This window comes from Phyllostomus hastatus, unplaced genomic scaffold (assembly GCF_019186645.2).
Source record: "Phyllostomus hastatus isolate PE091 unplaced genomic scaffold, TTU_PhHast_1.1 phas_contig_210, whole genome shotgun sequence".
Classification (NCBI taxonomy): domain Eukaryota; kingdom Metazoa; phylum Chordata; class Mammalia; order Chiroptera; family Phyllostomidae; genus Phyllostomus; species Phyllostomus hastatus.
The window spans coordinates 38,807,498-39,079,042 of NW_025333737.1; the positions used below are offsets into that span (position 1 = coordinate 38,807,498).

General features: G+C 62.4%; 8 protein-coding genes across 24 annotated transcripts in view; 4 read left to right on the top strand and 4 right to left on the bottom strand.

The window, feature by feature from the left end:
• Positions 1 to 5,643, bottom strand: part of WDR45B (WD repeat domain 45B) — an 18,345-nt gene extending 12,702 nt beyond the window's left edge. The window contains exons 1-2 of the mRNA XM_045837479.1: positions 5,450 to 5,643; positions 125 to 199 (exon numbers count right to left, since the gene is read on the bottom strand). Coding sequence (XP_045693435.1) covers positions 125 to 199; positions 5,450 to 5,516 — 142 coding nt within the window. The 5' untranslated portion in view covers positions 5,517 to 5,643. The remainder of the gene's footprint in view (positions 1 to 124; positions 200 to 5,449) is intronic.
• A 1,987-nt stretch (positions 5,644 to 7,630) lies between these two features.
• On the bottom strand, positions 7,631 to 30,526 carry RAB40B (RAB40B, member RAS oncogene family). 2 transcript variants are annotated; one of them, XM_045835628.1, is made up of 6 exons: positions 30,306 to 30,526; positions 14,589 to 14,649; positions 13,282 to 13,342; positions 12,505 to 12,582; positions 11,565 to 11,787; positions 7,631 to 10,251 (listed from the first exon to the last, which is right to left on the bottom strand). In XM_045835628.1, the coding sequence occupies exons 1-6, from the start codon at positions 30,466 to 30,468 to the stop codon at positions 9,980 to 9,982; spliced, it is 858 nt and encodes a 285-aa protein (XP_045691584.1). In that variant the 5' UTR covers positions 30,469 to 30,526; the 3' UTR covers positions 7,631 to 9,979. The 2 variants fall into 2 exon arrangements, with proteins under 2 accessions (XP_045691584.1, XP_045691585.1); XM_045835629.1 differs by lacking the exon at positions 30,306 to 30,526 and adding an exon at positions 17,529 to 17,627.
• A 6,725-nt stretch (positions 30,527 to 37,251) lies between these two features.
• Positions 37,252 to 45,937, top strand: LOC123817571 (fructosamine 3 kinase related protein). 4 transcript variants are annotated; one of them, XM_045837306.1, is made up of 7 exons: positions 41,467 to 41,605; positions 42,058 to 42,149; positions 42,405 to 42,468; positions 42,588 to 42,680; positions 43,075 to 43,157; positions 44,337 to 44,459; positions 44,726 to 45,937. In XM_045837306.1, exons 2-7 carry the CDS (start codon positions 42,060 to 42,062, stop codon positions 45,062 to 45,064), a joined length of 792 nt encoding a protein of 263 aa, XP_045693262.1. In that variant the 5' UTR covers positions 41,467 to 41,605; positions 42,058 to 42,059; the 3' UTR covers positions 45,065 to 45,937. The 4 variants fall into 4 exon arrangements, with proteins under 4 accessions (XP_045693261.1, XP_045693264.1, XP_045693262.1 ...); XM_045837307.1 differs by having other exon boundaries at positions 42,591 to 42,680; XM_045837305.1 differs by lacking the exons at positions 42,405 to 42,468; positions 42,588 to 42,680 and adding an exon at positions 37,252 to 37,474 and having other exon boundaries at positions 41,454 to 41,605.
• Positions 45,938 to 49,440: 3,503 nt separating this feature from the next.
• Positions 49,441 to 58,154, top strand: FN3K (fructosamine 3 kinase). Its single transcript, XM_045836722.1, has 6 exons — positions 49,441 to 49,618; positions 51,948 to 52,099; positions 52,871 to 52,962; positions 53,341 to 53,423; positions 56,745 to 56,867; positions 57,698 to 58,154. The coding sequence occupies exons 1-6, from the start codon at positions 49,478 to 49,480 to the stop codon at positions 58,034 to 58,036; spliced, it is 930 nt and encodes a 309-aa protein (XP_045692678.1). The 5' UTR covers positions 49,441 to 49,477; the 3' UTR covers positions 58,037 to 58,154.
• Positions 58,155 to 59,532: 1,378 nt separating this feature from the next.
• Positions 59,533 to 171,046, top strand: TBCD (tubulin folding cofactor D). Its single transcript, XM_045836285.1, has 39 exons — positions 59,533 to 59,803; positions 60,858 to 60,908; positions 63,127 to 63,224; positions 64,161 to 64,262; positions 66,725 to 66,871; positions 68,835 to 68,890; positions 74,679 to 74,811; positions 88,653 to 88,698; positions 90,296 to 90,428; positions 94,043 to 94,179; positions 95,308 to 95,368; positions 96,567 to 96,641; positions 99,022 to 99,116; positions 128,457 to 128,613; positions 137,847 to 137,904; positions 139,177 to 139,206; positions 140,455 to 140,540; positions 141,819 to 141,899; positions 143,569 to 143,642; positions 144,627 to 144,744; positions 146,210 to 146,270; positions 147,385 to 147,407; positions 151,778 to 151,809; positions 152,524 to 152,586; positions 153,478 to 153,554; positions 154,839 to 154,920; positions 156,657 to 156,775; positions 157,999 to 158,090; positions 158,794 to 158,934; positions 160,532 to 160,615; positions 161,107 to 161,274; positions 161,353 to 161,491; positions 163,232 to 163,353; positions 165,171 to 165,248; positions 167,087 to 167,176; positions 167,449 to 167,536; positions 168,340 to 168,449; positions 170,322 to 170,406; positions 170,772 to 171,046. The coding sequence occupies exons 1-39, from the start codon at positions 59,608 to 59,610 to the stop codon at positions 170,784 to 170,786; spliced, it is 3,603 nt and encodes a 1,200-aa protein (XP_045692241.1). The 5' UTR covers positions 59,533 to 59,607; the 3' UTR covers positions 170,787 to 171,046.
• Positions 100,792 to 109,508, bottom strand: ZNF750 (zinc finger protein 750). The gene is made up of 3 exons (XM_045836293.1): positions 108,970 to 109,508; positions 102,447 to 104,061; positions 100,792 to 102,305 (listed from the first exon to the last, which is right to left on the bottom strand). Exons 2-3 carry the CDS (start codon positions 103,886 to 103,888, stop codon positions 101,606 to 101,608), a joined length of 2,142 nt encoding a protein of 713 aa, XP_045692249.1. The 5' UTR covers positions 103,889 to 104,061; positions 108,970 to 109,508; the 3' UTR covers positions 100,792 to 101,605.
• B3GNTL1 (UDP-GlcNAc:betaGal beta-1,3-N-acetylglucosaminyltransferase like 1) lies at positions 170,784 to 201,111 on the bottom strand. Of its 13 annotated transcripts, none has more exons than XR_006785363.1 (13): positions 199,774 to 201,111; positions 198,599 to 198,715; positions 198,416 to 198,515; positions 191,683 to 191,748; positions 185,177 to 185,272; positions 179,028 to 179,123; positions 177,961 to 178,085; positions 174,574 to 174,709; positions 174,421 to 174,489; positions 173,999 to 174,073; positions 173,098 to 173,208; positions 171,393 to 172,599; positions 170,784 to 170,909 (listed from the first exon to the last, which is right to left on the bottom strand). XR_006785363.1 is itself a non-coding variant. In XM_045836288.1 (13 exons), the coding sequence occupies exons 1-12, from the start codon at positions 200,224 to 200,226 to the stop codon at positions 173,128 to 173,130; spliced, it is 1,479 nt and encodes a 492-aa protein (XP_045692244.1). In that variant the 5' UTR covers positions 200,227 to 201,111; the 3' UTR covers positions 172,250 to 172,311; positions 173,098 to 173,127. The 13 variants fall into 13 exon arrangements, 7 of the variants coding, with proteins under 7 accessions (XP_045692244.1, XP_045692243.1, XP_045692242.1 ...); XR_006785367.1 differs by having other exon boundaries at positions 170,827 to 170,964; positions 171,393 to 172,311; XR_006785362.1 differs by having other exon boundaries at positions 170,827 to 170,964.
• A 14,107-nt stretch (positions 201,112 to 215,218) lies between these two features.
• METRNL (meteorin like, glial cell differentiation regulator) lies at positions 215,219 to 228,546 on the top strand. Its single transcript, XM_045837557.1, has 4 exons — positions 215,219 to 215,616; positions 220,183 to 220,568; positions 227,209 to 227,268; positions 228,068 to 228,546. The coding sequence occupies exons 1-4, from the start codon at positions 215,444 to 215,446 to the stop codon at positions 228,379 to 228,381; spliced, it is 933 nt and encodes a 310-aa protein (XP_045693513.1). The 5' UTR covers positions 215,219 to 215,443; the 3' UTR covers positions 228,382 to 228,546.
• Positions 228,547 to 271,545: the final 42,999 nt, after the last annotated feature.

The following is a 271,545-nucleotide window of genomic DNA, read 5'->3' on the forward strand; positions in this document are numbered from 1 at the left end:
GGCGACCGGGGACCCTGTTTACTTCTCGAACCAGCTGCCCCTGCCTCCACCTGCAGACAGAGCTCAGACTCTGAGGGCTGGGAAAGGAGAGGAGAGGAACCCTGAAATGCCGGTTACTTCTTACCTTGCTTCTCTTTTTCTTTCAGCGGATCGGTGTTGTAGACTCGGAATCCATTTTCCATCCCGCACGCAAAGCACCCTGGAGCGAGAGAAACACGTGAATCAGATCGCCGGGGCCTCTGCTCAGGACCCCAGGCCTGGAGTGGCAGAGCAAGCAGTGGGTCCAGAGAAAGGCCCCCCCCCCGCCCCCAGCCCGGAGCACATGGACGCGGCGCGCGCGCCACACGGCCCTCCTGCCCCGGCAAGGCCGTCTGACGTGCGGAGGGGCCTCTGGAGCCGCTCGCTCCAGCCCCCACCCCCCACGGCAGGGCCCTTCTGGGGGCCACGGGGTGAGGCTCCACCCCAAACACTTCATTCCCGAGAGAGGGGCTCGCCGCCGACCTGCACGGGCCCCTGTGCGTCTCCGTCAGCGCCGGTCTCTGACATTCACATCCACGCTGGCTTTCTGGCCCCAAACACACCCGAGCACCGAGTCGGGGCCGAGCCCCAGAGAGGCAGCAGCAGCACACAGGGACGCGTGCAGGCGTCTCCTGCAGGGGCATCCCAGCGGGGCGGACAGAGCAGGCTGGGAGCGGAGCAAAGGGCTGCCGGAGCAGGGGCTCCCAGAAGGCGGACGCAAGGACTCCCGTGACCTCACTCCCCCCGGCGAAGAATCCCCGTTCCTTAAATCCCCGCTGGGGTCACCAGGAGAGGCCTGGGGCGCCGTCTCCAAGTCACACGCCAGGTTGTTACCAATTAAAAGCACCGTGCCCTGGCTGGTGTGGCTCGATGGACTGAGCGCCAGCCTGCTAACTGAAAGGTTACTGGTTAGATTCCCAGGCAGGGCACACGCCTGTGATGCAGGCCAGGTCCCCAGTTGGGGGTGCAGGAGAGGCAACCACACACGGATGTGTCTCTCCCTTCCCTTTCTTTCTCCCTCCCTTCCCCTCTCTCTAAAAGGAAATAAATAAAAATTAGGAAAAAAGCACTATTTAGGAACTCAAGGAAGCACCCCAGTTTCAAGACACGCCTGTAACCTGTACTTCGTCTGCTGCAAGGGCGACCACCCCCCGCGCTGGTTCCCACGCAGCTGCTGGCTGGGAGGGGGCACTGAGCCTGGGCCACTGGCTCATAAGCCCGAGCCCGCGCAGAGCCTCCCAGCGGCACACGCACGGCTGGCGGCAGGGCCGATGCCGGTGCCGACGCCGGGCCTCTCCCACGCTCGTCTGCTGGCTCCCGGCTCTGCAGCCGCGTCACCCCATGCTGGCTGCCGCCCTCCCAAGAGTGGAACTCCTGCTCACGTTTTTTTGTGCAAGTTACTTATAAACCTGCAGAACCTGCGACTCAAGCACCAGGACAGCAACCTGTGGACCATGCTGTGCGGTGAACACTGCGGCTCTGAAATGCACCTCGTCGGGGCCTGGAGTCGGGGACTCACTCAGAGGCGCCAGGTTATTTATTATTATCTCTTAACACGTTCTGAGTTACGACCCCGCTTTGGGTCACTGAAGCCCCGTCACCTGGGCAGAGACAGCAGAGCTCTGCTCCCTGGAAAATGCGGGACAGAGTCCAATCTTTTCCCGTTCCTCACAGTTACTGCAGCTTCCCCGAGTTTTAAGCCTGCATCTATCTCATTTGCCTCACCAGAAAACATACATTTCTTGCAAGACTTGTATAAAAATACACAAATAACTGCTACAAACCCAGAAGAAAAAGGCAGACAACGCAAGAGAAAAACGAGCAAAGGAGTTGGACAATTCACCAAAGAGAACATCCAAATGGTCAGTGAACATGCAGAATCAGGGAACGTGGAAACGATCTCGAACGCACCACAACACGGGCCGCTGCACACCCACCCGCCACAGGGAGGACCCCGAGAGCGTGAGGCGGGCGGGCGTGGAGCCAGGGGACTCAGCCGCTGCGGGGGGCCGTGGACCGCACAGCCACTTGGGGCACCGGCGGCACCGTCTCCTGCAGGACTGACAACACCTGTTCGCCAAAGGACACGTGTCAGGGCCTCGCAGCAGCACTCAGAGCAGCCGCAGACTGGAGCTGCCCGAATGCCCACAGGCCTCAGAGCGAGTGGATGGCGACACAGTCACACAGAGAGACACTGCGCTCCAAGAACGACCTACGACTACACCCAACAACACGGGGTGGGGGCGGGCGTCGCGCAGACGGGGAGCCAAACCACGAAGGCAGACGCAGAAACCAAGCACTCTCGCGGCAGAACCGCCCCGTGCCCCTGAGGTCGCAGCGAGCGGAGGGCGCGCAGGGGGCTGGGGGTGCCCCGTGTCTCGGCCCGCGCGCGCACGCGGGTGCGTTCAGTCCGCAGAGCGTCTCCAGCCGGACACCTGGGCGACGCGCACCCTCCCGCAAGGGCGGTGGACGGCGGTACACAGCGGAAAGGAAGGCACCAGACACCGAAAGGCCGGAAACCACTTTCTGAGGAGGCTAGGCACCGTCCTTGCTGCGTTTCTTTATTACTGATTTTGCTTGGTTATTATGTGAAACATGGCATTCGCCTTCACATCTTTGCTATCTTAACATTTTCCAGAAAAACACGGAGCCCCTCAGCGGGCGGCCGTGCAGGAGCAGAGGACGCAGGAACCACAGAGGGCGCTCTGCCCCGCCCCGAGGACCGGCCGCGCACGCACAGCGCCCCCGCACGCGCAGGGGAGAACTGCGGCGAAGGAGCCCGGGGTCAGGGCGTGGCTTCAGGGCTCAGTCCCGCGCAGGCCAGTCCCGGGAAGGTGCAGGCAGAAGCGCCGCAGCCAGGCCCCAGACCGCACCCACCGACTCTCGGGGTCCTGACGGCTACAGCGAAGGTTGCCTCTGGGAAAAGACCAGTCAAAGGCTTAAACAATTTAAAATCGTGAGCACAGCCCTTTTAAAAATCGCCCTGGCTGGGGTGGTTCAGTGGACTGAGCGCCGGCCTGCAAATCAAAGGGTCACGGGTTCAATTCCCAGCCAGGGCACGAGCCTGGGTTGCAGTCAGGTCCCTGGTGGGGGGGGGGTGTGAGAGGCAACCACACAGGGATGTTTCTCTCCCTGTCTTTCCCCCTCCTCTCCCTTCTCTCTAAAAGTAAATAAATAAATAAAATTATTTCTAAGCCTAAAATTGCAATTAGTAAAAACGCTGAGTGAAAATTAAAAATGGAAAAAGAAAAATTAAAAGTCAGTGTAAGTAAAAACAGCAATCACGTGGCAGACAATTACAAGGAAGTAACCTAAGGGTAACCTCAAACTTAAGTATAAAACCACATTTCTTGTGTTTTTCAAAAACACTGTGAGCTTTACTTATGATTTCTTACAATGAAGTGAGCCGGTTTTACAAAAGACTATTTTTCAGACAACTGAAACATGTCTAGTTAAAAGCCAAAGCTGTATTTTTAAAAGTCTTTAATAAGATGTTATAAAAATATGAACTTCGCTGGTTTCTTAAGTCATTAGCATCATTTGAGTCACAATTATTACACTGAAACTTAGTACAAAAATGCCTCCTTTGGTGCTCAGGCAGGCAGGTATGTAAGAATGATTTTCTTGCATTAAATGACTGCAAGTCACTAAGCTTTTCCCTTTTGGGTGCTTTTCCTTTTTAATTTTTTTCTTTTATTGATTCTAGAGAGGGGGCAACGGAGAAAGAGGGAGAGACACAGAAGTATCGACGGGTTGCCTCTTGCACGCATCCCAACTGGGGAATAAACCTGCAACCCAGGCAGCTGCCCTGACCAGGGATTGAACCCGCGGCTTTTCCGTTTGCAGGACGTCACCCCAGCCACTGAGCCGCACGGCCACGGCCCTAGTGTTTTCCTGGTTACTTATGGGGCCCTTGCGGTCGGCCAGACACCTCTTCTCACTGAACGCGTGCCTCTTAAGGAGTTGTTGTATCACTGTTAATGAGTTCTCAATTATTATAAAATCTTATTTAAAAACCCACTGGCCTACTCCCGGTTATCTAAGCCCAAAACGTTCAGCCACAAATTACTGCCCAATGTCCAACATCTGGACCCAAGCGCGGCCGCACTCGCTATCGCCTTCTTCCCCACCCCCCTCCCCCTTGCCACCGCCCGGTCTCACCGCGGCCTCCTCCGGGAGGCCAAGGGCCAGGAGCGAACCTGCCTCGACCTCGCAGCCCGCACACCTCCGCCCCCAGCTCGCTGGTCCCCGATGCCCGCGAGCTCTCCCCCGACACGGGCGCAGCGCACGCGCCCAGCGCCAGGCAATCACGGCGCCGTCCTACAGCGCCGCTCTGATTCTCCCCGAAACGAAGCTGCCGAAGCCAGCCCGGAAGAGCACCTTATCCCGGACCCGCAGCTGCCAGCCCTGGTCTTCCCGACGTGAATCCCGGTCGGTCCGCAGCGGAGACACGACTCCAGAGCCCAGCCCCCGCCGGCACCCCTGGGCACCCGCGGGCCTCGCCAGAGCAGTTTAAATCAAAATGCAAGGGAAAAAAAATACGATTTTCCTCTCTGGCACTCAGCTGTCAAATTCTAAACAAACACACACACCCTGGGAGGAGGTGTTCCTTCAGTGACACTTTCTGATCGGAACCGACAAAAAGACGCCCAGTCGGGCCCGCGAGAACGCTCAATGTAAAGCGTAAGGAGGGGCCGGGGCCCGCGCGGCTCCGCAGGCGCGAGCGTCCTCCCGCGACCGCAAGGTGGCGGCGCGATCCCAGCCGGGGCCCGCGCCCGGGCCGCGGCTCGGCGTCCTGCCCGCGCACGTTCGGGCGGCCGCCAAACAACTGCGCTCGGGGGACCCCGAGATCTCCCCCAGGCGTCTGCGGTCAGCCGGGCTCCCACAAACTCTCGGAGAAGTTCAAACAGAAGTGGGAGCGGGCCGCCGGCTACAAAGGGCAGCGGCTTTCAACAACACGCAGCTAATCTGGCGAAGTTCCCGAACGAGCACGGGGGAAAGACCAGCTCCGAGGGAGACCCGGAGACGAGCAGTGTCAAGAGCCCGATCACGGTCGAGCCCGGGCGGCAGTCCGCGGGCCCGGAAGGCCGACGCGCGGCCCAGAGCGGGGTCCGGCCTGACTCGCGCGGGCAGCCCCAAGCAGGGACGCGGAGCAGAGCGCGGCCGGGAGGGGGCGGCCGGACAGGCAGCGGCCGCGGCCCCGAGGGTCACGAAAAGGCCCGGAAACAGGGATCCGCCGCGGCCCAGACACCGGCTGGGAGCGGGAGCGGCGGCGTAAGGGCGGGGCGCGGAGCCAGGCCGGGCAGACCCCGGGGAGGCCCGGGCGTGTGGGGGACCCCGGGAGCAGAGGCCCCCTGGCCGGGGGCTCCGGGGACTCCGGGGGCTCCGGGGGCTCCGGGGGCGGGGCCGGGCGCGCGCAGGGCGCGCTCACCGTGGTCCTGGTTGAAGCCGGCGTAGAGCAGCCCGTTGCCGTGCGGGTTGCACGGCAGGAGGTTCATGGCGCCGCCGCGGAGGGTCCCGCTCGTCAGCGCCGCATACCGCTCCGGGAGGCCGGGCGCGGGTCCCGTCAGGCCGCCTCCGAGGCCGCCGCGGCAGGAAGCGAGCGGCGGACGTGCTGCGTGCGTGCGTGCGCGCGCGCGTGCGTGCGCGTAGCCTAGGAGCTGCGGAGCGCCGAAGACATCCACCCGACAGGCCTGGGCGGGGAGGGGGCGGGGAAAGCGTCACGTGCGTGGGGCGGGGCCTGAGCGGAGGGGCGGGGCCTGGGCGGATGGGGTACACCTGCCAGGTGAGAGGAGACGCTGAGGGCAGCCGATCCGTGGAGCCAAGGGGAGCAAAGGAGGGGGATTCCAAGCGGCGACGGTGCCCCTGGCCCTCCCGAGCAGGCAGGGGCCAGAGCCCTCCGGAATTCACACGCCCCATGGTAACCCTGTCTTCTGGAAAAAGACGGAAAACATGACTCACCTGACCCCCATTCCTGACGGCCCACTTTCCCCTCTGGAGGGCACACTAGGGTTTGAGCCAGTGTGTCGGTATGGCATACATATTTCCATATTCAAACCCAACGCTCTTTTTTGTAGGAGAAAAAAAACACCATCTACTGCTTTAGCAATACAGGTCACCGAAAGTAGGCTCCACAGACCCCTCTGGCACATCCCCAGGGTCTCTGTGAGCCTGGGGTCTCCCCTAGACACAGGGGTACTCAGTGAGACGTGTGTGTGTATTATGGGGTACTTAAAGAGTTAAGAGAAAGAAAGGTGTTGTGTGCAAGGCGAGGGGAGTGTATATCGCCCCCAGTGGGTAAGCCAGAACACTCCACCCGCACAGCCAAGACCCTAGTCACCTCACGTTCCCAGGTCCTTTCCAGCACCCTCCTACGGAGATGCCACCCCCCTCACAGGTTTCATGAAGGTGGGAAGTGTCCCTCATTGCAGTGAGTCAGCTGGCCCTAGTGGTCTCTGATGGCACCTCTGGGCTGCCTTACCTAGGAGGGGTGAGGGCTGGAGCAACAGCAACTGCTCTGGGGCAGGGTGGACTTTGGAGCTCTTCCTTTGTGCCTCGGACTTCCTCTCCACTAAGACTCAGAGGCCTTCAGGTCCAGGCAGGCTCCACCACTGCCACGGGAAAGCAGAGCACAAGCAGCCGTACTCTGCTCTTGAGTTCTACGGGGAGGTAGGGAAAGGGTGGTAGTATGACTGTGAAAGCCAAGACTTTGATTGGCAGGAACCAGCCTTCTTTGAGAAGACAGGCAAGTATATGAGAATCCAAGGATCTAGAGAAAGAGGGCCCAGATCTCAACCCGAGACTGAGATTACGCTTGTGGGAAGGAGGGTCCTAAGTGAGGAGGGAGGCAGGGCCAGCAGGGGACACAGCTTCCCAGGGTGCCCGACCCTCACCAGGGTAGGGGACAGGGCAACCACCTGCCTGCTGCACAGAGAAGCTGCTGGAGGTGCTCACCTGCCCACCACACAGCTCCTTCATCCAAGTTGCCGTTTGGCGGCGGTCTGTGATAGTTCTGCATCCTGAGAACAGGGCCATGGGGGAAGGGAAGGCCCCCGGAACCCACACGCACATAGTTGGGGGAGTGACCTGAGTAGCCTGGGTTCCACCCCGGTCCCCGCCCACCATCCTCCTGGGAATGGGTCTCCCCAGTTCCCCAGTACGTGCAGCTTCTGTTCCTTCTTACATTCCCTTTTCTTCTCTTTTCCCCATTTTATGGAATTTATTGGGGTGACACTGATGAACAAAATTATACAGGTTTCCCTTGGATGAAGCTGTTCTCCTGCAAATCGAAGCATCTCTATCTCTGTCTTTAGGGAAACACAAATATTATCAAGCGTGTAATTGACATTTTCCCCAGATTCAATATTGGCTGAGATGATTCCTCAACACTTCAGGCTCTCAGTCCGGGAAATCACCGGCATTGCAGTAATTTTCACAAGGCCATTGAAGACATGATTGCACATGTTTTGAATCTGGACCCTGGAAACGAGAACCACAAACATCTGGGACGTGATGGCACATGTGTCTGCAGTTGGGGTGCGTTTTGCCGGCAGCGAGGGTCGTGGGACGCAGTGACAAATGACGAGTTTGGAGAGCTGTTTGCTTCAGGGCTCAGTTTACATTTTAATGATATTTTCTGTATATTTACCACCAAAACATGCATGCTTCTACTTAGCACATCCTGTGTTAGGGGTGTATTGTTTTTATTTCACACAAATGCCACTTTGATCTGCTGAGGCACTTTCTCCCGTGTCATATGAGTGTCCTAACTTTGTCATCTCCCAACTCTGCAGGCCAGCGTCCGAAATCCAGGTGTGGGCAGGGCCTTGCTCCCTCCAGAGTTGCCGGGGTGGAGGGAGTTCCCTCCCGCCTCTCCCAGCCCTGGTGACCCCCGGTGGCCTTGTCTGCGGAAGACTGGGGCCTCTAGGCAGCCGGCGTGCTCTGTGAGATTGCCTGCCACAGAGGCCACGGGAACTTCATTATGGTCCTGCTAGGACACCAGGGGTCATCCCGGGTCACCTTCAATTAAGAAAACAAGAAGGACACGGAAGGGGGGAAAGAACGCCGTTTGGCCCAGTTCGACCTTGCAGCCGGGGGACCGTCCCCAGTAGCTGCTGCCATCTGTGGGTTCCACACCCCGCTTCCCTGCGGTTCTGAGACTCGGGCTCTTCAGAGCGGGGAGAGGCTCCTTCCGCCCGGACCTCGCCCTGCCTCTCCTGGTTGCAGGTGGGGCAGAGACGCCCCCCTCGCCTGTCCCAGCGTTCGTGGTCGGTGGGTCAGCCCTTCTCTCTCTCCGCCCACTGCCCAGCACAGAAGGGTGGCACGGCCCCAGCAGGGTGTCCTCACAGGCCAGCAGCTCCCTGAGGGGCATTGTCCCCTGCTGTCCACTCGCCCGCTCCCCTGTGGACATTTGTCCCGTCCTGTCTGGCTTCAGGCCTTCAGTGGCCGTGGGTGGCCATGCTCATTGCCCCTTTCTGGGCCTGAATGAAGGTGTGTTGCTGCTTCCCATTCTAGGGTCCCTTAAATTCCTAAAAATCTATAAACTATTAACAGAAACTGAGGACATCCGGGCATTTTCTCATCTCAAGTTATTCTCTGAGTCCTTCCTTCCCACCTCCAGCTGCCGCAGAGAGACAGCAAGCAGGTACGCCAGGCGCGAGAGACCCTGCGGGGTTCTTCCCATCACTTGCGGTCGCAGATAGGGACCCGTCTGTTGGGGGCGTGGCCGCCACCGTCTGCCAGGCACCAGGGGGCTGCAGGGCACCTGTCGGCGTTTCTCAGACCGGCGACCTCGGCACACGGCGGCCCTGGGACTCGGCGGGCTCCAGCGGCACGGGTCACGTGCTGCGTCCCGTGGACCAGTCGCTCACGGGCCCCCGTGGTGGGGACCCACGTGTGCATCGGGCTGGCTGCGGTTATACGGGGTTTTCGACTGCACAGGAGGCCGGCCCCGCTGACCCCGCGCTGCTCAAGGGTTAACCGTACTCCCCGCTGCCTGCCTCTACGTTTCTTTCCGGGAAAAGGAACCTTTTTCAACAGATGACACCGCTCAGGAGTGAGGCCAGTCGCCAGCGCAGCGGACCAGCGCTGACGCGGGGCGCCAGGGACAGGCGAGGGGGAGAATGAAGGGAAGGGCTGTGAAGCACACACAGTCGGAGAGGACCCGCCAGCGACCCCGCCGCGAACCGGGCACACGCGCCCCGGCCGAGCGGCATCCTCTGCCGCGAGGGGGCGCGCTCTGCCTGCACCGCCGGCCGCCCTGGCTCCGACCTCCGCCGCCCTGGCTCTGGCCTGCGCCGCCCTGGCTCTGGCCTGCGCCGCCCTGGCTCGGTCCGGTGGAACTCGAGGTATCTTTGGCATTTTCGTTTCTTAGCTTCATAACTCGTGGGGTATTTTATACAAAAAATGTAGATTTACAGAAAAATATGCATATAAATCACTTATTAATCCCCAAACGTAGTAAATAACATAGCAAAAAGTTTTATCAAACCCTTTTGTAAGGAGCTGGGCGGGGCGCTGGGCGTGGGCGGCGTGTACACGTCAGGGCTCGGACAAGAGTGGAGAGCAGGGTCGGGGAGAGGCCCCTCCCCCGGCGCGGACTCGGACTCCCCCGGCGCTGCTGTCCGAGGCCCCTGGCGGTGCACGCCGCGCCCGCACCCCGCCCTTCGCGTAGGAGCAGTTATCTCGAGGGAAAAGCTGCACCGCAATCGTGGGGTAGGTAACACTCGGAGGACCGACGCCCCCGTGGTAGACACACGACTAACACGACAGCTTCATGCACACCCACGTGGAAACGGCGGAGGCGAACCGTGGGCCGGGCGTTCGCCGCGCAGAGCGGCACGGTCGCCGTGCGGGGTGGGCCGGCGCCTCTCGGACCTGGAACGGCCTCCCAGCCCCGGGGCGCCCTCTCCCGGGGGGTCCGGGGGTCCGGCAGGCGCCCCTCCTGAGCCTTCCTCCTTCCTTAGGAGACTTTGCAGCTGTTCCTGCTGCCGCGCTTGGGCGGGCTCTGGGGCGGCCGGGCGGCCTTGCCTTTGCGGAGGCTGCTCCTCTTGTGGGCGGGGCCGGCGGCCACCGAGTAGGACCGGCCGTGCATCATCCTGGCGTTCAGGCCGCTGGCCATGGAGAAGGACTTGAGGTGGCTCCTCAGGGCCAAGGGCAGCGGGAGCTTGTCCACCAGGTGCACGGGCGTGCAGGACACCACCGCGCGGCAGCACAGGTCCTGCAGGCTCAGCACTTGGGAGAGACGATAAAACGGGCTGAGTTTCCGCCGTCCCTGACGCGGCCACCGCAGAGCAGCCTGCCCACGCGCCCTCCCCCGGGCTCTGGGGCGGGTGGGCCCGAGAACCAGGGCTGCTGCTCCCAGCACGCCCACAAACAGCCTCTGGCAGGGCCTGCGGGGTCTCATCGCCTTAAACTCAGTTTACCCCCGAATCTGAGAGCCCATGTCCCTCCCCATCCGCCTGAGAGGTGAGCAGACCTGGAGGGAGGGGAGTGTCGTGGGAAGTCACCTCAGGACTCACAGGATCCTGGCTGGGGGTCAGAGACCACAGGCTACAACTTCGAAAGAGGTCTCCTCTCAACTGCACAGCTGGCATCGACCCCCCATGTTGTCATGGGAGGTGTGTTTGAGAACACATTGGGAAGAAAATGTTGCCATTTCTATCTCAGCTACGTCACTCGTGGTGTGAGCCAGGTTCCCGCCCACGCGGGGGCCTGCTGGATGGGGGGGGGGCAGAAATGGCAGTGCACCCCTCTGTGGTCACAACAACTCCTGGCCCCTGAAGGACTCGGGGAAGAAACACGACCTGGGGTTGGGCTCATTTCTAAAGTCCTTCCGAGAGTGGTTCTCAGCTGGGGGCGACTGTGAATCGCTGGACATCTGGCGGCATCTGGACACACTGTGGGTTTCACTACTGGAGGGCGGGGGCCCGGGGTGATGCTCACCCCCACCCCCCCCAGGGGCGCAGAGGACTGTCCTGCCCGATGGGAGGGATTCTGGGGCAGGGCCTGACTTAGAAGAAGACTGTCGCTCAATCGGCATCCTGCTGCCAAGTCAATGAACATGCATTTCGTCATCTTTGTCTTGTAAAAGTAAAATGCTGACAAGTTACTCAGAGGGAAACTGACAATAGGTCTCCGCACTTCAACACTGAGGAGTTTGGATATTACGTTCCAACTGCCGGTTACATTCTGCTAAAAATATCCTGCTACTTCTGTTTCCCGAGTTCCTCTCTCTGTGAACAGAGTGAGTGGAAAGGGAGTTTGTTCCTGGGGCGATGAGCTCCCCCTGAAGCCGTGGGCGTGGAGGTCTCTCGGCCACCTCGCGCCCCACGTGCGCTGCCCTCGGGGTCCGTCTGTACGGGCTCGGGGTCCTGCCTCCGGTGGAGGCCGGCGGCCACCTGGTTATGAATGCCCCCCCCACCCGCCCGTGTGCAGAGTTTGGAAGCCTCTCGTGGACCCGCGGCAGGGCCGTGGGTGCGGTTTCCCCGAAGAGCACACATGCGTACTCCGGGGGAACGGAGGCGGCGGGACCGCCCGGCACCTACCCTTGCTCGGCCGCCAGAGCCGGTCCATCCCGTGCCGCAGCAGCACGGTCCTGGCCAGCTCCGTGAAGGACTCGGTGACGTTGAAGTTGCACAGAGGGCTGACCTCGAAGAAGGTCACGCCCAGCCGCTCCGCGTAGGCCTGCGCCTGCTCCGTGGGCACCTGCCGCCTGAAGGCCAGGTGCAGGCGGTTCCCCACCAGGATCTTAGGGACGCCGGGGGCGTGCTGAGGGTCGGTCGGGAGACAGGCAAGGCAGAGGGTCGCTTGTGCGAGCTTCTGCTGCTGGCACCGAGGGCGCGTGGGGTGGATGGCACGCCCCCGAACCCACACCGACCCGGAACTTGGGGACGCGTCCTTGTCTGGAAACAGGGTCTTTACGGATGTAGCCGGGGTGAGCCACAGAGCCGGCCACTGGCGTCCTCGCAAGAAGAGGACACAGAGAAGACACAAGTGACCACAGACAGGGGCAGAGACAGGGATGTGTCTGCGTTCCCAAGGACCCTCCTCCGGAACTTTGGGAGGGAGTGGCAGCCCTGCCGACACCTCGATCTTGGACTCGGGGCCCCCAAAATGTGAGGAAGTAAATGTGCTGTGGAAGCCGCCTGGTTTGTGGTGACTTGTCTCGGCAGCTGCGGGAAACTGATGCGGTGGGTTCGGTCCCGGCCACTCCATGGCCCCACTGGCTGTTGCGCTGGTCAGGGCGCCCGCAGCCAGCAGCCTGGCTGCCGCCCGTCCACCCACCCGACCACAGCAGGGCAGACTGAGGCTCCAGACCACGCGCAGGGCCCTGACGCCCCGGCTGGGCGGTGCCCCCACCGGGGCCGATGCCGTGCTGGCAGCCGACCCGCCCTCCCTGTGGTTGGAGCCTCGTGCCCAGGCCCGCCGGCCCGGCCCCACGCCCTCCCGCCCACGCTGAGGGAGCTCTCGCGCCCCGAGCCGCACCTCGTCGATCTCCTTGATCCAGCGGTCGATGCCGTCGAAGGACCAGCGGTTCGCGATGTCGTAGACCAGGATCACGCCCTGGGGAGAGGGGCCAGCTGACCGCACGGCAGGGGCCGGCGCAGGGCGGGGCCTCTCGCAGCCGCAGACTCGCAGCCGGCTGAGGCACCGTTGTGCACCTTCCAGCACACGCCTCCATCTGCCCGGGTGGCAGCCCCCGGGCATCCCCATTATTTCACAGGCTCGTTGGCTGATAAGCCCGCCAATGCCACAGTGAGCCGGGGACTAGAGCTCAGTTCCCACGTCCACGAGGTGCTCCAGGGACACACAGCCTGGGGCGCCGGGGTCAGCAGCTCAGGAGGGGCAGCGCCCACCCACCTGGACGGGGTGCTCGGGTGCACACGCACAGACATGCACGGGATCATGGACCCCGGTGGCACATGTGCATGTGCGCGCACACGTATGCCGACCCAGGTGCATGTCTATACACACAGGCATGAACACACATGCATAGCACAATGCCCCCCACACAAACATGCATGTGTGCACACTCATGCTTCACACGCCTGCACGCGCCTGCACCAGCGCAGCTCGCAGAGACAGGCATGCATGCACACATGTGCACACGCGGCCCCGGTGCTGGCAAAGGCTGTGAGCCGCCAGCACTCTGCGGCACGCTTCCAGACTCGGCCTCAGGTCACGCGCAGGGCACAGCCGCCTTCTCCCCGGTCCCCTCGGGAGCCCCCCGCCGCAGTGTGAGCACCCACTCAGGGCTGTTACCTGTGCGCCCCGCGAGTAGGAGCGGAAGATGGTGCAGAACCTCCCCTGCCCGGACGTGTCCCTGGAAGGGAAGGTGGCAGAGACGGGTGAGACTTCGCTGCCTCTCCCCGGGGGCGGGGCTGCTGAGCCTGGGACACCTGTCCACGGGCGGCCCTGCCACCGAACATCCCGGACCCCAACGCAACGGCCACGCTGTCCGTCCCCTGGAGTGGCCCGGACATCAGGGTGTCTTTCTGGGCCCATTCCCTTGTCTGATTGTCATCATGTGAGTTAAACTAGAAAAAATCGTGGTGGGTTTCAACATGGTCATTCTGACATTTACGTAAATCCAGTGTAAGTTTCTAAAGTGGTGTGGAATTTAAGAGAGAGCTGGGTGGCAACGGATGTCGGTCCACATGGTGGGGTCCCTCGACGTCCATGACCCCTGAAGGGTCTTGGCGAGCCCACAGACATGCCCCTGCGCATGTCCACACGAGGGGCTGACCCCGGGCCCCGAAAGCCAGAGCGGAGGAACTTCAGGAAGCAGAAGTCCCGGCAGGGAACAGTGGCACCCAGTGCTCTCGGGACCAGCGGACACCATGGCCGGCTCTCTGCTCAGAGCAACGTGGACACACATCTGTGTGTGCAACTAACACACCCATTTCCACGGGAGATGCCTCAAGACATGAAGTCCCCCGTGTGCCAGGCGAGTCCTCACGTATGACAGCATACACGAGGACACATGTGCTATTTTCTCCCCATCCCCTGTGGGTGACCCGCCCCCCGAGACTCAGAAGAGCAGGGCCTGGGGCTCGGGAGAGGCTGGAGGCCGGAGAAGCGCCTTGAGCGTGGAGGAGGCCGAGCAGAACCTCGGGAGCTGAGGCCTTGCCCGCAGGCGGAAGCTGCTAGAAAGCCGTGGGCAAGAAGCGCAGCCCTGGAGACGGGTGTGCAGCTTTGTTTGCAGTGAGGGCCTGTGGGGCTGCTGTGAGAGGGGGGCACTGTCCCGCCGGCCGGGACGGCTGCACGGCTGACCTGGCTGCCCGTGCCAGGCCCTGCTCTCTGCGCCGCTGGGGGTGCGCCCCACGTGGGCACCCAGGGGGGAGCCCAGGGTCCGGCCGGAGCCACTGGGGCCATGGAGGCGTTTACCAAGACCAACTGCCCAGGTGAGACACAGATTCGGATGCCGAGAGAGCCCGGGGTTGGATGGTGGGTTCCCCTCCGGACGGGGGCGGAAGCCGGACCACAGCACCGCCCGCTCCTCCAGGCCAGGCCAGGCCAGGACGGAGAGGTCGGGGCCAGCTCAGGGCTGGGGTGGGGCCCTCACTCACCAGAGCTGCAGCTTCACGCGCCGCCCGTCCAGCAGGATGGTGGTGGTCTTGTAGTCGATGCCTGCGGAAGGGGGCAGGGCTTGAATGCAGCCGGGCGGCGGAGTGAGTGTCCCCCACCCTGCAGACACGTGGTTTCCCAGGTGAGGTGGGGGTGGGGCTGGGCCCTGCTGGCGGGTCTCCCCAGGCTGCTCACCCCCCCGCCCCCCTCCCCGGCTCACTGGCGCCCAACCCCGCTCTCCTCTGTCATCACCAGAGGCCTCCAGGCCAGCGCCTGGCCCCCGACGGGCCCTGCCCGAGGGGGGTCCAGTAGGAGCCGGGGCCTCAGACTCGCCTCCCGCCCCGTGGACTGTCCTGCAGCGTGTGGGCAGCCCCGCCTCGGGCCCCTTGTCACTGCCGACCCTCCTCCGCCCTCCCCCTGCCTCCCCGGGACTGCGCCCCGTGAGGGGCTAAAACACGGAGACGCCCCGCCCCCCACACACACACAGTGTCCCACTGAGCGCAGGGAGTGAAATGGGTGGGACAGGAGGTCTGGCGCGAACGTCATCTCGGTGGTGCCAGACACGCGTGGGCGGGGTGCGCGCACACGCACAGGAGCCTGAGGACCGGCCCCGGCCGGCACTGGAGATCTCCGGGTTGCGGGTTTGGGTGGGTTTTCCTTTACTTTCTCTATTTATAGCCTTTCTCTGTTTTCACGTTCTCCTCAATGAGCACCGATGTCTTCCAGAGCAGGAAAAAAGCAATAATCTCTCTTTTAAAGGAGAAACACTCCTCCCCGTTCGACCAGAAACCCATTTTCTGCCTCCGAGAACTGGGTCCTGGGCTCCAGGGCGGGTCGCGGTCGGCGGGGGAGAACGGGCACCCCGTGGGCGGGCGAGGACCACGGCGGGGGGGGGGGGCAGGGCGCTGGAGGACGGCGTTCCCACGGACGCCGGCACACGGCCAGGGAGGGGAGCCCTCCCCAAAACAGACGCAGCACCCGCCGGGCCCCCGAGTTCCCGCCCGCGAGGCTGGGTGTGCTGGAGCGGCCTCACCGACAGACACAGTGCGGGGGCCCTCAGAGCGCTCGGACCCTGAGGGCGGGGCCCGGGGGGCCCTCCGGGACGCGCCCCGGCTTTGAATGCTCACACACAGGAGTGCAAGTGCGGCCAACGCGGAGGGTCGGGGAGAGAAGAGAGAGGCCCTGCCTGGGGGGAGTGCTGCTGGGGGGGCAACAACAGGCGGCTCCCACGAGCAGCGAGGGGGACGGTGTCGCTCCCGAGTGCTGGCCTCCTGCTCCTGGGAGGGTCAAGAATGTCAGACTACCCCCCCCCCCCACACACACACCGAAAAAAAAGCCACAAGAAACAGAGTGTCACATCCAGGAAGTCTCCCGGCATTAAAGCAGGTCGAGGGCAGAACAGTGGGCCTGGCAGGGCAACACCAGATCCCCACTCGCGTTCTGGGCTCGGCGCCCGGCTGTTCAGGGCAGAGCACAGGTTTGGCAGAGAGTTTAGGTCAGTGGCCTCGCGCCCGTGGAGTGGCTCCTCAGAGCCACTGACCACCATGACCTCGCCTCTCCTTTAAGGTCCCACCACTGTCCCTTCGAGGGCCAGCGTCCCCTTTCCCGGCGGCCGGCCGGCCTGCCTGGGCGTGGGTCCCGTGAGACACACGTGCACACGGTAAATAGAACATATGGCTGCATGTAGTATATAAACACAACGCATACATGCACACCGCTAATACACGGAACACTAACTCTACAGTCAGTCAATTAACTTGGAAGTTGCTAAAAGTTACCGTATTTTTGGACTGTAAAATTTTATCATATTTTACTGCTTCACCTTTTACCATATTTTTTGCTTCAAAATTTTTTTTCCTATTTTCCTCCTCTAAACCTAGGTGCATCTTATGATGTGGACCCCAGATGCACCTAGGTTTTAGAGGAGGAAAATAGGGGGGAAATTTTGAAGCAAAAAATGTGGTTAAAAAAAAAGTGTGTCTTATAGTCTGAAAAATGCAGTCGATATTCTAACGACTTCAAAGTTATTTGGGGAAACATCTAGCTTTTCCTCCATCTCCGTGAAGCAGCCAGGACACTTGGGGGTCTGGTCTTGAATCTGGGGGTAACTTGGGGCTGCTGGCAGCCAGTGAGGGGCCCCCCCACCGCCGCCGCCGAGGCCCCCTGCGCTGGGCCGGCTTCTTGGATTCAGAAAGCCCGAGGTACTTATGGTTTAGGCCTGAACAATTCTTTAAAACTTCTCATAATGGTCTTTTTCAGTACCCTGTGAGTTTAAAAAGCTGTATTTCATTTTTCTTTTTGTCAAAGTCGTGGACACGCGCAGCTCCCAACGTCCCACCGTTCGGGGGCTCGGTCTGCAGAGCGGCAGCTGCCCCTGCAGCCCCCCGGGCCCATCTCTGCTGCTCGTCTGTCCTGCCGCGGGTCTTCAGACTGTCGGCGGTAGGTGTGCCCCTGCGTCCTGCCGCTCCACTGTCTGTCGGCCTCGGTCGACTGCCGCCGTGGAGGGGACATGCGGGCCTGTCTCGCTGACACCCCACCGGCCTCCCCCTCTCTCTGTCTATTTGTCTCTGTATCTCTGACGGTCTCTCCCTCTCCCACACACACAGAGTATAATTATGCTGCGATTTGGGCTACGTCAATGTTCAGTCTAACATCACTTCGACCAAGGAAACCACCCACAGGGGAGCCCCGCGGGGCACTGTGCTCACTCTTCCTCCGCTACAGCCTCCGTTCTCCCTGGAGTTAGAAAGCGCCTGCTCATCTGCTCGGTCGTCCCCCCCCCCACCCCCCCTGCGTTTGCCACCAGTCCATCCCTGCGACCTCCCCCGTCTTCCCGGTCTCCTCTGGGCACTTCCCACGTCCGCGCGGCACCTTTGCAGAGTCCTTGCCTGCTTCCCTCTGCTCCAGAGCCCGGCGTCCTGGGCCCTCCCCTCCCGCCTCACCTGCACCCAGGTCCCCCGTCCGGATGCAGTCCTTCTCCTGTCTCCCTGGAAGGGGCACTGGAAGGCAGTGTTGGGGACCTTGCATGCCTGAAATGTCTGCGGTCGGCCCTCCCTCTTCGCTGAGTTCGGACGGGCAGACAACCGAGGCAGGAAATAGCTTTCCTTCGGAACCAGCAAACATTGTCTCATCACGGTCTGCCTCGCTGCTGCTGAGACGGCAGACCTCAAGCCGATTTTCTCTTTTAAAGATGGCTTTTTAAACGATGACTTTTAGAGAGAGGGGAGGGAGGGAGGAAGGGAGGGAGAGAAACATCAGTGTGTGAGCGATACATCGACCGGTTGCCTCTTGCACACCCCCAGCGGGTGGGCCCGGCCCGCAACCCAGGCACGTGCCCTGGTCGGGAACCGAACCGGGGACCTTTCGGTTCAGAGGCGGGCACTCAGTCCCCGGAGCCACGCCAGCCGGGACTCAAACCAACGCCAGATCCTTTGACCACAAGCGAGCCTTTCCTCCCGGAAGGCACGGACGGAGCGGGTCTGGGGACAAAGAACAGTGCAGAGGGAACCCCGGATGTCAGGCCCCTGCGGCTCAGCGGCCTGACAGCAGCCCTGCCCCCGGCGGGCGGGGTCCACGCGGCAGCGAGCCCCTCTGTGCTGCGCCCCGTTGGCCGGCTCCTTGTTCGCACCAAACGTGCCCTGTCGGACAGGAAGCCCCGGGCCCCAGCGACTGCAGGACGGGACCGCGAGGGTCCGACGCACGGGCGCTGCGGAAGGTGCACCCGCACGTCTTCCCAGAGCAGCGGCAACGGCCTCCCCATCCCAGAGCCTCCCTCCCCGTGACCCAGCATCTGAACGATGGTCTGACCAACAGAAATGGCTTGCTTATTAACCGTCGCCACTCAGCTCGAACTCGGTGACTCCTGCGGGTGGCCACTCCCTAGAGCAGCCGTGCTGAGCCGCTGCCCTTCAGCGGACGCCTCTGGCCCAGGGGCCGAGGGGCGCTCTCCCAGAGCGGCGCGGGGTGTGGGCCGACCCGGGCCTCGTGGTGGCCACCGCGCCAGCTGCCTTTAGGGTGGTGACTGGAGGCCTCCTTCCACGCCCCTCCGGCCAGCTGTGCGGCCCAGCCCCAGAGACCTGGATTTCTGCCCCTGAGAATTTGGGACCAACCGGGCGGGGCAGGGGAGGCGGGAGAGGTGGGGCCAGAGGCAGACTGAACTTGCTGGGGTTGCCCACAAGCTCCCCAGGGCTGCAAAGGTGCCCCAAGGAGCAGCTCTGTGTGCCTGGGATCAAACCCCAGTGCTGACAACCAGCCGCTTCCTCCTGCTCCCCATGCCTCAGTTTCCCCCACCGCCTGGCAGAACACGCTTGCCTCAACCACTCGGCCCTGTGGCCCCCGCCAGCAGCCTCAGCTCAGCCAGAGCCCCACCCTGCCCCGGACCTCTGGCCCCAGAAGATGGACCCTCCCACCCAGGGGTGCCGGCGCTGGAAAATTCCCCAGTCATTCCCTTCACGTCCAGGTTTGAAGTCGCACTGTGAGAAGAATCTCTTTTTTCTCATAAACGTATTTACTGAGCCAGACTTTTATTCTCCGCTGTGTTTTCCTGTTTGTCATTTCCTCTTCTCAACTGCATGTTTGTCCCATGTCGGCTCACGAGGAGCTCACATTTTTGACAGACAGCAGTAACATCAGTGTCAGGAACAGTCACATTCCCGGCCCTGAGCTCACTCTCCCCGAGCTCCGTCCCTCGGAAATAAAGTAAAAATACACAGGACTTCCAGAACAGGACCTGTCGGCATGTTCGAGGGAGTCGGAACAGGAGACAAGAAGAGAGATAATTTTAGCCTTTTTAAAAAATAGGAAGCGTCCAGTGCTGAGCCAGTCGCTACACTTTTAGCTCCGCAGGAAGAATAAATAATTCAGTCTCCTATTTCAAGGCCCCCGCCACCTGCTTCGCGCTATTTCGGTGAGGCGGCCGGCCGACATGGCGCGATCTGTCACCTAAGAGGATTTGCTTACGGCGTAAATGTTGGTTAAACCCCGTCCACAAACACACTCGTCTTTGAGAACCTGACTTTCGTCGGGAAATGTGTCTTATGTTGAGTTAAAATACCAGACGGAAGCCTGGCAGTGCCCAGGGGCGGGCCAGGAAGTGTTCTGGAACCAGACTGGGGATGTCGATGAGAGCGGGACTGCACCGACTGCCGCTGCACTGCTCACTGGCACCCCACTCCGGACAGCCGGGCCGGCGGACAGCCCCGGGTCGGGGCCTCGCTGCCGCGAGAGCACCTCCACGCCCCGCCACGCCACTGGGGCGGCCCCGAGGCCTGCACGGGTGCACTTCTCTGTGTGAGCGGCACCCACCGCCGGGTGCAGGCACGGGCTGCCCGGCGTGCCGTGGGCCTGGGGCCTCTGCCTCCACCCCTCTGCTGCGGCCACTTGGCGGTCAGTCCATCCGCCTGCTGGGTCAGCAAAACCGGTCTTTTTTAGCCGCCTCTCCGTGCTCTGTGCACCCAGGTACCTGTCTCTGGGCGGCGTCCACCCCGGCTGACTTGTCTCTGACTCGTCACCTCTCTGGAGCAGAAGCTCAGACGCTGGGACGTGTCGGGGGATGAAGGGAACCGCAGTGAGGCTCTCGTCACTCGTCACGGTCACACTTGTCCCAGCGACTGTCCCAGGGCCCCACCGCACCCGGGTCGCCTGTCAGAGCTCCGGAAAGCGGTGCAGGACAAACCACCCAGGGCTCCGGGCGTCACCTGGACTTTACCATCTTCCCCCTTCGCCTGCACGATGCCAAGGACCTTATTTTATCTTAAGTGACTGTGGTCTCAGGACACTAGACGTCCGAGAGGGCGCGGCAGGCCGCGAGAGAGGCCAGGCTGGGTCCCAGGCTGGGACGCCCCCCACACCCTGCCCTCCGAGGACAGGACGACAGGGGGACAGAGCCTGGAGTCAGCCGCTGCCGCCCGGGGGGAAGGGGTGGGCAGTGTCCACGGAGGGCCGGGAGCGTCTGGGTCGCTGGGGCTGCTCCACGTCCTGACTGTGGTGGTGGTTACCCCAGCCTGGGTCAGTCTCGGAAAGGGCTGGGTTTCCCTGTGTGAGCTGCACGTCAGCGCATCTGACTACGAAGAAGAAGGGAAAGCACTGGGAAAGGCAACCAGCACAGCCGTTCTGAGCCCCTCCCTGCCCATCACCTGCAGTCAGGTGGGCCCTGGGTTGGGGACTGCAGGGGTCAGAGGTCAGACTAGAGGGGCACTCCCACTGCAGAGAGGAGACCCCCCAGGACAGACAGAGGAGATAGGCTGTTAGAGAGAAAATCTGACCCTATTGTAATGTTATTATGTTCTGTTACATAGAAGCATTTATGACTTAATTTTAAAGCCCCAGCCAAGTGGCTCAGCTGGTTAGAGCGTCGTCCTGATGCGCCGAGGTTGCGGGTCGGATCCCCGGTCAGGCCACGAACAAGAGTCAACAACTGAGTGCGTGAAGAAGTAGAACAACAAGTCGACGTTTCTCTCTCTCTCTCCCCTCTTGCTTCCTTTCCATCTAAAATCAATAAACATGTGCTCAGGTGAGGATTAAAAAAAAACGCAACACATTAAAAAAAATCTGTGTTCACACATGGCCCTGTCAGGGGTCGGGAGTGGAAGGCTGGGAGGCGTCACACCGCAGAGCAGAGGGTGAGACACGATGCAACTCTCAGGTCAAACCTGAGGAAAAACCAGGCTTTCCATCTCCGGTGGTTGTCAGGGAAACTGCAGCGTAGCCGTGACACCGGCAGAGGCACGGCTGCCTGCGGAGCTGGTGCCTGCGACACCCACACCGTAGCAGCAGTGCCTCCCCGCGGGGGCGGGTGTTTGTCAAAGGAAGGAGAAAACCCTGACCCTGGGGTCACTGTAGGAAAAGGTGTTTCGATGCTGCTCCTCGCGGGAAGGAAAGCCGCCGCTCTGAGCCTCTTCCGAAGCAGATGGGCGGTCGAGAGCACGGCCCACGGCCAGCCACCACGTCCCACTCGGCTCTCTCACGCACACACACCGTGTGACCTCGAGGGAGTTACTCACCCTCTCTGGGCTATTGATGCGCCCTGTCTCATGAGATGACTCTCCTACACCCTCGGCAAGTGGGAGGCACTATTATTAGCTCTTAGCAAAAAACGAAACTGAGAAAGAAAGGTGGGATGTTCCCACTGGGAAAGGAAGCTGGAGAAAGAGCCGGAAGACAGTAGTGAGGGAAAATAGTCTCCTGCCGGGGAAAAAATTGGGAGGCAAGACACGGTAGCACTGAGTGCCAGTTTCATCTGTTTGCCGCTCCCGTCCTCAGTGAGGTGAGCGCCGTGTGGAAGGAGGATGAGCAGACAGGCCGCCCCGCTGGGCCCTGACTCCCCCCTGCTCCCCCGAGGGGAGACAGAGTGAGGCTCCAGGGCCAGCAGGGGCCAGGGCAGGACCAGGAGTGCGAGGTGTCAGGGAGGGCATGGAAGACCCGCACCCCCCACCCGCCGGGCAGTGGGCCCCTCAGCAGGGGCGTCCAGAGGCCCCTGGGACAGGCCCAGAGCAGAGGCTCCTGCCCTCCGGCTGTGGGTGCGGGACGGAGAAGCCAGGCCTGGCCAGACGGCCTGTGAGCAGAGAGCAGGTCAGGCGCAGCACCAGCAGGGCACGGGGACAGTGCGGCCTCACGGTGTGGGGCCGGGCCGCCCCAGCAGCCTCGGTCTCTGCACAGGGTGGGGAGGCCGCGGCCCACGGCCAGAGCCAGAGCAGGGCCGTGACCCAGGGGGGAGTGTGTGCAGGGAAAGGGGTCTCCCCAGCTGGACATCCAGTTGGAAAAAAGTCTGTCCTGACCGCAGCCCGAAACGTCATCCCAGCTGGAAAGCAGCCACCGACGCCACAGGTAGAACGAGGGCGTTTGGAGGATTCCTTCATCGTCTCCATCGTCCAGGAGCCGGCCAGGACGCCGGCTCAGGACCCCAGTCCGAACCGGGAAGCAGTGGGCGTTGGGATAACGTGGGCATGAGGGGCTCTCGGTCACCCGGAAATGTTATCACAGGAGCAGAAAGGCGGCGCAGGTGAGAGTGGGCATCCACAGTACATATTTCTGACGAAGGGCTCACAGCCAGAATGTACTTTTAAAACACTCCCAGGAGCCACTGAAAGAATTTCAAACACATAGGAAAAATGGGCTGACAAAAGAACATTTCACAAAAGAGGAAACCCAGGCAAACATGCGAAAAGCAGTTCGGCCTCATTAGTCATCAGAGACATGCAAGTTCAAGCGCGCGCTCTCCGAAATGCGGCGGCGGCGGAGACCGGGCGCACCCAGCGCCGGCGCGTAAGTGCGCAGCCAGGACCCCCGCGCCGCCGGGGAAAGTGGGAACGGGCGAGTATCCGGGGGATCCCCGGACCCCGAACACACGCACACGCAGGTTCATCGAACGCTCAGCCGTTCGGGGTTCAGGCCTGGTCCGACGGCAGCGCGCCTCGTGGGCACCCGAAGGCGCGCAGCAGGCACGTCCACAGCAGAGCCACGTCGGCAGGTCAGACACTGGACGCCACCGGGCGGCCCGGCCCGGGCGGGCGGGCTGGGTAAGTAGACCGCGGTAGGTTCGCACGGGAGGACCGACCGCACACCGGAAACGAAGGGGACTGTCGCACGGGATGGGGCCAGAGGAGCGGCCACCAGAGAGCCCGCACTCGGCGCAACTCCGCTTCCGCGCGGAACAGACACGGGCAGAGCCGCACCGGTCCCGGCCAGGCCCACGGTTCCGCTGAGGGGCACGTGGGGGCTGGGAGAGCGCGGGGCTCCAGACAGCATCCGACCCTCGGTCTGGGTGCCGGTTGCACGTGCGTGAGAGGTTGGGGGGGGCTCACTGAGCCGCGCGGCCAGGGCAGGTGCACTGCTCTACCTGTATCTCCCACCCCGAGGGAGCGCGTTGTGAGGGAGAGGCCGAGGACGAGGAGGCAAGGAACCCTCCTTAGACTGGAGCACGAGCCAAGGAACAGGAGGAAATCCGTCCCAATTACCTCATGCAATAGAGCTACAATTTTTTTTACTTTTTTTTAAAAGTGTATGTTATTGATTATGCTATTACAGATGTCCCAACTTTTTCCCTCCCCTTTACCTCCCTCCTCCCTGTGCCGGCCCCCTCCCCCTGGAGCACTCCCCCGGCCCCACGGTTCATGTCCATGGGTCGTGTGTACAAGTTCTCTGGCTTCTCCACTTCCTGTGCCGTCCTTGCCCTCCCCCGTCAGTTTTGTACCCACCTATTCTGCTTCTTGTTCCCTGTGCCTTTCCCCCTGCATTGTCCCCTTCTCCTTCTCCACTGGTAACCCTCCAGGTGATCTCCATGTCTGTGATTCTGTTCCTGGGCCAGTTGTTTGCTTAGTTTTTGGGTTTTTTTTTCAGGTTTGGTTGTTGATAGTTGTGAGTTTGATATCATTTTACTGTTCATGGTTTTTATCTTCTTCATTTTCTTAGATGAGTCCCTTTAACATTTCATATAACAAGGGCCTGGTGATGGTGAACTCCTGTAACTTGACCTTATCTGGGAAGCACTTTATCTGCCCTTCTGTTCTAAATGAGAGCTTTGCTGGATGGAGTCATCTTGGATGTAGGTCCTTGCCTTTCATGACTTCAAGTACTTCTTTCCAGCCCTTTCTTGCCTGCAAGGTTTCTTTTGAGAAATCAGCTGACAGTCTTATGGGAACTCCTTTGTAGGTAACTGTCTCCTTTTCTCTTGCTGCTTTTAAGATTCTCTCTGTATCTTTAATCTTGGCTAATGTAATGATGATGTGCCTTGGTGTGTGCTTCCTGGGGTCCAACTTCTTTGGGACTCTCTGGGCTTCCTGGATTTCCTGGGAGTCTGTTTCCTTCACCAGATTGGGGAAGTTTTCCTTCATTATTTGTTCAAATAAGTTTTCAATTTCTTGCTCTTCCTCTTCCTCTTTTGACACCCCTATGATTTGGATGTTGGAACTTTTAAATTTGTCCCAGAGGTTCCTAAGTCTCTCCTCACTTTTTTTCTGCATTCTTGTTCCTTCATTCTGATCTGGTTGGATGCTTATTTTTCCTTTTGTTCCAAACCGTTGATCTGAGTCCCAGTTTTCTTCCTGTCACTGTTGGTTCCCTGTACATTTTCCTTCATTTCGCTTTGTATAGCCTTCATTTCTTCCTTCATGTTGCAACGGAGCTCAACCGATTCTGTGAGCGTCCTGATCACCAGTGTCTGGAGCTCTGCCTCTGATCGGTTGTCTGTCTCCTCGTCACTTAGCTCTTCTTCTGGAGCTTGGGTCTGTTCTCTCATTTGGGCCATGCTGCTTTGTGTCTGTGCACCTGTCCACGTGAGCGGCCGGGCCCTAGGTATTCCCTGGGGCAGGCACCCTCTGTGCTGCCTTGGGGTGCTGTCTGTGAGGGAGGGATCTGAGGGGGAACAAAGCCACTTCCTCTGCTCTCCTCCCACTTCCCATCACTTCCCTGCTTCCCACAAGCGGTTCGTGCCCATTCGGTGCTAATTTGCAGGTGGGTGTGTTTGTGCTCAGTTCAGGGCCCTGCGGGTCTCTCCAACAGACTCTCCTGTGAGGCTGGGAGTTTCTCCCGCAGCCACAATCCCCCCGGGTTTTCCCTCAAACTGTGGTTTTGAGTCCTTAGTTTCTGGCGTGGCAGCCCGGGTTTTCCCAGTCCGTCTCGCTCCCCCCCTTTCCCCCAGGCTTGTCTGCGCGAATGTGGGTTGTGTGTGCGGCCCTCCAGCCCGCCTTGCAGCGACCTCTCCACCCCTCCTGCCAAGTGTTTCTTCAAGTCCTTGGTTGTGGGACTTCTGTGCACATGCTTTTCCGGCAGTTCTGGTTGCTCTTTGTTTTTAAATTGCTTGTTTTCCTTCTTTTGGTTGTGCAAGTAAGAAGCGTTTCTGCCTGGGCCTCCATCTCGGTCCCCTCTCAGAACTACTTAATAAAAACATTAAGTTAGTAAAGTAAGTGTTCAAAGGGTTTTAACTGAAATATTTAAGAGATTTTTTAAATGGAAAAAAAGTAAAATTGTAAAAGTGAGGAAGAAATTAGAGACCGAAGCAACATCATTACTGAACTAACATAATGTATTAGAAACAGAGACATTTCACTAAAATCAGAATTACCAAGAAGTGGGAAAGGTTTGAGATAATCGCAGAAATGAAGGGGAGGAAGGTGAACAGACCAAAGCAGCAACTGGAGAGAAGTGAGTGGACACAGAAGGCAGACGAAAATGGCCCGACCCAAGGGGAACTGGTGCAGCAGGCAGGATGATGCCCGCCCCCCAGAGACCCCCGTCCTGATCCCCAGGTCTCGTGAACACGTTAGGTTATACGGCAAAGGGGCATGAAGGTTGCAGAGAGAATAAAGTGTGCTAATTAGCTGACCCTACAGCAGGGAGATTACCCTGGATCGTCAAAGTGGGCCCCACGTCATCATGAGAGTTTTTAAAAGACAAGACAGAAGCAGAGTCGGCCCCAGAGTGATGAGAAGTGAGGAGGACTCCCCAGGCCAGTGCTGGGGAGGAAGGGCCACAGGGTACAGACGCGAGCGGATTCCAGCAACTAGAAAAGGAAAGGAGACAGATCCCCCAGCAGCTCCGAAAGGAACCCAGCCCTCCCACACGGTGATTTCAGCTCAGTGAGGCTGCGTGGACTTCTGAGCCCCAGACCGTAAGATAATACAGTTACGCCGTTTGTAGCCACCAAGTCTGTGGGGAGTTACCCAGCAGCAAGAGGAAACTAATGTAATGGGTGTCCTTGAAGTAGCAACACCAACAAATGTAACAGAAGGACATTAAAACAAATCTTCCTGAGCCCTGGCCATTGTGGCTCAGGTGGTTGGAGTGCCGTCCTGTAACCAAAAGGTTGCAGGTTCGATCCCTGTTTGGGTGTGTGTGATTCCTGGTCTGGGTGCATATGGGAGGCAACCGATTGATGTTTCTCTCTCACATAGATGTTTCTCCCTCCTTTGCTTTCTCTCTAAAAAAAAATGAAAAAATGTCCTTGGGTGAGGATTGAAAAAATTAAAATAAATTTCCCTGAAACTAAAAAACAATTCTGTAAATTCAAATAATGCAGAGCATACTAGAAGTTCAATACCAATCATTCAGCTCTGAGATGTGATCTCGTTAAACTAATGGAGCATGAAGCAAAAAGAAAGAATTCTTCCAAAATTCAGAAGAAAAAGCAAACCACCCACGTGGGGGGAAAATTAGCTGACCTCAGGCTTCATCGCAGCATGTCCAATGCCAAGGTGTAGCGGGACAATAGTTACAAAGTGTTGAGGGAAAAAATGTATAACCTAAGGATATTATACCCAGCCAAGATACCGTTCAGAGATAAAGGCAATGGGCTAGATGTTCCCAAACATGAAAGTGTTCAGGAAATACTCACGAGCCCATCCTGGAAAATGATGGAAAGTGAAATCTAGCTAATTAGAGGGACAGCAGAATGAGGAATGGACCGCCACAGAGGGGTGACCAGGACCGGCGGTGAACCCCGAGTCCTTAAAGGGCGAGCCACTGCTGAGCGGTCACGGTCACGGTCACGGTGACGGCAGCTACAGCACCAGCGAGCGACACGGGCCTGGGCAGTGGGGAAACAAGGACCCGGGCTGTGAAACCCGGGTGGAGGAGAGCGGAGATGGAGGCTGGAAATGCCCTGGCCTTTCGACGGCAGGAGCACCCATAGTTTCAAAGTGAAACATGTCTTTGAAAAAAAGATTCCGACTTTTTACAATTTTTTATAATCTCTCTCTTTTTAAAAAGATTTTATTTATTTATTTTTAGAGAGGGAAAGGGAGGGAGAAAGAAAGAGAATCAATGTGTGGTTGCCTCTCACATGGCCCCCACTGGGGACATGGCCTGCAACCCAGGCATGTGCCCTGACTGGGAATCGAACCTGCGATGCCTTGGTTCGCAGCCCGAACTCAATTCACTGAGCTATGCCAGCCAGGGCAATAATCTCTTTTTTAAGTTTTTGAAATTAGAGAGAGAGAGAAATGTTGATTTTTTGGTCCCACTTACTTATGCATTTATTGATTGATTCTTGCATGAGCCCTGACCAGGGATGGAACCTGCAACCCTGGTGTATCAGGACAATGCAGTAACCAACTGAGCTAAACAGCCAGAGCCCATAATTTCATTTCTTAACCGTAGAAAAGTCTTTCAGCAAATCAAAAACCCACGAGGGGCACATGCATGACATCAGTTCTTTTCTGCAGCATCTCAAGCCAAGGTGACAACAAAAGCTTTTGTGGAAAGTGTCCTTTAGCCTAAATCCTCCCCTCTGTGTAAGGAAAAAACTTCAGAAGAAAGCATTTACTCTAGAAAAAGACATTGTCTTTAGAAATCCTGGGTTCGTTGCCTAACACAAAGGAAATAATGCAACAGAATCTTAGCCAAGCGCTTGTTCAGACTGGGCAGGAGTTTTACAAGCTTATGTCCTCCTCACTTACCTACTGCATGACTCGGAGCACTCTCCAGCTTGCTCTCCTCAGACCCATGCAGTTCGACAAGCACCGGGCTTTACCTGCTGAGTGTTTTATTCCTTCACCTCCGCTGCGGCTCCCCCACTCACCGCGGGGCCCTGAGGACCCAGCTGTGCAGCAAGCAGCCTCTGCCTCCCCGGAGCTCAAACTCCAGGGCTGCTCTGTCTGGAACGCTGCCACCTCCGTGTTGTCACTAACCAGATGCTCCTGTTGAGCACTGGAAATGTGGCTGATGCCAAAGTGTTTTCTTAAATTTTTTACTGAATTGATTGTGGCGACATTTGTTAACAAAGGCACACAGGTTTCAAGTGTGCGATTCTCTGACACACCACCTGCACACTGCGTTGTGGGTTCACCACTCAAAGGAAAGTCTCTTCCTGTCGTCATTCATCCCCTCTTTGCCCTCTTCCGCCTCCCCCCACCCTCTTTCCCCCTGCCAATCACCCTAAAATTGTCTGTGTCTTTGTGCTTTTTCCCCTTATTCCCTTTACCATTTTTACCCAGTCCCCAACCTCTCCCCTCTCCCCTCTGACAGCTGGCAGTCTGTTCCATGTATTTATAATTCTGTCTCTATTTTGTCTGTTACTTTACTTTGCTCATTAGATTCCACATGTAAGTGAAATTACATGGTATCTGTCTTTCTCTAACTGGCTCATTTCACTTAACATGCTCTCCAGGTCCACCCATGCTGTCGCAGAAGGCAAGATTTCCTTCTTTTCTGCCGCTGAGCACTGTTCCACCGTGTGCATGGACCACAGCTTTGTTTACCCACTCATGTACTGATGGGCACTTGGGCTGCTTCCAGGTCTTGGCGACGGTAAATAACACTGCAGTGAACATGGGGTGCATATATTCTTTTGAAATAGTGTTTCGGGATTCTTTAGATATATTCTTAGTAGTGGAATCGCTGGGTAGTGAGGGCTAATGCAAACTTTTAACTGTACCATTATAACTGCTTTGAATTTAGAGAGCCGCCCAGACTGGTGTGGCTCAGGTGGTTGGGCATCGTCCTGTAACCTGAAAGGCTGCTGACTGGATTCCCCGTCTGGGCACATGCCTGGGGTGTGGGCTCGGCCCCTGACAGGGCGCGTAGGAGGGCACCCAACCCATGCTTGTCTGTCCCATCAGCGTTTCTCCCTCTCCCTTCCTTCCCTTCTCTCCAATAATAAATCGATCCATAAAACCTTTAAACATTTTTAAAAAGCCACCCTGGCTGGCGTAGCTCAGTGGATTGAGCGTGGGCTGTGAACCAAGGTGTCGCAGGTTCGATTCCCAGTCAGGGCACATGCCTGGGTTTCAGGCCACGGCCCACAGCAACCGCACATTGATGTTTCTCTCTCTCTCTCTCTTTCTGCCTCCCTTCCCTCTCTAAAAATAAATAAATAAAATCTTTAAAAAAAGAGAAAAAATTTTTTTAAAAAGCCTTGGGTAGCTAATAGCATCATCTCGGACAACACTGTTCTAGCATCTATCAGAATCAACACGAGACCACCAGGTGGACTCTCCTCCCCCTCCTGGCCCAAGTCCATGCCCAGTGCACTCTCCTCTCCTCTCCTGCTGTCCCTCCTTCCCTCCTAATGTCCACCCCCTCTTGGGGCTGCGACTGCCAAACCGCACACCTTGGGCTCTCCCCTTGCCCCTCCAGCTCTGGGTGCTCGAGCCTCCCCTGGTCCTGGAACCCACTCTCCTGCGTTTCCTCAAGCCCAGGCCACACTCTGGAGGGTCACTTGGGTTCCTTGCCCTTCCAGGCCTGTCCACCAGGGACAAGGACACCAGGAACCCCTGAACAGCCTCCGGACTAGGCCTCTTGCATCTTCTCTCCCTCCTCTTCCGACCGACCCACGTGCAGAGCCGCCACCTGGGAGCCTGAGCTCGAATCCCACGCTTGGAGCCACTCCCGCTGTCTCCACATCCCACGCATTCTTTCCAAACGCGTCGCGCGCACGTGGGCCTCCCTGTAGGGCCCCATTCCCAACCTCTGGCTGAGTTGTCCCCCTGCTCTCCTCCTCGAAGTCACCCCCAGGTCGGGAGGACCCTGTGGCCTGTCCAGCCACTCACTCGCGCCGACATGCAAAGTGTAGCGAAAGGATGGAGGACGTGCCACTGTGTCGTCCCCAAGCCCCCCACTAGCTGCCTGCGACCCCCACGTGCGGAACAGGGGTGCAACCGGGGCCACCCACGTAGTGTGGGCCGATCCAGGCAGAGACCTGCCGGCCTTGTGCCCCGCGCTCCCGGCACCCAGCTGCGCTCCTCCTCCCGGGCCCCAGCCCAGCTCCTCCCCGGACCCGCGCTCACCCGCCGGGTGGCCGTATGGGGACTCGGCCGCGCCGTCTTGCAGACTCGCCAGGATCTCGCCTTTGCCCACGTCGCTATCGCCCACCAACAGGAATTTGAGCAGAAAGTCGTAGGCGCGGACAGGGCTGCCCAGGACACTCATGGTGCCGGCGCCGGCGCCCATGCCCGGCCCGCGGGACGGCGTAGAGGCGGCGGCCAGGCACCCAGACGCCGCGCAAACCCGCAGTCCGCGGAAAGCTGCAGCTCGGCGCCCCCGCCGCTTGACAGCATGCGGCCCCGCCCCGCCGCGCCATTGGCTGGCCGCAGTTGCTAGGGTGGCTGCGCATGTCTATTGGCTACCTTGCCTGTCTATCTTGCTGTCGTCTCCGCCTCCAGGGTGACGCCCACCCCCTCCAAAGCCTGTGGCGTGTGGGAGGCGGGTCCACGGGGGCGTCTAGAGACGGGGTAGGGCGGGGCCAGGGTTGACAGAGGGCGGGGACATTGCTCCAGTAGCCAATACGGGGCTGGACCAGCAGGGGGCGGGGCCGGGCGTTTACTCAGCCGCGTGGGCCGGCGCGGGGCGCGGTGGGCAGGTTACCTACTCTGACGCGTGGCCTGGACGCCCGGGACCGGTCTCCTGGCGCCAGGGGCCCCTGTCTGGGACAAGCTTGCGGTGTTTCCCCACAGCTGCTCCAGGGCCTTGTCCTTGTTCCAGAGCCACTCAGAGTCCGTGGGTGTGCGTGCTTGTGTGCGTTCTTGTGCGCCTGTGTATGTGTGCACGTGCTAGTGTGTGTGCGCCTGTGTGCGCGTCTGTGTGTGAGTCCGAACACGTGTTCGCACAAGTGTTGGGGGCGAGGACAAGGCGTGGACCCTCCAGCCTCCCGCTTCCCTCCTGGTCTAGGCAGTCCCCGACTTAGCCCCTAGACCGCCTTCAGCTCCGGGGGTCTAATCTTTCGCTCGAATGCCCACTTTCTCTTCCGTATCATCACATTTTCCTTCCCTGTTGGGTCAAAATACAACAGGAATCATTTGGTTAAAAACCAAAAGAATGATTTGCTTTGAGAATCGTGCCATGTATGAACTGTTTTATTTTACCTGCTGCTGGTTGTGATTCATCAGCTTTGTGGGACGATGACGGGTGTGGGAAGACCTCGGTCCCACAGGAACACGGGGTGGGTGAGGTCAGAACACCCACAGAGGGTTGTGCCCCATCGGGGCTCACACCTACCTTGCTGTATGTTGGACACCTCTGCAGCTACTTACATTTTCAGGACTATTGAGACTGCCTCGGACACCTGGGCTCAGCCTTGCTGGGGACCTCACAGAGCAGGGGGGCGGCGATGTGGAGGACATATTGGGTTTCCCCACCCCAGGGTGGCAAGGGGTCCATCAGGGACAGAGGTCTGCCCACCCCAGAGTGCCCCACTGCTGTCCCCAGGCATAGGGTACCTGGTGCCCGCAGTAGATACTGTCCCCCACACACCTAAGGCAACAACTGAGTCTGCAATGTCTGTTTTAACTTTTTGTTTTGCATAATCTGTGGCCAGTGTGCTGTGATAATCGATTGAGGAGAAGAGAGATTTTTGTCCTGCTGTGTTGTCTGGAACCACCAGGTCCCCAGACGAGGCTCAGTGGTCCGAGATGTGGGAACAGATGTGCGCTTTACAAACCCAGGCTTTCTGATAAGGCCTGAGGCACGTGATTTGAGACATTCAGTGTTTGTAACTGGGTGCAGGTTAGCAAGTATCCCTGATGGACAAGAGTGTCCCACTCTCTCGGAGCCAAAGGAAGCCAAGTCCTCCCGAACCTTAGCCACGTGGTGATAAGAGTTATTCCCTAGGTGTGCAAGACCTGTTTCCCCTCCACCCTCCAGAGACCAGCCTCCTGGGAACGCCTGTCAGAGGGCCCTGGCCCTGCATCCTCTGTTTCCCCGGCAGGTTCCACATGGTGGTGGTGGAGTTCCTGAAGCCAGGTCAGAACTGGTGGTGACTCCCTGGACCCAGAAGTGACTGAGAACAACATAATCATTTCCCATGAAAACCAACTCCGACCTCAGGGGAAGATTCCCTAAACGCTTTACTATTCCCTGGAATGAGGAACAGGGAATAGGACAGATAGCACAGCAGAAAGCTGTGGTGCTCTTAGCCAGTTGTGGGTAAATATGTGACTTGTGCAAACTCCACGAACATATACGACCATGAGAAGCCCCTACCAGGGCCACTGCTTTAGAGAAGGGGCCTGTCTTCATCAGCTCAGGCTGCCATGCCACCACGCCATGGGCATTCTGACCTCTGATGCAAAGCATTCTCTGTCGTGGGGCTGTTCTGTTCATCACCTGATGCTCAACAGCTTCCCTAACTCCTATCTATGAGCTGCCAGTAGCATCCCTCCCCCTGGTTGTAATCATTAAAATGTCTCCAGATGCCCCAACTGGTGTGGCTCAGTGGACTGAGTGCTGGCCTGTGAACCAAAGGGTCACTAGTTGGATTCCCAGTCAGGGCACATGTCTGGGTTACGGGCCAGGTCCTCAACAGGGGGAACACAAGAGGCAACCACACATTGCGGTTTCTCTCCCTCTCTCCCTCCCTCCCTTCCCCTGTTGCTGAGAGGTGGGGACTGTGATTCCGGCCGCTACTGCAACAAAGGAGGGCTCGGAGAAAACATGATGGCCAGAGGTCTGGCCAGTGGCTTCCACTGCAGGTGATCGTCAGCACAGCATGGCAGGCTCAGTTCAGCATAGCATGGCAGACTCAGTTTTGTCTTGTTTTCATTTGTAAATTATGGTAAAATATACATAACATATGATTTACCATCTTACCCATTTTAAATGTACAATTCAGTGCCATTGAGCGCATTCTCATTGTTGTGCAGCTGTCCATCTCCACAACTTTGTCGTCTTCACCCAGCTGAACTCTGTCCCCATTAAGAACTGTGAACACCCCATCCCCTCTCCCCAGCCTCTGGCTTTCTCCGTTCTACTTCCTGTCTCTGAGTGTGACCACTGTAGGTACTCTGTATGAAATCATGCAGTATTTATCTGTTTGTGCCTGGTTTATTTCAGTTAACATGTTGTCAGTAGAATTACCTTCTTTCTAAAGGAAGGGAATATTTAATTATATGTATTTCAGTATGTGTACAGACCCCGTTACATGTACATATATTTCATTATATATACAGAACCTACTTTGCTTATCATTCATCTGTAAATGGACATTTGGGTTGTTTGCACCTTTGGGCTGTTATGAGCATCCGTGTACAAGTGTCTGTGTGGACACGTTTTTATTTTCTGGGCATATACAATATATATATAGGGGTGGAATTGCTGGTTTGCACAGTAGCCGCTTAACCGTTGGCGGGTTTGTTCCTGGTTCGAGCTGCAGCTGGTTTCTGTGGCCTCTGGCCTGCAGCACAGTCGGGGCACCTACTGTGAACGGTGGGGAGAAAGGAATGCCTGCCATCTCTGGCGACACGCAAGGGATGTCTTTACATAATGTAAAGTTTGTGTCCCACTTGACGATGAAAAAACACTTCTTGAGTTTCTTTCTCTGGTGCTCGAATAAAAATAGACTGAAGAACTAAAACGGGGCCGACCATATTTTCTCCAAAGCCCCTGGCACTTGCACACACCAATTAACTCTTCTTATTTCTCTCCCCTGCTGTCAAGAAGTAAATAGGAACTAACAGCTGGTCAGACTCTCACGCTGGTGTATATTTGCTGATGACTCACCAAGAATTCACAGTCAAGGTGCCAGTTGTTCTTCTGACAAAGAAAGAAAAACTATTTTAAGCAAAGCTGTAACCTCATGGATGCTCAGAAAGTGCTGCACGAAATCCCTGTAATGTAGATTTCGCCCCGCCCACCGCTCTGTCGAGCCGGACCCAAGCCCCGCCCACCAGATGCTTCACCCAGTGCCCACCCACAGCCTCTCCTGTTCTGCCCCAACCCGCCCACCCAAGGCTCTGCCCCGCCCCGCCCCTCCACGTCCCTCCACTCAGCTCCGCCCCCTACCGGAGCCTTTGTCTCAGGCCACCTCCTGGCAGCCTGCGGCTGCTGCGCTGTCCCTCCTCAGCCCCCACGGACAACTGTCCATCAGGACAGGTCACACCAGGCCAGCCCGAGTGGAGAAGGTGGGAGGGAGAACTGAGCTTTTAGCCAGTTCTGCTCGCACAGCCCCAGTGGAGACCTGACTCCAGCTGCCCACACCCTCGAAGCTCCCACACTCAAACTCGGTGTTTGGAGAACTGTAAACCCCGCTCTGTGGCCAAGGAGAGAGACTTCCGATAAGAATAAATGTTGAGCCAATGTGGTAGCTCTTGAAGTCAAGTGGAAGGCTAGTTCCTGGTGCTGGGAAGGAAGCCCGCACACGACACACGATGAGCTAGGCCTGCGGGAGGCGGCAGGGGATCCCCCTGACCTCCCTCCCCCCCGGCCTCCCGCCCCTCACCTTCTCACATGTGTTCTACTTGTCCCACATGGTCCATCCTTATTGGTTATTTTTATTTTTTCTCCCCTTTGGGACTAATTTTTCCTTCTATTAAAAGGAACGTTATAAATGAGCTTTCCGATTTTTAGTGCTTACCTTAGAAATTACAAAATCCATACTCAATTTATCAAAGACTTTTTTCCCTTTGAGGACACAAAGGCCTTATAACAATTTACCCCTTTAAATTAAAATACAAAAATAATTGTTAAAATAGTCATTTTAAAAATCAAACGTGAGGCTTATTGTTGTGTAGAATCGATGCTATTGAATTTTCTCACATACACGTGGCTTTGTTCTTTACTCCTTGTACTTTGGCTTTACATCTATGATCACTTTCCTTTGGGATGAAAACGTCCTTTAGGGTCTGCTGCTTGAAAACAACATCACCAGAAATACAAGCAAATGGTACTCAGTCTGAAAAACGTCTTTATTTCATTTTCATCCTTCAAAACATACTCTCCCTGAGCAGTATTAGGGTTGGGACGCCAGAGGTCAATCTTTCCAAAATAGTCTGACTTTTGCTGGGTACATTAGAGATTTCCTGGGTTTTTCGGTCTTGTGCAGTTTCACTGTTATTTGTCTGGGTGTGAATTTCTTTTAATTTATCCAGATTGTTATTTTTGGCCAGACCCTAGGTCTGAGGATTGGTGTATTTCATCAGTTCTAGAAAATTCTCAGCTATTTTTATGCTTAATTACAGCCTCTGTCCTTCTTCCCCTTCTCTGGAACACCAGTTATATTTCGACTAGGACTTCTCACTATTTCCATGTCTCTTGATCTCATCTGTATTTTCCTTTTTAGTCTTTGCCACATTCCGCCTAATTTCTCTGACATCTTCCAGTTCACCAATTCTCTCATTTGTGTCTAATCTGCTAGATCTGTCCATTTGGCTTTTAAAATGTATTTATTAAGTTTTTTATTTCTAAAAGCTTGTTTTTTGTTTCTTTATAGAATCTGCTGAGTCACTTTTTTAAGGACTCAGCTTATTTTATTTATTTACTTTTATTTACTTTTAGAGGGAGGGGAAGTGAGTACAGAAGAGTAGGAGAGAAACATCAATGTGCGATAGATACATTAATCGATTGCCTTTCGCACGCCCCCAACTGAGGGCCTGGCTCAAAATGCAGGCATGTGCCCTGACTGGGAATCCAACTGGCAACTTTCTGGTTCACAGTCTGGCGCTCAATCCACTGAGCCACCCCAGCCTGGGCAACATTTGCTTGCTTTTGACTGTAGGATGCTGATCGTCTTTGGAAAATAATTCAAGAGACTTTTGTGATATCCGGTAAGAAGATATACTCCTCAGGGAAGGTTCTGTGTCTGTCTCCCAGTCCTGGGGCAGCTGCATTCCCTATTTGCTTTAAATAAAATTACGCGTATCCCAGATAATCAAGTGATATGAATTTGGGCTGCAAAACCATGCAAAAGCAGACTCTGGGGTGGTTCACATTCAGACTCATTTGCAGTTCACCCTTTTGTTGTGAGTGTATCCCTGTCGGGTCCCAGATTTACAGGGACATGCACCAAGCGTTGTGAAACAATGGTGAACGTGGGGCACTGTGTCCAGGTATTGGGCTAAACATTATTCTGGCTGATTCGGTGAAGGTGTGCGTTGAATGAGACTAACGTTTAAATCAGTGGGCTTTGGGTAAAGCCAATACCCTCTGCAGTGTGGGTAGGGCCTTGTCCGCTTAGTGAAGGCCCGAGTAGAAGCAATACTAACTCTCCATAACGGAGAGTAAATTCTGCCGGCAGATCTCCCCTGCGTCTCCAGCTGCTGGTCTACCCTTCGGGTTTTGGTCTTGCACCTCCACAGTTGTGTGTGAGCTGATTCCTTAAATAAATCACTCGATTTGTATACACACCCTGTTGGTCCGGTTTCTCTGGAGAACCCCGACTAATAAAGGGAGCAAAGCAGACTTTATTCTGCCCTCAAATCACTAAAGTCTAGCTGGGAAAACAGATGCTGATTGAGTAATCATGTACCAAAAAAAAAAAGAGAAAAAAAGGTGAGATGCCACCCATAAGGGTGTTACAGGAGTTGTCCAGGTCAGGGAAAGCCCTGAGGTGTCACCATCTGACCTCGAGCTTAAGATCAAACAAGGGGACAATGGCAGCCGGGGCCAAAGAAGAGCAAGACCAGGGTCAGAGAAGACAAGGGTGTGGGAAAGGCAAAGTCCACACGGGGTCAAGGGCAGGTCAAAGGCACCGTCAGGGGCAGATTCAGAGCGAACAGAATGCAGGAAATGCCACCGGAGCCTCCAGGGGCCTACGGAGCTGCAGCGCCGGCTTCTTCCCGCCGCGGAGTCTTCCCGCCACTCACCCAATCCCTGGGCGTCAACCCGGCCTCGCCCATACAGACCTAACCACGCCTCTCCCAGCCCTGAATCTTCCACCCGGCCACGCCCCTACATGACGTAAACGCGCCTCTCCCAACGCCGGAGCGTCAGTCAGGCCCCACCCCCACATGACGCAAACGCGCCTCTTCCAATCCCGGGCGCCTCCGCGCCGTCGCTGGCGTCTCCGAGCCTCCCGAGGAGGGTCTGCAGTCTGGGCGCCGGGAGCATGGAGCAGCTGCTGAAGCGGGAGTTGGGCTGCAGCTCCGTCAAGGCCACGGGCCACTCGGGGGGCGGGTGCATTAGCCAGGGCCAGAGTTACGACACGGACAAAGGGCGAGTGTTCGTGAAAGTGAACTCCAAGTCGGAGGTCAGGGCCGCGGGGAGTCGGGCGGGCGCAGAGGGCTGAGCGCGGGGGCGGGGCCGCTGTGCGGGTCCCGGGTCCGGGGTCCGGGGTCCGGGGTCCGGCGTCCGAGGTCCGGCGTCCGAGGTCCGGGGTGGGAGCCTGAGGGCCCGGCCCTGCTCTGGGGCCCGGGCGGCCGGCGCCGTCTCCACCCGCGGCCGCGCGCGGCGAGCCTTGCGGTGCCCCTGCTCACGGCGAAGGCCTGGCTGTGTCTTCGGGATCGGCGAGGCCGCTGCTGGGAGCGAGTGCCCACGTTGGGCGGGTTTTGAACAGGGGCGGGAGCGGCGGTTCCCTGGCCTGGGGTTTGTCCGAACCTGCAGGGGTCAGAGCCGTTTCCGAGTAACCGCTGCCTCGGGCTGTTTGGGCTGCTGGGCCGCAGCACGGGCCGGCTGCCTCGGCCAGCCGGGCGCGCTTCTCTCCGGGCCGGCGTCGGGGGAGCGGGTCCGCGCTGCGGGCAGGAGGGAGGGCGCTGATCCCGGCGTGACCTCATTACCCCCAACATCACGGCGTGGGGTTGGGTTTCCACTCGGGAATTGGGGGGGCGGGGCGGGGGGTAAGCATTGAGTTTATTGCGGGCCCCACTGCAGGGGAGAGCGGGCCCCGGGTGGTGGGCAGGTCACCCCGGTCCCCGGCGGCTGGAGGCCCTGCGCCCCGCGGCAGTGCTGCCGTCCTTTCCTGGACGTCCTTCTCCCGGTCTTTCCTCCCCCCCGCCCCCCCAAACGAACCCCCTCCTGCCCAGCGCAGGGTCGGCCTCTGCGGTGCTGCTGTTCTCTCAAGGCCCGCTTTCCCGGCTCGGCCCCCGCCCTGCGCACACTCCTGAGTGCGAGCTGGCCCGCGGGTGAAGCTGTCCTTTCACACCGCTGTGCCCCCGGCAGGGCTCAGGCGGCAGCCGCCCTTCCAGCTTATTTCCTACGCTGGGGCTGGCTTCCCTGGAGTTCCTCCTCCTGGGCGGCCCCGTCCTTCTCACGACGGTGCTTCCACCTGCACCGGCATTTGTTCAGAACGTGGCATCGACTCCGTTTTGTGTCTACGAAGAGGAAACCACTTAGCGGAGTTTTTAAGCGTTGTTCTGCTGCTATTCCTTCGGGTTCTTACTTTTCATTTTGTCGTCAAAGCCCGTTTTCTCGGCACTTTGCTAATTCCTCCTTATCTAGTGAGCTCCTCACAGGCATTTAGCAGACTGTTCCAGCGTGCCCTCGCCCAGCTGCACACCCACCGAGTCCTGCGCACGCACGTGCTGTGGGCGCACAGCCTCTGCTGCTTGTGTGGAAAAGGGGGACTCGGCGGGGACCTCTGAGGAGGTGGAACCCTCTTCTTCCAGGTGTCTTGGCTACCCTCCTCGCTCCTGCTTGAATGGACCTTGTCCAAGTTCTTTTACCTCTCGAGCATTCTTTTAAAAAGATTTTTTTAGAATTTTAGAGAGATGGGGGTGGCGGGGGAGAAACCTCCATTTGTTGTTTCACTGATTTGTGCACTCACTGGCTGATTCTTGCATGTGCCCTCACCAGGGACTGAACCCACAACCTTGGTGCATCCGGGTGACACTCTCATCAACTGAGCTGCTGGCCAGGGCTTGATTATTCTTATCAGCCGTTAGCAAACCTGTGTAATCGGTTTTCTCTGTACTCCTCCCTTAATGGAGGTTTTGTAGCACTGGTCTCAGCTGATGTTTCCTTTTACCTGGGTTCAGCTCTAGAGTAGCAGTGTTTTTAAAATTTTATGTATTTATTTTTAGAGAGAAGGTAAGGGAGAAAGAGGGAGAGAAACATCAGTGTACCATTGCCTCCTATGTGTCCCCTACTGGGGACTTGCCTGCAACCCAGGCATGTGCCCTGACTGGGAATCGAACCAGCGACCCTTTGCTTCGCAGGCCGGCGCTCAACCCCCTGAGCCACACCAGCCAGGGCGAGAGTGACAGTGTTCTTAGGGCCAGTTAGACACTTAGGACCACACAGCAGTCGATATTTCTGTGTGGAGCCTGGGCTCACAGGTCCTCCTAAACCTCTCCCTGTGTTTGAAAAAAAAATTCTACCCATTACATTACCCTTCAAATCCAGACCTCTGGTACAAAATACAGCTGGTGTCCAGGGGTTTTTCTTTATCTCTGAAGAGAATGCTCTGAAAATCCTCCTTAAGACACAGTTCTTTCTCCTCAGTGACTGTGGCTCTTGAAGGTGGTGTAATAATGATACTTACAAAGTGTTTGGAATGGGTTATGTGTTAGCTGCTAACTTCATTAGCCATGGCAGCAAGCCCATGATATTGTTACTATTGTGACCCCGTTTTACAGATGAGGAAACTGAGGCACAAGAGCTTAAGTAATTTGCTCGAGGTCACAGAATTAGCAACCATGAGAACGTGTAGAGGAATGGCCTTGTTCATAGTAGCCCCAAACAGAAGCCCAGCTGTCCATCAACAGTAGCCTGGATGAACACGCTCTGGAACATTCCACAGCAGAGCTCTGGACAGCAGTGGGGATGAACTCTGGACTGCTGATACATGCGGCGGGAACAAGAAGCCAGGGCACGTGCCTCTGTGTGTAGAATGACAAAGCAGACAAAAGAGCTCTGTGGGGTGGGGACGGCAGTGGCTGGGGAGGAGAGGGGCCGGTCAGCATGTCCGGTGTCTTTGTGCTGCAGCCACGCGGACCTGTCGACCGTGTGAGAATTAGGGTTGGACGTTTCTGAGCTGTGCACGTACCGCGTCTCCCTCTGTAGCAGTTTCACTCACGTGGTACCTGAAGGGGGAGGAGTAGTTCAGTCTGGGAAGTTAGGGGAGATTTCTCAGAAGTCAGCCTGGTATTGTTGAAGTCTGAAGCGTGACGGGAAGGTGCTGACTTGGTCAAAGCTGGGGGGCTGTGCCCAGGCAGAGGGGGTGCGGTGTGTGGAGGCCTCAAGCCTGGAGGAAGCAGCGGATCTTTGAGAAACAAAGAAGGCTATATGTAATCCAGGAGCACGGTGTGTGTGTGTGTGTGTGTGTGTGTGTGTGTGTGTGTAGGTGTGAGGGGTGGAGCCCGGGCCGGGGCCTGGGTGAGGGGGGCAGAGGTCTGGGTCAGCCCGTGGGATGACATGCAGGGTGTGTTCCCCGGGGGGCACTGGCCTTCTGTAAGGATGACTACAGTGTGCTGAGCAGGGGAACCAGTTGGAGGGTGGTCCCTGCAGTCCAGGGGACAGGGACTTGTGGACTGCGACGGCCATGGTGTTCAAGTCGGTACGGTTTCCAGCGCTGGGTAGGAGATGTCGTAGCACTGGTGGTCCACTCAGGTGAAAAGCGGCCACGGGTTCCTGGCACGTGCCCACGGGGCCACCTGCACCTGAGGAGCCCCTGCAGTGACATTGGCTTTTGAGGAGAGAAAAGGTTTTATCGCAAAGTCAGTTGACAAGGAGACAGGACTGAGCTCTTGTCTCCTTGATGGTGGGTTTGGGTGAAATTTGAGGCGTTAGGGACCAGCGAGTGAGCTTTTTGGTTCTGGGTATTGAAGGTCAAAAATCTCTCCCCTGTGCATGCTTAAGTATGACACACAGTTCTGTTTTGTCGTCCCCGGAAAACAACTCAGTGTCTCGCTAGAAGCAGGATAAGGCCAGTGTGAGCTGGGCCTGTGCGGACAGGCCTGGGACAGGACGGTAGTTGTGCTCTGAGGGTGACCGTAAGCAGCCCAGCTCTGCACCTGGCGTTGGGTGCAGTCGCAGTAGCTGTCTCCCTCCCTCCCTCCCTCCCTCCGGAGAGAGCTCGGGTTCAACGAAGACGGCAGAGAAACAGGGCCCAGCGCTGGGAAGCATGGTCCCTGACCCTGTTCTGCGGGGCCGAAGAAGCTGGCTGTGCCTGTCGGCTCCGCACTCAGGGCAGCCTTGCTGTAGCGCCGCGGTGCCTGAGAAGGCATGTCCACACGGGACCTTCCCAGAAGTGACCACGCTCTCTCCTCTCCCCACCCCCCCCCCCCCGACAGGCCAAAAGGATGTTCGAAGGTGAGATGGCAAGTTTAACTGCCATCCTGGAAACGCACACAGTGAAAGCGCCCAGACCTCTCAAGGTTCTCGATGCCCCGGGAGGGGGCAGCATGCTGGTGATGGAGCACTTGGACATGAAGTATCTGGGCAGGTATGTCCTGGCACTTCCCCTCTGGTTGGCCTTGTTTTTCCACCTGTGGGTGGTTCCTTCGTCCCTGGGGCATGTGTTTGGGGTCTAATTTTGGGGGCTGTGATACAAGGAGCCCGTGGCCCTGCGCATTGTGGGTCCAGCAGGATGAGCAGCATGGACCCTGCGAGCCAGAGGCGGGCAGGGGAGGCAGCTCTCGAGGTGTGGTGCTGAGCAAGGCCTTGGCTGCCGCGAGGCTGGGAGAGACCGAGGCTGGGAGAGACCGAGGCTGGGAGAGACCGAGGCTGGGAGAGACCGTCAGGTGCTGAGGGCCTCTTCCCTCCCTCTTGCCTCGCCACCGAGACAGACTTGATATCCTCAGAACGTCTGACCCGCTGTACGTGGCCTGAGCCCTTTCAGGTGGATGTGTGTCTGCATCTGGGTGTGCATTTAGCTGCTGCCTTTTGGATTCACAGTCATGCCGCAAAGCTTGGGGCCCAGCTGGCAGATATGCACCTGCAGAACAAGAAGCTTGGAGAGACGCTGCAGAAGGAGGCTGGCACTGTGGGTGAGAGCCTTGGTGGCCCAGGGGGGGCTCTGCCCGGAGGAGGACATTCGGATCTTATGGGTGTCTGGGTGGGGTCCTGCCCCAGACATCTGTGTTGATGCCTCGGGAAGGGAATGCCAACCCCAAGGTGCACGCTTGGGGCGCGGTGAACGCAGTGAGTGCGGTTAGTGTGCGTAGCACAGGTGTGCTGCGAAGATAGGGGACAGCCCCTGGACCCAGCCCCGTCATGTCACGGTTCCTTCACCTGCTCTGCAGCAGGAGGTCTGCCGGAGTTTCCCTGGCCTTCCGTGCAGTGCCCTTCTCCTCAGACAAGTCTCAGGTGAGGCTCACAGGGACGGCAGTCACGTCCGACCTTTTCGGAGCCCAGTGCTGGCAGCACTGAGTGTCTTCCAGCACTTCCATCCTCTGACGTGTGGCCCGTGTGGTGCCTCTGCTCAGCAGGGTGGCGGGCGGCTGAGAACCCACCGTGCCGGGTAAACAGACCCGACGGACTCCTGTCCTCCCGTCCGAGGCCGTGTGGGAGACAGACAGGTCGGTCTGTCAGCCTGTTCTGTGCCTCCCAGAGCACAGGCGCTGGTCAGAGCTGGCTGTGAGCCTGGGGAGCTGCAGGGGAGGAGGCCCTTTTGAAGCAGAGCAGTTTGTGTCTCACGAGTGGCAGGTGCCGAGCTGGCCCCTGCAAGCCATTCCGTGCTGGGCGTCCTCTGGGCGTCTCTCCTAGAAAGTAGTGGGTGTCCTCGGTGGTTAAGGGTGACGAGCAGGCCCCAGTCTCGGGCCCCGGGGTCTGTGGAGACCAGGGCCCTTGTCTGTCTCTGGGTGGGGCACAGGCGGGGAAGGGCATGCTGACCTCAGTCAGGTCTCAGGGCGCTCGGAGCCCCGAGGGAGCAAGGCAGCGAGTTGCCCACCTCGTTTCCCTTTGGCTTTCCAGGCAGAGGCGGCGGGCAGGCGGACCGGCCTTTCGTGGACCAGTTCGGGTTTGACGTGGTGACGTGCTGCGGATATCTCCCCCAGGTGAGCCACACCTGCGCTCTGCCTCGGTTTCCCAGTCAGGACAGCCGCTCAGAAACAGCTGGGGAAAGCGCACCTCCTCCCTTTTGGTGAAATTCCGTGAGTCTCAGCTCCCTGTCTTTTTCTGCTGGTTTTTAAGAGATTGACAGGAGGCTGCCCCCGACAGGCTGCGTGAGCTCAGAGAAACGGAGAAGGCCAGTGGGTTCGGAGCATCGGCTTTCAGGGTGGGCAAGAATTAGAGATTTTAAACATGTTTTATTTTAAATAGTAAGCTCTCAAAGATCACATGATGAAAAGGGATCGAAACTTTCAGTTTTATGATTTTACGGTTGGCTCCCCTGGCAATTTCAGCTGCGGGGAGCGGGGGTTCTTCTTGCCTGCCAGCAAGTGCAGAGTGGCTGGGGTGCTGGCTTCTTGGGAGGGGCTGCCGCGTGCTGGAGAAGACTTGCGGTGATTTCACAGGGGGCAGCGGGGGCAGCAGGCACGCGTCAGAGTCTGACACGTTGGGGAGGCCGTCTGGCGGACTGGCCGGTGGCTGGCAGCTACGCCTCCTGCTCCGTGCTTTCCCGGGGGTGTTTCAGCTGGTTCTGCTCCTTTCTGTCCCCCCTGTGCCTTTCTGGTTGTGTGAGTCCGTGCATTTGTGTGAGAGTGCACATATTTGCACAATCTTCCGTCACTTGGTGTCACACGCTGCCCCCTGTGCCCCCTGCTCTTCTGTGCACCTGTCTTGCTTCCCTCCTGGGTGGCCGCACCTGTGGCCGGGGCGTCCCCTCACCGGTCTTTCGGAACAGGGCTCCACATGACTTCCCACCTTACCGCTCGGGAGGGGGGGCAGTGCTAGCTGCTTGGGAGGAGCCCAGGAGGGGTCCTCTGTGGCCAGGTGGGCAGACAGAAGTGAGCCACAGGCCAGAGAAGGCCGGCCAGCTCTGGCTGCTGTGGTCCTGTGTGAGTACAGGTGGGAGGGAAACACCCTAGAGCCCTTCTGATCAGACCCTGCTGCTCTGTCCTGGGGAGGTCCCCCAGGTCCACGAGGCCCCGTGCTGTCCCGTCGGCTCCCACCCCTTCCCCACCCGTCGCTGCAGCGGTGCCTCTCCGGACGAGCCCTTCCCACTTCCGGGTACCCCTTTGAGCTTCGGCGTGTCCCTCTGACCTCTGCTCTCCCCTTGGCTGTTGCCCGCGCAGGTGAATGACTGGCAGAGGGACTGGGTCACGTTCTATGCCCAGCAGCGCATTCAGCCCCAGATGGACATGGTGGAGAAGGGTTCTGGGGACAGAGAGGCCCTCGAGCTCTGGTCTGCTCTGCAGGTGAGTGGAGCCCGCTGCACCCGGTGCCCCCCATCGCTGCAGCCCCCACAGGCGTGAGGCCAGGGCAGGCGCAGCCACTGTGGGTGTGGGTAGGAGGCGGGCGGGGCCGGCCAGGAGACGTCCCTGCACCCCACGTGAGCCGTGCTGGGCCGTGCGCATCTGCGTGCCTTGCTGTGCTCGGGCGTGCAGGACGGCGCCCGGAAGGGCGTCTGCATCCCTCCCGCGTGCCTTGCTCACCCGGCTGAGGCTGCGTCTCCCTCCTGCAGCTGAAGATCCCTGACCTGTTCCTGGACCTGGACGTCGTGCCGGCCCTGCTCCACGGAGACCTCTGGGGGGGGAACGTGGCAGAGGATTCCTCGGGGCCCGTCATCTTCGACCCGGCGTCTTTCTACGGCCACTCGGAGTACGAGCTGGCCATCGCCGGTATGTTCGGGGGCTTCAGTGGCTCCTTCTACTCGGCCTACCACAGCAAGATCCCCAAGACGCCCGGGTTTGAGAAGCGCCAGAAGCTGTACCAGCTCTTCCACTATCTGAACCACTGGAACCACTTCGGGTCCGGGTACAGAGGGTCCTCCCTCAACATCATGAGGAACCTCGTCAAGTGAGCTTGCTCTCCTCTGGAGGGAGGCCGGTTTGCGGAGCTTGCCGGGGCCTCAAGGTCGGGTGCACCGGACCCTAGCCCGGTGCCTGCGGCCGGCCCCTCCCGCTCCTCCACGGCCCTCTTCACACACCTGGGGCAGCTTCAGGCCGGCCCCGCGAGCCTCGGGAAGTATGTAGTGTCTCGGAGGAAAGGCCACCCTAAAGCTGCACGTTTGTTAGTCTTCATCGCTGGGTAAGCCACACCAGCAACGTGATGTGAACAGAGGGACCTGTGGAGCGTGGGCCACGTCGAGCCACACAGCTGCCCCGGAGGCAGAGAGGGGCAGTGGCCGGTGCCCCCTGCACTGCTGCTGCGGGCACCTGCCACCAGCCCCTCCCGTCTCCTTTCCAGGAAGTTCCGGGTGTAGCTACTCAGTGGCTGAGGTGTGGGTTTGGGCACAAAACCGTCTTTCCAGGAGCATCTGATAGGACCAGCGCCCGCACTGAGCACATTCCCTGTGCTTCCTGAGAGACCTCGGGACCAGCCACAGGCTGGGTGAGTCTGAAAATGATTCGGGGAGCCACCAAACTGCCGGCCTCAGGGTGTCCCCAGTACACGTGGGAGCCGCATTGTGTCGCTCCTCTCAGCGCCGCATCTTGTCCGCCTCTCCCTGTGCGTCAGGGCAGCCAGCGCGAAGCTGGTGTCCCCCCTTCTGCAGCTGTGCAGATCGAGGAGCATCCGTGAGGGCCCTGATGCTGCTGAATCCTTCCGCGTAAACTTCAGTGGTTCCAGTGGTGCCAGAGATTGTTTTCTTCCTCTGAATTGTTCGGTGTTTTTCCTAGCTGTTTGCCAAGAAACCTTTGTAATGTATCATCATAATAAATTGTTTCTTAAAAGAGTGGTTTTTCCTTGACTTGGTTGAATAAGAGGATGGCTTCAAAATAAGGGCAGGCACAGCCTGAGGACTTTGTAACGTTTGACCCGGATGCAGTTTATTGCTGTTCCCAGAGCAGTGAAGGGAGGTCGAAAGCAACGGTCAAATCCCATTTCGGGAAGAAGCCCATCGGTGGCCCCAGCAGGTCTGGGGTCGAGCGGGCAGCACCCAGTGTCAGGGCGCCCCTGGTCTGCCTGCGGTGGGCTGGACAGGCGGGCCCCTCGGTGTGATCCAGAAGCAGAACAATGCTTCAGAGGTTTCTGTGGGAAGGGAAAGAGGACTGGGAGGGGTTTTTTTCTTTTTCTTCTTTTTCTTTTTTTTTTTAATTTTGGGGAGGAAGGAAAATGGGGAGAGAAAGATGTGTTGTTCCACTTACTGATGCATTCGTTGGTCGATTCCTGTAAGTGCCCCGACCAGGGACGGAACCTACAACCTTGGCCTTTCGGTGAGCTCTCACCCTCTGAGCGCCCAGCGGGGCCAGACTGGGACTTGTAACAACAGCCTGTGGCTGTGGGACTTGCGCACGCCGTGACTCCTAGGCTGCCACGGGCCAAGGTTTCCGCTGATTTTTTCTGGCGCTGGGGAAAGACCGATACCTGTCTCTGAGGGGGAGGGCGCCCCAAGCCAGCTTCATCGCAACGACATGCGTGCTGTGGCACCGCTAGTGCGAACCTGCTCCTCCGCTGAGACGGTTTTGGGGTGCAGCTCAGGGCTGCCCTTCCTCTCCGTGGCTGGTCAAGCAGGAGCAGACCGGTCAGCAGGCAGACACTGCATGGAATGCGTATTTGTTCCAACCGCAGATCTTAAAGGAAGTGTCTTCATTTCACGTTCCTGCAATTTGTGGGAACCGCTGAGTAGGCGAATGCCCAGATGGGCGTTTGGGAACCTAGAGTCCATGGTAAGAGGAAGGGACGCCTTCTGGCTCCCGGCGGGGGCCCTGGCCCTGGCAGGCCCTTCTGGGCTCAGAGACCCTGAGACAGGGAGGCAGCCTCCCTGGTGTCTGGTCGCCCCAGGAGGTGACAGGCCGCTGGGCTGTCAGCCTAGAAGAGCGTCCCAGGTCCTGCCCCAGGCCCCATCTCTTGGGTGCTGGGCCAGGTGCAGGGAATGGCTGGTTCTGCTCCACAGCGGCTTCCTGGGTCCCGACCTCACGCAGAGGCAGCACGGCGGCGTCACCCGGAAGGAGCGGAGGCCGGAGCTTTCCCGGACCACCGCCGCCAAGAACACGTCCGTCTTCCAGGGAGACCGCGGCAGCGCTGCGCCTGGGTCCGGAGGGTCACTGACCATGGCTTCGTGATGGTGCAGGGTCTGCCAGCTTTTTCACCTTCTCGGTTTGTTGCCCTGGCTCGTTCTAAAACACTTACTTTTGTACCCAGTTTTACATTCATAACCAAACCAACAGCCTCAGGCCGAAGGCCCCTGGACCCACCCAGAGCCTCTCTCCGTGAATGAAATCCCCCTGCAGGCCCCTGGCCCCTGGGGGGCCAGCTTCTGTTTTCTGGGTTCCCGGCCTGGCTGAGCTGGGGGTGGGGGTGGCAGGAGATGAGGTTTTGGTCGAGGGGAATAGTTTCGGGGGACAGTTGTGTGATGGTGTCCGTGCAGAGCCGCCTGCTGCGTCTGGATGGGTGGGGAGACGGCTCCACCTGCGGGCTGGTGGCGGTTCGGGACGGGCCAGGAGCGGTCCCTGCCCTTCGGGTGGCCGTGAGCACCGCAGGGAGATGGCCGCTGTCCCCAGGCCTCATCACTGGGACAGTTGTACTCAGTTCTCACTGAAAATGGGACTGTTGTATCAAAACACCTCATCGTCTGCGCTGACGCACGCGGCTCAGTGGGTTGGGCGTCGCCCCACAATTGGAAGGGTCGAGAGTTCTGTTCCCCGTCAGGGCACACACCTGGGTTGTGGGCCGGTCCCCTCCCATCCCCATGTGCCAGAGGCGACTGATCAACGTTGCTCTCCCTCTTTTTCTCCCTCCCTTCTCTCTGTAAAGATAAAATCTTTAAAAAAAATCCACCTTGGTATCTGCTGCTGTCCGGGTAGCAGCCTTCCCACAGACACGTGTGTTCAGGTAACTGAGGTTCACTTCCCACGACCCTGGAAGGAACGGGCGCTTTTCTGCCTTAGCCAGAGGGCGCCACTGCACTGGGCCCCCTGGGGTCAGAGTCAGTGCACCGGTCACTGTCCCCGCTGTCCGCCCGAGCGCCCTTCGGGCAGCCGTGTGCAGCCGGCCCAGGGGTCCCTCTCCTCGGTGTACGGGGGTCACGGGGACCCGTCCTTCTGCCGTATTTATTCGTTTCCCTTTGTGCCCAAGCCCTTCAGGAACCATCCCGGCCTCTGACCGGACGAGGGCTCGGCCCGAGGGCTCTCCAGGCTCGTGACACCCACGGCTGAGACACGGACGGGGCCCTCTGGAGCCCGGCGCTGCCCTGAATGCAGAAAGCCGAGGTTCCGCGGGCCGTGGGCGGCTGCGTCAGCCCCAAGCTGGGTGCAGGCCGCTGTGCGGGCCTCGCGGGGGCGCTGCTGTGCGGCCGCGGTCCGCCGGCCAGTGTGGGAGGGCCGCCTGGAAGCGCGCTCCGCTTCACCAGAGGGAGCACATGATGCACTGGAAGGGTGGCGCCACCTGACGGAGACTAGCTGGCAGGACGCCGACCTGGAGGGCTCTCCCTGCAGGTGGCTGCACCGTCTCCCCTCCCACCTGCTCTGACCTCAAGCACGCGTGTGCATAGGCGTGTGCATGCCTCTGTGCACACACGTGTGCATAGGCGTGTGTATGGAGAGTTCCCAGGGCGGCGGCCCCTGTAATCAGGAGTCCCATTCGCAGGGTGGGGTCGGCCTGGTGGTATCAGGAGCCCCAGAGCTGCCTCTGTGGCTGTGGGCACCGGGCGCCCCGAGGAGCCGACTCAATGCAGCGGTGGGTGTCCTCGGGCAGAGCCTGGGCCTGGCGGCACGAACTTGAGACTGACCCCAGACCCACCCCCCCACCTGGCCGGGTCAGTGTGAGACCTAGCCAGGGGGATAGCCTGCAGCCCAGGGCAGCCATCTCCCCTGGGCCTTGTCCTGGTCTGCTGATGGGGAGGGTTCCGAGTCCTGTGCGGGCTCACGAAACCTCTGTGTGGGGAGGTCGGGCCCTGCGGACCCCAGGGGGTGGAAACTGCACCCCGCTATCCAGGCACACTGACTACGCAGACACTTGGGGAGTGCCCCACTTCTGTGCCCCTATCGGAGCCTTCCCCTCTTTTTCTTCCCTCTCCTCCTCCTCCTGCTCCCTCCTCCTCCCTGAGAGGAGGGGCCAGGAGGCGGGGCCTGGAAGGCAGACTCCCGGGCTGGTGCTGAGATACCGCTGGCTTGCGCACTTGTCCCCTCCCCCGCAGACAGCGGCCTGGGCAGTGGCGAGCTTGCGTCCCAGGCTGGGCAGACGGCGCTATCCCCAGGTCCCTCTTCGCGTCCCCCGGCCGCCTCCCCCCCCCCACCCCGCCCCAGTCCCTGAGTTCCGTGTGTCCCCCGCCTCCATGGAGCAGCTGCTGCGCGCAGAGCTGCGCACCGCGACCCTGCGCGCCTTTGCAAGCCCGGGTGGGGGCTGCATCAGCGAGGGGCGCGCCTATGACACAGACGCGGGGCCCGTGTTTGTCAAGGTCAACCACAGGGCGCAGGTGCGGGTACTGGAGAGGGGGAAGAGGTTGGGGTGCAAAGAAGGTGGAAAGAGGGGGAGGGTGGGAAATGGGGGAAGGGTGGACAACGTGTGCTGGGTCGTGGGGAGGGGGTGGGGCACGGGACGCTGGGCAGGAGCACTGGACGAGGGTGGCCCCTTCCTGGGTCAGGCCTAGCGTTGCTGCCCCGGGGTCAGCCTGTGGCCTTGGAGCGGAGCTCTGCGGGCGAGCAGGGCTCCAGCATTCCCTGTGGGTCCTGGGGTTTCATCCGCTGCAGGGTTAGTAATTCTCGACCTTTCTTCACCAGTGTGCACCCGTTTTCGGTTGTTTGATTTAATTTCTACGGGAGGTGGGGCTTGGAGTCCTGGGCTGCTTTTGCCACTCTCCGGCCCCAGCTCCTGTCCCCCTTTCCCTGCCTCCCGCCATCAGCAGGTGTGAAAGAGGCTGAAAGGCCACCAGGACCCCCAGGGACCCCAAGGACCAGGCTCCCAATTCCCTCTACTCACAGGCCCTGCTGGTGTTCGCACCTGGTTCCATCTCCTGCTTACACTGGTTTTGTTAAACACTCGCGTGTATGAGAGTACAGCCCTTTACGCATGGAGAGAGTTGGCCACGCAGGTGCACCCAGGCCCTGAGAGCCGGCCTGGCCCGTTCGGGGTCTGGCAGTGGGGTGGGGGGAGGGGTGGCTGTGGGCTGGAGGGGAATCAGACAGGCCACCCCAGTGCCCCGCAGCACTGTCCAGATCTGGGAGGGGCTGGGGTGGGGGCTGGCCCAGCATCCCTGCTCCGTGGGCCCAGGAACTGCTGCGGAGTTTGAGTTCAGAAGAAATCCCTCTGAAGGAGAAGCCCTGTTCATGGGAAAGTGGTTTGGGGTTCGGGGTTCAGGCTGGCTCTGGAATCTGCACAGCTGGACCCCAGGAACTCTGCCAGGCTGGGCCCTCGCTGTTTACGCTTGAAACCCTCGATGCCAGCACGTAGCAGGGGCTCAGTGAGCGCAGGAGAGCAGGTGACAAGTGCAGCACTTGGGGCGCTGGCCACCGCTCTGCAGGGCTCCAGGCGTGGGGGACGCTGCTAGGAGGGCACTTTGCCTAGTTTCCCCTGCTGGCATTTCGAATTAAAGGATGGATCCTTTTGCCATGTGGACGTAGATGCTCTGGTCTCACCCACGAGGTTTGATTCTACAGCCAGAGTTGCTCACACACCACAATAATAAACACATTTTTAAAACTTTTATTTATTTCAGTCCTGGCTGGCGTAGCTCAGTGGATTGAGCGCAGGCTGGGAACCAAAGTGTCCCAGGTTCGATTCCCAGCCAGGGTAAATTCCTGGGTTGCAGGCCATAACCCCCAGCAACCGCACATTGATGTTTCTCTCTCTCTCTCTATCTCCCTCCCTTCCCTCTCTCTAAAAATTAAAAAAAACACACACACACACAAAAAAACCTTTTTTTATTTCGAGAGAGGGGAAGGGAAGGAGAAAGAGAGGGAGAGAAACATCCGTGTGTGGTTGCCTCTCACATGCTCTGTACTGAGGACCTGGCCTGCAACCCAGGCATGTGCCCTGACCGGGAATCGAACCGGCGACCCTTTAAAGGTTTGGAGGCTGGTGCTCAATCCACTGGGCCACACCAGCCAGAGCAGTAAGCACATTTTTAACTGGGTCAGAGTGTACCTATGGTGAGAGTTCCTCAGCTTTGTGGGGTGGCCTGTCTTTCTCCAGAGTGGGGTGCCTGGCGCCTTCCCAGCCCCTGGCCCTGCTGGGCGTTGATCTCTGTGGAGCCCTGGACCCTTCCCTGACCTCCCCCTGGCCCAGTCACTGCGGCATGCCACCCCAAGCCACCCTAGGCCCTCTTCCCTTTCCTGCGATTGCTCCAGGCAGTGAGGGGGTGGGCGACCTGGAAGGGAGCCCAGGGTCAGCACCAGATCCCCCACTAACCCACACTGTGAGGCATCCCCCCTGCCGGCACCCCCCGACACCCCCCAACACCCCGTGGAAGCCTGCAGCACCCTGTGGGCCCCCATCCCCACTGGAACCTGCCCTGTGGCCTGTGCTTCCTCCGTCCCTCTCAGAGCCAGTGCTCCCTGCAGGGCTGTCTTCCTCCTGCCCACCCCAAGCCCCAGCTCAGCCTCCCCCGTAGCTCCTCCCACCCTAAGGGAGCCACATTGCACTTGCTTCTGAGGGGCTGATGCCCTGCTCCCTAGCCAGTTTTCAGTAACTGACAGTTCTGGGTGCTTGTGACCCCTCTCGCTGGCTTCTGTCCAGGGCGTTGAGCCACAGCCAGGCTGCAGAGGCCTCTTTTGGAGTGGGGGCTCATGGCCGTGTTCTGGACGCAGGCCCGGCAGATGTTTGAGGGGGAGATGGCCAGCCTGGAGGCCCTCCGGAGCACTGGCCTGGTGCGGGCACCTCGGCCCATCAAGGTCGTCGACCTGCCTGGGGGTGGTGCCGCCTTTGTGATGGAGTACCTGAAGATGAGGAGCTTGAACAGGTGAGAGAGAGCGCCAGCTGCCCAGGTAACTCAGTCCGGTTGCCATGGCAGTGGTCCCGCCCACCCACCGTTCCTGACGCTAACAGGAGCTCCCGCTCCGTGGAGGGGGATGGGTGGTGCGGGTGAGGCTGCGTCAGAGACGTGCGTCGGCGCGTCCCTCGCCCGCGCTGCAGAGCGAGGCCTGGCCCAGTGATATCTGAGGTCTTTACATTTTCTAAAACTATTAAAGTTATATATACTCGCCTTAGAAAAAGAAAGGTGGAAAATGCACACTCACGTAAAGAATCCATAAGGCCGCCCGTGATTCCGCCAGCAGGCAGCAGCCGCCACTCACATCTTGGGGCGCCCCCACCCGCTCCGCTGCGCGCTCCCTGCCCAGAGCCTAGCCCGCGCCCTTGGGTCCCCTCGTGGCTGACCCCCTCTGCCCTCGCTGTCCGCCCCTCCACCCCCAGTCTGGCCTTTTTCTTGTGTGTGACTCATGTTTGTTTTACAAAAATTGGGATGTGGTTTTTAACTTGACGTTGCTTTTTGAGCGTTTGCCCCATCATTCTCAGTACTTCCCACGGCTCCCGTGGACAGCCACCTGCTTCCCACCGCGTGGCGATTTGACACGATTTCCTGCAAAGGGTCACCACCGCCTGCCATTCTTTTTTCACTTTTTATAGCACGGGGAGTGGTTTTTGAGGTGTTTAAAATATTTCTAAGTGTGGAACAGGCTAGCTGGTGGTTGACATTTCCTCCTTTAATGGGCCGCATTCCTCCTTTCTTCAGCCAGGCGTCGAAACTCGGAGACCAGGTGGCGGACTTGCACCTTCACAACCGGAAGCTCCGGGACAAGTCGAGGGAGGTGGAGAACACAGTGGGTGCGTTCAGACCACCCCCGCCCCGCCCCGCTGCGTGCTTGGCCCAGGTGCACCCACCCTGGGCTGGCGCTCAGGGCGACGTTTCAGTAGCGGGTCCTCGCCTCCGCGCTCAGTGCGGGAGTGAGGTCGTGGCGTAGGAGTGTCGATGGCGCCGATGAGCACGCGGAGTGGGCTCCTCACCCCTTTCACACCCAGCCCCGCCGTCCAGGGGGCCGCGGCCCAGGGTCCTGGCCGACTCACGTGCTGCGCAGTTGCCAGCCTGGGTGGTGCGCCCTCGGACCACCCGCGTTCCAGCAGGGCAGCCAGGCCTGTCCTGACGCGGGGCCGGGGCCGGGGCCCGGGGTTTGGGGGAAAGACGGCGTCTCTTCCTGTTGGTAGGCCGGAGGGCGGAGGGCGCGGAGCCCCAGCCTGTGAGCAGGTTCGGCTTCCACACCGTGACGTGCTGCGGCTTCATCCCGCAGGTGAGTGCCGGGTTAGCACGTGCCCGCTGAGCTGACGGCCGCCTCCGGCACCCTCACGTCGGGCACCCCACCCCTTGCGCGTGGCAGCGTGCTGGTCCCCGGCCACCGGGAACACTGACCACCCGATTTCTGAAAGCAGAGAGGGTGGGCGGTGATGCCTGGGATGGGGGAGTTGGGCCTGGGGGTGGGAAGCCGTGGGGCAGGTGGGAGAGCGGTCCAGGCAGAGGGAACAGCAGGCTGGGGCGTATTTCAGGAAGGCACGTGGCGCATGGGGGGCTGGGTGGGGACAGAAGCGGCACGTGAGGTCGGGGGATAAGTCCTGGTCTCTCAGCGCCTTTCCTGGGGCTTTAAAAAACCAACGACACTGTTAAGATGCGACCCACGTGGCGCCAACACTGCTTTAAAGGGCACAGTCCGGTGGTTTCCAGTGGATTCAGGATGCTGTGCCACCAGCCCCGCCCACTTCCAGGAGACGCGCCTCCCACTGCCCCACCCCGAACTCTGGCAGCCACGAATCTCTTGCTCTTTCTGGGTTTCTCATTGTGGACGTTTCACGGACGTGCCGTCGCCCAGTGGCCAGCCTGTTGTGTCTCTGCGCAGTGTGGGCGGCGGGTGGTGCTCCAGGCTGAGGTCACTACGGCGAGTCTGAGGCAGACTTGGAGATCCCAGCCCAGGAGCAGGCCTCACATGTGGGGCTTGCTAGGACCCCTTAAATCTCATGGCAGAAGCCAGCTTCCTGGGGGGGGGTGCGCACCTGCCTGGAGCTAGTGACCAGCACAGTCATGCGATCCCCAGCAAGTACGGCTGAATGGGGCTCATTGTCCTGCTTCAGATGTCAACCTCACACAGTGGCTTTTCGAGAACCAAGGGATGAACTCAGACGCAGGTGTGAAGCAGGTGAGAAGGGCTGGGCCGTCAGGGGCACAGGCAGCTCTTGAGTGGCCCTTCAGAGTCCAGATCAACAAGCCAACTCAGGTCGGCTGCAGTGCGGCCAGGAAGGGGCGAGGGATGGGAGGACACCCTGGAGACTGGTGGAGTGACCCTGAGCGGTGGCGGAGGGCTCGTCAGAGGGCTCGTCAGAGGCCTGGCGCGCTGAGTCCCCGTGGGACCAGGGGCTCAGCTGTGTGACGGACATGCTGTGCCCTGAGCACTCTTCTAGGTGCTTTATCCTGCTCAACCTGCCCTGTTGCTGCAGCAACCTGATAAGATGGGTCACACGGACCCAGCAGGTGGATGAGGAAGCTCATGCGCAGAAAAGCCAAGCAATGATCCTGAGGTCGTGTGGCTAGTCAGTGGAGGCTCCAGGATTTGACCCACAGCCTGGCTGCTAACTGCTCACACTACCCGGTGCCTCTGTCAAGGTGAAGGGCGGTCCCTCCACCAACTGCACTCCCAGGTGGCCCTGCCTTTGGTAGCTCAGGGGTAGGTCATGGCTTCCCGTGGGTGAGAGGATTATGGCCCCTCTGTCCAGGTGAAAGGACTGGGCTAGCCAGTGCTGGCCTCCAGCTCCCAACTTCTACCTGTATGACCTGGTCATCCAGGAGGAAGACAGAGCTTCAGCCGCTGGGGCCTGGGCAGGCCACCCCGTGGCCCTCAGGCTGTTGGAGCAGGGCCTCCCCACCTGCTCTCGAGGTACACCCAGCACCAAGGGGGTGAACCCAGGGGCTGAGTGACCATGGCACCCAGCCCAGGGAGATTGGGACAGCTCCCTGAAAAGCTCCATCTCTACGGAGCTTCACAAAGGAACCTTTTGTGTAAAATCAGCTCTGCATTAAAAAAAAAAAGATTAAAGTGTAATTGACACGAAAGGAACTGCACCTATTTCAAGTACCCGATGTGGTGAGTTTCGACCTCGTGAACCCCTCACCACAGTCGGCATGATGAGTCTGTCTGTCACCCTCAACAAGTGTCCTCTTGCTCTCTCTCCTCCTGACCGGCCCTGCTGCCGCCACCCCTGAGCTGCCTCCTGTCACCACAGACAAGCTGCGTTGTGTGGAGCTCAGTGTAAACGGAATCACACAGTAAACATCCGGGGTCTGGCCTCTTCCACTCGGCAGAACCACTCTGACGTTCACCCACGTTTCCGCGTGTGTCTGCAGTCCGCTCTGCTGCACGCAGAAACCTCGGTCTCTGTTGTTGTCTGTTCACCCGTCGGTGGACAGCTGGGCTGTTTCCAGGTTTTGCTTTCACAAAGAAAGATGCTACGCACCTTTGCAAACAAGAGCTTGTGTGGACCAACGCTTCCATTTATTTTGGGTAAATAAATACCTGAGAGGGGAATCCCTGCATCATGTGGTAGGTTCACATTTAACTTTTTAAGAAACTGCCAAGACATTTTCAAAGCGTTGCGCCATCTACGTTTCCACCAGCCGTGTATGAGAGTTCCGGGTCCTCCACGTGCTCACTGCACTTGGTGGTTTCTGTCTTTAAAACTGGCGGCTGCAGTGAGTGGGAAGTGGTACCTCACCGGAGCTGTTCTCCCTGAGACGCAGCGATTTGGAGCATCTCTTTCTGTGCTCGCTTGCCACATAAGAGGGATTGAAACGTTCAGGGTTATTTTGTCCTCCTCATCCATGGCCCCCTTTGCCGTGAATGACTTTCCTTCCTGTACCTGGTGATGTTCTTTGCGGAAACCTGCATGGTCTGATGGTGACAGAGCCACTCCAGCCTCCTTCTGTCTAGTGTCAGCGTGGCACACCGTGTCTATCCTTTCAGCCTTGCCCTGTTTGTGCACGTGAGGTGCGCTTCCCCTCCGCAGCTTACATTGGGTCTTGCTTCCTTTGTGCAGCCTGCCCGTGCCTGTCATTGAACTAGGGTGTCTAGACCATTCACATGTAATGTGCTCATTAACATGGTTAGGTTGGGTCCATCGTCTTGCTATTTGTTTTTAACTTGCCCTGTCTGTTCTTTGTTCTTCTTTTCCCCCTTTATCTTCTCTCTTTTGTTTTTTACTTATTTACTTTTAGAGAGAGGAAGGGAGGGAGAAAGAGAGGAAGATAAATATCACTGAGTGGTTGCCTCTTGTGCGCCCCCTACTGGGGACCTGGCCCACAATCCAGGCGTGTGCCCTGACTGGGAATTGAACCAGCAACCCTTTGGTTCGCAGGCTGGTGCTCAATCCACTGAGCAACACTATCCAGTACTTTTCTCTCTTTTGGATTAACTGTGAATATTTAATGATTCCACCTTATCTCTGCTGTGGGCTAGCTGTACTATTTGCTGTGTTCTTGCAGCGGTGGATCCGGGATATAGGCAGATTCTGTGTGTAGCCGTCCTGTGACCGCCAGCCACAGCATCAGCCGCTTCTCCCTTGCTGCCTAGGTGAACGAGTGGCAGGACGACTGGGCGACCTTCTTCGCCCGGCACCGGCTCCAGGCACAGCTGGACCTCATCAAGAAGGACTACGCTGACCGAGAGGCACGAGAACTCTGGTCCCAACTGCAGGTGGGCATGGCAGTCATCCTCTGAGAGAGGGCTGTCCTCCTGCGAGCCCGCCACGTTGGTGTGGGGCCCTCTGGAGTTGGGGCCACTGAGCCCTGGACAGAGCTAGTCAAGCCGAGGGCTCACGGTGCCTGACTACTGACCTGATGGGGGAACTGGGAGGAGTGGGGCTTTAGGATACGCTTGTCCCCTGAGTGTCCCCAGGTTCTTAAACCTCAGACCTTGCTCATGTGAAACACAGGTACTTGGGTCATAAACGCTAGCATTTACTATTACTTTCTTGTCCACTTTTACCCTGTTCTTCCGTTTCTGCCACAGCACGAGCATTTCAGCTCTTAGAGCAGATGGGGGCAGCAGATGCCTGAGGGCTTGCTTTCAGAACAACGCCCGAAATGTTAAAAATGCAATTTGCATATCAGTCTAGGGTGAGCTGCATTGAAGAAGTGTTTAACTCTTCAATGAGGTAACTGGTAGGACACAGAAGAGGTGCAGACACAGGTGCTGTAAATAAACGACAAGTGGAGAAAGTTTGCTAGGGGAGGCACAAAACACCTTCACTGAAGTTGTATGGCCCTTGTTCTGTAGGACATTAAAACCGAAACCTCTCAGGCCCAGTACCGTGTGGAAACCATCAGTGTTGTAGAGCTTCTGGGCCCGAGCCTGAGGTCAATGGGAAGACAAGTGACACTCCCCTGGGGTCGGAGGGTCCTTATCTCTGGCCTTGCTTGGACCTTGAACAAACACGAGGCCATCTTTGCCTCAGATCCCTGTATTGCATGAGGAGCCTGGCTGATAGTCCCGTGATAACTAGCACCCACTAATTATTTCCGTAGGTGAAGATCCCGGATCTGTTTTGTGGCGTGGAGGTCGTCCCCGCCCTTCTCCACGGGGATCTCTGGGCAGGAAATGTGGCCGAGGACGACTCCGGGCCCATTGTTTATGACCCAGCCTCCTTCTATGGCCATTCTGAGTTTGAACTGGCGATTGCCTTGATGTTCGGTGGCTTTCCCAGGTCCTTCTTCACTGCCTACCACCGGAAGGTCCCCAAGGCTCCGGGGTTCGACCGGCGGCTGCTGCTGTACCAGCTCTTTAACTACCTGAACCACTGGAACCACTTTGGGCGGGAATACCGGAGTCCGTCTCTGAGCACCATGAGGAAGCTGCTCAAGTAGCAACCTGTCCGTGTCGCTGCCCACCTGTCCACCTCCTCAGCAGACACCTGGGGGGAGCGACAGCAGGGCCAGCTGCAGGGGCTGACTAATAAAGCCAGTGGGGGCTTCAGGGACGGAACTGCTGTGTCTGATGTTCGCCTGCATCTCCATTCTCTGTGCACACGGGTGTTTACAAAGTGCTCAGACCACCGGAAGGTCTCCAGCGGACCCATTACATATCCGTCTGGGGGGTATTTGAAGTTTGGATGTTTTCACAATACTTGTATAGACATTCATACAGATTTGGGGTTTGCTTATGTGAAGATGGTGCCCCACCCCTGCGGACGTGGGGCCCCTGTTTTAGCTCAGGTAGTGTGGGGGACCATAAATTGTGTCCTACTTCTTAAGCACCTCTGGGCATGGGTGGGTCTCCACGTCCACCCTTGAGGTGGGACAGACGCAAGGAAGGGCCCGGATGTTGTGGCCCTTCCGAGTTCAGGCTGCAGCCACTGCCCAGCCCCTCTCCTCTCCATTTTTCAGCTGGTGTGTTTTCCACTGGATAAAAAGGAGGGGGGCAGCAGGGAGAGAGGCTTTGGGCACTGGGGTGTGCCCCACAGCCAGGACATCTGCGGTGTACAGGGTGGTTGGGATGTCAGGCTCTCTGGGGACCCGCAGTACCTAGCAGTGGCTGGCGCTTTGTGGCCAGGGCATCTGGGTCCCACTTGTGTGGCTCCAAGGTCAGGAGGCCATGTGATTACCACTCTTCAAAAAATTACCCATTAATTCACACAGGTAGGAATGCCCAAATTTCTCTTTTTTGGGAAGTGGGGTTGTCTAGTGGGATTCATCCCCAATGGAGACAGAGGAGCCTATTGAAGGCTTTATAGAAGGAATTCCACCCCAAACACTTTCTTCTAGACAGCTGACCATTTCAAACGCAAACCGCCACCGTGGGCAGAAGCCACGTCTGCAGGACACGATAGCTGGAGCTCGAGTGCGCAGAGGCGGCCAGGGCGGCTGCAGGACCTGCAGTGATGATGGACGGGTGCTGGGAGCCGCGCGGGACAGGGCATCAGGGAGCCGATGGGCCCAGACCCGGAGAGTCTACTCCAAACTCCAGCGTGGGCTGCATCCCAGCCGGGCCTCTAGGTCCAACATCCCTACGAGCTCAAACCCCACCGCCCCGACCCACGAACCCAGACTTCCCTGACTCCGCCCCCACCACGGGCCCAGACTTCCCTGACCCCGCCCCCCACGGGCCCACACCCTCCTGACTCCGCCCCCACCACGGGACCCGGACCGCCCGGACTCCGCACTCCCCCCCTAGCCGAGATTCCCGACTCTGCAGGGATTCCACCCGCTCCCGGCCCCAGCTTCACGCCCTGGGGCTGGGCTCTCCCGGGCCCCGCCCCTCCCCGCCCCGCCCCGCCCGACTGGGCTCCGCCTCCGCGCGCCCTATTTTGACGGCCGACGCGCGCCGTAGCGGGCACCGCGCGTGAGGTCAGAGGTCGCTGGGCGCGGTCTGCGTCGGCTGCTCCCTCAGCCGCCTCAGCGGTCGCCGGCGTCCTGCATCTCGCGTCCCGGTGCCGAGGATGGGTCTGAGCGAGGAGCCGCCCGCGGGCGCGCCGGAGGATGGGCTGGAGGACGAGCCGGAAGACGGGGTCCTGGCCCGCGGCGGCGCCCTGGAGGCTTTCGGCGACAGCGCGGAGGCACGCGCGCTGCTGGGCGGCTTGCGGGCGGTGCTCGGGGACCGCGCGGCCCGGGAGGGCGTCCTGCAGCGGTTCCGAGGTGCGTGCGGTCCCGGGGGCGGGCAGGGGGCCCTGGCGCTGCCCGGGGTGCGCCCTGGGCTGGACCCGCTTCCTTTCCGGCGTGACCGCCTGGGAGCCGCTGTGGTGCGGGCGCGACCGCGCCCAGGGCGGAGGGTGGCCGCGTGGGCCCGGGACCTGCCTCCTCGCAGGTCGCGCTGCTGCGGCGAACTCGGGTCCTCGGACCGCGCGGGGCCCCGGGGCAGGGAGCCGGAGCACGAGCGGTGGCGGAAGCCGGTGCCTGACAAAGGCCCGCTAGCTGACAGCCTCCCGCGCGGGCTGCCGAGCCGCGTGCCGGCCGGGAGAAGGACCGGGCCCCGGGCGTGCAGCCCCACTCCCGGCCCTGAGACCGGGGAAGCAAGCAAGCGTGGAAGGACGGATCCCCGCCGCTGCCGGCAGAGGGGGGTGGGGACACCCGCGGAGTTGTCCGCGCCTTCGGGGGTCGCGGAGCCGGGGGGGGGGGCGGTGCTCGCCTGGGGCTGTGTCGGAGTCAGCGCTGGAGCAGGGACGGTGTCACCGGCCCGCGGCGAGCGGGTGCCGCTGTCCGGTGTCTCTCGCTCCACCTGCCGGGGTTTCACGCCGGACCCTCGGACCAGCTCCTCGTCCCGGAGAAGCTGCGGGCGGGGGGTGTGTCCCCGGACCGTCGGCGGGAGTGTCGGGCGGTGCGTGGCGCTCCTGCTAGTGTAGTTTAGTCTTTCTTTCAGCTGAGACCGTGTTTGCGGACCCTTTTAGCTGAAACTTAGGAGGTCTGGCTGGGAGGGCGTGTGGTGGTGGGGAGCCAGAGCGGGGAGGGGCCTGTGTTTAAGGGAGGGGAGACCTGAGATGGGCAGCGAACGGGGGAGGGGAGGAGGGGGAGGAGGGAGGAAGGGTTCTGAGAGGGGGGCGTGCCCAGCAAGCCCGGAGGGGCACCGGCACCACCGGGCTGGGCCCAGGGCTCTGGGGGGCTGCCCTGGGAGTCTGGGAGGGGAACTCGAGTGTTTCTGGGCTCCTGTGCGTGTTGGCCTCAGTCGTGTTAATTCTGACGGTTTTCTTTCCAGCAATAATGGACAAGTACCAGGAGCAGCCTCACTTGTTGGACCCACATCTTGGTAAGAGAAGGGGCTGATGACTCTGATTCTGGTCGCTCAGCTGCAGGTGGCCCCAAAGGGCTCGGTGTGCGCACCTGCCCGCTGAGGGTATCGGCACAAAGTGCCTGGGTCTGGGCAGCGGGGGCCGTGAACCCCACGCGTCCCTCGAGGCTGCGGGCTGTGCCTTGGAGCTGCTTTCCTCTGCTGCCGGGAAAGGACACGCCTTTACTCTCCGTGGACGCTTTGCTCTGCCTGCCTCTGGTGTGTTTTTTGCATGGGAGCAAGTGCTCTGGGTGGGTCCCCACTTAGTCCTCACAGCACCTGAGGCAGGTGCTCCCAGGAGCGCAGCTTGGGTTTCCACAACTGTGGGGTCTTGCTTGCTTGTTTTTAGGAAGGCGAGGGAGGGAGAGAGGGGGAGAGAAAGTTCAGTTGCCTCTTGCACGTACCTCGATCGGGACCAAACCTGCAACTCAGGCGTGTGCCGGACCCGGGATGGAACTGATGACCTTTTGGTTTTCACGATGCCCAACCACCGGAGCCACACCCGTGAGGGTGTGCTTCCGTAACTTTCATGTGGGAGAATGATCTTTTGGTATCTTCCCTCTTTTTACATATTTATTTATCCATAAGTATGCATCACTAATGAATGAAGATATTTACTTTTTTTTTTAAAGATTTTATTTATTTTTAGAGAGGGAAGGGAGGGAGGAAGAGAGAGAGAGAGAAACATCAATGTGCGGTTGCTGGGGGCCGTGGCCTGCAACCCCGGCATGTGCCCTGACTGAGGAATCGAACCTGTGACACTTTGGTTCGCAGCCCGCGCTCAATCCACTGAGCTACGCCAGCCAGGGCACTTTTTATTTATTTTTAACCTATTTCATACTGAGAGCAGTGTTTCCTCCCATAAAAAGTAACACATGCTTATGGTGGTGAGCTTGGGAAGGGGGAAGGAAGGTGGGGCAGAGGATGGGCACGTGAGTCGAGAGCCAGACCACCTGGATTCACGTCCCAGCCCCACCACTCCGCTGCTCTGCTCCTGAGCCTCCTCACCTGTGAACCGGGTTGTCCGCACTGCCTGCCCCCGCCCCCTCCCCCCGGCAGTTGAGGAGGAACGGTGTGAACGTGTAGGCACCAAGGGTTAGCTTCGCCGTACACGCATGCACCTTCTGAAAGGGGGCTCGTGCGGTGTGTGGTGTTCAGGTAACCCGCAGGTTTCTAGAAGGTGAGCTTTCTGAGCTCCCTGCGCTCTCAGGCAGCGCAGCGTCGTCCTTGGTTGGCAGCCTGGCTGGTGAGATGGGACCTGCATCCAGTGATGCCCAGGCCCCAGGGCTGAGTTTCTGCTTCAGGCGCTCTTTTTCCCCTAAAAGCTTCTAGAACCTGATGTTTCACGAGGGTGCGCCCTGTTCCAGGCCGTCTTTTCTCGCACCAGGCGGTTTTAGGTTGAAGACTTGTGCCCTTCAGCATGAAGAGCTTTGCTTCTGGAGTGTGTGTGGTCGTCTCTCTGCTCCTGCTCTCCCTGCTGCACCTGGGAGCTGGGCGCTGGAGTCTGCAGGAGCAGCCCTCCGGGTCCCTGGCGGTTCTTCCCCTCACGGTTCTGCCGTCCGGTCTGTGGTTCGCACGTGGACGCTGTTTCTGAGCTTGTGTTGCCGGTGGTTTCTGCTTCCGGAGAGCTCTCTCGATTCTGCATCCCGCATCTTTGCCGCAGTCACTCGCTCCGATACGCTCTGTGGAGCCTGTAGGCTCCCGCGCCGCCTGTCATCTGCACAGAGCGAGAGTCTTGCTGCCCCCTCTCCAATCTGGATGCCGTTTCCCTCTTGCTGTTGGACGTGTCTGGGCCTGCAGCGCCGTGCCGTGGGTGCGACGTGTGGCGGCCGGCCGCCTGTCCTCTAGAGGAAGGGCTTGCAGCCTCTCGGCCGAGGGTGGTGGCAGCTGTGGCTTGTGATGCGTGGCCTTGCTGTGTGGAGATGTGTTTCCGCTTAGTTGACGGTTTGGATCCCAAAATGACACTGAATTTCGTCAGATGCATTTTCTGCACCTCCTGATGGTCGCGTGGTTTTGTATTCTTTGACTTTCCTTTCACTCGTTCTGTCAGATCCTGAGGAGCACAGAAATCTTCCGCTGTAGGTACAGGCCTGTGTATTTCTCCTTTCAGTTTTCAGTCTTTGCCTGATTTAGAAGCTCTGTAACTTGTCTAAATTAACAGTTTTATAGCAGATGTTTTATATATCTCTTTTTCTAGAGTGGATGATGAATATGTTGATGGACATAGTGCAAGATAAGACGTCTCCAGCTGACCTCGTACACCTGGCTTTTAAATTTCTGTACATCATCACCAAGGTAACACCTACCTAGTACTTCGTGGTTGGCAGAACACTTTCTTAATACACTTGTTCCACAAGTTACCTTTCAAAATGTTGTTTCTTGGAAAAGGTGGTTTGGACCCACAAGTTGTGAGTTTTATTCTTTCTCTTTACCCTGTTTTTGGGATCCGATATTAGTGTCCCAGGGGTTCCTTCAGCTGCAACAGTGTCCCAGGCACTGAGGATTTTGCATTTGCACAGAGCAAGTACCACCTAACTAGAAAGGAGGAGAGACGAACTCGGTGACTCATCCAACAAAGTTCTTTGCGAGGGAAAAGCAGACACACTTGGTGGAAATGCAAGGGCTCCTCAAACTTGAGTGTTGAGATGAATGTCCTGGGGACCTCGTTGTCATGAAAGTTCTTGTGGGCATGTCTGGGGTGGGGCCCGATGGTCTTCGTTTTCACAAGCTCTCAAGATGCCCCTGTGCTGGCCTGCACTCACTGACGGTGGTTTTGAATGAGGGGGCGACTCAGCCATCTCGGGGTGGGTTTGTGGTTCTGGGGGTTACACGTGGCAGTAGGGTCCCCCTGAAGGTGTGGTGCTGCTGCATTTTACGGGAGTCTTCCTGAACCTGGGACCTGCGAGGTCCTCTGGGGCTCAGTCTACATGTTGACCCGAGCACAGTCATACAGACAAGGCTGGAGCCAAACTTCTTCGTGGCGTGTTTGCGGTGAGCCACGGGGGAGATGTGTCAGTCAGACGGGGACCGAGCATGCCCGTAGGAGGTGACTTAGGAAACCAAGACGGTTTCCTTATCGTTCATTCTTCCTGAGTCGTGTCACTGGGATGCAGTGGGATTGTCTTTGATCGTCCGGTGGCGCAGGTGGTGACTTCCGACGAGGAAAAGTAATTTGTTCCTTTCTGTATTTTTTAATTATGTGACAATTCAATGCCTTTTTTTATTTGGTAGGTCCGAGGATATAAAACATTTCTTCGCCTATTTCCTCATGAAGTAGCCGACGTGTGTCCAGTTCTGGACATGGTGGCAAACCAGAACCCCAAAGACCATGAGGTGAGTGTCCGTCGTCCCCCCACTCCCGCCCCCCCCCCCCGCACACTTCCTGTGCGCCCCCCCTCCTGCTCTGGCACCGTCGGCTGCCTGTTTCTTCCGGTTCTATCTGGTTACTCTCATTTCTTTTATTCTTTGGCTTTCTTACTTTTACATATTTAAACTTTCTTTTAAAACAATGCCTCTATACAAAAATATGGCCCTGGTTGGTGTGTCTCAGTGCGTTGAACATCAGCCTGTGAACCAAAGGGTTGCCTGTTTGATTCCCAGTCAGGGCACGTGCCTGGGTTGCAGGCCATGTTCCGGGTTAGGGGTGTGCGAGAGGCAACTGATCAACGTTTCTCTCCTTTTCAAAAAATAAATAAAATGATTTTTAAAATGCCTGTACAGTACGGTGATAACTGTGTCACCATCCAGTTTTCTTTAACTTGAAATACAACTATGTTGGAGGATATTTGCTTAGTGAACTAAGTCAGGGAAAGACAAATACTGTGTAACTTTGCTTATATGTGGAATCTCAAGAACAAGGTAAACGAGCAAACAAAATTCAAGCACACTCGTAGACATAGAAGGAACTGGTGGTTGCCAGAGGGTACAGGGCTTAAGGGACTGGGACAGGGGTGTCAAACTCATGTTTACCAGGGGCCACATTGCCCTTGCAATTGCCTGCAAAGGGCCAGGTGTAATTTTAAGACTGTGTAAATGTAACTTCTCCTTAACTAGGGGCAAGGAGCTCTACATTTTGCCCTTTAAAGGCAACCATGGAGCTGATGTGGCCCCCGGTGAAGATGAGTTTGACACCCCTGGACTGGGAGAAAGAAGTACAGATTGGTACTTACAGAATCATCACAGGGCCGTGAAGTGCAGTGTAGGGAATACAGTGGTAACTCTGCACTGTGCCACGTGGGTACTGGAAATACTGGGGAGTCACTTTGTGAAGTATCATGTAACCACAACCCCGTACACCTGAAGCTAATTCAAAATAATATTGAAAGTAAACTGCAATTGAAAAATTAAAATTAACTACATTGGGGGTCACCCAGACCACCCCCAAGTTCGATTTCCCAGGACCACTCACAGGAGTCAGCACGTGTTGGGTTGGTCAAAAAGTCCGTTTAGTTTTTTCCATAAAATAGAAGACACATTTTTCATCTTCAGCTTTATTGACTTGGATATTTTGAGTATGTTGGCTGTCCCCCACGTGGTATGATGTTGATGGTTCTCAAGTAATGTCTTGATTTGATCGCTGTCAACTTCAGCTGGTCCACCCAACTGTGGAGCATCGTCCAGCGAAAAATCTCCAGCGCAGAACCTCACAAACCACTTTTGACACGTTTGATCAGTCACAGCACCTTCTCCATACACCGCACAAAGCTTTTTTTGTGTTTCAGTTGCATTTTATGTTTCTTGAAATAATAAAGTACAATCTGCTGAAAATGTTGCATATTTTCTTCCATCTTCAATATTAAAATGTCTGCACAAAAATTCACCAATTTTGATAAGTTTTTTTAACACACGCTGACATGACAGCTTTCACAGTACAGTTTAACAAAATTGTTTTGAATTAAGTTAAGGACACCTAAGCACTACTAGAGCCATCACATGGAAAAAAAACAAATGAACTTTTTGCCCGTCCCAGTCGTTGTGCTACATGGCTGGGGTTTATTCTAGCGACATCGGCAAAGGGAAAAGGCGCACAGGGGACCACTGGGGAAAGCGGCAGCAAACCCCCAGAGTCTGCTCCTGGTTGTGTCACACTGAGCACTCGTGCTTCCCAGCACCGAGTTGCGACAACACGTGTGACGCGTCCCCCATGAAAGGTCATGGAGACAGACCCGGGGCTTCTGTGGGGGCTGGTCACGTGGGTACCCTGCCTCTGCCTAGCACACGCTATAACTTAGGCTCACAGCAGGAAAGCAGGTGGTCAGCACAAGCCTCGTCACCCTGGCCGGTCAGGGGGCAGGTTCCCAGAGCCCCGTCTTCAGGAGGGCAGCTGACGGTCTGCCTGCCCTTCGTGGAAGGTGCGGCGCGCCCTTCCCGCTTGCCACCTCTGCCTCTGCCTCGAGCCCCCACGGGGACTCGAGGGCCAGAGCGGAGCCCCATCTTCCTGCCGAAACTGAGGCACTTGCCTTTGATCGAGGTTGAATTTTTTTTTCTTCTCAAGTCTTCTGTTTTACCTGATTTCTGCTTTCCACTTTCTCAAAAGACTGATTGCATGCTGAAGGGTGAAGACAAGCTGTGAGAGTGATTGTTAGGATTATTCTTTGTTCACTTTGCGTTTCTTTGGTCTCCCGCGGTAGCCAGGTCCATGATGGGGGGGGGGGGTGTGCTGGGAATGACAAAGGGCCCCCACCCTCGCCCCGCAGCTGGTGGTGTCGGGAGGGCCTGTGGCGGGCCTGAGGACCGGGAGCCGGGCGTGCGGGCCGCCTCGGTCCTTTCCGCAGGACTTGTTTTCCTTTGCTTAGACGTGGGAGACCCGCTACATGCTGCTCTTGTGGCTCTCCGTGATCTGCCTGATCCCTTTCGACTTCTCACGCCTCGACGGGAACCTTCTCTGTCAGCCGGGCCAGACGCGCATGTCCATCATGGACCGTGTCCTCCAGACAGCACAGGTGAGTGTGGCCCTGCCGACGCCTGTCCGGGGTGCGAGTCCTCTCCTGTGCCCGTGCCGCCGTGCAGTCCGGGCGCAATCAGGCGCACGCTCGACACTTCCGGGTCTCTTCAGCTGCTGCGGGTTGTTTTTCAGCGAGGTGAACTTCTACTTCATAACTTGTTTTGAAATGGTGGTAATTTGTGTAGGGGTCAGGATGAATTACTTTAGCAAACCTCATTTCTTTGTAATAGATATTGCAAATAATCTGAGCATAATGACATAAGAGGTTTCAGGGGCATTGGTGAGAGAAAATAGAGGTCCATTTTTTAAAAGATTTTACAGTATTTATTTTTAGAGAGAGGGGAGGGGAGGGAGAAAGAGAGGGAGAGAAACATAAATGTGTGGCTGCCTCTTGTGTGCCCCCTACTGGGGACCTGGCCTGTAACCCAGGCGTGTGCCCTGACTGGGAATCAAACCGGCGACCCTTTGGTTTGCAGGCTGGTGCTCAATCCACAGAGTCACCAGTCAGGGCCATTTTTAACTTACACTTTAATGTTATATAGATAATACATGATCACTGTAGGAAAACTGAAAAATAGAGAAGCAACAAAGACAATAAAATCTCTCAAATTCTAGTGTGAGGAGATAACACTTATGTATAGTTTTCAAACTTCTGATGCAAATGTAAATAGACATAGATTATTTGGGTGTCTATTGCTGCTTAAAAAGCTGCCTGAACAAGAGCAGTTGAACACCCTCGTCATCCCAGCCAGTGAGCTCTCCGGGCTCCCGGCAGGACCTGCTTCCAGGCTCTCAGGGTTGTTGCAGCGGGGGCCTCAGTTCTCTGCTGGCTGTTCCTCACCACGTGGGCCCCAACGTGGCAGCTTAGCCCACCTCCCTGCCCGCCCCCCACATTCTCCTGTTAGAGAAGCAAGTGGCTGTCCGGCCCACACGGGAGGGCCACCCAGGGCTCGAGGGCCCGCAGGCAGGATTGGGCACCTTCCACTCCACCCGCCCCGCTTCCCACGTGCCTGCTGCGTGCGGACGCTGCGCGACTGCTTCCCGCGGCGCGTGGCTCGTGCCGCCCTCCCCTGGGAGTCGGTTTGCGCCGCAGCCCTCGCTTTGCTGAGGGGTCTGTGGGCGCGAGGATGACTCCGCTGGCTCCTTTCCTCGGAAATGGTGACCCGGGCTTGGGCCCGGGTGGTTCTGCTCCCGAGCGTGTGCTTTCCACCGCGCGCCTCCCTGCTCACGCGCACAGGCCTCTGGCGTCCTGCTGTCGGCGGCCCTCGGCAGCCGGCGCTGAAAGTCTGTGTCAGAGTCCTCCCTCGCCCCCGGGTTGCTCCGGCCCTCTCCCAGGTGGACGTCCTGCTCTAGGGGTGTCTGTTGGCGGTGTGGCCAGGGGCACCGGTGAGTCCGGCCCTGTGGGCGCCTCCCCCCGACCGCCGGGGCCGCTGCGGGAGGGCGGCGCACTTCTGACGACTCGGGGCTCTGTCCGCAGTTATTCCCCAGAACGCCTGCCCCGGAGAGGAGCTCTTGAGAGCAATCTTTCAGAAAGCGTTAGTTGAGATGAGACTCAGGACTCGCTTAAGGTGGGCCTCCTGGGAAAGCTAGTGGCTTGTGTTAGACCCAGGCGTCCTTCCGTCTGAGAGGGGCCGGCTGACCGTTCTGACCCGAGACGCCGACCAGCCCAGGTCTGCTCCACGGACACTCTGAGGTCGGTGCGGGTGGGTGACACGGGGCTCCCTCTTCTTCTGCTTTGTCAAATGCGTTGGCGGGTCCCACGCGCCGTGTGTGGGTGTGGCACTTCGCCGAGGGTGAGTGCAGCACGGGGCCACTGCCGCCGCTGGTTCCAGTCTGGGAGCGGTTTGTGCGGCTTTGGCCTGTGGCCTCTGCCTGTGGCCTCTCCAGCCGGGGCCCTCGGGAGGCTGCTGCGTGTGGGGCGGGCCCCGGAGACTCACCCCGTCCTCTGTCCTCTCTCGTAGTCCTACCTGGTCGTCAGCGACAAGGCCCGGGACGCAGCTGCTGTTCTCGTGTCCAAGTAAGTGCCCGCCTGACCTCTGGTGCGCTGCTGCTGGTCGATGTGTGACTGGCGCATTCTGCGAGGGTGTGTCTTACGTACAGTGTCCCCGAGCGTCTGTTGTCTGCAGAAGAGGACGCCGGGTTGGGGAAGTGTTTTCTGCTCCCTCGTCCTGCCCCGTTCTTGGAGGGAGCACCGGCTCTGTTAGGGTGTGGGGATCTCTGAGCCTCCGGTGACCACTGACTGTGACAGTGAGGGGCTCCCAGGTCTCCCAGTGCTGGGTTGGGGGCCTCACAGGTGCCCTGACACTGGGCTGGGGGCTCAGGGAGGCCATCTGACAAGCCCATCGGCTGAGTGTAGGGCAGATTTGGAATAGGTGTAGCAGCTACACCTGGGGCGTGAGCTCACTTTTACGGTGGTGGCAGTTACGTGAGCTTTTGAATGTCACTTACGAGGGGGACCCAAAACCCCCACCAGTCATCTTCTGGAGGGAGGGCTCCGTGTAGGACAGACTTCCCCCATCTGGATCAGTGCACCAGCTCGCATTGTTGTGAGAGGCTGCATTCGGTCTCAGTGAATTTTTTCTAAGACTCAGTGTGTTTGCCCATTTCACGATGGGTGGTTTACAAGCGCACCTGTCCACACCATGCTGAGTGTTCAGCAGTTTTTGACCAAAAACGGCACAACTCCCATGTTCTCCCCTCCCTGTTCACCTGATCTCACCCCGAGAGAATTTCCTTTGTTTCCCCGATGAAAAAAAGTCCTCAAAGGGAAATGTTTTGCTGATGTGGAAGAGGCAAAACAAAAATTGGCAGAAGCACTAAAAGGCATCAAAATTGACACATTCAAAAAAATGTTTTGAGCAGTGGGAAAACGTCTCAGTAGGTGTATTGCATCAGTTGGAGAGCACTTTGAAGTGACGGGAGTTTAAACATGTGAGAATAGATACAGCCCTGACTGGTGTGGCCCACTGGATTGAGTGTCGGCCTGTGACCCCAAAGATCACTGATTCGAATCCCAGTCAGGGCACGTGCTGGGTTGCAGGCCAGGTCCTCCCAGTAGGGGGCACATGAGAGGCAACCACACATTGATGTTTCTCTCCCTCTCTTTCTCCCTCCCTTCCCTTTTCTAAAAGTAAATAAATGAAATCTTTAAAAGCAAACACAGTTTTTTATAAATAAATTCTGGGTTTTGGGGTCCCTCTCTAGAGAGCAGTTCACGCTGGGGTGTGTGCTCATCGTGAGCTGTGGTTGGGTGGTTGTGGCTCGGGGCGGAGACCCCCAGGTGTGCTGTGCTGACTGGACGGTGGGCTCTGCCTCACACAGGCCAGGGTGGCCCTGTCTGAGGAGGCGGGGGAGGCCGGCGGTGGGCCCCAGGCACGCGTGGAGGCTGCCGAAGCTTGTGTCCTGAAGTGCGAGAATGGAAGGAAGCAGGCTTCTAAGTTAATCCTTTGTGTGATGTGTGGTTGAAATGTGTGTAGAGTAAGTCAGAAGACCTGGCATTTGGGGGTTCCCTCTACATTAGTGCAAGTTCGAAATTGGCTCTAAAAACGTGTGGGTGTTCTGATTGGGAAATGGGTCACACCTCATTTGGGGCCACCTCCTGCTTAGCCGTCTGGCCATGGCCTTGCCCAGAGTGGGACGAGACCCTTGCCTGGCAGGGCAGGGGGCGTTGGGGAGACGCGGGTGAGGGCACTCGCTGAACCAGGGGCAGGCCTGGGGGAGAGGCCGAGCGCGGGTTGCGGTGGGGCCGGAGCGGCCCGGGACGCTTGCCAGGCAGAGCCCTCCTGCCTGTGACGGAGACCGAGAGGCGTGTGGGTTTCTCGAGGACTGTAAAAGGAACCATGTGTGTTTTGGGAGCTAAAGGAAAGTGCAGGATGAACTCGCACGTGCTCTGATCCTGGAGACGCAGCTGTCCTTGTCCGGAGTCCTGCCGGCGTGGCTGGGCGCGCGTCCCTCCTGGTCCGACAGCCCTGGGGCCCCTCGGCTTCTTCCCACGTGCTCACCCCGCGACCAGGTTGTCTCTGCAGCCTCCTGTTGGTTAGTCCCACCACGAACATCCTGCGTGAAACTGTGCCATTCCGGTCGATTCCTAGGGGCGCGTTCCTGGGAGTGGAACGAGCATGTCAGGGCTTTAAATGAAATCACTGGAAAGGCCAAGCAAGTCGAAAGTCACAGACCTTTCCGCTCAGGTACCCGTAAGTTGCGTGTGACCTTATGAATGAAGAACGCTTGTTTATTGCCAGAGATACGGAGGGTTTGGTAGACTTGTACTGAGCCTGGCTTTGTGGAGCTTCAAGCCGAGGCCCGAGGAGGTGAGACGCTAAACCTTCATTTCCTCCCGGGTGGGCCCTGGGAAAGGTGACAGCTACCCACTCAGGTGCAGTGTGGGGACAGGCTGAGCCCTGGGCAGGACTCGCCCTCGCCCTCTGGTGGTGGGTGCGAGCCAGTGCTCCTTGTGCTTGGTTCTCAGCGCTTGGGACAGCTCTGCCCTCGGGCCCACCCTGGTGCTCCTGGTCAGGAAGGGCGGTGCGCTCGTGGGCCAGGCTCAGAGCTGGCCTCGGTCCTCCCACCTCGTGGCACGCGCCGGGCGGGTGCTGACCCACGCGTTTCTCGGTCTCTTTTTGGTGGGTTGCTGTGATGAGGTCACGGGTGGGTGGGCAGGGTGGGTCGCATGTGGCTTTTGTCCTCTGCTCGTTCTCTGGCACTTGAGAGTCGGGTGCTCCGTTACAGGAGCTCTTCGCTGGACCGGCTTGCCCTCTCCCCTGCTGGTCACGCCGTGTCAGAGGCAGATGTGCCTGCGTGACCGTAGAGGCGGGCTGCGCTCCACGTGAAAGAGCTGGAGACTGTGGGGCACAGAGGGGCAGGAAAAGCCCCGACAGCTCTACACGCATGACACTCGGGTCGTTCTGCCGCTTTCGGTGCCGGCCTCACGTTGACCTCGCACTGCACACTCGCTGCCCGTGGCTCCCCGTCCCCGCGGCGCGGACGCCTCCGCGGTGCCCTGGCGCGGGGCCCCGGTAGCCAGTGAGCTCTAACCCTTCGTCTCCTCTGGGGCTCTGAGTGGCCCGTGTGACCCGGATTCTGACATCTGGGGTTCCTTGGGGCGTTTCTGTCTCCACTGGCTCGGGCTTCTCGCGTCGGCGCGGTGGGTCGTGGCCCCAGGGGGTCGGTGCCTTCTACTTTCTTCCTTGGACTAAAATTTTCATGCAGAGCAGTTTTTTCCTTTTACTTATTTATTTTTAAGTTTAGTCTTGTTTTTTTTTTTAAAGATTTCATTTATTTATTTTTAGAGAGGGAAGGGAGGGAGGAAGAGAGAGACATGCATCAATGTGCGGTTGCTGGGGGCCGTGGCCTGCAACCCAGGCATGTACCCTGACTGGGAATCGAACCTGCCACACTTTGGTCCGCAGCCCATGCTCAATCCACTGAGCTATGCCAGCCAGGGCGTAGTTTTATCTTATTAAGAGACTTTACAAATAGTCATTTACATTTCTCTACCTTTTTGTTGTTTAATATACAACTTTTAACCTATTTGGAATGTCTCTTGGTGTGGGGTTCCACAGTAGGTCTTCTCCCCTCACAGGTGGCTAATTGTTCTAGCGCCATCCTGTGCGTGTTTAGCTTTTCCGTTAATTTGTGATACTCTTTACAAGCACGGCAGGTTCTCAGCAGAATAGGGCCGTCACCTCCCCCGTGCTGTTCCCCTCTGAGACCAGGTTACGGAGTTCTCGGCGTGTGCTGACAGCACCGACGAGCACCCGGAGTGGCGGGCTGTGCCCCGCGCGTCCTGTGCTGGCGGTCTGGTCCCTCTGAGGGGCCTCGCTGTGGTCCGGGCTCTGCTGCTCGTCGTGCTGGCCGTGCTTGTGGGGCTGCTCTCTGACCTTCCTGCACGGGGTGGGTGACTGAGCTGTGGGGCCTGAGAGGCGAGGTCCCCTCGGAGGGGGTGAGGGTTCAGGGGTCTCAGGTTGTGTGCCAGGGCCCCCTTTCCTCTGGGCGGGAGAGACCGTCTTCTTTGTTGCTCACCGGTGTCTTTGGACCTCTCCTGTAAACGTGTCCCTTTTTTAGTGAGAAAGACATAAAGTAACATACTTAACTCTTTCAGAGGAGCCTTAAGTTTTTACCTGAATGTGGAAACTCACCTTGTGAGATTGTTCAAGGGGGAACCCCCGACGTGCAGCACACGGAAGGCTGAACTCCTGGCCAGGTGCTGCGGCGCGGAGGCACAGGAGTGATGGTCAGGCGAAGGTCGCGGTGGCGGCAGGAGGGGCAGGATCCTCTGGAGGGGCGGGCGGCCCGAGTGTCAGGTGCTGTGACCAGTCCGTCAGCCCTGGGCCCTCTTCTGTCCGGGGCACAGCACCCTGTGGTCCCTGGGCCCGTACACGCTGTCCTGTGGTCTCCGGCCCGGGGGCCAAGGTGGGGGTTGGGCTGCGGAGCAGGTTGCTGCACGCGTGGCCCTCACCCTGTGCTCCCGGGAGCGTGGGGTTTTAAGCAGGGCCGCTGAGGACGTTGCTGCAGGGTCTGTAGAACGCCCGTGCAGGTGGACAGGCACCCGGAGGTGCAGCCTGTGAGGGAGAACCCTGGGCGCCCCTCCAGACCCGTGAGACACCACATTTTGCGGTGAGCACATGAGTTGGCCTTTGTCACTGCATCCTGACGTTTCATAGAAATCCTTGGTGACCGGCCATCTCCAGGTGTGCACTCTGACGCGGGGACAGGAAGGCAGTCCTGGGGCCTTTGCTCGGCTCCTTTCTCTGAGGTAGAGACTCCCCTCTTGACTGCGGTTCCACAATCACAGGCCGAGCTGCTGCCGTGGGCACGGGCTGTGGCTATCCTGTGGGCAGCGGCCTGGGGGGCAGGGCAGGAGGTTCCCCAGGGTGCCGAGGGGGAGAGTGTGGAGCTTTACCACCTGCGGAGGAGGAAGAATGTCAACATGTCTTGAAAGAGGGATTCGGTTTAGGGCTGACCCTCTCTCAGTGTTCTGGGGGCTGCTGAGCGGAGTGTGAGATCCTCACCGTTCACCAGAGTTTGGGGGCCCTCCTCCTGCTGTTCTCTGGTCACACATCCCCTTGGGAGGTTGGCCCTGTGCTGCCTGCCACCCCGCTTCCTCAGCTGCTTGCTTTGTGTCCGTTTGCTTGTTTCCTGTGTGTCTGTCCCCAGAGTGCGAGCTCCCCCGGGGGCCCAGCCCAAGACACGGAATTGGAGAGCTGGGGGGGTTGGCGTGTGGATGGACAGGGGAGGAAAGGAGCGCCCGACTCTGGTGTGGGGGCTGGGGGATGGCTGCAGGCCCAGACCAGGGGTCTGGGTGGGTGGACGAGAGCCCGTGCCCCTGTCGGAGCTTTGGGGGCACACGCACAGTGCTGAGCGCAGGCCTGGCACGTGGGGTCGTGGGCAGCCGCTGGAGCCCTGTGTGGGGAAGGGCACCCACCGCAGACGCGGGTGAGAGGTGCGGGCCTGCTGCTGGGCAGTGTCTTCGGAGGAAGGAGGGCGGAGGCGCGGGCATTGGTGGGGCTCCCGGGCAGCCGTGGGGGCCGGTGGAGGTGGCCCTGAGGTGAATGGGGCCTTGGGGTGAGGGGTCCCAGTAAGGAGGAGGGGGTGTGTGGCCTGAGTGTGGCTTCAGAGCTCCTGGCGGGGAGCCGCCCCCAGGACCGCAGTCTGGGCAGCGCCTTCGTCCCTTAGACCGGCAGTGTTGCCGGGTGTCTGTCCATGACCCGGCCGCAGAGGGTGAGGACGGGACGGGTGGGCGGGGGGGCGAGCCCTCCACGGCTGGGCCGGGTCGAGCTGTCGCCCACCTGTGTTCTCCTTGGCAGGCTCATCACGCGGCCTGACGTCAGACAGCAGGCGATGGCGGACTTCCTGGACTGGAGCCTGTGCACGCTGGCTCGAGCCTCCTTCCAGACCATCGAGGGGGTCATCGCCATGGATGGGACGCTGCAGGCCCTGGTAAACGTGGCCCTGGGGGAGGGCAGCTGTCAGCGGCCAGAGTGCCGCGCTGTCCAAGCAGCGGGACGAGTCCCGCTGTCTGCGTTCCGAAGTAGTTGGGACGCAGCGGGTATCCGGTCCTGACAGGGCAGGGGGCCAAGTGTCTTTCCGCTGCTTTGGACGGGACCTGAGGGCCGCCGAGGGCTCGCCGCTCCTGTGGGAAGGAGCTGAGCGGCCTGCTGGTCGCCGCCAGGGGGCAGTGGTGCCCGCAGAGCTGTCCGGGCGGCAGGCAGGGCGTGTCCTCCTCTGGTTTCCTACTGCTCACTGTCTTGAGGAGTGTAATTACTGGAGCGGGCTCTGATGAAATCAGGCAGGTGCTCAGGCTGGGGTGTCTAAAGCTGGGTTAAACACAGACCTGACACCTCACCTTTCCTGGCTGTCCTGCTTTGCTCACCTGTGGCGTTGCCTTTTCTAGTTCAGGTTCCGCAGAAGGGGGCCGGCGGCCCACGCCCAGGGGCTTGTGGGCCGGCGCACCCTCCTGGAGAGCACCCAGCCCCGAGCCCTCCCGCCCCGCCTGCCGCTCTTTGACTGCAGTGGGGAGCTGTCACTGCTGTCCCCCTCTGGGAGGCTGCAGAGGCCCCCGGCCCCCTTTCGGGAGAGCAGGGCGCTGTGGGCTGCGTCCAAATCGAGGGGTTGGGGCCCGTGACTCAGTGTGATGTTGGGTTCTTGGGTGTGCCTGTCTGCTCTCATGGGCTGTTGCAGGCTCTGATGAGGTGGTGTGGGAGGCCGGGAGGGCCAGCGGGAAGTGGAGCGATGATGTGATAACCCGGGGCAGTGGGCGGGGTGTGGGAGGCGGGGTGCTGGTGGCCAGCTGCAGGCCCCGAGGGGAACCCTTCTCCCCAAGGTTCAGGCCCGGCGGGAGCTGCCTGCCTGGTTTTCTCCTGGAGACATTCTCCGCGTCTGTCCCTCTTCATTCCTGTTACCATTGTCTTCAGGAGGGATTCCTTTTCAAGTGATGAGAATATTTGAGACATGTGAAAACAGAAACGTCGAGTCCTGCCTGGTGTGGCTCAGCGGACTGAGCGCCAGCCTGCGAACCAAAGGGTCGCCAGTTCGATTCCCAGTCAGGGCACACGCCTGGGTTGCAGTCCAGGTGCCCAGCAGGGGGTGTGTGAGAGGCAACCACACACTGATGTTTGTCTCTTTTTTCTTCCCTTCCCCCTGTTTAAAAATAAATAAAATAAAAAAAAAAGGAAATCTAGAAAAATAAAACATTTCCAGGATTCCCATTGAAGTAATGTTTTTAAATTTTTTCTTCCATTTTATATAAATGTTATGTCTCAATTTTAAAGAAACTGTTGTGTAAGTTAGTGCAGTTAGTGCATGTACTTTATGTGTGCACAAGGCTGTGCAGCCATCACCACATGCTACTTCTGGAATATTCTCATCGCCTCCGAAGGAAGCCCACACCTGTCCGCGTCGCTCCCGGCTCCCTCACTGCAGCTGTGGGTTTGCCGTTCCGACGTCTCACACGCGTGGGACCCGCGGGCGACCTCTCGGGGCCTGGCCTCTCTCCTGAGCGTGCGTTTTGGCTCACCTGTGCTGCAGCCCGGGTCGGTCCTTGTTCCCGTTTATGCCCACGTGATGGACCCTTCACAGGAGTCCTGGCTGCCGCGGGCGATGCCGCCCGGGACCCCCTTGTGCTAATTTTTGTTTGAGCACCAGTGCGCACTTCCCTTGGGACCGCAACAGCCGCGTTTGAAGTACATTTAACAATTTAAGTATTCTCGTTTATGAGGTCTGTAAACACTTTCTGTCTGCACATCTGCCGTATTGCTGATGGTGGGATGCCCACACATGTGGGTGCCCAGCCTGTGCCTTCAGGTGGCTCTCATTCTGGCTGGACCTGGGGGGTGCCCTGGACTCCCTGGGATGTGTGGCTAACCGCTGTGGTGGAAGTCGATCGGGGTGAGGCTCTTGGGGAGGCTGCCCAGTGCGGAGTGCAGGGCGGGGGTGTGCGGGTCACAGCGTGTGCCCCGGGCCGTCGTGGTGTGGGTCCTGGGGCAATGCATTTGTGTTTAGGCAGTTCTGGTGGAGGAGGGTGGATGGGGTTGCGATGGTTTATTTGAAGGTTTTGGTGTAAGTGGACTCCTGATTTCTTGCCTTGAGTCGCATGGAGAAGTCTTAGGTCATGGAAAAACCGTGGAAGGTCTGACAGAACGTGGCCGGAGCCTGTCCGTGCACTGTGGCCTGCAGGGGGGACAGTGAGTCCCGCCTGAGCGTGACGCTGCTTCTGCAGGGGCAGCGCCCTCGAGCGAGCTGGAGCCAGCGGTGTGGCTGTGGCCAGGGGGCAGGTGCCCTGTGCTGGGCAGTGGGGCGTGTGTGCTCCAGCCACCGTGAGACGCTCTGATGGCTTCCCGGTCCCTCGGCTCTGGCTTTATTTTTATCTGCCCGATCATCAGTGTGGGCTAGGTGAGCCAGGAGAATGTGTAACAAGGACCACGGAAACTAGGGGCTGATTTTTATTTTTTTACTATTGATTGTTTCAGAGAGAGAAACGCCGGTTTGTTGTCCTGCTCATTCATGTGCTCACTCACAGGCTGGGTCTTGTACGTGCCCTGATCCTGGGGATCGAACCTGCAACCTGGGCACATGCGGGTGATGCTCTGACCCCCTGAGCTGCTGGGCCAGGACTGTGAGTTGATTTTTGTTTCCCTTGAGGCATGTTCTTTGGCTGGAGAAGGTCCTGGGGCCACTCTGTCCAGTTTTACAGTTGCTTTGCCAACAGATTGCTTTTCCTCACATTTTTGATCATCTGGCTGCTGTCTTAAGAGCGTTGCACATTTTCTGTTTTTTTTTCCCCCTTCCCAGAGTGCCGGTGTGTGCATTGAACAGCCGCCAGCTGCAGGGAGGGCTGGCACCTGCCCCCGGCACACTGACCAGCCAGTGGTGGGGAGTACTCTTTATTTGGATGTCTCCAAGCTCCACGCCTGGGACCAGGGAAGTTCTTTTTCCAATTTCTCCTGAGAAATAAAAAGATTTCCTCAAGGCTTAAAGAAACCTCGCCCTCGCCCCCGCCCCTGCCCTGTGTGGGCGAAGGATGAGGAAGGTGCACTCCTCTCCCGCAGGGCACTGGACGTGCGTGGGCCACGCCTCAGCAGCCTGAGTTGCGGCCTGACCTGCGGCTGGGCTCCCTGGGAAGTGACCGTCCGGACTCCTGGGGAGCAGCGGCCTGCGGGGCAGCAGTGTCCCCTGGAAAGCCTGGGGTCTCTCTGGAACGACGCGCCCTGCTCCCTCTTCTTTACCTGGAGGGCAGTTGGGTCTCGTGGCCGTGCCGCCGGCGGGGCAGGAGGAAGCGCCGAGCTCTCGCGGGCGACACGTTGCGGTTTCGCCATGAGCTCGTCAGACCTGACGCCCAGCAGCGGCCGGGCGTCCAGGAGCATGATGAAACTTGCGGGGTGTTGTGCTTGTGCTGCAGGGCTTCAGCCGCTCCCTTTGAGGCACTTGGCTTCGCTTCCAGCCACCTGTTCATTAGTGTGGGCTAGGCGAAACAGGTGAACTCGTAACAAGCACCATCGAAACTAGGAGCTGATTTTTATTTCCCTCGAAGCATGTGCCTCTCGCAGCGATGATTTTTAACTCCTGTGGGAGGGAAACAAGTGTTTGGCAGCCTCCCTGCACTGGGAGGCCCCTTTGCTCTCGCTTCGTAAAGCACCCTTTGGGTTAGTCCCACTCAGAGCGTCAGGATTAATGCCGGTCGGGGCGGTCTGAGGGAGGAGAGCAGATACAGTCGAGAGTGGCTGTCCCTGGGCCCTCGGGAGCCCTGCGCACTTCCCGCTGGGCCTGCTGCCTGGCACTGCTGCTGGGAGAGTCTGGCTGCTCTCCCCGGGGACTGGGGGGTGCGCGGGAAGGCCCGCTGCTGAAGCGGGGTCCTTCTGGGTGACAGTGCCGCCAGCTTGTCGTTGACAGCAGGCCCCCCCTTGGTAAGGGGAGCAGTTGCAAACAAGCACACAGAGAGCCAGGTAGGCAACAGGCTGCCCGCCCTGCAGGCCCCGCCCCCGCCCAGAGCTCTGTGAGGGGCAGGGGCGGCGCCAGCCCCTCGGCCCAGGTGGGACAGGCTGCCCCGGTGTGGGGAGGTGCCTCTGCCCTGGGCACCTGGCTGCCCCACGGAGGCTGATGTAAGTGGGCCAGTCCCGAGCCTGGGGATGCTGTAGCAACACCTGTGACCCCAGGCAGAGGTGAGGGCCTTGCTCCACACCCGTCTGCAGAAGGGAAATAACAAGCCTCTTTCCTCAGAGGGTGGTGTGGCGGCTAATTAGTGTGTGCTGTGCTCTTTGAAGATGAAAAGAAGCCACTTGATTATCCAGAACAGTTCTCATGTCGGCTTTGATTTCTTTTCTTTTTTTAATTTAAAAATTTTAATTGATTTTAGACAGAAGGGTGGAGAGAGAGAGAGAAAGAGAGAAACATTGATTTGTCATTCTACTTATTTATGCCCTGGTCGGTTTCATCAGTTGATGCTGTACGTGCCTGACTGGGGTTGAAACGCACAGCCCCGGTGTGTCGGGGCAGCGCTCCAACCCGCTGGGCCACCCGACCAGGCGTGGTCTCTCTTCTGTTGGGGTCCCTTGGAGATTGGCACCCAGTGGTTTTCTTCAAGGTTCAGTTTGGCCAAGAGGACAAACTGTCCAAACAGGGCTTCTTAGTCATAGGACTGGCCGGGCCGGGGTTCCGGGCGAGTGAGGAGAAGGCGGTGAGGGCCATCTGAGTGCGTTTGTCTTCGGAGTGGCACTGGTGTGGCCGCTCTGTGCTCTGGCAGGACTCGGGTGGAGCGAGGCACCCTCAGTTTCCCTGTGGGATTAGGTGAAGATGCTGAGCAGCCAACTCTGACACTATTTTAATTTCGAGTAACTCAGCACTTTACGTGGGGCAGGTAGCACGGGGGTGGCAGGAGTCTTGTCGAAACCTGCGTGTGTGGGGCACGCCTTTAATTCACTGGCAGGCCAGGTCTGTGCACCTGCTGGGCGACGAGGCCCCTCGTCCTGTTGAACAGGTGTGCGCTGGCTGGCTGCCTGGCCTGGCCCACGCTCGGAGGACGAGGAGCCTCTCCAGTGGGGGGGCGAGCACACAGGGCTGTGCACCTGTCGGTGTGGGGCCGGCCGGGCGCCGCAGGCCCTGTGGCCAGTGCCCCCGTTCCTGGCCCGTGGCCTCCTCTGCAGGCCCTGGGGTCTCCCTGTAGCTCCTACCACCTGCGGCTGCATTCTTAGGGCCGTGGCTCCTGCTGACCCCGCCCTTCCCTCCGACACAGTGTGCCCTCCGGCTCTTTCTGGGGGCGGCTGACGTTTCTCCCAGTTCACCTGTGACCTTCCGTTCCTGGCTTCCCCCTCGTCCTGTGCACCTCTCCGAGCCACACCCTGTCGGTCCCAGCTTGTGCGTTGTCTGCTGCTTGTCCCCCCTGCGGCCCCGCAGCAAACGAAGGTGCTCGGTGCTGGCTGGGCCGAGCGGAGGATGCTCCGGCCATCCTTTGCCAATCTGGTGCTCACCTGCCTGCCCCCTGGGTGGCCCGTTTCCCCCTGTCCCAGGGTCTTTGGTCCAGAGCAGCACTCCCACCAGACGGGAGCTGGACCTGGCCACTTGGTTCCTCGGCTGCAGCCATGCCTGTCTCCCTCAGTGGTGCCACTCTGGGGAACTGGGTGTCGGAGGGACCTGGAGCCAGAGCAGACAGCCCCCGGCAGTGCTATGCCCTGGGCAGTCAGGCCAAGGGAGGGTGGTCCTGTTGGTCCCCTGGCCCTGCCCTTGGGATCCCAGGGTTCTGGGCTCTGTACTGCCCCCAGGAGAGGGGTGAGCAGCGAGGTACAGGTAGGAAGAGGCGGAGCTTGGGCCCAGGCGCTTCCTGGTGGTTCACAGGCAGGCAGCCCCTTGCTGTTGGGCCCATCAGTGGCTCAGCTCTGTGCCCATCTAGCCTTGGGCCAGGTGTGCCCGCTCCTCCTCCCCTTCCTCCCGGTGCCTGCTGTTGTTTCACTTCCGCACGGAGTGGGGAGGGAAGCCCCACTGCTGGGGTGGGCCCTGCCCTGCCCACGGAGAAGCCCAGGATTTGGGGGTGGTCATTCAAAACAAGAATGTCTCAGTGCCTCCTGCTGCTGGGCTTGTGCTTGCCGTGTGGGCTGTTCAGGACAGTTGCGCCCTGGCTGGGTGCTCAGCGGGTTGGACTGTCGTCTCGATGCACCGAGGTTGTGGGTTCGGTCCCTGTCCAGGGCACACTGAAGAAGCAGCCAGTGGGTGCGCGAATGAGTGGAACAACAAATAGGTATCTCTCTCTGTCTCCCTCTTTTACCCTTTCTAAAATCAATCCATAAAAAAAATTTGAGAGAGCCCGGTGAATAAGACAGTAGAACACCTTGCTGTGAGCAGACCGGTCAATGACGGAGAAGCTGCGCCTGGAGACAGGGCAGGAAGCCACCGGCACCAGCCTTGTCCGGGCTCACCGCGGGCGGGACAGACGCCCCGGCCAGGACGGCCTGTCGCCTGCTCGCCTGTGTGAGACTTCCGTGGGCAGTCACCTTTCCTTCGAAGGGTAGGGAAGAGCGAGATGTGGTTCCGTTGTTTATTTAAACGTTTCTTTATGAAGTTAATTTTGTTTACACATTTGTATACTTGAAATTCTTTATAATTTATCTGACACAAATTGACTTCTGGTCGAGATGGAGGGTTAGGTGGACACGCTTCGCCTCCATAGAAAGAATTACAACTAGATACCGAAACAAATGACACTCAGAACTGTCAGCGGCCGCATGGATGATCCCACATTCACATGTGTTGGATAAAAATTGGGAGAGATACCTTGGGAGCAAGTGATCCCAGGCCAGACCGCACAGCCCAGGGTTCCAGTATTGGGGAGGTAAGTCCCCATAACTTCTGGCTGTAAAAACCAGTGGGGGTTGGGGCGCCAGAAGAAACTGCTGGGTTTTCAGGAGACTCCCCTTAAAGGGCCCACACAGATTTAGAATGTACGCAGACTGACCCACTCTGGGGTTCACCAGCAGGGCAACATCTCGAAGGGCGCTGGTTGCATATGGAGAGAAAGTGACATGACTGCAGACAGGGCCAGTGCTGGGCAAACCCCCAGAAGCCAGGCAGCGGCATTGCCCCCTCTCCAAGCCCTCCCCTCACAGAGCCAGGAAGCGGTGAACCTCAGGCTCCGCCCCACACAATTCACAGGTGCTTTTTCTACCACAGACCACACTGCTAAGGGGGTCGAAGCAGCTCCTCCTCGTACACAGGGACACACAGGGAGGCTCCAGACTGAGGGGTCAAACGTGGCCTAAATGAAAGAGCAGAGCAAAACTCCAGGAAAAGAACTAAAGGAAATGGAGACAGCCAGCCTACCAGATGCAGAGTTCAAAACACTGGTGATCAGGATGCTCAAAGAACTCACTGAGTACGGAAACAACATAAAGCAAGAAGTGAAGGCTACACACAGTGAAATAAAGAAACATCTACAGGGAACCATCAGTGGAGGGTAGGAAGCCGGGACTCAAACCAACGATATGGAACATAAGGAAGAAATAAGCATTCAAGCAGAACAGCAAGAAGAAAAAATTTTAAAAAACTGAAGGTAGTATAAGGACCCTCTGAGACATCTCCAAATGTACCAACATCCGTATCACAGGGATGCCAGAAGAAGAAGAAGAGGAAGAAATTAAAAACTCTTCTGAAAAAATAATGAAAGAAAACTTCCCTAATTCAGTGAAGGAAATCGGCATACAAATCCAGGAAGTAGCGAGTCCCAAACAAGTTGGACCCAAAGAGGACTGCACCAAGACACATCGTAATAAAATGCCAAAGGTTAAAGACAGAATCTTAAAAGCAGAGTTACCTACAAAGGAGTTCCCATAAGACTTTAAGCTGATTTCTCAAAAGAAATCAACAGCAAGAAGGGGCTGGAAAGAAGTATTCAAAGTGATGAAAAGCAGGGACCTACATCCAAGGCTGCTCTATCCAGCAAAGCTATCATTTAGAACAGAAGAGCAGACAAAGTGCTTTCCAAACAAGGTAAAGCTAAAGGAGTTCACCATCACCAAGCCCTTATTATGTGAAATATTAAAGGGACTTTTTTAAGAAAAAGATCAAACCTATGAACTTTAACATGGCAACAAATTCATGAGTGTCAACAACTGAATCTTAAAGATAAAGCAAACAACCAGAACAGGAACAGAATCGTATGTATGGAGATCATTTGGAGGGTTGTCAGCCGAGGTGGGGGTGGGGATGGGGGAAAAGATACAGAAAATAAGAAGCATAAATGGTAGGTGCAAAATAGACAGGGGGAGGTTAGGAATAGTATAGGGAATGGAGAAGCCAGAGAACTTACATGCACGCCCCATAGGTGTGGACCTAAGGGGGGGAGTGCTGGTGGGAAGGGGGGCATAGGGTGGAGGGGGCAAAGAGGAAAAAAGTAGGACAACTGTAACAGCATAATCAATAAAGTATATTTTAAAAATAATTTGACACATTTATTTTATCAAAAATTGTATTTTTTTTCATGCTGGGTGGGTTCTTGCTGATTCTAATCAGCCATTTATCCCAGCCGTTGAAAACATATTTCCAGCCCTGGCTGGTGTGGCTCAGTGGATTGAGTGCCAGCCTACGAACCAAAGGGTTCCCGGTTCAACTCCTGGTCAGGGCACATGCCTGGATTGTGGGTTGAGAGGCAACCCATCCATGTTTCTCTCACACATCAATGTTTCTCTGCTTGTCTTTCTCCCTTCCCCCCTCTAAAAATAAAATCTTGAAAAACGAGAAAACATGTTTCCAGTTAAGTTTTCCGCATTTTGAAGTTCCTTTTCCTCCTTGATGTACACGGTTCTGAGAAACCAAACCGGGCTTACTCTGGGGAGGGGAGAAAGGGGCTGGCAGGTGCTGGGTATGGCTGGCTGGCCCCCTCGGGAGCGTCTCTGGGGCTCCTGTCTGGGGCCTGGGCCTGGAGCCCAGCCTGGGCACTGCCTGCAGGACAGGCGGGTTCTGTGTGACCGCGCACCCACCTGGCCTCCGTCCTGGGCAGGTGGCAGGGCCCTGATGCCCTCCCTGTTCACATTCCAGCCAGCAGAGCCCAGCTACCTCAGCGGTGGGAGGGCCCTCCCCTGGCGAGGCCCAAAGGGATCCTCTGGGGGGAGTGTTGGGTGCTCCTGTGTGAAGTGCTTCAAGGACACTGGGCCCTGTGCAGCCGCTGCCCTCCGCAGGAGGTGGGACCCTGCGAGGGCTCTTTCCATAGGCGAGGGTGGGCTGAGGGCCTGGCTCGAGGAGGTGTCCAGCCTGGAGCTGGTTGCTTTGGTGCTCAGGTCCTTCCTGCCTGTGTCCTCCCCTTTGTGTGTCCGGACAGGGTACAGCACTGCTGCTCAACCGCAGGACGAGACTCAGGAGCACAGAGCAGGGCCGCCCGCTCTGCCCAAGCTCTGTCCTGTTGGCCAGTCCAGGTGTCTTCCTGAGGGACCAAGGACAGGGCAGCAAGGGGCCCACCGGGGCCCAGAGTGCACCACCTTGCAAGGAGAACTCATGAGTGCTGTGGGCTCCTGTGCTGGGGCGGGGGGTGGGGGGGCGTCTTTTCTCTCCAGGCCTGGGCTGGAGCTGCTCTTCTTGGCCTGGGCTTGGTGGTGCTCCAGGGAGCCTCGGACCAGCGCTGACAGTGTGATTCATGGCTGGGCGAGGATGCCTGGAGAGGGGAACCGGGTTTTCCGGTTGAGAAAGGCAAGCTGGGGAGGGTAGGAGTGGGGGGACGGTGTTTAGAATGACCACTGAGAAACTCGTGTTGTTGCACCTTGTGCTGTGCTGGTTTCTAAACACGGCGCAGGGTGGGCAGGTCTCAGCTGCATGGTGCAGGTGGCCAAGTGCTGTCCCTTCCGGATGGGCATGCCTTCCGCAGGCTTGGCTGTGTCTCCTGCTCCCGTGCTGTGGGCCGTGCTCCGGGCTGTCAGGCGGGCCCCTGTTTGGTCAGGGCTCCCTCCCACCCTCCTGTGGCTCTGCTTTTAGGTGAGAAACACCCACAAACAAAACCAAAGCTCTGCTTCTGATCTATTTTTGTTCCTCCTCTTACCCCTTCTGCCCTCTGGGCTATGTCAGGAATTTGGCAAATAAAGACTGCTCACATGAGCGTTTTTTGCATTTCAGAGCAGGAGGTTCTTGTTTAGTGAGCGTGCCCAGAGGGCGCAGCAGCCAGTGCTTTCTGATCTTTCCTGTCCCACTTCCGCACCCCTTCGGCCCTCCTCCAGGTCCTCCTGTCTGCTCACCTGCAGAGGCCTCGTTGTTGGTTCCAGCTCCTGCCGCGGGTCCTCCACTCTGCTGCCACTGTCACTCTGTCCAGCTACGTACTGGACACGTGTCACTGTGCCTGGGATTGGGTAGTCGCCCCCTTGCCTACAACATGAAATTTTAGTCCCTCCATGGTTTCTAAGGAGGGAGTTCATTATCTGTCGCATAACAACCCACCCCAAGGCTGTGGCTTAAGACAGAGCCATTGTTTGTGTGGATTCTGCGGGTCCACAGGGAAGGGCCCAGGGGTAGCTTGTCTCTGCCCCCGATGCCAGGGGCCTGGGCTGAGGAAGGCACGGGGACCATCTGCAGGACTGGGCTCCCGGAGGGGGGGTGTCCCAGGGGTAGCGTCTGGGGAGCAGGTGGCCTGGGCCCTGAAGGCACAGTGTTGTTCCCAGCTCTGTTGGTACCTGTGCATGGGGCTGGCGAGCAGGACCCCACGGCCCTGGCTCTGGGTGGAGGATCGTCAGGGACTCGTCCGCAGAGGGTGAGTTACCCCGTGACTTCCCCAGACTGGGCACGTGGGGGCAGGAGGAGGCTCCGTTTGTCATGAGGTCGGGGCACCAGCGTCAGCTGCGCTGGTCTGGGCCGGGGCCACAGTCACCCCGAACTGATGCCCTTTCTGCACAGATCTGGGGCGCCTGTCTGACACCTCCTGCTTACTCCCCCCAGACCTGTCGACCCGTGTCCTTGTCTCAGTCGAGTCCTGCGTCCTCGCCACCTGCCCGCCTGCCCTCCCACGAGAGCTGCCCTGCACCGATGCCTGTTTCGACCCCTCCCCTGACACGGCAGGGCGTCTCATTGCATGTCACGTGGGCTCTGCTGCATGTTATGTGACCCACCCACTCGGGGGATTGTAGGTGGTGCTTTCTGGCGCTCTCCAAACCCGCGAGTCCCTGGCGGGAAGGGGCCCAGTGTTTCTGCTCAGTGAGGGTTTGTCCGGCTTCTCTCTGAAGCACATTGAACTGCACACATTTGAGTTTATATGGGGTAAACTAATTTGGACTTTTGTATTTCACATACATTAAACCTAGGGAAGAGTTCTTAAAATAGTTTTTCTGACAAGAAACAGGAATGTATATTTACTTGGGAAACATTTCTGACCTCTGTGGTGAATGCATTTGACGTTCATTTGCATCTTGTTCTTAAAGTGGCTCAGAGGACCGAGTGCTCTCGTTATTATCCCATCTTACGTGCCGAGGAAACGGGGCTCAGAGGAGGGAACGGGGGTTCAGAGGAGGAAACGGGGTTCAGAGGAGGAAACGGGGCTCAGAGGAGGGAACGGGGGCTCAGAGAAGGCGGCTCCCTGCCCGGTCCCAGGAGGGGGCTGCAGAGCTGAGTGGCCCAGGGTTCCCCGGTGTGCGCTCGGCCCTCAGCAGGTTCAGCAGACGGAGCGTGAGGACCTCCCCTCTTCTCGTCAGCACCCCCCTCCCCCGGGGACCCCCCCCACCTGTCTGCTCACCAGCCCCATGGGCCCACTGGGCTTGTGATGCCCTCCTGCCCTTTCCCAGCGTCAGTTTCTTGGTTGGCTCTGTGTGGCCATGACGCCTGACCGGACCTCCTTGTCCTCTGCCCCCCTCCCCGTTCTCCTTGGGGTCTCCCAGTCCCTCCTGCTGCTTTGCTCTCCCTGCACCCCAGGCCGGCTGCGCCTGCCTGCCCTGGGCTCTGTGCTGCTCTGGACCCCTCCTCAAGGCTCAGGCTTTGTCTTTGGGATGCCTCTGGGACCACGTGCGTCTGAACTGTGTGGGTCCACTTCCACGTTCCACGTGGGGTTTGAACCTCAGGTCACGTGTCAGCTGTGCTTCTCGACCTGAGGCCGGGAGTCCGTGTGTGCAGAGGGTGGACAAGTTACCCCTCAGATCTTCCGCTGCCGGGCGCAGGGTGCCTTGGCCCCACGCTGGTCGGGAGTCGTGGGTTCGCGGCCTCCGGGGTCAGCAGTGAGCGGCGTTGCCCACCGCGGGCCTCCGTCTGTGGCTGCGCAGCCCAGAGTCCTCGGCCCCGAGGAGCCGTGGGCTGACTCTGCCCTGACACTCCCACCAGCCGGGGTCCCGCACACCTGTCCCACATGGGGACCGAGACGCGTGCAGTGCAGACGCTCCCGTAGGGCCCTGGGCGTCCGCCCGGGCAGTTTCACTCCTGCCCAGGCCCATCCAGCCGAGTCGGCTCTCCGGCTCCTTAAAGCTCCGCTGGGAAGAGAGGCCCAGGTGACTCTCCCTGTCATGACCCAAACGGCTCACCAAGTCTCGAAGTGGGCATTGCGGGTTTGGCCCGTGGGCATCCAGCGTCCTCTCCTGCCTTTTTTTAGCACCCAGCACACAGTAGGGATGGGTCCTTTTGTGCCTGTGGTACGCGGGTCCCTGAGAGGCGGCGGCATGCAGCAGACTCCTCCTCTTCTTGATGGTGCGGGTTTCGAGGTAGAGTGGATGGTGCAGACACAGAGGCAGGAAGAGCGGGAGGGAGAGGAGCATCTGCCGAGGGCTCTGCCGGATTTTCTGCAGAGTGGTCCAGGCCCAGGAAGGGAGCTGACGGGATGAGGCTGCGTGTGTGCGCAGGTGGGCGAGGCGGCAGAGCTGGGGGAGCGTTTCCGAGAGACGCTGCAGTGTTTTGTGAGTGGTGACAGCCCTGGCCTGCGGTCTGAGCCCTGCGGGCCCAGGCTGGTTGTGGGGAGCGGGGGAGCCTCCGCCTGAGGCACCGCTGACCAGGGCATCAGGGAAGTCCTGCTGCCCTCAGCTGAGCAGCTCACGGACCGTCGGGACGGGGAGTCCCGCGCAGAAGGGCCACGTGCGTTCAGGTGGTGCGGAGCAGAAGGAGTTCCCGCCTTGCTAGTTAAATGCCCTTTTTGAAGGGAGAGACCTGGATCCGCTGTGTCTCGGAAGTCTCAGCCCCAGGGTTCTGTGTCTCAGGGGCTTGGGTGCTCGTGGGAACCGTCCCGTTTGTCTTCCACACTCACTCGGGGAGTGAGAGTTCAGGTTGAGGATTCAGGGGCTGCGAGCTCTGAGTTTGGAGGTGGCCCTGGCTATAGGTGAGCCGAAGACGTCACGCCAGGGCCCCTGTGGACACCTGTCCCTGGGCCCAGGTGACCAGCACTGCCCGGCGGGACCTGTCCGCAGCTGGCGGGGGGGGTGGGGGCAGAAGTGCTCCAGCAGCAGGAGGGCTGCTCTCCATTGCCAGCTGAGAGTGGGCGAGACTCCAGGAACAGGCGCCTTGGGTCCCACCTCCCTGTGAGACACTCGGACCTGCCTGCAGCTTCTGTCCTTGGGCAGCCTTCTTCACGCACGGGTGATCGAAGGAAACTTCCGAGAGGCTGGTGCCCTCAACTTGAGTGGGGGCACACGCCCTCGAGGAAGCCCCCCGTCAGTGACCGCACCCCTAGTTGTGATGCCCTTTTCAAGGGCTGCTTCTCCGGCCTCTGTAATTCCTTCCTGTTTCGGGTAGAGAAACTGTTCTCTTGCTGTTCAGTAGAAAAATTCTGGAAGGTGCAAAGAATTTTTTTGATAATTTGTTTTAAATACATAAATGAATCTGCAACATTTTAATGGAACTTTTTTTTTTTAAAGGCACAGATATTTAAGCATGGAAAACGTGAAGACTGTTTGCCCTACGGTAAGCCCCGTCTGTCAGAGGGGGTGTGTTTGTGGTGCGAGTTCGTGTGCGGCTGAGTGTGTTCGCGTGGGTCTCCGCGGCGCTGTCACCCGGGTGCGGCGGCCTGCGACTTCTCTGCTCGGGCGCTGTCCCAGCTCTGCAGCTTTTGTCTCCTGTGGGCGTGGGCTTTAATGCTCTGACTTTCGGGCTCCGTGCGGGAGGTCTGGGTTCTGGGGACTTGGGGCTGTGGACGCAGCCTGGAGTCTCCGCTCGCGTCCTGGGTCCCAGTCAGGGCTGCGTCCCCTGTAGCTGCCATGCCTTCTGCCCTTCCAGCTCCTTCTCTTTAGCTTGAACCGCACCCTGTAGACACAAGAACAGTGATTCTTGATGCCAAGGGGTTTGCCCCGGACCCGGAGGAGTTTCTGTGTTTCAGAAGATGCGTGAATCAGATTGAACAGTAGAGTCTATGTTGTATTTTTAAAACTATTTTTTTTTACTTTTATTTAGTTTTTTTTTTTTTTTTTTTTTTTAGAGAGAGAGGGGAAGGGAGGGCGAAAGAGAGGGAGAGAAATAGTGATCGGCGTCCTCTTGTACACGCCCCACCAGGGATGGAACCCCCTGCCCAGGCATGTGCCCTGACTGGGGATTGAACTGGGGACCTTCCGCTTTGCAGAAGGACTCCCAGCCCGCGGAGCCACACCGGTCGTGGCACAGCAGAGTCTGTGTTCCGCATGGAAAACTTGTAGCACGCTTGAAGGCAGTGAGAGCGATGGTGCGGCGAGCCCCTGCGTTCCTACCCCAGGCTCTAGGCTGCGGATTTTAGCTCCCAGTCTTCTCCCCACCCCCCGACGCCTGCGCTTCTCTGTGTCTGTGTGGGCCCCTCGCGGCTGGGGGCTCTCTGCAGGGACGTCCTCGGTGCCCTCGCACCTGCGAGAGCGAGCAGCAGGCGTCCAGCACCTTCACGTGCCGTCCTTGGTGGGCTCGCGCACACGGAGTGCGCGCGTGCTCTGAGTTGCAGCCGGCCACTGTGCACCGGGCCTTTCGGCGCATCACCCAGGTGCCGCTGCCCCTTGTCCCGAAGCCCCGCCCGCTCTCCTTGTCTCTGGTGGGAGGTGCCTCCCCACGCGGGGGGCCTCTGCTCCCCCAATGCCCACCTTGTCCCCTGGAGCGGTGCAGCAGCGTTTTCCTGCCCCAGGAGACTCCTCCTGGCAGGCAGCCGCACCCCTGCTGCCGTGGGGGGGCCCCCCCTGCCTGAGGCTGGGCTTCTCTGCACAGCAGCAGCAAACAGCACGAAGACCCCAGAGCAGACCCCAGAGCCGGGCGTGTCTGTGGTGCAGGCATCTCCCTCCCTGCCCCTGGGGCTGCTCCGCCTCCCAGCCTCGCTCTGCTGCTCCTCGAGCTGTGCTTGGTGTGCATGACCTGGGACAGGGGGTCTTCACGGAACAGGGCTGGGGGTTCAGTGTGAGTGTCGGTGTCGCTGCTTCCGAGGGCCAGTGGGGTTGCCTGTGGGTTCAGTGTCTCGGACACTGAGCACGCGTGCTGCACTTTGGGGGTGGGGGGTGGGGGTGGGGGGCACCGAACCCTCCCGCTGACCCAGCGCGTGTGCTGTCGTTCGCAGCTGCCACCGTGCTCGAGCGCCTGGACCGCTGCGGGCTCCCGGACAGCAGCCACACCCTGCTCCGGAAACTCGGGGTGAAGCTGGTGCAGCGGCTGGGCCTGACCTTCTTGAAGCCCAGGGTGGCCAAGTGGAGGTTGGTAGACCGAGGCGTGACCCCGTGCGACCTGTGCGTCTGTTGGTGAGGCCGACGTCGTGGCCGCCCTGCGTCCTCTTTTCGGTCGTTGTGCTGAAGTAGACGGACTGACGGAGGTGGTCTTTCATTCTCGCTTGAGCATTTCTGATTTGAAAGGAACAGTTTCCCCTTTTTCTTCTGGCCCTGCCTCTTTTGTGGATGCAGCTTACCGAAGCTGCAGGGGTGCTGAGAAAAGCTCGTTTTTTGCGTTTTCTGGGACGCACGGGGGCAGGGCAGCCGGGGCTGGCCGGGGAAGCTCCGTGGTGATCCACGGGAGGTCTGCACCCCAGGGTTCCCTGGAGACGGTGAGGGGCGGCTTGCTGGGGTTGACAGGCTGCCTTTGAGTTGATTGCTCCCCTTGGAACAGGCTTTTCTACTTTGCTTGGGGGTAACGTGCTGTTAACAGTCTTCAGTTTCAAGGGTCAGCTGCGTGGTTTGGAGGGGGGTTGGACGAGTTCAGCTCAGTCTTTGGCCCTAATTACACACAGCATGTTCCTGAGACGAGGCCTGTGTCTTGGTGGTGTTTGGCTGAAATGCCGTTGGGGAGTGCCGCATGTAGCTTTTCTCTAAGAAGTTGTTCATGAGACCGTGTTAGCGGTCAGTTCTAAAATGCCTTAGAGAACTGATGTTCAGTAGCGAACCAGGGTTCTCTGGAGAAGCAGAGCCGATGCGGTGTGGCGGGGGGGACTGGTGCACAGTGGGTTCCTGTGGTCGTGGAGGCTGCAAGCCCTGCGGGGCTGGGGGCTGGGGGCCGATGGCGAGCCCCGGTATGAAGGCTGGTGAGCCGACACCGGGAGGAGCCAGCGTTTCAGCTCCACGGCGAGGGCAGGCGGAACTCCCTGGGACTGGGGGAGGGTCAGCCCGTGTGGGCTCTTCAGGCCTTCAGCTGATCGGGTGAGGCCCACCCACACGTTGGAGGGCCGGCTGCCTCACTCGGTCCATGTCCTTCCAGACCGCCCGCGCAGACCCAGCCAGGGTAACGTGATGTGTCTGGGGACCTGGGACTCAGTCAGGCTGACACACAGAATTAACCAGCACAGACACTGCACGTTTACGTGGGAAGAAAAATGACTTAGCATCGTTGTATCTCGTTTTGCCTATGTTTTCATGCACTTTAATTATTTTTTTAAAAGATTTTATTCACTTATTTTTAGAGAAGGGGGGAAAGGAGGGAAAAAGAGGGGGAGAAGAAACATCCATGTGTGTTGCCTTTCATGCGCCCCTCACTGAGGACCTGGCCCACAACCCAGGCATGTGCCCTGACTGGGAATCGAACTGGTGACCCTTTGGTTCGCAGGCCAGCGCTCAATCCCCTGGGCCACCCCAGCCAGGGTGTTGGCTTTATTTTAGAAGGAAGCTGAGGAAGGTGGGGTGCACCTGGGGGCTCCCTGCTCTGAGGGATTGCAGCCCTGCCTTGGTTGGTATTTGGTGCTCCTGAGCTGCCGGCTCTGTCTTGTCCTGGTGTAGGAGTTGTGCATGGTTGAAGGTGAGTCTGACGGCAGCCTGAACAGTTGGTCATCTTTGTGGTTCCCTGCTCTGTGGTGTCTGAACCTGAAGGTGAGCGCTCTTCCTGTGCAGTGGTCGACGTGCACTCATTGGAGAATAGGCGGTGACAGCTGCTCGGTGCGTGCCTATCCGTCGGCAGGCATTGTGCTGGCTGCTCTGGGGCCTGGACAGCAGTCCTGGGGTGGCTGGCACTACTCTCCCTTCTTAGTGGCCTGTTGCTGCTGTGATTCTGACACCACCTCCACGGTCTGGTTCCCCCTCACACCAAGCCTGTGTCTGTGACACCAGCTGGTTGTCCGACAGTGTAACTCAGTTCTGACACCGTCTACCTGGAGAGAGAGTCAGATCCCTCGGGCTGAGGGCTCAGTCGCACGAGACTGCCCACCCTCTTCAGAGGCCAGTTGCAGGTCCAGGTTGCCTCTGCACTCCTGACCCACTGGCTGTCGGTCAGAGTTCCCACAACCCTCCTAGAGTGGCTCCCGGAACTCACCAGCCACCAGCTCCTCGTGAAAGGGCTGAGCTCAGGACCAGCCCCGTGAAAGGATGCCCAGGCGGCTGTGGGAAGGGGCGGGGCTTCCAGGCCCTCACCTGGTGCCGCCCGCCCACCACCACCTTCAGTGCCCCAGCCTGGAAGCTGCCTGAGCCGCATCCCATCCTTTCGGGTGCTGTGGTGGAGGCTCTACTGCCGGACAAGACTGATTATACCCTCGCCCCCTGGGGACTGAGCCAGCCTCCAGCCCTCTCACCCCTCCCACCGACCAGTTACTCTGGGGGTTCCCCTGGCAACCAGTCTTTCTCTGGGACTTTCCAAAATCACCTCATTAGCAGAACAAAAGGCAGCTTAGTCCAAAAATGGGCAAAGACGCACTATCCTGGGTGGGGCAAAAGGAGGGTTACAGTTGTTCCTGTGGAAAAGAATACAGTAATAAATAAGGAAACAAGAATGAACTGTTTCACACACTCACAACAATAATCTTACTTCCCCCCACTCTGTATACTTACTGCAGATCACAGTGCCACAGCTGTGTGGCATACGGTATCCCCCAAGATTTAGCAGTTTAAAGCAGTGCATTTTTTTCCATACCTAAGGATAGGCTTATTGATTTTATTTTAAAGGTTTTCTTTATTTACTTTTAGAGAGAGGGGAAGGGAAGGAGAAAGAGGGAGAGAAACATCGATGTAAGAGACATACATTGACCACTTGCTCCCCCAGCTGGGGACCTGGCCCACAACCCAGGCATGTGTCCTGTCAGGGAATCGAACCAGCGACCCTTTGGTTCACAGGTTGGCACTTAGTCCACTGAGCCACACCAGCCAGGGCAAAACAGAGCATTTTTGTTGCCACCGTTCCTGTGGGCCAGGGACTTGGGTGTGGCTTTGCTGGGCCTCTGGTTGGGGTTTTCTCGAGGCTTCAGGAAGGTGTGGACCGGCTGCCGCCCTCAGAAGCGAGGCCCGCATCCCTGCAGGCTGCTGTTCCCAGGACTCCTCCCCGAGTTGCTCTCCCAGGCCTGGCCTTAGGGCGGCTGTCAGAGGGGGGCTGGCGTCAAGTCCTGGGCTCTGGAGGTGATCGCGGGCATTCACTGTGCACCTCCTGTTGGGCTCTAGACCCGTGTGCGCCTGCCCCTCCCAGAAGGAAAGGCCCTGGTCTGTCCTTGTTGCAGCCCTCTGCGTAGGGCATGGTTCACAGGCAAGGAAACCGAGGCAGCGAGAGGGTCAGGAGCTGTGCAGAGTCATCCAGCCCAGGCATGTGCTGGCTGGAGGCGGTGCCTCCGCCGGATGGGGCAGACCCTGTGGGAGCCCCTGCCAGCTGTGAGTGAGGACAGGTGAGGATGGGGCAGGCGAGGGTTTCTGGTTGGTGTCTGCAGCTGCGGCCAGGCCAGGGAGATGTCTTTTCCTGGCTTTCCTGGCTGTGCCGGCGAAGACGGGTTCCGCCCCATCGTGTCTCCGTGAACACGTGGAGGCTCCGCGGGGCGAGGCTCCAGGGGACGCCCCGTGGCCAGCGTCAGCCAGGATCGTCGGTGGACTCCGAGCTGTGACAGTGGGTCTGAGGTCACGTGTGGTCCCTGCAGGTACCAGCGTGGCTGCCGCTCCTTGGCTGCGAACCTCCAAGTCCGCGCCCCGAGTCAGGGGGAGCCCGGGGGGCACACGGAGGCCCCTGACAGTGAGGAGGGCTACGACGTCCCCGAGGAGGTGGAGCTCGTGACAGGTGCGTGGCCTACCGCCCCGAGGGGCGGTCTGGGCGGTGGGAGACGAGGAGCAGGCCCGCTCGCTGCAGGCGGCACTGACGTCGCTCCGTTGGTGGCGCCGCCACCTTCCGGTCTGTGCCGGCATCGCCGACCTCTCTTGCTGCCCACCAGCCTGCAGTCCGGCCCTGTCCCGATGAGAACGTCCACGCCCGTGGCTGCTGGCCCTCCGTTTCCACTCCACCGTCTGCACCTCGCTTCCCCAGGGTCCTTCCCCCAGGCCTCACCTGGGGTCCCTGCTGCCCACACGCAGCCCACAGAGCCCTCCACCTGCCCTCTCTCGCCAGGTGGCTGGCGACTCCTGCTGTGCACAGGGGCAGAGTTGTCAGCAGAGCCTGCTCCCCACCCCCGCCCCTCAGACCAGGCCCCACCTGCAGGGCCAGTCTCCGTCAGCCTCCATCTGACTTCTGGTTGGGGCCTCCCACTCCCGGCCGTGGGCTCGCACTCCGGCATCCACTGTCCAGGCTTCCTGCGGTGGGGGACAGTGTCTTGCTGCCTGCTCCCTCTCACAGGAGGTTTCCTCAAAGGGTTGTCCACACCGGCTGTCCCCTGCCGCCCCCCCCTCCCCCCCGAGCCCAGGGCTGCCTGGCACAGGGCACTTGTTCACCTGCCCAGGCTCCTGTCCCTCTCCTAGACCCAGGCCCTCCCAGGCAGCCTGGGACCCTCCGTCAAGGCTTCCACACACTGGGCTTGTGGGGCTTTGACCGTAAGGCCTGTGTTGCTGCCCCAACTCTCTTACAGTCTCAAAGACCGTAGGCCGTTGTGTGGCTTTTCCTAAAGTCTAGTCTGTCCCCAGGACCCTGTCCGTGTACGGCTCCTCTTGTTTCTTGGGGAGTCGACCCCACCTGGCCGAGGAGGCCGTGGACGCGGGCCTCCCTGGGGTTTTCTGCCTGTGCTGCTCTGGTGGGCGGACCTGCTGCCTAGGAGCAGGGCGGACGTGGGCCTCAGGTGCCTGCTGTCGAAGCAGAGGGAGGGGGGACTCTGCTCCCGTGGCGGACATTAAGCCTCTGCACGCCGTCTCCGCGTGGTGCCCTCTCAGCGAGGAGCAGAGACTCCAGAGCTCACGGACCTGCCTTCCTGTCTTCCTCCAGAGCAGCTGCTGATCGGACTGAAGGACAAGGACACGGTCGTGCGGTGGTCTGCAGCCAAAGGGTAGGTGCCGCCGTCTCACCGAGCATGGAGCCGGGCCCGGGGCTGGTGGTCCCCCCGGGTGTGCTGAGCCCTGACTCACTCAGTCCCCCCAAGGAGTCTGAGAGCACAGACCTCCTCTCGTCTGCCCTTAATGACCTGCGTCCTGACTTACTTCGTTATTATTGAGTCTCTTTTGAAGAGGGGAGAAAGGAGAGAGAGAGGGAGAGGGAGGGAGGGAGGGAGGGATGCAGGCATACATCAGTTTGTTGTTTTACGCATTTATTCCTTCCTTGGGTGATTCTTGCATGTGCCCTGACTGGGCATCAAACCCACAACCTCAGCATATCCGGACGGTGCTCTAACCAACTGAGCCACACTGGTCAGGGCCGAGTGTCCTGGATGTAAAGATAATCACTGATGTTCACTCGAGGCCCCTTCTTCTTCTTGCCGCTCTGTCCAGACAGGGCAGAATGAAGAGCACCTGCTCTTCAGAGGCGCTGACCGTCGCCTCTGTCATGCCTGAGGGGCTGGCCTACTGAACGGGCACCCGCCCTGCAGGGCCAGGCTGCCTCAGGACAGTCCGAGTCTCTCGTGGGGGGGGATGGGGGGACAGAGTACAGAGTAGAGGTTGATGACGTCGGTGCGCCTTCTGTTGTGGAGAGAAGTAAAATGGGGTGAGGGTGCTGGGGTGAGGTTGGGGACCACCCCTGAGCTTTTCTGCTCATCCATTCAGATGTGCGAGTGCTCGGGCTGTGCAGGGGCGCAGGGCAACCTGTGAGTCCAGAGTCACGTCTGGCTGGAGTGCTCCCTGGGCCGGGAGCCAGGGGCCTTCCTGGAGCACCTTGGCCAGGACCCAGGCCGGCAGGGGCGCCTTGGGGATGCCCGTCCCACATCAGGTGGCCTGATGGGAGTCTGCAGTTGGCGTCTGGTGTGGGAGTGGGGTCCCCGCGAGGTGGGAGTGTCCGAGGGGCTGGGTGTGTGACCGTCGGGGGTGCTGCACTCCCACCCCTTTGGGCAGCCCTCGGGGGCGCACAGAGCCCGCGGAGCCCGCTGGAGGGGAGGTGGCCTTCCGTATAGCGCAGCGGGTGCTGGCCGGCTCCGGGGCCGCCTCTGCTTCCCCTTCCTCTGGAGGGCGGGGAGTCGCCCGGGACGGCTCCTGGTCTAGCGTGTGGCTCCCATGATGGGCTGGCAGTGGTCATGTGCCACCTTCCTCTTCCAGAATCGGCAGGGTGGCTGGAAGGCTTCCCCAGGAGCTGGCGGATGACGTGGTGGGGTCAGTGCTGGACTGTTTCAGGTATGTGGCGGGAAACCGTGGCTTTTCTCTCTTACATCCTGTCACGTTCTGTTAAACTGACCTTCTCGTCAGAGCTCTAGAGTGTTTTTCTCCTTTTTAAGTGAGTTGTAGGACTCTGGTTACTCCTGGTATGTTTATCAGCTCAGATCCCATCACCTTTTAAAACCTTAGGGGGAAAGAAAACCAGTCATGAGCACACACACAGGCACAGGCATTCTTAGGACCTGTGGTCGGCACTGTCCCAGGGCGCAGGCTGTGATGGCGGAATGTTCTGGATCTGCCTCTAGGGCAGCCACAAGCCACCTGTGGCTCTTGAGACTTAAAAAGAGGCCAGTGTCCGTGAGGTCTGAATTGTAAGTTTTATTTAACTTGACCGGATTTAACTTTAAACAGCCAGGTGTGGTGGTGGCTGTGTTGTATCTCTCCCAGCCTTTCAGAGGGTTCTGCGGGCGAACGGCCAGCCCGTGACACAGGTGTGGGCCTCTGTGTGCAGGCGGCGAGGTTGGGCGGTGAGCCGGGGGCCTGCAGGGCCGGGGCAGAGCGGGGCCCGGGCGGCACCGTGCTCCCAGGTGCGCGTGTGCGTGCGCGTGCGTCGGCGGCAGGCGCAGTGAGCAGTTCCTCGGGGGCCTCACTTGTGCAGGCGTCTCTCCTGGTTTGGGGAGCGGGTGCTATCTGCTGGTCAGTGGCTGCACACTTGCCCTCGTTAGCTGCTGGCTCTTCCCGTGGGGGCACTGCGTGTGGAAAGTGTGCCGTCAGCACTTTGGGGTGCTCGGTGTCACCAGGGCAGCTCCGCAGAGCCCCTGCTGCCCCCGAGCGGGCTGCTGCGTGCACTTCGCCTCGAGCCTGCGCGGTGACAGCTCCGGGAGTGCAGGAAACAGCGTGTCAGATGCGGGCTGTCTCTTCAGAGCAGTGGTGGGCGTGTGGCCAGCCTGCCCCCCTGCGGAGACATCTCCCTGCCTGCAGACACGCACGCTTCTTGGTGGGCCGTGCGGGGCCAGGGTCCCAGGACGAGCCAGCGGGGGCTTTCCTCTCTCCCTGGCCGTTCTGCCTGCTTGTTGGGGGGCATCTTCCTGGAGCTCTTTTCTGGAGGGGTGGTGGTGGGCATGCTCGGTGCCGGGGCCGAGCTGGGTGCGGAGGTGGCCACGGGGGGCTGGCCACTGGTGTGGCCACGGTGGAGCGTCCTGCTTTTGGGAGAAGGCAGAGCTCTGAGAGAGGATTTGGGGGCCTTTCCTCCAGCCTCTTCTCCAGGATGGCTGTCTGCGTCCATCTGTTCCTTCTTTCCTCCTCCTGTTCTTTCTCTCTGGTTGGTTAGAGCTCCTTTGTACGGAGCTCCCCTTTCCCGGCACAGCCTCTCCCTCCCCTTCACCCACTGCACTCCCTCCTGAAGCCTCTCCCCACGGTGTCGACCGTTGTTTCTATCAAGAGACCTGTCTATGGTCAGGTGTGTGGCCTTTCCCCAGCCCAGCAGATGTAGTCCAGCTTCTCTTGTCCTTGGGAGTTTAACCTGAAGTGCTCCTGGCCTTCATGTTGTCATTTGGATGAACTCTGGCTCTGCAGCGGAGCACTGTGGGGCGGGAAGGCCTCCCCGCTGCCGTCTGCATGCACCCGCGATGCACCCGCATGCACCCTGCGTGCACCCGCGATGCCACGTCTTCCTGGTGGTGCCTGCGCACCACGGGCACGAGACGGGCCCGGCGAGGAGTCAGCCACAGGCCAGGGCTTTCTGAGATGCAGAGCGGCAGGTGCTAGCGGCTCGTCAGGGACTGGGCACGTGGCCGTCCCATTCTCGTCCCTCCTCATGTGTCTTCCTGGGCCACGGGAGCTGCCAGCCTTTCCTGAGATGGGTCAGAAACAGGACACCTGCTCCTCGGAGTGCAGCTGCGCCTGCTCCCAGGGCGGACTGCACTCCCTGCTGTTCCTGGGCCAGGCCGTGGGCTGCAGAACCGCCTGCGTCCCTGAGGGGCTTCACCGGGGGCCTCCGCTGGCTGCTGCCCCGCCCTGCCCCCGTCTCCTGAGTGTGGTGCAGCTGTCCCTCAGCCCCACCAGTCCCCTCGCTGACCCCGCAGTGCCAGCGGGGGGCAGGCCTGCAGACCTGTGCTCCAGGCGCCGGCGTCTCCTGGGGGGTTTGGGGAGTGGCTGGTGCACCGTCTCTGGAGCACCTGCTGTGGCGGGTTCCCCAGGACCTGACTCACCACAGGGCCTCTGCAGAGGAGGGGGGAGCAGGGCAGTGCTCTCCACTTAAACTGGGTTTTGTGTGTCCTGGGCCTGCGGATGTTTTAAAAGCCCACAGCCGGGTTTTGGTTAAGGTGCAGGGTTGGGACTTCGGCCAGCTGGGCCTCGGAGGAGACGCTGGGGTCTCAGGCGGCCTCTGTGTTCTCAGTTTCCAGGAGACAGATGACGCCTGGCACGGCGGCTGCTTGGCGCTGGCAGAGCTGGGCAGGAGAGGCCTGCTGCTCCCCCCGAGACTCCCAGACGGTGAGTACCTGCAGCCCGCTGGCTTCGCCTGGTCGGGACTGCCGTGAGCTGGGTGCCTCCCCGCCCCCCACGTGGCCTGCGCGCGCCATGCCCTGCCCGTGCCCTCGCTGACGGACGTCGTGTTTGCGGGAGAGGACGTGCTGGACCCCGCTCAGCCTTCCTCCTCATGTGGGCCTTTCTCAGCTCCTCGTGGCCGCGTCTGCCTGCTGTGCAGTTTCAGCGCCCAGCTGCGCCGCATGCCTGGATCTGGGGACACGAGCCTCTGTGACACTGAGATGCTCTTGTCCCCAGGGCCAGTGTTCACTGCCGTGGGGTGCTCTGGGCTGTTGTGAGTGTGTGTACGGCAGCCGGGTTTATCACCAGGAGGGACGCCTGGTCCAGTGGGAGCCAGGCGTGTGTGGAGCAGTGGGTGGGGGCTTGTCTGCAGGGCGAGGCTCTGGGCCCCGAGTCTGGGCCTCGGCCCGTGACGTGTGGTTCTGCTTCCTGCGGGTGCTGAGTCTCGAGAGGGCAGAGGGCCTCTTTCTGCTCTTCGCCACCCGGGTCGGTGTCAGAAACGGAAGAGCCCTGTGTGCCCTGGGGCTGGGCCTCGATGGCCACGTCTGCAGCCGGTGGCGTGTGGTTGTTCTCGACGCCTTAGGGCGCTTAGTGACAGCTGCCTCGTGGGTGCCCAAGAGCGCTTTGACCAGCTCTGCCTCCCTCTGAGCTGATGCCAGTGTTTCGTACTGATCGAGCGTGCTGCGGAGCGTGTTGCGTGCTGCGGAGCGTGTTACGTGCTGCGGAGCGTGTTGCCTGCGGCCGAGTACAGTCACTTTGAAGTGACACCGCCTCGCACGCTTTCAGGTGGGAGGCGCGCAGCGGGTGGGCGTCGTGCTGCTCTCGCGCCCTGTCCGCTCCGCGCCGCCCTCGACTCCCATGAGCCGCTGCCCCGTGCACCAGCGCTGCCCCTGCACGCATGCTGCTGAGGCTCCGGGCTGTTGCGTGTCCCGTGGCTCTGGGGGCTAAGTTTTCTCAGACTACGTTTTTAAAAACGTGCGTTGTTACCATGAAGTTGATCAGAACAACAGCAGACAACACTGGGCCAGCCTACAGCTCTTAGCGAGGGGGATTTTAGGTCAGGCCACCCTTGGTGAGTGAGTGCTGCTCATGTGCAGGGCCAGGTGAGAGTCTGCACCGACACTTGATTGTGCTTCTGTTTAAAAGACTCGAGCACTGTGCCCACAAGCCTTGTTCCACGTGCAGGTGGCTGGGGGCAGCTCTCCCGCTTTAGCTGCGTGTGTCCTCTGACACCACTGGACCTGCGTTCTGCTGACAGCCGTCTGCCTGGCTGAGGCCCTTCTCCCAGACAGTGGGCTCATGCCCACCCTCGGCACCACCGGCTTCTCCAGGGGCCCTTTAGTGACACCCCGGGCGGCCTGGGAGGCAAGTGGGAGAAGCGGCTGTTGTGCAGGGGTAGGCGAGGGGAGCCTGGGATTCGGGCCGGAGTGGTTTCAGGCAGCTGAGGCTCTGGAACCCCCCTGAGGCTTGAGGGCCCTTTGGAGAGTTTCCAGGGGGCCCCAGGGTGGCGCCCATGCCCGAGCTCAGTGACCACTGGTCTGCGTGTGCACTCACATCCTCACACATGCACACACATGGACGCACAGGCACACATTCTTTTTCTCAGTTTTAATTGCTGCCTCAGCTCTTGTCTCTTTTTTCATTTTAAGTTTATTGTGGCAAAATACACTTCAGTGTTACACAGTTCATCTTTGTCTTCATTTTGTGTACCCTTAAATTTCATCTATGACTTTATTGGAAAATTAGCAGTTCTGTCATCATTTCAGGGAGAGGGGAGTGAGGCTGAGTGAGTCAGAAAACCCATTGTAACGTTGTGCAGAATAGAACCCAGTGAAATGGCTTCACCGGCAGTGCGCTTCCCCCAGCGGAATAAATTATTTGCATAAATAGCCTTTTGCTGGACGTGTAATCTTCAGTCGTAACAGATCACAACGTTTTTACATACAGCACTTGCATGTCAGCACTGCAAATGTTTTTTCTGGCATTTTCAGTTACTTCAAAACACAGTCGGTTTAATAATACAGTTAAGACAGTATGTTCTAGTGCTAAGATATTTACAGGAAGAGTATTGTGAAAAGGTTTTCCGTGAGGTGGCTTACACGTGAAAGCGACCTTTCCGCTTTACCTGTTTCGTTTGGTATTTCGCAGAATTGGAAGCCAGTGTCTAACGTGTCGGTCTCGTGAGTCGTTCAGATGTTCTCACAGCCCCGAGTGGGGGCGCTGTGCAGCATTCTGCGTGGCGTTTGCAGAAAGCGAACTCATTTGCGGCTTGCTTTCCGTGTGTCTTTTTGAGAAGAAAAAACTGCCTTGTAAAAGCCGACCAGGTGAAAGAATGAAGGTGCCCTTGAAGGCTTGCTGCTCCGTGACCCGCCTTCGGGGGTGCCGGCCCGAGCTCTCAGCGGGCGGGCGAGCCTCAGCGGGCGGGTGAGCTGGCGCTAAGACAGCCGCGTCCTCTTCCGGAGCGTGGACACTCTGGCCGTGTCGCTCGGCTTTGCCTTCTTGGTCCCCTGCTGGGCCCTCCCCGCGTCCCGCGGGCTCGCTCTCTTCTGCGCTTTGGGTCTGAGGCTGCTCGGAGGCTCTCGGCCCGCGGAGGCACCTGCCGAGGGCGCGTCGCGTTGGCAGGAGGGCTCCTGGGCCACGGCTTCCCCGTCGCCCACCCGGACGGGGCCTGGGCTGTAGGCTGCCAGCTGGCAGAGGGCCACGGCCGCTGTCTGCTTCTGCTCGTCACTGTTGTCCGCCGCCCGTGCGTCCTGGGCCTCCCCCGTGGGGCTGGCCACTGGACCTTCGTCAGAGCTGGGGCCGTTCTGGTTGGTCTCGGTGCGGTCCGGCCCATCTCCAGAACCTTCTGGCTCAGCATTCTGAGAAGCAGGAGCAGGTTCCGGCTCCCGCGGCGGGCTGTGGGGGGAGGGCCTCGGCGTCAGGGCGTTGCAGGGGTCCTTCACCGAGAGGTTGAGAGGCATGTCCTGCAGCTCTGCAAAGTCTTTGTACATGGGGGGGTGGGTGGCTGCTGGCTTGGTCTCCGGTTTCTTGGAGAGGTTCAGCGGGGCTGCCCCGGAACCACCCTCCGGGCTGGACGGCACGCTGCCGCAGGTGCTCCCTGCCTGGGCCGGAGCGTCGGTGCTCACCGCTTCGGGGCTGGAAGAGGCAAAGGAAAGGCTTAGCAGGGACCTTGCTTAGGGAAGCTGCTGTGTGAAGCTCTCTGAGCGAGCAGCTGGCTAACCGAGCCCAACCCAGAGACATGACTCTGGAGGTTTTGAGAACAGGAAATGTTCTTACCTTTTTGGGGAGTTGTCTCTGTTTTCCAGAGCTTGGGAATGTGGGTGCTCTGTGCTCTTCATGATGGGCTTGAAGGCGGTGAGGCCCCGTTCGGGCTGCTGGAGCCTCCCCAGGGCACTACAGGCGGGCTTGTCCGAGAGGCTGCCCAGTCCGGCACATGGCTGGCTGGTCTGTGTGAAGTTGGTGGGGCTCGGCCTCCCTGGGGAGCCGGTGGCCGCACTGCCCGCACGCGGGCTCATCTTGGTCCCTTCGGTGTCCCTCTGCCTGTCTTTGGGAGGGTCTTCAGCCTCGGGAGTCGGACTCTCTTTGTCAGACTCTGCATGTTTTTTGTGGGAGTCGGAGGGGTTTGACGTGGGCGGACTTGAGGCCCGGTAGGCCAGGTCAGCCTCTTCCAGCAGGTGAGAGCTTTGATCTTGAGAAACACCGGTGACGAGTGGCAGCCTGAGACCGTAGGAGGAGAACGCGGACTCGGGCCTGTAGAACCCGTAAGGAACCGGCAGGCTGGGGTGGTACTGCGGGAGGAACCTGTAGTGCTCATATGTCGGGGGAGAGGGGCTCAGGTGCTTGGGCATGGGCCCCGGGTGGGGCAGGAAGTGCCTCTGGTCTCGGGCCCCGTAGACGGACAGCAGGGGGGCGCCACACTCCGGTGGGTCCCCGGCCAGTCGGAAGGACGTGTAGATGGTGGCCAGTCCGTGCTCTGCGTAAAAGTGAGGGGGGTACTCAGGGACGGCAGGGTGCACGTAAGGGGAGAGGGCCCCGAACCCCTTTGTGGGTGGGACTTTATGTGGAAACTCGGGCGGGAGGAAAGGCGAGCCGGCTTTCCACGGGTAGGCAGGGGCGTGGAAGGCCGACTTGGCATGGAAGGCAGCAGCCTTGGCGGTGGGGCTGGGCAGGGCCAGTGGCTCGAGAGCCTCAGCGTGCTCAGGCCCTTTGAGTCTGTGGTCTCCCACGGGGACAAAGGCCGACGGCCGCACGATGCCCTCCAGGGTGGGCTGGGTGCCCGGGGCGGCCTCTGGGGCCGGCCCCAGGTGTGCGGCTTCCTTGTGGGGCGCGGGCTTCTGCCCAGCGCCCTTGTGGGACCCGTGGACCTGCAGTTGCACGTTCTCCTTGGCGTCGTCCTTGGCGAGGCCGAGCGGGAGCTTGGCGTCCAGGGCGGGGAGCCTGTGTGTGGCCGACTTGGAGGAGGTGGGCTTCACCGCAGGGTCCGGCGGGTGTGCGTGCTTAGGGTCCAGGGAGCTGGGTTTGGAGCACTTGGGGACGCGGTCTTGCTCCGACACCAGAGTGATGGAGTTCTTGCAGAGACCGTACTTCATGTGGTTAAAGAGATGAGACTTCTCGTTGCAGGTGAAGGGACACTGGAAGCACTTGTACTTGAAGGGCTTCCCCGGAGGCCTCGGGATGTAGTGCGGCTTCTTGGGTTTCCGCTCTTTGAGGAGACTCATTTTCTTCTCTCGGTGGGGCTCCGGTCTTCCCTGGGGCCCGCTTGCGGTGGCTGCTGCCGAATCCACACGTGGAGTGTTGCCGCTCCCCGGCTTCCCTCCTGCCGCCTTACCTGCAGCCAGCTAGCTGTGCCGCCGGCCCGACCGTGGGCGCGTCGCTCATCTGGGGCCTGGAGCTGCAACGGAGGAGCAGAGCCTTAGTCAGGGGACCCTGGCTGAGGGGCCAGCAGGGAGAGCCTGTCCTCACCTTGACTGCTGGGGGCCAGAGCAGAGGCACCTGGAGAGACAGGGATGCAGCTGTCCCCGGGGGTGCGGGCAGGCCAGCCACCCCTCTCAGAGCAGACCTGCGCTGCCTGGGGGCAGAGAGGACTGGTGTGTGTGTGTTTGGGGCGAATTCCAAGAACACCTGTCATGATTTGAGTTTTGGGAACCTTCCTCTTGTGACCCGAGGCGTCAGATGCTGGGCGGCTGTTAACTGAGGAGGCTGAGGGACGGGGGGCCAGTCGCGCCCACCTGCACAGTTCCTGGAGCCGTGCCGCGACGTGGCCCGACTGTGCTAGGGGGCCGCACCTGTGCCCGTGTGCACTGGGAGCCGCAGGCTGTCCCTGTAACGAGCAGGAAGTGCTCCTCGACGGGGCTGCCCTGTGGGATCGAGCTGTATTCTGTGTGCCGGCGTCACAAGTGCATCTAGAAACGCAGCCCCGCCCTGAGGCACTTGTCCTCACGGCTGCCAGCCGGCCCTCGGTCTCAGCACAGGCGGAGGTGGGCTCTGCCGCGGTGCTGTCGGGGAGCGGTGCTGTCGGGGAGCGGTGCTGTCAGGGAGAGCCTGGGGGGGCCCGAGCGTTTCTGTGTCCACTGCCTTCCTAGGGATCTGTGCGTGAGTGTCGCTGGGCACCTGCCTTCTTTCCTGGGCTCACCTCCAAGTGGCAGAAGTGTCCTCACCCTCACACTCAAGGGAAAAGCGGCTGGGGGTGCCTGGTGGGATTGTGGTGGGAAGCCACCGAGCCTCTGCCCTTCAGCACGGGGGGCCTTGGGCCACCTGGCCTTAGGCCACGCCCACTCAGGCCCCTGGCCTGAGCAGGCAGGGCCTCCTGGGCCTGTCCCTCCTCCCCCAGGGCCCCGGGTCCCAGCAAGGGCTGCTGGCGTGGCTGACCTTCAGGTTCCTTTCCCTACCCACCCACCACTCCTAGGCGGGACAGCAGGTCTCAGCCCTGGCTTCCTTCTGAGGCTGCCGTGCACGCCCCAGGGCTCTGGGCCTCCAGGCGCAGCAGAAGCTGAGCGCAGCAGCCGGGAGGACCAGCTCCTGGAGTTGCTGAGTCCAAGAGAAACGCGGGGGTGGGGAGGCTGCCCGAGGGTGTGAGGAGTCAAGGCCCAGCACTTTCATTTGCATAAAAATGTAGGAAGGAAAAGGTCTTTAGCTTTGACATATTTTCAAGGAGCTTAAAAAATAAAGAAAATGGCTTAACAAAATTTTTCAGCTGCATTTTTGCTTTAAGACTTTAGAAAGTGTGATAGGATTTTGCGTACAAAGCGTCACCTTCTCTACAGGGTGGGGAGACATTCACCAGGAAAGCAGCCTTTGGGAAACAGGCTGCATGTGGGAAACCTGAGGGACTTTCTTTCACAGCGCTAGGCGGTCACTGGTTACCACCGCCGCTGCTGTCCTGGGTCCCACCCGGGAGGGGTGAGGTAATGGGCCCTCTGCGGGGGGGAGGGGTGGGGGTGGGAGGGGTGGAGCTCCGATTTCCACTTGGACACCTTGTAAGAAAGCTGTCTGATTTCATTCTCAGAGAACTGGTTTCTCTGTTCATTTATCCACATTTCTTAAAAATACAAAGAACCAGTCCCCCCTGATGGCCTGCCTCTGTGGTGCTGTTTCGTCCCCCAGTTCTTTCAGAGCCCGTCTGCTCGCTGAGCCGTCTGGGCGGGAGGAAGCCTTGCTGGTGCCTAAGCGCTCTGAGAGTTTCTGCAGAGCCGGGTGACCAGGCGGGCTCTGGGCGCTGGCTGCTCCACCGGTGGGGAGAGGGGTCCCTGGGCCCTGCCCCTGGGGGCGGTCATCCGCGGGCTCTGCCTCTGCAGGCTGCCCCTCCTTCCCTCCCAGCGCGTGCGGCCGCAGGAGCTGCCAGGCCGGGTCCGAGCCAAGCAAATTACGCTTGTAATCACAGCTTTGTGTCTTTCTAATTTCCCTGCTTATTGTAGGAAAAAGGCGCAATGACTCTTCACGAGTGCTCAGTTCATACCTCGGGGGGCAGATAGGCTCTGGGTGATAAAAGCACAATTTCCGTGCGGCCCGCCGGGCCAGCCAGATCAGTCAGCGGGGCCTGTGCCGGCACGTCCGCCTGCATGCTGGTCCTGGAGGCGTGAGAACCTCTGCGAGGCAGCTTCCCAGGGCCGCGGAGGATGTGTCACGGCAGAGACCCGAGAACGGGTGATTTCATCACTTGCTGCGCGCAGCTTCTTCCCAAGTGACAGTTGCAAAACGGGTATCAGGTGTGAGCCCACAGTCCCGGCGATACCGGGACTGCGCTCGCCCGGGCCCACCCTCCGGCACGGAAACGAGTGCTCAGCCGGGAAGACGGTCCCTCGGGACTTGAGAGGAGCGCGTCAGGGTCAGCCGCGGTCTCGTTTAGCTTACACAGCTGGTGCTTTTAGGCAGAAACAGGAGTAAACCCACGCTGGTGAGGGTTTCTCTCAGGTTTACAGGAGGCAAGTTGCGTGTAAGTTAATCAGAGTATTGCCCAAAAGGATACTTTAAAGGGAGGTGATTGCCTCTATCTTAACGTGCACTTTTTAATCAGGTGTGTCTGGAGTGTCTGTTGTCTGAGGTCGGCCCCCAGGGACAGTAAACAGGCCTTGGGGCCGGCCCCAGGCCGGTGTGGTGGGAGTGGAGGGCCACCCTGAGCCACAGGTGCAGCCGTGGCACTGACTCGGGGAGCTGACCTCTCCGGGCTGCACGGTCGCTGGCTATAGCAGGGAGCACGGCCGAGGCGGCCGTGAGGCTCTCAGGGGCGGCCTGTGGAGGCTGTGCGTCTGTGAGCCCTCCTACCCAGCGAGGGCTGCAGGGTGACAGAACTAAAACTGCTGTCCCACCTTCCCCCAGAGGGCCCTGTTGCCAAAACAGTGCAGAGCTTTAACTGTTTGTGGCAGGGGGATCTGCATTCCGGGGGAGTTTTTCCTGCGGGACTTCGGAGGGGCCCCCGAGCCCTTTCTTTGGGGGTGCCCGTGACTAGGTCACACAGTGCCGGGGGGCTGTGCAGTGAGAGGCGAGGCGAACGGGACCCTGGGGCTTGGCCTTGTGTCGGCATCTGTGGGCATTTGGGCGTCGGCCATTCCCGAGGGGTTGACGCGACAGTGGTCCTGACCCTCCTGCTCTCCCGCGGGGCTGCCTGCCCTGCCCCCGAGGGGAGCCGGGGCGAGTGCCCTGCGCGCAGACGCACTGCTCCGGGTCAGAAGAGCCCCACGCGCCACGCTGGCCACGGGGCCTTTCAGACAAAGCGGCTGGTGCCCCTGTCCACACTCAGGGCAGAGACATGGACCAGGAGCCCTCCCACAGGTCTTCCTACTTCACTTAAAAGAGTGCTTTTTGTGACTTTTCAAGCATTTTAAACATCTGCTCGAGCCACGTTCACTGGCTCTTTTGCCCGTGGGCAGAGCCAGGGGCAGGCTGTCTCGGGCTCCCCCTTTCCGTGGGGGCAGGGCTGGGTGCACCCAATCGCCCTGTCCTTCTGATGGCCCCTGAGTGTGGACAGCTAGCTCGGCTGCTCGTGGTTAGGATGGTAGCGAGCGGCTGGCAGGTGTAAAAAGTTTCTAAGCAGCTTGAACTCTGAAAAACAGACGACAGGAGGAGGTTTTTTGGAACTTTGGTAGGACACACCAGCGGTCACTGCAGCTGAGCTCCAGGGCAGGGTGCTGCGCCTGTCCTGCGAGTGAGCCTGAGTGCCGGACTCGGGCTGCAGGACTCCTTTCGGCGAGTCCAGCCGTCTGGCCGAGGGCCTCGCCAGGCGGGACGCTCTGAAGGGCATGCTATAATTACAATATTGTGAGGTGGCGTTGTTGCGTAACTCCAGGGACACGCCATTGTCGCCTACCCACTGGGGTGTCGCAAGAACAAGATTTGTGAGTTTTACTCCAATTGAGCTTTTCCAGTGATTAACCACCACTCCCTCCCAGACTCTTGGCTCTTTAAAATGCAGGGCAACCTTTGGGACAGCCGTGACCTGGGGGGAGAGGCAGCTCCCTGAAGGGCTTGGGCGGGCCGGCCCAGGAAACAAGCAGAGCTCTTCCCGGTCTGGGCTGTGGTCCCACCAGACCGGGCTCTGGACAGCGAGTGCCCAGCTTCAGCGCTCAGGGGGCTGTCGCTGCAGCCCGCGAGCTCAGCGTGCCCCCTCGTTTACCCCACAAAACCCATCCAGACCCAGACCAGTTCAAAGCACTGGAGGAACTTTGTTCGTGCAAAATAAAAATCAGGACAGCAAACGTAGAGAGACTTTGCTTAAGCGAGGTCTGTCTCAGCTCAAACCTGGCCATTAATTCGGTCAGTAGTTGTTCTTGTACAGATTTATGAAAAGCTTTATAAAGGGGAAAAAACCCTCCTTTCCCTTATATAGGGATTCTCTTTGGTTAAGCTTTTTTAAAAACTAATACTAAGACAGTATTTACTTTAAACTTTAAAACTTTAAAAGGCTCTAAAATTAAAGAAACTGTAAATTAAAACCGGCCACAGTGTAATCATATACATGTACATATATGACCTTTTACGTTGAAACTGATCATAGTTTATTTTTAAGGTGAGGAACAGATAAGCAATAATAAAAATTTGATTTTTGTTTTAAACTTTATGGGTTTTATAGTAGAAACGAGGACTTAATTTCTAGGCGAGCTTGTTCACAGGCTGAGAACAAAGTGGAGCCTCGTTAAGAGTTTTGTAATCGAGGTCTACTCTCCAGTGATGCACCTGCTGGGTCCTGAGTAATCCTCAGAGACGGCAGGGCAGCAGCCGAGTCACTGAGGCAGATCCTTCAGGACCCAGCTGAGAGGCGTTCTGAAAGAAAAGGTGAATTTGAGAAGAAATGGCAGGTACTCACCGGAGGCAGGCAGTGCAGGAGCAGGCGGCGGCGGGTGGCGGCGGCGGACAGTGCCCAGGAGCAGGACTGTCTCAGCCGGCTGCTCTGTGAAACTGAGCGGCCGCCCCGGTGGGAGGGGTTTAAGTGGAGGAGTTGAGCCCTCGGGGCCTAGAGATGCACCTGATATTCCTCCTGCCCGCAGCTACGATTCATGTGTTTGCTCCCACGTGTTTGCACCACTGAGCTGCCTCAGAGCAGCGTCACCCATGGGCCAAGGCAAGCACCACGGTGCGCCTCCCGGAAGCTCCCTTGCTTTGGCTCGCGAGTGCCATGTCAGTGCCGGCCCGGCGTTCAGGCCAGAGGGTTCCGGCGTGTCCAGGGCGAGGGCAGAGGTGAACACAGGGCAGGCCAGACTCCAGCGGGTCTGCGATGTTGTAATAGAGACAGTGTGGGAGACTCTGCGCCCGGCTCCGGTGCGTGCTGGCAGCCGGGAGCCGCCGGTCAGAGCCGCGGTTCTGCCTGCAGTGTGTCTCCCCACATGTCCCGGAACCGGAGGAGCCTTGAGCTGCTGCCCGTTGCCCTTTAGCCTGTGCCTGGCAGTCTTTGTCCTCCGTCCTCCTCGAGAGCCGGGAGGGAGGGAGGCAGCCTCAGCCGGCCTCACCTCGCCTCAGGGACCTGCCAGCGCACGCCCGGGCCCGGGACCAGCGCCGAGCTCCAGCTCGCAGCCGGGCGGGACGGCGGCTGCCGTGGGAATCAGCTCCGCACCCCTCTCTGACCTTTTCTTTCCTTGAAAAGCAACCGAGACACTCGATTCTGACCCTGTTTGCCCCCTCCCTGCTTAGACTGCTTGCTCTCCAGCCCGTGGCTGTGTCCCCGCTGCCATTGTGGCTGGAACAGGGTGCCGGTTTGGGGACGGCGGAGGTGGCACGGGCCGGGCCCCAGGCCCCGCGTGGTGCCCCTGGCACGGGATCGGGCTTCCCAGGCCATGTCCTGGATTTCGTGGGGCTTTTTCTTTGTTTCTTTAAAAAGTTAAGGCTTAAGACTTTATTTGGCTTTACACCATCGTGCTGAATTCTTTAGAAGTGTTCTCAGTTAATTTTGTTCATATTAGACATCATGTAATTCATGGAGTAAAAAATGGTTCCTAAAGTCGTGTCACAAAAAGCAGCAGGTCCCGCTGTTCCCCTTGCCTCTGCCCGGCGCGGCCCGTGGGGCTGCAGGTGTGCTGGTCTGGGGCCCCGGGCGACCCCGCTCACCTGTCTCGTGTCCTGGAGCGGCCCACTGGCCGACCGGCCCTCCCCGTCTAGTCTTAGCTCAGAGGCCTCCCCGGGAGGGTGGTCGTTCTCACTGGGCTGCGGACTCGGGGGCCCAGTCCGAGCTTCCAGTCCTCAGGAAGGCTAGGCCATGCTTAGTGTGGCCAAGTTCGAGGGGAGGGTGGCGGCCATCTCTCAACTGGAGGCCGTGCGGCTGTGCCGAGCACTGTGCCTCCTCCTTCCGCCTGGCTGCAGCAGCCCGAGGGGCAGCGCGGGGTGGGCCGGGTGCGCACAGGCCGGCAGCACTGAGAGAGTGACCCGGGCGCAGGGACAGGCGCAGGCAGCACCGGGCTGCCCAGGGGCAGGGAAGGCCGCCCTGTGAGGTGGACCAGGGACGGCGTGCTGAGAGCTCGGTGGAGCTCCTGCCCGTGGGGCCTCGATGGGTCTGGGTGTGAGGAGGGATGGTGCCGCGGCAGCACTGCCTGCGGGGTCCGTGCCGCAGGGCCGGCTGCAGCACCAGATCTTTGCTGTGGCTCGGCACCTGCCGTGCTTGCGGCGTGTGCGCCTGCAAGCCCAGCCAGGGTCTCCGCTCTCCTGCCTCTAAGGTGAGGCTGCTCTGCTTGATCCTCCACCTCACGATCTCCGGCAGCTTCTCTTCCTTCCGTCCCCTGCCCCTGCCCTTGCCCCCACCTCCTCTGTCCTGCCCTCGTGCCCGTGCTTGGCGGCCAGGCTGCCTGACCGAAGCCTGGGGTCTGCTGTTTGCTGCCCCGCGACTTGGGGCGGTGGGCAGTTCCTGGGCAGCCTCAGCCTTCCCGCCCGTGGGGAGACGGACGGGTGCCTGTGCGTGGGTTTCCCCCGGGGCCCCGTGCTGGTGTGGTGGTGGGGGGGGCAGGAGTGACGGGAGTGGCCTGGTCACAGCCGGAGCCTTACACGACACCGGTCACTTACGTTCTGACCTCACAAGGAAACAGGACAGTTCTCATTGTAACTGTTCACCCTCCTTTCGGGGTGCTACCTCCAGAGAGAAGGGGAGAATTCAGAGGCAGCATGTCCGTTTCTCTAACCTTGGTTGTTAGAGGGCGCGAGCCCCAACCAGCTGCTGGGACCATGGTTGTCGAGGCCAGCACCTTCTCTGTGAGGTCCCATCCTGGTGGCCTAGCCCCAGGGGTGGGTCCCGGGCCTAGGGGCACCTCACTGCTCAGGCTTTATCTCAGGCCCCCCAGACAGGAGCTGTGCCCTTGGGGGTTGCGTGACTGGTGCGGCCAGATGCAGGCCGGGCACTGTTCCCTGGGGGCACTTGGTGGTGTGAGACAGTGCACCTGCACACGCACTCTCGCACACTCAGACAGTGCTCTGCAAGCCCCCTTTGCAGAGAGAGTGGAGAGGGAGCCCCCCTCTCTCTGGCAGTGTCTCCTGCAGGAGCCACCCTCCTCCCGGCCGCTGGCCCCCGCCTGCCCGCCCCTGTTCTGAACCCAGCCGGGCGCCCCTGCGCCAGTGTGCTGTGCCTCAGCAGCGTGCGCCCTTCGGTGAGGACTGTGTCTCGGGGGTTTCTGACTGGCACGCGGGTCTAGGCTCCTGGAGACGTGGCTCTGAGAGGGCCCTGGGCCGTCCTTGTCTTCTGGGTCCTGCTGCTGACTGGCCCCTGTGGCGTGCTTAGTGGCACTTGGCCCCCCCAGCCAGTGTCCTGTCTGTGGGATTCCATCATTTCCACATTTCCTCCCTCTTGGCCTGGGTTTCGGAGAACTGGAGGGTCGTCCCTGCAGTACTGAGCTCTGCTGTGGCTTTTCAGGTATCGTCCTCTGGGCTGAGGGCCAGAGCACCGGTGACGTTGGGGACCACCAGCCCGGCTGGGTGGGGCCAGCAACGGGGGAGCCGGGTACTTTCCTCGGCCGTGGGCGTTGGGAGGGGGCGGGGGGGGGGGGCTTGTCTGTCCTGGGCAGTGCCTTTAGGCTTCTCACTTCAGCAGAGTCCTCAGGCTGCCGGCGGACTGCGGCCGCACCAGAGGGTCCAGTGGCTGGGCCGCAGGCGCGGGGAGGGCTTCCCTGGCTCGGAGTCCGAGCTGCGTCGGGCACGGCTGAGTTGTCGTTTGCCCGTTTTTCCAAGAATGCCCCAGTCCCAACCCCGTGGAAGTGGAGCTGCTTTATCTGGGGGGTGGGTGGTAAGGGAGCCGCTGCCCTTCTCCTCCCAGGTCGTCTGGGGTTTTTTGGGGGGGCAGGTGCAGGGTGAGTGCCTGGCCCACGGCTCAGTTCCTCCCTGCGACGCCTGTCTCCCGGGAGCCACGGAGAAGGAGCAGGGACAGTGGGTTCCTCGTGGTCTGGGGGACTCAGGGACTCGGTCTGGGCAGCCGGGCAGCCAGGTCCTGACAGGGTCTCCCCCCCCAGTGTGATCCCCTGCAGCTTTGAGTCTCCAGTGAAACTTGAGACCGTGCTTTGTCTGAGGTTGGGAAAGTGATTCAGGGCTGGAACGCAGGCCAAGTTTTCAGGGTTCCCAGTTTCCCTGCCCTCCCCGCCTGTCCCCACCCCGCAGTGAGGCATCCCTGCTCAGCCCCGCCCCCCGGCTCCCAGCGTTTCCAGAGCAGGCCCTGGGCTCTGTCCTCTCGTCACTGAACTTCCTCTGCAGGCCGGTCACTGGGTGCAGTCCCAGCCGGGCACGGGAGTCAGTTGGTTCAGTGGGACGAGGAAGTCTAAAACAGTTGACATCTCCTTTTCTCCCCTCCTGCCACAGGCACCACCGCCAGTGGAAGGCTCGCCGACAGAGGGTGGGCGTGAACACACAGACAAGCGAGGGGCGGGGCCTCGCACGGCAGAAAGGCACTTTCTCGGTCTGGAAGCTGCCGGTCCACGATCAGGGTGCTGGTGGGGCCGCTGCGTGCGAAGGCCTGTCCCCTCAGCTGGCAGACGGCCACCTTCTCCCTGTGTCCTCCCGTGGTTGCCCCTTGGTCTGCGTGTCTGTCCCAACCCCCTCCTCTCGTAAGGACACCCATCAGATCTGAAAAGGGCCGCCCCTCATGACCTCATTTGACCCAAGTTCTCTCTCTGAAGGCCCCGCCTCTAAATGCAGGCCCATGTGAGGTCCTGGAGGGCAGGCCCCCACTGTGAATTCGGGGATGCCCTTCAGCCCACAGCCTGCGGGAAGACACGTGACGCACGTGTGTGTGGGGTTTCCGCCTTCCGGCCCCTGTGGGTGGTGCTGCCGTGAACAGTCGTGTGCAAGTCTCTGTGTGTTCTCCTCTCATGGGCACGGACCTGGGAGGGGGACAGACACGTGTCCTGCGCTCAGAGCCGCAGTGGGCACGGGGTGAACTTGGCTGAGCGCCGGTGGTCGTGGTGACGCCGCCGCTGCCGTGCGTCCCGGGGTCTGCCCTGGCGGGAGCGTGGCTCCCCCAGTGTTCTGCTGGCGTTCCCTCAGGATTTCGTCTCCCTCTGCCGTCTTCTCCACATCCCCACATGCGGGACGTGTGGTGCAGACCCGCCCGCCGGGGTCAGTCTGCGGGTGGGGTCAGTCTGTGGGCGCTGGGTCCCCGTCTGCTCTCTCGGGTTGCTTCCCCCACACCTCAAGAAATCTGTTTTTCATGCTCTGTAAAAATTTTGGTTTCTCTTGCATCCTCTCTTCCCCATTCCATTCTGTATTTCTCCTCCGCTGGCTTAGAAATGATATATTGTTTTTCTTCTTCAATGATAATCTTTAGATTTGTATCATAAACGTTTCATCTCGTAACCTACGTTCCCGACAACACGCCACGTCCCAGACCCGATCCCTCCTCTCCCGAAGTGCCGGGAGTGTCCGGTGTTCCATCCGTCTTCGTGGTGAACCTGGACACCGCCGTCGTGGAGACGCTGCTTGTGTGGCGGGCTCTGCAGGCGCCTGGGGCTTCTCCTGTCGCTGCTGCTTTTCCCGGCTCAGACCCGACCTTCAACCTTCGGGGTGACGTTGCTCTTGGTCCCAGGGACGTCCCTCCGGTGAAGGTGTGTTAGTGCCACCACCTCCGTCGTCGGTCCGGGGTGTCCTTGCGAGCCTGGCCCCGGCAGGGCGCCCCGCTCTGTGGTGCTTCGTGTGCCCTCGTCTCCGTGTCCGATGGCGTCTGCCCGCACTTCTGGGAGTGAGCGGTCGTCAGCTCTCGGATGTGCTTTCCTTCTGTTCTCCTGCTGGGGGTCTGACCGGACCTCCGTCAGCCTCGTTCTGCCCCCTCTCTCCCCGTAGTTCCTGCTCTGCCTCTCAGCCCCACGGTCGGTGGCTTTTTCAGCTCTTGTTTCCCCAGGTTCTCTGACCTCCTGGGTCTCCTCTCTGTCAAAGCCGGACGTTGTGCCTGTGATCCCATTAACTGCATGCATGTCACGTGCATGAGATGCATGCCCACCGCGGCGTGTGTGCCGTGTGCGTCTAAGCAGACCTCTAAAATTGCCCGGTCGTTTCTGTGGTCTTCTTTGTGGCCTGTGTTTCGTTTCATCTTTCATGGACATTTCCTATTGAGTTTTATAAAACTATAAAAGGCCAACTATCTCAGCTCCTTTTGGTTTGGGTCAGGTGATTTTTTTCATTTTTACTTTTTCTGACGCGGCCCACCAGGGCACACGCTGTGAGGACACCCTCTGCCATTCGTGGCCCCGACGCCCCGCGCACGGGCACTGGTGTGCGCCTGGGGACCCCCGGGCTCTCGTCCTCGTCCTGCGGGGCTCTGGACCCCCGCGCCGGCGCCCCTCCGAGACTGTCGCCGCAGTGCGGGGAGGGCAGAGGTGTTTGCTCTCAGAAGTATTTCTGACGTCGTTTTAATCGAGGCAAAGCTCACCTCATAAGATTAACCGCCAACCGTTTCAGAGTGAACAGTTCAGCCGCGTTCGCTTCTGGGCTTCTCGTGGGAACGAGGCCGCACAGCGCGGGGCGGGTCTGTGTCTGGTCCCCTCCTCGGAGCACGGCGTCGGCACTTCACGAAGCCCGTGCAGGACCCAGCCGCCCTCCGCTGGGAGGGACCCCTCTTCTCCCCCACCCGCCAGGCGGCCGTGTTGTGCCACATTCCGGCCACTGAATAGAGCTGCTGGGAGCGTTCCACAGCGTCTCGTTGGAACGCGTGTCCCCCCCCCCCTCGGGCCTGCGTCCTGGGGTGGGACTGCGGGTCCCTGGGCCGCCGCTGCCGCCGCCGCGCGCTGGGGAGTGCCGCCCGTCTCCGCAGGGGCCACCCGCCGCCCGGGTTCTGGTCCCCTGGTCTTCGGGCACTGGTTACTTCTCATTTTCTACGCATGCTCTGGATTCTAGATCCTTATCAGATACCTGGCTTAGAAGTGTTTCCTCCCATTATGTGAGCTGACTTTTAATTCTCTTGATAGTGTACCTCTGTATTGTCATTTCTAGTAGATCTTCCTTTTTAGTTCTTTTTTTATGTGTGTAATTTTGGGAGTGTGTGTGTGTGTGTGTATATACATGCATCAGGTGTGTTTTCAAAGGGTATCTAATTCTTTTACTTTTGAGTATTTGATACCTAATTCGAATTGAGATTTCTTTTTAAGGTTTTTCTTTTGTTTATTTAGTTTTAGAGAGAGGGGAAGGGAGAGAGAAAGACAGGGAGAGAAACATCCGTGTGTGGTTGCCTCCCACACGCCCACCACTGGGACCCAGCCTGCAACCCAGGTGTGCGCCCTGACTGGGAATCGAACCGGTGACCAGGCTGGCGCCCAGTCCACTGAGCCACAACTGCTAGGGCTCATCTGCGTTATTGGTAAGAGGTGAATTCACAGTTCAGGTCAAAGCTGAGATTTTGAACATAGTGATGTGGTTGTGCTAATTACACACAGTGTGCTCAGAAAGTAGTGTCTGTCCACCTAACTCAGTCTGTTATTTTAGACACTTTGATAATACTTATGCTTTTTTAATGGCAGATCTTTTTATGAATCTTTTAATGAGAATCTTGCCACCTGGAGGAAACCCTTTACCTACTAAACTCATTTCTGCACTCCCCCAGCCGTGTTACTGTCTGTCCTGCCCGCAGCGTGCCCACAGGGGGGTAGAATGTGTTGAGGGTTGGCTGACCCGACTGGGTGGTTCTGCAGGTAAGGCCACTGGGATGCCATTGTACTTGAACTTCGGGTTTGCTGGGAACGTGCAGGAGCGCTTCTTCCAGCGACGCTGCCCTGAGGACCGGCCAGCCAGTTGGCTGAGTGTGCCCTGCGGACGAGGGCCCAGTGGGGGCTGGGGTTTCCCGTGCCCGGGGGCTGGGGGTGGGCACGGTTTCTTTGTGCCTGTTTCCGTGCCGCCCGGTGTGGAGGTGCTGCGTGCAGAGGCGCCTCCCTCCACCACCTCCCGGGGCTGGGAGGCTGCCGCGCTCCCGTCCCGCGAAAGCCCCGGTGGCCGAGGTCACTCAGTGAGCGAGCGCCTGCTCACTGGGGAGTGGGCTTGCGGTGGGCTCCTGGGAAGAAGAGACCCCACGTCACGTCCCGTGAGGAAACAGAGGCTTTGGTTTCTTGTGCCATGGGCAAGGCACCGTGTCAGGACTAGGGGCCGTGCTGTGGTTTGGGAGCCGCGAAGGGCCGCGAGTAGGCCCTGAAGTGGGCACACGGGGCAGATGAGACGGGAGTCGTAGGAACCGGAGTCTGCAGGGACGCAGGGCCGACTGAGGGGCTGGGGTGAGGGCGGAGTGGCGCTGAGTTCCCCCGGGGACACAACACGGCTGTGGGCTCGGGGGGCTTGCCGTCTTCTGGGCCGAGGCGAGAGGTGGCCAAGACTTGACTGCCAGGCCGTGTGGCGTGACCAGCTGTCTGCGGTCGGAAGAGAGGGTGCACCCTCGCCCGCCCTGGCTGTCCCTGGCCCATCTTCAGGGACCAGGAGAGACTCACGGGCGGGGTGGTGACTGGGTGGAACACAGGGGCAGGCTTGTCACCACCAGACACGGACGGCCTGCCCCTCGCACGTCTGTGCTCCTCGGGCTGACCCTCTGATCCTGGGCAGTGCCCTTCCTTGGGCCTCGTGCTGCCGTAGGTCCAGACCAGGACCCCCCGCTTGGCGAGGCGGGGTCCTGAGCAGGACTGTCCTCTGGGCCTGCCAGTTCTGAAGCCGTGTGCAGACACTCTCGGGGCCGGTGAGGTCTGGGCACTGGGGCCGGAATCCAGGGCTGTGAGTCAGTGGCAGAACCGGTCCCTGACTTCCTGGTTAAGCCTTTAATTCTCCTGAATGCTTGTTTTCGCTTCTTTCAAGTCGTTGCGCTGGGGCCGCCCTGTCATCAGCGGTGGGTGGCTCCTACGCCAGCAGCCTGCTCCCAGCAGAGCACGGCAGGGGCCCTCTCGCCCCACTCAGCCCCTTCCCCCTGCACCGGCCTCTGGCCAGCGGCAGGGCAGACGGCCGCTGGTCCCTGTGTGGTCTACTCGTTGGTCAGCAGAGACAGCCTCTGTCAATCACCTCTCACAGACAGGAGGGTCCTGGAGGGGTCATGGGAGCATGCAATTTGCAAAGAACGGTGACTTAGAACTAACAGACGTGGGCTCAGGCTGGGAAGCCAGCACCCCTGCCTGACGGCTCAGAGCCGGGGGAGCTGCTGACGTTGAAGGGACTGGGGGGCTGGAACAGCTGTCAGCTGCTGCAGGGCCTCCCTGAGCACTGACTTTCCCCTTCGAGGGGGTGAGGGGGTCAGTTCCACCTGTCTGTTCCTTGGTCCCATCGTATGGGCTTCCCTGGGCTGTGGTGGGCGTGTCCTCAAACCTGGTTACCTGGACGGGGTGCTGGCGATGTGGTGGGGTGGGTAAATTCTCACGGAGGGCTCGTGCCTGTGAGTTTTCACGGGCCAGCTGCCCCTGGGTGGGCGCTGTTGCCGTGGTCTCGTTTGAGTCTAATGAGCCGAGACCCTTCGAGGAGAGCGCTGCTCTTGGGGGCAGCCCCCCAGGTGCTGTGGTGCCGCTGTCACCACTGTTGGCGAGGTGACAGCTGCACAGGCATGGCCAGGCCCCCGAGGGAGAGTGCGCTGCAGTCCTGTGGGTGCTGTGTCCAGCGGACAAAGCGGCGGGCCTCCCGTTCCTCCTCCCTGGAAGCAGGTCGCAGGCCCAGCTGCCACTTCCTCCCGACAGGAGTCTTGGCAGCAGTGGGATGATGGGTCTGGGGAAATGTCTGGAAGCTGGGTTTTCAGTTTTGAGAAAACTGGAAGGGGAGCATCTGGGTTGAGGTCACATTTTCCGTTTGGGGATTATTTCTGAGCAGACTGTATTTTACTTTCAGGGTGGCAGGGTGTGCTCGGCCTGCTGAGCACAGCCTGTTGGTTCCTGTTTCCAGAGCAGGACTGTGAGGGTCTGGGAAGAGGAGGCGGGGCTCCCTGCCACCAGAGGTGGGTGGGTGGGTGGGGGCCGCAGGAGGCGTGAGCCACAGGCAGTGTGGCTCGGATGCGGAGTGTAAGGTCCTCAGGGCTGAGCCCAGCAGCGTGTGTCTGCGCCGAGGTCCGCTGCCTCGGTCCGCGGCCCTGGACCAGTCCTGCAGACCTGCTCTCAGGGACGGTCTTGCCCACGGAGTGGGCGCCGGGCCCTGCCCCCCCCTCCTCTCGTGGGGCGCTCTCGGTGGGAGGGTGAGAGCCGTCCCAGGCCCTCCCAGTTCTCCCCGAGGGTTCTCACTTCTCAGTTCCTCGAGAGACACGGCCCGGGCCACAGTGTGAGACCTGCCACGTGGTCTGCTGGCCGCAAACCAGCGGCGTTGTCCTTGCTGCTCCTCAGCCAGGGGTGGTGCCCCACCGACGTCTCCCAGGGCAGGCGCACTTCACTCTCTTTCTAGTGGTTCTGGGGACACGGCAGGGCTGGACCCTCGGCGGAGGTGTTTGGCCCTCAGGAGACAGCGTGTGCGGATGCTGAGGAGAGCTGCCCGCGGGGTCCGGGACGCGGGCCTGATGCAGCCCACCCGCCCCCTGCACTGGGCTGGTTGGTTGTCCTCCGACCGGACCCGAGTGACGTTTGTGACTCGAACACAGCTCACGCGTGTTGACGCGTGTGGGTGGCCAGGCCCTCGGAGGGACATACACTGCAGCAGAAGCACCTTCTCAACAGTCACGTTTGCCTTTCGAGATATTTTCAATGACCTTTTCATGATAAAGAATAAGCCTCTTTCCTGGTTTTTGTTTATTTTTAATAATCTGAGAATAGGTTTCATGCTTCTCTTACTCTTTGTGGCTCGTTTCGAGGGTTGGCCCTCTGCAGGATGTTGTGAAAATGTGGGACGCGCCCTGCCCGCTCCTTGGTCTGCCGAGGGGCAGCTGCCCGCGGTCCAGGCTGGTCCCAGTGGCCCTGTGTCCCTGGGGAGAAGGCCCGACCCCTCCAGAGTCTGGACCCTGCAGGGCACAGGTGGCACAGACAAGATGGCGGGGAGCCTCTCCGGGACGTGCGTCGGGGGCACGGCACTCCTGTCTGAGGCTCAGGGCAGCTAGGAAGTGGCTGTGGGGGAGGGCAGGGTGGACAGCTGTCCCGAGGGAGTATACCGCCGGCCTGTGCCCGGGACCCCGTGTCCCCTCCTGCACATCACACCCTGACCTTCCTGCGCAGCAGCTTGTTGCCAGCTGGAGCTGAGAGGTGTCCTCTGCGGGGCGAGGTGGTTGCCACGCTGGAGGGACCCGGCTGGCAGGAGCGGCAGCCGCCCACTCCGGACGGTCCCTGCACCGCGGTGAGGAGGTGCTTCAGCTCCTGCTGCCCTCGGCACTGGCTCCCCTGGTTCCACGGCGAGCGGCCTGGGCGCAGACCTGCGCCTGCACTGTCTGTTCAGGGACAAGTGCCCGGCAGCTAGTTCAGGGTCAGGCCTGCGGACGGGACGCAAGGTCACCATCGCCAGTGCCTGCTGCATCGATGCAAGTGCCAGGGTTGCTGTCGAACGTTGGGTTCTGCCCCGGGCCCCTCAGGAGCCATTCCCGCCGCCTCACTTCCCACGTCTGCGCGTGTCCACGCACCGCACCTCGGCCGCCCCCTCTGCTGGGGGAGGCCATTGTCTCTCACGTGTGGGAGCTCTTTGCACACCCTCTTACACTCACCTCGCTTATTTGCTCAGTGTGCCGGTCGACTGATGCTGGAAACACTGCAGTGTCATCTGTGATCCGGGTCCTCTGGCTCCGCTCTGCTCCCTGGAAGTGTGTCCCCATCCTAAATAGACCAACCTACTTGTTTTTCCCCCAACCATTTAATAGTTTTGTTTTAAAAACATTTCAGGATCTTTAATTACTTGGGTTGCTTTGGTGAATCGTGTTCATTAGTGAGTCCTGAGTGTGCATCCTGTGTGTCTTGTGGGGCACGCTGGTGGGGCACAGCCAGTGAGGGGACCGCGGTGAGCGGGCATGACCCTGGCGGTGGGCTCAGCTCAGGCAGCAGGGCCCTCCCTCCAGACGGCAGAGCCGGCCAGTCCCGGGCCCTGCTCCCGCTCCTCGCCTGCGCCACGTGGCTGTGTTGCTGCGCTGCCCCAAGTCCCCCTTTGCTGCCCTCGCGTCGGAACTGTCAAGGTTTGGCCTGATTTCCTTTCCTGCTTCATCAGCTCCCTGACCCCGTGTCCTTGCCCCCCCCCCCCGCCCCGCCCCACACCTGCTCTGCCCTCGGCCACAGGCACAGAAGGCGCCGCGTCGTCCTGAGCAGCGCGTCTCCTTCTCTTCTGAGTTTCTGGGCGTTTCTTAAACTTAGATATTTTACGTGTTTTACTGTGATCGCGAGTGGGGTGCTGTTACCTTTTACACGCCCCCCCCCCCCACGGCTGTAGTGTAGGCAGAGGCACTGGCGGCTGCACGTGTACCGGGTGTCCCGTTGCCTCTCTGAGCCCAGCGCATCCTCACCACAGACCCGACGCGTCCCCCGCGCCCTGCAACCGCCCGGTCGCTGGTTTCCCTCAGTTTGTCGGCTCGGCAGCGTCCCCGTCGCGCAGCAGCCGAGTCTGAACTGCAGTGTTTCAGGCCCGAGGTTCCCCTCGGCTGTTGGGTGTGTCCCTTGTCCACTCCTGTCCTTGCCGGGGGGGTGTCCGCGGCAGGGCTGCGCTGGTGGCTCAGACACTCACCCCCAGAAGGACGTCTGCACAGTTTCGGCTCTTCGGCTGCGTTTGCATGGACACCAGTTGTCGCCGCTCTGGGACAGGTGCCGGAGGGCCCCGTGGCGGGTCCCAGAGTCAGCCTGGTCTCGGCAGCGTTGTCAGCGGGACAGGCAGCAGTCGAAGGGCCCAGAGACAGAGGAGTTTGCCGCTTTCAGACCAGTGATTCTGGAAGATTCACTCTGAAAACTCGACCCCCTCGTCCTCGAGGAGGAATTCCAATGCGTTTGGGTGGCGTGGGGCAGCTGCCCCGCACCCCGTTGTCCGGCAGTGTCTGGACTGCTTGGGGGCAGCCCTGGCTCCCCGCTGTGGCTGTGCGATGTGCGTGTTTAACCAGAGTCTCTAGTTGTTGGGGGCAGTCAGAGGATTTGTGGGGTTTCGCTGACTTTTTTCTTTTTTGCTTGAGGACGTGCTTATTGATTCCAGAGAGAGGGAAAAGGAGGGAGAAGGGGAGGGAGAGAAACATCACTCAGCTGCCTCCCATGTGCACCCTGACCACGGGTCGAACCTGCCACCTTTAGCTTGCGGGACGACACCCACCCCCTGAGGCGCACAGGCCGGGGCTGCGGTGTGGGATCGCTGTGTTCACAGTTAGCCGGCTGCACCCAGTGTCGACAGCCCCAGTTCTGCCGGCTGCACCCAAAGCACCCTCGTGGGAGCCGGCCAAGCAGATGCCTTCCTCTCTCCGTCAGGCCCGGTCAGGGTTGGACCTTGGCCACGGCAGCCTGTTCCATCTGGGGGGGTGTTGGCCTTGGCCTCCACAAGGGCCGGTGTGTTGTCTCCTGTTGTCTCGTGGCTGACCCCGTGGTGGGGAGAGCGTGGTGGTGGCAGCGTGGTCAGCTTCCCTCTCCTGGGGGTGGTGCTCCGAGGACGGGTAGCAGCCTGCAGGGCTGCGGCGACTTTGGCCGTCGGAAGGTGGGTGATGTGCGGGGCTCCTTTTTGGGGTGCCTTTCAGCACGGCCTTTAGAGCCTTGGCTTGGACTTCGGCTTCGGGAGGGGCAGGGGCTTTCTTTGCTTTTGGCACCGCCCTTCCTCCTCGTGGCTCCCAGGGGACGCCGGCTCCTCCCGTGGGTCAGGCCCAGCTGCGGCTCTGGCCCTGGGCCAGTGGTGTGCCGGGACGGCCTCCACGCCCCCACGCCTCAGGGCCGGGCCACGGCCATGACCACGCAGGAGTGCAGTGCTTCTCGCTTGTGCCTCCGCGGTGCTCTGTGTTCATTCCAGAGGGTCCCGCCCCAGACGGGCCTGCGGCTCTGACGGTGACGCTCCTCTCCCCTGGGCTCGCGTTTCTCACGCGAGGGCATGCGGCTGACGTGTGTCACGATGGTGGCAGTGTCCCCCGAGCCCGCACAGTGTGCCGCGTGTGCTGGGGGTGCCCCTGGTCTTTGGGCACCTGTGGGGGAGCTCCCGGCCCAGTCCCGGGACTAACAAGCCCTGGCTGTCCACCACGGCCTGGTGGGCAGCGCAGGGTGGGTCTCCTGGCCCAGCCCGGCCACAAGCAGTACCTGCCCAGACGGGAGGCACCGGCCAGGGCCCACCCCAGGAGCACAGGGCGGGGGGCAGGGCCCGGCCAGGGCACCCCAGGGGTGGTGGGCCGGGGTCCTGAAGCCCCCAGGGTGAGCTCACAGACTGCACCCTGCATGCAGAGGGCCCGCAGGACAGTGTCTCAGAGGCGTCCTGTGGGAACTGAGCGCCAGATGTCCATGGAATCAGGTATCGTGTCCATCATTTCCTCCCGTCCCCCAGCAGTTCCAACACTGGGTTTTTTCTGAGCAAGTTGGACTGCATTTTTGAGGAAGGTATGATGGCTATTTGCACTCGCGGCCCAAACAGAAGTTCTGTGGTGACGGCCACACCCACTTCCAGGTAACCGGGGCTTTCCTGGCACCATCCGGGCTGGTGGCCTGTGGGTTTGCGTGCTGCATCGGCTCAGGGCTCCTGGGGGCCCGTGGGCTCCGTGTGTCCAAGGAGATGGCGTCTCAGTGCATCCTCCCCAGTGCATCCTGGGACGTGTCACCCCAGGGCATCACAGCAGATGCAGCCCAGTGCATCCTGGGAGAGTCAGCCTGTGCGGTCTGGGAGACACACCCAGTGCTATGAATGCCTTAAGTGAGGAACTTGTTTTTTAAATTAGTATAATTTATGACTTATCAAGACATGATGTTGTGCCGGCTATGTGATGATGTTTTATGGACAGGTTATTGGTACGCCTGCAGAGAATGTCTGGGTTTCTCCTGCCCCCTGGGTGCGCACCCTGCGAGCCCTGGGTGGAGCCTGGCACCGCGAGGGTTAAGCCGCTCACTCACCCTGGAGGCTGCTGTGTCCTCAGGCGGTTGGTAGACAAATGACCTGCTGTCTGGAGAGGAGGGCTCTGGGTTGCCAGAAGGAAGCCCTCTGGGGGTGCCGTGTGTTTGACATGCATTCACCATGTGTGATCGGAACCTCGGAAAAGGGTTTTGTCTAAAGCAGTCGAAGATTTTCCTTATTTTAAACCTGTTGAATCTGGAACGAGTTGTTTTGAAGTTTTTCTTTGAGGATGACTTTTTTCAAAGGTCTGGGACAAAGACTGTTTCTGCTCCTCCTCTTGTCCTTGGGGGCCGGGGTGTCAGAGCTGGAAGCCCAGGGTACCCCTCTGCCCCGGAGAGGGGGCGGCAGACGCAGCCCCAGCCCCGTCCTTCAGCTCCAGCTCACAGCGCTTCCTGTCTCCCTGGGGTGAATTGGAGCCGATAGGCTCATTTTTCATGTTCTTGTTAAAGAAATCTGTTGTCTTCTCAGCTGTCTTACTTTCTGCAAATTAAGCTCCTTTCCGGTGACCCACGAGGGGGCTGTTCCTACTGTCCCTCTCTGTGCTTGGCGGTGGCCCTGCTTCACCTGCCCTTGGGGGCCAGCCACCCCGTGTGTGGCGGGTGTGATGGAGGGGCCGTCCGTCTGAGGTCTCTGAGCAGGATGGCAGGGTGGCGTCATGGCGTCTGTGTGGGGAGCTGGGCTGCAAGGCAGGCGAGGCGGGCTCTGCCCAGCCTGCGGGTGGGGCCGCAGGGAGGCCCGGGAGGCCAGGTGGGGCAGGGCACCGACAGGCAGCCTCAGTCGGGTGGAGGCTGGTGCCGGTGGCAGCTCCCAGCCCTCTCACGGCTGACCGGTTCCCGTGACTTGAGACTGAGAAGTGGGCCAGATGGACTGAAGGTTCAGCTCACTAGGCTGCCGATTTCCCTGAAAATAAATGCCAGTCAAACCACGCAGGAGCCTTTGTGAGTGTTGAGGCTGTTGTCCGTCAGTGGAATACGAGTCAGCAGTTTCTGTCCTTTTCCCCGTTGCTCACCGGCCGTCCTAGCCGGCACAAATGACACTTCAGGAAGCCATCTCAGTGTGATTTGGGGTCAGACACTTGGGCTCCCCAAGTGGAGGGCAGGCTCTGGGGGTCAGCAGCTCAGTGACCTCAGGAGTTGGTGAGCAGGTGAGGGGTGGGAGCTCTGACCCCATGGAAGTGGGCTTCTCCCGGGGGGCGCCAGGCCTTTCTGAGTTCAGTGGCTGGGGGCGGGGGGTGTCTGCCTGAATAGATGTGGAGGTGCTGACCGCTGTCACTCCTAGTTGTCTGTTTTGAAATTGATCTTGTCCTGTGGACCGATAAATTGGGACTCAGCCGTGAGCACCCAGATCTCCTTCCGGCTATAGACTTGCTGAATGGTCTCACCCAGAACTCCCTGGGTGGCCGTGTTCGAGATCTGGGGGCGGCGAGGCCACGTAGGCTGCGCTTCCCTGCTGAAGGTGCCACAGCCGATTAGTTTCGACGTGTGTCGGGCCGCGAGCGGGCTCCCCTGTCAGCACAGAAAGTGAGCGTGAGCAGCCCCAGAAAACGAGGCTTTGCAGGTAAAACAGCTGCGGACCAGTTGTGAGCGTCACGGGTTCGGTGTAGTTCAGGTAGGGACAGTCGTTTAAAAGTCACCGATGAGATCGAACTGCGTGATCCACGACGGCTAAAGGCAGTGCCCCCGTTTGGGTTGGCATTTGTGCGTGCTTCACGAGTCTTAATTGTGAGCTTCACTTGCTTTTAAAGATTTAAACTCATTATTACTCTTTTTTAGAGAGAGGAGAAGAGAGGGAGGCAGAGGGAGAGAAACACTGATGTGCGAGACCAGGAACCTGGTCTGCAACCCAGGCACGTGCCCTGACTGGGAATTGAACTGGCCACCTTTAGATGGGGGGCCGACACCTGACCTCCAGAGCCGCACCAGCCAGGGCTGCAAGCTTCACTTCAGGAGGTTAGCAGGAGACACTCACGAGGAAGGGTAGGGGTTCTTTCAGGACGTGGGGCGCAGTTTCCCCTGTGCCGCCGGACGGAGGCAGAACTCCGTTGGCTTCCGTGGCCTCTGTCCAGCGCGGCTCCCCTGGTTCTGGGGTGCTGTGCAGGTGGGAGGCCGAGAGGGCTGTGAGGCCAGTGGGGGGTTGGCGGCGGGCGCTGGGGGGACTCCTGAAGGGACAGGCGGGAACCAGCCTGTGCAGCCTGCCCTGCTGTGAGGTGAGTGCTGAGCACACACAGGCCCAGAGCCACGTTAGCCCAACAGTGACGGGGCCGGTGGGGGGCACTGGGGTGGGGCGTGACGGTGTCCTCAGCAGAGGTGCGGCTCCTGTGGGTGAGGCAGGCCTGGGGTGACCGCCACTCCCTGAGCTGTGCCCCAGAGGGTGGCGCGGCCTCCAGCTGAGGTGGGTCGTGAGGGGAGATGGGCTCAGTTTCAGATGTTGTGGAATTTGAGGGGCCTTTGGCACATCCCGAGGGGGGTGTCCTGCTGCTGTTGGGTTGAGGAAACGCGAACCTGGCAAGAGAGTGGGCTCCGTGTTGGGGGTCCTCAGCATGCACAGCTGCAGAGCGAGGCCAGCTGCAGGCTTGGCGACCTCGGCGCCCACGGCCAGACGCCCTGGAGCTCCCTGTCCTGCATCAGACCCCTGAGTCCCCGCCGAACTGTGAGCCGCGGCGACCCGGAGTCCCTCTCCTGGCCGAGGTGGGTGGGATTGGTGAGGTGGTGTCTGTGAGCCTGTTGTTCTACGTTGCCCTTATTTTATGTGACTCAAAGTAAATTTATGTGAACATTTTGTAATCTTACTAAGTTATCGTGTGTATGAAATAAACTGTATAGAATCACATCCATTTTCTGTTGCAGTTTATATAGAATGAGGTAATCTTGGGTGTAGTAAGGCAGAAGAGAAATTTGTGTATAATATTCATAGTCCTGCATTGTTTTTTTTGTTTGTTTGTTTTTTGTTTTTGTTTTTGTTTTTGGTTTTTTTTTCGCCTCAGTCTGTTTTTAGGTATGTTTTCCTGGGAGATAATTTCTGTGATGACAGGTGCACGTGCGAGTCATTGATAGTTTATTTTTCTTAAATTCACACCTGGAGTGTTGTTCTTGGGCCTTTCTAAGTCACAGTGTCAGCCTCCTGAGGCGGGGCTGGGGGCGGGGCCCGGTGTGCAGGTGGGTGTGCAGCCGGCCTCCTGGGCGCTGGCGGGCAGGCCCCCACTGTGCTCTCCCTCTCGCCACTGGCGTTCGTCCTCTTTGCTCAGTGGCGGGTCTCCCTTCGTCTGGTGCCGGGACCTTCACCCTCCCTCCTCGGTTCCTGAGCGAGGGCTGCGTGCAGGGCGTCCGCAGGTCTGCGGCGGCGGCTCCGGCGCGGGAAGCTGTGCAGCCGAGTTTTACCCTGCAGATCTCCCCTCCCATGAGCGACGGCGGGCAGGGCTGTGAGGCCGCGGCGCACAGAGGCTGTGGCCATGTGCGCCGACAGGACAGGTGCCCACGGGCCAGGGGCCGATGCACGCCTGGCTCCCACGGCCCGTCGTGCGGCCCTGTCCAGTGTCGGGCGTCCACCGGAGAGAAGCAGGGCAGCCCCAGGCCCACTCCTGATCCCTTCTGACACCACTGCCAGCTGTTGAGGGTGCTTCAGGGCAGCGCCCTTGTCTGTCTGGGTTAGTGAACTGGGACTTTCAGAAAATTCTGCTCAGTGTGACGTTAAGAAACAATTTAAACTTGTCTTTAATTTTTACTTTTCATTTTATTTTTAAAAAATGTTTATTTTTTGGACAGAGAGGAAGGGAGGGAGAAAGAGAGGGGGAGAAACATCTGTGTGTAGTTGCCTCTCGTGCGCCCCCAGCTGGGGACCTGGCCCGAAACCCAGGCTTGGGCCCTGACAGGGAATTGAACCCGCGACCCTTTGGTTTGCAGGCTGATGCTCAGTCCACTGAGCTACATAAGCCAGGGACATTGTCTTTAATTTTTAAATTAATTTTTTAAGCCTTTTCTCTTATGTCTTTAAATTATAAGTATCTTAAAAGGCTTGGAAAATTGTTTGATTTACACAATTAATTACATTTTATTATACTTTTTAAGCCCTATGCATGAATGTGATATATATAAAGCAAAACTTTTCAGGTCCCTGAAATACATGAATCTAAGAAATTTAACATAAAATGGTAAAATCTCAGCTCTTTTAAACATCAAATACCCACACCACATGTCTCAAAATTCTGTCATATCTTTATATCAAAAATCACTTATGTAATATTAATCAATTAGACGTTTTAAAATGGAAGCAGGATAATCTGTTATGTATTTCAAGTTACTGTAAGTGTTAGATGTTTCAGATAACTAAATGTGTGTAGATCGTCCCTAGGGCTAATGGAGAAGCATGGAAGGCACCGGGGGTCGGTTCTGTCATTGTTTGGTTGTCAGTTCTGAAAACCCCCAGGCGGCGGACACCCTCGGAGCAGAGTGCGGACCCCTGGGTGCCGGGTTCCCCTCTCCTCCCTGGGTGGAGGGCAGCAGGTGCTGCCTCGGGCCCGAACTAGAGGCCGACGCATCTTTTAGGGCCTCCTCGACCACAAGACCCCGGGACCATTGTCCAGTGGTGTCGCTGGCCCTTCTCCCGCCGCCAGGGCTCTCGGAGCCCATCCTTGGGGCCTGGCTCCCTCGTTCCTCAGGCTCCCAGGTCCTGCGGCATCCCTCTGGTGGCCCTTGTGGGGGACCTTGCACCTCTGTGTGCTTTTCGGGCAGCTTTAAAGGAAACTTTTCACTTGATTCGTGGACTTCTGTTTGCCTTCCACGTTTTTTCCTGACAAGGTGGTAACTTTCACAGCATGACCTTGGGGCGGACTACGCCTGGTGGCTGGCCGTACCTGCCCCTGCTGGGTGCTGGGGTGCCCCCGCTGCCGTGTCTTCAAACCAGCTGCCTCCACGGTCTCATTCGGTCCCCGTCTCCCCTGCCCAGTGGTCGCCGTGATCCTGAAGGCGCTGACCTACGAGGAGAAGCGGGGTGCCTGCAGCGTGGGCGCCAACGTCCGGGACGCCGCCTGCTACGTGTGCTGGGCCTTCGCACGCGCCTACGAGCCTCGGGAGCTGAAGCCCTTCGTGTCCGAGATTGCGAGGTACAGCCTGTCCCGGTCGTGGCGGTCCGGCCCGGCCCGCCTCTGCCGTCGCCCGTCGGGCGGTGCCCTCCCGGAGGCGCATGTGTGCCGCAGCCAGCCCAGGGCGCCCCCACGGTGCTGTGCAGCCGGCGTTCCTGCGCCGGTAGCACACCCCTCGTGGGTGGTCTGTGACCCGGCAGCAGCTCAGGCTCCTTCCCTGTGGGGAGGCGGCTCTGCCCAGAGCTGTGCAGGAGGCTTGTGCAGAGGCTCCCACTGGCTCTGTGGGGGAGGGGACGTCGTTTGGGGGGTGTGGGAACAGCCGGCGGCGACAGCTCATCCGGTGAGTGGGGCTTCTGGGCGTCTGTGTCCCACAGAGAGAGAAGCTTTGGACACCCAGCTGCCAGCCTTCCCCTGGGAAGGGGTCCCTCGGGAACGCTGGACTAGGAAGCCCTTGACTGCTGTGCAGGGGCTGGGCTTTGTCCTGCCCCGATTTTCTGGTTGGGATAGACTAGCACTTGAACACCATTGCACTGACCAGCAGCTTCATCTCCAGCACACTGGGAACGGCCCTCGGCCCTCAGAGCAGCTCTGCGAGGCAGGACTGAGTGTCTTCTGTGGTTTCTCGGAGAAGGAACTGGAGCCGGCAGGTGGCGGCCCCGGCAGACACTGGAGCAGCTGTGGCCTGGGCTTGTTGGTGTGTCCCCCAGCTGGGCCCCCAGGGTGTCCAGCTGCCCCTGCCGTCCTGCCCCTAACTTTTAAGATCTGCTGGGGTTTTTTTTTTGTTTCAGAGAAATATAAAACAAATGTGTCCCCAGCATAGGAAATTTTTAAGTTAATCTTTGTGCTGTGATTTGTTCATGTATTTCTGGACTTGAACAAGGTTAGGCCTCTGTTTTCAGTGTTTATTAGGCAGCCAGAGGAGGGCTGCCCAGCGTGGCGGCAGCCTCTGTGTTGGTCATGGACCCCGCAGTCCTAAGCCATCCACAGGGGCCGGCCTGTCCTCGGAGTCCCAGCTCCTTGTGCCTCCAGCCAGGTGCGCCGGTGTGGCCCCGGGTGAAAGGCTGCCTGAGGAAGTCCCCAGGGTCTGCAGCCCCTGGCTTCTCTGCTGCGGCTCCCAGGTCTCGGGCACTGGAGGTCGTTCTGCTCTCACTGCTTCTGGGGTCGGGAGAAGAGCCGCAGGTCTGTTCACTGCCCAGGAAGTGCCTCTGGCCTGTGTCTCCCCGTCCTGACGTACGTCAGAGCCTGGTCCACAGAACAGGCCAGGGGTGCTGACAGAGCTGGGGGAGCTCAGAGTGCTTCCAGGAAGTCGTAGAGGTATCCGACTCCTCCTTGCTCCTCCTCCGCTGGAGAAGGGCAGAGAGACAAGGCTGAGGGCTTGGGGGGCCAAGGTCCTGCGTGACTGTCGGCCTGTCCCCACCACTCGCCCCTCGCTGGCCCCCTGGGCCGTGGCTCCCTGCCAGCAGCCCAGGGCCCCGGCCCTGGGGGAACGGGGGTTTGCTGTCTCCCAAGGCTGCGGGCGAGGCTCTTCCTGCCGCTCACCTGCAAGTGGCTTCTGTGACGAGAAGGGGCAGCAGAGGCAGCGGCTCCCTTGGTGCTGGGTGCTTCCGCTGTCACAGAGTCTGGGCTGACACTGTGCCACCCTGTGTCCAGTGCTGGCGGGGAGGTGGGCACCCTGGTGACGCTGCAACCCTGGTGACACCTGCCCACCGGCGGGCAGCTGACAGACTGAGGGAGACGCCGGAGTCCCACGGCATGTCCCTGGCCTCTGCAGGGCATCCGGCTCCTGATGGGGCCCCTCCCGCTTCGAAGGGAGAGCAACCCCCGCATCGGCACTGCTTCTTCAGTCTGGCATTCGTCAGTGTGGTGAACGTGGCAGGTATCCGTGCCGCCCCTTTCTCCGAGGACTCTCGGGGCAGAGGAAATTGGAACATGGTAAAATCTTTGGAAATAAAGGCTTTCAAAACCTGCCAACACTAATTCAAAACAAATTTACGTGGAAACTTTCTTTCTGGTGTTATAAAAGGAAGAGTCACCGCGCCTCCACAGACGGGTGCCTCCAAGCGCCCGAGGAAGCGGGCAGCTGAGCCTGCGCCCGCCTGCGCGGCACGGTGCGGCCTGCGCAGGCCGTGCTCCCCTGGGACAGCGGGAGCGCCGGCCACACACCTGCTCTCTGTTTGGGGCGGAAGCTTCTGAGCCCCCGCTCTGCAGGGGCCTGTGTCCCTCGTGATGGGGAGAGCAGTGGCGCTGGCCAGCGGTCCCAGCCCTCACGCCCCCCCGGGGCCCGTGGGGCAGACAGGGCTGGCTGTCTTCTCCCCAGGGCCCTGGCTTTTGAAACACAGGCTCTCGCAGCCGCGAGCCAGTGATTCCTGCTTTCTGCAGTTTCTAGAAGCTGTTGCCATGCCGATGGCGTCAGCGACTTTGTGAAGTGCAGCATCAGCCGTGGTGAGCCTGAGCGTGACGTGGGCGCAGTTGACGTCACGGGCCCAGTTCTGTGGGTTCCCGGGTGGGCGGGCCTGCGCCCGTGGACCTCCGGCACATGCCCGGGCAAGGCCAGCACAGCGACCTGGCTGGGCCGCTGCCGAGCCACGCGGGTCTGACTCGGAGCCTCTTTCCCCAGCGTGTGCGTCCCCGCACGCCAGCACCGAGTTCTCGTGGAGGCTGGAGGGTGCCGGCACAGCGGACTCCAGGGGCCCCTCTGCTCCTCAGAAGAGGAAAGCCAGATGTGGGGCCCACCGAGCTGCCGCGTGCCCGGCTTTCTGGGTGTGGCATGTGGCAGGACCAGGCAGCGAAGAGCCCAGAGCCGGGGCTGAGTGGGTCCCCGGCCTTGGTCTCTCTGCTCCTGTCAGGGAGCGGGACTTGGATTGGCTGCGGCGGAGAGGGTGGAGCCAAGCCTGTCCTGCGGGGGCCCAGAGGGTAGTGGGCCAGCAGGACCCCTGCCACCATGTCTGGATGGTGACAGGAGGGCAGGAGGGGTTGTTGGGGGCACTCGCCTCTCTCAGGAGCTGGGACTCATTTTAAGAACGTGACCAAACAGGAGGGACCAGGGACACTTGCCCTGATGGTGGCCACTGTTCTCAGCAGAAACTCCTGTGGTTGCACTTGGGCCCTTTGATCTCAGGGGAGGTTACTTTTCCTCGACTCTCTGGGCATGCCCCAGGCGTCGCTCACGTACTCACCGGCAGCGTCCCACTCGGAACCCTCCCGCTGGCAGGGCACGCGGACTCCTGCTCAACAGCCTTCCCAATTCCTCCTAATTAGCACCGGAGCTAGCGGCCTCGTGGAGTTTCTGCCTGACGGGGCGCCTCTAGCCCCCTTTCCCCGGGCCCCTCCCAGGATCAGATCACAGGTGCCCTCTGGAGCTGCGCCTGGGCCTGGCAGGCTTTCCCGTCCAGTTTGGCAGGTTCTGGGAGCCAGGGCTGCAGCCCTTCCTGGTCCGTCCGGGCTGCAGGCTGGGGCGGGTGGGGAGGGAGGCTGGGAGGTGACTCACCGAGAGCCCGAGAACGCTGCTGGCCCAGGAGTATCGGTTGGGGTGTGTCCTTCAAGAGCTGCCTCCTTCTGTGTGTAATAAGTGACCGCATTTTAATTGTCAGCTTTTAAGCCCATTAATCCTGCCACCTGATAAAAGGCTGATACCTTTATACTTTCACAAACTCTTCAGTGGATCTTGCAAAAGTTGACACTGGAGATCAAAGTGTAATTCTCTCAGTGAAATTCGAACGTCTGATGAAGAGAGTCCTGTGGCGGCAGCGTGGCCAAGGCCCCCACCTGCTGAGCGGTCTGGGGTGGGCTGTGCAGGGCTCAGCTGCCCACTTTCTCGGGCGCTTGGAGGGACCCATCTGTGGGTGTGAGGTGGCTCTGTTTTAGAACACCAAAAGGAAAGTTTTCAGGCAGTCGATTGCTTTGAATTAGTGTTGGCAGGTTTTGAAAGCTTGTATTTCCTAAGATTATACACAGACTATGAGCTGGAATAATATTTTTTTTTGTGGAAAGTAAATAGGGCTTTCTGAAAAACTGAGTGTGACTTGAGATCAGTGAAACACACGAAGTTAAAACGGCACAGAACGGCTGTGCTTCACCGAGGAAATGCCTTCTCCCCGGCAGTCGGGAAGCTGACTTGCAAGAAGGAAAGAAAAATGAGCCCTTGCAAGCCTGCTGGTTGGCACCTTCCAGCGATTTCCTCACCTGAAACTCTTTTGTGAGTCGAGGCCGTTGACATCAGCCTGCAGGCTCCTCCCGAGCTGGGCAGCGCCCCGCGCGCCCACAGCGGCAGGCCAGCGCCTGGGGATCGGCTCCCAGATCTCTTCCTCCAGGGCAGGCTTGTCCCGAGACATCAGGAAGTGGCAGGCGTCGCTCGGAGCCGTGTCTTGTTCTCACCGCGACCTTCTCCAGGGCTGCTTCTGCAGGGAGTGGGGGGAGGGTGAAGGGGGGCGGGGTGGGGGAGCCCTCGTGTTTTCCAGGGAAAGTTACGTGCTGATCACAGACACAAGTGTGCCCCCACTCCCCCACCTGGTAAACCTCTTCTTGGCCCTCATTCTGGCTCCACTGCGACTTACGTGCTTTGGAAGGTCTCGTGGGAGCCTTCATTCTTGTGAGGGAAAAGGAAAGGAGAGCTTGGCCACTGGCAGGCATTTCAACTCGGTAGACAGTGTAGTCTGCAACTTCCAAACAATGTGGATCAACTTTGAAATGATGGGATTACTGTTACTTAAGATAACAAGCAGCAGTGCATTTTGCTTTTTATTGCTATAAAACACTGTGTAGACTAACAGAGGTGGACTTCGGGATGTGAGCTGCGCCCTGCTGTACCTGCTAATAAAAACCAGGAGCCCGGGCAGGTCGAGGCATGCAGCTTCCCCGACTGGACGAGGAAGAGTCCCTCTCTGTGTGACACAGACCGGCCTTCTGTGTTGGGAAATGCTGGCGAGGCAGCGCCTGCTCTCCCGCGGCGAAAGCAAACAGGAGAAGACGCCCGAGACACGGCCCCGCCCCGGCAGACGCCTGCCGTGGGCCGTCGGGGCCGCTGTGCACATCCCCTCCGGCACGTGAGCCGTGCGAGTGACTCACGCGAGGCCCCTCCTGCTAAGGAAGACTTGGGGGGTGCATGGACTGGGGCCTGTGGTGCTTCCCTGCTCATACTGAACCAGGACCATCATACCTGTTCCTATGCGAGACTCACTAGTATTTGTAGACAAGCCAGTTTTGTTTCTCAGAGTGAAATTAGAGTAATTTTCTAAATTTAGTCCAGATCAAAACAGTATTAAAAACCTGCTGCATTCCCCTGTTGCATACAACAAATTGATTTGTTGAATTAACTCAAGAGTCTAAACTTGGTTGAAAGCTGTTTTTAGAGGGATACAGTTTGTCCTGCTGTTCTCTGAAGTTTGCTGAGATAGGAACAAAGAAGGGACCTTCTAAAGCCACCCACTTGCGAGTGTGAAAGCCTTCCTGGCGAGCCCCTCCATGCCTGCACCCCTCCGGCCTGGGCAGCTGGGCCTCCTGTGTCCTCACTGTCCACCCACAGCGGCAGCTGTTTCTGTTCCGTGTGCTTCAGGGCTGAGTGCCTGCGGGCTCCCGGGAGGGAGTCCCTTCTGTCCTTGCTCGGGGGCCAGTCAGTGCAGGAGCTGCGGGGCCTGGCCGGGAGCCTGAGGTCAGGTGGACCTGTTGTGGATGCTGAGAGGGGCCCGCAGGTGAGCGAGGAGCGTGAGAGAGAGGAAGATGAAGAAGGCCTTTTTCTGGGGCAGCCAGTTGTGCTTGTAGAGAAGGGGCTGGAAGGCCGGAGCATAGACACATGACAGCATGAGAAGGAATCTCCAGGACAGCCTTTCATTGTTTCGGTTCAGTTGCCACATAAACTGAAAAGCTTGACACTGAGCGTCTTCTGTCCCCAGCACGGGCTCACCTGATGACTCGGCCGCTCCACGGTGCTGGGCAGGGGCTGGCAGCACTCAGAACTGCGGGCTGGCCTCAGTGGCCCGGGCTGCACCAGGAGAGGTGTGGGGGCGCGGGGCTGTGAGCCCGTAGACGGGTGGCGGCGGGGGTGCTGGAGGGCCTGCTCCCATCTCGGCTGCCTCAGGGCCCTCGAGCCCCTTCCAGGGCTGGCAGGCAGCAGGCGATGGTGTGTTTCTTTCTTGCATTGGTTCTGTTCTCCTCTTTAATCGGTATTCCGTAACTTAGAAATTGTAGTGTAAGACAGACTGTCGGGGAATTTTAAGGTAGTGTGAGATGTGAGCTTTTCTGTATTTGGCATACCCAGGGCCATTCAAAATACAAGTCCACATTTTTCTTGTGTCAGATGTTAAAGCCGAAATGCTTGGTTAATAGCTTTTCCTAGAACACCTAGATCTTGTGAATGGAGAAGAAGAAGCTCTAAGGGCCGGGTCCCCAGCTGGGCGGTGTGAGAGGCAACTGATCGACATCTCTCTGGTGCATTGATGTTTTTCTCTGTCTTTTTCCCTCCCTTCTCCTCTCTAAAAATAAATGAATAACATATTTTTAAAAGGTCTTATTAACATGTAGATATATAGTACTTAAAGTTCCATTGATTGAGACTATATTTAGATGAAGATACCAAATGTTTTGTTAAGAATAGTAGTGGTATAAGTTTTAGCCCTGGCTGGTATACCTCAGTGGGTTAAGCACCAGCCTTCCAACCGAGGGTCGCTGGTTCGATTCCCAATCAGGGCACATGCCTGGGTTTCGGGCCAGGTCCCCAGTAGGGGGCGTGTGAGAGGCAACCACACAGTGATGTTTCCCTCGCTCTCTTTCTCCCTCCCTTCTACTCTCTAAAAATAAGTAAATAAAATCTTTATGAAAATAAGTTTCAGTTATTGAAAGATCTCTAATGTCTTGCTCAGCTTGGTGATCTCTAAAATTTCATTAATAGCCATTGTGAAGTTGAGTTTAAGAGTCAGTTCACCTTAAAGTTGACATGTTCCTGCTCTTGGCTTCAACCAGTAAAAGGGGTGATAACAGAAAGGACCCGAGGTGCTAACGCTGGGGCTTTTAAGATCTCCAGGTATTTTCTTTTAAAGAATGTGTGATTTTGAGCTAACTTTTGACTGAAAGAACAGTTGTAAAAGTAGCAGAAAAGGTTCTTGTAAGCCCTTCCCCAGCCTCCCCCACTGTCAACAGCTCCCGTTGTGAAACCGAGGACAGGCTGCGTCCCCGTCGGCCGGCGCTCGGCCGGGTGCCCGCTCGGGCCCACCCCACCCGGCCCGCCCCAGACTTCCCCGGGCTCCCGCCCCGGCGCGGGGCCTGCGGGGTCACTCTGTTGTTTCCTTTGTGAGCAAGGAGTGTTCCAGGCTGACACGCCGACACTGCGTCACGATGCTCTTTCTCCGTCAACTTTGCCCATTTTTGTGCCCATCAGTGGTCTTGTCCGGGCAGATGCCACCGTGGTCACTGCTCCTCTCGGAATTCTCCCGCAAGGAAGCGGTGTCCCCTCCCCACTGTTACTCATCCGGCGCTGTGGTCTGTGTGGACGCGGGGGCGCTCCTTGGGCTCCCGGGGTTCCCAGCCGACAGACACTGCTGTCCATTGAGTTGGCTGCCGGGGCTGTTGGAGGGCAGCGGCTGTGTCTTCTCAGCAGGACCCGCACTTCTGTTTTCTGAAGATTTGCTTCCCAGCACGGCCCTTGCTCTGGGTGCATCGCTCCCCTTGCCCGTCCCTGGAGCGGGCCATTTTCGGGAGTCTGCATTCCCGTTAGTGGAGAATGGTGCTTCAAGTCTGAGATGGGGTCCACCCCTGCATCTGGGTGCCGCCCGCCCTAGAGGGCCATGCGTCTGCGTGGACCCTGAAGTCCAGCCCAGCCCTGCCCTGCCCTGCCCCGCCCGGCCCCCAGTCGTCTGGCCTCCTGCCCACTGTAGCCCTTCACCCCCACCCTCCTGCTCTGGGGTGCCCCCCCCCCCCCGCTCCTGTGCCCCTCAGTCTCTCGGGCCCACTCAGGGGCCTCCTGGTCCTCATGTTCTGATGTTCTGTTTAACTTGCATACAGAAAAACCCATTCTTGTCATGGATAGGTCTTTGAATTTTGCCAGATTCCTAAAGTGGGGTTCCAAACCACAGGCACAGACAGGGCGGTCCCACCACTCTGGTCTCTTCCCTCTGCCCTCCCCAGTCAGGTGACCCTGGCCCCGGCCCCGACCATTCGGCCTTCGCTTCTGTAGTCCTGCCACTTCAGGACCGTCTTATAGATGGAAACACACAGCATACAGGCTTTTGGTTCTGGCTTCTTCCACTTTAGTGGAAAACAAAACAAAACAAAACAAACCCCAAAAACAACAACAACAAAAAACCCAGGAGAGGTCAGCGGTCTGACCCGGGTGTCAGTGGCCGGAACCGCAGTGTCGCAGGCTGGTTCCCTCCGGAGGTTCTGGGGGGAATCTGCTTCCTACCTGTTCAGCTCCCGGAGGCCCTGCGACCAGGTGCCTCTGTTCCTCCCTGTCCTGCCTCCTGCAGTTTCTGGGGACCTCTGAGGACACAGGCCTGCAGGAGGGGCCCCATCAGAAGGTCAGCTGGTCGGCAAACCTAAGTGCATCCACAGCCTCAGCCCCCTCCCAGGTATCAGGACAGGTCGCAGGTCCCAGGGGCTTTTGCCTGGACACCTCGGGGGTGGGCACACAGGCGGCAGGGGCAGCGCCCGTTAGGGAAGTGGCTGCCGGGGCTGGAAACACGTGCGTGTGAACACATGCGTGTGCCGGAGGAGCGTCCCAGGACGTCAGCTGAGACCCGCCGTGCAGAGACAGGAGTGGGGGAGCGTGAGGCTCCCGCTGGCCTGCAGGCAGCATCCCCTTGGGGGGACCCCATGTGTCTGAACAGCTTTTTAAAAACGTTCTCCCTGCGGGCTGACAGAAGGTAGAAATTTTCAAAGTGTCGTACTTAGAAACGACACTTTGCATGCCTATCCTGAATCCTTCGATTTTTCTTGTTGCCGAAGTCTGGTGAGCCCTGGTTCATCGGTGACAGTCACACCACGACCTAAGGGGGGCAGAGCTGGGTGAGCCCTGTCCTGTCCTCTGAGCCTGTGCGTGCCCCGCGTGTACCCGGAGCCTCAGGGCTCGTCCTCCGGGAGCCCCGCGGCCCCAGCCTGCACAGCCGCCCCCTCCCTGGGGCGAGGCGCGCGGTCGGGGGCGCACACATTGTTCGGCAGCGGTGGTGACCGAGCAAGTGAGAGGCTGAGGTTTCTCGTCAGCGTTGTCGTGGGGCCTGTGTTCTCTGCACGTTTGTTTTAATCGCTCGGTTTCCCCAACCCCACAGCGCACTGGTCATCGCCACGGTGTTCGACCGGAACGTGAACTGCCGGCGGGCTGCCTCGGTGAGTCCCCTCTGCCTCCTTCTCCACGGTGCCCGTTCTGCGGTCGGGGCGAGGGGCCCTGCATGGCGTCAGACCAGGGGGCTGGCTGGAGGGGCCGGCCGGCTGAGAGGCCCTCTGAGGGGCTGTGACCTGGGGTGAGGGGTTACCCCGAGACCCAGGTGGTATCAGAAGTTGGACTGTGGGGGTCCGTTCAGTGCGACACGGGTCGTCCTGCAGGTGGTTGGGCTGGGGGCGGAGAGGGTCGCAGGCAGTCGGATGGAAGTCCTCACCTGGGGGCCCCTGTGCACCAGAGGCCGCCAGTTCCCCACTCAGAAGCGGTCGCGCCCCACGGGACTGCCGGGTGAGCGTGGAGGGTCTCGCTCAGGGCTCTGCGCCCTCAGGTGTGGAAGCCGAGTGCAGGTTTTTAGGTGTCAGGGGCGGAGACGTGCGTTTTGGGGGTTTTGGTGGTCGGGAGAGGGAACAAAGTGGCCGGGCCTCAGGCTTAGGCAGAGGTGTGGGGGCAGTTTGTGGGGCAGACGAGAACGAGGTCTCCACCAGCTCATGGTCACACGTTGCGCTGTCTGTTTGTGATCTGTGCACCTTCGGGAGGGTTCAAAGAAATGGACAGACAGGACCCTCGTGGAGGTGGTCCCGAGGCGGTGGTGGGCGAGGCGGGAGCGGGGCGGGAGCAGGGCGGGGGGGGGGGCGCGGGAGCGGGGCGGGCGTGGGGGTGGGAGTGGGGCGGGAGCGGGGCGGGAGTGGGAGCAGGAGTGGAGGGCAGAGCACAGGGTGTCCCACCTCCTTCCACACGGGCGGCCGCAGTGCCGGGGACGTCCTCAGGCCCTGCTGACAGGGCACACGTTTGGGTTGTGAGTGTCACGGCCAGGCTGACTGACCCCAAGGTCACCTGCCAGGCCGGGGACCCCTCCCAGGGCCTCGGGGTCTCTTCCCCTCAGCCTCCTGACCCTTTATCCCAACACTCGATCTGGCCGTTTGGCTTTTGTCTGACTGGTTGGTTTCGGTCTGTTCCGTTTGTACGTCCAGGCCTAAATCCCGCTGTGACCTGAGCCACTCGGGGACACTGTGCAGGGTGGGCTGGCTTTACGGACTTGACGCGTCAGGCTGTGGTTTCAGGGGCGTGAAGACAGAGCGACCACCACGCTGGAGGCTCTGACGGGCCACAGTGAGGACCTTTACGGAAACCGAGCAGAGCCGTGGGTCATTTGCTGTGAATCTCTCCTGGTGTCTAGCCAGGTGCAGGCTCACCGACTGCTGTTTGCTCTTCTGCCCTAGGCTGCTTTCCAGGAGAGTGTGGGAAGACAGGTACGGCTGTGTCTTGAACCTCCGTTCCCGCGGCGTCCCGTGGGGCCAGAGGCAGACGCCCCGAACACCGAGTGTCCCCCCGCAGCGCTAGGCACGGCGCCCCACTGACCTGGATGAAACCGACGCCTGGCCTGGCTCTGGTCCCAGGCTGACGCGCGGCGTGACTCGGGGCGGGGGGGGGGGGCTGGCACGAGCTTTAAGCAGTTGCTCGGGGAACCCGAGTGTGGGAGCGGCCTACACACACGTCCGGACTCAGTGCCTTATGCCGTGGGGGGACGCGCGGGGGTCCAGGAGGGTCCGAGCGCTGGCCGGAGGGGGAGGGCCCCGGGCACTCTCTCGGGGGGAGTGGGGGCGGCCGGGACACAGCCTCCCCTTGGACGCACGGCGGCCTCCGCCCGAGGCTGGTGGGCTTTGCTGGCGAGCCAGCCCCTGTCTGTGAGGGTCTGCACGGGGACGGGTTCCCGAACTCCTTGTCGTGACCTGGGGTCCAGTCTTAGCCTCAGTCCCTCATCGTCACGGTGACCGGGAGCTGGCTGTCCGAGCACTTGTCCCCCTCAGTGACGGCCTCTGCCACTGCTTGTCACGTCCCTGGGACAAGCTGGCCGGGCCCGCCGCCTCCCTCCTGTGGTCTGTGGCTGTGGCTCTCACTGGGGTTTGACAGTTGGTCATTTAAGTCTTTTTAGAAAACTCGTTTGGTTTCAGGAGTGAGAGCCACATTGGTAATGACTCGCAGACTTTGGGGCTGGGTGAGGGTCATGGGGGGCCCCTCCATCTCCCCATGGATGAGTCTGCTCCTGGGTGTTACTCACTGTCCGGCCCGGGTCGCTGGTTCTTACAGGGCTGTGGGCCCCCGTCCAGGCCCCCCAGGACCCCCAAGGGCGCGTGGGCTGGGCCCCTGCACCAAGACGGGCGCAGGCCGACTGCCCCGGCCCCTGGCTTTAACCCTGCTGGCGTCTGATGGCTCTCTGCGGGGTGTGCTGGAGGAAGGGCTCCTCCAGATCGTACATTAGGAGGGATGTCTGATTTGTTTGGAAAACGCTAAATATTCTTAAGTGGTTCAGATGTTCATAGTGCCGTTTGCAGCCAGGGTGGGCGCTCGTGGGGAGGACTGGGCGCGGGCGGCCCGGGGCAGGCCTGTCTGGCCTCCCGGGGTGCGGGCGTGACCCCGCCCGGCCGTGGCAGCGGGCTCGCGGGGCGCCTCCGCTCCTCACTGTGTTCTCATGCGCTCCTGCTCTTCCTTGTCCTTAGGGCACCTTCCCTCACGGAATCGACATTCTGACCACAGCTGACTATTTTGCTGTTGGCAACAGATCTAACTGTTTCCTGGTTATAAGGTAAGTTTTTAACGTTCATCACAAAGGAGAACATCCTCTTTGATTTAGATGTTTAAAATCTTCAGTTCCTGCCATCTTCTCTCTTCGCCCTGGAAGGCTGAGCAGGTGTGATTTACGGGTGAGAAGCTGAAGCCACGTGGAGTCGGGAACTGTTCCCAGAACCCGCGTAGAACCTCGGGGCAGGGGTGGGGGGGCAGCGGACCTGCCGGCCTGCAGAGGCCAGGGATCCGATGGCGGAGAGCAGCTCGCCTTGCGAAGGGCTGTTTGCAGTCTTGGGAGCGCGCTGGGCGAGCGCGCTTGCGTCTGAGCCGACCTGTCGTGTCGGCGCTGTTTCTGGGGAGGGCTCGGTGTCCCGTGCCACTGGCCGCACGCCGTCAGTGCTGCTGCTGGTGACACGCGAGGGCCGAGTCTCTCCCAGAGAAACCTCGGGTCAGGAGCGACCGTGTCTCTCCTGCCGTGCCCATGAGCAGTGTTGTCCTGGTTGGAGCCGTGTCCTCCGGGTGGTTCACGCGGTCAGCGAGGGAGCAGTGTGTGAGGGGCCGGGTCCCGGGATGAGCGTTAACATCCTGAGTGCGGCTGGCAGAAGTGCCGCCAGAGCCTCTCCACGGGGGCCGAGGGGTGGGACCGGCGTCCGTGCCGCGGTGCGCCTGCCGCTGCACGAAGAGGGGAGCGTCGGTTTTTGAGGGTGCTCTCTTGGGGAGGGGCGATGCACGTGCGCGGTGAATTCCCCAGAAGCTGCCGGAGGGTGAGCTTGGAGGCCGAGTCTGTCTCGTCTCTCCTTTCAGCCCCTGGGCTGCAGGCCGGGCGTCCCCCTTGTCCCTGGCTTCTTGTCCCTTCCAGAGATTTGGTCACTTCACACGTGTGGCCACACTGGCTTCCCTCCTCGTTGGACGGGGGCCTCACGTGAGCACAGGGTGCCCGTCAGCCAGGCACTGTCAGGCGGGGGCGTGCTGCTGTCCCTGTGCTGCGCAGGACACCTGTGTGCCGTGCCCAGCATGCTCCGCCCCGCGTCCCGAGTGGCCCATGTCCTTGGTCTGCCCCTCCTGGCTGCCGGCTCCTCCAGCCTCTGCTCTTGTCAACTGTGCGAAGGACACGTTTCTGTGCCTAGACGGTCTCATCGTCTCCTTGAGTAATTGCTCACGAGGGGACGTCGGTGTATTTAGCGGGACGGGGAGCTGTTGGAGTGGAGGCACCATTTGCACGAGCAGGGCAGGAGCGCCCGGCTCCTCCACGGGCTCACCGCCCCCCCACCCCCGCCCCCGGGGTCTTGTCTTCCAGCACGCATATCGCCGGCTTTCCCGAGTACACGCGGCCGATGATCGACCACCTGCTGACCGTGAAGATCAGCCACTGGGACGGGTGAGCCTCACATTTCTGCGTTTATGTCACGGGGCGCCTTACAGAGTTCCTTTTTTAACCGTGTTTTATTTATTTCCATGATCTCTATTAAAGTAGAGCTGACATACGATACCACATCACATCCGGGTGTTTCGTAGTGATTCGATCCTTGCAGGATTCTTTACAAACACTTTCGGAGGGCACCTTTGTCAGCATCAGTGAATGCTTCTAAGGGGTGTCGGGTCCACTGTCTGGGGTTTCTTTTTAAAGGTTTTCTGCTCACATTTACCCCAGGTAATTCATATATCAAAGCAAACATAATTTAAAACATTTTTTACTGCGGTAAAACGCACGTAGTACGCCACTTTTAGTGTACAGTTCAGTAAAGTGCATTCATCTTTTTGTGTGAACACTCTCCAGAACTTTCCATCTTACAGACTGAAACTCTGTCCCCATTAAACAAGCCCTGTTGCCCCCGGCCCCCCGCCCCACTGCCCGTGTCCATGAGTCCGCCTGCTCCGGGGCCCTCGTCCGGAACCGCACGCGTGTCTGTCCTCCCATGTGTGGCTGGTTTCAGTGCGTCTGATGTCCTCCGGGTCCCTCCGTGCTGCGGCAGGAGTCGGCAGCCCCTTCCTTCGTGAGGCTGAGGAGTGTCTCCCTGCTGCTCTAACCACACTTTTTAGTCCATTCATTTGCTCACGGACCCTGGAGTGGCTGCGGCTCCTGTGGCTGCTGCGGCTCCTGCCTGAGGACTCGGGTTGGGCACCTCCCTGCCCTGCGCCCAGTGCCGTGGGGTGTGCGCCTGGGGCAGAGCCACCGCGTCACTGCGGTTCTGACTGTTTTAGGGGCCTCCAGAACCATGCAGTTTTTTCTAGCGGCCGCACCATTTTACATTCCCACCAGCAACGCACAGGGGTTTTGGTTCGGTCCCCAGGAGTGGGCAGGGGTGTTTGACTGTGGTTTGGTTGGCATGTCCCTGGGGGCCGCTGACGCTGAGCGGCTTCCGTGTGCCTGTCGGCCGTCTGTGCTTCGTCCTCGGGGGGTCGTCTCCTCGGGTGTTTGCCCACCTTCAGATGCAGGCGCTTGTCTGGGGGGGCTGTGGGGGTTCTCGCCACGTCCCGGACGGCTGGTAGGGAAAGGACCGGTGCGGCCGGCAGATGCTGCCCTGTTCCACGCACCACCCTTTCACTGTCGGCCGTGTCCTTTGATACAATCGGAAGTTTTAAATTTTAATATAGCCCAGATAGCTATTATCAGCCTACCTGATTTTGCTCTTGCTGTGTGTGTGCTCTTGGTGTTGAAGCCAAGAAATCACGGCCAAGTCTGAGGTCGTGAAGCACTGCCCCCACCTTCTGTGGAGAGTTCACGGCTCCAGGCCCTCTCGTGGCTCCTCCCAGCACTCCCCCTCCGAGGCCCTCAGGGGCGCGAGGTGGAGCTGCTCCTCCAGCCAGCGCTGCGGAGGCAGCAGCTGTGTCCCGAGACGGGCCTGCGAGTGGGTGCTGTCCTCCGCAAAGTCCTCCTTCCTCACCCGTTACAGTCGGAGATTCTTACGTGTTTGTGTGGTCGCTGTCAGTAGCGGTTTGGACGCAGTGGCCAGCTGACTCACGTGGACTATCTCGCTCTTCGTGAGCGGAACGCAGCCGGAGCCACCACAGTGGAGGGGCTCAGCTGTCTGTCCCCTCCCCACCAGGGTCATCAGAGAGCTGTCGGCGAAGGCGCTCTGCAACCTGGTCCAGCGGGCCCCCGAGTACGGCGCCACTCAAGGTGAGCGTGCTCCAGCCGTCCCGTGGGCCTCTCACAGGCACACATGCTTGCGCCACAGACGTGCACACGTGTGCACCCCAGACAGGCACAGGCTGCCCTGCAGGGCTCAAGGCCCGGGGGGGCTGAAAATAGTGTTTTTCTCCTGCCGAGAGTCGGGGGACAGAGTGCAGACCAGTTGCCATGGTCTCTCCGAGGACAGACGCTGTGAGGGCTGTGGTGTGCGCCCACCGGGAGCTCCGTGCTGCGCCCTGTGTGGGTGCCGGTCTCGGCAGGGGGTGGATGGGGTTGTGTATGCCATGCATACTTCAAAAAAAAAAAGAGAAAGAATTCCTCAGGTGATAACCTAAAAACTGAGCTGCTTCCTGGGGGCCTTGGGGGCAGCCCGCAGCGTCTGGGGGCGCCCCCGTGCCCGCCCGGGTGGCGCATCCGCGTCCACGGGGACCCCACTGCCCGTCGCTACGGGAAGAGCGCTCTCGTCCCGTCTTCCACTGGGAACAAATGGGCCTCTGCTCTCAGCACGGGAACCACACACGTGCTCGGAATTGCACTTGTTCCCACGGTGTTCATCAGAGCAGCTGGTGCTCCGACCGCGGCTCCCGCCTTGCAGTTTCCGGTTTTACTCACCTGTGCGAGCAACGCGCTGGGGCCCGTGGTGGCTCTGAGGGCCCGGTTTCAGCTTCGTGGTGTCAGGGGCCTGGCGCTGGCTGACCTGGAGCCCGTAAGCGTTGCTGCCGGAAAGGAGGGCTCGGCGTGGCCCTGTCTCCCGAGCCCAGGAGCGCTCAGGGCCCCAGGACGAGGGGTTTCCCCGGGTCTCAGACACCGGTGCTACCTGCCGCCACGCGGGAGTGCCGGACGGGAGCTCTCTCGGCTTGGACGCTGTCCGCTTTCACGGCCTCCGCGGGGCTGCACTCGTGCGTTCGGGGAAGCTGCGGCTCCGGGGCTGTGGAGTGCACTCCTGGGACATCTCCTCTCCTGTCCTTGCAGTTTTCCCACGCCTGCTGTCCATGACACGGAGCCCGGACCTGCACACCCGGCACGGGGCTGTGCTCGCCTGTGCCGAGGTCGCCCACAGCCTGTGCGCGCTGGCCGTGCGGCAGAACAGGTAGGGGAAGCCCTGTCCTCCTGCTGAACCAGAGAGCTTGACCCCAGAGTCCCACAGTTCACTCCGTGGCCTGTCACTGGCCCTCTCTCCTCTGGTGAGCTGCGGCCTTCGCTGGACCACACGCCTCTCCCTCGGGGCGGCAGTGAGCATGTGGCCAGCTGGGGCCGCTGTCGGCCATGAGCGCCCGTACGGGTGGACGGCTGTGTAGCAGGTGCCACGAGGAAGGGAGTCCTGCACCCATCACGGTGACACCTGCACTGTGCCGGGGGCTCCCGAGGGTGCAGGAGCACCCGACCGTGAGAACGCTGGAGTGCCACAGCGCCGGCCACTGTCGAGCCCTCAGTGCATCGCTGTGTTTTTGTGGGTGGGGGGTCGGCCTCGGCCTCGATGGACACGCAGTGTCCTTGGCACGGGACGCGGCCCGTGGCTGTGTCCAGGTCAGCACACGTGTCCTGAAGTGTGAGTGAGGTCACAGGAGCAAGAAGGGGTTCCTGGAGACGAGGTGGTGCTGAGTAGCCCATGTGCTTGGTGACCTTTGCCCTTCGTCCTTTGTCCTTGTACTGATTGAAAACTCCGGAGCGTAGACTTCCAAGTTTCCTCTAAGAACCTCCTCCATGGGGAGCAGGCACGGACAGTGAGGCAGCCACGGGGCCCTGTGGGCAGGCCCACACTCGAGGGTGTCGGGGACGGCACCACTTCATCTTCTGGCCTTTCTGTCCCGCCTCCTGTCCTCTGCAGTAAAAGCCCCTCCACCAGGGACAGCGGGACAGTGTAACTTGCTGCTTAAACAGCAATTTAAGAAAAACTGTGTAATTTGCATCGCTGTCAGTAGGTGGTTCCTGGGAGTGTGGGGGCAGCATGACAGGGGAGGGACTGAGTTTACCGGGAGGGCTGGTGGTCTTCCCCCGCACAGCAGGACGCCTGCTCCCCCGCACGGGCTGTGCAGGTGGAGGTGCCGTCTACCAGGAGGGTCCGGGAGGTGCGCCCAGGTTTCTGCTGGGATCAGTCACGTGGGTGTGCTCCACCTGCAGCCCCAAATCCCATCTCCCGGAAGACAGCCAGGGTCCAGCAGGAGCCAGCTGGCTGTGTGGTTCCGGCGCAGTCACCCTTGTCCGTAGCGGGGTGGATGGTGGGAACCCTCCTGGAACCGGAGCTCCTGCCTGTCACGGGGCCCTGGCCTCAGCCACTGCAGACCCAGTCTCTCTGCCAAGGGTCACACCAGCTGTGGGGAGCCTGCTGCTCCTCGTCCACGAAAGGGACTGTCCCACTCATCAGCGAACTGCCCGTGGGTCCCAGCCTTACCGATTCGGTCCCGGTGGCCTCTCCCTGGAGTGGGTGCTGCTGCAGGGGAGGACCTCCTGCAGGAGCCTGCGGGAGCCGGTGAAGCACCTGGACAAGGGGAGGGCTCGCCGCGCCCGCGCCCCGTGGTGCCCAGGTCTCACACGCTGTGTCTGGACTCCTGCAGGCCCGTCGCAGACTACCTGGACGAGGCCGTGGTGCAGGGCCTGAAGCAGATCCACCAGCAGGTCTGTGCGTGGGGGGGGCGTGTCCTGCCACACCCCGGGCTCTCCCTGCCCTCCGCGGCCCTGGGGTAGGGGGCGGCCTGGGCTCCATCGGATGGGGCGGTCCCTGTTCTCCCTAGACCAGCCCCGTGGGGTTTGTGTGGGAGGGAGAGCATCTCTTCTCAGGTGGCGAGTGTCTGTCTCCTGGGCAGAACGTCCAGCCCTGGTGGGGCTGGGGCAGCCAGGCCAGTGCAGGTGGACCAGCCCCTCACGGAGCTCCCCGGGTGCCTGGCGTCTCCTCCCTCAGGATCCTCCGTGGCCTGGGCTGGTTTCCACCCCGGGGGTGGTTCTGCTGGGACTCGGGGCGGCACAGAGGCCTGGGGTCCCCGGCTGTGCCCTTGTGGCGGGCGCCCAGAGTCTGTGTGCTCACTGCTCTGGGGAGGGGGCTGGTTTTCTGTTTTCCAGCTGCTCAGAGGGCCCGGGCCCTGGGGTGGTGAGCCCCGGTGTTGCGGGGCAACAGCAGACTCGCGACGAGGCCTCGACGGCCTCCCTGTCTGTTGTCCCCGACTGACTTCTTACTCCTCATGCGATGGTGCACGCTGACCGCAGACGCTCACGTGGGCGTGTGCCCTGACCCTGACCCTGCTCTGCGACTTAGGCCAGGCTCTCTCCACCCCACAGTGGGGTCCGGCCTGTGCCCCCAGGTGTCGGAACGCTGTGGCGGCGTGCAGACGGACCCGGGGTGCAGTGCGGCCGCGCACCGTGGCTTCCCTCTCCCGTGGAGTGTGGGGGGCCACAGCCCCCTTCCCGGGGTTCCCTCCCAGGCAAGGGGAAGAGCAGTGTGGGCCCCCGGGCATGCGAGGCTTCTGAGTTCCGCAGTGGAACAAGCGTCACCAGAGCCCTGGGTAGACCCGCCCCCAGGGCCTCGGTTTCCCCTCCCGGTGAGGCTGTCCTGAGGGTTCAGCGAGGTGCTCGCAGAGAGTGGAGTGGGCTCTGTCCTTGAGGCCGCCCCGCTCGGGGCAACGGTCAGCGCGGGGCGTGGTCAGTGGGCCCTGTTTCCTCACCGGCGTCACTCACTCCCTTCCAACTGTCCAGGTAACTCACACCGTCAGTAACCTCCCGCTTCTTCTGTTTCCAGCTCTGGGACCGCCAGCTGTACAGGTAAGCTGCCCAGACCCAGACGCTCCCGCGGGCGTTTCACCGAGTGACGCCTGTGGCTGGTCGGCTCGCCTGCCGGCGCCGAGGGCAGCTCCGCCCTGTGGTCCTGCGGCGTCTGTCTCTGTCCTTTTACTGGGCTGTGGGTCACCGTCCCTTCCCGTGAGGAGGGGAGGGGTCTGCCCCCGCCGGTCTGCTGCACGTGGGGGGTTCGCCTGGAGCACAGCAGCGCCGCCCGGTTGGGGTGCAGAGACGGTTGGGGCGCGGAGACGGTGGGGTCCGGCAGGCCCGCCCGCGGAGGCTCGCCGCCCTGACTCTCTCCTGCGGCCCTGCCGCCCGAGGTCGGCTCTCCGGCCCTACAGCACTGTCCTTTCCGAGTTGCAGGCGGACGGGGTTGGCCTGCAGTCTTCGTGCCGGTCTGTCTCCGAGCATCATGTCTGAGACCTGCGGGGGTGTGTGTGTGTGTGGGGGGGGGCGGGTGTTGTGTGTGTGTGCCAGTGTGCCCACCGGGTCTCTGGGGGTGGACGCCTGGGTTGTCCCCACTGTGGCTGCTGCCTGGGGGACAGCTGCTGTGAGCTCTGACATGGCGCGGACGGGTGGTTTCGTTTTGGGGCGAGGGCCCAGGAGCGACGTGGCCGGGTCACGTGGCTCCTCTCTGCTTCTCAGACTCTGAGAAGCGGCGACGTGTCCCGCCCCTCGCTCTCGTCAGGGCCGCCCCCCGGCGGGAGCTGACCTGCTGGTGGGCCTCCCCTGGGGCCGGCGGCCTTCCCCGTGGAGGGGCTGTCCGACCTGCCGCGCGTCAGCAGGCCTCCCAGTCTGCCTGTTCGCCGAGCCGTCAGCGTCTCACGTGTTCTGCGTATGAGCTCTTTGTAGACGTGGCAGGTACCAGAATCTTCTTCCTGTCTGTGGTTCGCCTTTCCATGTTTCCTGGAGGCTCTGTAACAAAGCAGTAGGGTCGTGAACTTCAGCCTTGTCCCGCCTCCAGCTCCCCCGAGAGCGGGGCCTGTGCAGGGACCCGGACCGCCGCTGCGGCCCCTGGAGACGCCTGGGCCTGCGGAGCGCTGTCTCGGGTCTGTCAGGGCCAAACTGACGACGGCTGCTGGGAGCAAACTCCCCACACGCTGAGAAAGTGCTCTGGAGACGGCACTTGGACAGCCTGTTCACGCCTCAGGGTCACGGAGGCGACCCAAGGAGGGGACGGGGACTCCGCGGGTCGCAGGTCGAGGGGGCGGGGGAAGGGCAGCGGGGACTCCGGGACTGGATGGAGAGTGCGGCCGGGAGACCTCCATGTGCACATGATGGGGGTGGCCGAGGACAGCGCCAGTGCGCGGAGCTGGCGGGGCCTGGAGGAGGGGACCGAGGGGGGCTCCGAGGTCTCCCGAGGGGCCTGGAGGAGGGGACCGCGTGGAGGTCCCCCGGGTGGGCTGCCTCAGATGCACCGGGCGGGAGACCGACGTCGGAGAAGCGTCCTCTCAGACGGCAGGGACCGAGGTGGGGCTTGCTGGAGGCAGAGTCTGACCTTTGTCCAGGGAGCTGCCGGCCGAGGACGTGACCGCCCACCAGACCCGCCGTCGGCCGGGGACCACTGTGTCCGGGACACCCTGTGCGGTCATGTCCTGTCTGAGTCCCGGACCCCCCCCCGACCCCGACCTGGTCGGAGCTGCGGCGGTGCAGAGCAGAGGTGTCTGCGGGCACCCGTGGGCGCCTCACCGGTTCTGAGTGCACGTCGGCTCTTCGGTGGTGAGGTTTCTCCCTGGGTGACGAGTCTGGAGAGTGAACAGAAAGGGTAGCACCCTTCAGTGAGGTCGGCGTGGAGAGGCGAGTTGTGGGACCCCCTGTGGGGGAGACCTGGCCGGAGAGCATGGTGGGGTGCCCGCAGGCCCGGGGCGAGCTTCGTCGGCGGTCAGTGTCTTGACCGTTCGCCTGGTTTCCTCCAGTGTGTCTCTCCTTACGGGCGCGTTACTTGACTTTCTTTGTGGGAAGCACGTTGTGGGCCTGGTGTTGCCTCTGCAGAGCTTGAGAGAACACGTCACTGAGGGGCAGGGGCCCCGTCCCGGGCAACCACGCGCCCCCACCCTCCTCGCCCGAGGCGTGGGCGCTGCCCCCCGGAGAGGGGGTGTGAACTCGGGGTCTCTCGGTCGTCCCCTCTGGAGCCGTCCCCACGGAGCCGCGAGCGGCTGCGGCTCCTGTGCTGCGTCTGGCGTCAGCACTCCTCCTCCCTCCCCGCTTCTCGCGGCACCCCCCCTGACGGAGCCGGGCGGTTGCCCTCAGTGACGTCGCGCATTCTGTGTCCTCTGGGTCGCCGCGTCGTGGCTGGCTCTGGCGTCCCCGGGGCCTGGCTGCCGGGGCCACTCGTGCCGTCCCGGGGAGCAGGCGTGCCAGTGCGGCTCCCCGAGGGGGTGAGGCTGAGTTTGACCGCCGGGCTCAGGGGCGGCCTCCACGGGGTCCCGTGTGCCAGTGCGTGAGCTGGGGAGCGGGCTGGCTTCGAGATGGGAGCGACCCCGATTTCCAGCACCTCTCTCCTTGCCTTGACCCGTGGCCATTCTGAGGCCAGAGCCCCTCATTCTTTCTACACTTGTTCCCTGGGCCTTGGGGGCACGGAACCACTTCCCCCTCCTCTAGCGCGTCGAGGCAGGTTTGCGGGTTCCCCCCTTCCCTGGGCCTCGTCACCCACCAGCATGGCTGCGCTCCCCCCTTGCCCGTGCCGCCCCTGCCTGCCCCCCAGGCGCCTGTTTGAACCAGCTCCTCTCACTTTTACACGATTCCTTTAGTCTCGGAGAATTTCCTTGTGGCAAGATTTGTGTCAAGCTCTCCCTTGTGTTATTGTGGGTTTTCTCCCACTTCTGTTGCATCCAGTGCAGTTCTGCTTCCCAGGTATGCGTGTGTGTGTGTGTGTGTGTGTGTGTGTTTGAAGTTGCACTGGTCTCCTTTACACCTCCAGTGTCTCCTCCTGGTGCCTGTGCCTCCCTTCCCTTCTGGGACGTGCGGAGAGTCTGTCTGAAGCTGCGGCACTGACCGCATGTGCTCGCGCTGCTGGCTGGGCGTTTCTGCATCTGCCTGTGTCCATCGTTCTCCTTGCAGTCGCCTGGTGGTGCTCAGCTGGACGCCAGGCTGCGCGAGGCTTTCCTCGCTGGGACTGGGTTTGTTCCGTTTCCCGGGGCCGTGCTGGCGGCGGCGGCGGCTGGGCACCGCGTCGGTCGGTCGGGGTCAGCTGGCCCTTTCAGAGCCTGCAGCAGGCCCAGGACAGGCTCGCCAGCTGCCCGCCGATCCTGGCTGCGGGCGCTGCCGGGCCCGTGTGCGACCAAGGCCCTGCCAGCAGCCCCGTGGTTCCTGGGAGTGTCCCGCCGCCTCCTTCCAGGCGCTTCTTCTCTCTCAGGTTCAGGCAGCTTTTTGTCTTGCCCACGCTGCGGCCTGGGAGGCCCCCTGCAGAGCCCTGGCGCCGCCTCTGTGCTGCTCCTGCTGCCCCCTCGGCCTCCCGGCCTCCCCCTCGCGTCCTGGCCTCGGTCCGGGCCTCCTCGGCTCAGCGGGAGGGCGGCTCCCTGGGGCTTCCTGCACGCCCTGCTCTGCGCCTGGAGCGTCCTCCTCGGCGGGGCGGCTCCCAGTGCCTGACACTTTGTTTCCTCTGGTTCTCTAGTTGTTTCAGGCAGGGGGCAAACCTGGACCCTGTTTCTTTATCTGGGTCCGAAGCCAAAGTCTCAGAAATTCATTTCCCGCTTTATTGTTTATGTTCACGTTCACCGATTTCCTGTTGTCGGCGCTAGATACTAATCAGGTGTAACTGCGAGCTAGCAAAACGGTGCTGTCCACCACGGCGCGTAAGGGGGTGCTCCCTTGGGCCAGATGGTGGGGCCTCCTGGCGCCTTCAGTCCCCTCAGTCTTTACAAAGTGCAAGTCGGACTCGGTCCGGTGCGAGGCACACCAGTGGGGGCCGCAGTGCACGCTGAGGAGCTCAGTGAGAGCCGGACGTCCCGGTGACGCCGGGCAGGGTGCCGGCGTCTGGGGGTGGCTGCAGGACGTCTCCTCACCTCTTCCTCCAGGAAGGCAGCGCTCTGTGAGTGGAACTGCTGTGAAACAACACTGAGTGTCCAGGGGAGCTGAAAGAGAAAGCCGTCCTCTCCGGAGCGGGTGTTGCTGCACTGCAAGGGGGTGGGATTTACACAGCCTGGTCGATGCGCGAGGTCTCCGCTGGGAACGGGAAGCAGGGTGTGCGGGCAGACACTGCGCCAGCGCCCGCCCTCCAAGGGGGGTCCTGCCTGCAGTGACGTGTGCTGACGATCAGCACCCTAGTGTCCAGAGCTGAGGTTGCCTGGCAAGGATCTTTTGTGTTGTTTTAGGTGCTAAGGGGTTTTAACTCTGATGTTTTTACTCCATTTCAGGGGCCTGGGAGGAGAGCTCATGAGACAAGCAGGTGGGTCGGAGCGACTGAGGCTGTGGCTGGTGTGCCCACCACGGGGGACGGGAGTCAACACCGCTCCTCTCAGCACTGCGGGCGGCGAGCTGGGCCTTCGCACCTGCGGGTGGCGGCGCTTCTCCGCCACCCATGCCCTGTGCTGCCCGGAGGCCCTGGTTTTCGGCTCCCGTGGGCTTCGCTGCGTGTGAGCGGCCGCAGGGCCGCAGCCGCTGACTGGGACAGGAGGGCGGGCGGGGGGTGCCTGTGTCTGTCGCAGAAGGGCTGGACGCGGCTGTCTCAGCCTCTCCACCCACATTTCCATCAACTGCAGAGCAAAGAATAATTTCTCAGGTTATTTTTAAATGTTTGCAAGGGACTCACTTGACGCCAGCATGCAAGCATCTAGATTTCCTGATGCCTTTTCAGCTAAACCTGGAAAACCCAGGACCCACCTACTTATCTGGCGGACTGTCATAGGCGCCGGGCTCAGGTCCGGACGGGCCTCTCCCCCCCAGAGAGGAGAGCGGGCGAGGTGGGGGCTCGCAGGTCCTGAGTGACAGATGTGCCCCCCGAGGCCAGGGTGGGGAGTGATCGCAAAGACAACTCCCTGCCCGATGGTGGGGGTGGCCACCCCGTCCCCACCCCGAGGTGCAGGACACGGGGACAGCAAGGTGGGCGCTGCGGCAGCTGCTCTGGGAGAAGTGATGTTGCCTTTGTCTTCTTTCTCCCCAGTGTGTGTCCTGATAGAGAAGCTGTCCCGCTCCCGGATGCCCTTCAGAGGCGATGCCGTGATCGGTAGGTGCCTCTCCCCAGCGACTGACGCGGCATTTTCCTCCAGGGCTCCTGCAGACTGGAAAGTAAAAATGAAACTTTTTTTCCATGGACGGAAGGTAAAGTTTCATGACGTTGGGATGCCGGCCTTCAAGTGGCCACAAGAACCTGTTGTCAGTGACAGGCACCCGCCACCCAACCCTGGTGCTCGCAGGCCCAGGGGAGGCGGCCGGGGTGGGGGGCTGCCCGTGCGCAGAGGACAGGCCCTGTGCCGCCTGGCATGTCCGGGGCGCGCACACGAGCCGCACACGCACCTGCGCTGCGCCATCGCTGCCCCGCAGCCTCAGAAAACAGTGGGTTCAGCCTCACTGCCAAGTGTGGGGCCTCGCTGGGTTGAACGTTTGGGTTTTTACTGGTGGGGACTTGGGGGTTGTCTGAGGGGGATGCACAGGAAAGGTCCACCTGAAGCTTGCAGGTGTCATTAAAGAACAAAAGTTTTCCTTTATTTTAAATTTTTTTTAAAAACTGTATTTTTAGAGAGGAGAAGGGAGAAAGACAGGGAGACAAACATCAATGTGTGGTTGCCTCTCGCGCGCCCCCTACTGGGGACCTGGCGCACAACCCAGGCATGTGCCCCACCTAGACCAGGAACTGAACCTGCGACCCTGTGGTTCGCAGGCTGGTGCTCAATCCACTGAGCCACACCAGCCCGGGCTCCCGTTGTGCCTTGAACCTGAAGTCCTCGGAGTCTGTATGGCCTGGAGGATGGTCAGGTTCTCTCCAGACCCACCTCAGTGTTTACAGTGTTGACCACCTGCTTTGATTTGAGAGGCAGGAGATCCGCCTGTTGTTGACTTTCGTTGTATCTGAGGAGTCTCAGCAGTGACCTGGTGACGGGTTCTGTGTCTCTGACAGATGGCTGGCAGTGGCTGATAAACGACACTCTGAGGCATCTCCACCATATTTCCAGTCATTCCAGACAGCAGATCAAGGTGTGGTAGGCACGGTCTTTCCAGTTGCTGCACTGTATTGAGCGTGACGTTATTTTTTAGTCTTTGTTTTGAAAGACTGCACTGTGGGTCGCACTGATGTGATCGGGACCGTCAGTGTACTCGGGCTTCCGGGTGGCTCTGTGTGTGGGGTCCGTAGCCGGGAGAAGTAGCTCAGCGACGGGAGACTAGAGCGTGTGAGGCTTTTGGGTTGCTGTTTCCGGGGTCACCCTCCCCCGAGCCTTCTCCCTTCACACCCCGAGCTCTGCGTCCTCTTGCTCAGAGGCCCGCGGGGTGGGGAGCGGCGTGTGTGAGGCCACACGCAGGTGAGCAAGCTGCAGCTGGAGTCCCACTGTGCTTGTCACGTGGGTCATTTCTGGGAAGCGTGTGCGGGGCCCCGGGCCACGCTGGGGACAGGTGACAGGGCCTGCCAGGCGAGGCCCTCGGGGACTTGGCTCCGGGGTCGAGGACGGGAGACGCGAGTGGACGTCTCTGCCCCCCCCCCGGGCGTCTCGGCCTCGCTGCCGGGGTTATTAGCAGGGTGCTTCTCCAGCGTCCTTCTCCTTCAGTGATTTGTCCTTGCGTGGAATGTAAGGACAGTTTCCTTGGCCGCGTGTGAGGGCTTCAGGACCGTTGCCACCACCTTTCCCTGTCAGAAGACACCCGTGACCGAGGCATGCCAGCCCTGGTACTGGCGCTGTCGGCTGTTGGCGTGGGTGCACGGGGCCTCTCGGCGTGACGCCCGCGATGAGGCCCCTCCGTGTGCCCCGAGCCTCTCTGGCTGCTCCCGCTCTGGGGAGTGGAGGCGGCCTGCGGCCCCGGCAGGCCTCCCCGCGTCCCCGCCGCCTCCCACCCTCCACCCTGCTTGTGCGGCCCTGCTGGGCTCCGGCGCTGAGGAGCCCCTCCTGGTCCTGGGGCCGCTGGGCCCCCAGCTCCCCGTGCAGCCTGCCCAGGGTCCTTGCCCAAATCCTGTCTGGGGTGTTACATGCACCTTCCCTTTCACGACCTGCGCTGGGGAAGAAAAATGCCACTTTATTATTAACTGTTCACACTGTAAGGCACAAAATTTGCACAGCATGGAAGGAAAAGGAAGTGCTGTGCTTGGCTTATGATTGTTTGGAAAGGAGGGCAGGTACAGCTCCCCGGCAGACGACGACCAGCAGATGTGCCGGAAGGAGCGATGCACGTTAGCTTCCCCCCAACTGAACCGGGGGCCCGACCGCAGAGTGGCCCAGGGGGCCCGGGGGCTGCGGGGCCGCTCATGTCTCACGTCCCACGTCGTTTCAGGAAGCGGCCGTGGCCGCCCTGGCTGCCCTCTGCAGCGAGTACTACGCCGAGGGACCCGGAGAGGCGGCCGGCGCTGGGCACGGTGAGTGGCTGCCGGGCGGACGGCCCTCAGTCCTCTGGGGGTGTGGGGGGACCATGAGGGGCAAGCGGCTCGGCTCGGGGACCCGACCCCCCCGGCGGGCCCGCGCCCCGCTCCCCGGGTGGGCGCAGCAGCACGGAGGAGCGTCTCTCCCGGCCCGGCCTGGAGGTCGGCCTCCCCAGGACACAGCGCCGCTGGGTGACGTGCGGAGTCCCCTCTTCTTCCAAGGGGACTGTTTCCCCCCTTTTATCAGGTCCTCCTCCTGCCTCTGTCCCTCGTCCTCCTCCGCCTCCACTGTGCGCTCTCCCGCACCTCTGTGTGCGCCGCGTGCTGACGTGTCCCTGACACCCGTGTCTGGTCAGCTCAGGGCCGTCTGCTCTGCCGCCCCACGACCACCGGCTCAGCCCGTGGTGACAGCGCAGCGTCTGCTCTTCCTGGCTGAACGTGCTTTTGGAGTTTTCATGTGCCCTGCGGGCTCTTCCCCGCTCACGGGGCCAGCGCGCGTGCTGCTGCGCTGCCCAGCCGGCACCCGGGCGTCCCCGGCACCCCCCTGCACGGTGCCCTTCGCAGGACCTCCCCCGCCAGGGTTACCCGCACCTCCGAAAGCCTTGCAGCCCCTTCCCTGCCGCCTGTGGCCTTCCTTCCCGTGACTCAGAGGCCAGGCACCGGTCCCTCCCCACGCAGGCGACATCTCAGGTGGCTGTGAGTGCGTAAAATCGCGTGTGCAGCAGACTTGCCGTGACTTTCTCCGAAGATGGGACATTTTATAATTTGGTATTCTGGCAGGTTTCCCAAAGGAAGGTTTTCCTGTATCCTTTTGCAGGTATTTTACCTACAGAGACAGTCACGTTGTTTTGCAGTCCATGTTTGAAAACGGGGAAAGGCCACGCGTAGGCCGAAGGGCGCCGTGTCACAGGGCCCCGCGTGGAGACAGGACAGTGGTGTGCACGGGGGGGAGGGGGTCAGTTCAGCGTCAGCGTACGTGCGCCTGGGGCTCCCGCTGCCCTGTGTCCCGCCTGACGTGCAAGGACACGGGGGCACAGCGCGGGGGTCCCGTGTACACGCCCCAGGAGTCGGGCGCGGCTGGAGCGGACGCGCTAACAGCCGCCACCTCTGGTCGCAGCAGACGGGGCAGAGCGCGGGCCCGCCGCCCTCTCCCCCAAGCTGCAGGTTCTCGGAGCAGGTCTGGCTACTCACCACCCGCCTCAGGCTCTGGACTGGGCCCCGATCTCCAGGGCCGTTCCCATTTCTCCCCTGGAGCCTCTGCCCGGTTCTGATGACGGCTCTTCCCACCTCGGGAGGCATGGCCCCGCCACTGCTCGCTCTCAGCCTGACCCTGCGCCCTGCCTGCCCGGGCACCCGCACGCTGCTGCGGTGTCTGGCGTGGCCCTGCGCTTGCTCTCCTTGCTGAGGGAGGCAGTGTCTGCCTGGTGAGCGTTTGTCCTCTTGGCGAGCACACAGGGAGAGCTGGGGCTGCGGGGTTCGAGGAACCCTCCCGGCCTGACTCTCCAAAGGGAGAACTTGTGTCGCCATTGCTTGCGGAGACCCTGAAGCACCTACTCACAGTCCTTTCCTTAAACCCACTTTGGTTCTCACCACTTTGAACACACACGTCTGCTTCTGGAGCCGGCCCTGGTTCCTCCTGTCCTTGGGCGCTGTCTGATCTGTCCCTGGACCGTCCGTGACGAGCGTGGACGGGAGGCAGGGACGTGGTGGCTCATCCTGTGGCTTCTCTGCAGGGGGCCTGGTCGAGCAGTGTCTGGCCGAGCTGCAGAGCCCAGAGGAGATGGCGCGCTGCGGCTTCTCGCTGGCCTTGGGGGCCCTGCCCAGCTTCCTGCTGCGTGGCAGGCTCCGGCAGGTGAGGCTGTGCTGGCAGGGAAGGGGCGTCCGTGCAGGCCGCCGCAGGCAGGCCCTCGAGGGGCGGGTGGGGTGACCTGTTGGTAAACCTCCCTGTGCCCCTGGTTGGGAAGGAGCCCCTGACACCAGCCCCCGGGGCTGTGAGGAGGGGCGGGGATGGCAGTGGCAGCCGACCTCCGGTTTTCAGGGCGGGGGGAGCTGTTCTTTGGCGCAGAAACTGCTCCTGCATCGTGTCCAGGTGCTGGCCCTGCCCACGGCCAGAGTCGGAGGGTGCTGGGTCTGCCGTCCCCTTCGCCCCAGGAACCCCCGCCCCCGCCCCCAGAGGCAGGCCAGCCAGGGGCAGGCCCTGCTTCTCAAGGGCTATGCAGCGGTCTCTGCTCGCCTTGCAAGGACACGACTAGTCAGCTTCCTGCTGTGCGAGGCACCTGGCCTCCGAGGTGGTGGGGGCTTGGGACAGAGGGCGGGGAGCTCTGCTCGGGGCAGACACGCCTGGCCTGAGACCGCGTATGCGTGCGGCAGAGCCCCCTGGAGACGGTCCCTCAGGGTGCGGAGCCGTGCCCAGCAGCCGCCTGTCCTTGCCGTCTGCGGCAGGGAAGGGCCGAAGATGCTCCCCACGCCGCTGCCTCCTGCCTGAGCGCGGAGGGCAGGGACGGCGGGGGCTTCTTTCAGCCTCACCGAGATCCGGGCTAGCACCTCCCGCTGCGCACGGCCCTCACCCTGGGGACGGACGCTGGCACACCCTTCCCCACCGCCCTTTACCTCTTGACCAGCCTCCTCGGGGTCACCCTGGAACGTGTGCCGCGAGCTCTGCGTCGGCCATCGCCGTCCCGGCACCCTGGCTGGGTCCTGGCTTCCTGCAAGAGCGGGTGCCCGCTGCCACTGGTCAGCACGGCCACCAAGCTCCTGTGTCCCCCAGTCGGGGCACCTGCTGACCCACCCCCCAGGCGTCCCCTCGCTTGGGCCGTCCCCCTGCCCAGTGTGCTGTGGGGCCCGCCGCACATTGGATCCCCAGACTCAGGACGGAACTGTCCTTTCGGGCAGCAACAGATCAGGTTACAGGAGCTGCTGCGTTTGTCACAGGTGCCGGCTCTGGGCAGTGGGACGGCTGGAGGCGACCCCTGTGGCAGACACAGCAGCACAGCCCCAGGGCCCACCCCCACCTGCGTGGAAAGGACACTTGTCCCGTGGCCGCTGGTCTGTGGGTGACTGGTGGTTGCTCTGCAGGTTCTAGAGGGGCTGGGAGCCGTCACCCGCATTTCCCCGGAGAACCTGAGCTTTGCAGAGTCTAGGCGGGACGCCGTGAGGGCCATCGCCAGGTGAGTCCCACCTGCCCTCCGCCCCAAACCACTGCTCCCAGAGGCCACCAGCCCCGTGCGCGGGGGCACCCATGGCTGGCGTGAGAAGCCTGGTGTCAGGTGACATCTGCTTAGAAGCAAAGATCACTTTTCATTTTCTAGTTTCCCTTCAGGGGGCTGTCACAGAACATTTCCATCCCAGAGGCTCACTGACAGCCTTGTCCTCCTCAGAGGGAGCATGAGGCCTGTGGTGCGAGCACCTCCCCACACGAGGGAACTGCAGCCCCTCGAAGGCTGGCAGCCCCCAAGGGGGAGGGGAGGACGCCTGCAGGGTCCCTGGTCCCTGCTCCCAGACTCGCACACGCCCGGCATGCCGCCCTGTCCCGGCCGCGCCGAGCCCAGACCCTGCGTCCGCGCTAACGCCCCACTGTCCCCTCTGCCGGGGCAGGCGGGGAGGTGGGGGAGGCCGGGAGGGCCCAGCCACACGGCCTCCCTGTGCACCTGGAAGCTGCAGGCGCCGGGGAGTGTGGTTCTGGAGGAGAGCGCTGCACCGGCGAGGCGCGCTCGGGGTTTCCCAGCCTCCCTCTGAGCTGCTGCTCTGTTCTGAGTGTGTCCCACGGGGCGGGGTGGGGGGGGGGCACGTCAGGCCGGAACAGCACGAACGTAGGGAAGGCCGGACAGGACTTGCAGACAGACGTGAGCCGCTCCACGTGTCTGATTTCAGGGTTTGCCAGACGGTCGGAGTGAGCGCAGAAGGGGCCCCGGACGAGGTGGTGTGCACAGAGAACGCCGCCCAGGTCTACCACACGCTGCTGGCCTGCCTGCGCGACTACACCACCGACAGCCGCGGGGACGTGGGCGCGTGGTAAGGCCGGGGGCCCCTCACGGTTCCGGGCGGGAGGATGGTGGGCCCTAACCGGTGTTCCAGCTGCCGCTGTGGCCGCCCCCAGAGCGAAAGTGCACCCGGGAGGAGGCCACTCGGGGTTCCCCCCGGGGCCCCGGCAGCCCCAGAGCCCAGCCTGCTGCGCGTGTGGTGGCGACAGATGCCTGGCGCCTGGGCAGGGCCTCCCGGGCGTCCTTCGTCCCTGTGGTGCTTGGTCTTCGGTCCTTTTTCAGAGGCCCCCGTTCTCCGTGGAGTCTCATCTCTCTTTCGTTATTTTTTCCACCACCTTCTTCATCTTTGTCAACACCTTCCTCGTGGTTGTTTCTGAAAGACCCTGCCCACGTACTCCAGCATCTGTGACCTGCGGGTCGATCTCTGTACTCGTGTGTTACCACGTTAGCACTCGGTCTTTCTTGCTAAACACTTAATTTTTAACTGAGTTCTGAAATTGTTCAAAATTGCGGAGGCTCTGGGTCATGTAACTTCCTTTGAGCAAGTGGCAGGTTTCCTCACATCAGGCTGACTCGGGCCCCGGGGCCCTCCTGCTGCACTCGGGTCCCCTCGCTGCTGGCCACCCTCTGCTCAGCCAGTCAGGAGCTGGCAGGCCCCCACCCCCAGGGGCGTGTGCAGGTTCGGGGCCCCGAGTGCCTCCCCAGCCTTTCTCTGGGAGTGCTGTGCCCACGAGGCAGGGGCCCCGGGGGAGCACGCTGCCTGCCCCCTGGTGCCCCAGCGGTCCCTGTCCTGAGCAGCAGGACTGGCGGGCGGCCACCCCTGGTGTCTGGATCCCTCTGGCTTCCGTCAGCCGCTCCCCTGCCCAAGTCCGCCCTGCAGCTCTGAGTGCCCGGGGCCTGCACACGGTGCTGCTCTCGCCGGGCCTCCCCCCGGCCAAGGCCCGTGCCTGCGCCCCCTCTCCAGTTCGAACGGCACAGGCTGTCTCCCCGACGTGCCGAATTCACTCCTTGGAGGGGGGCGTGCCCCAGGCCCGCGGGACCTGCTGGCCCTGCTGGCCCTGGAGACACCAGCCCATGTGTCTGTGATCCCTGTGGCCCAGCTGTGTCCCGCCCGGGCGGAGCAAGTTTGAGGGGCCCAAGTTTAAAATGCTCCTTCCTCTCGGGGGTTAGGCGACTCACAGCATGGACTCGGCTCTTCAAATTGTCTCTAAGCTTGTTGTTTCCTTGCGCGGGAGCTTCATAGTGGACAGAGCCCTCCTGGCCTGGATACCCACTGGGCAGCAGAAACAGGCAAAGCCAGAAAGCCCTCAGAGTTTTCCTGCTGGGAGAAAGCTTCCTAGGGTGGGCCTGCTTTGCATTTCACGGTTCTCGGGGAAATCGGCGCTGCTTCTGCAAGAGCAGCCCTGACAGTGCGCTGGTACCCGGCTGGCTGTCTGCGGCTCACACCCTTGACGGTGCAGACCTCTCATGGGCTCAAACGCTCCTAGAGGGCGGGCCGCCGGCCACCTGTGCTGCTGCGCAGACCTCCCACCGAGTGCAGAGTGCAGAGGGCTGGTGCAGCCCCTGAAACCCCCAGGCTGAGGGCGCAGCTGCCCCGGAGCCTGTCCTCACGCCCTCTCCCCCTGCAGGGTCCGAGAGGCTGCCATGACCAGTCTGATGGACCTGACGCTTCTCTTGGGAAGGGACCAGCCGGAGCTTATCGAGGCTCCGATGTGAGTGTCCTCCCTGCCACCACCCGGTGCCTGTCTCCGCCTGCCCCCCCCACAGCTCATGCCCAGGCGTCCCCCTCCATCGGGGCTCAGGCCTGCCGGAGGACAGCTGTTCCTGGGAGAGGCCCAGGGAGGGGCCACTTCTCAGCTTCGAGCCCTTGCGCCCCAGTGCCTGCTCCAGCCAGGGGCCTGGCTGTTCCCCTCCCGTCTGCTCCTGGGCCACGGGACTGCCCTTGGGCAGCTCACTTGCAGGGGCCTTTGTGCCCCTCCCTCACCTCCAGCGTTCCTCCCCGCCTCCTCACTCAGTCCTCCGCCTCCTCGGCCCCTGTCCCCACCTCCTGCTGCCCCCTCCCAGCCCTGTGTGTACTCCCCGCTTGTACCTGAGACCTCGTGCTGGGGCTTCTGGGAGCCGATCAGCTGCCCTGGGGCCCGGTCGCGTGCTCCGCAGGTGCCTCCGGCTGGAGCTGCGCTAATGCTGGGATCTCCGTTGGCAGCTGCCAGCAGGTCATGTGCTGCCTGGCCCAGCAGGCGAGCGAGAAGATCGACCACTTCCGTGCCCACGCTGCGCGCGTATTCATGACACTGCTGCACGCCACCGGCCCAGCCGGCCCCACTGTCCCCCATGTGCCGCACCGCGAGGAGCTGGAAAAGCTGTTTCCCAGGTACTGGGGCTCTGGCCGCCGGGCTGCCTGCCTGGTGGGAAGGGGCGCCGGGAACCTAAGCTTGTGCCTGTGTTGCAGGTCCGACGTGGCCTCGGTCAACTGGGCGGCACCGTCCCAGGCCTTCCCGCGCATCGCCCGGCTACTCGGGCTGCCCACCTACCGCTACCACGTGCTGCTGGGCCTGGCCGTGTCCGTGGGCGGTCTCACGGAGTCCACGGTGAGGGCGCGTCCGTCCTTGGACGGGGTGGCCTGGTCTGGGCGCGGGCCAGGGGTTGGGACCTGCGCTCCGGGGGCTGCGCTGTCCTTCTTCCCTCTGGGTCTCCCCCCGGGGAAGCTGGTCACCGGGGCAGCTGCTTCCTCCGGGCGGATCCCCAGGGCGGCTCGGAGCGCCGGCGCTGGGAGGAGGGCTAGTCGGGCCGGACCCCGGCGGTGACCGGTTGCTGCATGCAGTTCGGCTGCCCTGGGAGCTCTACTACGGTCTTCCTCCGCCGCCGCCGCAGCGCGCACATCACGGACACCACGCACGGCACGCACGCCGCGCACATCACGGACACCACGCACGGCACGCACGCCGCGCACATCACGGACACCACGCACGGCACGCACGCTAGTCTGGGCCTGGTTTCCGGGTTCCGCACCTCCTGGTGCGGCGTTTCCGTTCTCTGGGGTTGCGCCCCGCGGGCTCGGAGCTCCGTAACCCTGACCGCTCCCGGTCTGAGCGACAGCGGCCCTGGCCGCCCCGCCCTTGTTCCCGTGCGCATGCGCCTCCCTGCGCTTGCTTTGACAACGCGGCACAGGCTGCCGCCGCCGCCACCGTAGTTTTGGGACAGGCGGTGGGTCCACGAAGGACCGCGGGGGATTCATTGTTCTCTGAATCGTGGGTTCAGGGTTCGGGCACTTAGGCGACAGTCTCGCCCCGGCCCCACCCCCGCACGCATGTCCATCCGCCCGCCCATCAGTCCGCTCTGCCCGCCCGTGCAGTCCGCTCTGCTGAGCGCTCTTGTTCCCCGGGTCCTGCTCTTCCTTCCGGGCAGCTTCCTGGAGTTTGCTGCTCGTCTCTCCGAGAGACTTCTGTTTGGGGGGCGGGGGGTGAACACATCTAGTCCTTGACTGCGTTCTCAAATCTTACCCCTCAAGCCTCTCCGGCGCAGGTTCACCTGGGGAATAGCGAATCTTTTTTTTAAGTCCACACGTGGCATCCCCGCTCCTGCGCTCTGTGCAGTCGGGGGCGGGTCTCGTCCGCTTCCTGCTTCTCTTCGGCTGGGACTCGCCCTCTCGGTTCGGGAATCTGAGGGGAGGGCCAGGGGGAGCCTGTGGCCACCAGCTGCGGTCAGTCCCCAGGCGCAGGGCACGCTGCAGGGCGGCACCCTCTGACCCAGGTCGTTTTTTCTCCCCTTGGCAGCTGGTGGCTGCTGGCGCCCAGCCTGGGGAGCCCTGGCTGCCTGCTGCTGCCCCATGTCGCTGCCCCCCAGGGGGCTGCTCTGCAGGCGGTTGCCCCTGCCCCTCCCTTGGCGGCCAGGCCCGGCTCCTGAGCGGGTGTAGTGCTGGTTGGGGCAGCCTCTGAGCGCAGCAGTGCCCCGGGGGCTGCATTTGGGTTTGCAGCCTGAAGGTTTCAGAGCGACTGGCCACTCGTGACGCCAGGCTTTGGTACCTGGACCTGCTTTCCGTGGACACCCACGACCATCTGCCACCGACGGTGTAGGGGTCGCTCTGGGTGCGGAGTGACAGTGTATGCGGAGTGGGCTGTGCTGCCGCCCTAAGGGGAGCGTTTCTCCCTCGGGCGCCTGCACTGTGTCTCTGCAGTCCTGCCGCCCTGGCCGGGCCTAGGCTGGTCCTTCTCCCCTGCGGTTTGGTCTCCGCTGCTGCTGAACACGCTGAGTTTGTCCGCCACTGCTGCAGGCGGGGGATGCGGGGACAGCGGTCTCGTCTCGGTACCAGCAGACGCCCTGTGTTGCAGGTCAGGCACTCCACCCAGAGTCTGTTCGCGCACACGAAGGGGATCCAGAATGACCGGCAGGCCGTGGAGAGCTTCGGCGAGTCCCTTTTGCAGGTCTTCGAGGACAACCTTCTGAACTACAGGTGAGCAGGTGCCATTTCCCAGACGCCCGGGTTTTGAGGGCAGGGTGGGGCCAGCAGAGGCGAGGGTCATGGACACAGCCAGTCACGGCCCCTCCAGGCCCCCCGCCACCGCTCTGGGACCCCTTGCAGACTGCACTGAGGGCTGGTGGGGTGAGGATTTTTGGATGTGTCGGAAGTAAAGATGGCAGCGCAACGGGCCGGTGGTGCCCCCAGGTAGGGAGGACCCTGGGCCCACACACTCCCCTAGCTGGGACTGCAGCGTCACAGCGACACCTGGAGCTTTTTTCTTAACGCTGTGCTGACCGCTTTCCCACGAAGGTGGGGTGTATTCTGGGGGCCCTGAGCTCAGCCCTGCAAGAGGGCTGTGGTGGACGCAGTTCTCGATGGTCCCAGGGCAGCCGGGCCCGTTACAGCGGTGTGGCCGCAGGTCCCCTCCTGGGGCCCCTGGCAGCCCGTCCGGTGCGAGGGCAGCGCAGACACCGCTCTCGGCGAGCAGGAGCCCAGCCCATGGTCTTTCCTCTTTTCCTAACAGCCCCGGGTGGGTATGAAGGAGTTCTGACGAAATGCGCGTAAAACATGCATTACAGCTGAGACACGGCACACCCACACCTGAGACCTCCCTCCACCCTTGACTCTCCCACCCCGCCCCAGGGCGGCCGCCGGTGCTGCCCCTCACGCCTGCGTAGTGGGCATTCCCCTGAGTTTCAGGTGGGCTCTGCCCTCTGCGCTCGCCTCGTGTCCGGCTCCTCGGGCCCAGCGGCTCTCTCGGCCACCCTGTGCTGGGTGCACCCATGTGCACTCGGTCGCACCTGGTTCCTCCGTCTGCCTGGGACGGGCGCTCCGGTGGCGCTGCCAGCTGAGGCTGTGACGGGTGAGGCTGCGGTGAGCGCCCGCGCAGAGGCCCTCCGTGGACGGCTCTGCCCGCCTCTCCTGGGCACGGGCCCAGGGTGCCCTGGCTGGGTCGCGTGGTTGGCAAACGCAAACTTTTTAAAAAACTGCCAACTGTTGTCGAAGGTGACTGTGCCATTTGCATCCCTGCGGACACCACCTGCTTGTTCCCGGTGACCCCCCCCCCCGCCCCGTCACCCCCTCTTGCTGGCACCAAGCTGAGGGGTGGTGTGTGACGAGTCACGGCGTCCATGCGCGCCTCCCTCCCGGCCGAGGGCGTGGCACGTCCAGTCGGCTCTGTGCTCTGGTGGCAACCGGTTCGGGTGGCGACCATGTTTCTCCCTCCTCGCAGCCGAGGGCGGGCGTTTCTCCCGTCGGCAGCCTCTCCCACGGCAGGCCCCTCGCGCTTGTGAACTCGGCCACCCCCTTGCCTTTCACGTCACACCCGGGGAGCCTGCGCCTAACTCCAGGGCACCAGGGTCTCCCTCAGGTGTTTCGTGGGAGTTCTGTGGTGTTTGGCTCTGTGCTCTGACCTGGGGTTCCCTCGGGGCGAGCCCCGTGTGGTGCGGTGCAGCCGCGCCGTGTCCACGTGCCCGTCCTGCGTGTGGGGGTGGGTGCACCCAAGCCACACGTGGGCTGTGGACACGGGAGCCGGGACTCTGCGGTTCGTGGTCTGCTTTGTGTTTTTAGCCGTGACCTGTGAGGTTGAGCCACGTGAGCCCCCTCTGCTTTCTCTCCACGGGGCGGGGATTTCCCGACCTTCCCCGTGTCCACCTGGAGCTCCGAATGGGCCTGCGTTTCGACAGGACTGTCTCCCCGGGTTGGGGGGTGGGTGGGCGTGGTTTGTGCCTAGTTTCCTGCCCCCCACTTGCCCTCCCTCCCTCCCGTGGTTCGGTGCCTGTGGTCTCACGGACACCCTCTCCCCGCAGGGTGTCGGTGCCGCTGCTCAGGATGCTGGACCAGATGCTGGCCCACGGGTGCTTTGACGTCCTCACCACGGAGGAGGAGTGAGTGCCTGTTTGCCCTCCCTGCCGGCACGGCTCTGCGGCCTGGGCCTCCCAGCCACCCCCCCAGGAACCGTGGCGGCCCGGAGGCCGGAATTCTGGGGACAGTGTCCCAGCGTCCCCGCGGTCGGTCTCCACAGGCCCTGTCAGTGCCCTGCCCCCCGCCCCACCGTGAGGCTGGCACTGGGGGGCTGGGGGGCCCGAGCTGACGGCAGTGGACAGAGCGGGGTGGCCATGGGCTGGGCGCAGGACCTGGGTCAGTCGGAGGCGCCTCCGTCCTCAGCTGCGCCCAGGGCTCCGCAGCTGCCCGGCAGCAAGGACCCGTCACAGCCACTCCGTCCCTCCTCATCCGCGGCTCTGTCCTGGCTGGGCCTCCGCGGAGGGCGCATTGTGTCCCTGGGGCCGTGGTGTCTGGCTGCTGCGCTGATGAGGCGCCTGGGCTCAGGGCTGCGGGGCGTGGCCCCGGCCTGGGTCTGGTGCTTTGGAGGTGTCAGGTGGGCCCCGGCAGCGTCGGTCCCCTGCCCCTTCTGAGGCCTGCTGGCCGCCTGGTGTCCTGGCCGGCGGTGGCCATCGCTGAGTGGCCAGGGCTTCCTGCCATCCATCGGGGGGTCTGGCATGCACGTTGTCACTGGGCTCAGGTGAGTCCTCGCAGGTCCCGGGAAGCCCCGTCCCCGCTGGAGGCTGCACGGGAGCTGACTGCAGACGCGGGGAGGCGTGGCTTCTGGACGGGTCTCCTCCGCGTCCCCCTGAGCAGGCAGGAAGCCGGGCCGTTGCAGCAGGCCCCCTCCTGCACCTCCTGCACCTCCTGCACCGCAGTGGTCAGGGTCCTTTGCAGCCACCGTCTTCCTGTACATGTTTGGTCTTCAGTTGTCTCGGGTCAGTGGGGTAGGGGCGATCTGGTGCTTGTTCTCCACGTCCTGGGGGCCCTCGGGTGCCTGCCTGGGTCTGAGGCCAGCCCCCCCGGCGTTCACGGGTCTCCCTGTTGGCTGTGGGGTGCCGTGCTTTCTGATTGTTCCGCCTAATATTTTAATGTGTTTTTGGTTAGAAATTTTCAAAATACAACGGCAAGAGAAAACGCCTTCTGTTGTGAATATAGCTCTTTTAGTTTTTCTATCATTTTGCCAATTTTTGTTTTGTGTGTTTTGGCTTTACATTTCGGTGTATGCACATTTAAGGGCGCCTTAGTAGTGAGCTGAGCCTTTCCGTTTCCAGAGACGCGGCTCGGCCTCGCAGCAGCGTGGCGGCACCAGCTCCGGACGCGGAGCTGTCGCGGGGGCTCTTCCCCGCTGTCTCTCGTGACGAGGGTCCGCGTGTCCGTGGTCCGCGTGTCTCGTGGGCAGCGGGCAGTTCTGCGGGAGCCCCGCCGGACGGCCCCCGTCTGCCCGCTGGGCCGTTGCCTCTCGCCGCTGGGTCCTGCATCTGCGTCTCTGGATGCTTCCGCGCTCCTCCCCCCCCCCGTTTCCCACGTGATCAGCAGTGACGTGACTGCGTCTCCCCACATTTCTCTCGCGTGTGTTTGGGATGATGCACTTTCCTGTTTTCTTCGCGGCCACCCTGTCGAAGTCTTTCAGTGCTTTCTCCTCTTCCTGGACAGTCCCAGGGACTCCGCGCGCTAGGCCCATTTACAGTTTCGGTTGAGTTTGCTTTGTGCGTCGGTTGTGCCGTCCACAGGCGCGCCCTCCCGCTGAGGCCCGAGGGGATGGGGTGGGGCCGTCTGCACAGCTGTGCCCGTGCAGGGGCCAGGTCAGGCCACCTGGCACGGCGTCCCCCAGGCACGTGGCCCTCGGGACGTCCCTTGCTGGCCGCACAGCACCAACACCGGCCCTGTGCTTCCCCTGCAGCCATCCCTTCTGCGTGAAGCTGCTCGCGCTCTGTAAGGCCGAAATCCACAAGTCCAAGGACGTGCAGAAGCTGCGGTCCAGCATCGCGGTGTGAGTCCCGAGTCACCACCTGCGCAGGCGGTCCGGGGGGCGGGCAGGGGGGCGGGGGCGAGGGGGCGGGAGGCGGAGTCTGTGGCCCTGAGCCCCAGGGAAGTCCGTCCCCAGCTCTGCCTGCACGTGGCCTTGGCCCGAGGGGCGGTGCGGCGCGTCCCTGCCCCCTGAGACCTGGACGGGAGGGTGAGGGGTCTGGAGGCCGCACGGGGGGTCGCTGCGGCTCTGGGCGCCCTCCCGTGCGCACCGGGCTCACCGCGTGCGGCGCGCAGGTTCTGCGGGATGGTGCAGTTCCCGGGCGGCGTGAGGAGGAAGGTGCTGCTGCAGCTGCTGCTCCTGCTGTGCCACCCGTTCCCCGTGGTGAGTGCGCGGCCGCTGCGCCGGGTCTCCCCGCGGCGGCTCGGCGGCGGGCGGGCGGGGGTTCTGGGCGCTGGTGCTCGTGTCCCTGGTGCTGGGGCGGCAGCCGGGGTCCATCCGGGTCTGGGAGGGGGCCCGACCTTCCTCTGCCTCTTCAGACGTCGAGGGGTGTGGCGGGGGTCCTGCTGCATGGACGCTCGGGTCTCGGGAGTGGCGCCTGCAGGGTGGCTCTCCCGTGCCCTCCTGGGGGTGGGGGGGCGATGCGGAGTGAGCCCCCTCCCCCCACCCCTGTGTTTCGTCCTGTGCTGTCCGCCCCCGAGGGCCCTGGGCGGGGTCTCAGCAGAGGGTCCTGGGGCCCCCACACTGGGCGACACCTTCACCCAGAACCGCCTGCCACAGGGTCAGGCTTCCTAGAAACTCTCCTGTGGCTCAGAAACGCCGCTCCTAGAGGTGACAGTAGCCCCCACTGCGCAGCCGCACCCCTCAGGAATGCAGCTTCTCAGGCCACCCGGCCAGCTGGTGGGGTCACGGGCGAGGTCAGGGGCCCCTCCCCCGTGAGGCGTTCCGGTAGGAGCCGTGTGGCCCGGCCTGTGGGCAGGCCCCTGGCTGCGTCCTGGTAGGCTGATGGCGGGACTGCCAAGGAACCAGGTGGCCTCTCCTGTCACGGGGACACGTGGGCGTGGCCAGATCTCCCGAGTTAGGGTCAGAGGTCAGCACGTCTTTCAGGTTTTAGTCGGACTCCGGGGCCCTGTCACCTCTGCTTTCTGTGTCTTGGCCCCTCCCCCAACGTGCCGTGTCCTGGGCAGATTCGCAAGACCACCGCCAGCCAGCTGTACGAGATGCTGCTCACCTACGGTGACACCGTCGGCGCGGACGTCCTGGACGAGGTCATGGCCGTGCTCAGCAGCACCGCCTGGTGAGTGTGGGGCCCCCGTTCTCCAGGGCGCAGGCCGTGCACAGCACAGTGAACGGGATGCCCTCCCTTCCTGTCCTGCGGTCTCTACCCCCCCCACCCCCCCCCACCCCCCGAAGGGAACAGGACAGACGAGGCTCCCGGCCCCTGGTGGCCGTGGCTCTGGTCTCCCGAGGGGACAGGGCGGCTGTGAGGGACCCTGCCTGCCTGCTTGTCCCCCGGCCTCTCCCTCGCACCCCAGGGGAGTAGACCGGTGCCTCCTGGGGCCCAAGGGGAAGGTTTTCAGGATGGAAGGACTTTCTTTCACGTGCAGTTTTTTGTAGGTAAAGAGACGGGCTAAGCTTTTTTTCCTCTGGGCTTTTTCACGAACTAGTCACGAAGTGGGCTCTGGGCGCCGATGGGGGCCGGGGCCCCTGCCCGAGCTGCGGCACCAGAAGCGTGATGGAGTGTGCGGTGTGGGGACACGCGTGTGTGCCCGTGCCACGTGGCTGCCCCAGGGGCTGCCATGCCCACCGGCCTCCGAGGAGGGCCCGCAGGCCTTTGCCCAGTCTTGGTGCGAACGGCCGCGTTGAATCAGAAAGGACGGAGGAAACAGGGTCTCCCCCTCCCTTCCCCCCCAGACACCCAGTTGCCTCCCGCACCCCGCAGGACCGAGAGCTGCCCGCGGGTCTCGGGGTTCACTGCAGGCGCACTCTCCTGTGGTCTCCGCTGCCTCCGGGAGGGACTCGGGTCGCGTTGGGGGTGGGAGGGCGCTGCGGGATGGGGAGGCCTGGGTGCGTCCGGAAGCCGGAAAGGTGCGGCCCGGAAGCTTGGGTTGGGGTGGGCAGCACCGGCGACGCCACGGGAGCAGCAGGTGTGCGGGTGGACGCCCGCACTGGCCTGTGTGCTCCCACACGTGCTCCCACGGACACGCACGCAGCCCCGCCCTCGCCCCCCTTCCGGAGGTGGGACAGAGCTTGCGACAGGGCCCTGCTCGGGCCCTGGTGGCCGAGGCCTCGGTGCTGGCCCCGCGCCAGCCATGCCGGGCTCTCGAGGGTCGGCGCGCGCTGCCCACGGACGCCTGGGGCACGTCCACGGCGTCTCCCTCCGAACAGTGGTGCTCCCGTGAGGCCGGAGGTTTCTGGGGAGACGTCTCGTGAGCACCTCTGTGGCCCCCAGTGACGGTTCCAGACCAGGTGCGTGGTCGCCGGAGACGGGGGCTCTGCTCCGTGAGCAGCTGGGACCGACCCCATCCTCCGGGTCCGTCCTCAGCGCCTCTGGAGAGCGCGGCAGTCTCCCGCCCAGGGGACACCCCCTTCTGTGCTGTCAGCTCGATGAGAACCCTTGTGCACCCCGAAAAGGGCAGTGGCAAGCCAAGTGGCCTGGGCTCACCGGCGCCAGAGGGTCCCTGGCTCCTCCGGCTGCTCCCGCGCTCCCCCCGGGTGGGGCTCTTTCCCCGCACCCCCGTCCCTTTCCGCCTGAAGAGGAGCTCCCCCCGCATTTCTCTGCGGTTGCAAGATTTAACTTTTATTTTCAGTGAAAGTGATGAACAGCTTTTAAAATCAAACAGAACTTTTAAAAAGCCCCGTGATGAGTTTCGGGCCCCGCCTGCCCTCCCCCGCCCCCCCAACGGGCACCCCCTTCCCTTCTGTCCCCGTCGCAGCCCGGGCTGCGTCCTCCAGCGGCTTTCCCAGAAAAGGGTTCGGGAGCGGAGCCTGGGGCAGGGGCCAGGGTGCAGGTTCTGGGGTGGGTGTCCTTCCCCGACCTCCTCATCTGGGGTACCTCGGGGTGTCTGCACCCCACCGGGAGTTTACTAAGAGTGGAAGATTCATGTCAGGTTTGACGCCAGCCAGCGGCCCTCCTCGTGGCTGAAGCTGCCCTGCCCTCTCCCCCCAGGGACGAGGAGCTGCACCTGGTGAGAGCCCAGCGGAACCACCTGTGCGACCTCCTCGGCGTACCCAGACCTCAGCTGGTCCCCAAGGTAACTGACCGCACGCCCCCCTCAGGCCGCGCCAGGGACACCTGGGGCTCTCCCCGAGCCAGGCCTGCGGACGGCTCCCTCGAGCCGAGGTGCTCAGCTACCGTCTAGAGCGTCCTGGGCCCGCACGACCTGCCCCCCCCCCCCCGCCCCCGTCAGCCTGTTCCCCAAGCAGTGTCCACAGGCTGTGCCACACGGCAGGTGCGGAGCGCGGGGAGGAAGGGGTGTTGCGCGTCCAGGGTGTCCCTGGCCCCATCGGCCACACCCACGGCCTGGGGGCGGGGCCCAGGTGGTTTCCTGCAGGAAGCAGGACCGGAGACGCAGGGAGACGTGCTGACCAGCCTGGCCCCGTCCCATGTCCTCTGCAGCCCGCTGTCCACTGAGGCCCGCTGTCCACTGAGGCCGGTCCCGGGAGCTGAGCCCGTGCGCCCGTCCGACGGAGGAGCAGGCAGGTGGGACGAGCACAGGAAACCTGGACACAGCGCCTTGGCCGTCGGCCGGTCCATCTGCTGAGGGACTCGTAGTCTGTCACCATGGAGGCGGCTTTTCCTAACACGCCTCCTGCACGCGAGGGGCCTGGGTTGTTGGTGCTTTTGTCTTAAACGCAAACCCACGTCTTATAAAGCCCTGCGCTGGCAGTCTACACCTGTCTGTGTGTCTGTCTGGGTGAACGGTAGGGCCGGCTGCCTGGGGTCGGAGGGAGGGGGCAGCCTGACGGGGCACGTGACGAGGCCACGGGGCTCGGCTCCCTCCTGTCCCGCTGCCCAGGGGACGGGGCAGTGCTGGGCGGGACAGGCCGGGCGGGTGCCGAGGTCACGCGCCCCTCAGGCCTTGCCCGGCCCAGCTGGACATCAGGGGCTGCGAGGGCACCGCGGGGCTTTGGAGGGGCCTTTCCTGCCCCATCTGGTGGGGTCAGGGCATCTGTCTTCCTGCCTCCACCCCCCCACCCCACCCTGTTCCAGCGTCCGGCACCCGCGGGTGTCACTTACCCTCATGCAGCTTTGACAACCAGAGAAGGCCACGGCCGAGTATGTTGAGTCCTGCCCGAGGCCACCTTCAGCCACTCGAGGGCCTGTGACGGCAGCGCCAGACCCGGCTGGAAGGCGGGTGTCGGGGGGCAGCCTTACAGGCATCTGCTGCCAGGGGTGACCCGGATGCAGCGTCCCAGGATGTGGGTTCGGGTGACATGGGAAGTGCCACAGCTTGCGTGTGTGACTCTGGAAAAGCTGCCCTTTTCTAACTTGCGCGGCACCAGCTCACACTGAGTGTCCGCGAGCCAGTGCGGCTGGTGTGTGTAAAGGGTTTGCCGCTTGAGTCAGGCGAGTGTGGGGTGCAGGAGCCCCCGCCCACTGCCGAGGGGAAGGGGTCGGCGCGCCGTCCTCGGGCCCACAGCCCAGGGCTGTGGCTGTGACTGGGCCTGGGCAGGAGCGTCCTGCCCTTGTGGGGTGCGGCCACAGCAGGTCTGTGGGCGGAGGCGGCGGTGGGCCCTGCTGTGTGGCCTCACCACGGGCCTCGCCGCTGCCCGCAGGTGGGTGTGCCGCCGGGGCCAAGCCCGGGCCAGGCTGGAAGCGTCTCCTGTCCGCGTGCTCCACTGGTGGCAGATCGCCTCGAGCCCCTGGCAGAGGAAGCCCTTACCCCGGGTGTGTGGGGCTGGGCCTGGGCAGACCAGCGCCCACTCAAGTCTCCAGCGTGCGTCCCTCACGCAGGTGTCAAACAGGGAGCTTTCCACTTCAGACGGGACTTGCTGGGGACCCCTCGACTGGCAGAGGCCATGCTGGTGCGAGGTGGGCACACATGGCCCCACGCTGCTGGGCACCAGGGACAGGACACAGGGCACGGTGGGGGTGGGGCGGCCGTGCCTGCTGAGCAGCGTCTGGACCTGGGCTGCAGGACACCAAGCAGGCAGCCCTCGAGAAGGAACAGGATCCCCCGTGTAACAGGAGCCCCCAGAAGAGACCGTGGGGACGGGAGGGCCTGCCGGCGCTGGTCCCACTGTGTGATCCACGGAACACAGAGTTGATCTGCTGGCCAGTGGACAGTGTCCAGCTGCCGCTGCCCACCCTCGGGCCCCACTGGCCACCAGTCGCTCACACCGGGGGCCCAGTGGCTGCGAACACCTTGTGCAGCCGTGGTTCCGGAGCCCACCTGAGTCTGCGTGACAGGTCGGCGGGAATCCCTGGGCCCCCACGACTCGGGCTGTGGTGAGAGCAGAGCAGGTGATGAGCTGTCAGCCGGCGCGGCGAACACGGGACCTGGTCGGTGACGGCCCTTTCCCGCTCTGTTCCCATGGATGGTCTGTCCCGGTCCACGAGCCTCCTGAGGTCACCGCAGTGGCTGTGCCCCTAGGTGGTCCCTGGGACCACCTCGCATCCACCCAGACTGGGACCTGGCGTGCAGACAGCGCAGGCGGCCACCGGGAGCCTGACCGACCAGCCCTGGTACCGTCACCACACGGTATGGGACCCATGGTCCCCTGGGTGACGGGGTGGCAGAGGACACGTTCCATGTCCTGGTCCGAGGGGTGTGTGCAGAGTGCGCACACCTGTCAGGTGCGTGGTGAGGGTGGGGTCACACGCCTGCTGGGTGAGGGGCCAGCCCCTCGCACACACGGTCTGCCGTGCACCAGCCGCCACGCCCCCCATGGGTCCCACCCACGTGGGGGTGTCCCCCGGCCTGCCCTCCAGCCCTCGTTACCTGCTCGACGCCACGGCTGCTGCGGGTCTGTCAGCTGAAGTGGAGGAAGTCCCGGCCCTCCTGCAGGTGCAGCGACCTCAGGTTGTCCTCGAACGCGCCCCCTGTCAGGTCCTGCGGGGGGAGCAGCAGGCCTGGTTCGTCCGGACCTGCCCTGGGCCGGACTGGAGGCCCCCAGAGCCTCCCTCCAGGTTTGGGGTTCCCTGTGGGCAGCCGTCAGGCGGTCTACTCGGGGCTGCTGCTGCTCTGCTCCGAGGGGAGCGGCCCGGACAGGACACTGGGGCAGCTGGCCACAACGTCCCACTGGGCACTGGTGGGCGTCTGAGAGACATCTCCACCCAGTCTGTCCAGCGCCTCTCCAAGGAGGGCAGCGGACCCCCACCCGCCTCTGCAGGGAGGGGCCACACGGGGGCAGCAGCCCCGGGGACAGAAGTGGCTGCTCAGCGACCAGCTGCGGATGGGTCCTGGCCGCCTCCTGCTCTGCCCCCACCCCTGCGGCGGAGAGGGGTCGTCGCCCAGCAGGCAGACTCTGCCCAGTCACACCTGGTCCTACACGGCCCCCGAGATGACCCCACAGCCCACCGGCCGGTGGCGTCATGGGGGACCCTCGGCGGTGGCACGTTACTCAGAAGGTGACTCCAACAGCCCAGCCGCAGGGGCGAGCGAGAAGGGGTCCCGGCCTCTCGCTGTGGGAGCCCGGCGTGAAGCCTGGGGCCGAGAAGCAGGCACAGCCGCGTGGGCCCCGGGGCCCCCGTGACCGACCGCAGGGAGACTCGGTGTGGTTTTATGGACGTGCAGCCCGTTGCGGGTGGGCCCACGGCTGCCGCCCCCTCCCGGCCCCCAGGGCCGCCGCCTGTCCCCCCCTCCCCGCCCCCCCGTGGCCCAGGGCTGTCCCAGCACTCACCAGCTTCACGCAGATGACGAAAGGCGGCCGGGCTGCGCGGAAGTGCAGGATGGGCACCCGGGGCTTGGGGCTTTCCTGGGGGGTGAGGAGGGCCGAGGGTGGGGCTCCGTGCTCCCCCCGCAGTGACCTGCACCACACAACTGGACTCGCAGGGCTGGACCCTGCGTCACTGGCCCCCGCCCGGCCACCCTACAGCCACTGCAGAACCAACCCCAGGTGGGCGACAGGGAGACCTGGTGGGAAGACGGGTGCATGCAGGTGGCTCTGGGGTCCCAGAGACCCCAGGAGTCTGGGGGCTGTGTCTGCCAGGCCTGGCGGCTGGGCCTTTCCCGGGGTGTCCACTCAGAAACCCAGGAGAGTCCAGCCTGGTGCGTGGCTGTGGCCGAGCCCTCACCACTGGGGGCCCCCGGGGCCCCACATACGAGCGAGTCCTCGTAGCAGTAAAAGCCCTTCTTGATCTTGTTCTCGTCCACGTCGCAGAAGGCGACCACCTGGGGGAGGACAGGACGCTGGCCTCAGGCTGGAGCTGCTGCACGTGGGGTGTGGGGCGGGGCCCTCGGAGGGACGGGGCCCACCTTGCGCTGCGCCCCTGCCGTGAGGCTGCGGTAGAGTCGGCGGCCCTGCCTGCCTGCGTTCCAGATGGTGAAGGTCGCCCAGCGGGGCAGAGCCCGTTCCTCCAGGAAGTGGACGCGGTGGGTCCAGATGGTGGTCCTGTGGAGGGAAGGCTCTGAACCCGGGCCCAGCCCTCCTGCCCCCGCCCCTCTGCCCGGCCCAGCAGGGCCCCCGGGCCCACGTTGCCTGGTCTTCGTCAGCTCGGGGCGGCACGCACACTCCCCACGCTGCCCCTCGCCCGCGCACTCAGCTGCACCGGCTGTTGGCTGAGTGAGCGAACCCAGAATGACCTGCCGGCATCCCACAGCCGTGCCCACCCTCGGGGACCTGAGGACCCGCTGTTCTCGTGGCCGCACACTCAGGCAGCACAGCAGACACCAGGCACGGGCCCTGGGGCGCCCACAGGAGACGTGGCCGCCCCACCACTGGACACCTGCAGCCACAGTGACCTCAAGCAGAAGGACCCGGACGTGTCCTTCAAGCCACCACACGGCTGACCCAGGGCAGAGACCCAGGTGGCCGGGTTGTCTTCTCCAGGCAGGGCCCCTGCATCGGCCCTTGGCTGCACGGGGACTGTGGGCCCCGGCCTGGCCACGGGGCCCGCCACTGCCTGAGCCCCGGGCGTGGGGCGGACCCGCACACGCAGCGGTCCCGGGTCCGCGAGTTCCAGCAACGTGCGGAGTCGGGCGAGGACCCGCCCTCCTGCCAGGCAGGGGACGGCCGCTGGGCGCTTCCTGCGGCCGTGCCTGCCCACCTCCCACTCCACACTGGCAGGCGTCACAGCTGTGTTGGGCGGCCGAGGTTTGGGGGGGCACTGGCGCTCGAAGGTGCCAAGTCCCTAGTCCTGTGTGCTCGGCACCACGTCTGAGAAAGAGGCGCACAGGGTGCACACGCTCCGGGCCGGTGACACGCCGCGCAGGCCTGGCCACGGTGCGCGCGGCTTTGCCAACATGCGGGGAAGCGGGAGGAGTTTCTGAGAACGGGAGAGAGATGCACGGCACACACGTGAGTCCCCGCACACCCGCGGAGCCCTGAGCGAGGAGGTGGCAGGCAGCTTCAGACTCCCTTCCCACATTCCCCTTCCCCAGGCGGGGAGAGGGTGGGACGGCCCGGGGCCGGGAGGTGCGGAGCAGGGTCCGTGGGGCCCCGTGTCGGGCAGCAGCGGAGGTGCCCTGGGGCCCCTGCCGGCGAGGGAGGGGCGGCCTGGCACGCGGCCCCCCCCCCCCCACGGGGTGAACAGGGAGAAGGGGCTGCGGACACAAGGCCTCTGCTCGGCGAAGGGTCTGGCCTTTTCTGAGACGTGGACTGGGTCTCCTTGCGGCCGGTTTCCCTCCACTCCAGGCCCACGTGGAGTGCAGCGGCCACCCAGGCGGCCCCACGGCTTCTGTGGGCACTCACAGGACAGACGGCCCGGGCCAGACCTCCGAGCTGCCAGCCAGACGCGTCTCAGAGCCGCAGGGCAGGGCGACGTGGGGTGCACGCACGGACCGGCAGGTGGGGCAGGAGTGGGGAGGGCGCCCCGAGAGCGGTCCTGGGGGGGGCACGGCCGACCCGAGTCACACGGCCTGCGGCGCGGGTCCCAGCGGTGGGTCCCGGTGCAGAAAGAGAGCAAGGCTCAGAGGGATGCGGGTATTAGCGACCGCTCTGTGCCTCCCAAGTCTTAGGGGTCTCCCGTCTGAACGCGCCACACACGTGAGCTGACGAGGCTGCGGCACAGAGCACGTCCGTGGCAGGCACTTCCTCCCAGGAGCCCGTCCTGTGTTCTCACTGCTGACTGTCGGGGGGACAGCTGTCCGAGTCCTTCACGCCCCTCTCTGCCTGCCGGAGGCCAGGGTCCTCGCCCCGGGGCTGGGCCCTGCAGGTTTCCCCAGCCCCACAGATGGGCGTTTCCAGAACCCGGGGGGAGGGGCGGCAGTGTCTGTCTACACGCGGCCACAGTGGGCCCGGGGGGCTTGGACAGAGGTGGTACGAGGGAGCGAGACGCCGGCAGGAGGAGAACAGCCCGCGGCGACCCCAGAGGGCAAACCCAGCTGCAGGTAAGCAGAGGTGCAGTGTCAGGGCCGGCAGCGGGATGCCCCGGTTCACGAGAAAGTGCCAGAGTCGAGCCCGAAGGCTCAGAGGCAGCGGCCAGTGCCGGGCCCAGGGCAGCAGGGCAGCAGGGCCTGGGGCAGCTTGGCGGGAAGTGGAGTCCGGGGAGAGCAGGAGGCTGACGGGGGGCCCGGTTGCTCCGATGGACTCTCCCTCGTGCCTCCTGGTGTCGGACGTGTTCCAGGGAAGCCGCTGGAGGGTGCCCGTGCCGACCCCCCTCCTCCCCAGAAGGAAGAGCCGGCGCGCTCAGGGGAGAGGGTGCGGGGAGCCGGGTCCTGGGAGCCCCGGGCTCCAATTAGGCTCCTCGCTCTGGGAGGTCTCCCCACTGCGCTCAGAGCCCTTAATCCCACACCGAAACTGCATGAGGTCACGTCTGCTGTGGGTGGCAGAGCCTCGCGCTGCAAAGTCAGGGAAAGGCCGATGCCAGAGACACGCGTCGCGTGCAGGCGGGACGGGGCGCGGGGGCCTGCGGCCCTCTGGCCTCTGGCCCGGTCCTCCCCCAACGGGTGCCGCCGGCCCCACCACGGGCCGGCGGGCGGGCGGGCGGTCAGCACCAGGCGCTTTCTCTCCACAGCGTCTTTGGGGGCACACAGCAGGGGGTCCAGGGGCCCCGTCTCATGGCTCTAGGTGCTTCCCTCCCCCGCCGTGGCGACAGGGACGCCGTGGCCCTCAGTGTGTGGACAGCACCCCCTCCCAGGGCAGGGGGTCCAGTGGAGGAGCCACAGCCTTCGGCCAGCCTCTCCGCCTCCAGGGGGAGGCTCGGAGTCAGCCGGCCTCCAGCTCCAGCTGGGCTGAGAACAGCCCCGACGACAGACCCGTCTGAGGAGCCCACCCCTTCCTGTCCCCGGAGCGGACACAGCGTGGCGGTGAGGGCAAGGGACACACGTGTGACTGCGAGGACAACTAACACGCCCCGCGCACGTGGACGCAGCGTGCCGCTCTGACCGAAGGCATGCAGACGCCTTCCTCCTCCGAGCCCCACCCCTCTCCTGCACGCCCGGGGCCTCGGCTCAGGCCCCGAGGGGAAGGGAAGGAGGGTGTGGGCCAGCTTCCCGCCCGCCCGGGGCACCCAGAGTCCCGGGTGCAGCTCGGCCCTCGTCCCCTCGGTGGGGGTGGTGGCGGACCGCCCCCCCCGGCCCACCCGAAGTCACTTCCTGCGGGTGAGCCCCACCCGAGTCCACTCACGCTGGCCCCGGGGCCTCAGCCGGCCCCTCCAAGCCCCCAGCACCCCCCGCCCTGCCCGGCCGCCCGGCCCTGCGTACTCGAGGACTGCGTGCGTGGCCGCGCCGGGGTGGTAGCGGTAGAGGAGGAGGCTCTGGTCCACCCGGACGACCCCGCCGCCCTTCCGGAGGTGCTCGTAGAAGAACAGCAGGTCCTCGGGCACGCCCTGCAGGGGGAGGAGAGCAGGTCCACGTCCTGGCTGTGTCCCTGGGTTTGTCCTTTCAGGCCTGGGGTCGCAGGCCACGCGGCCAGCCTCCACCCTCCCAGTCACAGCTGCTGACCACACACCCAGCCACCACGGCCCACGGATATTGCTGGGGAACGGCCGCCGCACACGGCTCTGAGAGGTGTGGGAGAAGGGTGGGGGTGGCCTGGCCGGGCCCCCAACCACAGAGACCAGGCCTCGCGCTCTCAAAGCCAGTTTAAGGCCGGGCGGGGTGGGGGTGGGAATACACTCGTCATCCCTGAGGCTCACTCTCTGAGAGGAAGAAACGTTGATGTGAGAGAGAGACTCCAACCGGCTGCCTCCCACACACACCCCAACCAGGGCCTGCACCCTCCACCTTCTGGTCTGCAGGACGGCACTGCGCCCAGCGGGGCCGCCCCGGCCGGGGCGTGAGGTGTGCTTGCCAGCCCGCTGTTGGAGCATTCGGTCTCGGACCGTCTGCAGAGGGACCGGTCAGCAGGTCGGCAGCCAGGTCTCCATTTCTAGGCCATGGTGGCCTGGCCCCTGCCCGGTTTGGGCAGGAGTGTGTGGGGGCTGCCGCCCACGGGGCGGGGGAAGGGGAGATAGGCTGCTCCTCCCCCACCAGCCACATCCCAAGCTCTCCCACACACAGCTTCTCCCCCAGGATGAGGTAACCGGGGGCCTGGGCCAGGGCGCCTGCAGCCGCCACACAGAAATCCCCTGCTTTTGGCAAAACAGACGTGCCCCAGCCCGGCTGTGCCCCGGGGCGCTCCGCAGAGCCCAGCGGGGGCGGCGTGGGGGGACCGTCACAGACGGCGACTTCTGAGCCCCAGCCCTACGAGCGGGCGGGGCAAAGGACCCATCCCGGGAGTGACAGACCCCCCGCCCCAGAGGAGGGCTCCAGGGGGCAGCCGCACTTACCCGCCCGCCCTCGTCGAAGGGGCCCACGTGCGAAAACCACGCTCGAGAGCAGAACCAGGAGGGCATGATCACAGTTGGGCCGTTGGAGGTGAACACCTAGAAGCCATCGACATCGGCAGGGTTCAGAACGGTGCGTCACAAGCACCGGTAATTAATTTCCCACAGCGTGCCGTCAGAAACCGACGGCTTCTTTGCATGTCCCTTCCCTGTAGGTACGAGGGTTCAGGAGACCTGACCGCCAGATGGACACTGTCCCCCTCCCACGGCCGAGGCCAGCCACACCCCAGCGCCTGCGCGGCTGACACACGCAGGCCGTTGGTGGAGGGGCCCCCGGCTGTGGGCTGACCGCAGGGCCGTGGGCAATGCAAGGCCCCGGCAGCCACCGCGGGCTCCAGCGCCCCTACGTTGTCTAAGGGCGACAGGAGCACAAGGACGGCAGTGAAACGGGGGAGAGCGAAGACAGTGTGGCCCCGGGGGCGACTGCTCCTCGTCCCATCAGAACCAGGACAGATGGGCTCGTCCTGGTGGTGTCTTTCCAGCTTCTCTGGGTCCTTGCTTTTCAACAGCTCTCATTGCCTGCCACGGCTCCTCCCTCCAAAAGGCGGCTCAGGGGTCGCCGGGCACACAGCGGAGCCGGCCCCAGCAGGACCGAGCCGCAGGGAACACCCGTCGGGACAGCCTCCGTGTGCTCCCAGAGTCCGGCGGGCGGTCACCTCCAGACTAGACGGCACCTGACGCTTGGTGAAACGGTCCGTGTTCACCCCGCAGCTCTCCGAACGCGCAGACGGGAAGTGGCCATTCCCAACACACAGCGGACGCCCAGGAAAGTGTCCTTCTCAGTGGGAAGGCCAGGGTGGGAACGGGTAGCCCAAGTTCGCTGGCCGGCACCTTCCAGCGGTCAGCGTGCTCACCCCGGGGCTCCGTCTCTCTCTGTGAGCACCAGAAAGTGTTCCCAGGCGGAAGGCGGGCTGGCTCACGTGGAAATGGCTCACACAGGACACGCCTGCTGCGGTTTTCTCTTCTGCCGGGACTGCTGCTGCACAGCCCTACACTACCCGGGGCCATGGATGAGCCTCAGCTTCTGCCGCGTCAGAGGCCAGGGGCCAGGGGCCAGGGGTCAGGACGGCAGCGACCTGCTGGCCAGACCGGCGCACATGGTCAGAACCACTCAAGTGAAGTGCATGAAGAAAGAGGAGCACCTTTGCTCAGCACCTTGATTCTCTTAAAAGGTGGGTGCACTGCAGGTGAGAGGCGGAGGGAGGTCACGCCCTTACAAACTCTCAGAGACAGGAGTTTTCCTAGGAAACGTGTCCATCTCCCGCCGCCACGCTGCCCCTCGCACGGGGAGGTCCCGGGTGACTGCACGAGGCTCTCGGGGCGGCCAAGGCCAGCGTCCAACCAGCGAGGACCCGGAGAGGCCGCGTGGGGAGCCAAGACTCCTGCCCCACCCCAACCTCTGGTTCTCAGGGTCCGGCCCCTGGGATGTATTAGGACCCTCGGCCCCCTGCCACCTGCGTGAGAGGCTCTGCTTCGGGCGACTGGGTGCCACGTTGGGGGAGGAGGAAAGTAGAATTAAACTCCGCAGCCCGTGCGCCCAGCCTGTTTCCTTGTGTGTGTGTGTGTGTGTGTGTGAGAGAGAGAGAGAGAGAGAGAGAGAGAGGGAGCTGTGCAGGAATGGCATGTGTCTGGAGCTCTCTGCACAGGTACTGCGGGAAGGTCAGTGTGGAAAACAGCACGGGGCAGAGCAGATGCCTTCACGCCCAGCTCCACCGCTCACTGCCAGGCCTCCGTTTCCCCCGGGAGCCAGAGGGACCCTTGGGGACTGCAGACCCTGCTGGCCTCCCAGCCAGGGGCTGGCGCCTCGACTGCTCACCTGCCACCCAGCTTCGCTGGCGCCGCGCAGAGCAGCCTGGCACCGTGGGCACCAAAGGCCTGGCTGTGCACCAACCAACCTTGTTTACAAAACAGGCAGCCAAATGCCCTGCCAAGCCCTGACCTAACTGGTGAGGCGCGGGCCTCCGACTTCGACTTCAGTGAAAACTGCTTCCATTGCTGAGCCTGCCTCCCCCAACGGACTCGGAATTCTTGGAACCCAAACGAAATCAGCCCAAGAAGCATAAATGCTTTCACTTTGGTTTTGTATGTTCTTGCACGTGTAGGTACATCACAGGCAATGAACCTGCGGCTCAGAGGGTGCAAGGGGGACTCCGGCGCTGCGCAGCCCAGCAGAGGGCGCTCTGGGCCTCGAGGAGGGACCGGAGAGCCGAGGTCGGAGGTTCAACGTCAGAACCCTCGCTGGCTGCCGGGCCCCAGCCGGAGGGCCCCAGCCGGAGGGCCCCAGCCGGAGGGCCCCGAGGCTGGGTCTGCAGCTCACTTCCCCTGGGGGGGAAGCAGGGCTCCACGGTGGCCACCACCCCTCTCCTCCCGAGAGACCGAGACCGATGCTGGGTTTTCTAAACCATTTCATCGACTTCTGTTTCCTCTTCACTCTCCAGCTGTCACTCCCCACTGGTGTCACCCGCTGAGAAATCAGATAACCCTGTTTCTTAGAATTGTGCCCGAAAGAAGGTTCCCCACGTGAGGCCTCACAGGCCCAGGCTGCTGCTCTGCGGAGCCTGGCGTGGGGGTGCTCCCTTGTTCTGCGCCGACAGGAAGTGCCCGTGGCAAACGGGAGCTGTGCGTAGCTCCCTCCCAAACGTGGAGAGTCTGTCCAAGGGCGGCTCGGGTACAGAATACGCTGAAACGGGACCCTGAGGTGCCCTGTCCTTGGTCCTCAGGAAAGGCCCCGGAAGGGCGGTGGGTACGGCAGAGCACCCTTTAAGATGCTGTCAGCACTTAAAAGGAAGAGGAAGTAAGGATTATAGGTTTAAAATGGGCCAGGTTTTATGCCAAAGGAGACGCCCGCCCTGGCATCAGGAAGAGCGTGAGCACTTAGAAAAACTCACAGGCCCCACAGCTGTCTCTCAGCAGGAAGCGACAGGGTTCTTTCGGAGCCAGAGCAAAGTTGACGTGACTCATTCCCGGAGCTCTGTGGCTTCTTATCCTCATTTCTAAATTCTGATTTGTTGGAAGACTATCTTTAGACAGATACCAAGTTTCCAGTATTCTGACAGTTTAACATCCACACAACAAGGAGAATGAACTCTGACGTGGCGTCTGGATGCGACGGCCACAGCCGCCAGCGAAACACGTCCTCCCTCGGGATGGCGCAGAGAAGGCTGCAGCCCGCCCGCGGCGGGGCACGCCAGGTCTCGGGGTTCACGAGCGTGGCCTGGCCGGAGTGAGGTGGGTGAGAACCACTCAGCCCGAAGGACAGACGTTTCAGGAAGACGCACTGAGACGCGTGGACACGTCCCACAAGTTCACACGAGCGGAGCAGCTCTGTCCGTGCCTCAGGGCCTGGCGGAGCGAGGGCGGCGGGCCGTCTTCCCAGCTGGCCAGGAGGCACCTTGGTTTTGCCGAGTATCTCCAGGTGGGCGTGCCACAGAGCAGTCGGCCCCGCAAACCTTGCAGTCTTGTGGTTGAACCCTCACGTTTCACAGAAGTAACGCTGGGCCACAGAGGTCCCACTGCTGGCCGAAGGCCCCGGGCCTCGGGGGCGGCAACCGGGCCGAGGCACCCGCTCCCCACAGGCGGGGAGGACCCAGTCAGGACCAAGACCGCGGTGCTTTCTCAGCAGCGGGGCCACAGCCCTCGACCTAGGGGCCAGGACGCCGGAGAGACCTTCCGGGGCCGGCCCGCCTCTGCTCCCCCACCATCGCTACTGCTGCTGGCCCCACGAGGTGGGCTGAGCTCTCACCGCCACCCAAGGGTGCCCTCTGCAGCTCTCCTCCTCTCCCCGGGGTCCTCCTCGAGAGGAAAGGAGCGCGTGGCACCCCCAAACCCATCACCATGGCCAGCGCTTTTGTCAGCCAGCGTGGGACCAGGGAGACCAGTGCTGATGAGAAGAAAACTCACGCTCGGAGCCCTGGAAGGACAGCCGCCACCAGCAGAGTGTCGGGTCTGCCGAGACTGCGGACTGCAGCCCACAGGGCAGCCCTGACCTCCAGTGGGGCTACACGGAGGGAGGTAAGGGCAAGGGGGCCCTGGGACTGGTGTCCCCCCAAGAAGAGGAAGAGACCGCAGGAATGAGGACACAGGCAGAAGGTGGCCTCAGGAGGAACCAGCCCTGTGGACACCTTGACCTTGGACTTCCAGCCTCCAGACTGAGGAGTGAGTGTCTGCTGTGTTAGTCATGACAGCACAAGCAGGTGGCAACTCCAGGAAGCACGGACCCCGGATGGGGGGCACGGGGGAGGGGGAAGGTGGGGGTGCTTCCCATCTGCCCCATTTTAGTGCCGAGCCAGGCACTGGCTCCCCCACGGCCCGGCCGGACCCCCCAGGGGCAGCCTCGGAGGCAGGGAGGGGCCTCTCCTCTGCCCCCTCCCTCGTCTCGGGAGGTGCGGCCCTCGGGAACAGCTCCCCACGGGAGGCCTGCCACAGGGGCTCGCAGGGCGGCCCAGCCCCAGCCATTCTGTGTGGACAGCACCCCTCCCCGTTCCCCTGGAGCCGGGCGGCGTCACCCGTGCGGTGGCACCTGTGCGCACCCGTGGGACTCCGCACGGGCAGTGTCTGCTCAGCTCAGACGTCACCCCACACGGTGCTCCTCGCGCCGCAGGCAGGTGGTGGGCGTGGCGGCTGAGCACGGGCCTCTCACCTGGCGGCGATTCGCCTCCCCGGAACAGTGGGGGAGGGCTTCTGTCACTGGGGCGGTCGGGAAGCCACTTCAGGAAGAGAGCATCTTCTCTGAGTTTATTTCAGGAAACTTCCGACTTCAAGGTCCCCTGACTCGCTAAAGAGAACCAGTTGGGAGCGCCCTGCCTCCGCCGTTTCTGTGATGTGCACCAGCTCAGGCTTCCTGCTGGCCCTCGGCTCAGGACTCGCGTTTCTGGCTGAAAACGTGCGTGCTGCGCTTCAAGGCCGTCACCCACGTCCTGCGTGAGTCTCACTCTGCCCGGAAATCAGGTGCAGGTCAGCAGTCCGGCTCGGCAGCTTCCCTCCCTCGGGGGGGTCTGCCCCGCACTCGGGCCTCAGACTGGGCTCCGAGGAGTCCTTCCAGGGCCTCTCGGCAGAGCGGAGCCTGCCCCTCCCCGCCCAGCAGCACCCGAGCCCCCGGGCGCAGGGGACTGGGCAGGGCGCCCCGCTGAAGCTCTTGCAGCCCTCCGCTGAGTCAGCTGTGAGTCTTCGTTCAGGAAAACATGCAAGAAGCCGTGAGTGTGTGTCCTGAGGAAGTGTCTGCACGTGGGACACCCACCTCTGGGTGGAGGGAGGACCAGGAAGCACGGCTGCCTGTTCTCCACGGGGCACGGGGCTGGACGAGTCCCGCCAACAGGTCAGTGTGCCACCGGAACCCTCGGCAGCGTGTGCTGGTCTGGACCACGCAGGTGTGATGGTCCAGAGCTGCGTGCTGTGTCCTGCAGGCAAGGCCAGGACTCGGAGGAGGCGGTGCAGCTGACCCGCCTGAGGTGGCTGCACACCCCGCGTGCCAGGCCGGAGAGCCCCCTGGCACCCACAGAGGGAGGTGACTGCCGGAGGGCTAAGCCTCGCACTCCCAGAGCCGCTGCCACGAGAAGCTCTAATTTCAGATGCTGATGACCACACAGACCGTTCGGTTATACCGAGATTTCTGTTTTCCAAGTTCAGTTCAGGAAAAAGCGTGTCTTCACGTGGCAGGAACGCAGGATCACTGTGTGGGAACCTCCGTGTTAGCACCTGCTGCGTCCCGGCTGGGGTGGCGGGGCCGCCCCGCGCCTGCCACCTGTCCTGGCCACCCCGCACTCCTCGCCGGTGGCTTCCAGTCTGACTTCAGCCCACGCCTCCTTGCAGCTCAGGGTCAGCGGCTGGCCACCCGCGGACAGCCCCCTCCCAGATGGTGCATCTCGGCCCAGCCCGGCCCGGCCACGGCGAGCCCTCCACCTCCCAGAAGGGCCCTTTGGCCCCGCCTCCTCAGGCACGCTCCTCTGAAACGCCAACCCTTGCCCAGAGAGCACTTGGCCCCCTGGAGGTGGGCAAACCAGTGCCGCAAGGGTGAGCCTCACCCGGGCTCTCAGCATGAAGGGGTGTGCTCTCCAGGGCGGCCTCGGCCAGCTCCCAGGCTGGGAAGCAAGTACCTGTGTGAGAAGCTGGTCGGGCGTCAGCTGGTTGATCCAGCGCGTGTACCGTTCCGTGGAGTTGGGGGGCTCTCTCCTCACTCGGCAGCCTATGATCTGGGACACAGAGGGAAGTCACCGTGAGTGCCTGCGAGCACACCCCTCCCCCGGCGGGAGCTGGCGCCTCTGGGCTGGGTGAGGGAGTGCTTCCCACCCAGTGGGGGGCTGGGGGGGGGCAGCAGGGCCCTGCTGGTGGCCCTGCTGGTGACCCTGCGCGGGACAACCCTGAGCCGTCCCGGCTTGCTCATCACAGACGGCACTTCCCTGCAGCGTATTCACACCCAGTGACCGACACACAACTTCGAACGCCCGATTCCTTCCAGAAACGCTCTTCTCGGACCTTAACTCAGAGCAGACACGAGGTCACCGCTGTACCTCTGGGGCAGCAAAACCGGCCGGTCCATTTCTCGCCCCCTGAAAGCGGGAACCTCGAAATCAGCACAGGCTGCAGTGCTTAGAGCCCACCTTCCCCAGGGCCGGCCCCTCGTCGAGGCCGCCAGGCCCCCTGGCGGGTGCTCAGCACCCCTGCAAGAGCCCTCGGCCGCGTAACTCCCTCCTGGTGCCGGAAGCCTGGCCCTGCCTCCAGCAGTCCACACGTTCCCCTCCCAGTGCCTCCGCAGTACACTGGCCTTGCACCCCTGACCCTGACCTGTCCCCCACAGTGCCCAGGAGTCTAGGGGGGGCTGCCTGCACTGCTGACGGATCTGCATGCTCGTCCCTGAGGTGGTTCAGGTGGGTCTGGAATGGGCTGTCCCTGCCGCAGCCATCGGGGGTCCCCACGAAGGCAGAGAACTGAGCCCTCCTCCCCTTTGTGGCTGGGGGCAGGCAGCTGGGGGGTGTCGGCCCCTTGGTGAGGTCCTGGGGCCCACAGGACCCCCATGAGGATCTCACAGAGCCTGCCAGGGGCGTGACGCCAACATCGGATCGCATGACTACACTCTCGTCACCTCACTGACCAACGAGGAGCCGGTAAGAGAAACCAGAGAGGTGAGCGTGACAACCTCCATCACTGGATGAGCCTCCTCACTAAGACTGCACCGCAAGTCTCACCACTAACACATAGCCGCCAGCTGATATTAATGCAGTTGTCCCCTGAGTTTGAGACGGTTTTGCTCGCTTGCCGTTTCTATTGTTGGCTTTTTAATTGTGCTTTTTGAGAAACTGGTGGATTCACATGTAGTGAGGACAAATGCAGAGAGATCCGTGTGCCCTCCACACGGTTTCTCTCATGGAGAAAACTACAGCACACGGCCACCCAGGAGCTCGGGGACACTGAGGCTCCCAGCACCACAGGGCCCCAGGCCCCTTCACAGCCAGGCCCACCCCTTCCGTCACCCACAACCGTGTCCCTCCAAGAATGCCGTGTGAACGAACCATGCCGTGTGCGGCCTTTGGGGACCGAGTTTTTGCCTATTCCACAGTTCTCTGGAGATTCGCCCAGGCTGCTGTAACAATAGTTTATTCTTTTGGCTGAAAATAGTCCACACTACAGATAAACCACAGTCTGTTTCGCCTGCTACAGGATGTCTGCATTTTTTCCAGTTTGGGGCTGAACATCATTAAATCCCGTTAATTTTGAGCCTCACCACTAGTAAGTGCTGTCAGTCGGCTGTAAGCGTTCACAGTCAGGTTTCCGTGGGAACACCAGTCTTCGCTTCTCCGGGACGCATGCCCAGGAGCGTGCGTGACCGCCGGGTCACACGGTAGGTGCACGTATGATTTAAGAAGGTGCCAGGCTGTCCTCCGGAGTGGCTGCACTGCTCACCGCCTCCTCCACGCCCCCCCACCCCCCACCCAGCATCCTCGCCAGCATTCGGTGTCACGGCGTTTTCTACCGTTTCTTTCTGGTGGGCGTGAGCTGATACTGCGCTGTGGTCTCATCTGCAGTCAGTCCCCAGGGGCTTGCGATGTTACCCCTCTTCCCATGGGATTCTTTGCCATCTGTCCGTCCTCTGTGGTGAAATGGCTTTCATGTCTTCTGTCCGCTTTCTGGTTGTGGTCAGACACAACTGCCCACAGGTGTGTGGTTTTTACGTATCGCTGAATTCTGCTTGTGAGCCTCTCAGACACACCCCGCACAACGTGCGCTGACGATGCTGTGAACCAGAGCGGCTCCGGGGTGTTCGTCTGCCCCGAGTGAGTCTCCCCCACACCCCGTCGGACATACTTCCGTCTGCTGTGTTCACCTTCTAGTCTTGTCCACACTGGCCTGCATCTGGTTGCTGCAATGAGAAGACTTTGAGGGAAAATGCTGATCCAAAGCAGTGAGGTAGGAACCCTTCACGTCAAAGGGTTCCCAAACATGAGGCAAAGGGGCCAAACTTCCATAAGAAAGACCAAGTCCCCGAGCCCCAGGACCACTGTGTCACCGACAGCTGCCCAGGGGTGACGGGCCAGCCCGCCGAGCACAAGCCAGCCCCTCTGGAGCTCGCCTCGGCCGGGGGACTGTGGGAGCCGCGGACGCGCTCCTTCTGGATATGGGAGCAGACTCGGCTGCTGCCGCCGACCAAGGCTGGAGCCACGCCGGGCGGGCGTCCCATGTGGGGGGGGTAGGTGGGGATCACGGGAACCTGGCACTTCGGGACCACAGCTCTGAGAGAGACGCCATCACCGCGAGCATGGCCCACACACGAAGGCGTGGAGGGGTGTCACTCACCCCGACAGTTCCTTAGAGGCACGCTGGCGGGGAGCCCAGGGCAGCCAGAGGCAAGCCACGCGGACCCCCCGCCTTGAGGAGGCACCTGTGGTACACACCGAGGCTCTTCCTGTGGCGCCCACAGGGCGGCCCTGCTCTCTGCTGCGGCCGGTGCTGTCTGGTGGGCGGGGGGGGGCACACACCAGCCCTCCAGCCCCACGCGAGAGCTCAGGCTCCAGAGCGGAGGCCCCCGTGCTCGCCAGGCCCTGGGCGCCGCAAAGACGGAGGTCCCTGCCGCCAGCACCCCGCATCCCCTCAGCTCGAGCCGCCTGGCAGGGGGCTCCCTGGGGACTCGCTGAGGTCCGGGACATCCCACACAGGGCCCGTCCGGCCCGAGGCTGCAGAGGAGGAGCCCTCGGCCCGTGCTGGAAACATCCCAGGATGCCGCGCACCTTGGGAAAGTGCCCCCCCGCCCCCAGCTCCTGGTCTCTGCTCAGGGAGTTTCCGCACACGGTGGGCAGTGCCGCAGTGGGAGCTGCCTGGGGGCGCCCCAAGTTCCGCAGAGAAGGTGCTGCTGTGCCATCTATGGGAGCTGCCTCCAGGGGCCTTTCTTTCACGCTTAAATGGCTTTCTTGTAAATGGCCTTAAAAACAGCAACCGAGGGCAAGCATACACTTACCATTCATTTCATTCTTTCCAAACTATGTATGAGACATAATTCGCAAAACCACCAACCAGCAACTGCACATTAAAACTTTTGTAGGTCATGATTTAAAAAAAACTCCGACCCCACAGTAACGTGCTCTCTGAAGCTGCTCTGTGTGGACACGGCGGCGAGGCCGTCCCCGGTCTCCGCTGACGCCCGCACCGAGCCCGCAGGACCCACAGGAGGAGGCGGCGGCTGCTCTTGGGGGGGAACCGGGTTAGAGGGTCAGCGGGAAAGCTTTTTGCCAGGACTTCACAAGAATGCAAAACAAGGCAGTTTGATTAAGTTAATGGTGAACTGACAGTCTTCCTTTTCTCCAAATTCTTCGCGTATCCCTAGATACCGTGGTGTGTTTGAGCCTGTGTGTGCAGAGCTGCCCAAAGTAACTTCACTAATGAGCCAATCGTGTTTGGTTTTTTTCAGCAGGAGATGAAAAAGGTGGAGGACAGCACATCTGACAGTACCTCACTCCCCACAGCGTGAACACGGGCGGCAGGGCGCGGTGGCAGTTGCAGCGTGGGGAACGTTTTAATGCTCGGGAAGTGCCGTGCGGCAGCCTCCGTGCCTGAAGACGTGGGCGGCTCACCCAGCCGCTCAGACACACGCCGTCCCCCCGGTGGGGCGAGACCCTGAGGGCGCCGCTGCGCTCCCCAGCTCACGCGGTGGGTGGGGGGGGAGGTGGAGGGCAAACCGGTGAGAGCAAAGACGACCGGCTCGGCAGCCAGTCTGGCCGCCAAACGCCACTCCCACTTCGGAGACTCTGGCCACCTGTGACGCTGTCCCGCCCGTCAGGGCCAGCGGGAGGAATGGCTGCGCGTCTGCCGACATGCCCTGGGGGCGGGAGTTCACCCAGGGTGTCTTCCAGCAGGAGCCCGACCATGACACCTGGCTTGTGCGTCTCCTCTCCCCGTCCACGTCCCTGAGAACCCCTGTCCCCCTCTCTGGAGGCCGGCTGACTGACCCCCAGGAGGATCCGGTGGTGCCCGAAGACCAGGGGTCCTGCAGGTTCGAGGCCAGGCCCGCTGCCCAGGGCCGGACGACGTTCCCAGGAGGCTCCCAGGAGAAGCAGCTAACAGCGCCCGTGCCGTGTGCAGGCGTGTCCTCCGACGTGGACGGGACGGAAGGAGACCGCCAGCCTGGGAACAGCGGGTGAGCCTGACTGTGGAGCCGCAGGGTCCGTCTCCCCACACGCCGTGGCGCTCGGGCTTTGCTGGTTCGTGGCCTTCTCAGAATCTGGCGGGAGCCGCAGAACCACATCGGGCTGCCTGCCGCTACTGCGGAGGGTCCGCTCACGTCCTCTCAGCCTCCACGCCTTGGGGACGGGCCTGCTGGCAGTCCCCCACCTTCCTGCGTGCTGGGCTCCAGCTCTGGCCTGGGCCCGCTGGCCACACGCAGCCTCCGCCCTGTCCCTCAGACACTGATCTGTGCTCTGGGAAGGGTTTGTAGATGTGGCCGGAGCCCGTGACCACTGACTCTGAGGGAGGCCACCCTGGGCGACCTGCCGGCCGACTCCATCCGGCGATGCCCCGCGAGGAAGCTGTGGCAGCACAGAGGTTGCACGGCGGCCCTCCCGCCGCCCCAGGCCGCCTGCTGCAGCAGTGACCCCGCCGCACCTGGCACTGCACGGGCTGCTGTGGGGGGCCGGAGCCCCAGCCCGGGTTCTCGGGGCACTAGCCCTGTGTGGTGTCTGGGTCTCTCCTCCTCCTGCACCCCATCCCATTTACATCACCTTCGAGTGAAAACCATTCCTGAGCACACAGCTCGCACCCAAGCACTGATCAGACGCCCGTCCTTTATCTGAGATGCATGCAGAACGACGGAGGCAGGATCCCCGTTCCTGGGAACTCCCAGTCCACCAGGTGGACCGCGGGCAGCACAGGCGCCTACAAGGCTGGCCAGCCGTGGGGCAGGGGCGCTGAACTCTCCAGGGACGGCGGGCCCGGGGCAACCCAGAGGGAGGCGGCGGGACTGGCGTCCTGCAGGCGGAGTCCAGCCCGCAGGCAGAAGGGGGTCGGCCAGGCCCACAGGACGGGAGCTGGGACAGCAGGGCCCCAGACTGTGAACAAACACGCGTGTCCACGGAGCCTGAGGGCAGAGCAGGGTGTTCAGCCAGGACAGTGGGCACCGGGTGGTCACTGACGGCCCTTGGGGACCTGCTACCCTGGAGCTGAGGGGCTTGCTCCTTCGTGGTCCAGGGAGGGCACGTCGGCCCCGGGAGTCAAACACACCGCATATCGGGAGGACCGGCAGACTCAGCGAGAGGGGGTACGGCTGCCTGCCTGGGTCCTGGAGAGGCTGGCTCCGGGCCACCCGGGAAGCTGCTCTAACGACGAGGAGGGCACAGCTGAGGCCATCTGGGTGGCAGGAGGGGTTTCCTGAGGCCTGGAGCTGACCCACTGCGGCTCTCGGCCGGTGCCCTCGGGTCCAAGGTGCACAGCCTCTGAGACGCTGGTTGAGCAGAAGCAGACCAGGGGGCCCTCCGCGCCTGTCGGAGAGCGGGGGGCGCTGCCCAGGACAAGGGGCACGCCCTCCCTCGCAGGAAGCTCCCTGGGGGGTCCGCGGACGTGCTCACCTCCGACGGGGCCCCGAGTCCGGCAGCGCTGCCCTGACCCGGCTCTCCCCACCCCGAGGCAGGGTCTGGACTTAAAAAGCTGGGATGGTCCAGTGGGTCTCAACGGACTCGATACTGCTCGGCCGGTTTGTCCGAGGCCACGGCTCGGCGTGTGTCTCCCGAGAGCCACCCAGGCAAGAGTCTGCATCTGCAGACGGTGAGGCCTTCTGCTGGGAGGCCAAGGGAGACTCTGCACAACCATCGCACACACCCGACAAAATACCTGCGGTTGAGAATCGGTGATTCTTCTGACTGTGAGCGGTAGTTCAAAACCGTGTCCTTTTGAACAGTTCCTGTCGCTATCTTCCCACCTTTCCCCCCCAGAACAGTATCATAAATACCGCCTGTGAGAACTTGCACTCTAAGAATCTGTGTGGATTTCTTGTAGTTTTAGCTGAATGAAGTGTCATCAGCAATAAACAGGTCTCTTCGTGCCAAGAAAAATCAGCAAATAAAAGGCCTAGTGGCCGTGCTGTCGGCGGCAGGGAAGCACGGAACCGGACGCCAGCACTTACGCTCGCCGGGTGCTGCAGGGCGGCCTCCAGCTGCAGCCTCACTCTGGGCGGCATCATCACGTCGTCCTGCGGGAGGAGCCCACGGTGACTCCCGGGAAGCGTCCGACCGACACGAAGGACCGGCAAAACGGGAGACAGACCAGAAAGGCACGTCAGACGCTGCCCAGCAGCCGGACCCTGGGGTCCGCCCGCAGCTCTCTCCGGCGGCACGAGCGACTGCAGGCCAGCCTGGCCAGGGGCGGCAGGGGCGGGGGGTGCCTGCAGGGGGCGCCGCCTGCAGTGGGGCTGGGTCTGAAGCTCTGCTGCCCTCCCTTCCTCTGCCTCAGGGTGCCCTGTGACCTCCGGCTTCCGGCCCGGAGCCTGCCGACCCAGAGGGGGCACGCACGCGGGGCAGCCCACCGCGAACAACACGCTTAGCAGTGGGAGGCTTCGGCTCTCTCTTCTGAGACTGGGAAGGAGACCAGAGTGGCCATGCTCACGACTTCTGTTTAACAAATTACTGAGACTTAGGCGTTAAAAAAAAAAAAAACGGAAATAGGGTTAGGGAGGGGACAAAGGCTGTGTGCACAAATAACCCAAGAGAACCTACAGGGAAAGATTAGAGTTAAAAGTGGGTTTAGTGCCTGGCCGGATGCACAGCGGTCCCGGGTCCCGGGTCCCGGTGCGGACCCCGGTCGGGGGGTGTGGGAAGGCAGCCAGCCGACCAGTGCTTCTCTCCCACCGATGCTTCTCTCTCTCCCTTCCCCCCTCTCGCTAAAACAGCAAATGAAAATGCCCCCGGGCAAGGGTAAAAACAGTAATAATAAAAAGTGAATTTAGCAAGGAAGGTTTCTGGATACAAGACTGATAACTTCTTCACATCTACAAAGTTTTTAAAATGCCACGTATCAAAAAAACATCGAGTGACTTCCGTGTATGGCTGGTGAGAATGTAAGGTGGTGCCGCCACTTTGGAAAACATTCTGCTAGTTCCTCAGAACGAGAAACAGAGTCACAACGTGACCCTAGTCACACGCCTGCTAGGACTGAGCGCGCCACCCACACACACACCGGCACAGGCCTGCTCGTAGCAAAAACCATCTCCGCTCACGGAAGTGCTGATGCAGCGGGAGATTGTGAAGCAGGCCCCGGGGCAGGGTCTGAAGGGAGACAACGGGACAGGAGGGACGCCTGAGTGTCCCCCGGACGAGAACTCTGGGGAGCTTCCCCCCAAGAAAAGACGAGGGAGATGAGAGACCGAAGCAGCAGGGCAGGAAGCCGCAGCCCCTGCTGGGCCTTGTCTTCAAGGGCAGGGCTGTGTGTGGGCAGCGGCACGGTGCGGGCTCGCGCCCCCCCCCCCCGGCCCCCCGGCCTGCACTCGCGGGAGACCCTGCGCCCAGGCCGCAGGTGGTCGAGGACAAGGCCGAGTCCCCGGGAGATGGAGGGAAGGTTCCTGTGTGAACCGGATCAGCGCAGGCAGAACCTCTGGGCCAGCCCAACCCTGAGGAGGAAAACAGTGGCCCCCGAGACCTGCACGGAACCCTGGGAGCCCTGCACCCCAGGCCCCGGAAGGAGACCGAGGCCAGAGCGAGTGCAGGCGGGTGTGCGTCCGGTGTGCCCCGGGGTCCTCACAGAGAAGGCCCGTCCCGGCGGAGAACACCGCAGCCTCCTCCGGAATCTCTGCGCTGCCTGGAAGTGAGCTCTCGGGGTCCGGGGCACAAGCACCCTCCCAGTCCTCGTACACGGTGCACAGCGATGCTGTCACCAGGACCCGTTCCCACTTTCCAAGTGCTGTCTACAATTTTAACACTTGGTTGATCTGGTTTTTGAAAGTAGTGTGTCACCAACTTGTTTCTTTGTTTGCAGCGTGTCGTTTGTCCCTGCACTTTGGGGGAAGTCCCTACTCCGGCCCTCTCCCATTTATCACCCCCATTTTCCTTTGGGTTTGCCTATCAACTCACATAAGTTATTTGTTCTTAAGGCTGTTAATTTTTTCTTTTTTATCCTCACCTGTGGACATTTTCATTTCGTTTAGAGATGGAGAAGAAGGAAGAGAGAGAAACATCGACGTGAAAGATTGGTTGCCTTTGTACGCACCCAGAACGGGGGTCTGTGCCGCGACCGGGAACTGAGCCCACGGCCTTTCGGTTACAAGACGACGCTCCAGCCGCAGGGCCACGCAGGCCAGGGCGAGGCCACCAGTCCTCCAACTGACAGGACCCTAACCTTTAAGAACTGTATTTGTGGACATCTTCCTGGTTTGTCCTCATCTCTGTGTACATGGTTCTCTGCTATGTCATTTTGCTCTCTCGTGTAATCTTATTTATCAGAACTTAAACTCGTTCAGAGCTATGGTAATTAAATGGCAAACACCTATCAACTTTAACTTTTCAGTCTGATCATAATATACTAAAGATTTTTCAAGACGCACACTAAAATTAAGATAATTTGATCTTACATTTAATTATCTAACCAACATATAGGTATATATATATATATATATTTTTTTTAAATAGAGCAATAAGTTACTTACCGCATCCAAAAAGCAAAGGTAAGACCCTGAGCTCTGTGCTATTGCTTGATTTTTAGAATATCCAACTGTTTAAAAAGAAGAAAAGCTATGTTATAGTTCAGTTTTCAGTGGTATCGTCCTTCATAGAAGTCAGGACGACGCGCCCCACGGGAAAGCTAGGCGCGCTTCGCAGGACCAGGTGGAAACGCAGGTCGGCCTCCAGGGGAGGGGGAGGGACCACACCCGTGTGCAGGGGCTGACCCCCGGACGGCCCCCCGCACCGGGGCGTCAAAGCAGGAGGAGCTCCCTGGACCCGGGGGCGTTCTTTGACAAACAAAATGAAAGCGCCCCGGAGCGAGTGCCCGAGAGGGCCCCGACGGGAAGGCTCTCCTGGGGGCCTCGGCCGACAGAGGTCACCGCGGGACCGTCTAGTGGCAGGGGGCACACCCGGGTGGGCCGGCGGGCACCAGCTCCCTGGACCGGCTGGCAGTGGCCTGAGCGCGTCTCCTGCCGTCAGGTGCGGCCTCCGCAGCGTCTCCGTCCAGACGTGCGCGCGCCCTGCGACCCCGCAGCCGCGCTGCCACGCCCAGGCCCACAGAACCCTCCACCGAGGAGGGGCGGAGCGGCTGTCCGCTGCCTCCACCGCCGGAGCAGGCCGCCGCGGGCCGCGCGCAGTGCGCGGGATGCCGAGGAGGCCACCACGGTCGGTGGCAGACACTTTGTGGTGACATTTGCACAGAGCAAAGGCAGCGGATTCACCGGTGCTGCCAGGAACCAGGAGAGTGCGTGCACCTGGGGAAAGAGGGGTGACCCCAGGGGCTCGGGGGGCTCCTGGGGGCCAGAAACGTCAGCTCTTGGTCAGGTGCCGGTCACACGCTGAGCTCAGTTCGTGAGAATGAACTGAGCTGCGCAGTTCTGACACGTGCACTTTCCTGTATGGACGTTTGTACACGTGTGTATTCTGTATGTTGATTTTAGAGAGGAGGGGAAGGAGAGAGAAAAAACACCCACCGGTTGCCTCCTGCATGTACCCTAACTGGGGATCCAGCCCATAGCCCAGGTATGTGCCCTGACGGGGAATCGGACTCCCCACCCCTTCGTATATGGGACGACACTCAAACCAACTGAGCCACGCGGGATGGGGCTGGATATTCTACTGTACCAACTGTCGTTCAAAACCCTTGCCTTCGAAGAGATCACAAGTGAGTTGGAGAAAAGAGCTCAATGATAACCTGCGGTTAGATGCCACACGAAACCACCAGGAAAAGCGACCTACAGGGGCTTCTCGAGAGAGGACACGCTCGGGGAAGAGGGAGGGACTCGAGGCGTTTAACAGCAGCGAGAAACCGGTGCAGAGCACACGCTGAGGGGCGCGCCCAGGGGAGGGTGTGTGGGAGCCCCGGCTGGGCTGCCGGGGCTGCCGTCGGGCTGAGGAGACAGGGCCAGCGGAGGGCGCGGATGTTAACGCTGAGCGGGCGAAGCCTGGGTGCGGAGGGCAGGGAGGGCTGGAGGAGGTATTTAGCCCCAGAGGAAGGGGCTGAGGGGACGTCCAGGGGCACAGTGACCACTCTCCCTGGCGAAGAGGTTGCTAGCACCTGAATCGTGTTAACCAGACAGTTCCAGAGGTGGTGCCACCAAGGAAAGTCACAGAAAGCAAGAACAGGTGTGTGCAAAGCCAACACAGCAAATCCCTCAGGGGCTCAAAACCAAGACAACCCGGAAAAGGGTGCAGGCCCCCGGGGACACCAGCTAAGTGTTTGCTTCAGGCCGCACCCAAGGTGCTCCTGGCTTTACCTCCAGAGCACCTGCCCCAGGCGGGAGAGGCCGGCCCCTCCCTGGACCACCGGAGCCCAGCACCCTGCAGCAGGAGAGTGAGGGCTGCGACCAGAGACCCCCCCCCTCGGCCATTGAAGGCGACCCAGAGCAGTGCTGTCTTCACGCGGGGGAGCAGCTTCGTCTCAAGCGGGAATCCTTGACCTCGGCCCACCGCAGCTGGTCAGCGGAGTGGTCCTGGCTTCCAAGAACTGCAGGGATGGTGAGGCCGAGGAGAAAATGCCCCGAGACAGGCAGGGCGCCAGGCTCCCCGCCCTGTGGCCGGGTCAGCAGCTGTGGCTAACCCTCCGTCGTGGCTGGAGAGCCGGGCAGGCCCGGGAAAGTCCTCCCGGAACCGCACAGAAGGGCAGCGCGTGGAAAGCGAAAGCAAGCAGGAGGCTCCCACGAACACACGCGAGTCAGCAGGAGCTCTGTTCAGTGCTGCTCGCTAGAGCTGGGCTTTAGGAGGGAAAATCAAACCCAAGAATTTGGATCACGAAGGGAAATGTCGCTCACTGAGGAAGCTGGAAGTTTCCCACAATGAATCTTCTGTTTGGCAAAGACCAGGAATTTGCTTTAATATTATTGCCCTAAAGAAAGTCAAATGTTTGTGCCAGGGCCTGGTGTTTGGGGAGGCCGGAGCCTTTGTGAGGGGAGCCGGTTGTCATGGTCACAGCAGGAAAAACTCAGGCCAGTGCGGCAGCAACATTCCTCCCTCCTGGAGAGGAGGGGGCGGGGTTGTGTTTTATTTTGATTTTAGCAAGTGACCGCATTATTGAGAAATGTTTTCCTCTATTGTGATAGGAAATAGTAATAAATGAGTCTGAATCCAATTAAAACAACCCAGCGTTTCTGAAAATGGACACTTTGGATCTATGTCATACAACATTTTCTATTTGAGAAAATATTATTATAGGTAAATAGTCCTTTCAGATATAATCAAATTAACTGTTTTATTAGTGTGTGATTCAGAATCCACCTTGTGCGACTTCAAAACGACAGCAGGACGACTCCACTTCTTCACAATATTACAACAGGTTTTCTTGTTCTTGATAGCATACGTACAAATGGGATATGGCTCGAGTTATAGGTAACCCATAAAAAGTATTATATGAAAGGCAAAACATGTTTTTTTTTACTGGCTTTTTTTTTTTTTTCAGAGAGAGAGGGTGGGGAGGGGGAGAGAGAAAGAAAGACAGATTTCTTGATTCTCACATGTGCCCTGACCAGGAATCGAACCCACAACCATGGAGTATCGGGAGGATGCTCTCATCAACCGAGTTACCCGGCCTTGTTTTTAAACTGGCGATTAGACAAGCAATCACAACAGTTATCAAAATGCCCTCAATGTGTTCTCATCCAACTACGGAAGATGCAAAACATCTTGAAGAAGACTTGGAAATATACTATGCGCTGGCCGGTGTGGCTCAGTGAGTGGAGCGTGGTCCCACAAATAGAAAGCTCTTTGGGTTCAGTTCCCAGTCAGGGCACCCGCCTGGGTTGCAGGTTCTGTTCCTGGTTGGGGCACACCGAAAGGCAACCGATCGATGTTTCTCTCTCACATGGATGGTTCTCGCCTGCTCTTTCTCTCTTCCTCCCTCTCTAAAGGCAATGAAAAAAATGTCCTCAAGTGAGGATTAAAGAAAAAGAAAAAGAAGAATACTCATACTCATTTTCTAAAAACCATAATTTGTTTATATACATTTCAGAAACAACTTAATATACATGTTTCACAATAACTGATACAGGAAAACTTTAAATTATAAAAAGTGGATGAAAGAAATTAAAGAAGACCTAAGTCAATGGAAGGACAGTCTGTGTTCATGCACTGAGATTTACTGTTACTAAATGACAACACTCCCAAGTGGATCCAGGGATTCAGTGAAAGCCTTATCAAAATCCCAGTGGTCTTCTTGCAGAAACAGAAACATGGATTCTGAAATTCATATAAAATCATGCCCTGGCTGGTGTGGCTCAGTGAACTGAGCACCAGTGTGTGAACCAAAGGGTCACTGGTTCGATCCCCAGTCGGGGCACATGCCTGGGTTGCCAGCCAGGACCCCAGTAGGGCACAAGCAAGAGGCAACCACACCTGAATGTTTCACTCTTTCTCCCTCCTTTCCCTTCGCTCTAAAAATAAAATCTTTAAAGAAATTGGACCAAAATCTTTCTAACGCCACAAGAAAAAAAATTTAAGAAGCAGAGGTGAGCAGTAATACTCAGTTACACCAGAAATAAAAACACCCAAAGCTTTTAGCTGGGCTGAGTAAGTGAAGAATGCGCCGCGGTAGTGCACTGATCCGTCCCAACGGGTGAGAAGCGCGCGTCTGCGAGGGGGTCAACGCAAGCGTTACAGGGGACGCTCCTCGGCAGGGTCTGAACTGCGCGGAACCAGGTGAGAAGCCCCCATCACCGCGGAACGGTAACTGACCTCCACGCGGCGAAGGAGAGTCGTGCCCTCCAATGACCACACGGATCCCAGAACTTTCCAGCGTCACTTTCCACTTTTCAACGATCGCCATAGACTTGTCCTGAAAGCGAGAGGGGCCTCCGGTCAGGGCAGCTGGACCCCGGCGGCCAGGTGGCCCGCCGGCGGCGGGAAGGTCCCCTGTACCTTGCTGGCGTCGTTAAACACCGAGAGCTCCATGGGGCCTTCAAAGTCCTGCTGCAGCACCGACCGCAGGCACTCGTCCAGCCAGGGCTCGGCGTCGTGCACCGGGAGGATGACAGACTGGAATTCAAGGAGCCGGGTCAGCGCCCGGGGGCGTGGGGGGAAGCCCGCCGCCCGCCTCGCGCTCTGGCCGCGCACCCGCGCCCAGCCCGACGCAGGCTCCGCGAGGAAGAGCTGCGGCCCCGCGGCTCTGGAAGCCCCGCGGCCTTTAGGATGTGTTGTTACACTCCCCGCAACTGGTGTTTGGGTGCTTTCGGAAAGGAAACAAATCTGAAAGGCACCGACACTGTTTCCAGTTCAAGGCCAACTTCACGTTTTCCAATCACTGGTCTGAACACCACCGTTTCGGTTCCAACGAGCATCTGTACTCGTTTGCACTGGGTCCCGACCAGAACCGATCGGTCCTTTCCTGGGTGGGACACGCGTGTTCAGTGACCCTGCAACCAAGAAGCCCTCCGAGAGCCGCCCGCGCAGCTCTGTGGGGCGCCCCCTCTCCCTTGGCTCCGGGCCGCGGCGCGGCGCGTCCTTTTCGGGGCGAGCCCACGGGAAACACGCACCTCTGAAGGGCAACTAACCCGACTGCCCACCAAACGCCGGCGCGCGCCAGCACCCGGCACTCCGGGGCCCCGCGCCGGGGCAGGCGTGCGGCCGCGCGGACCGCGGGGGCTGCGCACGTGCGCGAGGCGCGGACACCTGCCGACGCGCGCGCGGGGCGCGGTGCCGCACGGAAAGCCCTCCGTGCGGAAACCGCTGGGCGAAGCTGGGATGCGACTGTGAAGGCGCAGTCCTGTCCCGTTTCCCGCCGCGGGCGACCCGCCGCGTGGCGGCCACAAGGCAGCCCCGCCCACTGACATACTGACTTCCCTCTGGAATTACTTTTTCAAGAAAAAGAAAAATAACACGTCTACTCAAGACCCCCGACACAAAGCGTGACGTGAGTTTCTGTCGGATGGGCCGGTGCTGGCGGCTTTGGGCGGAAACCCTCCCAGGCCAGCCGAGAAGTGGTGGGAACGCAGACGCGGGGAGCGGAGGACGGACGGAGGAAGGACGGAGGAAGGACGGAGAGGGGACGGGCGGGCACAGGGCAGGGGGCGGAGGCCCGCAGCTCGGCCACCTACCACTTGGGTCTCCATGGTCGCGCTCTTCCGGACGCCCCGCCCACGGCGCGTGCGCGGGGGCGGGCCCGAGGCCGGCCGGCCTCTGATTGGCGCAGACGGACGTCGATCCGGCGGGGCTGGCTCTGGCCGAGCGGGACCAGCAGAGGCGCGGCCTTGAGCGGGGGAGGACTCGGGACCGCGCGCCCGGGGGGCGGTCGCGGCGTGGGCTTCTGGCCCCGTGAACCGCGGTGTCCCGTTGTCCACTCCGGAGCTCTCGTCCCCCGGAAGTCCTCCCTCCCTCACCTGAGGGAGTTCATCGGCTCCGAAATCCTCAGTAAAATGCCACGAAAGCACGAGGGTGGTGGGGGAGGCGCCACGCTGTGCGGATGGTCCGACTTGGGGTCCACACCTTCGTGGGCGGGGGGCGTGTAACCCTTTGGAAAACGGTGCGTGTGTACAGGACGCAAGCGACATGTCACCTGCGCTGTTGGACCTGACTGGGGATACCTGATGTCCCAGGAAGGGCTCTGGGGAGGTGGGACCCGGGAGGGCGCCCTGCGCCGCGCCGGCGCAGTGCTGGCGGCTGAAACCCCTTCCCTCCCCGCTCAGCAAGCCCCGACGCCCGTGACCCGCCCGCGGCCCTGCGCCCCGGGGTTGCCATTGGTCCCGGAGGCCTCGTGCCAGGAAGTTGGTTGCTCTCCCCCTCCTCCCGCGGCGGACGGGGCTCCGGGGCGGGAGCCAGGTGGTCCAGTGCCAGGGCCCACGGGAGTGACACAATGGGACCTGCTGTGACGAGCGCTGTGGTGCCAGCACGCACTCGGGGTTCGTCCCAGCTCATCCGAACTGAGGAGCAAGTTCACGGCCATCGCTGCCAGGACAAATCCTGCACGGCTCCCGACGAAGATTAAGTGCAAATCATTCTACAAACTAACGATTGCGACAAAGCCACGCTTCGGTTTCAGGCAACTCTTCAAGTGTAATTTTCCCTTAAACTGCATCACTGTTTGCAAAGCCTGTTGTTTCCAGCTGAAACTCTTAGGCCAGAGGAGTAAAAACGCAACCTTAATCTACAGAGGGACACGAGCTATCTGAGAGTTCTTTTCCAAGGACTCATGTTCTCCAGGGCGTGGTGCGTCAGGAATAGCTTCATTTTAAATGACTTGGCGAAAAGTCACATTGTAGCTACCAGGACACAGCGGGTGGCTTCAGAGCCCGGGCCCCAGGAATCAGTGGGAAGAGGCTGGGGTGGTGTGTCTGCCCCCCACCCCATTGGGTGTCATAGGTGGGCTTGGCTGCTTGCGTCTGGCTTCCTGTGCTTCTGCTGCGAGAAATTTGCTTTCCACTGCGTTCTCCCTAATAAAAATTTGGTTAGAACGTGCATTTTGCAAACATTGGGAGTGCAGAAGGGCCCTTGGGGAGTGCAGTGCCGGGTCTGGGTGTGGGCGGAGACCCTTCCCTTCACGGTGGGAAGGTTCCCAGCAGGGACAAGGCCGCAGGGAGCGACCCCCCCCAGGGAGGGACGAGGGGGACGTGACCGGGTGAAAAGGTGAACAAAGTCAAGAACACCTGAGGGGGAAGCTATGCAAAACTCCCGCCGCTTGCTTTTGGTTCAGCGAGTGACATTTCTCTTTATATCAGATTTTTTTTTTTTAATGCAGAACGTTTAGTGAATACTGGCTGTATTCAGAAGACTTGGTACCACCAGCCAGGGCCTCTGGGTTTTAAAACTGCTCCGTAGGCCCCCTACGATGCCGGTGCGGGAGGGGAAGGTGTGGCTGGAGGACACTGGGCCCAGAGTCAGAACGGGTTCACCTCGAGTGCGTCAGCGAAGGGGGGTTCAAGCTTCAACAGCTGCCCGACGTGCCCTGACCACTGCCACGCGGGCCCTCCAAGCAAGCGTGCGCTCTCAGGTTCCTGTCGGGTCGGACCCCTGAGAGCTCTGGGTGGGCCTCCCGGGGCAGCAGGGACTGCTGGGAGGTCCAGAGCCACCTAGCGTGGCAGAGGAGAGCACCCTCAGACTGTAGGAGACCAGCTGCCCATGGCGGCCAGAGCACCCCGATAATAATCTGTTCCCAGGGGAGCAGCCAGCTGTCTGTGTGACATGCACAGGGGTCTCTCTGGTTTTTTAAAGGCTAGTTGAGACTCTCAAGGTTGGTTTAAGAAGCCAGAGCTGGATCCTACCCGCTGAAGGAAGTAACGAGGTTCCCATCACAGGAAGCATTTAATTAACAGTTGAGAACACGTTTGGTGTGGATTGGTGGAAGTCCCCCCTTAGTCCAGAAAGCAGAGCCTGAGTCTAGGCCTGTGCAGTGAGGGTTTCTGTTTCCAGGAAGCCGGGGGCAGGGCAGTGAGGCGGGGGAGGACGGGGGCCTGCACCAGAGTACTCTGTCGAGGGGTCCCCGCCGGGGTCAGCTGGAGCTGGGGCCCTGACCTCCCCAGAGTCCGGAGGCTTTTCTGCCTGAGTGCGAAGGGGAGGAGCCTCTGCCGTTGGGCCTGCCGTGGGGGCGGCCCTTTGGGGCATTTGCTCCCCTGCACTTCCAGGTGGCAACTGCGGGGCTCACAGGTGTCCCCAAGCCCAGGGTGTGCAGCCAGCTGTCGGCCAGGGGAGGCCTGCCCAGGGCTGTGTGGCCCTGGCACCAGGACCCAGAGGGTGGGTCGGGCTGAGCGTGAGGCCGGAGCGGCAGGAGACGAGAGAGCTGGCACGTGGCACGTTGCACAATGAGTGTGTCAGCTGCGGAGTGATGAAGCCAACTGCTCCCCAAGTTCTGGGTGGCTTACAGGTAGGTGACAGGTGCCTGCGGGAGCTGCATGTGCAGGCTAGCCTGGCGTCTTCCTCCCAAATATTCACGGGACCTGCCACCTGTGGGGGAAAGGGCTCCTGGGTTCCTGGCTGACAGCACTGGGAGGAGGAGTGGGGAAGCCAGCGGTGTTAGGGGTGACCTCAGCACTTCCTGTGGGGCCTCATGGAAGGCCCTAGTGCTGCCGATGTCACTGTCAAAGCCGGGAGCCCCCCAGGGGGCTGGCCAGGTGTTAGTGAGGAGCCCACCCCAGAAGCAGGGTGTACCCTGGGGCAACGGGTCCCTGCCTGACAGGCCCCCTCTTATGGGGCAGAGCGAGCATTTGGGGGACCCAGGAAGGGAGAAGCCAGCTGTCCCTCCCTGTGAGGAGCTGCCAGAGCTGTCAGCCCAGAGCCTAGCCTCCCGCCTCCAGGGCCAGCCACGCGCAGTGACGCCACCACTCACAGGGCCCCCGGGCCCAGGAGGCCCACAGGACTCTGGCCTGCTGACGGGGGAATGGCTTCTGGCTGCCTCCCTGAACACGGGTTTTGTTGGGAAGACAGCCCTGCATGAATCTCTGGCCCCCCTCCCCAGCGACCAAGAACTCAAAGGCTTGGCCTCTGGTGACCTGGGGAGTCAGGTGACAGCCTTGAGCAGAAGGTGACATTGCCCTCCTGGAGGAGTTGCTGTCTTGCTTTCTGGCTTCACAGAAGCTCATAGCCTCCCATGCCATGCAGCCTTGGAGGTACGGCATCCCCCTGGAAAGGGGCCTTGGGGACCCCCACTCCACTCACACACACTCACCCTCTGGTCCGCTGCTATGAGCTATAAACTCCTTTCTCTCTGGCCCAGGAGCCTCGTGCCTCCTGCCAGCACAGGGAGAACGGGGCGGGCCACCTTGTTGGCCTAAAGTGGAGCAGAGACTCCGACCTGCACAGTCCAGAGGGCACCCCAGCCACTCTCGGGGCAGGGCCCTGCCCTCACACCTGCCGCTGCCCGCCCGCCACCTGGACACAGACGCTGAGCTGGGCAGGCTCACAGGCCCTGCTCCCCTCACCCTGGCACCTCACACCCCCAGTGCCCATTCGCTCACCTGGGGGGGGCAGCTGCAGATGCCGCCAGCTGCTCACCCCGCAGCCCCCGGGCCCAGGGCTGTGGCGGCTCTGGGTGGGGGCTTGGGAACAGGGGGCTGTCCTGTTCTTCTCGGGAAAGGACAGGAGAGAGACAGAAAGAGAACCAGGGTAGTTTGCCCTGTGACCAAATCTGGGAAATAAGAGTGTCCACACATAGATCTTGTCAGAGACCTTAGAATATCAAAATATCTCAAAACGTTCAAAGTGCGTTTTAACCCAGTTTCCTGCAGTGAGCATGGCAGCTGCCAATCACCAGGTGTCTGAGATCGGCTGCTGGTTGGGGTCAGGTGGTTCTTTCGGCGATCAGGTCAGTGAAGTCAGGCAACCCCCAGCGTTGACACTGTCCAGCCCCACGGTCTTGAGACTCTCGGAGTGGAGGAGGCAGCGCGAGACCGTCACGGAGCCGGCCGGGCTGGGACCAAGGAGCCGTGAACGGGGGAAGCGTGTGGCCCTCACTGTCAGGCCCCTTGCCTTCTGGCCAGGAGTGACCGAAGCTCGCAGAGCCTGCTCCCTGGCTGTGAAGGGAGGTGGCGGCAGGGGTGGGGGGACGTGAACCCCCTGTGGGCTCCCAGGAAGGGGTGGCCGAGGTCCAGGGTGTTCATCTGCTGCCCCTCACAGGGTGTGGCCTTTGCTTCTTGTCAGCCTCTGAGAAGGACAAGCGTGACGAAAAGGTCAGGGTGGGGGTGGCGGGTGGCGGCCGTGACTCCGGACAGGAGGACGCCCACGAGGACCCAGGCCAGGGCTCACCCAGCATCCTCCCCTGGTCCCGTCCTGCCCCCTGGACTCCGTGAGCCCCGGGGCATCCAGGGCCCAGGCCACTGGCCACTCCCGGTCCCAGGTTCGTGGGGGACGAGGGGGCCTGCGCACAGCCCCCACCTCACCAAGCACTGACCAGCGGCCTCAGTCGTGCTTGGTCTGGCTGCCCAGGCCGGCTTCAGGCCAGCCGACCCCTCACCCCCTTCTCAGCGAGACAGGCCGCAGGTAAAGGCCTCTCAGCCCAGGAAATCGTGGCTTTCGTCTTTCCGGGAACGGGGTGGGGTTGGGTCAGGGCAGCTGCGGGGTCACTCGGGGTCCAGGGGCGTGGGCGTCCCTGCCCGCTCCGTGGCCGAGAGACAGAGCCATCTGGGGCGAGTCGCGGTTATTTTTGCTCTTTGAGGTTTAGTGCTTCCTGATCGGACGTTTTTGGAAGCACAGGAAACGCGCGGGTTTAACCCAGGGAAAGTGCCCCTGCAAGCCACCCCCCCCCCCCCGGTGGGCGGCGGAGCGCTGGGGCCGGGCCTGGAGGGGCGTTGCTGCCGCTTTGCCGGCCAGCCCGGCGGCCCTCCCCAGCGCCACCTTTCTCCGAGGGAAAGGGTGCTCGCAGTTCCCTGAAGCGGGGATCTTTCCGGAAGCGGTCTGGGGTGTGCGGGATCCACGGAAATCACACGTGCGAGCAGCACTGTGGAGAACAGAGTGAGAGCAGCTCTGCGCACCCACCGCCGGTCTCGGGGGCCCCTGAGGTCGCCCTGAGGGGCGGCCCTGTGAGCCTGGGACGTGGGCGGGGCCGGGAACCCAGACCTGAGCCGGCCGGCCCACCACCCGCTGCCGCTCACAGGCCCTTGCTCGGAAGGATCTGGGCACAGTGTGGGCTATGCAGCCTTTCCTCCCACAAAGCTGGCCTGGCTCTGGCCCAGGGCGCCGGCCAGGAGCGGGCTGGGGTGAGGCCCCACCTTCCCCTGGCCCCTGGCCCCCCTCGCAGCCTTGATTTTCCCCCTGCTCCAAGTCAGGAAGTCAGGCCCCGGGCGGGTCTGGGGGCCGGCCCTCGCTCCAGGGAGACAGACGTCGCCCAGAAGGAGAGGGATGGGCTGTCTGCAGACCGTGGCTGCACGTGGCCCTGTGAGGGGCAGGCACCATGGCCAAGGGGACGCCATGCACCCGCCCTCCCCGAGGACACTCCGATCGCCAGAGGGCCGTCAGGTGCACGTCTGTCTGCGGGAGCCGGAGCCCTTCGAGGGGCCAGAGCCCTGTGGAGCACGGCTGTGTGCAGTTGTCGGGTGGGCCCGCGGGGGCCTGAGGCCCAGCCAGACGCACCTGCCCCGGGAGCCGCAGCCGGCGTCGCCACCCAGCCCGGCCGTCAGCACCAGCCGGAGCACAGTGGCTGGACTCCCCCGTGGGGAGGGCTCGGTGGGCCCTGCCCGCACCCGGCCTGTGGCTCCGGGGCCCAGGGGCCCAGACAGCCTAGAAAGGGTCAGGAGGGGCTGCGGCGTGGGCAGGCTGGGCGGTCGCCAGGAAAGGAGACTGGACATTCAGAGGCTGGTCACCCAGGGAGATGGCAGCCGCTCCGCCCGCCCTCGGCTGGACTTGAAAGAAGTGAGAACAGACAGAATTCAAAGACGCCAACAAAAGGGCTTCCTGTTGACACCACCAGACTTTAACTCCTTTCTCCTCCGCACCCCGCGCTGGCGCCGGGGCCGCACCCCAAGGGTGAGGCGCTGGGCACGGAAAAGAAAGTTGTGGTGCTGGCCCCCACTCCGCGGTCTGCTCTTTAAGACTGGGCTTGACGTCCGGGTCCTGCCCCGCAGGCGCCGGCGCCGGCCCCGCGGTCCCCGCGGGCTGCTGCGGATTCTCGGGGCTGAAGGTGAAACCGCCCCGTGGAGGCTGTGGGCTCGGTTCACTAAGTCCCAGGCAGACTCTTCGTATTCACACACGCACGCACACGCACACCCGCCAGCACGCACCTGTGCACACGCAAACACGACCATGCGCACACCCTTGTTTGCACAAACGCACCTGCGGCACCGAGGGGAGCCGGCAAGCGCAGCCACGGTGGGCAGGCTGGGGGGACACACAGAAGCCCCCGCCGTTTCTCTCGCGGTTGGGGGGGCCTCCGGGACGGCTGCCGCGTTCCCAGCGGCATGCTTGCTTTCGTAACGAAGAAGTGTGGGTTCGAGCATTTCCATCGGCTCCCTGGGCTCAGTCACAGTCTCTTCTGCCTCGTGTCTCCTGCCACACACCCCAGGCTGCGGGCAGGCGGCACCCCAACGCGCACGTGCAGCAGACTCGGCCCCCGGAGTGCCCCCAGGACGGCCTCTCCGCACCCCAGGGTAGAACAGGCGCCAGCAGTTTCCAGCGGCGGCCACTGCTGCTGGGGGCGACAGGTCAGCGCGGACAGGGGGCAGGACGGAGGTGGGGAGGGAAGACGGAGAACCTGTGTGCGGGGGTGGGGGGGGCCCTACGGCCCCTGCGGAGTCCGCACTGTAGCTTCATCACGTCCGTTTGCACAGGGGACGGCTGGATCAAAGCGGAGGTGGGCTTCCCCGGGCAGCACTCAGGATGTGCCAGCGGGGCGGGCAGGCACAGCCTCCTTCTCTGCCGCTGACCTTCGGGCAGCGTTGAACCTGCGGGACCGTCCGGCCACGAGGCAGAGCACCCGGGACCCGCAGCCCGGCCCCCCCCCACCCGGTTCCGGGCCCCATTCGGCGCCAGCACCGCTGAAGGTCGCTGAGTACGAGGGCTGGGGTGGCACGCCCAGAGAGGAAGGAGTCACCCCCCACAGACGGGGGGGGCGGCCACCGTCTCCAGACCTCGTGCTGGTTGTGGGCGGGGCCGGGGCAATGGGCCTTCCTTCCCCTGCCCACACCCGGTCCCCGGGAGCTTCGCAGAGGTAGGAAGCCCCTGGGTCTTGAGTGCATGTGTGTCTCTGGCGCGCGAAGGCCACCAGGGAGCCCAGAGGAGTGGCGCTGCGATTCGGCAGCTCCGTTCAGCGAGACGCGCCGTGTAGTGAGGGGCCAGGGTGACCGACGTCCTGTGGGGTCTCTGCGGACCAGACGGTGACTCCGGCCGGGGGCTGGCGTCCCCCCAGGCAGGACGGTGAAGGCGCCTCTCTGGCCTCACCGGCCCCCAGCACACTGCTCCCGGTGGGAAAAGGGCCGTGTCCAGAGCGAGGGCTGTGTGCCAGGTGCCGGCGGTGCGTTCGTTCACTCAAGCGAGGGAACCACACCTGCAGCTGCAGCTGGAGTCGCCACCTGGTTAGGCTTACGAGGACCCACTGCCCCATCCGAGACCCAGCAGAGGCTACTAGGGAAGTGAACTGGGGGGGTGGGGTCCCCCTGCAACGCTGGGTCTCGATGGCGGCCCAAGTCCCTGCCACCCTCCAGGAAGGGGCATTGCCTTTGGCTACAGCATCCTGGGTTGAGGCGGCTCCAGGGGCCTCTGCCTGGCCTTTCCCTACGTGCCAGCCCTCAGCCCACAGGTCAGGGGCTCTGCCAGCGAGTACATCTGTCCAGCCAGGCCCTCCAGAATCGGGGGAAACTACAGGTGAGCTTGGGGGCACCCCTGTGAGACCGGCCTGAGCTAAACCTCCACTGAGCCCCGCTGACCACCTGGCCCCACGAGCCCCTGCTCCGACTGGGGGGCCACGGGGATGTCTGGGTCTCTTGGGGTCAGCAGCAGGTCGGAGTGCCCAGTGGCACCTGAAGTTCTGACTATTCCCTTTTCCCCAGAGCACGGTCACCCTGGCAACACCACAGGTCGCGGGCTTCTCCGAGAGCAAGAGTAACAGTGTGAGTTCTCAGTCGTGTGGGGGGTCCTTCCTCGAGGGGACTCGGCCCCCCTCCATTCAGGGGGTCCTGGTCTGTCAGCTGGCTCAGGTCTGGGGAGCGCCTGAGGGGCTGTGACTCTGCGGCTGTGACTCAGGTCGGACGGCTGCCCCCTGTGCAGAACTCAGCGGGCCCCCTCGCTGGCCAGGAACGCCGGTCGGGGAGCCCGGCCACAGGCCTGCGAGTCCCAGAAGCCACACGGACCCCTGCTGCCCTCGTGCATGTAGTTTCCCCTCTGGGAGGCCTGCCCTGTGGAGGGGGGCCATCGTGGGGGGCCTGAGACGGGGCTCCCCTCACAGGTATTTCTCAGGGGTCGGTGAGCCACCCTCCGGACCTGCCAAGTGTGGTGGGCGGGGCTTCAGTGACACCCCCAGAAGTGCCAGCCCTGTTCCTCAGCCCCTGGTCCCTTCCTCTGCTTCCAGCCAACCCGCCCCCTGCGGGCCCCCTGCGGGCCCCCTGCTGGGCACGGCTCAGCCCTGCAGCCCACCACTCCGCCCAGCCTCCGGACCCCGGGACGACGCCCTCAGGGACTCTCTGCTCAGGGAGCCCGGCCGCGGCTGGCTTCCTCTGGCCCCTGCGGCCACGCCATGCCCTCCCCATCCAGTCTCACACTTGGGACTCCACTAAGTGGGTCAGGAACCCCAGCAGTGGTTTTGGAGTCAGGAGCACGTCCTCACGGGCCGCACCTCCCCGTCACCTGCAGGGGCTTCTGGGACCGGGGTCAGTTTTCAGGCCCAGAAGCAGGGGTCCCGCCTGGCAGCTGGTGCCCAGTGGCCCCTCAGGCAGCGGTGGGGGGGGGGTCTTCCCACTCGCAGCCTCTCCTTCCCTCGCAGCCAACTCACGTCCTCCGCTGCTCCCGCTGCCACGCGGGAGGGTCTCCAGGACCAAGGGCCCCTCTAGCAGCTCAGGAGGGCACGCTTCACGCTGCGCCCCGGGGCGGGAAGGGGTCTGCGGTGACACCGAGTCCCTTACAGTGGGTCTCGCCTCCGTGCAGCTGGTGACCCGAGGATAAATGTCCTGAGCTCACACTGCAGCCGGGACCCTCCCCCTCCTCACCCCGTCTGCCCCTCCCACAGGTGGGGTCCCAGCCCCCGTCCCTGCCCGTGTCCCCTGGACACCGTTTCCGCTGTCTGTGATCCCCGGCTGGCCGCTCCCCAGGCCCCCAGGCTCCCGTGCCACACCCTCCCCGAGTGGGGTTTGGGGCGCCAACTTGTCCCACTGTGGGGGCCGTCCCCAAACCCTGGGTCTGGGGAAGGGGAGGCCCACTCAGCCCACAGGTTTCTCATCACCATGGTGAGCGGTGACCCCCCATTGATGCTCCAAAGCCCACTCCTCCATCCAATGGAAGCCTCAGGGCAAGTGGACGATGGCCTGTGGCCACAGCGATGGGCTCTGGCCTTCTCCCCCTCTGGGTGGCCCCCTCACACACACTCCAGGGCCTGCGGGCCTGTTCGCAGCCCCTCCAGCAGGGGGCAGCCCTGTCCCCACCCCGGCCCATGTGGCCTCTCCCTAGGGTTGGGCCAGCGGGATGGGAGGCTAATTGCATGGGAGGGGATGAGGCCCCACAGACGGGCTCCGGGCCAGGTGCTTCACAGCTGCCCCTGCCTGCCCCCTGGGCTGAGTCACTGAGGTGCAGCCACTGCTGACCCAGGGACGGCCTGTCTGGGGCTCCTGGCTGAGGCCGTGGAGGGACAAGCCGGTGCAGCCGGGCCGTTCCCGGGCAGTGACTGCACTGTCCACTCTGTCCCCACTGTGTCCATGACGTGTGAACTTTCCCTCGGGCCTGGGAGGGGGGAGCTGGGGCGGCCTGGGGCTCCTCTGCCTGGGCTGCTCAGCCCCCAGAGCCGCAGTGGGCCTGCCCCCTCCTTCAGCTGGGCGGGGAAGGGGTCTCACACCTCGCACACCTGAGGGCCCAGACCTCCCCTTGTCCTGTTCCCGCTCTGGACGCCCGGAGTCCTGGGCTAACAGATGTTGACAGGCTGCTGTGTTTGTGCGTGGCAGGGCTGCGCAGGTGCCCCGCACCCCCACTCCAGACGCCAGCAGGTCTGGCTGGTAATTCCGGTGTGAATGGGGCGGCCAGCTCAGCGCCCCCAGGGCCACCTGCCCGGGGCTGGTGGGCCCTTGGCTGAGCCGTGGTGCCACGAGCGGGTCCCCGGAGAGCAGGCTCAGCCCCGGGGGGGGGGGGGTTGTGTTGCTCACACTGGACGGTTTGGGGACAACGGACAAAGTGCCAGGGGGGCCTCACGGTAGCCAGGGACCTGGTCTCCCGGGAGGCTCCAGGCTCTGCTGGCGGTGCCACGACGGTGCCGCCGTCCTGGCAGCAGCCTGGGCGCCGTGGGCCTGGTGAGGGTGTGGAGCGCGGGGCTGCACCCCTCCACGGAGGCGGGGTCCCCGGGCCTGGCCCCTGGCAGCCATGCCTTCATGTTCCCGTCGTCGCCACCCTGGAAACTCCCAGGCCGGGCGCCACCCCAGCCCAGCGTGCACAGCCTCGGAGACGGGCTGTGTGCAGCTGCGGGGCCGGGGCGGGGGGCAGAGACCTGCACCTGCTGGGGGGCGGGGGAGCCTGGCGAGGAGGAGGGGCATTATCCTGTGGGCAGCGTGCACTCCCTGGGCCTGTGGTGGCGCTTTGGGGGATTTATTTTTATTTTACTTTACTTTATTTTATTTTATTTTCACATGTTTTTGTATTGCTGTTCAGTGTGGTGGGGTTTTCTGTGGTAAGTGGTCATCTGGCTGAGTCCAGGGCTACCCCGTCCTCCTACCCCAAATCAGGCTCACCCGGGGGTGGGGGGCGCCGGCATCCTGGGGAAGCAGGTGGGGTCAGCCCTCGCTCAGGCCTGGGAAGACCCGTTGGCAGCGGTGTGGAGGGCCGGGCTGGAGCGTGCAGGCTGGCCTCAGGGTGGGACCCTGAATGCATCCTGACTCAGGGCAGGGCCAGGAGGCGTCAGACCACTGTCTGCACCCAGGTCCCTGCAGGGCACCCTGGGGAGAGCCCGGTGGGAGGCTGGGCAGGTCCCGTCCCCTGTGTCCCAGCCCCGTGTGTGGCTGCTCCCACTGCACCTTCTCCTAGCCCGGCCCTGGCTGTAGCCCCGGGCCTGGTGCTCTGGAGGACAGGGGCAGGGAGAGACACCCAGGCCTGGTGGGGCCAGGCTCTGCCTCCCAGCCAGGTGCTCTGTCAAGGCGGGGGGCCTGCTTCCCTGTGGGGCGCTGCCTCCGGGAACCCAGGGCACAGACCTCACAGCTCACCACCCTGGGGCCCGTGGTCTGTTCATGGCCAGGCGGCTGCTGCCCCCAAGCGCAAGGACGGTCGGAGGTGGTCACACCACAGGAGCTGCATGGGCTCCACCCAGAGCTGCCCGCCACCCCGCGTGCTCACCAGGCTCGACGCCACGCCCAGCCCGTGGCCCCCTGGCTGCTGGGCGAGGTGAAGGCGTGGCCCGCTGTCCCCTCACTGGGAAGCCCCCCCCCAGCTGTGGACGAACACACCCCAGCTTCTCTAACCGCCTGGGAGGGCCCCCAGCTCCAACTGGCAGGGGCCCTTTGGGTCTCCTTGTTCCTGGCCAGGCCCTACGGGGTGAAGTGGGGCCTGTGGTTGCTAGGCAGCCTGAGACAGCCACGCCCCACCTCATTCTGCAGGGTCAGGAGGGGACTGGCAGCCCCCCACCTCGCAGGTGCAGAGGTGGCCCACAGTGTGGCTGGAGCAGGAGCCTCCTCAGGAGCTGGGTGACGCTGGGGGAACCAGTTCTGCCACTGTGGCCACGCCTTGTGGCCGGCAGCTTGTCGGGAGGGAAATCTGGGAAGTCCTGCTTCAGGGACCCTCCGGCGTCACCCGGGAGGGCAGACTGAGCAAGGCCAGCCCTTTCCCAAGATCCTCCTGGGTTCTTCCAAGAACATAGCTTTTATTTCTTAATTTATGGACTTACCCTTTGGGTTTACAGAAAAACTGAGCAGCTTACAAGAGTTCCCTCCCTCTTCCCCCTCCCAGAGTCCCCATCATCAAGACCTTTGTTACGGTCACTGAGCCGATATTGATACATGAGCCAATATTGATACAAAGCTGTAGGTTCCCTCTTGTGTGGCACGCACTGTCTGTGGGTTGCGATGCACTGTTCTGCGGCCCTAGCTTTAGGGACCTTCGCACTGGTGGTTTGGGGTGGGAAGCAGTTCTGGGTCGCCCCAGGGACAGCCTCTCCCCTTCAGTTCAGTGGTCTCCGGGTGTATTTTAAAGTAAATGTATAGAGGTAACATTGGTAAAGAACGCTGTATACATTTTAGGCGTGCAGCATTGTAACTTGGTATCTCTGCATCTACTGGGCACTCACTGCCCACAGTCTGGCTTCCTTCTGTCACCGTATAAGGGGGGGGCCCCCAAACACCAGAATTATCTTCTGGAGAGTGGGCCCCTTGTCGTCCAAGTCTCCCCAGCTAGCTGAGTGTTCTAGGAACCCATCTGCATCCGTGCGCCAGCTGGCACTGTTGTGAGAGGTTGCGTTTGGCTTCAGTGAATTTTGCCCATTTCCTGACAGGTGACTTATGGGTGCGCCTGCCCACACTGCGCTGAGTGTTCAGCAGTTCTTTAACCCAAAACAGCATGACTCCCGTGTTCCCCCCTCCCGACTCACCAGATCTCACCCCGAGAGACTTTCTTTTGTTTCCCTGATGAAAAAAGGCCTTAAAGGGAAACATTTTGCTGACGTGCAAGAAGTGAAAAAAAAAATGCAGAAGCACCAAAAAGCATCAAAATTATTGAGTTCAAAAACTGTCTTGAGCAGTGTGCAAAAGGTCTCGGAGGGTGTATTGCATCCAACGGAGAGTACTTTGAAGGTGACTGAAGTGTAAACATGTAAGAATAAATACACAATTTTTATAAATAAATTCTGGTTTCTCTGCCCCCCCCCTTACATTTGACCCTTCACCCAGTTTCCCACTTCCCCCTGCTGACCCTTCTGTTTTCTGCGTCGGCCGTGGGTTTTGTTTGTTCGTTACCTTCTCCTGTTGTACGTTCCCCTGGAGTGAGCGCGCACGCTTGCTGGGCTTACTCCGTTCCGCAGACCCCCCGGGGGAGCTGCCCGGGTTGCCGGTGGCATTTGGTCTCCCCCTTCCGGGAAGCCACCAGCCTCAGGGGCGGTGGGGCCTGGGGGCTGCTTGCAGGGCAGATGGCCTCGGGGCCAGAGCCGCGCTGCAGCCCTGCGCGCAGAGGTGGTTGGGGGTTCGAGTCTCAGGGTGGCGGTCTCCTTTTGCCCGTTCCTTGGAGCCCTTCTGCCCCTGGCCCCTGCAGCCCTGGGGTGTGGGAAGGGTGCAGCAGGCTGCCAAGCCCAGTTCGTCTCAGGGTGGTGGCAGTGTGTGGGCCTGGACTGGGCCGTCGAGGGCTTTGGCTGCGAGGGTTGACTTGCTCAGCTCCAGGGCTGCCCCAGGCAGATCCTCGCCTCGACCGAAGCCCCGCCCCTGGCCGCCCCGCCCCTGTGTGGGGCCCTGCGGGCTCAGGCCTGTGCCACCTGACCTGACTCCGGACCTCCAACCACAGGACGAGGGTGCACTCCACACATCATCCGGGGCAGGAAGGCACCTCCACCCTCCCGGGCCACTTGAGATTCCTCCTCGAGTGTTTCTTGGCTGGGAGAGAAATGCTGAGAGCCTAGACCAACACTGGAGAGTGTGAGGACGCAGAGGAGCCTGAGTCTGTGACCCCAGCAGGGCCGCCTGCAGGCCGGACAGACCCTCATCACCACCTGCGAGGCCCCACCCAGACCAGCCCAGCGGCCCGGCCTCAGCCCCCCCAGTAGGGGCTGGGGTGCTGGGCCCCGCATCTCCATCTCTGCTGACAGACGTCAGGCACAGGGCGGCCCCAGCGAGCGCTGGGCGAAGGACACGGCTCTCGCCGCAGGGCATGCGGGTCCTTCCGGGACGGACCGGAGTCCGTGTCCGCGGGCAGTCTGAGTCGCCGCGCCTGGAGGGCGGGCGGGCGGGGCCGCTGTGCGGGGAGTTTTTGAGTCGCGCGATGCGTGGCTACTGGGTCAGGGGCCCTGACCCCTCTGCCCTTAGGTCGTCAAATAAAAAATGACAGCAGCCAACACAGTAGCTGTACGGCGTGAATGAATCAACACGATTCCTATTTCTTTTACCAGATCTGCAAAAATACATGTGTTTGTTGGCGTGTTGCAGTTTCAGTCCTTAGTCCGTGTGCCAGGAGACGAAAGGTCGAACATCGCAGATCTGGAGGTCAGGGGCCGGAAGCCGGAAAACCCAGGGTGCCCGGGACGGACTCGGCGCCCAAGAACCCGTGGGAGTTTGGGGCCCCGGGTTCTAGACCAGTGAGCCGGGGCGGAGGGGGCCGGCAGGCAGCGCCGCGCAGGAGAGACGCCCTGTCGAGTGGGTGCTCCGGCCCACGCTCCCGTGGGCCCGCCGCATCTCCAGCCAAGCGGGGCCTCCCCGCGCCTCGGGGCCCCGAACGGGACGGAGTCTGAGCTCGGACCTTGCGGGGGCTGGGCGCCGGGACCACCCCTGACGGGCTCCGACGACTCGTAAACCAGACGCGGCCCCGCGGCCGTTCCTGCTCCTTCTTCACGAAGGGGCCGCGGGCCGGGCGCCGGGCGGGCGTCTGCGCAGTCGGGGGTCTCGGGTTTCTCCCCGCCCCCGCACGGCACCGGCCGCCGGCGCGCTGCCGCCGGGCCCTCCGCTCTCTCGGACCCGCTTTCTAGCTTGGCCCCCGTCTCTCTCCGCGCCTTCTTCCATCCCGGGCGACCCCTCCTCCGCGCGGCGCCCCAACCGGTCCCACTCCCCGGACCACGCGCCCCCCGTGCAGGGTGCTCCCGAGGCGCATCACGCTGCGGTCTCCGCCGCGTTCTGCCGGGGCGCACCGGGCCGGGCGCGGGGCGGGGAGCTCTCCGCGGCTCGCGGGGCGGGGTTCCGGCGCGGGGCGGCCGGCGGGGCGGAGCGGCCGGGCGGGCACCGCCCCCCAGCTGAGCCGGGACACGGGCTGCTGACTCGCCGACTTCAGAGCTCGGGCGGCGGCGGCGGCGGCGGGCGCAGAGCTCCGAGCTGCTCCAGAGGCTCCGGCGGCTCCAGCGGCCGCTATGGGCGGGCGGCCGCGCCGGCTGCGCGGGGGGCGAGCGACGTGACTCGCCCGGACTCTGAGCCCGGCCGTGCGGGTCGCGAGTCTGCTCAGTGGGCGCGCGCGGAGCCGGCGCCGAGCGGGAGCCAGAGCATGCGGAGCGCGGCGCGGGCGGCCGGGGGGCGCGCGGGGCGGCTGTGGCCACGGCCCCCCTCCCCGGGCCCCGGCCCGCCGCCGCCGCTGCTGCCGCTGGCCATGCTACTGGCCGTGCTGCTGGGCGGCGCGGGCGCGCAGTACTCGAGCGACCTGTGTAGCTGGAAGGGGAGGTGAGTCCGCGAGGCGAGGCGCGACCCTGGCCCTGGGGCCGCACTGCTCCCCTCCCCGCGGGCAGAGCGTGCGGGGGCGCGGGGTACCGTGTCCAGGCGGAGCGCCGCCCCCGCCGCCTCCGCCCCGGGTGCTAGAACAAAAGAGCCGGCGGCGTCCCGGTGCCCCGGCCCGGAGGACGCCTGCGGGAGGCGCGCCTGCCGCGCTGCGGGTCCGTCCCGGCTGGGGCAGCCCGCTTGCCCCGCACTCTGCAGCGCCTGTCCCCGCTTGGGTCCCCGAGAGTCTTGGCCGCCGACCCCGAGGGTTGGGATCGGTCCTTTGGCCCTTCCCGGCCCTTGCCCGCTGCCTACCCGCCGCGAGGGGGTGCGCGCCCCCGGGCCTGGAGGAGCGGGGCCTGCGCTCCGGGCCGAGCGAGAAGGGACGGCCGAGTCTGCCGGAGGGGGCAGCAGCTTGGGCGGACTGAGCGGGGCCCTGGCGCGGACAGCAGCGCCGACCAGGTCTGTGCGGGCGGAGACCTGTGCGAGGGGCGGAGTACGGACCTGGCTGAGCCCCCTGCCCTCGCCCGGTGAAGGTCAGGCCGCCCTTGGCAGCGCGCGCGCTGCGCTGGGTGACCCCCCTTCACGCCCCTCCGCTGTGGCAGCCGAGGACCTTTTTAAAAACTGAAGTGTGAGGAGCAGAGAGGAGCGCAAGCCACAAGTGTGCGCGGGCGGGGTGCCGGAGGGAACAGCTACTCAGGATGAGAAACCACCGTCCCCAAGGCGCCCTCGGCCGTCCTGGCAGCTCGCGGTTAGCGCAGCCCGTCCTGCGCCCCGGGAGTTGCGGGTTCAGGAGTTTGCTGTGGGAGACGCGCATCTCCTCCGAACAGGCCGTGGGCTTGGCCGCTCTGGGTCCTGGTGTCCCCGGGGCAGGGCCCCCGGGCAAGCCCCCGACCTTATCCGATGGGGAGACCCCGCTGCAGACACCTCGTGATGGGGGCAGGGTTGCCCGGGGATTGTTTTGAGGGAAGGCGGATTTCTGAGAAGGCTGGAGCTGTGCCGGCGCTGGACTCTCGGTCAGCAGGGCGGCCACTGGTCATCGTGGTGTTTACGGGCCGGTTCTCTGTGGACACTGGCAATTACCCTGTTCCCTTCTCGCGCTGCCCACTCCTCCTTGAGCGGAGGTCCCAGGGCCCTGAGGTTGGCGCTGGTGCCCTCCCTCACGGCAGAGCAGGGAGGAGGAGCCGGGCTGGACCAGAGTGGGGGTTGGCCTGACGAAAGGGGTGGCAGCAGCGAGCTGGGCTGGCGGGAGCCCCTGACACTGACACCCTCCGTGGGGGCCGCCCCTGCCCAGTGCCAGTAACTTAACCTCCTGCTCCGCGGCCGCAGCTGAGTGAGTCAGCGCACCACCACGCTGAGGCCCCGGGGTGTCTCCCGCTTCGGCAGATCGAAAGCAGCGACCCAGTCCTACCCCCCCCCCCCCAGCCTGAGTCTCCAGAGGAGGAGCTGACACTCTGCCCCAAGGCTGTGCCAGCGAGGGCCGGCGGGTGCTGGGGAGGGGAGTCCTTCCACCTCCCGCTCCGGCGCATCCTCTCACCTGCCTGGAGAAACAGGGTCACTGCCCTTCCGTCGTTGCCAATGTGCCCGGTCCCTGACTCCCCCAGTTCCTCCGCCGGGTGCAAAGGCACCGAGTGAGCCGCTGCAGAGCTGTGGCGGCGGGTGGGGGTCTTGGGGGGGCGGTGGGCAGGGCGGAGAGGAGCTGGCCAGGCAGCATTCCTGGAGTATGAGCCCCCGTGGAGCTGTGATTGCTGTCCCCCGCCCCCCATCAGTGTGCTGCTTGCTGGGGGCGGGGGGGGGGTGTGTGTCTGCCGACTGCAGCCTGTGTGGTGTGGCCCGATGGGCGGTGGGTTCTGATCCCCTGATTGGGAGAGAGTTGCTCTTTGTGACACTGGCCACTCAGGCCGGCAGGCGGAAGTGTGTTTCCAGGCCGCTGAGCCTGTTGAAGTGTCCATTGCCCTGGGCAGGGCACTGCAGGTACGGCACACCTGGGCTCTCTCCTCTGCCTCAGGCTCCACCTGAAGCCCTTTCTGGCTCAGTGAACCAGAGACGTAATTTCCCTCTGGTGACTCCAGGTTCGGGCCGGACAGCAGGGGAGTGGTGCGGGCTGTGCTGCCCCTCTACTGACCACGTCAGAGAGTCCCCGGATCAACCTGGGACTCACCGTCTCTTCCACAAAGGTGCCGCACAGGTGTGCCCTCCTGGGCACAAGTGAGACTTGTCCACTCTTTTTTGTTTAAGAAAAATGCATGAACTGAGTTTAAATAATCCACAGTGGAACCAGCCTTCTCATTCCCTAAGGCCGAATAAGTTTTCTCCGTGTCCTGCAGCTCCATCACAGTAGAAAAGTCGCCTGCTTTTTTCCTGGCCTGGCTAGCAAGCCACTGGCCTGTCATGTGACTGTTGTAACATGCCACCATCGGTGACTGTTCAGACACGGTGCATTTTTGCACCTCCAGCCATTGTGCATACATAGGAGGGTTTTTTCCCAGGTTGGCTGTGACGCCGGAGGCTTAGAGGTGAGCTGCATGGCTCTAGTCCCTGGCAGGAACCGGACGTGCCCCGAGCCCTTGACCTCATTCAAAGAGCAGGGGTCCGGGGCTGAGAGGTCCGTGGGCTGAGTAGGTGTTTGTCTGCAGGGCGTCTGGCCTGCCACCTGCGGCCGTCGGTGGTGTGAACACCCTGCACTGACTGCCTTGGGGACTCCTGGTGTCCTCGATGCTTTAGGAAGATGGGCAGAGCCCCGCAGGCTGGGCCGCGGGTGCAGACCCCGCTGTGTGGGCCAGCGAGGATGTTAGTTAAAGGGTGAAGTGATGTGGCCGGCAGCGTCCAGACTCGGGTCTGCCTCCCCTGGGCAGCTGTGGGTCGGCCACCTGTCCCCATGAGGGTTTCCTCGCTCCTGCCTGAGATGTAGGTGGCAGGTGGACCCCCCTTCTTCTCCCTCCACTGTTGAAATTAAGGTGACTTAGTGAGGGGCCCGAAGCCTCTGGGGTGGGTTCTTCACTCCCTCGCCCCACCGGAGGGAGGCGGAGCCTTGGACAGAATGGTTTTTGTGGGAGAGGGAGTTGAGGATGGGTGCTTGGGCATGGGGCAAGTGTCCAGCCGCCCCTGGGGGCTGAAGACCGGAGCAGAGGGACACTGTGATTCAGTTTGTGTTGGCTGCGTACGAGCAGAGCTGATTATAATCATCTGTGGCAGCCACTCACCATTTAGTCTAATTTTTCACACAGCACTATAATTATGCCCATCCCCACATACGTGTCAGATGAGCATGTATGAGTTTTATGTGACTGTAATTTGTGAGTCTGCTCCGTGCGTGCAGGCCTGGTAGGCGTCGGAGGCTGGGCTGGCTGCTCGTGACCCAGGGCGTGTGGGGCGGGCAGCCGGGTGAGGAGGGTTCACCTCCTCGCCGCCGCCGTCTGATGTGGTCTGCAGGATGACGGCGCAGCCCGGCCTGCAGCTGGCTGTCGTAGGAAAAGTGAGGTTTTCTGGGGCCCAGCGCATGAGTCACCAACAGCAAACGCAAACCATATGTGCTGTGTTTTCTGCTCTGTGGAAGGGGTTCTGGTAACACACTCAGGCCGGGGCTCTGAGTGTGGCTTTGTTTATCCCGAGTAAAAATCCCAAGAATGCGGGCGAACCTGTCTGAGATCTGATCAGATCCCCGGGTCGGGTAACCGAACGCTCAGCCCAGGTCGGTTCTGGGGCTGCGTGGCGGCTGTGACGCAACCGTGGACACGAGCAGACGCTGACTTGAAAATTCGGAGCGGGGGCAAGGAACCTCGACATTTTCGATGGTTTCGATTTCTGGAAAACACAGCGTGATGGTTTCACTGGAGACCTGTCTGGCTGAGAGTGCGGCACACTTCGTATTTTCCTGTTGGGTGTTTACTAGGAGTGGGGCGAGCGGGTTCCCTGGGAACCCCCCACCCCCCCCGGGAGCACCAGGCGTCTGTCTGCTCAGCCCCGGCTTCGCCGCACGATCCCTCTCGCGCCTGGCCCCTGGGGAGGACCGCTCCCCCACTTTCATACCCTCAGTGATGTTTGAGTTCGTTTAAAAAGTGTCTTCCTCAGAGGAGGGTCTCGAGGTTTGCAAGTGACTGAAGAAGCAGCCGCATCGTCACCACGAGGAAAATACGGGCACGAGGCTGTCGGTGGGGTGCCGAGAGGGCTCCCAGACCACTGACATTCCTGGCTGGTTCACCAGCTACTGAGTTACTTGTGCGGGTGGGTCCCGGACGGCCCCGGTCACCCGAGTCTGCCCCTACCCTCCACGCTCAGTGGGGACCCCCACTGTTTCCCAGCCCCCCCTCCATCACCTGGAACTGGGGTAGGTGCCTTGCCGGCCGGCAGACACTGCGCGTCCAGGTGTGGGGAGGGGCCTGGGCGCCCGATGCCAGCCCTGACCGCCTCCCTGGGAACGGCCGGTGCTGCGGGCCCAGCTGATGCTGGCCTGCTGGCCGGTGAGGGGGCGGCGAGCCGGCGGTGAGGGGGCGGTGAGGGGGCGGCCCCGGCTGACCCTGTCTCCCTCCGCAGCGGGCTGACGCACGAGGCCCACAGGAAGGAGGTGGAGCAGGTGTACCTGCGCTGCTCCGCGGGCGCGGTGGAGTGGATGTACCCGACCGGGGCGCTCAGCGTCAACCTGCGGCCCAACACCTTCTCGCCCTCCCGGCGCCTGACGCTGTGCATCAAGCCCCTCGCGGACTCCTCGGGGGCCAACGTTTATCTGGAGAAGACTGGAGAGCTGAAGCTGCTGTTCCGGGACGGGGACCACGGGCCGGGCCGAGGGCGCTGCTTCGGCTTCGAGCAGGGCGGCCTGTTCGTGGAGGCCACGCCCCAGCAGGACATCGGCCGCAGGACCACGGGCTTCCTGTACGAGCTGAGCGGCCGGCGCGCCGGCTCGGACCTGCACACTCTGTCGGGTGAGTGGGGCCTGGGGGTGCAGGGCGGGCTCCCTGGCCGCCGCCGTCGGCAGCCCTGGCCTTTCTCATGTGCCAGGATTCTCCGATTTTCTCCTGCCCCCTGCCCCTGCCCCCAGCACAGCCTCCGTGAAACTGCTCAGCAGGCCCACTGGCGGCTGAGGGGGTGCCGAGGGGGGTGCCAGGGCCCCAGCAGACAGCCCTCCTGTGGGCGGTGAGCTCGCTGTGTGGCGAAGGTGGTGTTGGACGTGAGGGTGTTGTCAGCCTTCTGGAAAGTCCTTGTTTGGACTTCGCAAGCACGGGTCTCCCAGGAGTGTGTTACTTGTGGAGGGCGGTGAGTGTCCCCGAGAGTGACCGTGGGTCGGAGCCGTGGCAGGGCCTCACTCCCTGACACGCGCACCTTCCACCACGAGCTGTGGCGGGTTTGGAGGGGACGCTGGCACCGTTCACGCTGTCCCAGCGTTCCTTCTGCCACGTGAACTGGCTGCGGCCGCTCCAGCGCCGAGTTCTGGGTGGGGCTGGGGGCTGGCCCACATCCCTGGTGCAGACCCACCGTGTCCTGAGTCCCGGGGCCAATGCCGGGTTTTGGAGGCGTTTGGTGGGTGGGTGGGTGAGTGTGTGGACCCTCGGTGTGGAGGCTCCAGCAACGTGCCAGAGCGAGGCTGCGGGGGGCCAACAGGCAGAGCCAGAGCCCCCGCTGCTGGGCCCTCGGGGGAGCTGCTGTGGTGCTCTGGGAGCCCGGGGGAGGGGTCTGGAGGAGCCTGGGGGGGGTCTCTCGGCGGCCAGGGCTGTGTGTGCACAGGTGAAGGTGGTGAGTTGGCTTTAGACTTCCATTCCTTTTTGTTTGGAGGGGAGCAGGCAGCTTTGGGGGGGCCCTGGGTGGAGGTGGGGCTGGCCTCGGAGAGTGTGGTGGGCGGTGGGGGGGGAGCCCTTGGTCACCCAGGACAGGTCCTGCCCCTCGTGCCCTGAGCAGCCCAGGGCTGCCTTCCGCCCAGCCTCCCTCTCGCTCTGAGGCTCGGTGTCTGAGTGTGCGGGGTCGGGCGGCCAGGGCTCTGGGGGTGCCGCCTGTGTCGGTTCTGAAGCCGGCCGGGACGGAGATGCCCTGGGTGGGGCGGGGGTGGGCGTGCAGGTGTGAGCTCGAGGTGTCCCGGGAGCTGGCTGCAGGAAGGCTGCTCCCTCGGGGACCGGCTGGGGGGACGGTCAGGTGGGGGTCCCGCAGGGACCCTGTTAGCGCCCCCAGAACCGCGCAGTCTCTGCGTTTCAGCTGCGACTGGGAAAACCCGACCTGCTGGGACCTGAAAGGTGCCGTTTCCTCCAGCCCGTGGGTCCGCGTTTCACTGTGCCGTGTTCTTGGCTCTGGTCGGTTTTCAACACTTTAATTCTCGCTCAGACCGAACTTCCCTGTTGCAGAGCTTCCGTGGGGCTGGGCCCTGCCCCGTGTTGGCTGCCCAGGTGGGAGGGTGGCGCAGCGAAGCCTTCGTCTTGGTCACAGTGGGGAGGTGGGAAGGGGAGCTTACCGAGGGGACCCCGGCCTCGCTCCGGGGCCCCGGGGTGGGCGTGCTTGAAATGAAAGCAGAATCTGGCAAAGCTGGGTCACCCACCCGAGGCTCCTGACTGGGGGGTGGCTTGCTGCCGGGGGCTGGGGCTTGTCGGAGCCCCTCTCACCGACCCCTCGTTGGTGGGCCTTAAAGACGCTGGCGGAGGGGGCTTGTCCCACCTTCACTCTGTGACTCGAGGGTGATGGTGTCACTACTGCACCCCTGAGCACTGCTGTTGCCCCAGTGGGAGCCCCTGGTCCCAGCCTGGGATGACCCCAAGCCCAGGCCAGGGCTCAGGTTCTCTTTTGCCCCTCCGCCCCGCCCCCCCCCCCCGCCCCCGGCTCCAGGCCCCGCCAGTGAGTGCACCTGGGGAGCTGTCAGGCTGGTGGCTGAGCTGCCCTGGGGCCCTGTGGGGTTGCAGGGAGGAGGGGTTGCCCAAGGGAAGGGGTGCATTGTCCAGTATCCACCTCTGCCCACTGCCCCCTCGCACCCCAACACTGGACGAGGCTGGACGTCGAGGCACCTGGGGTGGCCAGGTCTCCTGTGAGGGGTGTGTCTGGGTTCCCTCGCTACCCCCGACTCAGACCTGCCTGGCCCTGGGGCGTCTGCTGAAATCTGGGCCCGCGGGGCTCCGTCTGCCGGTGGCAGGGATCTGGGGCAGTGACTGTCAGATCCTGGGCTGGGGACTCGGGGGCACCCAGGGCTCTGGGAGCTGGGAGCTGGGAGCTGGGACCAGAACCGGGCCCGGCACCCCCGCCCCCCCAGGGGGTGAGGGGCAGCAGGGATCTGGGGAGGTTGGAGCCTCCTGGCTCCCTGGGGTGTGCGCCTTTCATCAGGGCCTGGGCCCCTAAGCCTTTAATGCCCGAGGAATGGGTGCGAAATGTGGAATGTCAGCGCGGGCCATCTGGCGGCCGTGGTGTCCCCGGGCCAGGTGGGCCCTCAGCAGGCGGCGTGGCTCCGGGCTCGCTCCTGCTCTGGCCTGGCCGGGGCCTCGGAGCCTCAGGGACACGGGAGCCCCCGGGGGGGACTCGGAGGGGAGCGCCTGCCTTCACTGCCCTCCCCCCCGGGGGTCACGGCGCCCCCGTGCGCCGCCCTGCAAGCAGGAGCCCTGGGCCGGAGTGCAGGCCGCCGGGAGTGCTCCCTGCATGTGTGTCGGCCTCCCGTCACGTGGGCGGTGCAGCCGGCCTCCCTGGTGGACCGAGACGCGCCGATAGCCCAGGACGCAGAGGCCGGCAGCTCCTGGACAGGCGCGGGCGGCGGGGCTGGCGGCGGTGGGGGGTGACCCGGCCGGGGCACTGGGCTTTGGCTGCCACACAGCAGGGGGGGCAGACCTGCTGCCCATCCCCCCCACCCTGCTGCTGGTGGGCCTCACCAGAGCACCCAAGTAACCACACGGGAGCGCCTTCCGTGGCGCTGGCACCTCCTGGCAGGACCGGGAAGGCGGGAGTGGCCAGATGCAGCTCCGTGATGGACGAGGCTCCAGCCACGCCCGGAAGGTGGCCAGGCTGTTGGGGGACTGCCCTCCCCGGGGGCCCAGGGAGACAGGCACTGCCAGGATCCCCGTCTCCCAGTGGCCTGGTGCACGCGGGGGTAACCCGCAAGGAGGGCGGTGGGGCGTCGCTCCGTCTGGCACTGGGGAGCAGAGGCAGACCCCGTGTCCGCAGTCCATGTGGGGCGGCCCGTGTGGGCCCCGGACTGCAGTCTGTCATCTCACTCCGCGAGGGCCAGGGGGCAGGGGCTCCCCTCCACCTCTGGGCTCATCCCCACCCTGGTCTCCGTGCAGACAGCCCACATACAGCCTCCCCCAACCCTCCTAACAGGCGTGGGGGGGCCGACAGCCGAAGGTCAGATCCACAGCTGGGGCTGGGGGGTGGGGGGGGCAGGAGGACGTGGCCCCCGGGCTGACGAAGGTGCAGAAGGCACCCCCATCACAGGCTCCAGGGCACCGGAGGAGGCGGGCGGCCTGGGCCCCACACGACCGGTGGGCCTCACCTCCCATCGTGTTCAAAACCTGCTGTTGGGTCAGCTGGGGGGCAGGCGATCCCTCGGGGGGCCCAGTGGGTATGGAGGCCCCCACGGCGGCCTCGACGGCCGAGGTGGGCGAGTGGCCGAGTTCAAAGGGGAGAGGGAACCTGTTTTCCTTTTGCCAGGATCGCTGGTTTCCGGCACCGGCGGCCTCTCTGGCCTCTCTGGCCTCTGTAATTATCGTATGATTATTTTTTGCCTCACCCATTTTGGGGTGGAAGGGTGTGACCTTCCTGACGAGGCGGAGGTTGGGAGGGCAGCGAGGGCAGGGCCCGGCGGGGTCACCCGGGGACGGGAGGTCTGGGTGAGCGCGTCGGGCGTCGTGACCACTGGAGGCGGCTCCAGCTGGGTCCCAGCCGACACGGCCACGTTCCGCCACCTTCCCGGCTTTCTGGTCACTCCCTGCTCCAATGCCGTGTCTGCCGCTGGTCACCCGCTGGGCGTCCTCCTGCGTGGTGGTCTCCTGGGAATTGTGTGTGTGCCCCTGGCCGCCGTATGCGGGCAGTCGGGGCCGGCGTCCCTCTGTCTGTCTGCAAACCCCTCGGGCGGTGAGATCCTGGCAGAAGCCCCCCCCACCCCCGCCCCACGGCCTCCCTCCGGCACCTGCCGGCCTCACCTGGGTCCCCGTGTGGCCCCTGGCCCGCCTCCCTGGCCTGTTGTTTTCTTCTTCACTCAGCTCATTTCATGCACATTCCAGAGTAATCTTCCCGGGACGTCCACGCCCCGGCCCTCCCCTCTGCGCGGGGCAGGGGCCAGAATTCCAGCCAGCCCGCTGGCCTCCCCCTCCCCGTCTCCCGCGTACGTACGGAGGCGAGATTGGATGCGTCAGAAACCAGCACATTCCACAGCCTTTACGAGCCCGGCTCGACTGTAATTGTTTCCAGACTGCTTCTCTGGGCGTCCGCGGGCCGCGTTCTCCGCAGAGGTGACCTGCGCTTTGTGGGGCTCGGAGTCACGAGAGGGGAGTCTCCAGGGTGGCGCTTTATGAGCTCAGCTGTCAGGGATATGGCTCGTTGAGGCTGCTGGTGGGAGGCTCTGCGGCCCCCGACTGCCGCCCCCCCCCCCGGGCCACCAGGGTCCCTGTGCCCCGTGCAGGGGGGCCGGCAGTGAGCTGGCGGGTGGGGGCCAAGGACAGCTGGTCTCCACCTCTGCCCTCGGCCATCAGTGAGGTTCTGGGGCCCACGACCCCCGGAGAGGGCACAGCTCTAGGCTGGACCACACCAGTACAGGCCTGGGGTCTGGCCACAGCGTGTGGCCTGGGCCTGTTGGCCCCCCCCTCCGCCCCCGCTGTGGCTGCCTTTGGGGGTGGCGCCTCCTGCCCTGTCTCGGCTGGCTTGGAACCGAGACGCTTCTGGGGAGCATGCGTAGACCCTCACCTGCCCCCTACCTGCGCGTGGTGACGGCACACCTGGCCCAAGGGGAGCCCAAAGGTGGGCTGTGGTCACCGTGGATGTGGCTGGACGACCTGCCTTCTTGTGGGGACAGCTGCCGAGGCCACCCCCCCACCCGGGGCCAGAGTAAAGTTGGTGGAACAGGAGGCCCTCGGGGCCGGCGGTGCCGAGTGCCCCTTGGCCGTCACGCCCCTGTGCGGCGCCTCCACAGGCCCAGCAGGAGGGGGGTGGGGGACGTCCAGGTGGCCACCCTCTCTTAAGAGTGGCCTTGAGCCTGGGGTCCACCTGTGTGAAGAGAGGCCCCAGATGGGCAGAGGGCTTGGGACTTGGGGCTGGGTGGGGAGGTGCCTGCTCTGCGGATGGGCTGGACTGGCTCCCAACGCGCCTGGCAGGCTGGGCTGGTTCTGCGGCAGCTGCGGCTCCTGGTAGCTCAATGGGAGCCCGGTGGTGGGTGGGCCGGCGAGACGCTCCCTGCACAGCTGGGTGGTGACGCGCACCCACCCTGCCCAGGGGCAGGACGACGCACGTCCACCCCCAGGCTTCCCGGGGACGCTGCGCACTGGGGCCCGGAGGCCTGTCTGTGCCCCACCCGGTCCCCCGAGTCACTGCGGCTCCCCGGGGCCCTGGCAGCCGCCGGGCAGGTGACCTCATGCTCAGCCCAGTTTCGGGGCAGCGAGGGCAGCCGGCCAAGCATGCCCATGGGGCCAGCTCCGTCCAGGCCCAGTGAATGCCAAGGCCAGGGGCGCCCCGGGGCCTTTAGAACGTGCAAGGGTCACGGAGAGGCTTGTCCCAGGGAGATTTCGTAGGTGGAGTTTCTGCGGCGTTAGGGGGATTCGAGCCCAAACACGCAAACGTGAAACAGGTGAGGGAGAGGCCTTGAAATGTGCAGGAGGAGAGTCGAGGAATAAGTTGTATTTTCCCAAACCCACCGTCAAGTGGAGGAGCGTGTGGTCCGTGGGGGAGTCGTCAGAGCCCCGGGTTTCTGCCCCCCACTCCCTCCCCCGCCAGCGCCCTTCTGATGCCCCAGCTAGGCCGGAGGGTGACGGGCTGTGGGGGCAGGGCTTTGTGTGAGGCCTGTTTGGCCGGAGGGAGCCAGTCCCAGCAAAGTGGGGTGTCTCCCCGGGGACTCTGACCGGGCAGCTCTGGGAGGAGTCCGGAGGCCAGGCAGGGTCTGCGGGAGGGACCTCAGGAGGGCACCGGGGCCGCAGCGGGTGGGCGCCCCTCGCCGTGCGCTGCGCCTTGCGCGGCGGCCTCGTGGGTCCCTCCCGGCAGAGCCTTGACCCCCTGTGGGATCGAGGGGCAGGTGGGGCCCTGGGGAGCAGCTGGTGTGTGAGTGGGCAGCCCCGGCAGTTCAGGGTGTGGATGCGGAGGCCGGGGTGGGGTGGGGGGGCTCTGCACTGGTGACAGGCAAGGAGGAGCGATTCCACGTGAGTCCAGTGGCTGCTGGTGGGGCACAGGCCCATCCTGTGTCGTGCGGGGGCCTGGGGTCCCCTGCCATCGGCCCCCGGCCCGCATGCTGAGGACACGGAGGCACAGGGCAGACACCTGCGGCCAGAAACCAGAGCTCCTGCAGGGTGAGGGCCGGCGTGCCCGTGCCCGAGCCCGTGCGGCGGGCTGGGTCTGTGAGTGTGCACGTGCACGCGTGTGCGCGGCCCTGCCTGACGCGGCTCCTGTGCTCCCCCCTCGCAGCCCCCTGCCGGCCCTGCAGCGACACGGAGGTGCTCCTGGCGGTCTGCACCAGCGACTTCGGTGAGTGCACGCAGGCCCGCCGTGGGCCCGGAGAGCCTTTCGCTGCCGGCACGGACTTCTGCAGGGAGGGGGCTGTGGAGACGCTGGGCGGGGTGTCCCCTCCGTGGGCCGTAGGGCTGCACCCACCCCGCTGCAGCCCCGAGGAGGGCCGGGCACTCAGCCCCGGGGAGGGCCGGGCACTCCTGTGTATTCAGGTGATCGCTGAGCATTTCCCCACTCGGCTGAGTGAGGTGATCACTCTGGAGGCCTCACCCCGGAACCTCGCCCTCCGCCGGGTCCCCGGCTGGTGCTGCAGTCCAGGCCCTGGCGGGGCCCGGGGAGGAGGCCAGGGACCCAGCTCAGGCACAGGACGGCCACTGTCACAGCGGGACCTGCTGAGCCCGGGGCCCCGGGGGTGGGACCCTGTTGGAGCGTCTCCGCTCTGCCCTGTCCTCCCCGTCACCTGCCCCCGGGAGCCTCGTCGAGTCTGCGGTCCTGATACAAATCTCATGTTTGTGGCTGCTTTTCTTGGCCTGACTCGAGAGGCCGATGCACAGAGCGCGTTTCGTGTCTCCTGTTCCCCGGCCACGTGGCCGGCCCGGGGCAGCGAACCACACCTGCCCCAGACGAGCCCGAGTGTGTCGGGGACCACCCCGAGGCAGCCTCCCGGGCGGGAATGGCACTTTTCAGCGGGAATTTCTGGAGTGCAGAGGTCAGGGTCCGCTCCCGCGCCACCGCCCGCTCGCTGCCAGTGTGGACACGTGCTGTTGGTCCAGCGGGTGTCCCCGCGGCCTCGCTGACCCCGTCTCTCCCTCTGCAGTGGTCCGCGGCGCCATCCGGGACGTCACCCACGCGCCCGAGCGGCAGGAGTCGGCCATCCACCTGCACGTGAGCCGGATCCACCGGCAGAAGAGCCGGGTCTTCCAGCCGGCGCCCGGGGGCGGCTGGCGGGGGCGCATCGCCACGCTGCTGGAGTGCGGGGTGCGGCCCGGGCGCGGCGAGTTCCTCTTCACGGGACACATGCACTTCGGGGAGGCCTGGCTGGGCTGCGCCCCGCGCCTGGAGGACTTCCAGAGGATGTACAGGGAGGCCGAGGAGAGGGGGCTGAACCCCTGCGAGATGGGCGTGGAGTGACCGCGGGGCCGAGGGGTGACCGGACCGGGGTGGGCGCCTGGCGTTCACACGGAGTCTGATGCTCGAGGTCCCGGTGAGGGGCCCGACCCCATGATTGGAACTGCTGTAAAATACAAACTAAGTTATTATATTTTTTTTAAAAAAGAAGTGTCCGCGGCAAACGAACTCCTGTGCCTGTGTGCCGTTTCATGCTGCTTCTCTGGAAGCACCCGGAGTCCTCGCACTTGGCTGATGTTTGGGGGGAGTCTGGCGTGGCCCCCAGCGAGCCCCCAGTCCCGGGGTTTGGGCAGAGCTGGGACGCCACTCCAGGCGGTTCCTTACCTGGCCGGCAGAGGCGCATCACCACGCTGCCGCGGTGGTGCCAGGATGGAGATTCACGAAGCCACACGCTTGCCTCTTCCGCTTGGTTTTCACTCTTTGGGGAACGTGCTCTGCCAGCCGTGCCCACTGGGGCCGCAGGCCGTCCCCTCCAGGGGGCACCTGCGGGGCCGGGGTGTGCGTCTGCGGCGCTGAGCCGGGCGCCGCCTGGGGCTTCTCCCGGGAGCCCCACGGCCCTGCCCTGTCACCCCGACACTCAGCCAGATGCCCCCTCCTCCTCCCTTGTCATTCAGATCCTGTCCTTTGACCCCAACATCCCCCAAATGCCACAGCAAGTCTCTGGACACCCAGGGGCTGGTCTGCGCAGGGTCAGTGGCCTCACATCCTCAAGGATGAGTCACTGTAGTGCGGGAACAGATGACCGCGGCCCCGGGGCTCCACCGGACGCTGTCTGTGGCCTGTGAGGCCCGCACCCCTCTGGAGGCTCCAGGGTGGAGCCGGCCTGTCTTCCTCTGTGTCCTGCGTCTAAATGTCCCTCCTCTCGTAAGGGCACCGGCCCCCAGGGAAAGGCCCACCCCAGTGACCCCCACCCGATCACATCTGCAAAACCCCACTTGCCAGTGTGTTCACACTTGCTGTGTCTGGGTAGACAGGAATTTGGGGGGCACTATTGACCTCAATACAGGGTCACTGGGGTGTCAAGTCATAAGACCTGAGCCGGCACTCTCCGCTTTGAATGGGGTGACTTCTCGGCAGCTGTTGAGACCGAAGGGCAGCCTGGGAGAGGCCCACAGTGTCCGGTGAGCACACCAGTGGCCACAGGCAGGCGGTGTGTGCCACTCCAGTGTGAGCCGACGCAGCTGTGCACCGGGTCGCAGCACCCCAACAGGTGTGCCCTGGCTCAGTGGTGTGCTGGCATGAGACTGTGAGCTGCAGGTCCCAACCTGAAGCAGGTGCTCCACACCTGCGCCATGAGGAGCAGGGCGATGACCTGAAGCAGCTGGTTGGCGACAGGAACAGGTCCTCCCGTGGCCAACAGCTGAGGACGCGCGTGACAGCAGCAGGTGCGCCGACCCACCGCAGCAGGGAGGCCGACCAGCTCCCGGCCTTTTCTGCGCGGCTCCGCCCCGCCGATGCCACCGGAGGCCTGCAGGGCTGCGCAGGCTGCAGAACCAGAATGTCGGGTTTCGGTTTCGGCTGGTGTTCCTGCTGACTGGGAGGCAGGGATCCCGGGCTCTGCCCCGAGGAGTGGGGGCCTCTGTCGGGTGAGCTGCGGCCCGCACTCCCAGGGCGAGGGCGACCGTCTGCAGGGGGCAGAGGAGGAAGTGCTGCCGTTGCCTGGGCTGGGGAGGCCGCGGGTGCAGCCCCGCGGGGGGGCGCCGGCACACGGGAGCCTCACTCCCCACCGGCCTGTGAGCTCCGTGCTGGCACGGTGTCCCCACGGTGCCGGGCTGCTCGGCCCGGGGTGGGGCTGGCAGGGCGCCTGTGTCTGGGGGAACGCAGAGCCCCCACGCCCACGGCCTCCCGCTGGCCCAGAGCCTCCTGGCACCTGAGGCTGCCGCACACCCCGAGCCCCCACGCTCAGCTGGGAGGAGGCCCCCGCACCGTGGAGCCCTGAGGGACCTGGCGAAGCTCTTGGGCCTCCGGAGAGTCTATTGGCTGACCAGTGGCTCTGCCCCGTGGACCTGGTTCTGGTCAACCTCGTCGCCATTCGGGACTGACCCTCTGGTGGCTCCGTCCAGAGGTGGAAGGGGAGTGTGGGAGCCCCAAGGCCTGGCCGGTGAGCTCCACTTCCCGCCTGCCCAGCTGACGCCCATCCCCACCGCCGCCCCTGTGGTCCCCTCTCCCTCTGCCTCCTGCGTCCCTCCTGCTGGGAGCAGCCACCCAGGCCCCCTCTTCCTTCCCTGCTACACACTGATGGGGAGGGGTCGCTCTGCCCCCATCCCCGCATTTCCCGGCTCACCGCAGCTCCCCACCAGCGGGCCATGGCCCCTGCACCAGCCCCGAACCCCTCTGCCCGGACGGTTTGAAGGGATCCTTAGTCTCCTGGCCTCAGCGACACTGGGGACCCTGCTCGGTGGTGGGAGGAGCCCCAGTCCGGGCCGGCCTGATGCTGTCAAAATCAGGAAAAGCGTGCTTTCTGAGTTCCCGAAGCCCGTGGTCCCCGGGTAGCCCCTCCCTCTGCTTAACGACCCCTCCCGTGCTGGAGGAAGGGCCGCCCAGGCGCTCTCTTCCTCTCCCCTCTTCTGCGCCACCCCCCCGCCCCCACAGAGAAACGGGGAGGGACCCTGGCCCTGGCTCTCCTGCTGGTCTGGATGCTGCAGGGGCTCAGGCCTCTGCACCCTGATGCTCAGGGGCACCCACCTCTCCCCCCAACACCCCTCACCCAGGCCTGACCACCTGAGCGGTCAGGCTGACCCTGTGGCCTCCATCCAGGGAACATTTTCTCCCACCGGGGCCTTGTTTCCGGCATCGGCACCTGCTTGGAGGAGTTGGGGTGGGACGGGCCCCAGGTGTGGGTGCATGTGCTCCAGGTGGGGTCCGGCTGGGCCTGCGCCCACCGTGTGGCCAACTGGGACCCGGAGAACCTCAAGCCCGCATGTGGGTGTCCCCGCTCTGGCCTCTGGCAGCGAGCTGGCCCCCAGGTGAGAGCCCTCACCCGTACCCGGGCCAGGCTGGCCCACCCGCAGGTGCCCTTTCAGCCAGAGTGGGGGGTGGGCCTGGCTGTCTTTGCTGAGGAAGAGCTGGGCCTACGACTGGACTCCACGGGCTGCCCCCCAGCTCCAGCACTGGGCCCCCGGGCAGCCATCGGGGGACTACAGAGGTGACTCACGGGGGCGGGTGGGTCTGGGGTGGAGAGTGCTGGTGGGTGAGGTGAAATTCGAGCCTTAGGGACCCAGCCCCGCGGTGGTTTCTGGGAGGAGCAGACTTGCCTCGGAGGCCGAGGCGGGAGGGGAGGGGACCCGCTCTGACCCCCTGCTCCCCCGTCAGCACCGAGGACACACCTGGCCCCCCGAGCCCGCGTGTCTCCTGCCGACGGCCTGCGAGCTGTGACCCCTGCCCTGTGGGCCACATGTCTGTGCATGCGGTCCGCTTCTGCCGTCTGACGCCGTCCCGTGTCCACGGAGAGGGATGGGGTATCGGCCCCTGAGACGTCCTCGTCCTGACCCCGGAGTGTGGCCAGCAGCAGTGGAAGTTGCTCACGGGTGGGGGGATTATTCTGGATCGTCTGGGGCCCAATGTCATCACAGGGGTCCTCGGAAGTGGACACAGGAGGCAGGACAGGGAGCAACAGAGGGGCCAGCTGGGAAGGACCGAGCCTGAGGCTGCGGCTGTGCAGGGAGGGGAGGGTCAGGCCCCGGGTCCCAGGGCCTCCAGGAGCTGAACCAGCAGGAAGCAGATCCCCCCAGAACCTCCGGAGGGAACCAGCCTGCGACCCTGTGGCTCCGGCCACTGACACCCGGGTGAGACCGCTGACCTCGAGAGCTGTGCCCAGTAACCTGCCGCTTTCAGCCACGAGAAGTTTGCGGGAGACAAACACACTGATGTCCCTGCCCTATCTGGGGCCAAGGGGGCTCAGCGGGGCCCCGGGTGGCACTGGGTGCTGGTGAATTCCCCTGAGGTGTGCAAAATGCTGTTATGTGTCCACATGCTCTTTTAGAGACAGGCTCACGACTTCATCAGAATCTCGAAGGTGGGGACCTTGCCCCACCCGTGCAGGTGGGGGGACTCCAGGGCTGGGGCGGCTTCCTCACCGATTCACAGGAAACTGAGCACTTCCCCCGCCTCTCTCTGCCCCTGTCTCTCCCTGCCCCCCCGGTGCCCCTCCCCCCCCTCAGGCATTCCCCCCTCTTCTCTTTGCTGACTAGTGCTGCGTTGTCACCTGCTGCCTTGGAGCTCACTGCGGCTGCGTGCTTCCAGGTGTGGTTTCTGGAACTGGGGACGCACCTGTGCACACCTGGGCTTACCTGTCCTGAGTCAGCCTCTCGATCATACAGCGAGGAGTGGCCCTCCTGTGGCGTTTACCCATTGGAAGGCACCCACCGGCCTCAGCGACCCCCACTGGGCCCACCTGTGGTTCCCTCTATGCCCAGCGCCCTGCACCCTTTGCCTCGCGGGCAGCCCCTGGTCGGTCCCGCATGGGCTGAAGCACCCCGAGCCTTCTCCCTATCACTCTCTGCTCCCCAAGACTCGCCAGGTCTGCAGGCCCCACCTCCCAGCTCCCGCCCTCCAAGATCGGCCATCACGGCCTGGCCTGTCTCCTGGAGGTGCCCCACTTGCCCTGTGTTCCAGCCATGCCCAGTCTGCTGGGAGGCTGCTCCCCTGCACACCGGGCTCAGACGGGCAGGCGGGGGTGAGGGCAGGGGCGGGGCTGGCCCGCACTCACTGGGGGCCCCACTCACAAAGGGTGGTCTCGGCTGGCTTTGCCCCTGGGGTGGCCCCACGTCAGGGAGCGAGGACTCGGGCACACGCACCGGCAGGAAGAAGCGAGGACTCGGGCCACCACCTGGGACTTTCCTCAGCAAACACAGCATTTTCTTACCCCCATGGCCACCCGTCGACACGCTCCATGTGCTGCTGAGACTTTTCCGAGAACGGGCCCCTGCTGGTCGCCCCTCAGCCCCTCAGTCCCCCCCACACCATCAGGGGAAGGAAGGCACCTCCGGCCCTGAGACTGTCCCTCCCCCACCCCCGTCAGCTGGGCTCAGGACCCAGGAGGGGCGAGGGCCCGCGCCGCAGCCTGGCCCCAAGGCCCCCAGTACTTTGGAGGGCAGACCCCCCCGTCGGGACCACCATCCACCTGAGCAGGCCACACCCTCATGGACTAAGAGCAGCTTAAGGAGATGGGACGTCCAGGGAGTGTGGTGTCCAGGGTGGCATCACTGAGTCCCTGAGCCTCCGTGTCCCTCTGTCTCACCCTCAGGGAGGGTGAAGCTGACCCTGCTTCTGTCGCCTTGTCCCAGGCTGGCTCCCCCAGGGCCTGGGGGCCCCGGGGCCATGGGTCAGGGTGTGGGCCTCCCCACTGGGTCAGGGGATGTCGGGCTCACGCTCACAGTTGGTCAGCAGGTTTTCACCCCAGAACGTGTCAGCACCTGAGTGACTTCACACCAGAGCACTGCGCGGGTCAGTGTGCAAGGCGGCGGCCAGCAGTCACTGCTCTCTTCAGAAAGGAAGTCAGAGGTCATGGGCATGGCTAAGTTTTGCCACGAAAGGCAGGAGTCGAGATGCCCAGCCTACTGGCTGTCGATAGGTGAGCGACTTTCCAACAGTCATGGGGGCCCCCATGCTGCAAAGCAGGGCCTGCGCCTCCCAGCAGCCTGTGAGACTCGGCTTCAGCGGTCAGGACCCAGGCGGCTGGCGAGGTCGGTGCGCAGAGCCACTCAGAGGAGGCAGCAGCGGAGGCAGCTGGTCGCTGGTGTTGGGGACACTGGAGAATGTGAGAGACGGCAATGGTGGCAGGCAGAAACAGAAGTGCACACACATGCACCATCGCACACGTGCATGCACACACCTGCAACACATGCCATCACATGCACAGGTGAACACCGTGCACACACACATACATGCACGTGTGCAGTGCTCATGTGCATGTACTTACACATGACCTCGTGCATTTGCTCATAGATGCACACTTAGCACACACATTCACCTGTACTCACACACATGTGTACACACATGCTCACACGTGCAGATGCACTCACAGATGCACACACATGTGCGTAGCACACAAGGATAGGCATGCACACATGCATGTGCATACACGTGCACTCACACTGACCCTGGACCTCCCCCTGGACAGACTAGGAGCGGGCTCCAGGTCCGATTCTCTGCAGGACCGGCCTTGGCCCTGGCCGTGCCTCCCTGCGCTGCTGCCTCAGGAACAAACAGGCTGCCCTCCACAGAGAGAAGTTGCCGTGGGGGGTCTGTGCCTGCTGTGGCGTGTGTGTCCGTGGGAGCCTGTGGGTCCGCACGCATGGGTGAGTCCGAGAGATGTTGTGGGGGGAGCCCTGGCCCACCCGGCCACAGTCCCTGTGACCCCTGTTCCGCCTGCCACCTCCCGTGTCCACGAGAGCTGTGTCCTTGTCCAGAAACGGAGACGGTCGTGTCAGCCCTGGGTCTTTCCCAGCTCTGCCGCTGGGTCCCGGATCGAGCTGGCGGCAGGGAGGACCTGGCCCCGTGGCCGAGTGTCCACCGGGTTCCCAGTCCTGGCCCGTCCCCCCACGTCCCGTCCCCGGTGCTCATCCCCCCGCGGGCCCGGGAGGGGCCGGAGCAGACAGGGAGCCACACCGGCCTGTGACAGGGCCTGGGGGTCGTGCCCCACTCGGGAGGCATGTGGGGGCGGGGGGCGGAGGTTTGGGGTGATTCCAGCGTAGCCGGGTCGCCATGGCCGGGGTTTGGAATTCCGGCTTCGGATGAATTTTGCTCACACGCTGAGCACTCTGCAGTTATCAGTTTGATCAGGGCAAGAAGGAAAAGTGCTACAAAAACAAAGAACAGCCCTGAGGGCTCCACGGGGGGGGGGGGGGCGGGGGGGCCAAGAAACAGGATCGCGTCCATGTCAGGAAGGCGGTGGGTGGCAAGGAGCCGCCGTGTCTGTGTGGCGCCCCCCACCTGAACCACAGGGGCCCCCGGCTCCCAGCCAACCTCCCCGATTGGGGAGACCCCAGCCCCGCTGCAGCGCCCCCGCCTCGGCAGCCGGCGGGCCAGGCCTGGGTGCTGGGGCAGGAGGAAGTGGCGGCCCCCAGGCCCCACCCCGCCTGCCGCAGGGCGCGGGGCCCTCCGCCCGGCTCCAGCCCAGAGCAGCAGCACACGCCCGTGCTTCCCCCTTTTCGTCCCGCTGCGGGCCCCGAAATGCTCGAAGAGGAGCTCTCCCCAAGACAGCGAGAAGCAGAGAAAGCGCAGGCGGAGTAAAAACAGGGAATGTTCCTGACCCTAGGTGACTGGCATCTGGCCACAGGCTGGTGGACGCGCCCTGGACAGGAGTGTCCCTGCCGCCCTGCCCGGCGACCGTGGCAACGTCCAGGGCCCACAGGGGTCGGCGGGGGGAATACTGACCCCGGTTGAGGCACAGGTGTCAGAGTGTTGGATTATCTGCGTGTGTGTGTGTGCTTGTATGTGTGTGTGAGTGTCTCTGCGTGGGGGTGTGAGAGAGTGTGTGAGCTTGTGCGGGACCCGAGGGGACGGGGCTCGTGAAGATGAGGGGGTGCTCACCGGAAGTCTGGACCGGGCTTTGGGCAGCACCCCCACCTGGCCGCCACCCTGTCCTGTGTCTCCCTGGGAGCCTGGCCAGTCAGCGTTGCAGGGCAGTGCTGGTGGGTCCCTGGCGCCCGCCAGGCTGCCGGTGGCGCTGCAGTGCATCCTGGGCTAGTCCCGCCAGGGGCCAGCAACACAGGGGGTCGAGTGAGACCCCTCGGCAGGGGGACCCCGGGCCCTCGGGGGGCTGTGAGAACCGGCTTGCAGGTGCTCGTGCCTGCCTGCGGACAGCAGGGGTGGGACAGCAAGCCCTGGCGGGCCACAGGGTGGCTGGTTCCTGACAGTCCTTCTCTGCCGCCTGTGGACACCGTCACTGCCCCCCACGGAAGTTGCAGCGAGGAAGGACGCGTGTGTCCGCTTCCCCTGGACATTCTTCCCGTCCACGTCTCTGTCCCGCTGGTGTGACCCCGGGGTTGCCCCTCCTGCTGGGTTTCTGCTAAGGTGCTTGTGCGTGACCAGAGCCCAGGCCCGGCCTTCCCCGCCTGGCCAGCGAGGGGCCCCACGTGGTAGAGGGTGGGGGCCTGCCCAGCCAGGGCAGCCAGGGTGGGAGGGAAGGGAGCTCTGGGACTGGACGAGTGACCGGCAGCCCAGCAGTGTGACAGGACTTGCGTGGACAGTGCCGGCAGCAGCCCCTGAGCTGGTTGCCCAAAGTGACGGCCACGTGATGTGGCCTTTGCCAGAAACGGTGGGTGGGGGCGGTGGATCAGACGGTGGCGCACATCGGGGCTGCCACTGAGGGGCTGGGCAGGCATGGCTGCAGAAGTGCCGGGCAGGGGGCTGGAGGCAGAGCCCAGAGCCTGGCCCAGGCTGCCCAGTCCTGGCCTGTCCACCCTCCAGCGGCCCCCCTACAAGGTCCTGAGGCCCCGAGGACCAAGGCACGGGGGGGCAGCCCTTGCAGAAGAAAGCACGGGAGGTCCACGCGGCCCCCATCCCCTCCGGGCCCACACGAAGTCTCCAGGAAAACCACGCGGCCTCTGTCCCCTCCCCCGCAGGTGTGAGGACGGGGTCGCTGTCCCCCTGCAGCTCTGGTCCCAGCCAGCAGACTCCCGCCTGCACCAAGTCGGAGGGAAAGGGCAGGACACGGGCTGGCCGCACCTGTGTGAGCCGTCAGCATCTCGGGGTTCGAGCTGTGAAGGTCCACTCGGCGAGGGGGACGGGGCACCCCTCCTGAGCCCCCAGATGGAAGCCCTGCCCTCCAGGCCCGGCTGCCGTGAGGCGCGTTTTGGCCTCACCTCCGCCCGGGTCCGAGGCTGGGCCAGGCCCGCGGTGTCTCCCGACAAGATCGTGGCCGCGCTGCAGAGAGGTGCGTGAGCGCGCCCGCCCGCCGCTCCGATGCGCCGCTTCCAGCCTGACCTGACCGTGCCCGGGGGTCTGCAGAGGCCGGCAGGGCTGGGGGCTGGGGGCTGGCCCCGCTGTCCCGCTCCTCGCTCTTGGCCACCCGCTGCCGGCACCTGCCCGCTGCCTCCGGGAGGCCTCCCCGTTCGCCAGCCCGTCCAGGTGGGTGGGGTCGAGGAGACGGGGTGAACCCCCCGGGTGCTCCAGGCCCGCTGGTCAGCAGGGAGGCACGACCAGTGTCCCCCTCTGAGGGGTGACACCCGAGACACGGGACACTCTGGGGACCAGGCACGGGACACGGGGCCCCTGTGGGGGGGCCTGGCGAGCCGTGCAGGGCAGGAGGATGGGGGAGGGCTCACTCGGGGGAGGGGTGCCCGGGGAACGTGGGTCGAATGGGAACAGCTGAAGGCTGGGTCCTCGGCTGGGGAGCCGGGTGGGACATGGGCGGTGGCCACCTCCTCTGCCTTCTCCGAAGTTTGTGGGGCCACAGCGCCGTCAGCGGGCCTGGGGCCCTGCGCTGGGGAGGCAGCCCCGAGGGGTGAGGGAACAGGAGGCGTGGGACAGTGGGGTTCGGTCACGGTCCCGGGGCCCTGAGCTGAGTGCGTCAGCGGCTGCAGGGCGGGAGGTGAGGACAGCGGGAGGTGGCGGCGGCAGGGGAGCCTGGGAGGCTGCCGGCCACAGGCTTTCACGGAGGTTCCCAGAACTCCTGCGTCCCCTGGGGATGGAGGGGGTCAGGGACCCGAGGGCCCCTCGGGGCTGGGGACCAGACTGGCACAGCTGAGACCTGTTCGCTGACAGCTGAGGAGGCCTCCAGAGGTCGGCCAGACAGCCCACACTCTGTGCCTCCCAGGCCGGTCAGCCCCTCCCGGGCCCTGAGTCCGTGAGGATGGGGACGCTGTGGCCGGAGACCATGAAGGAGGAGGAGGAGGAGGTAGAAGGAGCCCCCGCTGGGACGGGTCCCTTCGAGCTGCACACGGCGGGTGTGAGGGTCTGCTGGGACACACAGGTGCCCTGTGCTCCAGCCCCGTCTTGGGGCTGCCCCCGGGTGTCCACGTGGAAGACTCAGGCCCCACTAACTGCTGACACGGGACTTCAAGTCACGGAGCGGGGGAGTCTGGGGCGTGTGGGCTGGGGTTTCTCGGCAGCCCTGGTTTCCTGCATTTGCTGTCACCTGTTGCCCCTCCGGGGTGCCCCGTGGAGAATGCGGCATGCTCCAGGTGGGCTCAGCTGTGCAGGGGAAGCCCTCGGCGGGGGGGGGGGGCCGGGTGGAGGGAGCTGATGCAGGCCCGGGCTGCACGGCCCAGGGAGTGGGGGCCAGGGGGCTGCAGCCCCCCACTCCCAGCGGGTGGAACGGGCCCTCCCGCCCCTAGAGCTTCGTTCCTGCAGCTGGGTCTCCGCCACGGGGACTGGGCCGCCTCGAGCCCAGCACACGGGGACCCACATTTTGTGGACGGCACATCCACCCGATGGGACGGGCACCGTCGTCACCCTCGTTTCCTGAGTGAAGGTGCCGTGGCTCAGAGAGGGCGAGCCCCCTGCCCGAGGCCACGCAGCGGAGGGTGCAGCTCAGGCTTCTCATCCGGCGTCCGGAGCAGCGACGCAGACTCGGTGGGACGGGTCCTGAGCGATGGCTGCCTCCGTGAGCTTTGGGGGAGAGGCCTCCCCTGTCCAGAGTCTCCGGCTGGTCAGGAGGACGGTGGCCTCAGGGCCCCAGGCCCCAGGCCCTAGGGGTGGGCTATCCCGGGGGCTCCTAGGGTGATGTCCACCGCCTGGGTGGGCTCTCCTGGCCTGCGGCCCCCCTGTGTTCTGGTTGGGTCAGGTCACCACCCCCCACCCCCTCACTGGTCCCGACAGCCTCCTGGCCCAGAGGCTCCATGTCTCCATGCCGGAGCGGACTGAGGAGCGGATTTTCAGCTGCTGGCCTCGCCTCACACAGCCCCTGGGTGGCCACTCTCCCCAGGCCAGGAGGAGGGGTCCTGCGCAGTCCTGCGGGCCACCCTAGGACCTCAGAGCCCATGGGGCCTCTCCCCCCAGAGCAGGAAAGAGGGTGGTCACCCAGGGCTGCAGGGACAATGCCCACCCCGGGCTGGGTCCTGCCGCAGGCGGGGTGTGAAGGCCGTGCCCTGGGACCTCCGGCGGGCGCCGCACTCGGGCAGCCCCCTGGCCCCGGGCCTCCGTCGCCGCCCGCAGAGTCCGGCCCTCCCCAGCCGGGCCAGGCGCGAGGGCAGCTCTGCACACATCTGGCCGAGCACAGCAGGCCACGCACGGTGCTGTCACGGCCCAGGAATGCAGGAAGACCGTCTGGGGGCCTGGCACGGAGGCATGGCGGCGCACCAAAAATGTGCCTCGTAGAAAGATGATTACACGTTGGGGGGAAATGCGTGACGAACCCCGCGGACGCCTCCAGCGCTGTTCACTGTGCTGGGACCTGCGGCGACAGCCAAGGGCCACAGCCGGGCAAGCTCTCTGCCTGCAGGAGCGGGGAGACGCTGGCGGGTGCCCACCACCCTCCGGGGCAGAGGGTGTGGGCGGCCTCGGCGAGCACTGTGGCGTGGGGTGAGCGTGACGGGGCGGGTGGGGGGGCACTGGAGCCCGGGGGCGCGGCGCCAAGCCCGCGGTTTGTGGGGGCGGAACCAGCGCCTGGTGAGCCGGCTGTGGGCAGAGGGGCTGAATGACCCCATTGTGTGGAGGAGAGGCCGGCGGGGCGGCCGCAGGGGCGGGGGCCGTGCGCGTCCCAGCGCCTGCCCCTCGTGCGGGGGCCGCCTGCCCCTCTCGGAAAACCTGGAGGCCGCAGCCCGGCGTCGGGCACAGACGGCGGCATGAGCTCACCGCCCAGAGCCGAGGCTCTGGCCTTTCGGCGAATTTCTTCCAGAGTCGCTCAGACCGTGTTCCTGAGTGTGTTTCCTGTGTGTGCGTGCACGTGCGGGGCTCGGCGGCACCCAGCACACTCGCTCTGTTGAGCGGCCGCCGCCGCATCCGCTCCAGAGCTCCCGCCCCGTCCCCAGCGGAGCCCCGGCAGCCGCCTCCCGCTGCCCGTCTCCGTAGTCTGTCTGCTCAGGGACCTCACGCAACACGTGTCACTGAACCCGGGCCTGGCGTCTTCCCCTCAGCACGATCTCCTCGCGTGTCCTCGGCGTGGCGCCCTGGCGGAACCTCCTTCCTTTCCGAGGTCGCGGGCTGCCCCACCGGGCAGACGGACCGCACTCCTGTCCCACCCGTCTGTCGGTGGAGGCCGGGGCTATTTGCACACTTTGGTGGTTGTGAATAATGCTGCCCTGAACAGGCGTGCCAACTCTGTACCTTCTCTCGTTTGAACTTCCAGAAGGGACCGTGGACTCCGGACTCGTGGACTCCGGGAGCCGGAGCAAGCTTCTCACCCGGGGGCCTGGGTCTGTGCAGCCGCCCCAGCCCGAGTCCAGGTTTCTCCTCTCCCACAACAGACGAGTCGGCACTTGGCCCTCGTCCACTTTGGGCCCGAGACCCACATGACAGAGTGAGGGGTCCCCAGGGGTCCCCTCGCCCTTGGCAGTCTGACAGTCGATGGGCAAGAAGACGGGGAGGCACGGAGTCTCACCGAGACTTGGGGGACAGGAGGGGCAGGACCCCCGGCCCGGCTCCCGGGAGGAGGGGCTCTCGGCGGCTTGTCCGCAGGCCCCCTTCTTGCTCGCGCGGCGTCTCTGCTCATTGAATGGGCGCCACCCCGCGGAACTCGGACGTGGCGGCAGCCGGACAGGAGCAAAAGTCCCCAAAGTCCAACCCACAGGAGGGCTGACCGGTGCTGCGGAGCCGGACTGAAGGCCGGCGGGAGGGGCTTCGGGGAGAGACCCAGCGATGGTGCAGGGTGGGGTGGGGGCCCCTGGGGGACCCTGTGCAGCCCCTCGGGGTGTGTCCCCTCCCGACCCCGCCCGATGCTGCCACCTGGCTCCAGCACTATGAGTGCATGTGTGCGTGTTCAGGCACATGCATGCGAGCATGTGTGAGCATGCGTGTGCATGCATGTGTGGGCATGGGCAGGCACGTCCCTCTGCCACAGTGTCACACCCCACACACCCTCTGCCACACCCCCTGGGGACACACCCCAGGGTGTCTGGCATGGCTGCCCGGAGCCGGGGCGCCCCCTCCTTCACCCACCTGGAGAACGGGTCCTGAGGGGCTTGTTTTTGAAAATCGCACCACGACTGTGGTTCCGCTTATGAAAATAAAAGCGGAAGTGCCCGTCGCCCTGACCCGCGGGGTCTGTCCGAGGCCGCTGCTCCCCTCACACACAGGGGCCTGTTTCTGGCTTTTCAGAACCAGGGCCCCGTCGCGCCCGCTGTGTCCTGGCGACTCGAAGCCCGGACTGTGCGGGCCGAGCCTCGCGCCCGGGAGTGACCTCATGGCTGCCTGGGGCGCAGCCAGGGTGGGGGGCGTCTCTCCTGGAGTCGCAAGCAAGGCCCAGTGGACGCCTGGCCGTCCTCCTTCCTTTGCACAAGGGCCCGGACGGCTCGGCCGGGTGTGCAGAGGGACAGGTCCCGCCCCGGTGCGGTTGCTCGGCTCACAGGCGCCCGGAGAGGTCCCGGGCAGCAGGGTGCCGTCACGGCAGCTTCCACCCGGCCCGGCGGCAGCATCATCGAAGGTGCAACGCCCGTCTCCCAGTCTGCGGGAGGGACATGAGGGCCCGGGTTCCAGCCCCCCCCCCATGACAAGCACTGGCCACTGTCACCCACGCCGACCCTCAGCCCAGCCCGCTCCTGTCCCCTCGTGGGGGCTCCCGTCCCCTCGGGCCACCCCGGCCCGCCCTGGGCCTGAGGCCACCCCGGCCCCGCCCGGCCTGCCTTGGCGGCTGGGCTGCCCACTGCTTCCCGTCGGCCGCTCACTTTGAAACCCAAGAAGTCTGATGATAGCATCGCCAGGGACAGAGCGGCCTGCTGCTAATTACCATGTGACATTCTGGCCGAGCCCAGCGTGGGGGGACCATGAAAAGCTTATTCATGTGGATCAGGGCGACTTCAGACACAGCCCCCCCCACCCCGCCCACAAGGGCAGCACGGCCCCCGCCAAGGCCGCCTGCTGGGCCCAAGGCTGGTGTGGAGGGAGAGGCTGTCTGGGGCCGAACAGACGGACATTCATCCTGTGTGTGGGGGGCCCCCGTTCCTCCGAGGGGCCGGTGCAGGCCACGCGTTCACCCCGAAAGACCTGGAGCCCCTGGGCCCCCCAGCACGGCCGCCTGGCTGGGCGCCAGGGAGGGGTGCGGCCCCGGGAGTGTCCCTGCTCCCGGGAGGCCAGCGCCGCCCCCCCGGGCCCCGAGTCTCCCCGTGTGCCCGTGAGACGCGGTCACGCTGGGAAGCCACGGGCCCGTCTGGAAGGGCCTCGTTCTCCCTCGGGGTGCTGGCGATTCTGCGCTCGTTGCGGGAGGACTCGCCCCGTCTTCTTCCCGCAGAGACAAGCCGCATGTGCGGCCGCCGCCCGTTCATCCCCCAGCAGACCGGGGGCAGCTGAGCCGGGGCGGAGTCCGGCCACCCGCCCCCTTGCGGCCCGCTCCCCAGGGCGTCGGTCGAGAGAGCGGCCCCAGCTCCCCTTCCTCGAGGCGGGTCACCGCACAGAGGGGCGGTGGCCACACTGCAAGTGGCTGAATGTCCAGGCCCAGGTGCAAGTGGTCAGACCCTTGGGCCGGTTGCGGAGCCCATGGACCCCTGCAGAGGCTCCTCTTGGGACCGGTCACCGGCCGGAGCTGAGCCGGGGGTGGGGGCGGCACCCACGTCCTGAGGGTGACACCAGCGGCTCCGGGAGCGAGGCCTGGTGCTGCTTCTGCGCACGGGGCCTCGGCTGGGCCCTGGCGGGGGGGGGGGGGCCCCACGCCGGAGGCGGAGGCCGCACGACGTGCGACGCCATCGGGAGGAAGCGCCGGGGCGGGCTGTCCGGGCCGGAGCAGCGGGTGGGCAGCGCCCGGGCCGTGCGGACTTTCCTTCTGGGGTGAGGACAATGTTTGGGGACGAGGCCGAGGCGACGGTTGCACAACATTGTGAATGGACGGAATGTCGCCGAGCGGTGCCCTTTAGAAACGGCCACAATAGATGGTTTTGTGTGCGGGTGCGGAGCTGCCCGAGGCCGGAGTCGCAAGGCCTCTGAGGGCTGGGCCCCTCCTGTTCGCTGCTGGACGCTGAGGCGAGCCCAGGCTTAGGTGTGACTTCGGCCTGCGCCCCTCCCCTCTGGCTCTGCCCTCCCACCCAGGGACAGTCTGGGGCGTGACAGCCCCAGCTGCCCTGCACCCCAGAGGCAACATTTTCCTTTGGGCGGGCGGGCGGGCAGGGCCGTGGCCCCCGTGCAGGGAGGCCCTGGCGGTGGGGGCCACGGAGCGGAGCCCTCGGGGCCGTGTCCCTGGGCTTGCAGATGCAGAGCGCGGCGAGAACCATTTCCCGCTTTCGCGTGGTGACATGAAACGTGGTGAAACGAGAGAACGTGGTGGGGGAAACCTCGCCAACTCTGGAAAGTCCGTTCTTCCCGACGGCGGGGGCCGCCGGCCAGGTCGCAGGCTGTGTTAGGAACTTGCTAGAAGGTCAAGGGTGAAAAGGCCCCGGCGTGGCCCCTGTGCTCTGTCTGTGCCCAACGATGAATAGCGGGGAGGCTGGACACAGCTCCTGTGGGTGCTCGGGGGCGCGGAGGGCTGGGCCGAGGCTGGGGTGCTGCCGCCCTGGAAGCTGTGCGGCGGCGCCAGGCGAGGGCTCCGCTCCGAGCTGCTGGCCAGCAGGAGGCGCTGTGGGGAGCAGGTCGCTCCTGGGGGAGGCACACCTCCCTCGGCCGCCGCCAGAGCTCTGCCGGCACTTCGGTCACCGGGCGACGACGTAGGCCGTCTCCCGGGCGCTGGCGGTCCTGAGGCCGCCCCAGGGCTTTCATTACTCGGGGACCCGCTTGGGGTTGCCATGGAGCTGCGCCTGCAGGGCACAGAGGCGGAGACTGCAGACTCCCGGTGTCAGAAGTAAACTAAGGCGGGTGAAGAATGAGTGTGTGGTGTGGGCGCCAGCTGGGCCGGCGGTCCTGGCCCCGTGGGGCCTGGCGGCGGGGTGGGTCCCGGGCAGCTGACGGGCAGCCCCCGAGTGCACACACGGAGAGGTCTGATGGCGTCGAGGGGTGTGACCCGGCGTGAGGACAGGAGGCGCGGAGCCCGAGAGCGGCCCTGAGGGGGGAACACCGCGGGGCCCTGGCCCAGCACTCGGTGGTCCCCGGGAGGGGGCTTCCCACGCTGATGCGGAGGGAACCGGGAGGAAGGCAGCCCGCGTTCATCCTCCGGATGGGGCCCCACACCGGCCCCACCCGGGTCTCACTCAGCTGGCCTTCCTCGGAGCCCTGGGCCCCCTTCCACCGGGGTGCGCCCTCCGTGCGTCACGCCGCAGGCAACTCTCTCGGCCTCACAGCCACCCCTGGGGTGGTTCTGGGCAGCAGCGAAGGCTGGTCCCGCGGGGGCTGCAGACGAGGCCTCGTGTGGGCAGGACCAAGGCCAGGTGGGAGCAGGAGCCCCCACTACCTGAAGCCTCAGTCTGGGCAGGAGGAGGTGTGCAGGGTCTTAGCCCCACCTGCCAAAACGTGGGGCGGTTAGTGTCCTCCCAGCGTGGCTGCCAGCCCCAAGGAGCACAGCGACGATGCCAGCGGCCACGCCGTGAGCCCTGAGTGTGCCATTCTCAGTGAAAACGAAGTCGCGGACACCACGAGCCGTGTGGTGCCGCTTGCACGAGAAGGGACCTCCCCGAGATGGACGGTGCGTCGGAGGGAGCGAGGGCTGGTGACGCCGGGCCCTTCCTGGGTTGTTCTGAAGCCGCTGTGGCCGCACAGCCTGGGGGCGTGCTCGTGGGCGACGGGCCGTTTGACAAGGCAGAGAGACACAGGCCGGTGTGGAGGGGGCGGGAGAGGAAGGGGATCTGGGGAGCGGGGTCCAGGCAGGCAGCGGCCGAGAACAGCATGGCGCCGAGGCCCGCGCAGGCGGCCTGCCCCCGCCTGGCGCAGCCGCTTGCTGGGAGGCGCCGGGGCCGGGCCTGGGCTCCTCCCACGGCCAGGAGCAGAAGCTGCGCAGCCCGGAGATTCGGGGAGTGAGCAGGCCCTCGTGGCCTTGCGCGATGGGGTCGTTAGTCCAAGGATACCAGTCGTGACCTCGAGGGAGCTCTAAAAGGCGGAGGGGTGTCCACTCCTGTGTCCCCATGTCCAGTCAGCAGGTGGCCAGAGTCTTGTTGTTCGGGCGTCTGCACTGTGAGAACTCAAAAATATGGGCCAAATGTGTCTTTGTGTCTGACGGTTGACACAGTGGCCACACTCCTGCCTGGGAGAGGCTGGGCACGCTGGACACGTTGTGAGCAGCCTCTCACAGGACTCAGCACCTCAAGGTGCTCCGAGAGCAGCCCTGAGGGCACAGATCTGGAAGGCCCTGGGGCCGGGCCAGGGAAGGGGGCCGGGCGCCCGCTCGGCGAGCAGCGCTCTTTGTCCGGAAGCTTCCTACTTCTCGTTCCTCGGAACTGGTGACGGTGGTGAAGGCTGCAGGTGCTTGTTTTATTTTTAATTTTGCTGGGGGTGGGGTGGGGCAAAAAAGCTTGAATCGGACCTAAGGGCGGGGAGACACTTCCCTGGGCCGTGACCGTCAGAGCCTAGAGCTGGGTGCCTGGGTTTCAGGTTGGAACCTGCCCCCTGCAGGAGTGGCTGCCCCGTGCAGCTGCGAAGCAGACCGAGTGTGTGCACCGCCCGGTGTGAATGTTTGAGAACCAGAAACAGGCTAATCCCACAGAAACAGATGCCCAGGCATGGACCACAGCGCCCAGGGGTGTCACTCGGAGGAGGCAGCCCCCCCCAGAGCAGCCCCCCTGAACGGCCACCCGCACCCTGAGGGGCCCTGACCACGAGCTGGCAGGAGTAAAACCTGGGCTGCGGGTGCAGGGGAGAGGCAGGTGGCGTCAGGCCAGTGCTGGCCTCTGAGTCCCATGCTCCCCCCACTCGGAGCTCCTCCAGGGGACACGAGCTCTCGGCGCCTGTCTGCCGCCAGGGCCACGGACGAAGGGGGCACAGGTGGAGCCCGGCAGCCTCGTCGGCCTCGTCACCACCTCACCCTCAGTTCCTTTTCTGTGAACGGGCACAAGGGGCTCTTGAGAGGAGTCGTCCCTCCCCGGCCACGGTGCCCGGGCCTGACCGCCCAGCAGGGCCGCTGGCCGGAGCCGCCTCAGTCTCCAGCAGTGTGCGGCAGGGCTGGGGGCACAGAGCGGGGCACACGCGGGCGTTTGTAGGAATCGGTGAGCGGGAGATCCAATCGCAGACAAGCTGAGGACGCCTCGCCCACGCGCCCACAGAGCGTGGGTGTCCCCCCAGGACCTCCAGAGACACGCGGCTTCCCACAGCAGCCTCGGCCCGAGGGACCAGACCTGCACAGGCCGCCGCGGTCCCCGGGCCAGGCTCCACCTGCTGCAGGTTTGGGGACAGTGCAGCCTGGTCTGTGGGTGCGGCGCGGGCGTGTCCCTCCTGGTGGCCGGGGCGGCCGCCCAGCAGATGTTTCCTGCTGACGCCAGCGCATTTCTGCTTTAATCTGGTGCCTGCCTAGCACCGAGCACATGGCGAAAAAATGCACACACAGCCCATTTATCTCGCTGTGTTGCAATTTATTCTCTCAGCACATTTCTAGCTAATGCCTCCAGAGGCACCCAGGACGAGCGTGAATCTCGGTCTCTGAGGGCCAGGCCCTGCCAGAACCCATGGGTGCGGCAGGAAAGGTATTTAGGGTGGCGCACCAGGGCCCAGGGGACCTGTCTCCCAGGGAGCTGCCTGGCCGCAGCCTCTTAGACGTGAAATCGCCTTTTCACCGAAAGGTGCCTGGGCCTGGACCGGAAGCCAGGGAGCCGCCGTGGGGCTCTCCCCGCAGGTGGGACGCGGCCACAGGCCCCTGCGCTGCCGGCTGTGGCTTTTCTGCATCGGTGCACCCTGGGCCTGCGTGCCGGGCCCACTGCTCAGCTGGTCACGTCTAGCTTCCTGACCCCGGTCCCCCGAGCTCCCCACCTGCACTGGGCTCTGGCACCTGGGCCACTGCCGAGGCATTTGGGCCGAGGGCTGGGGTGGCTAGCGTCTCAGATGACCGCTCAGCCGGCTGCAGCCCCCGGGCAGAGCCTGACGGCGCGGAACCCTGCCCGGGCGGCAGGCAGGTGCCTGGGCTCGAGGAAGCCAGGTCTCCCGAGAAGGGCTGCCCTCAAACCCCTCCCGTCCTGTTCCCCTGGGAAGGAGCTCGCCACGCACAGCCCACACCCAGGGAGCTCATTTCTTCCTGAGTTGGAGTCGCTTCTTGGAGGTCTGTTCCTGCCGGCCCCCAGGGAGCTGTGTCCTCTGCCCGCCTGCACACAGCTCCCCTGCGTGTGCCCGTCCTGGCCGGCCGCACCCGCTCCCTGCCCACTGGACGCGTGGGAGGCAGGCGACACTGAACGCGCACACTCTGCAGGCGTGTTCTCCACGGGCACTGGACAGGCGCCCGGCGCCGTGTCAGATGCCCCCAGCGTGTGGGGGGTGCCCGGTCCCGCCCCCAGCGTGGAGTCAGCCTCCTGCGTTTTGCTGATCAGATCCACGAAGAACGGCTGCCCAGGCGGTTTTGACCTGTGTGTCTCTTGTTGTGAACGAATTTGAACACGTCACACGTTCAGGGCCAGCTGTGCTGCCTTTCTGGGTGACCCGCCTGCCCTCGGGCCGGGAGGCCTCTGTGTGTGTGAGGACCGGCCCTTCGTCCGCGGTGGGAGTGGCCTGTGTGTGTCCGTCTTGCACTTGGTGCTGCAGTTGTTCTGCGAGTGAAAAAAATTTAAGTAAAAAAATATTTATCTTTTCTTAGGGCCTCTGGACTGTGTAGGATAGAAAGGGTTTCCCCATCTTTTGGGTGTTGGAGTAGCTCACCAACCGCTGACGCCCGTCTTGGTCTGGGGCGAGTCCCACACAGGCACAGCCCCACTCACCCTCCGGGTCGGGCGCTGCGGCGCCGAGTTCCCGCACGGCCTGGCCGTGGGGCTCGGTGAGGCGCACGGGCGTGCCGCTGCCCTTCACAGGTGTGCCGGCCCCAGCCCGCGGACTCCGGCCCGGGAGCTCTCCCTGCGGCCCCCCTGCCTCGCCCCGCTCTCCCGCACCCCTGCTCACCGGGGCCTGCCAGTGAGGCTGCTTGTCTGCTCCAGAGCACCCCTTTCCCTCCCTCCCGCCTCCCGAGTCTCTTCCCCGTTTCCTGTTGCGTGGTCGGCGGGCCCCTCCCTGGGTCAGCAACTTAGAGAGGAGGGCGTCTCTGCCTCCCGAGGGCGTCGGCCTCGTGCTGGGAGGGAGCTGCGGGGTCCCTGGTGTCCGCACCCTCGCCTTCCGCCCCAGCCTGCTGTGACCGATGAAGCCCCAGGTGCAGACTGGGCGGAGCCAGCCTGCAGACTCCTGTGTCCCCGGTGGGTGGCCCGGCACCCCGTCCTCGAGCTGCAGCCTGGGCAGACCGCCCCCTGCATCTGCAGACGGCCCGAGGCGCTCCGTTGGGGCTGTCGATTGCCCACAGGGCGGCGGCCGGGGGGCCGGACTCACCCAGGGCCGGCGAGGGCGAGCCTGGGAGTCCACAGAGGCCCCCCTCATCGTCCCGCCCGAGGCCGTCACGGGAAACCACGGGATCTGCGGGCCACTCTCCAAGTCCAGATCCGGAGAGGCGAGAGCGGAGCCCATGGCCACAGACCTGGACGGAGCCACAGCCCTGCACGAGGCGCGGCTCTCCGCGTGCGGCGTGAGACGGGCTCCCTCCAGGAAGGCGGTCACTGCTTCTGTGCGTGCACAGCCAGCGAGCGCAGTCAGAGGTCAGCACACCTGTGCCTGGATTTGCAGGTGCGGAGCGTGTCCCAGACTCGAGGCAGCAGAGACCTGAGGCCCCCGTGCAAGCTACAGTGGCACTTGTTTCATTTAATCAGGTGACGGATTTTTGTCTTATTTCTTGTCTTATTAGGCAGTTATGCGTCCATCACGTTCGAGGTGCCAGGCTACGTGGGGTGGCAAGTGATAGTGGTTTCCTTCAAAAGAGCAGACGTCAGGCCTGAGACCCGGAAGAGTCCGCCTGCGCTGGCTGGGCTTCGGGCACCGCAGAGTGGGCCTCCGTCCCGGGGAGGGGGGGGGTGGGGGGGTGGGGCGGGCCTGCCCAGCACCGGGATGGCAGGCAGGAAGCCCCACCCTGCGCCCGTCCCCCACTTTCACTTCCCTCCTGGTACTCGTGCGGTGGGCGCGTCAGGGAGTTAGAGGGAAACTGGAGAGCCGTGCGGTCACACTTGGATGAGGGTGCTCTGCTGGGTGACCGGCCCCTGAGAGTGTCTGAGTCGGACCCAGACGCACGGGAGGCCTTCGTCTGGGGTGGGGGAGGCTCCCCGGTGCCTTCTCCCCGCCGGGCGGCCACAGGAAGCTTGCCCTGGAATCGCCTTCTCCCTCCTCTGACAACCTCACTCCCTTCTGACTGAGTGTCCCAAGGCCTCTGGCCGCCTGCCGTGGCCTCGCGCACTCAGAGCAATGGACACTGCTGCCCAGCATAAGCCCCGGATCCCTGGGGGAGGGGAGGGTCCCCTCAGGGCCCGGGGTTGGGGCCAGCACGGTGGGACAGGGAGTGAGCCTGGAGCGCCCGCCTGCAGGAGGAGCCTGGGGTGACCCCTTGTGGCCCCGGGACACAGGCAGCCACAGCCAGCACCCCCCCACCGCCCCAAGAAGGGCAGGTGGACGCCGCTGCTGCTCCACAGGCCTCTGTGTCCCGGCGGGGTGGGGGGCGAGGAGACAGCCTGGACGCACTGCGTGTCCACCCAGCGGCACCTGCTGCGGAGGACAAGAGGGCCCGTCCCAGCTCTGCTCCCCGGCGGCCCTGCCCGCCCGCCCGCCCGTGTGTCCCTCCTGGACCTCACTCTTCCCTGTGACCGGAGAGTCGTGCCAGTAAGGGTGTGTCCTGCGCACACACCCCCAGCCCTGCCCCATCCTCTGCGGCCTCCGTGAGCCTCTCGCACGCACACACTTTCCTGCCAGAGCTTCTGTTTCTTGGGGCAGAACCTTCCGACCTCGGAGAATTCCCGCCTTCTCCCTGTGCCTCGTCTTCCCACAAACCTGCCGCTTCCCTCCGCCCCGGCCCGGTGCCTTTTCCACAAGGGCCGCCCTCACCCCACCGTCCCTTTCTGCCTCCGGGGCTGAGGCTGCCCGGCGGGCTCCCCCCCGGGACGGATGGACGCGGGCCCCGCGAGCCGGGAAGGGACGCGCTGCCAAGCTCCAGAGCGGGGACGGTCCCTGTCGGGCTGCTCACACGAGCTGCACGCCTCAGACGAGAAAAGCAGCGAGGCCCTTTTCCTGGAACTTGACGGCCGTGGGCTGGAGACCGGAACCCGAGTCTGGGAGCGCTGAGAGGCTGTGTGACCCGGAGACCAGGGACCCGAGCGGACGTGTCGTCCCAGGCGCGGGGACGCCCTGCAGTTCACGAGGAGGTCGCTGAGCTTGGTCCGATTCTGAGATGCCTTGTGCACACTCTGACCCCAGACCTCCGACATTCCTTAGATTGTTGGGAACTTGGGAGCAGAAACCAGCATGAAGTTCAAACACCCACCCCCCTGTGGACACAGCCACCAGCAGCCTTTGATGAGGACACTCTGGGGACTTCCTGCTACTGGTCTTGACCTTGGAGACGATGGTGCCCCACCCCCCATCGAGCTGGGAATCTGGGTCCTGGAGGGGTGAGGGCAGGGCGGACCTGGGGGCCGGCAGGCCTGTCCGCAGCTTTTTGGGGTACACAGCCTGGCACGTCGGCCTCCGTCCCCCTGCTCTTGGGCACAGACGTGGGGTGCAGGAGGCTCAGGGCCCCGTGTGCTCAGCCTGGTCTGGGGACAGGGACACACTCCGTCCTTGTCTTCAGTGCTTCCTTTGCCCATGCTGGGTCAAGGGGCCTGGGGCGGGGGTGCTGGGCAGCCCCCGTGGGGGCAGCGTGGGGCAGAGGTGTCGGTGAGAGGGAGTCCACAGGCTGGGGCTGCGGGGCCGATGGAGGCTCCGGGCCGGGAGCTGGAGGTGGTCCGGGCAGAGGGAGCCAGGCTGCGGTGCTTGGTTTCCCTCCACCCCCAGGTCTGACCTAGTCATTTGCTCGGTATTTGTAGGCACTGAGCCTCCCGCAGGTCATTGAGGAGCAGCCCCACAGGGGCTGCACGCAGCAGGGAGGGGCTGGTGGGCGCCCACAGGGCCCAGACAGGGAGGGGTCGGAACGAGGAAAGGCTCCTTCTCCCTCAGGCTCGGCTCCATCCGGGAAGTGAGCCGGAGCTGCGGGTGGGGAGGGAGGCAGGCAAGAAGCGCTGGCGGCCCCAGCGCGGGAGGACACCAGCACCTGGAAAGGAAAGCCCCAGCGCGGGCAGCCCCACTCCCTACCCCAGAGGGAGGGGGCGTGTGCCGAGGGGCAGGGTGCAGGGAGGCTCAGCAGGACCCGGGGAGCGAACCCTGTCCTCCTGCGCCCCAGCGCCTCCACCTAGGAGACGCCATCAGCGAAACTTCCTCCAGCCCTGACGGGTGGGGCTCGGTGGGTTGGAGCGTCGTCCGCTAACCGGAGAGCGGTGGGCCCGCCTCCCACTCTCACATCCACGTTCTGCTCTCTGCGGAACCGTGAAAACAGTGTCCTTGGTGAGGACAAATATTTAAAAAAACACCTTTTCCTACTTGACACCTAAAACGAGAGACGTGCAGCGTTTCAGACGAGTCACTGTTCACGAGACCTGCGTCGCCGGCTCCAGCCCAACCCCGGGCTCCTGTCACCTTCCCTTCCCCCGAGGGCCACCCCAGGCCGCCTGGAAGCTCCGAGCTGGGACGCCCCCGCGTTCTCGGTTCCCTTTTCCTCACCGCTGGCTGCCGGGTGGGCTGGGCTCGCAGCTTCCCTCGCCCCTCCCCACGCCCTTGATTCCGCCGTGTCCTGCTGGGCACATGCTTTATTACCAAATACCTCATTTCAAAAGCATGCGTGCGAGCAGCTGGCCCTGGTGCCTGGGGAGCGACTGCAGGGTGGCCTCCGGGAAGCTTGCAGGCGTGTTGTGGGGGGGGGCCTGTCAGCCCGTGCGTGGCGGGGAGCGAGGGGCCCCGAAGTCACCACGTTTCACCTACAGCAGGTGCAGCTTGTGGGAGCTCAGTGGCACCGGTGGGCGGCATGCGGCCTGTTTGGCCCCCTTGGCCCTCCCCGAGGTGAGCGACAGGCTGGAACGTGGCCGTCAGGTCCCTGCCTGGGGGTCCCCAGGGGTCCCATCGTGCTAGCCTAGCACTGTCCCCGAGGTGCGCCTGGCAGGGCCTGGTCCCCACCTCTGCTCTCGGGCAGCTGTCCACACCGGCTGCCAGGGGTCCCCCACTTCTATACCTGCGGATGGTGCCCTTGCGGGCTGTGTCTGGCTCTTCTCCCCAGAGCTGGGGAGGGGGTGCAGGAGGTGTCTCAGCCCTAGGGTGGGAGTGGGCCTGCAGCCCCCTCCCCGTCTTGCCAGAATCCAGAATCTAAGGAGCAGAAGGGGCCCAAGCCCCCAGGAGTCACTGGCCGAGCCCTGGGACAGTGCTGCCGCGGCTGGTCGGGGCAGGCGTGTGCCCTCCGCCGTCTACAGAGAGGACTCCAGGCTCCCCACCCTCCTGGCCTGGCCTGCCCCCCTGGCTCACCGCCTCCCCAGGTGACCCTCTGGCCCTTCGAAGGAAAATAGCGTTTCCACCGCCCGCACCCGCGGCCCCCGGGGGCCGTCCCCGCTGGAGAGGTCTGGTGCGCAGACCCGCCCTCGTGCCCCAGACCCCGAGTCCCGGTGGGGTCCCTGCCTCCAGTCCCCAGGGGTCCGGTGCCCCTCGGGGCGGGGCCCTGTCTTAGCCCAGACCTGTTGCTCACTCATGGGCACGGCCCGAGCACAGGCCTGAGTCCAGCCCTGGGGGGCCTGGGGGGTCTCACCCGAGGTTTGGGTGACTGTGCTTCTGTCAGACACGTGAACTCTCCCTTTAAATATTAAGTATAAAAATAAGAAACCTTTCTAGTAAAACACCATGTGCCTTGGAAAACCTTTTTTAAGTATATTTTACTCATTATGCTATTACAGTTTTCCCAGTTTCTCCCCCTGTATCCTCCCTCTGCCCTGTGCCCCCCACCCTCCAGCATTCCTCCCCCGTGGTTCACATCCACGGGTTGTACGTGTAAGTTCGTGGACTTCTCTGTTTCCTGTTCCATCTTTTACCCCCCCATCTCTTTGATGCCCACCACTTACGCTTCCTCTCCCCGTACCTTTCCCCATTCCTCCCGCCCCTCCCCCTCCCCACTGAAATCCGTCCACGTGACCTCCATTTCTCTGATTCTGTTCCTGTTCTAGCTGTTTGCTTAGTTTTTGTTTTCATTCTTTGTCTTTCCCTTTAGGTTCATTTGTTGATAGTAGTGAGTGTGTTGTCATTTTACCGTTCATATTTTTGATCTTCTTGTAACAGGGTGCAGCCAAGAGGGGGGCCCCAAGCAGGGGTTTGTAAGAGCTTGGGCGTGATTGGCTCCACACTGGGACCACAGGGCCACACCTGCCTGGAATGGCAGCCATCTGGGGTCTTTTTGGGGACCACGTGGCTTTGGGTGAGAGTCAGGACCACGACGTGGCTTTGGAAGTGCTCCCTTTTGCCACGTGGATGGCACTCAGTACCCCAGACTGGGCAGAGGGGGAAGGAAGGACTGTGTGCGTTTGGGAGGGTTCTAAAGAACTGTAGGCTGTGTACCTTTTAAATAAATAATAATTCCTTTCCTTTCACCAATCTCTGGCGTTGAGAGACATCTTTCCTCTGGTGGCGGGCAAAGCGAACCTAGTATCGGGGAGGAACCCCCAGAGAAAAAGGGGGTGTCTTCTATATCATTCAGCACCCCCACCCTGGTCTGTTCTGTAACATTCTTTTTCTTAGATAAGTCCCTTTAACATTTCATATAATAAGGGCTTGGTGAAGATGAACTCCTTTAACTTGACCTTATCTGGGAAGCACTTTATCTGCCCTTCCATCCTGAATGAAAGCTTTGCTGGATGGAGTCATCTTGGATGTAGGTCCTGGCCTTTCATGACTTCAAGTACTTCTTTCCAGCCCCTTCTTGCCTGCAAGCTTCCTTCTGGGAAATCAGCTGACAGTCTTATGGGAACGCCTTTGTAGGTAGCTGCCTCCTTTTCTCTTGCTGCTTTTAAGAGTCTCTATTAGTTCCCGCTGTTGTTCTCCCCTAGTGGCTCATCATAGTGGATGCCAATCCTTTGGCAAGGCTTGAAATCTGTGAGTCCTCCGTACGTGACAGTGTCCCGGCGAGGGGGCTGCCCAGGTGCCCGCATCAGCTGCCCACCGGGACGGCGCCGGCCTGTTCCTGCTCCTCCCTGAGGCGCTGGGTGGTCTCAGCCTCTCGCTGTGCACCTGCTCCTCTTCCTCGTGTCGGCCCAGCTGGCTGCGGTGCAGGAAGGAGCCACCGAGTCTCGCCTCTGGTCGTCGGCTTCTTGTGAGATCCTGTATTTCTCCGCCTTGGGCACACCCTCGTGCTCCCCAAAGCCAGTGCCGAGGTGGCCGGTGACACAGATTCGGCAGCTGTTACCTGCAGGGCACGAGCCCAGGGGCATATCCCCCTGACCCGCGTGCAGCAGAACTCCTCGACTGCTCCGTGCAGCCCCGGCTCCACACCAGACGTGCACCCCCCGCCTCCAGCTCCAGCTTGCACTGGGATGCAGCTATGGTGAGACCACGACGGCACCGCTTCTCAGAGCGCACGCTGCCAAGAGAGTTGCCGGTGAAAACGGCTCCTGTGGGCGCAGGTAAAGTGTGGTCACCTCCGTCTCGCCACGCCCTGCCGGGGCCCGCAGCCGGGTCAGGCGCCTCACAACTGCAGCACCTCCACCGCCGCCTCTGGGTTATCCTGGAAAACCTTTTAGAAAGTGTGCCTGCCTACAGCTACGGTCGTCCCGCCGGCCCTGACACTCCTTCCGGGCCTCGCTGGCCCCAGCCCCTGGCCCTGCCGCTCGCCCACAGCCCTGGAGGGTCACCGGGCCCAGGGCTCACGGCCTTGGGAACTTACTCTTCATTCTTCCTAGGGCCTCTGCGTGTTTATTCAGCACCGAGAACAAGAGTGTGAACGAGACACAGTCCTCAGCGTCAGGAAAAGCAAAGCCACGCACAGTCCCTGAGGCTGGGGGCTGGGGCCTGACCCCCGTTTTCATCTTTCTCCGACCAGGAGGATGGAATTGTGTGTTTACTTAAACTGGTACCGAGTATGCCGAGACGGAACATTCCAACACGTGCCTTGGGACCAGGACCGTGGGCCCCCTCCCATCCCCCACCCCCACAGCACCCAGCCCCGACTGGCTGCGCTCCTGGTGAGGGCGAAGCAGCAGCCGCTCACGGGGCGGCTGCCCTGGTCTGCAGTGAATCCGGCGCACGAGCACCCTCCGCGGTGCTCTGCTCCGGCCACCTCTGGGGGCCGTCCTTCGGTCCCTGCGCTTTCTCTGCTCCAGCCCTGAGCCCTTCCTCAGGGTGGCGAGGTCGCCACCGAGACCTTGAAGCCTTGACGGGCGGGCGTGCCGGGGCCTGCCTGCCTTCCCCCCGCGAGTTCCCCTTTCCCGCCCAGCGAGCCCTTCCCAGCGTGAGCTCTGCCGCAGCTTTCACTTTCAGGGTTTCACACACAAGCGCTCGCGCATCTGGAAGCGATCTTTCCGCGTGTGGTTCAGGACAGGGATCCGATGTCCCTTTTTATAAGCGTAACCAGCCCCCCGGCACCGCTCACTGCTCCGCGCTTCTGTCCGCCCTGGGCGCCGCGTCGACCGACGTGCCCGCCCGACCCTCCACGTCGGTCCGTCGGGAGCAGCCGTCCTGTCCCCACGCACTCACTCACTCCCTCACTCGGCGTTCACCGAGCACCTGCTGTGCGCCAGGGAGTCTCCGGGGCTCGGGGCTCTCGTCCACCAGAAACCTGCCTTGCAGCGGGGTTGTGTGGGGGGCCCAGGTGGGCCGTGGACCTGGTGACGGTGAGCGTTCTATGGGGTGGAGACAGGGGGGCGGGGGCAGCGGGGGTCACAACAGAACCGGAGCACGCCTTTCCCCGCAGCGGTCCCTCCCTCCCTGCTGGAGGCCCCGGCGCCTCCCCGCCCTGCCCGGTGGAGGCCCTCACACCCGAGCGTCCAGTCAGCCCCGGGGGTGTGACGTGGGCAGCCTCGCCGCCCTCTGCTCGGCCACCACTCCTCGCCCCCATCCGGGTGCCGAGACCCACCGCTCCCGCCACCCTCCCTGTGGCCTCTCCCTTCCCCGGGGCCCCTCCTGTCCGCCTGGACGGAGGTCCCAGCAGGGGTCGGGAGGGGTCCTGAGGGTGGCGCCACCCCAGTTCCAGTTCCCATTCCAGCCCCAGCGCCCTCTGCCCCGTCCGGTGCGCTGACATTTGTTAAGCACCAGTGTGTGCAGGGCCTCCACCCCAGCGTCGCCCTGCCGCTCAGGGACGGGGAAGGGAGACAGAGGGAGGGCGGAACCCGCCACTGCCCACCTCCAACCTCCGTCGGGGGAGGGGCGGCCCAGATCCCCGCGGTTTCCAGGTGGATGGAGGCGCAGTAGCGCCCGCCGCTGCCAGGGGACCTCCGCCAGCTCTCCGCGGGTCCAGGCCGCCCCTCCTGCCCCCTCTCTCCGTCCACATCCCGCTCGGGGTCTGCTGACCGAGTGTGCTGACTCGGAGACTGAGCAGCAGCTCTGTGCACAGTGGGGGACCGGCCCCCCAGCTGTCAACAGCCTGTCGCCCTGCAGTTTCCTCGGGGGCCTGAGCAGCGCACGAGGGGAGAGAGGAAGCCTGGCCGGGTCTCCAGCGTGGCAGACAGCGGAGCTGCCTGTCTGCTTGTGTCTGACGTGAGAACATTCTCCACGGGTGCACCCGGGGACCCCAGCCAGGTAGCCTGCTACCTCGGCATTAAGCTGGTGGGGCGGGGGCGGGGGGGCAATCAGAGGCCCGGGAGGGACACTGGAAGCCCCGGCCTGCCTGGGCTGGCTTCGGCAGGCGACCGGCGGGCCGGGCCTGGTGGCCTTGCTTGGCTGTGGAGGGAGCAGCCCCGAGGGAGCCTCCTTCCCGGGAACCTGCCCCGGGAGCCTGGTGCCTTCCCAGTAGGTACAGGGCGAAGGTCATCGGTGGGAAGTTCAGAGCTGTGAGAATCCAAATGGCTAAAAGGGGAAGAAAACCGACTCACCAGTGATCGCAGGAGGCCCTGCCCATTATCTCTTGTGCTGGTGGGCACAGCGCCGCTTCCCGGGAAGAAATGGGGCAGAGTCCGTGAGAAAGTGCCTTGGCCTCGTGATGAGCCGCCCCCAGAAAGCGGAAGCGCAGGGGCTTGTTGCCCCGGATTCCCGCAGCACCGCCTGCCGCCGGGGGAAGAGGACGCTCGGGTGCCCGCAGCGGCCGCGGGCCCTCAGCACCTCCTCCGCAGTGGCCGCCGCAGGGGCAGACACGGCGCCGACTGTGTGTGGCCCCGATCCCCAGCCTGGCACGGGCCCGGCTCTTCGTGGGCGCTCAGGAGCGCATGGTGCAGAGGCCGGAGGGCAGAGGGCGGAGGGCAGAGGGCGAACGGCTTCAGGCGGAGGAAGGCATGTGGCGGTGGGGAGGGGCTGGGCAGTCGGGAGGGGACAGCTGTCAGAGGTCCTGGGGGTGACAGCTGGGGGCCGGGGCAGCACGAGCGTGTGGACGGGCGCTCGCCAGCCGTGCCCACACCTGTCCGAACGCACAGAACTGCCCCCGAGATCTCCTCGTTGTGCTGTGTGCGGCGTGTGGGCTAATGAAGTCGACTCCGACGTCTGCGGGGAGCCCTCCCCCACTTCCCAGCAGAGGGGAAGGCGAAGGAGGTGGGCTGGAGCGGCACCACGATCTTTGGGGGGTGGGGTGGGACTTGGGGACGTGGCTGCTCCGGCCAGACCAGTCCGCTGTCCTCTGTGCCCCAGGGTCCACCCGCCGTGGGCCGAGGCCACAGCATGGAGTGAGCGCATGGGCCCCTTCTCTGCCCACTCCCACGTTTCCCGTGTCCTGAGAAAGGAAGAGGTGGCGCCATCCCCCTTGTGGACGCCCCTCAGGGTTCCGCCTCGGTGGCGCTGGGCTCCTGGGGCCCTGGGAAGGCTGCTGGCTGCTGTGCCCCAGCCCCCCTGCCGGTCCCGGCCCCAAGCCGCACCCGCACCCCAGCAAGGAACCCCAGCAGGGAACCCCACCTGCAGCAGGCGCCCCAGTGCAGGTCCCACCCCCAGGGTGCTCCCCGCCCTCAGGGAGTTACTGCCTGGTTTGGTTTTGCCACATGCTGAGCATTTAATGTTTGTTAGATAAGTGTTTGCTCTTTGGCTTTGAACGAGTGACATCAGTTTCTGTGGAACGCTGGCAGGACCTGGGGGAGGACACAGTTGGCCACCAGCAGAGGGGAGGGCCAGAAGTGGGCTGGACCAGGAGGGGGCGGTGGCTGGGCCCATTCTGGGCGTTCCCTCCCTGTCCCCCCTCGAGGTCCCCTAAGGGGAGGGGGTCCTCGGGTCCTTGAGGCTGTGCTGAGGGCGGGGGTCTCCCTCTCCTGAGACTGCACATCTGGAGTGGAGGGCGGGCCGGCCTGGGGTGCCAAGGCTCTGAGAAGACGAGGCCCCCGATGGGGTGGGCCCCAAACCACGGCTCCTGGGTGGGACCCCTCTGTGCCCCGTCGGGCATCGGTGGGAAGGGCCGGGGGACCAGCGGCTGCCCCGCTCCCCCTGCCCCAAGTCCAGAGGCTGCCAGGCTGGAGGCTCAGGAGATGCTGGCGGAGAGAACAGAGAGAAGGAGGCAGTGGGTGCTGAGGCAGGAGGGGCCACGCCCTCAGAGCCGGAACCCCGGGTGGTGGTGAGGGGTCCTGCTCCCTCCAATTAGCGGGCCTCTCCCTTCTGGGTGAGAGCCAGGAGGGGGGATGGGAGGGGCTGCCCAGGTGCTGTCCTGGCACCGAACCCAGAGAAGGACAGGACCCACCCACCCCAGAGGGTCCAGGGCAGCAATGGCCACCGTGCCCTGAACCCAGGCGGGGTAGTGGAAGGCGCTCCCCCCCCCGCCCCCCCAGGCCGGGCAGGAGGGCGCTTCAGGCTGGCTGAGCAGGTTGTGTAACCGCGCACGTGGGTTTGCTTTGGCAGCCTCGAAACCCTCAGCACTCTGCAAGCGGCCAGCCCTCCTCCGGCCGTTGGAAGCCCTCCCTGCTGGCTCCGCAGATGTGCTCGGGGAGACGGCGCTGAAAGACACAGCTGTGGCTGGATGCCTCCGTGGCCGCGCCACGTGGGCTGTGACCTCTTGTCCGCCGGGCGAGGGTCCCTGGGGAGTCTTGGCAGCCTCAGTCCGTGCAGATGTCTCGTGGTGGAGGCTGAGGACTGGGGTGCATGGGGCTCCCCCACCTCTGCCCGGAGCAGGCCTCTCTGTGAGCCTCCAAGGTGTCTGCTGCCCTCACTGTCCTGCCCCAGCCGTGCTGGCCACTGGGCTCCCTTCCACCCGCTCCTTTCGTCTCTGCACAGGGCACAGTGTCAGCCAGGGGAGTGCACCGAGGGGCTGGCACTCGATCACACACTGGTGCCTTCCACATCCAGACATGTGCATGTCATAGGGAAATGTTAGGGATGTTCATGACAAAGGAATGAATCTCTAACTGTGGAACATGCCGTGGTGAGAGGGGAGAGTTCTGAATGGAAACCCTTCCCTTGAAGCCACCAAATTCTGCATGGGGCCAGGGCTGCCGCCCACACCCAGGGAGAATTTAGCCGCAGCACAGTGGGGGGGCTGGTCTTGCAGTGTTGGTGGCTCCTCGGTGCCTCTCTGTCCTCTGTGTTTGTCACAGAGCTCCTCTGACCCCTCCTGACCTCACCTGTGCTCATGTTCGGGGGGAACCTGCTCCTGGCCCCTGGGTGTTGCTCTGGCTGCTTCTGACCCAAGCGTCTGCCCTCAGGACCGGACTACACACAGTAGGCTACACACAGTAGTCAGTAGGTGGGTGGAGGCCGATGCAATGACACAGGCCAGCACCCCTGGAGGTGTCCAGCGGGCCTGAGGTCTGTGGACAGGTCTCAGTGGGCGTGGAGTGGCCTGGCCACCTCACTGGGGCAGCAGTAGAACCTCCCCATTCCTTCTAACTAGTGTGTCAGCTCATAGGTCCAGGTTTTCCTAAATCACTCTGGAGGCCATGGTGGGGCCTGGCTGGTCTTCGAGGCCTGCAAGAACCCCCAGAGGCCTTGCTTGGGGGGGGTCCTTGGCCCCCAGTCCACTAGCCGGTGTGGCCACTCTGCCAGTGGCCCCACCCTTGAGAACAGAGGCTGGTGTGGTGTGGTGTGGCAGAGCACAACCTGGACCCCCAGGCAAGACACACGGGACACTTTGTAGTGGAAACAGAGGGGGTTCCCTCTGGGGCTCTGTGACGGGGCCCTGGGACGTAGGGCGCCTCGTCGAGTCCCCAGCGCTGAGGCATCCGTGGAGGACAGATCTTGTGTCAGGCACTTGCTGGGGGCACAGACGAGGAGACCGGGGCTTCTCCGGGTCACTGGGTCGGGGGTCGAGAGCAGGACCCGGTCCTGGGCCCTGGATGTGGGCACGGGCGGGGGACGGTGCTGCAGGGCCCGGCGGAAGGGCTGCCCACAGGCCTGCCTGCCCCGGGCGCTGAGGGGACCCACTGTTAGACGGGACAGCGGCACACACAGGTCAGCCCTGCAGGGCTGGGCACAGGAGCGACCTGGCCAGTGTTCCACTCGGCCGCTTCTTTGACGCACGGAGTCTGTTTACAGCGACAGTTTGCATGCTTCTGAAAGCAGCGCACGGGGTGCAGACTCCGAGCGAGGCGAAGACACGGCAGACTCTGTCACAGAGGGAGTGGTCTGCAGAGAAGGCCGTCCGTCCGGAGGCTGAGGCTGTGCCGGGCTGCACGCTCCCCAGGGAAGGCCTGCAGCCACGCAGGCAGCCCCTCTCGGAGGGAGGGACCCCCTGCCTGGTCCCTGCCTCGGCACAGCTCAGGGGAGCCCTGGCTGTGCCGAGCTGCATCCTGTCTCCCCGAGGCCCAAGAGGGCGGGGCCTGCCCCCCAACCCTAACTAACCCTAACCCTTTGGGACTTGGGGTTTCAGCTGCTTGCCATGGTTCCGGGTGTGGTGGAGGCTCTGGTTTGCCCAGAATTCCTTGTGCCTGCTGGGTCGTGGTGCTGGGCGCTCAGGGTCACGGCTGCGACCTTCCACAAGTCCCAGCTGCTCAGCACATGTCTGGAACGACGTCAGGTTCACTTGACACTCGACCACAGAGGAGAGGCACAGGGCGGCTGGGTCACGACGCCTGGTGGGCCTCCCCCCAGTGGGTCCTGGACACTGAGGTCCCACGGGCATCCAGCAGAGGCCCCTTGCCGCCTCAGCTCCAGCAGGAAAGTTTCCGGAAGTGGGCTGGATGCCTCTCGGCCAACGAACGGGAGCTCCTGCTGCCGAGAGGAGAGGCTGGACGGGGCTGGCAGGGCCCTTGGAAGGCGTCCCGGGGCCGGCCCGGCTGTGCTCCTTCTGGCCGACTGAGTGGAAGTGATTCAGAAGCACGCGGGTTTCATTTCTGGGAGGCGCGTGGGTCGTCGCAGCGGCTGGTGGTGGTGAGGAGGGTCTGGGCCAAGGAAATCTGGGTCTGGCCTGGGTCACGGACGTGAGGGAGGCACGGGGACAGGCTTTCCAAGCGGCTCGGGCCTGTGCTCGGCTGACGCACGCCTGCCGGCAGGGGGCCTCCTTGGGGGTGAAGAAGGGGCGTCTCCTCTTCAGGAAGCCACGCTGGGTGCCTCGCAAACCGACTTTTCAGCACCGTCTCCTTCTGCGCTGAAGTTCAGCTTCTGCGAGATGGAGCTGCCCAAGGCCCCTGGGAGCCTGGGTGCAGCGGGGGGCCGGGTCTCCACGCACCCCCTCTGTGCCTCCTCTGCGCTCTGGGTATGGGGGTTCGGGGGCGCTCTCCGGGGGTGATGTTGGGCCTGTTTCATGCAGACACCTGACAGTGCCCTTCACGGGCTAGCTCCCGACAGGTGCTCTGGTGCCTGTCCAGCACCTGTGGGACCCTTCATCCCCTGAGACCCTGAAAGCCAAAAGCTGTCTACTTCTGTGCCCATCAAGGTGTGGTGTGGGAGCTGGTCCCCCCGACCTCGGCAGGTGGGGCTGTCAGAGACACCGTAGAGCTCACCACCCCGGGGGCATGGGGGGGACTCCACCCATAGGCCTGTGGCCCCGGCCGGCAAGTCTGCCTGCGGGTCCAGGTGGGTCTGGGGTACAGGCCTTGGGCTCCCACTCCACCTGGCCATGCCTTGGGGAGCTTTTGGAGGGATTCCGTGAGCAGACAGGTGTGCCGTGCTCACACTCCCCGGCGCACACACGCTTCCCGGCGCACAGCCAGCCGCCTGTGTCGATCGTGTTGGCTGCTTCTGGGCCTCGGCTGCCGGGGGAGCGAAGGCCGAGGGGGCCGTGGTCTCAGGGCTGTGGCTGCTGCCGGCTCCAGCCTCTGTGGCGGGGACGGCCGGGGGTGCAGGCCGGGGCCGGGGCCGCGAGGAGGCTGCGGTGTGCCCGCCCCCCGGTGTGCCGTCCAGCAGCGCCCACAGCCGTGCGGCTGCCCGGGAACCTCCTCTCCCGCTTTCCTGCGATGGACGAGGGTCGACGGGGCTGTTTCCCCACGTCCTCCCGGTGCGTCTCTCCTCCTCCTGGGAAGGAGGTCCATTTTTCACTATTGCATCTTTTCAAGCAGCAGCAGGCTGGCTGTGCCTGGCGCCCGGGCCTGGCTTGGCTCCACCGTCTGTGCAGGCTCTCCAGCCTTGTCCTTCTGTCCGTCCGTCCCTCCGTCCGTCCCTCCGTCCGTCCTCGGGCCTGGAGCCCGGTGCCAGGCTCGTTGTTTCAGTCTGTCGACGACATGGTGGGAACACTTGCTTTCCGGGGGGAGACCCTGATCTCAAGAGCCGGCCTTCGGAGCAGACAGGACACGGAGGCTGGTGTTGGCGCTGAGGCCCAGAGGGGCCCTGTCCACACTCACAGCCTCAGCTCCATCTGGCGCAGGGGCGGCAGGCACTTGGGTTCTTCCAGAACATTCCTTTCTCCTGGGAAAGCTGTCTATACCCCCCCCACACACACATACCGCTGGCCACCGTGTGGTGCGGCGTTCTCCCCGTGCGTGGGATCAAGGCCCCATTTGTGGGCGAGGGGCCGGGGGGAGCAGCGTTTCAAAGCAGAGACGGTGCTCCCGTGGGTCGCACGTGGACCCCTGCTGCAGAGCCCTGTCGGGGTCGCTGGAGGTCGCCAGGCCCACTGGCCTTCTGCCCAGGAGGGGCGCCTCGCGCTAGTGTTTGCCCGACTCCCGGGGACCTCGGGGGGCCTGGCCCTGGTGCAGCCACCGGGCGGCCTCAGCGTGGTGGGCGGGTCACCGCAGCTGCGCCATCAGAGTGAAAGATGAAGCGCTTGGTCTGGCAGTCACATGACACCAGGCAGGGTGTTTTAAAGCAGTTTCGCTGACGTTTAACCTTCTGGCTTTTTAACGGGAACAGCAGCCCCTCTGCAAGGCCACGGCTTGGACCCCAGCAGCCGTGACACCCACGGACACCTCACGCCCAGCGGCCGGTGTGGTCCGGGGCTCCTGCTGCCGCCGCGGGCTTGGGAGGCACACGGGTCGCCGAGTCCAGCAGCGAGGGGCGCAGCCAGGCCCCCCCCCGCCCCCGGGCAGCCCGAGTCTGGACCCCGTCTCCCCTCCTGACGCCGGGGCGTCGGGGCAGGTGCCCGGCCTCTCCACCTGCGAAGTGGGTGGGGACGCCCTCCTGTACTCGCAGGGACCCAACGGGACGCCTGCGGACGTGTTGCCTCAAAGCTAACCGACCGAGACAGGTGGGGCCAAGGCGTTCACCACGCAAAGCCACCTGGGGACCAACACCTGGGACGCGCAGGAAAGTCCTTCCCGTCCAGAAGAAAGGGACAGGGACCCCACACGAAATGGGCAGACGGTGCGAAGAGGTGACATGCGAAGGGCCAGCCGGCCGGCCGGCCAGCGGCCCTCAGACACAGCGGCGGCCCCAGGGGCTCCAGGTTGGCTGCTGCCGCCCGCCAGGTGGGCGAGCACTGGGAGACGGCGACGACGTGAGGCAGAGGGGCTGGGGAACGGGGGCCTCGCTGGACTCCAAGGTCACGGGGCCCAGGGCCACGTCTGTTTCTGCCCCAGGAGAGGGGCAGGGACAGGTTCACTGTCCCCAGAAGCAGCCCGAATACCAGGACTGAGGCAGGTCCTCTAAGTGCAGCTCGGGCCGCGAGGACACAGGGCCCGTCTCTGCCTCCGTGCGTCAGAGCAGTCGGTCACCGGCCGGCCCCACTGTGCAGAGCGCCTCCAAGGTCACTCAGGTGCCTTTGAGCCGGAGAGGGGGCGGGGTGGGGGTGCTCCAGAGGGAGAGGCGCTGAGACCCGGGGAAAAGGAGGGAAGGAGGGCCGTCCGGGAGGTGCCGAGGGCGGAGGAGCTGCCCGGCTCGCCTCCTGGCTGGGACGGGGAGTCGGGCCTTAGACGGCAGCGCAGGGCAGGGCAGAGCTGGGCTTTGCAGAGGAGGCCGGCAGCGAGGTTAAGGGAGGCGCTGGGAGGTGTGTTGGGGGCCTGGCCTCACCCCAGGTGGTGACAGGGGTGATGTGCCCCCTGCGAGGTGGCACAGAGGGAGTGGCGACAGGCCCTGGTGGGACGGTGTGTTATCCCAGCTCGGTCTGGGGCTCCCGGGATGTGCCAGACGCAGCCCCCTCAGGAGGTGAGGGGCAGGACTGGCTGGGCTGGCCCACGGGGCGAGGAGAGCCCGGGGGCTGTCCTCCGTCTCTGGCACAGAGGGGCAGGACGGAGGGGGCACAGATGGGTTCCGTTTTGTGCCGTCTCGAGTTTGAGGGGTTCTTTTTGTTTGTTTTCAGATCCTCACTTGAGAAAACGTGTTTCATCAATTTTTAGAGAGAGAGGAAGGAACGGAGAAGCATCGACGTGAGGCAGAAACCTCACGCGGTTGCCTGCCGAGCGTCCCCGACAGGTGAGGGAACCACAGCCTCGGCACCTGCCCCGGTGGGGATTCGGACGCTTAACATTTTGCCGTCCGGGACGACCCTCCGACCAGCGGGAGGCCCCAGGCCTGCCCGTCTCCTTCAGGCCCACACGGTGTCTCCGGTGCAGCCGGGGGCTTGCCGGTTCTGAGCTGCCCGCTCTTCCTCTAGCACAACGCGCCGCTGCGAACACGCCCAGGCTGCGTGTCCAGACCTCCCAGGACGCCGATGGGGGACGGCAGCACACCCCAGCCCGCGTCCCAGGCTCCGCCGAGCCGCAGTCCTGCCATCGCCTCGGTGTCCTCCGCTGCCAGCACTGTGGCCACCAGGGCGGCCGCTCAGGAGCTGCTATCGCTCGGGCCGGCGCTGGAGGACACGGGCTCCCTTCCTCGCGCCCGTCCACAGTGTTGGCAGCCTGGCCGCGGCGGGGGCTCTGGTTCGCACGCAAGGACACTGACACCGGGGACGTGGGGTGACTGGCTCGGGCCACACAGACGGGAAGCGACAGAGTCGGGGTTTGAACCGGATCTGGCTCCACATCCTCGACTTTCTTTGGCTGGTCACTCAGCCCAAAGGCGGGGCCACAGCCTCCCAGGTCCTCCCTCCACAGGTGGGCCCAGGTCGTGGGGCAGGTGAGGCAGAGGCGCAGGTCCTGGGGCCGAGGCCCAGAAGGTCTCCTTCCAAGGGCAGAGGCTCGGTGGGGCTGGGTGGAGGGTGGGGGGCAGGGTGTGTGGGGGGGTGCCTGTGCCTCACCTGCACCCTGACCACGGCCGGCGCGTGCAGTGAAAGCCCCGCTGGCAGAGAGCCCCGGGCACCGGGGTGAGCCCAGGGCAGAGGCCGGCGTCTGCGGCTTGCAGCTCCCCTCGTGGCGCGCTTCCTGCTGGCACACGGCTGTTTATTGTCTCCGCGTGAACTCACACCCCCTCTCGCCCCGCGTGCTTCCTTCATAACAGGATGACAGACACGGTGGCTGCTCGGGCTGCTCCAGGCTCTGCAAACACAGCGCGCGGTGGCAGGACCCCGAGACGGCACAGGGCGCCCGCCCTGGGAGCCGCCTCCGCCTCCCGGCGCCCGGGCGGTGCCTGCGGCCCTCCAGAAACGCCGGCCGAGCGGACGGACTCTCAGGGCTCCGTGGCTGTGCTCGGTCTGGCTGAACAGGCAGTCCCGGTTTTCGGTCTTGTGAGCACTGGGACTCCTGGGCCCGCCACCTCCCCTCTCGACTTTGCCCATTCTTCTCGGAGCTTATCTCTCTTCTTGAGGTGCTTTGTCAAATGCCGGGGCGACCACTAATCCACCCCGGTGGTGTTTTGCTTGGAAGGCTCCCCGCCCAACGCCGGACGGCCGTAGGTGTGTTTCCTGTTTTGTAGGTTTTTGCAGGAATCCGTTCGCGGGACTGTTTTCACACCCGTTTCCCAGCTCTCGGCCACAGTGTCTTCACCCCCAGCCCCTCAGCCGGGGCGTGTGTCTTGGGTCTTGTGGCGGCAGCACACCACTTCTGGCACCCATCCGCCGAGCGCCAGCTCTTGCTGCCACTGTGCCTAGTGAGCAGCCCCGCCAGTTCCCGCGGTTCAGGGAGCGCTCGTTTCTCCCTCGCGAGTTTGTGGCATTCGTCACAGAAGCTGCCTCAGGCTGCGGGGGGTGTGCTGGGGGGTCAGGCCCCGTCGTGCGTCTGAAGCCACTGCTCCGAGCTGCCCAGTGTTCCTGCAGCCCACATCCCCCCGTCACAGCAGGTCACAGGGCCAGACCGTCCCATCGGGGCGGGGGGTGGGGGTGGAGGGAAGAACCGGGAACCAACAGTGCCATCGGCCACAGGAGCGGCTAAAGGACCCGGGCAGAGTGAACGCAAGACGAGCTTTTGCAGAGGCCCGGCCTCCAGGCCGCCTCGGTCCTTCTGCTCCTCGGCTCCCCAGAGCCGGCTGCGGAGGTGGGAGGGGCCGAGCTCAGGACGAGGCCGGCGTGGTGCGGCCACCTCCGCGTCCTCACAAAGCGACCCAGCAGGCCACTCCCTGCGGGACACGCTTCTCAAGGCCTGGTCCGCACTCCGTGTGGACAGGTGGAGGGGCCACGGGTCCAGCGTGGTCCCTGGTCAACGGGCGTCTGAAGGGAGAAGCTGGGTGTGGGCAGCAAAGGAGCCGGCGGAGGCTGTGGCCTGGGCCCCCAACCCCGGGGAGTGCTGGGGGGGCTCCTCTGAGCTGAGCAGGGGGCACCGCAGAGCATAGTCAGGGGCTCCCATGGGTGTGCAGACACGGCGTGGCACGGTGGGTATGCCTCTGAGGGTGCGGCTCGCTCATGGGGCATGTGTGTGTGCACAGTGCGTGCCAGCACGCCTAGAGCGTGTACCAGGGTGCCTGAGGTGCGGGCGGTGTGCGTGCACGCTGTGTTCGAGCGTCTGCAGGACACTGTGTGTGCTTGTGCACTACTGTGCGGGCAGCTGTGGCTGGCAGTGTCCTGTGTGCTTGTGCTGTGAGGTTTGTTTGTGCACAGTTCTGTGTGTGCGCACTGTGGGCGTGAGCGTGTGCAGTGTGTGTGTGTGTCTGCACGCATCACACGTGCTCTGAAAAGAAAGCCACGCGTGCGGCTGGACAACCTGCACAGGTTCCTTGGAAGGATCGAAGGGTCCAGAGCATCCCGGCACACAGAGGGCTCCCGGGAGACATGAGGCCGTGGCTTGCGGGTCCCCTCCGCCGTCTCCACCGAGGCGACGGTCACATGGGGCTGCTGCGAGAGGGCCGTAGCGGCGCCTCTGGTCAAACGGAAGGACCCCCCTGGGATGCACACAGGAGACCCCAAAGTCCTCGAGACGGTGCCGTCGGCAGACACTGTGATTCCAGCTCGAACCGACGGGGCGGAGAGCCCCCAAATTCACCGGCAGGGAGCAGGCTGATGGGGGAGCAAGGACGACCCCAGGCGGGGGGGGGCCGCGAGCCCGAGGGCAGGGTGCCCCTCCCCCCAGGCTTGTGCTCCAGCCTTCCAAGCTCGCGCCGTTCGCTCAGCTGCGGCTTGAAATGGCTGTGGGCAAGCCGCTCTCTTCTCCTCTCTGTCCCCCCCTTTCCGAGTGGGACGCACACGGTTGTCAGCGTGTTCCTGCCCCAGCACCGTGGCCCGGGAGCAGACAACTTGCTTTCTGAGTACCCCTGCTCACAGATGGACGGCGGCTGTGCTCCGGGGTTGGGGGGGGTCGACCCAGACCACCCCCCTGCCCAGTGATTTAGATTATTTAGAGGACAAGACTTGGGACTTTGAATTGATTGGATTTATTTTTATGCACATTTTATTGATTATGCTATCACGGATGTCCTGATTTTTGCCCCTTTGCCCCCTCCCCCCAGCACCTCCACCCCCTCAGGCCATCCCCCCACCGTTGTTCGTGCCCATGGGTGGTGGGTGTAAGTTCGCTGGCTGCTCCCTTTCCTGTGCTGTACTTGACATCCCCAGGGCTCTTCTGTGACTGCCTGTTTGTACCTCTTATCCCTCCCCTGCTCACCCAGGCCCCTCCACACCCCTCTTCCCACCTGGTGACCACCAGAACGATCTCCATTTCCACGGTTCTGTCTCTGCTCTTGATTGCTTCGTCTGCTTTTCAGATTTGGTTGCTGGCAGGGATGTATTTAGTGCCATTTTATTGTTCATAGTTTTGATCTTTCTTGAAATAAGTTCCTTTAACATTTCATATCATAATGGCTTCGTGATGAATTCCTTTAGGTTTTCCTTGTCTGGGAAGCTCTTTATCTGCCCTTTCATTCTAAGTGATAGGTTTGCTGGGTAGAGCAATCTGGGCTGTAGGCCCCTGCTTTTCCTGACTTTGAATATTTCTTGCCAATCCCTTCTAGCCTGCTGTTTCTTTGGAGAAATCAGCTGACAGTCTTATGTGAACTCCCCTGTAGGTAGCTAACTGCTTTTCTCTTGCTGTGTTTAAGATTCTGTCTTTATCTTTAACCTTTGGCATTTTAATTACAGTGTGTCTTGGAGTGGGCCTCTTTGGGTCCAACTTGTTTGGGACTCTCTGTGCTTCCTGGACTAGCATGTCTATTTCCTTCAAATTAGGGAACTTTGATTTCGTAAATTTTTTCAAACAAATTTCCCATTTCTTACTCTTTCTCTTCTTCTGTCAGCCCTATGATGTGAATGTTGGACCTCTTGAAGTTGTCCCAGAGGCTGCTTATACTACCCTCGTTCTTTTTCTTTTTTCTTCTTGTTGTTCTGATTGGTTGTTTTTTGCTTCTTTATGTTCCAAATAATTGATTTGATTCTCAGCTTCATCCATTCTACTGTTGTTTCCCTGTAAATTGTTCTTTATTTCAGTTAGTGTATCCTTCATTTCTGACTGGATCTTTTTTATACTGTTGAGGTCCTCACTAAGCTCCTTGAGCATCCTGGTCACCAGTGTTTTGAGCTCTGCGACTGGCAGGTCATCTCCATTTTGTTGAGTTCTTGTCCTGGAGTTTTCATCTGTTCTTCCATTTGGGACACGTGTCTCTGTCTCCTCACTTTGGCAGCCTCCCTGTGCTTGTTTCTGTGTATTAGATAGAGCTGCTTTGACTCCATGTCTTGGTTGTGTGGCCTAATGTAGTAGGTGTCCTGTAGGGTCCCGTGGCACAGCCTCCTGTATCACCCAAGCTGGGTACTTGGGTGCTGAGACTTGGTTGCTGTTGACAGGTCAATGGGAGGGACTTACCCAGGCTGGTCAGCTGCAAGGACTGGCTGTGACCACCAACCACCACCCTCCGCCCTCCATGGAGGATCAGCTGTGTAGGGAGAGGGTGGCGGTGCTCAGATGTGGTCTGTAGCTGTCCACTGGGTGCACAGACTCTGGGGTTCCCGAGTGGTGCAAGCTAAGGTCAGCCCTCACCTGTGTTCTGCCCAGGGCTGCCCTGCCTGAGCGATAAAGCAATCTGAGATGGCTGCTGCTGGTGCTGGGCTTGGAGATGCCCAGGTGAAGCCAAGCTGTGAATCTAGGCTGGCTGCTGCTAGTGCTGGGACCTGGGCCACTTAGCAAGAGGTCAGAGGGCTGGGGGCTCACCAAGGTCAGTTGTTGCTCATTTTAAAGGACTGACGAAGTTGCGAAGCTGCTGTTAACAACTGTAAGTTGAGTGGGACTCAGCCCCAGGGGATCTCCGGGGTGGGGAAGGGCGCAGGAGGAACAGTGTTAGCCAGGCTGATGGAGTCTCAGATATGGTGCCACCTGCCAGTTCCGTGGCTCTGTGGGGGGAGGGCTCCGAAGAGGGACAGTCGCCTCTGCCGCCTCTCTGCCTGGGAGAAAGCTGTCCCCCAGCTTTCACCTTGATGCCAGACATTTCAGTTCCTCCCTGAACGCCACTGGTGCCTTTCAAGCTGCCACCCCAGTGCTGCAGCTCGGAGGGCGTGAGTCTGAGTGAGTTCACGTGTGGGTTCTTTAAGAGGAACTGCATGGGACTCCAGAAGTTTCTTCCACTGACTCAATCCCTCCTGGCTTTTGCAGCTAGAAGTTATGGGGACTTCCTGACACTGGTACCCCAGGTTGGGGGGCCTGGTATGGGACTGGGACTCTCGGCTCCCAAGAGACCCCTCCCGGATTTTTACCCACCACACGTGTACGTGGGACCAGCCCGTTCTGCGCCTGCGCCCCTCCTACCAGACTGGATGGGTGTGGCTTCTTTAATTCTGCAGTTGTCAGACTTCCATTCGACTTGCTTTCCGCTGGTTCTGAGTGATGGCTGTTGTACCGTCTAGTGGGAGTGTTGATGTGGTCGTGCGGGGAGCCAAGCCGTGCTCACCTAAGCCGCCATCTGACTGGAAGTTGGTGACTTGTGAATCGATTAGATTTCGATGGGATTGTTTTTCACTTGATGCTGTAATGGTTGAGACTCCTGGACATATTGGGTGGCGTGACTATACTTGACACATGGGGTGTTGCTTCTTTGGAGGCCAGAGATCAGCCTGCAGTCGACAGAGTAAGGGGTCTCAAAGGTGCCCACCTCTTACCCCCCAAGCTGTAAATGCGCCACCTTACGTGGCGAAGGGCACTTTGCAGGTGTGAACGAAGCAGGAGCACCTGCCAGTGAGTGAAGTAGGAGCTCTCAAACAGGGAGGCTGCCCTGACCGTGCAGGTGGGTGCAGCACAGCTGCACATCGCGAGGGGCGGCCGCTCGGTCAGTCACAGGAGGTGGACAGACGGGAAGGGGTAATGTCACCGAGTGGACACGAGTCGTCCCCAGAGTCTCCGGAGGATGGGAACCTTGTTGGCACCTTGACGGGGACTTGTAACCTCCAGACTGCAAGGGAATAAAATTGGG

What these genes read in the sequence shown, in the direction of transcription:
- RAB40B (XM_045835628.1), bottom strand. Translation starts at nt 30,468, where the DNA reads ATGGGCGCCGGCGCCGGCACCATGAGTGTCCTGGGCAGCCCTGTCCGC. An exon ending in CGCGTGAAGCTGCAGCTCTG is followed by an intron (nt 13,343 to 14,588) that starts GTGAGTGAGGGC and finishes CTTCCCTTCCAG; the next exon opens with GGACACGTCCGGGCAGGGGA. An exon ending in GCTCTGGCGGCCGAGCAAGG is followed by an intron (nt 10,252 to 11,564) that starts GTAGGTGCCGGG and finishes GTCTCTCCCAAG; the next exon opens with TGCTGAGCCTGCAGGACCTG.
- LOC123817571 (XM_045837305.1), top strand. Translation starts at nt 37,334, where the DNA reads ATGGAGCAGCTGCTGAAGCGGGAGTTGGGCTGCAGCTCCGTCAAGGCC. An exon ending in GAAGGAGGCTGGCACTGTGG is followed by an intron (nt 42,150 to 43,074) that starts GTGAGAGCCTTG and finishes TTGGCTTTCCAG; the next exon opens with GCAGAGGCGGCGGGCAGGCG. An exon ending in GCTGCGGATATCTCCCCCAG is followed by an intron (nt 43,158 to 44,336) that starts GTGAGCCACACC and finishes TTGCCCGCGCAG; the next exon opens with GTGAATGACTGGCAGAGGGA.
- FN3K (XM_045836722.1), top strand. Translation starts at nt 49,478, where the DNA reads ATGGAGCAGCTGCTGCGCGCAGAGCTGCGCACCGCGACCCTGCGCGCC. An exon ending in AGGTCAACCACAGGGCGCAG is followed by an intron (nt 49,619 to 51,947) that starts GTGCGGGTACTG and finishes TTCTGGACGCAG; the next exon opens with GCCCGGCAGATGTTTGAGGG. An exon ending in AAGATGAGGAGCTTGAACAG is followed by an intron (nt 52,100 to 52,870) that starts GTGAGAGAGAGC and finishes TCCTTTCTTCAG; the next exon opens with CCAGGCGTCGAAACTCGGAG.
- TBCD (XM_045836285.1), top strand. Translation starts at nt 59,608, where the DNA reads ATGGGTCTGAGCGAGGAGCCGCCCGCGGGCGCGCCGGAGGATGGGCTG. An exon ending in AGAACCCCAAAGACCATGAG is followed by an intron (nt 64,263 to 66,724) that starts GTGAGTGTCCGT and finishes TCCTTTGCTTAG; the next exon opens with ACGTGGGAGACCCGCTACAT. An exon ending in TGAAGACTGTTTGCCCTACG is followed by an intron (nt 88,699 to 90,295) that starts GTAAGCCCCGTC and finishes TGTCGTTCGCAG; the next exon opens with CTGCCACCGTGCTCGAGCGC.
- ZNF750 (XM_045836293.1), bottom strand. Translation starts at nt 103,888, where the DNA reads ATGAGTCTCCTCAAAGAGCGGAAACCCAAGAAGCCGCACTACATCCCG. An exon ending in AGAGACAACTCCCCAAAAAG is followed by an intron (nt 102,306 to 102,446) that starts GTAAGAACATTT and finishes TGCCTCTTCCAG; the next exon opens with CCCCGAAGCGGTGAGCACCG.
- B3GNTL1 (XM_045836288.1), bottom strand. Translation starts at nt 200,226, where the DNA reads ATGTCGCTTGCGTCCTGTACACACGCACCGTTTTCCAAAGGGTTACAC. An exon ending in CCCTGCAGCACCCGGCGAGC is followed by an intron (nt 185,273 to 191,682) that starts GTAAGTGCTGGC and finishes TCTGTGTCCCAG; the next exon opens with ATCATAGGCTGCCGAGTGAG. An exon ending in CGGCAGGGGCGCAGCGCAAG is followed by an intron (nt 174,490 to 174,573) that starts GTGGGCCCCGTC and finishes GTCCTCCCCCAG; the next exon opens with GTGGTCGCCTTCTGCGACGT.
- METRNL (XM_045837557.1), top strand. Translation starts at nt 215,444, where the DNA reads ATGCGGAGCGCGGCGCGGGCGGCCGGGGGGCGCGCGGGGCGGCTGTGG. An exon ending in CTGTGTAGCTGGAAGGGGAG is followed by an intron (nt 215,617 to 220,182) that starts GTGAGTCCGCGA and finishes CTCCCTCCGCAG; the next exon opens with CGGGCTGACGCACGAGGCCC. An exon ending in GGACCTGCACACTCTGTCGG is followed by an intron (nt 220,569 to 227,208) that starts GTGAGTGGGGCC and finishes CCCCCCTCGCAG; the next exon opens with CCCCCTGCCGGCCCTGCAGC.